Source organism: Dama dama, chromosome 19 (genome assembly GCF_033118175.1).
Source record: "Dama dama isolate Ldn47 chromosome 19, ASM3311817v1, whole genome shotgun sequence".
NCBI classification, from domain to species: domain Eukaryota; kingdom Metazoa; phylum Chordata; class Mammalia; order Artiodactyla; family Cervidae; genus Dama; species Dama dama.
This window is the reverse complement of record NC_083699.1, coordinates 6398420-6686777: the sequence shown is the minus strand read 5'-3', so window position 1 is coordinate 6686777 and position 288358 is coordinate 6398420. Positions and strand designations below refer to the sequence as shown.

The 288358-nt window shown below is 37.9% G+C and overlaps 1 protein-coding gene across 21 annotated transcripts; it reads right to left on the bottom strand.

Moving 5' to 3' along the window:
- Window positions 1–51177: 51177 nt before the first annotated feature.
- Window positions 51178–261011, bottom strand: MBNL1 (muscleblind like splicing regulator 1). Of its 21 annotated transcripts, none has more exons than XM_061168142.1 (12): window positions 260869–261010; window positions 203668–204654; window positions 92717–92887; window positions 91551–91661; window positions 81570–81770; window positions 71026–71283; window positions 69783–69836; window positions 68754–68907; window positions 61164–61199; window positions 60389–60483; window positions 57304–57378; window positions 51178–54613 (listed from the first exon to the last, which is right to left on the bottom strand). In XM_061168142.1, the coding sequence occupies exons 2-11, from the start codon at window positions 203839–203841 to the stop codon at window positions 57322–57324; spliced, it is 1311 nt and encodes a 436-aa protein (XP_061024125.1). In that variant the 5' UTR covers window positions 203842–204654; window positions 260869–261010; the 3' UTR covers window positions 51178–54613; window positions 57304–57321. The 21 variants fall into 21 exon arrangements, with proteins under 21 accessions (XP_061024125.1, XP_061024124.1, XP_061024128.1 ...); XM_061168141.1 differs by lacking the exon at window positions 260869–261010 and adding an exon at window positions 237216–237376; XM_061168145.1 differs by lacking the exon at window positions 260869–261010 and adding an exon at window positions 236540–236562.
- Window positions 261012–288358: the final 27347 nt, after the last annotated feature.

Here is a 288358-nt window from a genome sequence, read left to right as displayed (position 1 = left end):
ACTGTGATGAATTAGAGCCTTTGAGGCTGATCGTAGGAGTGATGCATAGTGAGCTTTGCTGAGTGGTGGTGCTTTGACAGGTTACACAAGAGGGGAAGTCCTTCACGGAATATCTTTCAAAGACAAAAGGATGGTGCTACCATTTAAAATGGAAGAGGGCAAGGGAGTTTCTGGGGAATAAAGGAATCAGAAAGGAGCTTACATGTCTTAGCGATGTCACTTAGCCCGAGTGTTGCCTCTCCATCAGAGACTTCCAAGAGTCAACAGGGTTTCTGTTCTGTGGCCCTAGGGTTTGTCTTACCTCTATCCAGAAGATAAATCAACACAGTTCCACAGGGGATACAAGCAGCCGAGCTCTATATAGCTAGAAATATCCTTACCTGGGCTATATTTAAAGCAATTGTATAGGTTAAAACTTGAGTCTGGTGCTGGCAAGATTTGAGCTAATGATCCCAGCCTGCTGTAAAGAAGCATATAACATAGGAGCTGATAACCAGGACCCGTCTTAACTCTTTCATAGAACACATGTGGATAGACTTACACATCTAAGACATACATTGTTCTCCTAACATCTTGTACTGGTTATTTTTCATTTTTTGCCTGGATTTATTTTCCACCCTTTTCAGCAGTCACTTTGTCCACAGGAAGACGACTGCTCTAGAGTATGTGGCCCAGGCTTCCTTGTTGTCTGGTTTCTATTTGGCATCGGCAGCAGATTAAGGGTGGGAGGGCAGAAAGGACGGGGTGTGGGATCTTCCTGTGCCTTCTTGCCCCGGGGTTTCCGGCGCGGGCGGCTGTCTGCAGTTGCACCTGTGTTACCTGGTGTATCACCTGCACTGCCTGGGCTGCCTGCTGGCTCAGACCGTAAAGAATCCGCCTGCAATGCAGGAGACACGGGTTTGATCCCTGGGTGGGGAAGATCCCCTGGAGAGTGGAATGGCTCCAGTATTCTTGCCTGGAGAACTCCGTGGACAGAGGAGCCTGGCGGGCCGCTGTCCACAGGGTCATGAATAGTCAGATACGGCTGAGTGACTAAGCGTGCATGCCTGCACTCTGTCTGTGGTAGCTCAACCCCCTTCACCGTCCAACCAGACCCGCGTCGGGGGTTCGAGTCCCTTAGTGCCTCACTCTTTGCTGTAGAATCTATTAAATCAGCACGTCTCTACCTGCAGTCCTTTCATCTCACAACTAGAGCTCCAGTTGTCAAATCAGACCAAATAATATCTCTGCTGATGAAGTGCAAGTTTCTTTCTGTTTAGGCATTGCAAGTCATGTGTATGGATTTAAGATTTTTTTTTAAATATTTAACTAGTTATGTTCATATAGTTCAAAAAAAAATTTTTAAGACTATAAAAGAAAACAAGCAAAAAAAAAGTACTTCTTTCCTTCCAATCCAGCCCCTTATCTAGCCAGAACCTCCTTCCCTTCCACATAGAAATCTCTATTCTTAGATTCTATATATCTTTCCAGAGTGATGCATATTCAATAAGATACAAATATAGATTTTTTTATTTTTTCTTATTTTATACAAAGGTATATTATACATACTGTTCTAACACATTTTTCCCACTATATAGTTCCTATAATTTTTAAATAGATATGTAGCTCTCCGCTATAAAAATAAGCTATAATTTAGTCATTCCCTATTGATGGATTTTTTTAGTTGATTCTAGCCATTTGTTATTATGCAAAAATATTACTTAGAATAGATTTGAACCTATAGCCCTGAGCATATATACAAGGAAATCCATAGAATATATTACGAAAGTTAAATTCCTGGGTCAAAGGTTATATGCATTTGCAGTTTTGATAAATGTTGTCAAATTGTCCTTTGTATGGGTTACACTAATTCAAATTCCTTTCAGCAATGAAGAGTGACTGCTTCCTTAAAGATTTGCCAAAGGAGAATGTTGTCAAACTCCCTTCTCCTACAGATCTTTTCAGCATCATATCAAACTCCAGACAGTGGTGCAGGAGGATTATACACAATTGTAGATAGCAAACAAAAAAGAACTCAAGGTGAAAAAATATAGTTAGCTTTAATTTCATAAGCTCACTCAAATATTTAGATATAGGAAAGGAGTTATAAATCACCCTTTTAATCAATTCCCACCACATTTTCTTGATTTTCTGCTTAAAATTGGGTCTTTAGACCCCCAGCCTCCAAAAATCTGATTTTCTTCCCATTCAAAAAGTGACAGCCAATGAGGCAGAATTTTTTTTTAAGAATCTTTTTTTCATTTTTGATGAATATGATAAGCTCAAAGGGACATAACAAACTTAGGAGTCCTTGGAGAAAACATGTAGCAGTCTCTTTCCTTGCCTATCTCTCCAAGATATTAGTCACAAAAAAAATTATTTTTCTAGCTCAGAGCTGAGGTATCTGGCTCGTGTTGCTGGTGGTCCCGTGAGAGCTGTTACACAGCATGACTGGAGGAAGAACAATTCCTTCCCTCTTCCAGTAAGTTCACCGTTTAACTTCCTGGATGTGGTTATAATGTTAGCAAAGCATGCTGAAATTGTGCCTACCACAGTTTCTAGACTGGCCAGCATTAATATTTGTTGTTGTTCAGTCACTAAGTCGTGTCTGACTCTCTGCAACCCCATGGACTGCAGCACGTCAGGCTTCCCTGTCCTTCACTATCTCTCAGAACTGGCTCAAATCCATGTCCATTGAGTCAGTGATGATATCTATTAAAAAGATTGTGTGAATATAAGACAGAAGTGTGCTGATAAATGTTTACCACATACTCTCCAGGAAATAGGACTCACATTTCAATATCTGTCCATTTCCATGGTGTAAATATTTCCTCCATGACCAGCTTTAAGCTACCAATGTGACGTCACAAAATGCAGAATTGGGAAGAGAGGCATAGTAGCTCACCATTGTATAGATTTCCATTATGTATTGTTTTTCCCTGCAATACTGTGATTTATAATAAGAAATGCACATTTGGTCTTCTTCAGTTTTTGGCACAGAGCTCCTAAAACCCTTCCAATTTCATAAGGGCTGAGAGCCATAAATGTGTCTTTTGTAATGTTAATGCAGTGACTTCTAGACCTCCAATTCGAATGGAAGCTATTACCAGAAGAATCAACCTTGTGCCAATGGCCAATGATTTAATCAGGTAGGACTATATAATGAAGCCTCCACAGAACCCCAAAAGGACTGGGTTCGGAGAGATTCTGGCTTGGCGAACATGTGGAGATTCAAGGAGAGTAGTAGCCCTCAGGAGGGCATGGAAGCTCCAAGTCTCCCCCAGGCCTTGCCATGTGCATCTGTCCCATTTTTGTTGTTCTAAACTATATCCTTCTACCATAAACTAGCAATCTGTAAGTCAGATGTTTAGTTGAATTTGTGAGCCTCTCTGGAAAATTAACTGAACCCAAGGAGGGGTTGTGGAAACCTCTGGTTTATAGCCAGCTTCCCGAAGCACAGGTAGTAGCCTGGGTTGTGGCTGGCATCTGGTCTTATGAGACTGAGACCCTAGCTTGTGTAACCTGATGCCATCTCAAGGTATAGTTCAGAATTGTGTTCAGTTGTAAGATCCCCTGCTAGCTGGTGTTGGAGAATTAATTGATGGTTGTGCAGGAAACCTTACTCCCCTACATTAGCAAATGGGTGTCAAAACAATTACCATCATAGATCATAACCTCAAGGGTATGAATGATAATATATTACAGTAAAATAACTAGAAATTTATCTAAGTGTTTATTCATTTTATTTGTATTTGTGTTATTTAATTTTTAATAATGGCTGTTTAACTATCAGCCTGCAAAATTCTTGAAAATTTATCTTTGGCTCTTGCATGCTGATTCCAATGCATTACTAAAAGGGAGATATAGTCACCAGAAGCAAAGTACTGAAAAAAGACTCATTTATTGCAGTCTTATTATTGGACCTTATTATTGGGCATCACAATAATTATAATCATAATAATAGTGGTGAAAAAGCCTGCTAGTTGCATATCTGAACTGAATTTTCTCCTTTTTCTTAACAACAGAATTTTTATTTGTGAGGTTTGGCAATGAATCCAGTTAAAATACACTTCCCATCTCTCCTTAAAGAAATGGGAAAGTGTGTGACTGCATTCAGGATAGTGATCTTTGAGCAAGCTATTGATAGAGCCTCCGGAAGAGCTGTCATGGACTCAGCTGACCTTCACCATTTAGCACAATCAGCTTTTTTCCACTTTCTCCCTGTGTGGGGTAGATGGGACCATGGCAGCAACATTGTGAGCATGAGGTAGTTCTGAGGATGTGAGCTTTTGCTAAGAATACCATAGCAGAAATAGAGGTATTCTAAGACAAGGGAACCCAGCCCCTGGGCTGCGGGCTGGTGTGAGTCTGCGGACCCCTGGGAGCCAGGCCACACAGCTGGAAGTGAGCGAAACTTTATCTGCATTTGCTGTTGCCCCCCATCGCTCACTTTACCACCTGAGTTCCGCCTCCTGTCAGACCAGCAGCAGCATCAGATTCTCATAGGAGCAAGAGCTCTACTGCCCTTTAATCATATCGAAACCATCCCCCTGACCTGGTCTGTGGGAAAATTGTCTTTCAAGAAGCCAGTCCCTGGTGCCAGAAAGGTTGGGGACCACTGTTCCAAGATATTGATAGTATGAAGCGGTCAATATACCAGTCTTGAACAGCCTACCTCTGGACTCCATTGTATATGAGAGAAAATTTAATGTAGTTTTAAGCCACTTATTTTTAGATCTTTGTAATGCACAATCAAAGTGTTAGCTACTCAGTCATGTCTGAGTCTTTGTGATCCCATGGACTGTAACAGCTCACCAGGCTCCTCTGTCCATGGAATTCTCCAAGCAAGAATACTGGAGTGGGTTGCCAATTCCTTCAGGGGAACTTCCTGACTTAGGGATCAAAACTGGGTCTCCTGCTTTACAGGCAGATTCTTTACCATCTTAGACACCACGGAAGCCTGCACAATCAAATACTACCTCTAAATGATGATTATAGTTAAGATTTATTGAGTGTGTGTTGTGTGCCAGACGCCATGTTAAGTAATCTATGTGTTGCTCTAGAAAGATAACACTTTTCTGTGCAGATTCATCGCACTAGTTTATGATTTTTTTAGACTTGTTTGTCCTAGGAAGGATTGATTACACTTATACATGTTCACAACTTCCCTTCAGCAGAATATAGGTGTTCTAAGAGTCAAATTTATCTTTTCATGTTACCAGGGGTATTCAATTTCTTCTCAAAAAATGTATTAATTGTATGATATTTGAATTGTATGTGCAAATACTCAGTTCACTGTTTGCAATAGTAAATATCTATTTTGAATCACAAGAAGTAAGACTGAACATAGAAAGCCCTGTTCTGATGTCCTATAGCTTTCTGATAAAGATTTAATTGTGGTAACTCTACTCCAGTTCTCCATATAGTTCCAAAAATTTCTAGAAAATATATTATTAAATTAGACATAATATTCAGACATAGAATCCCTGCTGGAATTGCAGACACAAGGAGCTAACATTTCTAGTTCCTTCCAATGAGTCTGTGACAGCACCTCAAAATACAACAACTCATTGAAATCGGCTCCCAGAAGGAACAGTTGATAATCAACTAGAAGAATGACGCCTTTGGCATGCTTGTCAATCATGTCTATTGTTGCATCCTGTGAAGGAAGGTAATCAATTCTGAATGGCATCTCTTAAGAAATGCCTGGCGTCTCTTAAGAGAAAGCCTGCTTTTATTAAAATAAGGCTTTTCCTGAAATTTAACTTTTGAAAGGCATCTATCTTGATTCTTCTTTTCTGAAATACTAAGAGGGCCATTTGGGGCTTATTTTACATTTTACAGTTCAGATGATAGTCTTTTCTTTTAATTCTAAAATTAAAATTGAGGGGTTTTTATTTTGGATGTGTTTGTTATAATGGCTCAGAATGGAGCCATTAATAATTGCTGGCACCTAGCAACTTTAGCCAAATCATTCTTGATGTCTTCACCTTTATTTAGCCCAATCTCTCTATTTTGTAGCAGAGGCTGAGTATCTTCAGCAAATTCAGAATTCCTGGGGAAGATGTGGAGGCTAATTCCAAGATTTACGCTCCTTTTTTGAACTACCGTGAAATGTTTTTTAAAGATAATCTTTCCTAAAATGCCTCCATTTATTTGTATTTATGTTATATTTAAAGGGGAAAAATTTCCATGACTCAGTTACCTGTTTTCTCCTTTGTGTTATTTCTAGCTCACTAAACTGTGAGAATTTTAAGGAAACAAGTAAATATATACACAAGGATTTAGATAATGGGTTTTATTGCTGTTGTGAGCCAAAAATTTGTTTGGATATTCCAAGCATGTGTGAGTTAACTACTTTAAAAAAATTGAAGTATAGTTATTTTACAGTGTTGTGCTATTTTCAAGCATACAGCAAAGTGATTCAGTTATATGTATGCATATATATATATATATATATATATATATATATGTAAAGAATATGCATATATCCTTTTCAGATTCTTTTGCATTGTAGGTTACTACAAGGTATTGAGCGTAGTTCCTGTGCTATACAGTAGGTCCTTGTTTTTATCTATTTTACATATAGTAGGGTATAAATGTAAATTAGGAGTTAACTACATTTTAAAGTGACCTGTGGCTTTCCTGGTGTCTGTTCACAGAGAAGAAAAGTTTGAAAGGTGAGGCAGAGCTCCACCATATGGGCCTTTTTCTTTTTCCTGTGTCTTCACAAAGGGCTTTACCCAAAGCCTCTCCTAGACAATAACTGACAGATAAGGTATCCTGAGTCCTTTCTCGACACTAGGTGCTGTGCTGAGCAGTTGACATGTGAGATTTCACTTAGGTCTCATGGTAAACCTAAGAGTTAGGCAATGCTATTATCTTTATTTCATAGATGAGGAAATAGAGGATCAGTCACAGATGCAAAGAGGCACAGCCGGAACTCAATCAGTTTTGTCTGCCTCCAGAGTGTTTGAACTTAAATCCCAGTGCCATATGGAGAACCGTAGCCGTATGCATGCTTGAAGACTGCATAATGGAGCTAAAGAGCTTGCAAAAATGCATCCCTTTTAAAGTACTCTGTCTTGAAAATATTTCTATTAATCCAATGATTACAGTTGTACTTAGTTCATAGAACCTCACACGGCACAGGTTAAGACTTATACCCTCAAAGTGATTTACTTTAATCCCATGGTCTCCTACCTGCTAAGGAGAAGTGCTTCTTGGTACTAGCTGTCTTTGACCTTAGGGAAAGGAAGAAAGTTAAGTGAAGAATGGAATCATTGTAGAGTAACGTCGATTTTATGCAACGGCAAACCCTGTGATGAGTTGTGAGGTCGCTCAGAGGCAATGAGGAGAGAGTGAGAAGGCAACAGAAGCAAATTGATTTTACTTTGTAAATGTGCCTAAAGCCCTTTTGGCTGAGACAGATCCACATGCCACTGACTGTCACACTTGGTTTCTCAGCAACAGTTTACTAATATTTATTCTGGTCCTTGATGGATTGAAAGCTTTAAAATAATTATAGTGGAATATAATGGAATAATGGAAACAAAATATTACATATTCTAAACTAAAACAATGCTGAAGATCATATTTTTAAGTTCATAATTCAAAGCACCCTTTTGGACCTTGCTATGTCTCCAAGTGAATATTCTGAAATCTGTAGCAAATATTCTCATTATATATGGCTTTGGGTTGTTTGCAGATACTTAGACCCACAGAATGGGACAATGACGTACTCTATCTGCACATTTCCTGCAGGAGAGGCTCCTTGAGACACTGAAGTCTGTGAACACTGATAGCCTTCCTAGTAGCCTCTTGGCAACTGTAGAGTCACATGGCTTCATGGATGTTACATTAGTTTATACTGCCTTCATAGCAAATTGCCACAAATGCAGTAGTTTAAAACCAAAGAAATTTACATACATCCTACAATTTTAGAGGTCAGAAGTCTGACACGGGTCTCACTGAGCTAAAATCAAGATGGTGGCTGGGCTGCTTTCTTTGCTTTCTCTAGAGGAGAATTCATTTCTGTTTCTTCTCCAGTATCTAGAGGTGCCCATATTCCTTGGCTCAAGACCCTCTTCCACCATCTTCATTGCATCTCTCCAATCTTTCTTTTGCTCTCTCATCTCTGACAGTGGAGAAATGTCCTCAGCTCTTAAAAGCACATGTAATTAGATAATCTCCCCACCTCAGAGCTGTTAACATCACATCTGCAAAAGGCTTCTTGCCGTGCAAGGTAACATCCATGGGTTCCACAGACGAGAACCTGGGGATCTTTTGGGGTCCTTTTTCTGCCTACTACAGATGGCCTAACTGGAAACATTTTGACTAGCACAGCAATGGTCACCCTCCACTGGGGCAACCAGGAAGGTCACTGTGGAGAGAGCCCAGCAGGGTCTCACTCTCAGAGTGATTCACGGTTAGTTCTCTCATGGCAACCTCAGTGACAACAAATTCAACAACTAACACCGGCCAGGAGACTCCAGCTGTGAGCAAATTTTGTAGTGCTGGGAGGAATAAAATTGGACAAACTGACTTGGCTGCTTTAACATGAAAAAATTTTAATATAAATTTAGGATATTCCTGATTTAGAGGGGAGTGGGATATATTTAAAGAAGTCCTCTATTTAAATCAGAGAATCCTAGATTGGAATGAGAAATCACCCTTACTGTCCAATGCTATAGTCCTCCACCATGTTTCTGACCAGCGAACGATATCTAAGTGTAGCAAGATGGTAACTCACTGCTCATTTGAATTTTGCACAACTGTAATTGTTTTAAACGTTCTTCCCACCACAATGCTGAAATAAACCCATCTGTCATGTTCACATATGGCTCTCTGTTCTCCCTTTTGGAACCATAGAAGAAAAAGTCTAATTCAGCTCCTACTTGCTAACTGGTTTCTGATGGGGAAGAGAGAGCCATTCCAGGCCTGTGTGTGTGTGTGTGCTCAGTACTATACAGCTCTTTGCAACCCCATGGACTGTAGCCCGCCAGGCTCCTCTGTCCATAGAATTTTCCCATCAAGAATACCAGAGTGGGTTGCCATTTCCTACTCCAGGGGATCTTCCCAACCCAGGGATCATCCTTGTGTCTCCTATATTGGCAGGCGAATTTTTTACCACCGCACCACCTGGGAAGCCAACTGTATGGATTAGTTAAAGAAACTGTATTTTTTTCTGTTTGCAATTTAGGTCAAGAAAATAACAAACAACAATAATCTAGCTTTACAAGGAATCACTTGGAGAAAAAGTTAAAAGATGTATCACACAGATCCACTGTATTGTTTAATCTCCTTATTCAAATTTGTTACAAGGGGAAAAAATTCTACAATGGATGTTCAGTCAGTTTAAACTTGAAATTTATTTCCAAAACATTAAAAATCACCTCAGTCATTAATACTAAGTCTAGAAAAGCAATCTTTCACTTCTTTATGAAATGTCATTTGAAATTACTATTTCACTTTATTTTTTTTTTTTTATTTCACTTTAAAATCATCTAAATAGTATTACCCATGTTCTCTTTTAAGATGGTTTTACACTATCAACAAAAAGAGAGTATTTGACGGTTGAAAAGTTTCAAGAAACAGAATAGATATGGTCAGTAATTTCCAGGCAGCTGTTAAACAGATGTTTTTGTATTCACAGGAATTGTTTATGAAAAACAAATCAAGTAATGTGTTTTTTAGTGTATTTCTTTTTTTTTTTTTTTTGGTCATGCTTTTCTTGCTGTATTTCAAAAAGGATTTTAAATCAATTTTAGTAAATATGTAATAAAAGTTTTAAAAATTCACTCAAGTTTAAATGTTAAATTTGCTTTGCTGCTTAAATTATTTTTTAAATATTCTGTCTAGTTCTTAAAGCTTACTGGGGTTTATAAGCAGTCGAGTAAACAAAATGAATCCATCAAAAGACCATTTATTAGTGTTTCAAAAAAATTACTGAAAAACACAGGAAGTTGGGGGAGAGATTTTCAAATGGGGGATGATCTTAGTCATAGGAATGTCAACTTTTTGAAATGACAAAAAGCAACATGTTCAGAAAAGGAACATTTGATTGACAGATGAGAATCTGCACAAAAGCTTTGAGAGTTTGATCCTGGTGTCTTTTGTGAAGTGTTTGAATTATAAAAACAATGAACAAACCATGTTGTTCTGAGGTATTTTACAATTGAAATGCTATTTGGTTCAAAATTTCCTTCTGTTTTTGTTAAATATAATTGGCATTAAAATATCCTTTATGTGTTCTGGTCTGTAGTTTAATATTGGCCTTAAAAATGAATATAATACAAATGAAATTCATGTTTGCCATTAGGTCTCTGATTCTACCTGGATGAATCTATATTAATTGAAATATTTCTAAATATGATATAGTTTAACTGAATGCTCTTCTTTCATCAATAATTTAGGTTAGTTTTAATAAATAATGTTTAAAATATAGAATTCAATTGCATCATAGTCTATTACCTTTTTTAACTTAAAACATGTTATTTATGAATATTCACTTTTTTGAGACATTTGTGCCTTAAGTTGTTCTCCCTGAAAAACAGATTCTGAGATGGGGATTTGGGCATTGGAGGTTCAGGAATGCTCCCAGGAAATCTTTGGAAGAGTAAGGGAAGTGGGTTGAGAGGAAGGAGAAGCTGAACTGTGACACATTTGTGCAAGAGTGTTCTCCAACTGAGGCAAAGGGTCTAGGCCTTACTATGCTTCCTACATGGACCAACCATTGAATGTAACACACACAGAGAAGGGATATGCAGATGTCCTTCAAAGGAAGGACAATTCCCCAAATATGATGCAACTGTGAACTCTAATCACCCAAGACTGCCAGCAGCTGGTGAAGTGAGTGCCCCTTCCTCCTAAAGTCAGTGGGTACACTATAGTATCTGCCACAAATTTTCAACTAAACCGAAAACCTCTTCCAGCGTAAATTACCACTGGCATCGTCACCATGATATCATTAGTATTAAAATTTAGACTTGAATAGAATATTTGTCATCATCAGGCTCAACACTCTGAAAGCCTTCAGGTAGAAACAAGATATTAATAGATGATCTGCTACATGTCAAACCACCTCTATGCCTTCAGGTTAATGCCATTCAGCTGAATTCCAACTGATATATCCACTTGCCTACTCAGTATTCTCCTTTGAATGCCTAAATGGCACATTAAAATAATTCACCAAGCATTTGATTTCCCCTGCATAAGTGTGCTCCTCCCCCAAGATTCCTCACTTGAGTAAGTGGTACAGTCATTTCTCCAAGTGTTCAAGATATAATAATCTGATTCATTATATTTTGTTCATTTTGGCACATCGAATCCATTAGGATATCATGAAGGGCCTTCTGTCAAACATAACTAGCATCAGACCTCTTACACACTGTTAGTAACTGACATAATCCAGTATCTCCACTTGACGATGGCAACAGCCTCCTGAGTGGTCTCTGTGATCCCCCCTTACCTTACAATGATTCTCCACACATCAGACAGTGGTGCTTTTAAAACTGAGATCATACCACTCCTTTGCTTAAAACCTTTCAAAGACTTCATATCACCCTCACAGTCCTCCTCACTATCTCACCATCTTAACACCCCCCACCAGTTTCCCTTCCCTCACTCTGTTCTGGCTATGCTGGTCTTTCTATTCCCTGAACACACCCACCAAAATCATATTGTCCCCCAATGGCCCTTTCTCATCTGTTTTCTCTGCCTCAGACTCTAGGCAGAGTTAGTATCTGCATGGTTCCCTTACTTACCTCAGATCTCTGCTTAAATTTTGCCCATCAAAAGTGTCTTCCTGCCCCTCCCTGATCCATGATGTAGGTAGTTCTTTAGTTCTTTTGCCATACTGTTCTGAAATTAAACTTTGTTCTAATATGGTCATAGGTATTGACAGCAGTTTATTTTGCATAAAGGTAAATAACTACCACATAAACATGGACTATACAGAAAGCTGAGAGCCGAAGAATTGATGCTTTTGAACTGTGGTGTTGGAGAAGACTCTTGAGAGTCCCTTGGACTGCAGGGAGATCCAACCAGTCCATCCTAGAGGAGATCAGTCCTGGGTGTTCGTTGGAAGGACTGATGTTGAAGCTGAAACTGCAATACTTTGGTCACCTGATGGGAAGAGCTGACTCATTTGAAAAGACCCTGATGCTGGGAAAGATCGAGGGCAGGAGGAGAAGGGGACGACAGAGGATGAGATGGCTGGATGGCATCACTGACTCAATGGACATGGGTTTGGGTGGACTCCGGGAGTTGGTGATGGACAGCAAGGCCTGGCGTGCTGCGGTTCATGGGGTCACAAAGAGTCGTACACGACTGAGGGACTGAACTGAACTGAAAGATGGCAGATGGAGAGAACAAGAGACAATTGACCGGGAAAGTAAATTTTGTGGTTTTGCTCAATAAAAGAGTGTTCTTACTGATATCTAGAGGGGACTGATACAAGAGATGATTAGTTTCCAGTTTCTGAAATGTATCCTCAAGATGCTAGAGAATCACCTGCTGGTGGTTATATTCACAGAATTTATTAGAGGTTGGTTAAATGACCCTTAAGATCTCTTACATATATGAGTTGGAAGGATTTTATTAAAATTTTAAAGACCACTGTGCTTTCCTGTTTTATGGATCCTTGAGATATTTTCATCCATATTCAGATTTGAGTAGATGATCCAGCTCAAGGTGCTCATGGTTTGCCATAAAGATGACTCTTCTTGTAAACAAGGCAGAAAAACACATTTCTCTTGAAGCTTTCATTATGCATATGAGCACCTGATTAGAAATATGGCAACGGGAAATAAATAATCTCTTGAAAGTTCATTACTGAGTGATGCTATCATGTTCTAAATAAGCACAGTGTAAATTTCAGACTGGCTCGTTAATCATTAGAAGACAACTCTAATCAGTGGAGTGTGACTCTAACTTTACTTTAGGGCAATTGTACTTGATTGAAAATAGCAGCCAATTAAGGAAAAAATACAAATGATTGGCAAGAAGGAAAAAGAGAACTTTAAAATCCTAGACATAATGACTCCATTGATTGCTAAAAATTGAGTTGTTTAAAGCTCTCAGATTGTCATAGCTGCCCTGAATTAATCCTGCACTAGGCAGATTAGAGAAGCAATTACTAAATATAGTAGAGACAGTTTTTAAATGATCCTTCTTTAGTTTAGAACCCCAATTATATCTGGGTGACAGTGCGTTCACTTAATAGAGTACATTTCCAGTCAACCCTCTTTATAGTTAGGTGACAGAATTCTGGGTAATGGGATGTAGTTTAAAGTGTCCGGGGGAAATTCTGGAGAGGTTGTTTCCTCCTGAGTTGACTCAGCTGGGAGGTATGTTCTTTTGCCCCTCCCCGCCCCCCCTTTCTCATTGCCTGAAAAATCAGACTTGATGGATGAAGTTCCAGAAGCCATCTCAAAGGTAACTTTGAAGAAGGAGGCAAGCTAACTGCAAAACAGTCCTGGACAGCTATCTCTTTTACGTGAGAAGGAAACATAACTTCGATTTTACTTAAGCCTCTGCTTTGAGTTTTCAGATACGTAGCCAAATCAGATTTGAAAATACTCTGCTTCATGATGTTATATTAAGTTCAGTAAACTTGCTCTCTGGAGCTCAACAAAGAAAAAAAATGCATTGAATATAGTAGTCATGTGTCGTAATTTCTTGCCCAGCATTCATTCCTTTTCTGTAACCTAATCTAAGCTTTTGTAGATCTATCCCTCACCTCTGAAGTTTCTTTTGGTGAGACTATAAAATAAGATGTTCTCTTCTCTGAGCAAGATGTACCCATTAACTAGCCTTGAGTGATGGGATTCCATGTGTTCCCTAATAGGGAACCTTGAGTGACAAAAAGATGAAGTCTTTGAAGCTGATTCATCTACCATCATCCTGAAGTAGAGGCCAAGCAGATATTGAGAACCTCTAGTTACTGTCCTTTCTTAGGCCTAGTTTACTTATCTTTTCCTTCAGTGCTATATATTTTCCTTTCAGTATATATATATATATATATGTGTGTATATATACATACATATACACATGTATATTTCATATTTACTTTCCTTTGGAGGGTTGTTGAGGAAGGGGTAGGGGGAAGAATGCTGTATTTTCTTTTGTTTTTGATTGAGTAAACAGAAGTGGTTTTTATATTCCAAGTTGCACCTAACACATGACCAAAACTGGTCCAATGGTGGGTCATTCGAACATAACGTAACTGGTACTGATGAAACCTGAAGCTCATGTCCACTGCAGTTGTCTCATGGATTTAGACCGTTCTGGTGCCAGCTGACTACTAGGACTTCTGAGAGTCTAGCATTGGTTCTAGGTCTGCATAGATCTTAGGTAATGATTGCTCAGAGCAACTGATTACAGTATAGATTTAACTGTGTCAATTTAATGAGGCCAGGTAGACTTTCTCTGCTTTCTGACTCTGGAAAGTCCCCTTAGTCACAGCTAACCACACTACAGACGATGCCACTGCATAACAGCATTATTTAGAGCACATAAATGCATCCCCACTCCTAGAATATTGTTGTTCTTTCATCACTAAGTCACGTCCGAAACTTTTTCAACCCCCATGGACTGTCGCCCACCAGGCCCCTCTGTCCATAGAATTCCCAGGCAAGAATACCAGAGTGGGTCACCATTTCCTTCTCTAGGAGATCTTCCTGACCCAGGGATTGAACCCATGTCTCCTGCGATGGCAGGAGGATTATTTACCACTGAGCCACCAGGGAAACCCACTCCTAGAATAGCAAATCAAAAATCACGTCACATATCTAATTTAGTAGACTTTTGAACATATTTAGCACAGTCCCAGGTTGGTGCCACACTGTTTGAGTGACCAGTACCAGGATACTGTTGCCGAGATTGGGCTGGAATAGAAGTTGTCTGACTCGACTTCCTATGCTATTTTCCTTCCACATGATTGATGCACAGTATGAGCTTTAGCTTTAGAGTTGGAGACCTAGGCTAGAGTCTGCATTTTCTAATTTACTATCTGTATGACTCAGTATAATTATATAACCTCTAAGACTCCGTTTTCTCACTTCTCCTGTGCAAAATGGGAATGATTGAATGAATTAATGTACACATTGAACTTAGAATAGTATCTGGTACATGGAACTGATATAATGGTACAAATGTTGGATATAATTATTAAGATCAGAGTTCTTTTAATAAGAAGAAAATATTACTATAGATCAACCCTTTCTGTTTATTTTCCAGAAACTGATGTGTGAGTTAGCATCAGAATTTGTAAAGAAAAACAAACTAAAAAACCAAACATGGTAGAAAGCTTTGGATTTACCTCTTTTAACTGTAAAATATCAAGTGGATGAAAAATAAATCAATCTTTTTTTTCACTTCTTTTAAGTTCTTGGAATATCAAGCCCTTACTTAATTTCAGAATATCTAAAAAGTATCATTCATTACTATGGGACACTGTCTAAAACTGCACTCAGAGGAAATTTTGTAGTTTTAAATATGTGTGGAAATCAAGAGGGAAAAATATATACAAACTAACCTAGAAGAAATTCAAAAAACTTTAAAAAATGCCAAATTCAACAAAAGAAAAATGTAAGGAAATCTTAAAAATACAGACAGAAATTGACTATAAAAATGAAAGAGACTTGAAGTGGTGACTAAATTGAATAAATATTTAACTGGAAAAGTTACAACTTTAGCTTAAACCAAAGAAAAGGATAAAATGAATAAATATTAATATATAAAAATGAATGAAGATGAGGAAAGAATCACAGGTACAAAGAAAATCAAAATTATTAAAGTTTACTACTTGATCAAACTCTATGAAAATATGTATTAAAATATGAATGAAATTACTAATTTTCTAGGAAGATATGTGTTAGGAAGACTGACCTTTATAGTAGGAACTTTTTTTTAATCCAATAACTAGAGATGACAATTGTCAAAGAACCACCTCCTTAAAAAAATTTGGTAAGTGGTGTGGGTTTTTGTAAGTAAAGTCATTTTCTTACAAGGACCTTCTGATTCTGAGTGAGTTCTCTTCTCTTCATGGGGCAAGGCAGGGTAGGTGTGAGCACCAAAAGTCTGAAGATATCTGGTACTGGTCATCTTGACTCAAACTCTTCCAAGCGATGAAATAAAACCTGCATAGAGACCACTTTCCTTCAAAGCTGTGCTCCAGTGTTTTAGAAATACGTCTTCAGGTTATTTTGTGGGGGTGATGCTCACTGTGCACCTCAGGAGTTCATTTGTCCAGTTTGTGATGTCTCATCCTCCTCCTGATTTGCAGAAATAGGGTTCCGTTTGTCGTTCATGATGACATCTCCTACCCTAATCTCCACAATCCGTTTCCGTTGTGAGTTTATTCTTATTCACGCATCTTACTTTTTTTTAAGCAAGTTTTGCATGTGTGCGTGCTCAGCTGCTCCAGTTGTGTCCGACTCCTTGCCATCCCTTGGACGGTGACCCACCAGGCTGCTCTGTCCCTGGGATTCTCCAGGCAAGAACACTGGACTGGGTTGCCACTCCTTCTCCAGGGGATCTACGTGACCCAGGGACTGGAACCATTTCCTGCATTACAGGCAGATTCCTTACTCACTGAGCCACCTGGGAAGCCAAAAACAAATTTTAACAGGGGGCAAATGCATGTGCCTGGTCTTCTACATTTAACAGGAAGAATTTTATCTTTTTTCAGATGTTAGGATGTAGATACTGAAACATGAGTATCGCATATACTTTTTAAAAAAGTTATTTATTTATTTTGGAGTCTAATTATTTTACAATATTGTGGTGGGTTTTGCCATACATTGACATGCATCAGCCAAGGGTGTACATGTGTCCTCCCATCCGGAACCGCCCCCCCCAACTGGCTTTGAGTGCCCTGTTTCATGCATCGAACTTGGACTGATCATCTGTTTCACATATGGTAATATACATGTTTCAATGCTATCCTCTCAAATCATCCCACCCTCGCCTTCTCCCACAGAGTCCAAAGTCTGTTCCTTATATCTGTGTCTCCTTTGCTGTCTCTCGTATAGGGTCGTCGTTACCAGCTTTTTTTTAAAATGAATGCTTTATTTTAAGCATTTTACTGAGATTAGTAATACTTACAATTATGTATAAATCTAGCAGTGCAATAGCTTTAAACTGTGACAACACAGTCATCTATTCAATGCCAATATAACTAGTATCAATATTATTTCAGCCTACTACATGACATATTATTGATGATAGTAAAGATTAAAAATATAAAAGGCCACTTGACTAAAATATGCATATTCATATGAATGTAATCTACTTTGATATCAGTGTTCTGTTTTAAAAAATGGCTACACTAACTCAAAAATACATCTTACTCAAAAGTACATCTCTTTTTCTAATTTTCCACTTTGCTATCTAGAAAACCTTATCCTTCCCTTTCATCCCCACCACCAGATAAAAAGAATTGGGTGATAACGAATTTTGAAAGGTGGGCTTGGATTCTGCTTATCTTCAGCCTAATATTCATAAACGATCCAATAGGCAGTCCACCCTTTAAAAAAAATTCTAGCATTCTCACATTTCATAATACATCAAAGTACAATACTCATTTATGATGTTGGATGATTTGTCATATCTATAAAATCTCCTATGTCTATATGAGAGACAATCTACTTTGTTTTTCAGTCTAGCTTCAGAAATATGGTACCCCGTATAACACATGTGGTGGTGGTTGGCGGCTTAGTCACTAAGTTGTTCCTGACTTTTTGCGACCCCAGGGACTGCATCCCCCCAGGCTCCCCTGTCCACGGGATTTGCCAGGCAAGAATACTGGAGTGGGTTACCATGCCCTCCTCCAGGGGATCTCCCAGCCCAGGGATTGAACTTAAGTCTCCCACACTGCAGGCGGATTCTTTCCCAACTGAGCCACCAGGGAAGCCCCACCATATAATATATGGTACCCCCCAAATTGAAGTGTTATAGAATAACAGTGAATAGAAAATAAACTTGAAATTTCCTTTCCAATAAGTTAATTTGAAAGGCATCATTTACTTTATGAAACAGAGTAGTACTTCAAAATAAGTATTCTAAACTCATTAATAAATTGATTATATAATTGATTATGTAATAATCACACAATGTGATTATATAAGTTTAAAATTCCTACATGTTAAATCTCAATGACTGTTACACATAAATTCAGGGGGTTCAGTTCAGTTCAGTTCAGTCACTCAGTTGTGACTCGGACGTGTCCGAGGGGGAGCAAGTGTTAAAAGATTTGGTTCATCGAATTCATATTAATTAGATTGCTATAAAAGGGCTGTGTATTTCATAAATAAAAGGTGGTATCGACCTTCTGATACCAGGACATCAAGCAATTGGTTTCTCAACTAAATGTAAAATGTGATTTAAATGTACAACTCCCAATTGTCCTGTCACAGGTATTTCTTTTTTTAAATATTCACTCATTTATTTGGCGGTGCCAGGTCTTAGCTGTGGCACTTGGGGTCTTTAGTTGCAGCATGTGGGCTCTCGTGACCTGACCAGGGTTCAAACCCAGGCCCCCTGCACTGGGAGCATGGCGTCTTAGCCACCGGACCGCCAGGAAGTCCTTGTCATAGGTGTTTCTTTTGTAATGTAATAATGCTTTAACAAATTTAATTACAAAGAATCTGATTAATTCAGTAGGAAGAATAGAAAAGCGAATTATTTTATAATCTCTGATCTTTGCTTTTCTATGTAATCTCTCCTATGATGACCTTGAAAAGATGTTCATCCTTGAATCACTTTCTTCTGCTCTCCTGTGTTCTAGGCTTACCTAGTCTGAATCCGACAGTCAATGCCAACTCTAAATACAGCGCTTCATCATCCCATGACTTTTGATGGCAGTAATGAGGAGAGGAGACTGTTTTATTCACTGCTCTGTGGCTTATGGTCCTAATCCAAAACAATATTTAGTAAGTAATTGAATGAAAAGATAGTGGATGCAGTAAGCACACTAGATTTCTTAGTAAGATAATATTACTTTTCCGCATAGATGACATAAAATAAAAATACCAAAACTATTGTTGATAGCTTGTAAAGAGTCCATTTGTGACAGAATTTTTCCTACATTTTATTCACCTTTTAATTTTCCATTTCTTGCTAACACTTGACATTTTACTTGACATGTCTCTTATTTTGTTGACTTTGCCATTCAGCAGAGCAAATACAGCACAGCATCCATCTTTTGAATTGTGCACAAAGTAAAAGTACTCTGACCCAAAACAGACAATGGTAGTTTTTTCTTTTATTTGGGAACAATGCAGCCTGATATAAAACTCTTGAGGAGTTGGAAATTATAATTGAGTAATAGAGATACTAAGAAAGGGGGAACAAATGACAGCATATTAAGGAAATAAATGACACTCTGGTTGGAAAATTAGAGAACATTGCAAAACTCACCTTGAGAGCAATGTGCCTATTGACCATTTCGGCATTGAAATTGAAAACAGTATGTAGAAAGCCCAGAGACAATTGATAAATTGTTTCATTCAACTCCTGAGACTATCTGGGAAGACAAGTGGCTTCTCTAATGGGAAAATGGAAACAGGAGGAGCTCTTAGCTTAAACAATCACTAAACTCATAAATTAGTAGAGGCCTTGTTTACTTATTTAACCATAGAGATAAAAAGAACTTTATTGACTGAAGTTATTGTGTATCTCATTCAATTTTTTAACTTTTAGAAGAGAAAGAATGATCTGCAGTAGTCAAGCTACTTGCCCAAGTGAAGTGGAACCAGAACCCATGTCTGCTGACTTCTAGTGAGATGGCCTTTCCAAGTATTATGGGCGTAGAGTCCTTTGGAAAGGATTATTCAGGCGCCCAGCTTCAGTGCCAGTTTGAACTGAATAATACTGGAAACACAGCAAAACAAAACCTGTGGAAGCTAGCTGAAACAGAGAAAACCACAGCTTCACGTATTTCTATTACAAAGCAAGGAGGGGCTACAGCCAAGTATCTGTGTTCACCTTAGAAAGGGAACGGAGAGCAAATTAAACCAAAATTAAATGGAAAGAAGGAAGGAAGGTTGAAATAGCTGCTTTAGGTCTCACATCTGGTTCGTGTAGGAGATTCCATGTGTTGATCTGTTGATTATTTTTCCCTTGAGGATTTCTCATGATGTCCTGGTTCTTTGCATGCTGAATATTTCTGGATTGTATCCCGGACATTTTTAATATCATGTTATAAGACAGTCCTGTAACAGTCCACTGGAGAATATTGATTTGTTGTGGTGGTAGTTGATTCACAAGGCAATTTTCCTATTATGCTGAAACTTGAAGTTCTGTCTTATCTTCCACGGATAGAGTTCCAATGTCAGCTGAGTTAAAGCCTCTGCCATGTTGCTTCTGGTCTGTCCTACATTTGGACAGCTCAGGGCCAAGCAGAGAACTAGGATCAGTTCATACATACAGCTGAGAGGCACTCATCTTCAGGTTTCTCCATGCAGCAGTTTTCCACATAGTCTCTGATTCTCAGGGCTCACTTTTCCTATTTCTCTGGCTTGGAAATTGATTTGTTTTACTTTTTAAGAGCTTTAGTTACATGCATTGATGCAGTTTTGCACAACGGGGGCTGCCCCTAGAGCAGACAAGAGTCCCTTGTCCTGTTCCTCTGGCTAGCAAAATAGGCTTTCTCTATAAAATTCACTGCCTATACCAAGTGGAGAGTTCCACACTGAAGCTGTCCTTGAACAAGGCATAAAGATAAAAGAGAGGTAAGGTAAATAACCAAGAAATTGATGCTGCTAAGGTCAAATTTTTGAAGTTGGATCTTCCTTCTTCAATTTGTTTGTGAGTATTAATTTTCAGAGTTTTCAAGTAGTTGTTGATTTTTTTTTTTTTTTTTTTTTTTGGTTAGGAATTTTGTCCAGACTGTTTGCCTGTAATCCACAAGAAATGTAAACTAAGTATGCCTACTATATTCTGATGACCACCAGAAGTCTTTGGGTGATTTTGTTCATTATCTGTTCCTTTTCCCAAATTTTCTATGATAATTACAACATTACTTATATATTTAGGAATGATTTTAAACAAGAAAAATAGCCTAAGTTTTAAATGTTCTCAAAATGCTTAGGAAAGAAATGGCTTTATAGAATTTCAGCCCAGCAGAAATTTGGATGGAGGTTTGTAACATTGTACAAGAGGCAGTGGTTAAAACCATCCCCAAGAAGAAGAAATGCAAAAAGGCAAAATGGTCTAATGAGCCCTTACAAATAGCTGAGAAAAGAGGAGCAAAAGCAAAGGAAAATAAGGAAGATACATCCGTCTGAATGCAGAGTTCCAAAGAATAGCTAGGAGAGATAAGAAAGCCTTCCTCAGTGATCTATGCAAAGAAATAGAGGGAAACAACAGAATGGGAAAGACTAGAGATCTCTTCAAGAAAATTAGAGATACCAAGGGAACATTCCATGCAAAGATGGGCTCGATAAAGGACATGGAAGCGGTATGGGCCTAACAGAAGCAGAAGATATTTAGAAAAGGTGGCAAGAGTACACAGAAGAACTGTACAATAAGAATCTTCAGGACCCAGATTACCATGATGGTGTGATCACTCACCTGGAGACTGACATCCTGGAATGTGAAGTCAAGTGGGCCTTAGGAAGCATCACTATGAACAAAGTTAGTGGGGGTGATGGAATTCAAGCTGAGCTATTTCAAATCCTAAATGATGATGCTGTGAAAGTGCTACACTCAATATGCCAGAAAATTTGGAAACTCAGCAGTGGCCACAGGACTGGAAAAGGTCAGTTTTCATTCCAATCCCAAAGAAAGGCAATGCCAAAGAATGCTCAAACTACCGCACGATTGCTCTCATCTCACACACTAGCAAAGTAATGCTCAAAATTCTCCAAGACAGGCTTCAATAGTATGTGAATTGAGAAATTTCAGATATTCAAGCTGGATTTGGAAAAAACAGAGGAACCAGGAATCAAATTCCCAACATCTGTCGGATCATAGAAAAAGCAAGAGCATTACATAAAAACATCTACTTCTGCTTCATTGACTACATGAAAGACTTTGACTGTGTATATCACAACAAACTGTGGGAAATTCTTAAATGGATGGGAATACCAGACCACCTGACCTGCCTCCTGAGAAACCTGTATGCAGGTCAAGAAGCAACAGTTAGAACCAGACATGGTAAATGGACTGGTTCAAAATCGGGAAAGGAGTATGCCAAGACTGTATATTGTCACCTTGCTCATTTAACTTATATGCAAAGTACATCATGCAAAATGCCAGACTGGATTAAACTCAAACTGGAATCAAGATTGCAGGAAGAAATATCAATAACCTCAGATATGCAGGACACCACCCGCATGGCAGAAAGCAAAGAGGAACTAAAGAGCCTCTTGATGAAAGTGAAAGAGGAGTGTGAAAAAGTTGGCTTAAAACTCAACATTAAAAAAAAACTAAGATCATGGTATCCAGTCCCGTGACTTCATGGCAAATAGATGGGAAACAATAAAAACAGTGGCTGACTTTATTATCTTGAGCTTCAGAATCACTGCAGACGGTGACTGCAGCCATGAAATTAAAAGATGCCTGCTCCTTGGAAGAAAAGCTATGACCAACCTAGACAGCATATTAAAAAACAAAGACATTACCAATAAAAACATTTACCAAAAAGGTCTGTGTAGTCAAAGCTGTGGTTTTTCCACTAGTCATGAATGGATGTGAGAATTAGACCATAAAGAAAGCTGAGAGCTGAAGAATTGATACTTTTGAACTGTGGTGTTGGAGAAGACTCTTGAGGATACATTGGACTCCAAGGAGATCCAACCAGTCAATCCCAAAGGAAATCAGTCCTGAATATTCATTGGAAGGGTTGACGCTGAAGCTCCAAATAATTTGACCACCTGATGCGAAGAACTGACTCCTTGGAAAAGACCCTGATGCTGGGAAAGAAAGGCAGGAGAAGAAGGGGACGACAGAGGACGAAATGGCTGGATGGCATCACTGACTCTATAGACATGAATTTGAGCAAGCTCCAGGAGTTGGTGATGGACAGGGAAGACTGGCGTGTGGCAGTCCATGGGGTCACAAAGAGTTGGACATGACTGAGTGACTGAACTGAACTGAACCAATAACCAAAAGCAGTGGAATCCAGTCACATTTATGTTTTTGTTGTTTATATGTATTCTGCTCTTTATTAGAATATACACTTGTTGCCAGAAACTGTTTCTTACCCATCTTTGCTTCTGTCCATCATGATTAGCACTGCATGTAACCCATAGTAAATGCTAAATTGCACTGGATTTTATTCTTTTCAATTTAGTTCAGTTTTGTCATCCTTTGTCATCCCCTTATCCTCCTGCCTTCAATCTTTCCCAGCATCAGGGTCTTTTGAAATGAGTCAGTTCTTTGCATCAGGTGGCCAAAGTATTGGAGCTTCAGCTTCAGCATCAGTCCTTCCAATGACTATTTAGGATTGATTTCCTTTAGGATTGACTGGTTGGATCTCCTTGGAGTCCAAGGGACTCTCAAGAGTCTTCTCCAACACCACAGTTCAAAACAATCAATTCTTCAGTGCTCAGCTTTCTTTATGGTCTAATTCTCACATCCATATATGACTAGTGGAAAAACCATAGCTTTGACCTTTGTCAGCAAAATAATGTCTCTGTTTTTTAATACGCTGTCTAGGTTGGTCATAGCTTTTCTTCCAAGGAGCAAGCGTCTTTTAATTTAATGGCTGCAGTCACCATCTACAGTGATTTTGGAGCCCAAGAAAATAAAGTATGTCACTGTTTCCATTATTTCTCCATCTATCTGCCATGAAGTGATGGGACTCGATACCATGATCTTCATTTTTTGAATGTTGCATTTTAAGCCAACTTTTTCACTCTCCTCTTTTACTTTCATCAAGAAGCTCCTCAGTTCCTCTTCACTTTCTGCCATGAGGGTGGTGTCATCTGCATATCTGAGGCCATTCATATTTCACCCTGCAATCTTGATTCCAGCTTGAGTTTCATCAAACCCGGCATTTTGTGTGACATATTTGGCATGTAAGTTAAATAAGCAGGGTGACAATATACAGCTTGACATACTCCTTTCCCAATTTGGAACCAGGCTGTTTTTCCATGTCTGGTTCTAACTGTTGCTTCTTGATCTGCATACAGGTTTCTCAGGAGGCAGGTAAGGTGGTCTGGTATTCCCAACCGTTTAAGAATTTCCCACAGTTTGTTGTGATATACACAAAGTCTTTCGTGTAGTCAATGAAGCAGAAGTAGATGTTTTTCTGGAATGCTCTTGTTTTTTCTTCGGTGTTGGGAATCTGATCTCTGGTTCCTCTGCCTTTTCTAAATCTAACTTGAACATCTGGAAGTTCACACTTCACATACTTTTGAAGCCTGGCTTGGATAATTTTGAGCATTACTTTACTAGTGTCTGAGATGAGTGTGATTGTGCGGTCGTTTGAGCATTCTTTGGCATTGCCTTTCTTTGGGATTGGAATGAAAACTGACCTTTTCCAGTCCTGTGGCCACTGCTGAGTTTTCCAAATTTGCTGGCATATTGAGTGCAGTGCTATCACAGCATCATCTTTCAGGATTTGAAATAGCTCAACTGGAATTCCATCACCTCCACTAGCTTTGTTTGTAGTGATGCTTCCTAAGGCCCACTTGACTTCACATTCCAGGATGTCAGTCTCCAGGTGAGTGATCACACCATCCTGGTAATCTGGGTCCTGAAGATCCTTATTGTACAGTTCTTCTGTGTACTCTTGCCACCTTTTCTAAATATCTTCTGCTTCTGTTAGGCCCATGCTGCTTCCATGTCCTTTATCGAGCCCACCTTTGCATGAAATGTTCCCTTGGCATCTCTAATTTTCTTGAAGAGATCTCTAGTCTTTCCCATTCTGTTGTTTTCCCCTATTTCTTTGCATAGATCACTGAGGAAGGCTTTCTTATCTCTCCTAGCTATTCTTTGGAACTCTATTCAGATGGATATAACTTTCCTTTTCTCCTTTGCCTTTAGCTTCTCTTCTTTCCTCAGCTCTTTGTAAGGGCTCCTCAGACAACCATTTTGCCTTTTTGCATTTCTTTTTCTTGGGGATGGACTTGATCACTGCCTCCTGTACAATGTTCAAACCTCTGATTCTTTTAGATGTTTGATTCTTTTAGTTGTTGTTGTCATAAACTCAGAGCATCCCCTCTTACTAGAAAAGGGCTCTAGTGAAACAAAGCCCTTTCTGGTTAAATTTTTTGCCTAGATACTTTTGCTACATTCTTTCATTTGCACTTTTACTATTTTTAAAGCTTTTTATTTATACTGGATTGTAGCTGACTGACAGTGTTGTGATAGTTTCAGGTGGACAGAAAAGGCATTCAGCCATATCTATACATGTATTCATTCTCCCCCAGATTCCCCTCCCATCCAGGCTGCCACATAACATGGAGCAGAGTTACCCATTTAAATATACTAATGTGTACATATCAATTTAACTCAAAGTCCTGTAGTGAGTTAGAGAGGAGCAACATTGAAAGCAAAAGGCTCCAAATATTTAGTAATAACTGTAGCTTTAAAAGGGCTTCCCGGTAGCTCTAAAAAGAAAAAAAAAATGATTCTGCCAATGAGATGTCAAATGTACTTTAAAGAAACATTTTGGGGGGCAAGAATATAGCAGTACTCATATTGCTACTGTCTCTTCTGAAGAATCTTCCCCCAAACAAGTGATTATGTCTAGACTTTCAGAAAGCAAACTGCCGGTGTCCATAGATGTATGAAATTAAAGATATCCATCATTTGGGGTAAATCTTGGCATATCGAATGGGTGATACAATGATACCTATGTATAATTCACCCTATGTCAAATATTTGACTCATTTTGAGAAAGCATTTATTTGATTAAAAATAAACAATGAGGATATGGCAACCCACTCCATTGTTCTTGCCTGGAGAATCCCATAGACTGAGGAGCATGGCAGGCTACAATCCATAGGGTCTCAGAGTCAGACATGACTGAAACGACTTAGCACACACACACACAGACACACACACACACACAATTATAAAATAATAAGCAAAAATGTCCAAAAAGATTAAATTTATTATATGGTTCTTGTTTTATCTTGGCTTTATTCATATTAAAAACCAGTAATGAATAAATAGTGTTCTGAACTCAGAAAATTGAATTAGTGGGACTTCACTGGTGGTCCAGGGGCTAAAACTCAGCACACCCAATGCAGGGGACCCAGCTACAAGCCCTGGTTGGGGAACTAGATCCCACATGCAGAAACTGAAAAAAAAGATCCTGCATGCTACAGTGAAGATCGAAGATCCCTCAAGCCACAACTAAGACCTGACATAGACAAGTAAAATAAATAAATATTTTTTTAAAAAAGAAAAGAAAATTGAATTAGTCATAAGAGTTGCCAATGCAAAGTAGGACAGTAGAGTTACCATCTTACGGCTATCACTCATATTGTTTTCATGAAATCAGTTTCTTCAATATTTTACAGTCATTACTGAAATTACAAGTTTTAAGCAAAGAATAATAATCCCAAATTCCATCACCCTAACCCAACTATGAACATTTTTAATTTTCTTAAAACCATTATTTTCCTAGGCATCTATTTCTCATTTGGCTTTAATTAGTCAACACACAAAACTTATATAACACTTTCTTTTTTTTCTAAACCTTATCACAATGTCATATTGTCTCCATAACCTCAATTTTAATTGGAACTTAATATGCCAAGAAGTAAGAGTACCATGGCTATTACAAACAATGCTTTCGTTGGGTAATTTATTCCCAGGCTTTCTTTGTTGGGTAATTAAATAATACTATAATAAAAATTTATATCTATGTTGATCTTCTGTTTTTTTCATACTCTCCTTAGTGGGAATTCCCAGAAGTAGAATTAATAATTAAAAATTAACATTTTTCTATTTTTTGAAAAATATTATTATTCCAAAATATTTCTCTTATAAGAAGTATATAGAGTTACTTTCTTTATTTTTACTTTTAAAATCACTGAGTATTTTTCTGAGGGCAATTGATTTAGTACATAATAAATGGATCCAGGGTCATTGCATTGTGCATTTATTATTAACTAGGTTTAAATGCTTTTAATTCTTTTTTATTCTTTTCATTATCTTTTGAAATTTTATTTTTATGTTCTTTGTCTTTAGGAATGAGGTCTTTATAGATTTCTCTGATGCCAAGCAACAAAGAAATATTTGTAATCATTTTTAAGGATCTATTTGTCTACTTTTTAAAGCCCTTGTAATCTTCTGTTCAGTGACCCTGCTTTTTGCTCACAGATATCAGCTTATGTCTAGGTGCTGAATGTAAGTCGAGCACATAGTAGAAACTAGGCACCTTACACTCATTATCTCACTGTTGATGTTTTTGTTGTCTGTCTTCATGTGGGTTCTTAGTTCCTCAGTCGGGAATCAAATCCATGCTTGCGACATTGAGACTGCTGAGTCTTAACCACTGGACTGCCAAGGAGTCACTATCTCATTTAATTCTTGTTGTCAGTCCTGTGAAATAGGCATCATCATCATGACCAGTTCACAGTTGATGAAAGAGACGTTCTGAGAGGGTAAATGATAAAGATTAGACAACTGGTTAATGTCCAAGCCCAAACTAGACCCCACACCTCGCACACTTTAACCACTCCAAGCTACCAGTTAAAAGAAGTGTCTATAAAAGCAACTTGTCACACGGGAGCTGTCAGAGAATGACCTGATCCGTAATGTCATATTTCTGACCTTTAGCTTTAGCCTTGTGACCAAAAACACCCCCAGAATGGTATGAAGTTTAGCTCTCAACATGATCGAAGAGCTGGAATTATAGAGCTTCTGTCACCTTTGTCCAGCCTCTCCACGCACTCAGCAGGGAAGAATCTGCCTATAATACGGGAAACACAGGAGACACAGATTCAATCTTTGGATTAGGAAGATCCCCTGGAGGAGAAAATAGCAAGCCCCTCCAGTATTCTTGCCTGGAAAATCCTATGGACAGAGGAACCTGGCAGGCTACAGTCCATAGGGTTGCAAGAGTCAGACATGACTGAGCGCACACACATCTTTATCCACGTGAAACACCAAAGGGGCCCATGATGACGTGAGAGCTGGGCCTTCCACTAATCTTCAGGCGCCCATTAATCCCCTGAGTGACCATAGGAAGTCATTTAAGCTCCTCATCTTTAGAAACTCTGTTCATAAAGCTTTCTTTGGATTCAGTGGGATCGTATACGTAATGGACCAGACAGCGTGCTCGGTACATTAATAGATGCTCAATAGATGCTGTTGTGTTTGGTTTCCAAGACTTGATTTGGATGTGCAGTGGTACATCAAATGCCTCCAGATGATATGCTCAGGCTCTGTCACTCCTGAGAGTTACTAAACTACTTAATTACTGCCAAGACTTTAATTGGAAGAAAATAATCCATTTTAGAACTTCTAATAAGTACCTATACATTGGAAACTTTCCAGTGTAGACTAAATTACTCTTAGTCCATCTCAGGACAATCCTATGTCCTCCAAAATCTCTGTACCTTGATTATATTCATTGTGTAAATTCCTGAAACAGTCTTAAATAATTGATGGAAGAAAAGAAAAAAGAACCTCATACCATTAGCAAGATTGGATTTAGACTCCCACAAGCCTAATTACCTCCCTGAAAAGTACTCTGTACTTTTTGGCTCCATCCTCTTCACATAATTAGCTACAGCCTTGATTTTTGTTTCTTCTCATTACCTGAATGTTATACCTTCAAAATAGGTGTGGATGGTGCATTATTTCATCCAACACTAATATAGGCACAATTATATGATATCAACATTTCGTCTTCAGAAGCGATTTGTTTTCTAAAGTCCTTGATAACTATACCTGATTTCATTATTTGTTTACGGAGATGCCCATTGAAACACATTTCTAGTCTACTGTCCTGTTTGTTCATAGTCTGTAGCTTGCTGCAGGTGAATTATAAGCGAATTTCTCACATAATCACACTCTTTCTCAGTATAACTGAAGTTATTGCATTTGTTACCTTCAAGAACAGTATAATTTTCGAAAGGCAATTAGGAACTAGAATGAACTTCAACTTCCTTTATTCACTAAGAGATGGCAGAAAGAATATTGATGGTATGTAGAGATTAAGTGTGTTAACTAGATATAATGAAGGCTGAGAGTTTTGAATGACACAATGATTTTATCATTTTAAAATGATTTGTTTGGCCTCCTATTGTATAAGTATTGTCTGTTTGGGCCTTAAAAAAAATCCAGTGCTCACCTGATTAACGTGGCAGTGCTAATTTTCACTCAGGATGCTTGGTATTTCTGTTTCTACCATGATGGATAAATCGTTTAGAGGACATAACACTTAATAACCTTTAACAAAACCTCAAACTGTAATCTCTCAGAATTACTCCCTGAATACAGTTCTTCCTTCTGCTTATGCTGAGCCTTTATACAGCTATGAAATATTAATAACTCCTAAGAGAGTTGGCTAGATTTTATTGTATGTTAGAAGGAGTCTTTTTTTTTTCCTCTGAGAGCCCAAGATTTAAATTGGATAGTCTATCCAAGGATCTCAACCTCCAAGACGTCTTTAGAAGTAGAATGATCCAGAAAAGCCACTTTGTGTAGACTCAAATTTTCACCTTTTCTAGAGAAATTACCTTGATACTGATGACATAAAAGTGATGTGAATGCATCCTTCTCTCCTATCCTGGGTGTAACAGGTGACTCCCCTACATTCCCTCACCACCTCCTAAAACCCACGTGTCTCTATACCCACATGTCACAGTCCAGCTGATTAGGATACTTGGCCCATAAGCTCTATCTACCTTGCCCCAGAGTTAACAGAGCTAACTCTTAGGATTTCCATCTGTAATACTTCTGAACTCAGTCTTTGTATATAGACTTCATCAACACTTGATTTGATCTCACCTGTCTTTTTCTGTTCTTGATCAGTTCTGACTGGAGACCCACAAGTGCAAGAACTTAATGTTAGTCCTGACGCAGCCCTCTAAGACACTACTTTATACCCATGTAGCCACGGGTAGGGCTTTAAAATCCCACTGAAATGCAAAAACAAGAAGAAAAACGTATGTCCTAGGTGCTACTTTAACAGTAATTATCTCTCTTCTCAGAAATGTTTTAATTTCCAAAATGATGTGTAGCTCCTTAACTATTGACTATTCATTCAATGTGTATCCTAAACATGGACATGGGACAGATATCTCGATTATTTGGACCTAGATCTCTTTCTGATAGTAGATTTACAAGAAAATTTCCTGTTTATAAATTCAATCCAAATCTACGTATACTCTAAATGTATGTCCATATTTGGTTTTGCTCACTTCATACAGGGAGAGGGACTACACCTAAAATGTGGGTTGTATATTAAGACTGATGATGCCATACAAGCACCAAAAAAGCTGAAGGGACTTGTTAAACAGTGAGGCTCTAGGGAGAGAGCAAGACGCCTCCCAAGCAGGTCCGGAAGTGACTTGAGAGGAGGGGTGACCCGGAGGTGGGGCTGCGGAAGGAGTCCCGCGTGTGGGTTGAACTTCCCACAGCGGCCACAAGAGGGCGCAGCAGGCCTTCTTGTCAATCGACCCAAACGTGAGGCCAACGGGGGAAAGGCGGGGAGAGGCTTAAAAGCCGTCACTGGGCAAACATCAATAACATTGAGACACGTGCGTTCCCATACGTAAAATAGGTGACCCGTGCTAGTTCGATGCCTGAGGAAGGGCACCCAGAGCCGGTGCTCTGGGACAACGCAGAGGGATAGGGTGGGGAGGGATGTGGCAGGGGAGTTCAGAACGGGACGGGGGGACACGCGTAGCTGTGGCTGATTCGTGTTGACGTGTGGCAACAACCATCACACTATTTTAAAGTAATTGTCCTCAAATTAAAGTCAGTTAATTTTAAAAATAATGATAAGCTGGGGCTTTTTTCCCCTAAAACCAAAAAAAAAAAAAAAAAAACAGGCGGGGGTGGGGATGGGGTTCAGGCTCTCACTACAATATTACGTGTGTTTAAACACACAGGACAGATTTGAGTACACTTACCTCCCTGCAGCTTCCTTCCCTTGAGATTTCTGTGCATAGCAAGGACTCAGTTCCTGTGACCACACCTGGCTCATAATTCCTGCTCCTCGGTGATTCTAGCTTGCATCTCACCTCCCAAGGCTATTTGTGTCTTTTCCCTTGAATTTCATCAAGATAAAAAATTCAGTCCTTCTACCCTACTGAAACAACAGCTAAAACAAAAACGTCCCGCCTCCGCAAGACATTTGCCTTTGTGTCATTTTAAAACATCTATTCTAAAAGTTTGAAAACTAAGGAAAAGAGAGCAAGCGTGGAAGACTATCATTGACTGGAATTTGCCACACCTCTAAACAGGCAGAAGTGCCTTTGTAAGCTTTTTCTCTATAACAAAAGAAAGCTGCCCCCATTTGATTATATGAAATTATATATCTCAATAATCTAGTAAACACACACACACACACGTCCCAACACACACAGACAAGTAATGACATGTGGTGTGCTGATCTTGTTTCCTTGATGCTAAATAAGGAAATTTTGCATAAACTTGTCTTAGACTCAGAAGACTCAGCAATTCTGATAGCCCCTTTTGAAAAATGAAGCTGAAAATTTAAAAAAAAAAAAAAAAAGATCTCTCTAAATTAAATTTTACCATTTGTATAAAATTCATGAAGTGGAGTTCTAACAGAAAGTATTCAAATTCTCTTTTCTTTAAACTTCTTTTCTTAGAAACAAACCAGAATCATTTCTGTTTATTCCTATGATATATATTCACATCTCACTTGCCCTAATGAAGTTCGGAACTGAGAGGTAAATGACTTTAACGATAGTGTCAAATCTGCATCATGAGTTGAATTAATTTGTAAACATTAAGCTTCTGATCCTCACTTGTAAGGCCATCACTGCTGAGCATTAACCACAAGCAACATGTCTGGAGGCTTCAGACCCTTCCCTTAATCTAACTCCCAACAAGATTCCTACTGAAGAGGACTAGCTGATCCAAGTAATTGCTTGAACTTTGTCTTAGTTGTGTTGTGTGTTAGTTGCTTAGTCGTGTCCTAGTTAGGATATAAGTAATTTCGATGATTCAAATATAAATTTCAAGGTTTATTTTTCCCCAATTCTAGGATACATGGTTCTAGAAACAGCTTGTCCAGCTTTTCATGGAAGAAAATAAATATTTTGCATCATGAAGGAGTTTCATAGGACCGGCCAATACTAGAAAATATTCAAGATTAAGATGAGACAGCCTCATACAAATTTGCCAAGATATTAGGAGATGATTGTATACGAAAAAAGTTATAAACATCGGTTTCACATATAAAATCAAAAATATCATCTTGAACTTAAAATTTTATGTCAGTGCTCAATGATGATTCCATTTTCTTTTTTATTAATTAGTCTTTTAAATAATTTTTTAACTGCTACAATTTAAATGACTCTACTCAATGCTCTGTGTTGACCTAAAAGGGAAGGAAATCCAAAAGCGAGGATATATATATATGTATGACTGATTCACTTTGCTATACAGCAGAAACTCACAGAATATTGTAAAGCAACTATATTCCAATGAAAATATTTTGAACTAAAATAAATAAATAATGAGAAGTAGCTCCTTGCAAAATAACATGAGAAGTAGCTCCTTGCAAAAAATTAGAAGTAGCTCCTTGCAAAATGTGCTAAAGAATCCCAATGAATCAATGAATCTTTATAATTAAGCATTTTACTTGTTCTTTCCTTGACTGAAAAAAATGAATTTGATATTAAAACAGATTTTTACTTCCTGATATATATCCTTTAACCCAAACTACTGCTGACAGAGTAAATCAGATGCAGGATTTCTATAAATATTTTTGTAAATTTAAATAATTGTGAACAAGTTTATGTTAAAAAAAAACAATAAAAGAGTTATAAACCTGGCTAGCTAGAGTTTGAAATTAAGACAAGAGATGTTTGTCTTAAGAATCCTAAGGTTCTCTCAAGATCACTGGGGTCAGACTTCTTTTTAATTTTTGGTTAATTATTAATATAATATTTGACAACCTAATGTCCCCTCTGTGCCTCAGATCCCCTCATCTTCCAGATGGACATAAAAGCACCTACTTCAATAGTTTAGTTGTGAGAATTAATTTTAGTGAAATGATTTTAAGAAAAAAACAAACAAACAAAAAAGAAAAAAACAGTGCCTAATTCACTGTCGCACTTGATATGTAGTACCTATTATCATGATGGTACGATTGTACTTTCCAGCTGATATGTAAACTGCAAGGTATTTTTTCTCCACTTCTAAAAATACATATTTTCTGAACTAATACATCAATCTGATTGCAAAACAAGTTTTAAGACTGTTTGGTTTGTATGTCTCAAGTGTATCCTTTATACTTAATACTTACAGTATTCTCTATCCCTCTTTTTAATGCTCAGATACACGTGATACAAATAAGTTATCACACACACAAAAAGAAAAGAATGCTTCTTCTTCCTGTTCTAAGGATGCTTCACTGCAGGAAATAAAACATTTTATGGAGAATTTATGTTATATATGTTACAAAATTTATTGCCAGATATATGCCAAATATAACTGAGTTTAAGGAAATTTTCTTCTTACAAAAGCCCCTGCAAATGTTTAATTTGCTAATGTAAGATTATCCTTACAAATTCAACTTCACCAGTTTCTAGGCCATTTTTTTTTTCTGTACCTGGTCTTAGTAGCAGCACGAGGGAGCTTCATTGCTATGTGTAGGCTCTTAGTTGTGGTATAAAGCCAATTTTGAGATGTTCTTTTGGTCCAAGAGATATGATCTATCTTGCTCAGTAAAGGGGCATTTGAAACAGAGGAAAGATCAAAAATAGAAACTCCTTAGCTTTTTGATAAAACCTACCATCAAAGGAGATCAGTCCTGAATATTCATTGGAAGGACTGATGCTGAAGCTGAAACTCCAATACTTTGGCCACCAGATGTGAAGAGCTGACTCATTTGAAAAGACCCAGATGCTGGGAAAGATTGAGGGCAGAAGAAGGGGACGACAGAGGATGAGATGGTTGGATGGCATCACCGACTTATTGAACGTGAGTCTGAGTAAACTCTGGGAGTTGGTGATGGACAGGGAGGCCTGGCGTGCTGCAGTTCCTGGGGTCGCAAAGAGTCGGACACGACTGAGCGACTGAACTGAACTGAATGACATGTAATGTGTAGCATTTTTTTTCATATATTTATTTGCCATCTGTACATCTTTAGTGTGTCCAAGTCTGTGGACCATTTTGTAATTAGGTTGTTTGTTTGGTCATTGTTGAGTTGTAAGAGTTCTTATTCTTAACTACTTGAATATAGCACAATTCGTCCTTAGAGAATCGGGGCTATGCTCCAAAGTCACTAGTATTGAAATTATACGCATGACCAACATTCATTGAAAGTTTGCATGTCATCTCTTCTCTGAAAACCCTTCCCTGCAAATCTCATGTTTATCCTTCAAGACTCCCAATCGCTTCCTGGGTGAAGTCTTCCTGTCCTTGTCACCCTGTCTTGTCGGCACTGTTAGGCTTGTTCCCCTGTCTTCTGAGCCTTCTTACTGAGTCATTCAAACCTTGTGGCAGAACCCAACCCCATGATTACAAGACTTTCTTTACGGCAGCGAGACTGTTCCCTGTCTTTGATTCCTGGTAAGTGCTAGATATATTTTTCTGAGATAAACACATTGAAACTCTTCAAGCCAAAAAGAAAAAAATACCCTTCTGGGAAGGAATTCTGAGAGAAGAATAGACAATGAATATACTTTTGGAGCAAGAAGGAGAATGAAGTGAAGTAAAAGTCTTTCGGTTGTGAAGGAAAAGTCGCTCTTTGCCACCCCATGGACTGTACAGTCCATGGAATTCTCCAGGCCAGAATACTGGTGTGGGTAGTCTTTCCCTTCTCCAGGGAATCTTCCCAAACCAGGGATCAAACCCAGGTGTCCCGCACTGCAGGTGGATTCTTTACCAGCTGAGCCACAAGAACAAGAATAAATGTATGTGAAATAGTGTCAGTTACTCAGCCGTGTCTGACTCTTTGTGATACTATGGACTGTGGCTCTTGGCAGGCGCCTCTGTCCATGGAATTCTCCAGGAAAGAGGACTGGAGTTATAGGAGAAGTAAGCTTGTTATTCCCTTCTCCAGGGGATCTTCCCGACCCAGGGATGGAACCCAGGTCTCCCACACTGCAGGTAGATTCTCTACCGTCTGAACCATGAGGGAAGCCCATAATTTATGCATAACTAAAAACAAATTAAATCTAAAAGGGCAGAAGAATACTGTCGAAGCCACATCTATTTCCCAACCTACAGCCACATACTTTCCACCCACGAAAGAACAGAATTCTTCAGAATGACTTTCTACACTTCTTAGGGACTGAGGGTCAGCAGTACTCTTATCTTCAAGGTCAAGTCTGGTTCAGAGGACTTCCTAGGTTACATCAAACACCAACAGTGACATCTGCTGGAAAGGCACTCTGTCCACATTTCCTGCAGTTGGTTTAAAAAAAAAAAAAAGTGTATAGAAACAAAATGATAAGAAACAACCTAAAATTTACCTCAGAATCCAAACAAGAAACTCGTTTATCAAGAAAATGTGGGCGTGAACAATCTGGGGCATTTCTTTTTATTTTTTTATTTTTGAGAATGTAATCTTGACCAACCAATTTTTGGAGATAAACATGACCATGGATTTATGACTCTGGATTATTAATTCTTATATATGCATCATGTAGCATGGCCTCCAAAATGTATTGAATAGTATTTTTAAAAAGAAAATAAGATACATATCTCTGCATTTAATTTCTATTTCAGGCTTCGTGAATAACATGGTTCATGCTTCCTGGATCATAGGAAATACTAAGTCATTTTGTGTCCTCAGTTTTCCTGGATATGGAGGACATAGTTTTGGCAAGTGGTCTGTTGCTATGGTTTATATTATTCTACCCATTCTCCTAAGTCTGCTTTCTGCTGTCTCACTTGTGATACTAATTAGGTGTTAGGGGAATAGTCAGACTGAAGAAGAATATACTTTCCTCTGTTTATTTATTTATAAATTAATCAGATGTGAAGTTAATCATTAATCAGATGTGAAGCATTTTTTTCCACACTTATTTTTCCCATTTATTAAAACTTCTTGGTAAGAAAAATATTCTGCAACTCAAAAAATTGTTTTATTTTTCAGGAAAAAAATCCAAAAACTTGTGTGTTTAAAGTTGATACCCATTAAAATTAACTCTGGCTTCCCAGCATGAACCTTTCACGTTAAGAGATATTTCTGTTTTCTTCTCAGTTTACCTTTTGGGGGGAGTAAGGTATTTATTTTGTTCCTTTTTGTTTTCTGGCTTTTTATCTTTCTATTGTGAAATGTGGCTCAGTTGGTAAAGAATCCGCCAGCAATGCAGGAGACCTGGGTTCGATTCCTGGGTCGGGAAGATCCCCTGGAGAAGGGAACGGCTACCCAGTCTAGTATTCCGGCCTGGAGAAACCCATGGACAGACGAGTGTGGCAGGCTACAGGCCGTGGGGTCGCAAAGGGTCAGATACGACTGAGCAACTTTCACTACTACTACGACTGTGATGGATATAGAGAAAAAGAAGAAAAGCACAAATGTACAGCTTGGTGCATTATAAGAAAACGAGTCCGCGTGTGACCATCAGCTCAGGAAAGAAACCACGGCCGACATCTTCATAAAAACCCCAGCTGTGCCTTCTCGGTCTACACTCCTGCTTTCCTTTACATTTTAACTCCTGAGGATACATCTCTGAGCACTACAGTGTCGCTGGGGTTGTGATTTTGTATACACGGGGTCCCAGTGTATGCTTTCTTTCATGTTTGGCTTCATTCAGCCAACACTGTGTGCATTTTATCCGTGTTCTGGCATGGTAGCTGTGATTTGTGTTTCTTAACTGTTCTTTCCTTTTTGTAATATATCACCAACTGCACGTCCAACCCGCTGCTGACGGACGTTTGGGTCACTTCTGGTTTGGGACTATTTCTAACTCCAGTGCTTCCATCAACATTTCTATGCATGTCTTGTGATGCAAGATATAAATAATTTGCTGAGTCATAGGGCATGTGGGTCTTCAACTTTTGTAACACCAAATCTTTTATTGAAGTGGTATGCTGATTCATATTCTACCCAGCAGCCTATGAGTGTTCCATTTACTTCATGTCCTTGCCAACACCTGTTATGGTCAGACTTTCTCATCTTTAGCCATTTGGGAGGGCTTGTAGCAGTCTCTCATTTTGCTTTTCCTTGCGTTGATTATCCTTTATATGTGTGAGTGTGCTCTGCGGAGTCACTCAGTCGTGTCTGACTCTTTGCAACCCAATGGACTGTAGCCCGCCAGGCTTCTCTGTTCACGAGATTCTCCAGCAAGAATACTGGAGTGGGTTGCCATGCCCTCCTCCAGGGGATCTTCCCAACCCAGGCTCAAACCTGGGTCTCCCACATTGCAGGTGGATTCTTTACCATATGAGACACTGTAAAGCCTTTTATATATGTGTGTGTGTGTATACATATATATGTGTGTGTATGCATGTTTATAAATTACCTACAGAAATCAGTTGCTTCCTTTCCTAAGGGGCTGTCAGTCTTTTTCTTAGAAGTTTCTAGAAGTGTCTGCACAGCTTGGCAGCCTCACAGCCTAGAGCACAGGCAGCCCCGCACACTTGTGGTCTCCTGCTCCAGCACCTGGGTGACAGCAAGGATGACATCAGGGTATTCTTCTGAAGCCCCCGAGATGAGTAGAGCATGGCCATCCTCATCCTGAGGGCGGCCCTGATGCTGGAACCTTCTAACAGGATGATATACAACCAGCTCTCAAAACCAGTGAAGGAGAATGCCGCTCAGCTGAGCAGTGTCTGCCCCGTACCCAGAAATGCCGGGCGACCCCAGCCTGCTGACCACCAAGAGTCCTGGCAAGGGTACCTGGCCCATCCCATGGACGAGCCTTTTGGGGGAGACTGCTGCTGCCTCTGGGGGCGTGGCTGTCTCTGTGGTCAGTGCTGCCGGGAGCTGACTGCCCGGCGGGCTGCCTCCTGCCGCCGCCTCCTTGCACAGCGGACCCCCCCTCCCCGCGCTGTGCCCCCTGAGCCTCTCAGGCTGCCTGTGCACTGTTGTCTCTGACCTGGCCCTCGCCTCCGTTTTGGAGGGAGTAAAGTTTGGGGATCTCCTGGTCCAGAGCAGAGAAGGGACCAAGACCCTATAGGAGGAAGGCGAGGCAGTCAGTTCCTGGCAGCAGTGACCACAGAGAGAGCCATGCCCCCAAAGGCAACAGCAGTCTCCCCCAGACCCTATTTCACGGGATGGACCAGGCCCCCTTGTGGGATACCCGGAGGTCAGCCGGTTGGCGTCACCTGGCGTTTCCAGGTGCAGGGCCTCAGGTCCAGCCCAGAAGGAGGGGTGCTCACTCCTCCAGGCCACACTCCCCCCCACCCTCTTGGGTTAGGTCTCTGCACAAACAGCCTCAGTTTCTCCTTCCCAACAGGCGTGGGGGCAGCCCTTTCCTGCCCTGTGGGCTACCCTCTGTCCAGCACCCCAACCCCTCCCACACATTGTGAAATACAGCCTCCCACCGCACACAAAAGTAAAAATTACAATCAAAAGATAAACGTAGATGAATTACAGCAAGACGCAGGGCTTCTTTAACAGTCCACTTTGGTTTGGTTGCTCCTTGTTGTCCTGGCTGGAATTGCCATGGAATCGTGTTACGATCTGTTAACTCCTCCTCCTCCTCCCCTTCCCTCCTTCCTTCTCTCTCTCCTTCACAGGCATCAGGTCCACAGGACAGTCTGTTCTTCTTGACACTTTTGCTGGCCCCCTCCCGATATGTCTCTTGCATGTTTAATCTATCTCAGTGTTTCCTAGAAGGCCCTAGGAGTTCATTATCTTAACTCTAACCATTGTGGTGTCTCATAACCAACAGCTGGTTCTATTGCTTCTGGCTTTGTCTTCCCTAATCTTGTGCCAGTGGCAATCGGAAGGCCCCATCTGTCCATAACTATACTCTGAAAGCAGCAACACCTCACTGAAGTGTCTCCAACCCATTCCAGCCCCTCTCCCCAGCTTTCCCACTGACCCTTCTCTGCTCACATTTCCTGTGATGTTAACTTCCGGTTTGTTAAAGTCTTCCAATTCATGCCTTATTCTCATCTCCTGCATGCTTTAGCTAAGGTGGCCTTTTCTGCCTGGGTTGATCTTCCGACCTCTTTGCCTAGATACATCAGCTCCTCTGTTGGCACTTCCCTGGAGGAACCTCCCAGAGCACCCTGAGCTGTATTTTGTACCTGCTGCTACCAGCTGCCTTGTCCACTAAATGCTCCTGCATCTCATGTTACCGCCTTTGCACCTCTCTCGCCAACGGAACTGTCCTCCACCAGCTTTTCTTCATATGGCCAGTGCTAGCACATGCTTCACTTCAGTTCAGTCGCTCAGTTGTGTCCGACTCTCTGTGACCCCATGAATCGCAGCATGCCAGGCCTCCCTGTCCATCATCAACTCCTGGAGTTTACCTAAACTCATGTCCATCGAGTCAGTGATGCCATCCAGCCATCTCATCCTCTGTCGTCCCCTTCTCCTCCTGCCCCCAATCCCTCCCAGCATCAGGGACTTTTCCAATAAGTCAACTCTTCACATGAGGTGGCCGAAGTATTGGAGTTTCAGCTTTAGCACATGCTTAGTTCAGAGTAATTACTCTGTAAATATTTGGTTTTTTTTTTTTTTAATTAAAATGTTAAACCCTAGTAATTTATTACTTAACCATCTTTAGAAACTCCTAAAGTGCAAAATAATTGGTTTGTTGGTTCAAGTCTTTTGCGTTTATTAGAGGACACTTTGTGTTGCCTTGTTTTGTTTTTGGCTCCATCACACAGCTTATGGGATCTTAGTTCCCTGACCAGGGATTGAACCCACGCCCCCTGCATTGGAAGCATAGAGTCTCAGCCACTGGGCCATCAGGGAAGTCCTGAGGACATGTTATTTGTAATTTAAGGATTGACACAGTAAAGCAGTGGCTGTCCAGAGCTTTTTGTCATTAGGATTACAGGAAAGGTTCCCGCCAAAGAGTGAGCCAGAGAAGGAAAATAAAATCAAACCTTAATCAATCTTTTTTCTACTGATAAGAACTTTAGAGGAAAATAAAGAAAATGTTAAGATTAATGAGTTAAATAGGGCGTTGAGTTTTGTGGAGACCTAGTTACACATTCATATTTGATATAAGACTAATATACAACCAAGTCCTGTCTTTCAGAGTTCTGGAAAAATGCAAAGAAGTAAAGGTTTTAATAATTTCTCTTATATCTATTTTAAAATATCGTAACCGTTTACCCACCTATGTGGTGGGTATGCACATGATACTGGCAAATCAGAGAATTAAAGAATCAAATCAGGGAATTAAAAGCCACATTTGTGCCAACAAGTCAATCAAGTCAAGTTAAAGGAACAGCATCATCAGATTTTGTGTGGCTAAAATGCAGGTGATTATCACATTTTGGATTTACAAATTTTAAGGTTTGGGTATTATGCAATTACCCAATAGCAGTAAAAGAAAAATAAATAGTAGTATTCTTTGTCTTGTGAGCATGATAAAGCCTGTCGAGGGGGGTACTTTTTAGAAAGAAGAAGGTAAACTTGGGGAAGTTTGCATTCCACAGACTCATCTTCTGGGCTCTTTCTCCACCATCGCTCCTTAGAGATCAGGCATCTTCCCCTCTCCTTTCCCACAGCAATCCATGCGGGCCTGCAGTCTGCCGGTTCAGTTTGAGGGCTTCCCAGGCGGCGCTGGCAGTAAAGAGCCTGCCTGCCGGTGCCGCAGACATAAGACACATGAGTTCAGTCCTTGAGTCAAGAAGATCCCCTGGAGGAGGGCATGGCAACCCACTTCAGTGTTCTTGCCTGGAGAAACCCGTAGACAGAGAGACCTGGGGGGCTAGAGCCCAGAGGGTCTCGGAGTCGGACACGCCTGAAGGGACTTAGCTCGATCAGTTTGCATTGCAGCTTTCTGTGGGCACGTAGCTCTTCTTTGGGGTCTTTGAGCATGGAGACTGATTCGGGTTGATTGTATTATTCTCAATGGCAAGCACAGCGCATGGCAGATTGCTGTTTGCTGAGGCACTTCAGTCGCGTCAGACTCCTGTGACCCCATGGACCACAGACCTCCAGGCTCCTCTGTCCACGGGCTTCTCCAGGCAAGAATGCTGGGGTGAGTTGCCATGCCCTCTTCCAAGGGATCTTCCTGACCCAGGGATCAAATGTGCATCTCTTATGGAAGATCCCCTGGAGAAGGAAATGGCAAACCACTCCGGTACTCTTGCCTGGAAAATCCCATGGACTGAGGAGCCTGGTAGGCTGCAGTGCACGGGGTCGCAGAGAGGCGGACACGACTGGGCAACTTCACTGCACGTCACGTCTCCTGCATTGGCGGGCAGGTTCTTTACCACTAGCGCCACCTGGAGCACAGAGTCTGACTCTGCGATGCCGTGGACTGGAGCCTACCAGGCTTCTCTGTCCATGGGATTTTCCAGGCAAGATTTTGAGAGTGGGTTGCCATTTCCTTCTCCAGGGCATCGTCCCAACCCAGGGATCGAACCCGGGGTCTCCCGCCTTGTAGGCGGATGCTTTACCCTCTGAGCCACCACAATTTAGCATTCTCCAAACTCCCAACAAAGAAAGAACAGGGGGGGAAAAGAAAAAGAGAGTGTATAAGAGAGAGGAAAGAAAGTAACATGAATATAAGTCATTTCCCCCAAAAAGGCTCTTAAAGTATTTAAATCTTGTTAACTACGGAATGAAAGATTTTATCTGTTATTCAGAGGTTAATAATTACAAGTGAAAAGGTGGGGAAATTGTAGGGGAATGAAATAGTTTCCCAGACCCTTTTAAGTCACATCAGATGAAAGAATTGTTCACTGTACCTTCTCATAAGGAAGGTTCTGCTGGGAACCAAAAGTGCCAAAAGTAGTGATCAGCACCCAGGACCTTGTGGAATAACATAGAGGGAACAGGGAAGAAGAAGAGACACTAATTAGAGCAAGATAAATATACTAAAGAACATTCAGGCTGTAGCTGTATATTCTGTACAAATCAATTTCCACTGCAGTTCTTATAATCTGTTCACAAGTAAATGGTTTATGTTCCTCCTAGGCACCACTGTTGATGCTAATTAACACCGGCTTGTGATGCCTGGGAAAAGAAACAAATACATAAGTAAAAACAATTCTGCAGATGATAAAGGCATTTCCACGCAAGGCAACAGATTCTCAGTTTTAGACTTAGAAATACTTTAAAGAATGTACAAAGACTGTAAAGGTATGTTCTCTCTTTCACCAAGATCCCTTATAAGGGGTGGACCGGGAGTTTAGGGTTGGTAGAGACAAACTATTACATTTAGAATGGATGAAAAAGGAAAAAAGGCCCTACTGTATAGCCCAGAGAACTATATTCAGTATCTCATGATAAACCACAATGGAAAAGAAGATAAGAATGTTTGTTTCTATGGGTATAACTGAGTCAGTTTACTGTACAGCAGAGATGGGCACAACATTGTAAATCAACTATACTTTTAAAAAATCCCTTAGAAGAGTATATTCACAAGTTGTACCAACCCTACCAGAATATTCCTTCCTGCAGTCTCTTCTTCATAGATAATGAGTTAAGCAATCACATTTTTGTATTCCAGGAGGGAGGAAAGTTTTAATTAAACAGTTTCTAAATTAATCTCTTTCGTGGTACATTTCAAGGAGTTTAGAGTGAGTTGTGGGCTGGGAAATACCAGCTCATTTCTTCAATTTTTCAAACAGTGGAAGACATTGAAGAGCCATCAATCTTTCTAGATACTGAGTGGTTGCAGTGTTTTTATAGCTTGAAAAGCAGAGTTCCATAAAAGGTTTCTGATCTGCATTTTCAGTGAGGATAGGAGATACATTTAATTAAAATTCAAGTAAACAAACATTCAACCAGCACCTCCTAAATACAATACCACTGCTAGGCACAGAGTGCCACAGACAGATGAATAAGACCTGCTACTCCTCATGAGAGAATACCTTTCTTAGGACAGATTCCCATGTGTGATATTCTTCCTATAATGGCAGGAAGATAAGTACTGAAGTGGATGTAAAAGCGATCAGCCCTGACCAAGTAAAGCAAGAAATAATTAATGTGGCTTTCATGGTGTTAGAAAGGAAGACAACAATGCTTATAAAGGAAATGGCTTTGCCAACAAAGGTCCGTCTAGTCAAGGCTATGGTTTTTCCTGTAGTCATGTATAGATGTGAGAGTTTGACTATGAAGAAAGCCGAGCACCAAAGAATTGATGCTTTTGAACTGTGGTGTTGGAGAAGACTCTTGAGAGTCCCTTGGACTGCAAGGAGATCCAACCAGTTCATCCTAAAGGAGTTCAGTTGTGGGTGTTCATTGGAAGGACTGATGCTGAAGCTGAAACTCCAATACTTTGGCCACCTGATGCGAAGAGCTGACTCATTTGAAAAGACCCTGATGCTGGGAAAGATTGAAGGTGGGAGGAGAAGGGGATGACAGAAGGTGAGATGGTTGGATGGCATCACCGACTCGATGGACATGAGTTTGAGTAAACTCCAGGAGTTGGGCAGGGAGGCCTGGGGTGCTGCAGTCGATGGGTTTGCAAAGAGTTGGACACGACTGAGCGACTGAACTGAACTGAAAGGAAATGGCAGGCTTCCCTGATGGCTCAGTGGTGAAGAACTCTCCTGCAATACAGGAGACAGAGGTTCAATCCCTGGAAAGATTCCCCGGAGTAGGAAATGGCGACCCACTCCCGTATTCTTGCCTGGAAAATCCCATGGACAGAGGAGCTTGGCAAGCTGCAGCCTATAGGGTTACGAAAGAGTTGGCCAGAACTTAGCGACTGAACCACAACAATAAAGAAGTGGCATTTAATCAAGCTGAGGGGATGAGTCAGTTTCCAGCAGGATGGCTGGCTGGAAAGGGGATGCTTTCTGAGACGAGGATGTTGCCTTACCCCATTCAGGCCTCTGCCTCTATGTCATCTCCTGGGGAAGCACTTCACCTCCCTGTTTAATAAACCTACCTCGCTAGCGAATCTTCCTAAGGTATGTCCTACACACTTTGTTGTCTTTCCCACTAAACTATAGTAAATATGTAAGAACCAATTTTGATGATTTAGAGTATCCTGAGGGAAGGAAGGTGAGGAGACCACCTAAATAAATTGATTGATTGATTAATTGAAAATAGAATTTTGTGCTATGAATAAAATGTAAATAGGGGATGACCAAGTCACAGAAAAACTAATAACAACTTTAGAGAATTAAGACCAAGGATTATACTCATATGGGTTTTATTAATATCCTTTCACTACTTTTCCCTAAAACAAGATACATATTTCACTGATCCAGCAAGATATTTTATATAATTTTCAACTAACAGTGATAGATAAATGCATGTTTTATTTGACATTTTAATATTTTGAATTGGGCAAACCCAGAGTACTCAAATGGGTACATGATCTAAGAAACAATATAAATGAATTTATTGTAAAAAAAAAGAAAAGAAAAAATATGAAGCAATTTAAATGAAAAGCAAAAATCATTTACTAGGCACTTAGAAAATTTGAAAACCCAGAAAATTTAAAAATAATAATCATACAATCCTACCACTAAAATTACTTTCCTGTGTGGCATCTGATCCATCACTTCATAGCAAATAGATGGGGAAACAATGACAGACTTTATATTTTGGGGCTCCAAAATCACTGCAGATGGTGACTGCAGCCATGAAATTAAAAGATGCTTACCAACCTAGATAGCATATTAAAAAGCAGAGACATTACTTTGCCAACAAAGGTCCGTCTAGTCAAAGCTATGGTTTTTCCAGTAGTCATGTATGGATGTGAGAGTTGAACTACAAAGAAATCTGAGCGCCAAAGAATTGATGCTTTTGAACTGTGGTGTTGGAGAAGACTCTTGAGAGTCCCTTGGACTGCAAGGAGATCCAACCAGTCCATCCTAGAGGAAATCAGTCCTGAATATTCATTGGAAGGACTGATGTTGAAGCTGAAACTCCAATACTTTGGCCACCTGATGTGAAGAACTGACTCATTTGAAAAGACCCTGATGCTGGGAAAGATTAAAGGCGGGAGGAGAAGGGGACGACAGAGGATGAGGTGGTTGGATGGCATCACCGACTGAATGGACATGAGTTTGAGTAAACTTCAGGAATTGGTGATGGACAGGGGGCCCTGGAGTGCTGTGATTCATGGGGTCGCAAAGAGTCAGACACGACTGAGTGACTGAACTGAACTGAACTGCACTGATGTGACTTAATGCTTTTTTTAAAAAATCCTTTTTAAATACATAACATAAAGAAGACTGAGCACCGAAGAATTGATGCTTCTGAAGTGGTGTTGGAGAAGATTCTTGAAAGTCCCTTGGACAGCAGAGAGATCAAACTAGTCAATCCTAAAGGAAATCAACTCTGAATATTCATTGGAAGGACTGAAGCTGAAGATGAAACTCCAACACTTTGGCCACCTGATGTGAAGAGTCAACTAATTAGAAAAGACCCTGATGCTGGGAAAGATTGAAGGCAGGAGGAGAAGGGGACAACAGAGGGTGAAACGGTTGGATGGCATCACTGACTCAGTGGACATGAGTTTGAGCAAACTCTGGGAGATGGTGAAGAATAGGAAAGCCTGGCATGCTGCAGTCCACGGGGTCACAAAGAGTGGGACACCACTGAGCGACTAAAAAACAATTGTAATAGCCTGTAATAATTATTTCCTAACTATTGAAATAATTACTGTAATATTGAAAGACTGCTCTTGTTTTTTAATATTATGAAAAAATGCTGCAATGAACACACCTTATTCATAAATATGTTTTCAATACTCGGGTTACTTTATAAGGATAAAATGAGTTGTATAATGAGGAGAATGGTCATAGTATCATATTCAAGAAGATAGGGTGGTTTTCATTTAACCTTATTCCAAATTATGTTGTGGTTCAGTTAAAGGACCAGAGGCAGATATGGGAGGCAGGAAATACTAGATCAGCCTGTGTTCAGGATCCTGTACATCTTGTTTCAGTCATTACACTGCGAGGTTCTTGCCATTCAACCTTGCATCTCAAGCCCAGCATGGTTCCTGGCTAGATTCTTATAATGTGTGTTTACAAAGCTGAGTCAGTGTTAATTTAAGCATTTAAAATATACCTGTGATGAAATATGATAAGTAAATGTAGTAGTGCCACTCAAATATAATTGGAAATATTTTTATTAACATAATAAAATATTTTAGATACATTGTTTAACGGCACAAATTTCATGATGATTAAGGCATCCATTCTCTAACTTGATCTTGAACACTGTTTAAATAAAGGGAGAATCCAAATAGTTAAGTTTAGTTATGTCTAAACGGTCACTTTCAAATTGACATGGATTAGGTATGGTATGTGATCATATCATGCTGGATCATGAGTTTAAAATGCTCAGAGTGAGTCAAAAAGCACTTGATTCTATTTCTGAAGTGTTCGTTATATTTGCAACAATGAGCAGGGCCTGTTGTAGCTGCAAAGAACAGGAAGATAAAGTTTCACTACTGAACAGGAAAGATAGAATTAGAGACAACACAAATAAAGACAGTGTGTTCCATGACTGCTTTGAAAGGTATGTGTAACTTAAGAACTAGGAGGAAAATGAAAGATTAGGTGAAGTAATTTGAAAAATGGATAATAATAAAATAGCAATCATAGTTACCATGTATCAATTTCTTGCTGCATGCCAGGCACTATGCTAAAATTTTATGTTAACCCAGTAGTCATCTCCATAACAATTAAATCAGAATGGCGGAAGAGGGAAGCATCAATACTTTTTTAAAGAGTCCCCCAGATAATTCAATCGGAACCATTCAACAACCCTGCAAGGTAAATATTCTCTTGCTATTTCTCTTTTCTCTTTTATGAAGGGAGAAACTGAGTCCCAGAGAGGCAATGTAGCTTGGCCAAGGTCAAAGAGCCTAAAAGTTGACATGAATCCAGATGGTCTGATTACAGAACCCTTGATCTTAATCACTTGCAGTGCCTCCCCAGCGCTTCAGGGCCATTTCTGATGAGTAGCTTTGATTTTTATGAATTTAAGGAAGTTTCCAATGCATCTCTTAAAAATAACCATTTCAGGGACCTCCCTGGTGGTGGTCCAGGGACTAAGACTCCATGCTCCCAAGGCAGGGGCCCCAGGTTTGATCCCTGGTCAGGAAATTAGATCCCTCATGCTGCAACTAAGACCCAACATAGCCAAATAAATAAACAAATGAGCACCTTGAAAATATATACGATAAAAATTATCTTTTTAGGAGGTTATAATCTATTTCTGTGGCTTAACCAGCATTAGTGATGATGGTGTCCCTGAGCAGTACCCATCTCTTCCATGCATAACTTGTCAACACTGCCCTTCTCTCTGCCTCGTTCCTTAACCCTCCAAATATTACTATTTCTATTCACCTTCAGAGTTCACCTAAGCCCATGTCAGGAAACTGGTTGCATTTGTGAAAGAAAGAGGCCTAGTGGCAAAGCAGAGCAGAGCAGCACTGAGGTTGTCGCTGAAGCCCCATTCACCCCACCCAGGTTTTGATTGTTAATTTTCCAGTTGTCCATTACAAAGGCTTCTTTTGTTCAGGCTCTGCTGCAGACTTCTAACTCCTCAGATGTCTTTCTACCTTCAACCTAAACCTAAAGTCTTATGGGTCTTATGGGTCTAGTTTTCTGCTTAGCTTGGCCATTCTCACCACATGCCTTTAGTTGAGAGGTTTATACTCTCCTCTAGACTACTGTACTGCATGCTCTTCTAAATGGAATTTGGAGATTTGCTTGGCTACATTTCTGGTTCTTTGGCACAGCGTCGCTCTACATTTAAGTTCACACATGGACTTCTGCCGACTGCTGCCCTATTTCTAGACCTTCAAAGCCACATGACCACTAGCTTCTACAACCCCTTATGAACATGCTGTTCTCCTGTGAATGGATCCTGTCTGTATGGGGCATCTCAGTTACAACTGTCCCAATCCAAGCAATTGCCTTTCACCTATAATTTGGGGTGTGTGTGTGTGTGTGTGGGGGGGTATTTCAGTATTTAATTCCTGTATAGCAACTGTGTATCTAGTGCCAGAAAAGATTTAATGAGCTGGGCACTTACTTGGGCCTAAGGACTCACACGGATGTGAAACCCTCCTATGGAGAATGTGACTGCCTTTTTTTTTTTCCATTTATTTTTAATTGGAAGAGAATTGCTTTACAATGTCATGTTGGTTTCTGCCATACAACACCACAGATCAGTTATAAGCACATATATATACGCCCCCCCCCCTTAAGCCTCCCTCCCACCCCCACCACCTCACCCCTCTAGGTCATCGCGGAGCACGGAGTTCGGCTCCCTGTTATTCAGCAGCTTCCCACTAGCTCAGTTTTCCACGTGGTGATGTATATACGTCAGTGCTCCTCTTCCAGTGCATCCCACCATCTCCTTCCTTGCTGCGTCCACGAGTCTGCATCTTTATTCCTGCCCTGCAACGGACGCTTTTTTATTTCCTAGGCGATGTATTTATGGCCATGGCATAAGCGTGATTGCAGTAGTTAAAATTTCCCTCCAGTGAACCGTGCTCACTGCAAATGGAATCACACAGGCCCACCTGAAGCCGCAGTTTAACCCAGCCATCAGGCTCTGCTGAATTCCAAGGGCAGAAATTTAACAGCCGGGCTCCACCAAGGGGCCAACATGACTGAGAGCGGCGGTTACAATTTCCGTAACAGCCTAGTGGCTCCCCACCAGTATGAGTGAAGCTTTAGGTTTATTATTTATCTGTTAAAAAAGAAATTCTCTGTTTTGTCATCATAAAACCCAACTAGGGAGGAAAAAAACTGATCACACTTGCTTCAGTAAATTGTTCCTAAAAGACATAAACAGGCCACTAATAGTAGCAGATTTTATCTGTGTTCTAATCTGCCACTGCTGTTTTCCCTAAAACAGTACACTCAAGGGCAGGCTATATGTTTTCCCTAACATTTAATTAGCAAAAGAAAAATATCACATGAATTTAACAAAAAAAACCCAGCTCACACAACAATAAAAGAGAACCAAGGGGCTGCTTTCTCAGAAGACACAAAAGAGTAACTTTTGCTACTCTTGGTAGCTCTGGCTACCTTGGTTCCCTCAGCACCCCAACCACCAGAGGAGGTGAGGTGGAGGCTGAGGGTAGGATAAAGAGCTGAGGATGACGTGTCCAGAGCAAGTGCAGGCAATTCTGAGGGTGTTTGGCCGCAGGGCTTCGAAGGCGAGTTCCCCACATCCTGGCCCAGGTCGGCTCCAGCACACACCTGTATTTTGCTTTTGTAGGGGCCAGAGTACCTGAGGCCCTTTAACAACCGAGTCCAACTCCCAAGAAGTTCGGAGGGGGACGCTGTGGCCCTGCGTGGCCTCACACAGCCACACTCTCAGAGCAGCTTCCGATTCTCTGCCCAGCCCAAGTGCCGCGTTGCGGGGAGCAGCCACGGGAGGGCCGCATGCCGGACGCGGAGCCACGGCCAGTCATGGCCCCAGGCCACTTCAGAGTCACTTCAGCAAGGCCCGGTGTTGTTTTGAAAGGTCAAGAGAAAAGTCAAAACAAATCCTTTAACATTTAAATCTCCACGTTTTCTCATTCTTGTATCTTTTCATGATATTATGGAACAGACTTTGAACACTTAAAGTGGATATGTTCTGTCAAAAGTTTCCAAATCTTGAATAATAACATTTTTCTCCAGAACATGGACTACTTCACATAGTAAGGTGACTGCCTCAGACTCATCAGTGAATGGAGTAAAATGAATAGCAAAATCTCATTGCTGACTGTCCCACAGGTTCACAGGTTCGCCGACATGTTAAGTGGCTATTTCCTATATGAAGCTGTGCCTCAGTAAAATTTAGATTGTCACTGAACTTCAGGGTCATTCCAAAGTGTAAACTCCATGAATGTCTAGGGTCTGTAATAAGAAACTAGACGGGCTAAGACAGGGTCCCATCCCGTGAGCTGAGGACCCCTAGTGGTTGCTGCAGTAATAATTCCTTCTGAACAATAAGCATTGCCTGGAGAATGAGTAGCTCAAATTATCATTTCTCAGATGCATGTATACGCTGTTGTGATTAGTAAAAATAGTACAATGGCTTTTTGTCACTGTATTTTTTCAATTAAAAGATACCCAGAAGTATTCTCACTAATTGGAGAGGAGCTAGATGTTTTGATGTTACTCAAAAAGTTTGTGAACCCCTGCTCTAGACAGTCACCCCAGGGCAGCTACGCCCTTGAGTAGCTTGAATAGTTGAGTCCAATGAAAAGAACAGAAATGCTATGCAAAACTCAACCCGTAACAGAACTGTATTAATTATAAAGTAATGCACTTATTTCTACCGCAGTAAATTTTACGAAACAAGCGTTTACTACAAAGGAGAATTTGCCATCCCTGACCAAATACCAAGTACCACAGTCACACAAAGTAGCACTCAATGAATGAGCAAATTTCTTCACATTGGAACTTTGGCTTTCACTATCTGTGAAAACTGAAAAATGCAAAGCCATTTGGGAGACCAGGTCTCACTTCAATTTTTAACTCACCATTTAAAAAGCTCTCTCTCTCTCTCTCACACACACACACACAAACACTCAAGAGTGAGTCATCTCACAGCCTGTGTGTCCACTGTGTGTGTGCATAAATGTTTATCCCTCTGAATCAAGTCATCATTATTCCAGTATTGAAATATTCTCTCCGATTGCCTGATTTCCAGTGCCAGTCTCCTGGGGTAGTTAGGCAAATAAAATTTCATTTACAGAAAGACTGTGATCAGAATTGATAAAGAGAATTTTTTTTCCCCTTAAGAGTTCTCCCCTCCTGCACCTAAAATACATCAAACAGCACTTAGGGCATCAGAGGAAAGCAGCAGATTTTTCAAAAGCACTGGGCAGTGGGTGGCAACACGATTCAGAGTTTCCCTCCGGGCATGAGAGGTTAGTGGAGAGTCAAGGCCCCACTTGGTGTCAGTTAACACCGGACGATGAATTTCCATATCATCATGTTTGACAAGACAGACACGCATGAATGCATGAAACGCGCAAAAATAATAACACTTCAATCTCAGGTACACAAATATACTTAAGAAAGAGAAGTTTTATTAGGGCAATTTCACTTTATTTTTCCATACAGCAAAGTCAACTACTGCAGTAATAATAAAATAAGCATAAAACAAATTGCAGCCCAAGACAAAATACATAATTTTAAGCAACTACAAGCAGAAAGTAAGTTGTGATTACATAATAGTAAAACCAAGCACACCTGTCCTTTCAGCAGGTGAAAGTGTAGGGTTGCTGATAAGTGCAACATTATAACCAGCTGGAGTGAAGGTTGGATACACTAATTCAGTAAACAAGTGCCCATTATCACATTTGCTTTTTTGAGTGCTTCTGAGTTGAAAATTAAAACCGTGAAAATTGAACTGTGTTTTACCTTTTTCACCTGCTGAAAGAACAGGCTCCTACCGCAATTAAAAAACAATCACATAACAACTATAGCTACTGTGTGCTGTTTGGTTTGCCTGTTTATGGGTGAAATTTTGTGAAAGTCAATACTTGTTTTGAAGATTTTTTTTCTTTTTTCTTTTTTTTTTTTGTGAACAGTAAACCACTGAAATTGGCAGAAACTGATTTGAATAGTATATGTCCTTAGTATAGTTCTTTCTCTCTCTTTTTTTTTGTTGTTTTGTTGAAGTTTTAAACATGCAGTAGTTTTTTGAAAAATGTAAGGAATATCTGATCCATGATTTCACCTTAATGGTTGAAGGACCTGCTATTTTTGGTAATGATCTTCAGGCAGATTTGGCCCAATGGAGTTTTTGTCAGTCATGAGATCTTGGAAGGATGGCATATCTTTCCAGCTGAAAAAATCCTGGCAAACTACAAGCTGTCCACAAAAAAGCAAAGCAACATGTTTGAAGGGGTATGGAGTGCTAACTCTGTGCCACTTTTGCAAGCAATTTTGCTCAGTCTGTCATTTTATTAGCCTTAACAAAACTCCTTGTAATTATAGACGTTTTTATTCAAAATAAGATCTTACTATTATACAGGTTTCTCTCTTTTGACTATATACAGAAGTGCAAAAAGTCAACCTTCTCTCTAGACGTTCCAACATGCTAAATTGCAGCATAATCAACCCTCAAGAGTTTGCACACACGCTATAATTCTCATTACGTAAACTTTGAGTATTTGGATTATCAACAAAAAGTCCCTTGTTCTATTTATTGATTATGCAGCTTATTTATAACAAGGCCTGATATTCAGGGATTTCAAAAATATTAAACAATACTTTAACATTTGAAATGGATACAGTAGAAAATAAATTTTATTCTAATATCTAGGATCTAGATCTTCTTATAATAACTAATTACAAACAAAATAAATCATCAAAATATTACTCAATTGTCTGCCAGGATTGTTGCGATAGCAACAACTTAACTTCTTACTTAGCAATGATTATATATTTATAAGATATCCATATAAAAGATCTTTGTTCTTTTAATGAAAACTAGACAAGAACTAACAATGACTGACATTCTTACACTTTTAATATTAAATCAGTAAAATATAAATCATTTAGTTAACAATACGAATATTCATATGACACTACATGTAATTCAAAACTGAGTATGTTACGAAGGAAAAAACTACTTTAATTTTTTTTTTGTATTTTGAAAAGTTCATCGGTAAAATCTACTAAAACAAGAGTCTATAAACTGAAATGGTATTCAATTGTTAATAGAAAATGAAATCTAATAAATGTAGGAAATGAAAAACTACACTTTAACAAGAAAAATAAGTAATATTCTATAATGTAACTAACTACAATAACATGTGGAGTCACCATTACTCTCTTAACACGATTGAAATTACATTGGTATGGGTTCCAACCCGTAATGTAATAATCTAAGGCTTTAATAGATGTACAGTACAATCAGTAAAATCAACACATCAGTCTTATATTAGAAAGCATCTCTCTCAAGCATAAAAACTTGCAGTAAACTTGGAAGTATGGAAAGTTCTAGAACTGAACTTTCACTTCTCCCATTCCATACTAGAACTACCAGTGACCTGGCCCCTACTTCAGCAATTTTTAGAACTGCTGAACAGAGCAAAAATATCCTTTACTAGCTGCAACATCCAAACCACAAAAAAGGAATTCCTTTGGATGAATCCATTCTTAAAAACTGAATGCACATCTATTTTTTTTTTTAATTTGTAAAAGGCTTTCTAAGGCTATAAGCAGTAAATCTGAACAAAACGAAACAAAACAAATCACATATAAAATTCACCCATGTACTTAACCCACCCAATGACTAGATTAGTTAAACATTTCCCATTTTCATGTTTTGGTTTATCATGCATCTGATGACAGTGCTTTCCTCTTTGTTTAGAGTCACTGTTTTAAATGTGACTGTGACGAAGCATTTAAGCAAATGTGAAACCATTTTTGCAAAGCATTTAGAGTCTTTTGACTTTTGACAGAGCTATAAATAGAAGCAAAATAATTTCCTCAAACTTTTTTTTTTGTTATCGTGTCTCAGAAATGGCATATCCCTTTTGAATAACATGTTATACAGTATAGTAGGCATAAATATTACACTACAATGCATTAAAATAATTTTTATATATATCTATGATATATCATCTCCAGTACGTGTGAGTTTATCTGTATTGAGAGAGTCTGTGTTGTGCTGTCTGTTACTATAAAGTTAAATCGGCCATTTCTGAGACAGCTTTGGTTTCCAAAAAAAAAAAAAAAAAAGAATGGTGCCCTTTGACTGATTAGTACTAGCAAATAAGCGACAAAATGTGGCTCTGAAAACAATAACACTGAAGAAATAATACTCTACTTTGATGTACAGTCTATGGCACTTCATGAGAATCCTTAACAACATGGTACTTAAAGCCATGATGTGCTTTAAAAGATACACAGTTGTGGTTTTGCTTGGCACATTCATCTCTGTCAGATCCCTCCCTCACCACATCTTAAAATCTATTACATTAAAAATATTACTCAAACAAAAATGACTGTGCATGCACGCTCTCATCTATAATGGCAATTTTAAATACAAGGTGCACCTTTGTTATTTGTAAACCTTGAAAGAAATAAACTTATTTTTAAAAAATTATATCTTGGTCTACAGACGTACCAATACATAATAGAATCATGGTTACACCATAGTCTGTCTTTTCAAGATGGCATGAATATATAGGAAACTAATTAGGTCTGCATATTTGAATGCATCACTCTGTGCTAGAAAAGAAAGACAATGTTGTTCTTTTAGACAGGAGTATCACCTCAGCACAAATATCAATTAAATGTACAAAGTGTATAGGCAACAGTGTGCAGTGGGTTTCCATGTTGTCTTTTCTTCTGGTTAACATGCAGTGTGCGGATGTCTTGTGGCTGAGGGGTTTTTGTATGAGGTTGCTTGACGGTATATACAATATGGCTAATGACCTCGTCCTTTACTCTATAACCAGGCACACTGTCCTCTCCTCTTTAGTACGATCTGCAAGGGAAAAAGATAACCTTCTGTTAACACAGACAATGTCTAACAGCAGTTTCCCATACACATTCAACATGAAAATTGTATTTCTTGGTTTAAAGAGTGAACACAGCAATGGCAGCACCTTCATGTAGAAACAAAAAAACACATCGCAGGTACAAAGGACCAAAATGTGTTTATTGTCTCTTTGAGAATAAAATGACACTCACAGCTGCACAAAATTCTAGTCTCTGAACAAACATCAGCCAATACACAGCTTAAAATATAATATACATTTGCAGAATCAAGGGGCATAATACAGGAGAGCTCTTTTTAGCATTATCATTGTGGGACAGAATTTACAACTCACTTTACTTCTTTCTAAAGTTTAATAGGTTTCAGAAGTAATGATTTGGCCCACAAAATTAAAATCCATGCAACTGTCCTATTAAACACAATTTGCTCTATGTGGATGCATGATTAACACAGTATGTGTTTGCAAAAAAAAAAAAAACAAAAAACGATGATACTCTAAGTGACTGCTTTGGATAATTTACAGTTTGGATTTTTTCTCCTAAAGGCCAAGAAAAAGAAAAATCATTCCTTATGCTCCTGACAAATTCAGGTTGAACTGATATTACAATGTACTTGTGACTTAATAATTCCAGCTGCTAAATGAAATTTGTTCCCATAGAATCTTTACATATTCAACTATGCTTTAGTATACAACTTGAGAATTCAAAAAATCACCATTTTGTTCAAAACCAGTTTAAATATTTTCCACTCAAAACCCAGTTTAAATATTGCAGCTTCTCATGAAAATGTCTAAGTATTTGTCAAATAAACAGAACCTTAAAGAGCTTAAGTTTCAATACTGACAAATCTACTGTTTTGCTAACTGATGGAACCCCACTCCATTTTGCATCTTTTTTTTCTGAACCTGGATTATTGCTAAGAAACAGTACTTGTTTACATATATACATACCCAACTGATCATAAGAGCTTGAAATGTTTTTTTTAACATGTCAAAAGAACTCTACTTCCAAACCTACGTACTACAAAGCAATGTACTATTATATTGTATAGAATAATAAACCTTATTATCAGAATGCACTGAGAGAGCTTATGAAACAGAAATCAGTTTCAGTAATTTAATTCATGATTGCAGCATGTCTTTGGTAGTACATCTCGGATTGAGTTTATCATTCCTTTATTTCAAGTTGTGTCTGTCATCTTCTCCTGTATGAGTTAATCCTCTGACAAGCTCTTCCTATGGATGATTATTACAAGGGCCTCTGAACTGGTTCCCTGACACCACCTTCCTGATTCAACACCCTGTCCCTTCTTCTACAAGGCTCTGATATCTCCTTTCTCTCTACATCAACCTTCACTGTCCAAATTCACTTAATTTCTGACTCAGTTAGGAAGAGCTGCTCCTTCATCTTTGTTCCTAGAGGAATTTGTTCAAAGCCCTCTCATTTTAATGAAGAGTGCTAAAATTTACATCATCATCTCATTGACTGTCGATCTTTATTTCATCGACCTGGTAACTAACACACAGTAGCTAACACAAAAAGTCATTTATAAATGTGTTAATGCACAGATGAATGAGTGAAAGGAAGCAACAAAGAAAGAATGATCACCCATCTTATTTACCAGATTCAGTTTTAAGTGTCATAGCTTTTCTTAAATATAAAAAGAAATACCTAATATAATTCTGAGCAGGTAGATAACTTGAATCAATGTGTAAGAATAAAACATGCTCTAAAAGGATGAAACATGGTCATCTTTGCAAGTCAATGTGTCTGAAAGGAAACCACGAGACTTTCAAACTATTTGAGCAAATATCCAGGTAGATGTGTGAGTGGGTGTGTATGTGTGTGCATATATGAATGCATGAATATATTTAAATCAGGCTCTTTATATTCTAATGACCCTGATGTGGTGAAGCATGGGGTAAACTGGGTACACGTTCTCATTTAGGATTTAGCAAGACAATTTTTGAATAAAATAAACGCTGAGCTATACCAGGGAGCAGCAAACTATTGCCTGTAAGCTAAATCCTGCCTACCTATTTTTGTGTGTGTCCAACTTTTTGTGACCTTATGATCCATAACCCACCACGCTCCTTGGTCCACGGGATTTTCCAGGCAAGAATACTGGAGTGGGTTTCCATGCCCTCCTCCAGGGGATCTTCCCAGCCCAGAGACCTAACCTGTGTCTCTTGTGTCTCCTGCATTGGCAGGGGGATTCTTTGCCACGAGCACTACCAATGAAGTTTAACTGGGACACAGCAACCCTTTGATTTACACACGGCTGCTTTTATGCTACATCGGCAGAGCAGCCCCATGGCCCACACAACCAAAAGCATTTACTATCTCATCTTTGAAGAAAAAGCTTGCCAATCCCTAATCTACGCCTTCTATTTAGTTTTAAGCTGTATTTTTCCTTCACGCCTGTGCTTATTTCTAGGACAAAATTTTTTTAAATGTATATATCCTCAGTATTATGCATATTTAAATGACATTAGCATATTTCTTATAAATTCATACATTAAAATTCCTCATAACCCATCTCAGATAAAATTGTGAGTTCTATATAAATACATTTTTTTTTAAATTCTGCAAAATTTTCTTAAGTGCATTACACAATTGTTATCTTAAAAAAGAAAAAACCACCACGAATATACACGCAATATTACATAATGAACTTACTGTTTAGTGATGAAAATTCTACATCTGGGTAACATACTTGTGGCTAGTCAGATGTTCGGCAGATATTATGGGTATCTAGCAAATAAAAAATTATTTAATGAATGATCCATGCAAGCAAGCCAACAACCAAGAGATGAAAACATCTGAATATTAAATTTTTTAAGAAAGTGAAATTCAGCTGTGAGGTGACAGTCCTTATCTGATCAACATAACAGTAAGTTAATGTAAACTTAATGCCAAAGTAGCAACTCATTGTTTAAAATCTTTGTGTTAAATACTATTCTATAAATGTTATCAGTTTTTAGGAAGTAAGAGAAGTAAAACTACCAAAAATTCATGCAGAGCAGTAATTGAAAGAAGCCCTTTTTGTTGGCCTACACACACACACCTGCGGTTTCAGTTATTCAGTATTCTAGAAAGCAAAGTAGGCAATGTCTTGCCTACTTTTGTGCAACCAATTTCTACATTTTCATTCAACTTATGGTATCTAACATTTTTTTTTTCCAAGTTAAAAATACCAGGTAATAATTATAAAGGAGTATTTCAAAAGAACCGGATAAAAGCATGGAAGTCTACTTCAGAACATATTCCTGAATCCTGATTGCACATTTTATTGCATTTTAAATGGGTAGGAAAATTACAAAGCTTGACAGAAAACACAATAAGGAACCAATATTGACTTGTTTCAATCATCCCAACAGCCAACATCTTTCAATCTGTAGCCCGATTCTCCTCTACCCAGAATGATGACTGCTACACTGGGAGAGGCAACATAGCGCAGGTTCAACGCCTAGGGACCCATTTCTGGGTGTGTAAACATGAGCAAAGCACCTCATTATACTTAGGTTTATCTCTAAACTGGCACTAATCCCATTTCAGCAAGGTTGATGGGAGAAGAGTGAAATCACATACATGAAGGCATTTTGTTGCTGTTTCCATCTAGATGTCCTAGACTAACTCAACGCATCACAGTCCACAGTCTGGAGTGTAAATTAATATGTCTCTATTTTATTTCCATTTCTCAGCTGACATCTTTACACAATTTTACAGCACTGGCAAATGGCACGAAAATGTGCTCCAAGCATAATGAAGCTTCTCATACCATTTTTCCTGCTGCTGCAGGACAGGATGTTGCACCCAACAGTGTAGAAGCGTCAAGGATGGGGCTGTCGAAACATACCAAGGACCTTCAACACCAATCGATGCAGATGAAGGGCCAGCTATAAACTTCTGCATGCATGCAGGCTGCTTTTTGTGGCATCAGCTATTTCCAGCATCGCTAATGTACTGTAGGCATATACATATGTATGTATATGTAGATATAATATATGTGTGTATATATATATCCATTCCCTTTTCTTTCTTCTGGTTGTCAAACAGTATGAAGACCCAAGATTATGCATGAAATGGTCACAGCACAATGCAAAAAGTAAAGTGTCCCCTACAACCAAGGTGGCCAAGGGCATGTTGAAATTTGCTTTGCTGTAGTTCTGCTTACACCAGCAATTCTATAGTCATACATGGTATACACAAGAGAGTCCAGCATCACTGATCTGCACCATAAATGGACTGCATTGAATCCATTAAGGAATTTCTGCCATAGACTACTAACATGCCACATATGCACAATCTAGCATTCTTGTAAATGAGTCTGATGTGTTAGCAAAAATCCAAGACTATTTTGACAAACTTCAGAAAAACTAATGATCCTTTGCCAAGAAATGTTTAAAGCTTGTCTGAAACTTTAAAATACATCCATTTTGGCATGCTGCTTTTCAAAGTTTTTAATGACTATACTTATAGTTTGTAGTTCTTCTTCAATGGTATATGGCATTCTGTAGAAACAAGGCTGGCTCCTCCTTATAGTGATAACTGCAAATTCAAATGGCATTTAATTGGTCTTCTTTTCCCAAACGGGCAACATGTTGATTCCCATCTGATACTGGTTTTTTTTTCCTAGATTCATTTGGTTACATCTAACTTGGTCTGTGAATTATCTGAAATTTGATTGGACTCTAGATATTTCATATGCTGTTAACCCTATTGAACTTGCTTTCATAACAAACCTATCTATACTTTCAAGCCAAAAACTACTTTACATAAATTTAATTTTGATCCAACCAGTATTTTCTAGACTATAATTTTAAATAGGAGCTAAAAATGCTGGCTGAATCCATGCAGATTTTAATTTTTAAATATTTTAATAATTATTTTCTTTTGAATAATTATATTATGAAATTTAAATTTCTGAAACATATTCCTTTTACTTAAAAAAAAGAAAACCCTGTGTATTTGTCACTCCATAAACTTGTATGGAACACAGAATGACTCTAATTGCCATACTTGGGGCCTTTTTTTCCCTTCATAACCCTCTAACATTTATGCTGAGTAGTTACAGATATAAGAGCACTTAGGAATTTTATTTTTTCACTTAAATCACGGAGAATCAAAACTTGAAAACTTAAGACTTATTTTAACTTATTTTGAGTATGCAATCCACTTATCAAATAAAACTAATGAATTTATAACAAACTCTATTTACAAGAGTGGTTGTTTGTGGCATATATAGCACATTGAAATATTTTGCTTTTTATTAAAAATTTAGGCAAGAAACTATATATATATATATATATATCTCCAATGCTTATAACAAAACCCTTAAAATCACCTATATTTTTAAAATTATTTTTTATTATATAAGTTTCAGGTGTATAGCACTGTAGTTCAACATCTGTATACACTACCTGATATAATTTCAATTGGTCAAAATACCTGCATGATTTTGATTTGAGACCAACTGAGAATTGCTTGTGTAAATATCATTTTAGTAGCTTTAGAAATGGAGCTGCGACAACTTTGGAGCATTTATAAATGGCATAAAAGCATTCTGCTGCTCATCATAGAAAGAATGTGTAGGCCAACAAGAGGTATCTTTGAAACCCCATGCTATTAAAGCACCCCCTTGCAGCCCTCACAGACACGCGATTCCCCGCTGGCCTCAGTGGGAAGTCCGCGTGCGTCAGGGCTGCTGGACTGAGCCCTGTCAGAGTCGGTTCTTAAGAAATAAAGCTGTAAATGAGCAAACCTGGTTGGCTGTGGCGGTTGCAGCGAAGGGAACACTTGTGGCAGATGTTGTTGCTGCGGACACAGTGGCTGGCGTAGCACCGTGCACCATGGGAACTTTCGGAGGGAAAATCATATAAGCAAACATACAGAAGAGTGTAGCAATATGGAAACCATGGCAACATGGAGGAGGTAATTGGGCATGGTATTTATCACAGCAGTAAGCCATGTGACGGACCAGCGAGTGACATGCAACCACAGCGCAAAGCGGACAACATTCCAAGGAGAGAGGGGGAGGGGGATGAAAGAGAAAAAAAAGGGGAAAAAAGCTTGTTACCATCAAATCAAGAAAATTGACACAAACAGGCTTAATTCGCTAAGTCAAAACCAAGAATTTTATATAGAGTTCACAGTCAGACATTCAAAATCTAAGTCAAAATACAGATATTTACTTCATATATACAATTATCTGTTTTTGAATAAAAGTATGCTTTCTTATTTACTATTATAAAAATACACAATATATTACTTTTATGAGATAGTTTTTTTTTTTTTTTTAACACACCAGAGCTCATAGTCCAATCAAAATCCACCAAAGGTGACTAAAGGAAACTTGTGTGTAAAGAAAACATTTATGTGAGTCCATGTCAATTAAATAGAAAATGGCATTTAATTGACAGGTGTTAGTAAAAAGGAGGTGGACTTGCCCAATAGTACCAGGTAAACTCGGCAGTGGATTTTGAGGGGCTGTGAGCGCACCAGGTCTAAGATAATCAAGAAACAAAGCTGGCACCTACCAACACTTGCAGCGGGCGTCATGCACAATATTGAGCCTGCCCATCATGCATTGCAACAGGAAGGTGGATTTGAAAAGGGAAGAGAATTAAAACATCCCATCACACGTGTAATTAGGACATTCATTTGAACAAAGAAGAAAAATTGTTATTATGGGAACAGTGGCATGTAACTGTCAGCACAATCGAATCATACCATAGCACAGTGATCAATTAGAACTAGTCTCAAGTGAAGAATAAAAAGCCAGTTGAACTGTGTGCTGGTACACTTTGCTTCTCCTGATTGCTGCCTATAAATAAAGGCTAATTTTTTAAAAAGATGGCAACCTGCTTAATTCTTTTAAAAACAATAGTGCAATTTGTTTTGTTTTAATCTGGTTGCTGGCCATCTGGTGGCTTTGCTATTTCTGACTTTTTAACATATGAATTGATCACATGTTAAGTAATTAAGAGACATTTATGAAGATGCTAAATAGTTCAATGCACAGAACTGACTTAACAATGTAATGAAACCAAAGCACTCATTTCATTCCCTCAGTTTTATTTATTTCCCTGTTCAGTGTAGCAGCAACCACACAGAAATGGAAGGGATTGTGATCAACCATACAGGAATTTTATTTGGACGGATACCAAGCAATATAAATAAGGCATAAGGAGAAACTGAACTTCTGCACTCCCTTAGTTTGGAATTTAAATGTACAGAAAACATTTAGACGGGACACACTTTCTTAAAGTCTCGAACTGGTTTACTTAGAAGGTATCTGACAAAGCAGACTGGTTTTCCTTGCTGTTTTAAACCTTCAGGACTTCTCAGAACGGCAAGTGTTCCATGAAATTTCACATTCAAAAACGGTTAATTAGATTCCAGTAAAAACCCTGAATGGGGGATAATGAAGATATATACATTGCATAGGGGGTGTTGGCACTGATGTTCACAATGGCTCCACCACAACGCTAAATCAGTATTACATAGATAGTACCTGTTCTCTTTGCCATGTAAACATTGGAAAATCTACCTTATTTTACCAAGCACAGGGCACTTTCCCATATACTGAATTACTGTTCTTTCTATGAGATTATTTTAGACTCCTAGCTTTTAAAATATCAAATGATTTTATATTTCCATCTAAATCTTGGCACATCCTATTTAAATACTAGCAGCATCTGGGATGAACATTTGTTAGAAAAAAATCTGCCAATTGCGTCTTGTCAGAGATGGCCCTACAAAACAAAGCTGCCATTGAGAAGCACAGATTACTTCACTGGCATCCTTGTAACAGCTGCAATTAGACTGTTATCACAATTAAGACCGTGGGCGCAATGATCAATGATGAAACTCAGAAAGAGAGCTAGGGAGCCATTCTCTCAGGTGGAGTATTATTACACCGATAGGCATTATTTATTAAGACACTTGAAGATCTCTGTCATTTGCTACCACTACTGAGTCAAAGCCTTGTGAAGACAACAAAAACAAACCAGTGATAGCCGAGACAGTAATTTGAGACAGTAGAGCAAGCAAACTTTAATATCCTAGAGCCTGTGAGATCATCATCCTTCAATAGTTGGGTCAGAAGACTGGGAAAGAATGGATGAAAGATGAATGAAAAAGAATAATGTGGAATTTGAGAAAAATTCATTTTAAATACTGTCCAGGTTGTACGTTTTAAAATTATTATTTATTATTATGCTGCAATTTGTCTATTATGTTTCATCCCATGCATAAGGAAGGCTGCACATGCTGAAAATGAGTTAACCTTACCCTATCTTTCTAAAACCCTAACACTTTTAGGATTTGAATTTCAGTTTGAGCTATCCTCCTCATTACCATTAAAACCAATGCACACAGTTTTGAGAGGGATTTGCAGCAAATAAACATAAGGCAGCAATGAAAATACTAGCCAGGGTGCAGTAACTCACAAATATGGAGACATAATGCTGTAGGACCCACTTACCGAAATCAAAAATCACTTTTGAAATGACTGTAATGTCCATCTTTACATCAAATTGGTTGATTTATTAATAATGATTGCATAAATAGCCAATTAAAAATTTTTTCTTCAATTTTCAGCATAAGGCAAAATTTAAGTGAATGTATTTGTCAATTAGTGAATGTATTTGTCAATTTCAAATTTCCCCTACGAAGGTATTTGCAGAGCAGAAGGGTGTGCTTCTGAGGAGTGCAAGATGTTAATTACATGATTTTTAAATTGAAATGTTGTTAACCTGTATGAAGATGCAGAAAATACAACTAGGAAAGTAGTTTACCAGTGAGATGTATGTGTAGTTCAAATCAGTTCAAGGAGAAGGGAAAAAAGTAGAGAGAAAAAAAAAACTATAGAGATTTTGTTGGAGGTTTGCATTGAGATGTGGTAATTCAAGCCTATTTAGGTGTATTATGATAGGAGTACAAAGCTGATCTAAAGTCTTCTAAAAATACTCTGTATCATTAGAACTAAAAGTTCACAATCAATAGAATTATTCTTAAAACTGATGTCTAAAGAAGCAACAGCTTCATATAATTTATTTTTGTAATCTATTGAATTATATTTTGTATCTCTAATGAGTTCAGGAAATCACAACAAAAAAAAAGTGCTTACTACATTCCTGGCTTTATTCTAAACTCTTAGACCTGCCTATAAAAGCGCTTTAAGAAGATGTTTTATCAAACTATGCTTAAAACTAACTTAAACTTAACTGTATGAAATAATTACCAGTATTATCTCCTTTCTATATATGAAAAAATTAAAGTATAGCTTATGGTAGGCTGTATTTAAACTTCCAAGCCAGGTTTATAATCACTATGCTAAGGTTTAAATAAACCATCTTTATTAACTTCATTAATCATACTAAAAGTGATAATTGAAATCTTTGCTTTCTTTTCTCTCTGTAAAAGCAACCCCATCCCCCTGCATCTCTCCTCTTATTCCAACCCCTCGGGAAAGTTTTCTGGACTTCTGTTTCCTTCTTTCTAGGAGTGTTCACTCAAGGTGAAGCTGAAGCTGTTGAAAGCAAACTTATTTTCAGTTTTTTAAAAATCATAAGCCTACAATGACTGAGGGCAATATGCTAGGAAAAGAAGCATGCTTTTGAGGATGGCAAGTAGGCAAAAATGATGAAGGAAAGCAGAGAGAAAAACACTCTTCCAGACTCTGAAGAGAAGGCGAGAAGCGTGCAGGACCCCTTGGTAATTGGGCTTGTGGTGTGTTCCTTCATAGCAGCCCTGCCAGATGCAGGCTTTCCAGGGAATGGGCTGCATGGGAGGCGAAGGGGCTTAGGCAAGGATGCTGGTACCCAAGGCAGGCACAGAAGCCCTGGAACACCTGCCTTCAAGGGGTCTTCTAAGCATGGACAATGATTACATCAGCGATGACTAGCGCTGACTGAAGAATAGAGACTGGGTAACCTGCCTGAGACCACTGGACGGCACAGGACCACCATTCGAGTAGGTGTGGGAAAGAAGAGGAGATGTGAGAATGGGAATCCTGGAATTTCAGTGGTGCCTGATATAGCTATCCAATACTGAAACTGAAGTTTAGAACTGGGCTTAACATAAATTCAGAAAAACAAAACTGATGCAAATAAAAGTGTTATTTCGTGAAATTTATAGCTACAACATAAGTAGACATTAGATTATGTACACTCTGTATGAATAGTAAATTTAGTCTTGACAGGTGAAGGTAAAACAAAACAACGAACTATATATTTAAAAAAATAAAAATTTCTTCAGTGTGAACATGATCCAAATTACTTATATCTATCTTTAAATAGGATGGAGGGTATAAAAGCAAAAGGCTAGAAAACTTTCTTGGGAGGGGTGGAAGTCGGATGGGAGATGCAGTGGGATGCAGTGGGATGCAGTGGGATGCAGTGGGATGCACGAGTGAGTTAGAAGGACATACTGTGTGCTGTGCTAAGCTGTTTCAGTCATGTCAGACTCGTTGTGACCCCATGGACTGTAGCCCGCCAGGCTCCTCTGTCCATGAGATTCTCCAGGCAAGAATCCTGGAGTGAGTCGCCATGGCCTCCTCCAGGGGAAGCTTCCCAACCCAGGGATCGAACCCACATCTCTTTTGTCTCCTGCATTGGCAAGCACCTGGGAAGCCCAGGAAGAAGGATAGGTGGTGGAAAACAGGGAAGGAAAGAAGAAAAAGAGGAAGAGAAGAAGGTAGGAACAGAAAGAATAGATAGATGGTTAGAAGGAAGGATGGATAAATGGACGGATGAATGCAAACATGGATGGACGCATGGATGGATTGATGGATAGATGGGTAAAGGCCACATAAGTCCAAGTCTGTTCTTAAAAGAAGACCCAGAGGAATCGGGTGGAGAGGGAGGTGGGAGGGGGGATCGGGACGGGGAATACATGTAACTCCATGGCTGATTCATGTCAATGTATGACAAAACCCACTGCAATGTTGTGAAGTAATAAGCCTCCAACTAATAAAAATAAATGAAAAAAAAAAAAAGTTATGGTATAGTTAGGTGGCTTGCCATGGAATCGTGATCTTTTGCTAGCAACCTGTTCTGTATACAGAGTTACCTGCTCCAAAGATTTAGTCAACCATGCTTCATCGTAATGTCAATGAAATAGACCTATATATCCCTGATGTTATTACTGAAGCAACAGACTACAGAATTCTAAAACTCTAAACTGCAAAAAATAAATGGCTTCCTTTCTCTAATCAGTTCCAATAAAGTCTTCAGATATAACTTCCAAATTATAATACTGTGGTTAGATAGGGTGCTGTGATCACAGAATTTGTCTACAGGTCTGCAGAATACCCTAGACTTTGGAAAATGAATTTCCTTTCCCCCCATATCATGTGAGATGACACACGAATTTATGGTAGGATAGATTTTCTGTAGTTCTCAGAAATGAGTTGACAATATTTAAAAATGGACAGATGTCACATATAACTGTTCAAAAGTCCAGAATATCTGGGAAATATATCATAAGATCTAGCAGTACGGGACACCAGAGCCATCACACTGAGCTGTGTAAAACCAGCCCTGAGAGGCAGAGAGGCAACCACCGCACAGTCACAGACCGCGACGTACATGGAGCCTCCGAGGGTGCCCAGCACACATCAGGTCCAACCTGCCAGGCAGATGGTCTCCTAAGGCAACAAAAGGCTAGTCTGAGCACTGACTGTCCCCCTTAGACTGGGCCGAAGCTCTCCTGCAGCTCCCGGACCCCAAAGCTTCAACTTGACCTCTTGCTTCACTTGTTCCTATTTCCTACCTGGCTTTCAAGGCATTTGGGTTTTTATATTTTCTACAGTAGATTTCTTGCCTTCAGTCTACGGCAATGCCACCCTGAACGCACCCGATTTCGTCTGATCTCAGAAGCTAAGCAGGGTCAGGCCTGGTTAATACTTGGATGGGAGATTTCTTTCCTTCCCAGCTGTATGATAAAGTGGTTTGGCAGGAGTATAGATGGGCTATCCATTATAACTTTTTAATGTCATTGTGGCACATAGGTACATATGAGATTAAAAATACTCTGAAGGAATGAAGGAGGCACTACCTAACTTCTATGTGATCACTAAAAGTTAACCTACAAGCTCTTTAAAACCGGGTTACAAATAAACCTTATTTGATATTACTATTGCAATAATTACATATTGACTACAAATATAAAAAAAAATTTTCTGATGCAAATTTATCATAAAAATGCAAACACATCTTTAAAATTTCAGCATATTTCAATATATTGTGGCACACTTTACTTAAATTAACAATGCTTAGTTTCTAGACAGAGAGGTAAGTATGACTCTGATTTATGAAGGTATTTATTGGTTTTCCCTGACTTGAATTTTACCTAGCATCTTTTGCTCTATCCTATCCACAGACTAAAACCCATTCCATAGAGAGACTATGGTCATAAATCAGAGTCATACATGTCATGCAATTAATGATTATACTTATTTAGAAAAGTCTTCAGTCATGTGAATGGTGTTGGAGAAATTGATGCAAAATCCACTTGATGAAAGAGATTATTTTAGGTCTCTTTAAGTAATATACAGAAGAAGTTAAATTTATTTTCACTTTTAGGTTTTTAAATAAAGAAACTGTCATTTCTAGTAGCAATGTTTCATTCAGTGAAATAAACTGACAAAAATAGCTTTTAATTTCTTCAAAAAGATCACGTAGTCACCTACAATTCCTTGAAACTTTGTCTAGTGATCTGACTACAGAAAAATTGATAGATTATTTGTTGGAGACAGCATAAATCTGGGGGGATGGAAATTTATACTAAAGCAAAAAAAATTTATTTCTGGAAATCTCTGAAAACATACATATGTTGAGAAAAAATTTTAATTTTATAAAACTTAAAAGAAATGTGACTTTTCCTTCAGAGTACAACAAATACCCAAAGATCAAATGATTTAATTTCTATTCCAAAATGGACAAACTGCAACTTGATAGATACTATTTCATGAGTACAAATATAACTTAATCTGTAGTGCTAGGGCAGGCTATTTCAATTAGTGGAATATTCTATTCTAGTTCACTGAACGTTACTATATAGTCTACACATGGATGGCTAGTTTTCAAAGAGGCACTGTATAAAAAGTTGTACTTGGCAGGAAAAACTAATGAGGATATAATTTATTCTCACTATTGAAAAACAAATTATCACATTTCCTCATGGTATTTTGGACCTAATGCACTGTAAATACTGTTAGCATAGTATAACATACTAATGGGTCTGGATCTTTGACATACACATCTAATCATAAATTTATCAATTTAATTAAAAATTATTTTATTAACTGAATATCTTGACACATGGTAATTTTTAAGAAAGATTAAGAGATGAAGAGGAAAATAAGATTAGAGTCTCTGGTTACTTGAAGTCTAGATTATAAGGAATGTAATATGTATTTTCTGAAGCAAATGAAGAGTAAGTAAAAATAATAAACTTCCAGGTAATTAAGTGACTGATTAGTTTATGTTTTTAAATTGTAAATCTTTGTGTATAGTTCTAGAGTATGTTTATGTTACTAAGTTGAGATCAACTGAAACCACAAATGTATAACTCACTTATAAATGTAAACTTCACTGGGTGCTTAGGGCTACTTCAATATTATCTCAGGAGCAACAACTTTAAGTGATGTATACTGATTGGTACCAATAAGATTGGAACAGAGTCAGTTTTTTATTCTCCACCTTGAAAACAAAAAGGCTGAAAAATAAAAACCAAAACTGAAGTGTCATTTCATATAATTCAAATGAGCTCTGGAATCATGAAGGCAAAGGGGTCTTACAGCAAGAAAGGGTCATAAAATAGCTTGACAGACATGTAACGGTGTTGAGGAAAGAGGAAAAAAAAAGAGAGAACTCTATTTCATTTCAAATTACACAAATACAAATAAATATACAAAATATCACTGACTTCTCATCCATCTTTCATCAAGCTAAAACTCTTAGTTTTTAAGGAAAATCATAGGAGAGACCTGAGACAACTTTTCATCTTACCTTCCACCTGCTCTATGGCTAAAAACGACTAGGGGCGTGGCTTCTCTGCTCTACCAGTAGACATCTACATGCATTATCAGATTTATTTATTAACAAACGCAAACGCCTTACCTGGTGGGAGAAATGCTGTATGCTGCTGTAACTGCATGTTGGCTAAAGCCTGTTGGTATTGGAAAATACCAGTGTTAAAGACTGCCGTGGCACCGTTGGTTTTTTCAAGAGCAGGCCTCTTTGGTAATGGGGGAAGTACAGCTTGAGGAATTCCCTGTTTAGTGAGTGAGTATAAAAAACAAATACCAGTAAAAAGAGAAAAAGAGAAAAGAAAAATCAGTTGAAGGCTAAAATTGTTAGGCAGTATGAGCAAGTAAGCAGCAGAGCACTTAACTACCCGGGAAAAACATCCAAAAAACAAAAATTTAAAGGGGAAAAAGCAAGATAAAAGCTTTAAAGGAAGCATTATTTTTGTCTTGGAGGAAAAAAAAAAAAAAAAAACCCCACTAGTATGAGAGCACATGTTACAATGTGTTAAAGTGGTTTAAGTCCCATAATGCTTCAGGCTTTCTGGGAGAAGCCATCGATTTGGGAAAAGAAGAAAAGCTGCACTGCGAGCTCCATGAGGATTGACAAGTATAAGCAAGGTTAACAGTTAATTGTACGAAGTGACCGAAACTGGCAAAATAAAACCCAGTCCCACTCTGCCCGCCTCCCCACATCTACCTAAACATGCACATGTCCCAGAGCATGCAAGTTTTTTTTTTTCTTGAAACACTGAACTATAAATATTAAAAAGTCAATAATTCTATCACTAAAGCCATGCTAACCAAACAGGTACATAAATATACAGTCCAAAAATACATTTTTAATGTCCTTCAAATACTTCATTAGAACATTCTACAATGTAGTTAAACTGAATGTGGGCTGCTGGGCTTTTTGGAATCTTTCATTGCACCACATCTGTCCAGGGACTTGTTTACAGTCTTTCCACTAATTTTGTCAGGAAACCACACTCAGTTTTCATTGCACTTTACAACTTTATAACAGAAAAAAGAATATATATTTTTTAACTGATTAAAAAAAAAAAAAAAACTTGTATCTACAATAAAGCTACATGCCAAGCTAAAAGGTGAAAGGTCATAGTACCAGGTCAAAGGTTGCCTCGAGGGGTCGCTTCAGTGATTTGACAGCCGACTGAGTCTTAATTAGCAGGCAGCGAGCACATGATGGCAATGGGCCAGTGGGGTTCAAGCGCATTAACATAAACAGCAAGCAGAGGTGCATCATGGGGGCAGCAGTGCATTTTGGGTAGGTGAGAAAAAACAAATAAAAAAACAAATCATCGGAATGCCATATACAACGAATAACAAGACTAAGCATGCACAATAAAGGCACTACTGAGTTGTTATTGGGAGGATAACTCCTCTTTGTAGTTAATTACAAACAAGATACTCTAACAGAAAAAAAAAGAAAAGAAAAGAGTGGGAGGAAGAGAAGAGGAGAGAGTCTGCCTTCTGTATTTTTGCTCAAGTATCCATAAACACACACAGAAAAGACCTCTCCGTGACTATTTGACTGCACTACGAAATACCACACAGGGTTCTTTTTCATGAATAATTTAACGATTAAGTCATATATTTATGTAAAAAAAAAAAGGACAACATTAAAACAGCTAAGCAAAGAACAAAAATGGACTCATTAAAATCAGCTATTAGATCACATTAAAATTTACCTTCGTTATATAGTTTAGTATCTGTTCTAAATGATCCATTTCTAACTTCCTTGAGTACTGCTTTCCCCTTTCTAGGTAATGGCATAGGCAAGCTTCTCTAGTTTTACACTTCTGTTTATGCCACAATATAGTTCAAGATAATCTAGATAAGCAAACCACTCAAAATCTTATAGTGAATTCTTAAAACAGTTTTGTTGAAGCAATTCTCCTAAATAGTTTCAGATTTTGTTATGGTTAAAGCAAGATAAATGTAGAGAAGAGCCTTGATGTGCAGAAGAATGCACCGAAGGAGAACAATGGCTGATTAGATAGCACACAGAAATAAGAGGACCAGAACCGGCAGTATCGTTAAACCGAAAAGGAGACAGGTGTTCTGTACAAAGCAGAAATCTCAGAAACCCTATATCCAGAGTAATACAGAGTATTAAAAGTTAGGCCAAGGGTAGGAGCAATCTGAACCATTTGAGGAGTTACCCTCACTTCTCTGAACGGTCACCTCATTACGTATTGTCTGGGATACCTGAACAAACATATCTTCAGCAAAAAAAAAAAAAAAAAAATTTTTTAAAGGTTAATAAATGAATAGCCTGCGGTCAGATAGAGCTGCTCACTGTTTCTGTGGCCGCTAACAAGGGCTGAGCCAAGGTCCCGACTCACCATGGCGGCTGCCGTGGCTGCAGCCTGCGCGGCGGCAGCCTGGTTGACCTGGTATTGGGCAGCCTTGATCTTGGCTTGCAGATGCGCGGGAGGATGGAAGTACTTGCACTTTTCCCGAGAGCATCTCCCTTTGATGTAATCCATACACACGGTGACTGTGTTGTCGTTGGTGTCAATCATTGTGCTGTCAGCAGGATGGGCGAACCGACAGTCATTCTCTCCTCTGTTGCAATTGCCTCGCTGGTACTCTCGGCATACCTGTGGGGTCATAAAGGGCACGGGGGTCAGTCAGCGTGGACGAGCAGAAACTTGCCCAAGATTTCAAGTGCGAGAGTGGTGACGAAAAGCTACGGGTGAAAGGGGGAAAGGTAATTTGCAAAGGAACCACAAAATACCTCGAAAACATTCCTAGTATACAAATTACAGCCCCAATTCAATAAAATGTCCATGAGGAAGAAAATGCACTTAAGATACTAACTACGGTAAAACATCTAATTTAAATAATGTTGATATACTTATTCATTGTTGTTCAAAAGCTTAGTCGTGTCCGACTCTTTGGCGACCCCATGGACTGTAGCTCACCAGGCTCCTCTGCCCACGGCCTTCTCCAGACAAGAGTATTAGAGTGGGTTGCCATTTCCTTCTCCAGGGGACCTTCCCGACCCAGGAACTGAACCCGCAGCTCCTACATTGCAGATGGATTCTTTACTGCCAAGCCATCACGGAAGGCCATACTTACTCATTACTAAGGAGGAAATATTAACTTTATCGTGAAGAACTCTATAGACACCCACTTAACCAAACAAAGTTAATATCACCAGTAATAAAGGCATAATGATATCACGTATCTACTGATATGACACTGAAAAAAGGGTACATCATCACATTTGTTGTATTATTGCTGAGAACTCAAAACCTGAACTTCATCATGACGATCCATTAAACAAACTGAAATGGGAGGATGTTTGACAAAATGACTCACCAGTACTCTCCCAAGATGTCAAGGTCATGAAAGACAAAGAAAGACTGAGATACTGTTATAGACTGAACAATCCTGGAGTCAGACGAAGGATATTGGTAGGACAATGGGTGAAATTTGATTAACGTCTGTAGATTGGTTAATAGCAGCATATCAGTGCCAATTTTCCGGTTTTGTAAGCGGTGACATGGTTATGTAAGCTGTCAATATTTAGGTAAGCTGGGTGAAGGAGATGCAGGAACTCAGTTCTATTTTTGCAAATTTTATGCTAATCAGAAATAATTTAAATGTGAAAGTGTAAAAAGTAAAATGATAGCTTTTTTGAAAAATGTTTCTAAGAGCTATATTTTTGATCATTAGAGATTCACTGGGTAGTAATGTAAAGCAGATGGAAAAGGATTATTTTTTTATTATCTGTTTTATATCTATTAATTTTGGATGGGGTCCCTGAAGAAAAGGTGAAAATGGATTATTTTTCACCCATTTGCTGGATTTGGACCTCTTACTATTACAGGTTGTTGGGGATTTCCCAAGTAGCACGGTGGTAAAGAATCTGCCTGCCAATTCAGGAGATGTGGGTTTAATCCTTGGGTCAGGGAGATCCCCTGGAGTAGGAAGTGGCAACCCACTCCAGTATTCTTGCCTGGAAAATTCCATGGACAGAGGAGCCTGGTGGGCTACAGTTCATGGGGTCACAAAGACTTGGATGCAACTGAGCAACACTTTATAGCTTGTCAAGGTGCCTGCTCTAATCAAAAAGTTGCTAGCATTTTCATTCAGGAGAGTTTGACCTTTTTACCACAAGAGGGCCACCTAAACACAAAAAGCTCTTTTGATATTTTTATGCTCTTATTACTTCATGCTTTAAGGATGTTTCCTTTTTGTTTTTCACAAATCTTTTTACAATCTGAGCAGATACAGTCCCTGAACACTCTATTTTGGAATTCATGAAGAAAAAAAAAAAAAGCGAACTCTGCTATGATTTAAAAAACAAAGATTTTCTTGGATTTAAAGTACACAAAATGATTACATTCAATTCTAGGTGTTTCCCCCTTTTATATACATAACCTATTATTGAGGAAAATGATTCCTTTTAAAAAGGCCTTGATAATTTGTATCATGCTACATGTTAAAAAAGGGCATTATAAATGACATCTTGTACCATTTAGAAACCTCAAGCTAAAACAATGCATCCCACCTACATAGCCGAGTCAACTCTACTCATCACTTCAATTTAGATAATCTTAAAAAATTATTAAATAGTTACTCTGTGCCAGATACTCCGAGAAATATTAGGAGTAAAAGATTAATAGAAAGTTACAAAAGATGCTACTTTTTTATCATTACATTTATCTTCTTGAATAGAAGAAAACAAGGATATCGAGGAGTTTGTAATTTGAAAAGCAAACGCGGTCAAGCTGTTATCCAGACGTCTTGTCCTCCACTCTCCCTCAGCAATCAAGCTCTGCTCCTTTCTAAGCCACAAACCCCTACTTACTAAAGTAGACTCCTCAAATACGTGGAGAGGCACACTTAGATACGGACAAAAACTTTTCATGTAGAGATGCAAAGCTTATGCATAAGCAAAAAGGCGCTACTTTTCTGTTTAAAAAACCCACGTCAATTCAGCGTCATCCAACAGGAAACTCTTGCTGTTCGGACACAACTGCTGTTATTTTTTCAGTAATTTTTGCTTTCTCGAATATGCTCACAAAGAACCTGGCGGCAGCTGAACCAACACTCCTTTCCAATTTCTCTTACTCTCTGCCACATTGACAAGAAATAACATCTACAGGTAGTCTATCTGCAGGAGCCTGAACAACTACTAAGATCAAAGTTTTGCTATTTTCCAAAAGCAATTACGCCCGTGTTTGTGCCAGAAATTTGAGCATCAGTCCCCCAAAATAAAACCTGAATGCTCGGCTGATTTTTTACTTTTTATTTCTCTGTCTGTCTCAATGTTCTTTTTATTTTCAGGGATATGAACTTACAATCAGGTTGCATAAAGATGGCCATTCTAAGACCTCTTCTGGTCCCTGTCCATTTGCTTTATACATATGTATATGTATGCTTTGAATAAGTTAGTATGTTTGTTTTGTATAAGTTAATAACTGGCTTAGTACAATTTTGTACTCTTTACGGTCTTGCAGGATTCATTTAGGGAGAATTCTAAAAAACACTTAAGCAGAGTTGATAACTAGCTTAGAATCTTGTCCTAAAGTGACTGTTTCACTTATTTTTTTTTTATCCAGCTTAATGTTTCTCCTAACAAGAGAAACAGAACAGAAGAAATACACTGAAATAGCTTTTATTCAATTATTCTTGCCTTTGAAAAAATATAAAGAAGAAACAGAAAATCTCCTGTGTAAACTTGTACTGGCGCGAGCCACAAGGCCAGAGGGGCGAGAGAATGTTGCCAAGCTTTAGACGCACATCTGGCTTGTTGGAGACTTACCTGAATAGAACAAACCTCCCAGAGCTTTTCACACAGATTTTTCTCTAATAATCAATACATCTCATTTCTCAATAAAATGAGATCTGTTTCTTGACTGATGAATATGAGCTTGGCCTGGTTTCTCGGATAAGCTAGAGAAACTGTAGGCTGTGCCGCTCCCTCAAAGAAATATCTTAGCTATGGCACTGCATTAGCAAATTCTAGTTGACAGACAAAATTTCAACAGATTTAACCATCCAACTCAAATCAGGATAAGAAGTTGCACAATTTACCATACAGAGAATCTGTAACAAAGAAGATTAAATTTGAAAATCCTAACAATGTTATGGCCCTTTTTGCTATCCCCATCTAATGTTCTGCACTAATGTATATGTATTTCAAATAGTTGTAACTAGAGTATGATTATTACTTGGTGATCTGTTTTTGCTTGCTGATGGATGTAAACATTCTTTTTGCCATTTTACTAAATAGTGTCCTTAGTGATCATTTTTGCTGACTGAATCAAATTCCATCAAATAGATATACACAATATAAGTAACTCTTTCAGAGAACATTTAGATTATTTCCAATATTCCCATACTACAAATAATGTTGCAAAGACTACCTTCATGACCACACCAAAAAAATCATTCTATAAGGATGAATATATAGAAATGGTATTAGTGGGTCAACAAATATAACTACTTTTACTGTTGGGTAAGTGGTTTCAAACCTAGATGAAAATAATTCCATCCACTAGCTAACGTTCTTCAATCAAAAAGAATGTTTGTAAGTATAAGTGTTAACGCAAGATTTGCTTTGGAAATCACGTAAGTTTTGTAAACTTTCATACAAAAAGGTTAAGAAGTTACGTTCACAGTAAAAATCATCACTTCAATAAAAATATTTACTGAAAACATTAAAGTAGTAAATTTCATTTCCAGAAAAACATCTTTGGCTAATAAACTTTAAATAATCAAAAGGAAAAGCAATTAGAAAAACTTCCTAAGGAAATCTATGTTAATTCTACATAAACCTTCTTTGTTAATTAAATAGCAGTGGTAGGGTGCAAAGAGGACAGGGTTTGAAAACAGGAATTTTGGGTTGTATCTAGTATTCATATTTACTAGTTATGGAATTCATGAATACTGAAAAAAATAATATATAGATAGCTTAAAACATACTATACAAATCTGGTTAAAATAAACAGTTCTGTTATGTGATCTCAATTTTTTATAAACATGACAAACATATTTCAAATCGGTCAAAATAATAATAGGTGGGGTAAGAAAGTGAAAGTGTTAGTCACTTAGTTGTGTCCAACTCTTTTGCAACCCCATGGACTGTAGCCTGCTAGGCTCCTCTATCCATGGGATTTCCCAGGCAAGAATACTGGAGTGGGTTGCCACTTCCCCTCCAGGGGATTTTCCTGACCCAGGGATCAAACCCACGTCTCCTGCACTGGCAGGCAGATTTTTTTTTCACTACCACTGAGCCACCAGGAAAGCCCAATTTAAGTCTAATGACTAATATTAAGGAGCTTAGTCAAAGATACTTATATACCTGCTGTTCAACAGTAAGTATCATGGATGCTTTATTTTCTATTAAATTTGAGCTAACGCACACTTTAACATATAAATACTGAATAATCAATTATTTTATCAAAGAATCCATAGCATTATAGGTCATGAATATACAAATATGAAGAAATTACCTATGTTTTCAAAAAGAATTCAAATATCCATATCTCAAAATTCTGATGATTAGGGGAAATGATCTTAGTTTTTGTCTGTATTGGAAAAGACCCTGATTCTGGGAGGGATTGGGGGCAGGAGGAGAAGGGGACAACAGAGGATGAGATGGCTGGATGGCATCACCGACTCGATAGGCATGAGTCTGAGTAAACTCCGGGAGTTGGTGATGGACAGGGAGGCCTGGCGTGCTGCGATTCGTGGGGTCGCAAAGAGTCGGACACGACTGAGCAACTGAACTGAACTGAACTGAATTGTCTGTATAATTACATCCCCTAGATAAATATCTAATGATGTGATATCTAGTTTCAGTTTTTTACCAGATAATTGGACAAACTTGGTCTATCTGAATCTCATTTTTTTAAAAATGAAGAAAAAGACATCTATAATGCTACTCTAGAGGATTTCTGTTAAGATCATCTGGGACTTTTCTTTGAAATCTAAAAAGTGAAATCCTACATTACTGCCATTAGCCAGTGAAGACAAGCATGTTTCTATAGATAATATAGCTAAGAATTTGTCGTTTGATTTCACGTAACTTAAAAAGCAAATCTGAATATATCAGAATGACCAACTAAAGAAACAACTTGCAACTCTATCGTCTCCAAAACAAAACTCAAGCTAATTACAGACAGCATAAACGACAGAGACTAGATATTTTAAACGGGAACATGAGTTCACCATTTTAGAGTCTTTATTACACTACATTATTAAGCCATTCTAAAGTCTTATTACAATTTTTTTTAATTTAAACTTCATAGACCCATGTGCATTAAACTCGTAATATTTCTTGGTGATTTTCTAAAGAATTTAATTATCACAGAAGCAGTAGCTAAATACTCAAGACAAAAACACAAAAGTAAAGTAATTCTATCAATAAGGCTTTCTTATATTATTAAAAGCACTTGCTTTTCTAATCTCATTTTGAAATGAGTGTCATTTATATGCAATAGATCATGACAAATCCATTAACTACCTATAATGCTGTCATGGAGGCATCCTTTCACCATCACTTAAATCCACATTTAGCTTTAAATGCTTTTCTTGTGTGTGTGTGTGTGTAGTCAGTAGGTATCATATGGTTTTATACCTATAGGAAAAAAGTCACTAGACTCTTCTGTATCAGTAAGTAGTGGAAGCATTCAGTATCCAGTGGCCTGAATCATGTCATGATCGCCTCAGTAGAATAAAACTTTCAGCATATGAATACATTATTTTGAAACAACTCCAATTGGAAATATCAGAAGCCGAGTAGTTTGCCCACCTTTGCTGGAATATGTCATATAGGCTATGAAGTATGTGGCCACTGGTTTGTTCTCTGTTTTATTAATGCTGTTATGTGGTATTAATCACCCCAAAGATCATTGTTGTTTACTTAAAATATTTCTTTATGCTGTAGCACAGTGTTCTCAGCAACTTCACAAAATGGAGAATGCTAAATGCCTTTGAGGAGACAGATTTTTAATCCAGAGTCACAAGTAACTACATGAGGTAAATGATAAAAAGTTAATACTTAAATAACAGGTGCTCACATCCCCTGGATGGTATTTTATAAACCATTTGCATTTAGAATCACCCAGCAGATCTGTGAAAAGGATTCGAGAGCCCCATTGGAGACCCACCAAATCAGTCTGTGGGGATGGGGCCCCACATTTAAAAACAATTTTTTATGTTTTAATTTTTGGTTCTGCCTCGCAGCTTGCAAGATCTTAGTTCCCCAACCAGGAATTGAATCTGCACTCTCCTCAGTGGAAGCCCAAGTCCTAACCACGGGACCTCCAGAGAATTCCCAGGCTTTGCATGTTTAACAATCATCCCAAGTGATTCTAATCACATTAAAGCTTGAAAACTATTGCTCCAGGACTAGGGGCATGAACAAGATGCCGTATTTTGTCGTTGGAATGTTCAAAACATAAACATCTTCCCAAGGATAATGCTAACAATGTTAAAAATGTGTCATGTTTTGTCTCCTCTAGATTACCCTAAACTCTGAATAAGGGCATGGATTAATTAATTGATCAACTAGTTGACTGACTCATTTATTCCCTCATTGAACAAGTTACTAGGCATCATTTATGAGCCTGGCACTATTCTGGGGGACCTTTTCTTGTTATAAAACACTAAGCAACTTTTTGATGCCTCAAGATATTCCTCACAACAGTTTTTACTTGAAATATGGTCACCAGTTCTCCATTGGATATTGCTGAATAAAGGAGAGAATAAATGCATTCATGGATCCTTTTTGCACCATAAAAAAAAATTATTGTGTATCTTGAAAATAAACAATTTCTTTAATTACCAACTCTTTGTAGTAAAGCAGATATGACTAAAAACCTCAGTCCTTTCTAGTATGTACAGATTTTAACAATTTGTTAAAATAATCATTGAAAATAACTGCCACTCAGAAATTACACAAAGGCACCCCAAGGTCACAAAATGGAATTTTTTAAAAGCCTCATTTCAGTGACCAATATTTAAGAGGTTTGCTCCTCTTTAGAGAAAACTGATTTTACAGCATAGAGAGTATGCACCTGCAAAGCCTTTTAAAAGATACCCAACAAAGAATGGATAATATGGATAGTGATAGAAAACTTATGCATGTGTGGATATATATACACACACACACACACACACACATAAACAACCTTTTCAGTAGTTTGTGGTTGGCATTAAATGCAAGAAAATGACCTAAATTTCACCTTACTGGAGGTGATCGTAGAGATTATCTGGTATAATCCCCTAGTTTAATACGTGTGAAATATGACGCTTAGGGAAAAAATAAAAACCTTGACCTATGCTTACTCACTTAATTAGCAACATCACCAGCACTAATCCTTGGGTTCCTCTTTTTCAATTTTTTGTAGTATCAACATTTTTTGCAACATCACATTGGGGGCTATGTGTTAGTTCTTTACAACAAAAGAACCAGAAGGATGATCATCTATGGTGTTTTTAACTTCTTCATTGCCTATTTTGTAGTAGAAATAGAAAAGGAAGTGGCAAGAAGAACTGGTCAATATTTTAACTGATTCAAAATTTGTTCACCTCAAAAGGAACTCAACAATTCTAAAATGTACTTGGGTGTTCCATGAGCTAAAAATCAAGCACAGATTTAAAACCCAAACAACTAAATGTGTAAATAAACGTGGACACTTACTGCCGTGTCTCTTAGACCCCAAGATGTGGTGTAATGAGCATGAGAGGAAAGAGCCTGAAGACAGGAGTGTCTAAAATCACAGTGCCGAGGAGAAAGACGTGCCCCCTAGCATCACACTGCAATATCCTAACAGGTTGTAACTGTGACACTGAATCAGATCCTGTGAATGAGAATAAGATAGGAAGCTGCCCTACTATCAGGCATTGAGATAAGTGGAATTCAGGTTAAAAGGAAATGACAGTCATTACAACAGTAGCCGTTTGTTGTGACTACTAGAAAGGAAGACAGAAAAAAATACTTGCAATAGCTCCTTGCAAAAGAAAAACAAAACCAAATGAAAGACAGAAGTCTTCATTTTAACTAAACATCATACAGAATATAACCAATTACAGTCTACCTAAAATTGTGGAAGAATTAGTTTACAAGAGTTCTGAATACACAATCAGTCTTTTAAAGGGATTCTTTGAAAGAGATTTAAATAGAGACAATCTCAGTTTTAATCTCCTATTAAAAATTAATTCAATCAAGTTCATCTCAGACTGCCTATTTGGTTCCCATTAAACAATCAAGAACCTTAAGATATGCTTCTGAAAGGTTGGGGGGAGGGATTCATATATTGAGCATCTAATAATTTTTAAGCATTTAAAACTTTCTACATTTGCTCCTAAATTTCTCTGCAAACAGCATTAGTTATTAATGAGCAAGAACAACTACGCAATGACAAGCCACCCACAACTCAAGGTTTTATCTCTAGCACACGGCAGGGTCCTCGGTCCACGGAGGGCGTGCAATCAGGTCTCAACATCCTTCCTGAGTCCTCCTTACGCAACTCCTGTAATTAGGAGCTTTTCCCAACATGTTCAATGAAAGGCTAAAAATAAGCCTAAAACAAACAAACAAACAAAAACTCTAAAGGGAACATACAAGCCCACATTTCCTGCCTCCTGTTTGTACCATCACTTGTATGGGAAGGGGAGTAAAAACAGTGTTTAAAATTCTGATATCATGCCCCACCAGAAGATCCTACCCATGTGATCTTGAATAAGTCACGTTACATCTCTCTCGTTTACTGCCTTGTTAAATGGAGTTAACGCTAGTATCTTTCTCATAAGATCGCTTTGAGGATTAAATGTGTGTTGCACATGGAGGGGTAATGCTATGGCTGGTAGAGAGTAAATATCCAACAATTATCAGCTATAGCTACTACCATCAAAAAGGTGGTGGCGGTTATAACTACTCTGGACTCTGAGATCCTTTGTAATGCATGCAATGGAACTTAATAAATAAGAATGTGGCAGGCACTTATTAAATAAATTCCTGCTAAACTGATAAATTATTAGTGTCAATTATGTTCACACAATGGCCTCATTTTGCCATTTTCTCGTAATTAAGACATGCAAAACTTCTAGTACTAAATATTGCTTCATCATAACCAGGGAAAAGAGGAAAAGCTCATTTTTTCTTTATTTGGATACCAAAGCCACATTTGAGAGCTTCAGTGTATAGTAATGCTGCCATTTTTCCCATTTAGAGTTTACTAAGTCCATTAATTTACAGTCAAGTTGAAATTCTCAACTACTTCAATATAAGATCATATCTTTAATTTCTTTTTCACGCAGCAATAGCAAAGCACATACATCAGATCATCCTTGACTCTAAGACAGAGTATCTAAGACTCTGACTCTAAGACAGAGTATCACCCAATTTGCAATTAAAAAGTTATCAGCGTATTTCACAAACAAAGGTGCCTTGTCATTCCTGCTGAAACACTGTGAGGGTTATATGAGGAAACTTGCAATAAAAAATTTTAAAGCACTTTGTATGCAGTAACTTAATAACGACTTCATGAGAACACGTATCAGGGGATTGACAGAATTTGTTAATAGCAACAGTAACAAGAATCATTTAGGAAGCTAAGTCTAACTCTTTGAGATAAAATCGTTTCTTCATTTTGAAGAGAAGAAAACTGAGGCACAGCCAAGTAAAAAGCAGTCTGATCCCAGAGTCCAAGTTCTTCTCCACTTTCCTACACATGGATGTTGTAGCTTCAATAAATGTTACATTCATGAAATATAGCATATCTATATTCTAGCAAAATGCCCCAAACACTGAACCAAAATCTCTGCATTAGCTTCTAACCTTTATAGCCATTGAAGAGATAAAAAACAAAGAGCACACTAGGAATTTTAGAACGGAACACATAAGAACACCCAGGACTCCTACCTCGAGTCTGTCTGTCCGCATTAATTTCTGTGCAGCGGCTGCAGCAGCTGCAGGGACAGGGACCCCAGGGTTCCCCGTAACCAACATCGGTGCAGTCGGTAAGATCTCTGCTGGAACCAGGCTTGGGGAAACAGGTCCCAGGTAGGGATTAAAGGCTGCTGATGCATTGGTAGCTAAGCTTGGTGCAACTGAAAACATTGGCTGAAAAATAAAATATAAAGTAAAATTTAATAGGCAGGTCTTGGTTCAAAGTTGATATCCTACATTATATGTCTATCCTCCCTCCATGCATCCATCCATCCTTCCATGCATCCATCCATAATCCATGCTTCCTTTGCTCCCTCCCACCCTACCCCTCCCTCTCTCCACTTAACTGTACATTTATTAACTCTCGTTTAGATTAAGAATGTTTCTTAAATAAGCATTCATCAAATCAATGTTTCTCTAAAATATAATGGGTAATTTATCTAGGAAATTTTCCACTGGGATTTTGAAGCTTGGGGTCTACAATACTTGCAATTACTTTTTGAAAAATAGCTCAACCATTCAATACAGAAACTTCTTATAGTTACCTAAGCTCCACCTTTGTCCTGATATAATCCTAGAAACTTGTCTAAGAAAATACAGTTTGTAATTGCTATGTCAGATGTACTTGAAAGATTTGTTTACAACTGTTAATAGGTTGCAAGTGTCTTATTATCTAGAATATATAAAGCAGAACTCCCAGTGGATAACAGAGTTTCACAGTCAATGTAAACTGTGAATAAATCTTAGGATATATGAAAGGTGATGATGACACCATTTCTTTTGAGCACATAAGATAAAGTGTTTGGCATATGTATTTGTTGTAAGTTTTCCTGGGGAAATTATAGATGTTCCACCAGCTTCTTATTCCTTTGTGAGATACTCTACAACAGACTCAGCTTACTAAGGAGAAATGAAGTCTGAAAAGAATACTCCTAAAGATGTGCATTATGATTGTTCAAGGAAATACATACAGGAACACTGAATAAATGCTATAAGATAGATTTTTCTGCCAGAAAATGCTTTCATGAATATATGAGAATGGTTTCCATTTGTTGATATGAAAATTTATATGTCAGGAAATATATCTGTTCTTGAGTAAAATTAAATAATTTACTTGAAATTTACTTTAACAATGTGCTTTTTCATTTTTCAAAGCATAACCTAGCACAATTTTCCACCTTACTGGTGGTATATTTTCAACCTCCTAAGTCAATGGAGTTTTCATTCTTGATGTTTAATCTATGTGTAATAATAATGTTTGTTTCAAAAACACAAAAACAAATGGACAAAATGGATCCTGTTCTTTAAGGTAATTTTAAACAGTTTGTTATCTTTACCCTGCAGTAAGGAACAGAATCATAGAAAGTTTTTTTTAGAAAGAAAGGGACATGAGAATGTAGATAATTCTTCCCTCTGATAGGAATAAGAAGTTAGATGATCCAAGAGTTTATTTAGTACTCAAGAAAGTTTTACAGAATAAGGTTTTATGCAATCAAGATGTATATGTTACAGAAATAATTTTTATAACTCAGCAATATCTTAAAAATAAACTCTTTATCTAATTTGGCTCTGACTCATCCTGTATTGAGAAGAATAACATAGAATTCAAGTATTCCTTTTTTCTTAAGGCAGTGGTTCTCAATTACCAGTGATTCTATCTCACAGGGAATATTTTGCAACACCAGGGGATATTTTCGGTTGTCACAGCTGGGGGGCACTATTGCATCTAATGAGGAGAGGCAAATAATGCTGGCAAGTATCCTTCGTCACACAGAAAAGCCCCTCATAACACAGACTTATCCGGCCTAAATGTCAATAGAGCTGGGGTTGAAAATCTCTGTTCTGACAGCCTTCTCTTGATGTCACAAATTGTTTTAGGACAACATATTTGCAGCTAGCACATACAGTCTTAATCACAAGACCGTGTAATAGAGAAAAGTTAATACAACTTCTGATTCACTTGGGAGAAGAAAAGGTCTATCACCGAGTCCACAGACATCTTCAAATTAAAATAATTACGCCTCCCAGTGTGTTGGTCTGCATGCCCTGGTTAGCTGCCCTGTCAGGCTGAGGCTCTTGATGAAACAGCCTAAAGTCACACTCCTAGTTCCCAGATCCATCTCTGCCGAAGGCAGCTACCCACTGAGAACAGAAAACTGCCGGGATCCCAGATATTAACAATCAATAGCCTGTCAGAAATGGGGGCCCAGAGCAATCTCTCAAGCCCATCAGCGCGACTTAGTCAAATAGCAGTTGATTTGATGCTGCTCCACTGCCTACCGGCTGCCAAGGCAGCGCCAGGACAAGAGCTCACCTGCACCGTAAACACATGCTGAGCTTGGGTCTCTACTCAGAATTATTCAGACTAAACTTACACCGTTACAGATTATCAAATGCAATATGTGACATGTTCAGCCACATGCAGGCTAGCACTCTAAATTTTCTCTTAGACATTTAAGAATGATAAGTAATTTAGCATAGTAGACTAAAAAACTAGCTTAGAATATGGAGAACAGAAGCCAGTCAATATTAATTCTTGCCATGAATTAATATGTATTTCCAGAGAAGGTATTTTAAATGTAAACTTCAGAAAGTAATTGAGATATTTATGTCACTCTGCACAATCTACTAAAATTATTTAGAAGCAGGGGTCAAATTGGCAAACTCATCTGGAGGCAAGAGAGCCTTCTTAAAAATTTTAAGAAAATAAGATCAGTGGCCAATAAAATTCAGCTTTGTTAAATATCATTGAATAAAACAAATTTATAATCTGCAATACATATAAAATAGCAGTTCCATAAGACTTCCCTGGTGGCTCAGACGGTAAAGCGTCTGCCTACAATGCGGGAGACCCGGGTTCAATCCCTGGGTCTGGAAGATCTCCTGGAGAAGGAAATGTCAACCTACTCCAGTATTCTTGCCTGGAAAATCCCAAGGATGGTGGAACCTGGTAGGCTACAGTCCATGGGGTCGCAAAGAGCTGGACACGACTGAGCAACTTCACTTTCATTACAGATAAAAGAACACTTTCATTAGATAAAAATACTGATTTTACAAACTGGCAACAATTTTTCCACTGGATTGTCTCTATAGAGTTGTCACATGAATTGACTTTCTGATAATTTAGCAAATGTTAAGAACTTTAGGGTACTGTCCCCAAGTAAAATCAGTAGCAGCTTTCAAAATTCTAAAACATCAACCGTGCAGCAAGCATTATCTCAAATTGCTCCCTCTCCAGATAAGTAGCATTATTTGCTAAACAGGCAGACCATAAATAATAATAGCTCTATACTTCGAAATTTGATTCCAAAAGTTGCCCAAAACACATCCCCAGCAAAGCGCAACATCCCTTCACTTCTTCTGAGCTTTTGTAAATTCGTTGTATCTCTTTTTCAAGGAGCACGGTGCAGGAGGCTGGCCCCACCAGAGGGCCCTCATCAGACTAGCGAAGCGCCTGGACTGTGGTACGGCCAGTTCTCTATTCCAAAAGCCATCCTGCTGAGTTCAGCAGAACTGCAAGGACTGATCCTAACGCAACGGTATTATCAAGTAGCATCCTATTTTCTCCTAAGCATCCACAGAAAAATGTGTAATTATGTAACTGGTGCATTTGATCCTGGCTACATCCTTGTTATAATGATTTACAGATATCTTTGTTCCCAGAAGGCGTAAGGAAGGTTGCTTTATGATTGCCTTTTTTGCCAGTGAATACCCTCAGCAGAGAAAAACAAATGGCAATCTTACTAATGTTGGTGCATTTATGGGCTAATCATTTGTTTTAAATGAGACATTTGATTCCATTAAAGGTAATCAGGCTTTATTATGAATGAAAACATTATTCAATTTCACGTTAGGACCCTAGTTAAATGTGTGCAAACATGATTATTACAATAATTCTATTTATTTTGTGCCAGGTATTGTGCTAAGTGCTTTACCTGTGTTATTATATTTAATCCTCATAATAGTAGAAAATAAATTCCTTGGAGCAAACAAAAGCAAAACCTCCACTGCTTCTGTGTCAAGGACGAGGGGAGACACATTTAGTTCACTATTAAGTCCCCAGAACTGAAAATGATGCCTAGTATACAACAGGCATTCAATAAATACACACTGAATAAGTGTTTGAGTGAAAGAATGAATGAATGAAAGGGTGAATAAACTACAGCCTTATCAGGTGGATACTATTAGTTCCATTTAGCAAATAAGGGAAAGGGTCCACAGAGACTATGTGTGTACGGTCACAAAGGACAGCATGGAGATCTGTGACTTGCACATCGGTGTGTCTGATTCCAGGCGGTTCTGAAACCAGATTCTCAATGTTGGCTGCCCGCCAGAATCACCCGGACAACCTGAAGCCCAGGATGCCCTGGTTAAATAAACGCTCCATTCATCAGAATTTTCTAGGCAACAGTATTTTTTTAAGCTCCTGGGGAAGTCCGATTCCATGTACCATGAGGTCTTCTACTATTTAAAACCAGAAAGGGGTCCAGTCTTCAGAGTCTATATGAGGTCTCTAAGGACACATGTTTCCTTACGGCTTTCTGCTTCTGAACATGGGTTTCCCTCCACAACAGAGGCTGATCCTGCCAAGCCCAAATGCTTACTAACTAACGAGGCTCCAAGAATCAGGACTCTTTCTCTTGGTGTTTGTCCTGGTTCATCCACAGCTCCAACGATGAAAGGAATGTTCCTGCCTTCAGTCCCTACATAACTCCTCATCACCAGAATCCAGTGCTGATCACTAAAGTGTGTTCACTTAACCATCTCTTCTGCCTGGGCTCTCAGAGTCTCACACGCTGTGCTTGTCTACTAATATATCCAGCATGTGGCATCTATACACATCTCTACAAATATTTGCTTAACCAATATATTTATGGATTTGCTGTTTTTCTCTGCCACAAAAACTAACTAGCAAATACATTAAATATTTTCTAGTACACATATCGGAACACTTAGATTTAGTGTTATTTTCTCCCAATCTCAAATTTTAATAATTAATTTCTTTACTATGCTTGTTTAACATTTATTTTCAAGTGTCACTTTTTTTTTATATTGAACTAAGCCTCATTAACATACTGTTACCATGCTGTAATCTTGCAAATATCATGGGGTTCCTAATTTATTTTATTTTAAACACTCTGTGAAACAGTGTTTGCATACAATGTTTGCTATTTTTAATAAAATGGAGGGAGTATACAAAATAGATAATACATAATCAGTATGTTCTGGGATAGAGAACACAAATTTTAAGTCAAGAGTTTTCTAGATTTTATGGGTATGTATGCGTGTGTGTCTTTGTGAAGATCAAACTTTTAAGCAGGGAAGAACAAACCTTTTTAAAAACTTAACAGCTCACAATCAAGGTGTACAGAGCCATGTTTCTGGGTAGGTACAATCCTGTACAAAAGCTATAAACAGTCTCTAAACAATTATTTTGCATGTAAACACAGAGCCAAAAGCTAATGGGAATTATCAACAAATTCACATCACAGTGTATTTTTTTCTAAGAAGGTAGCATATGACTGGAATAAAGTGAGAAATACTGTCTTAAACTCCGCTTCTAGACTGACTTGCTGACTGGACAAATCATATGACCACTTCCTTTATTCTGAATTTCACATTATCCTTCAAGCACGTTCTCCTGAAGTAATAAATACTTAAAAAAGCAGACCCACTTCTAGTCCTCCACACAGAAAGATATTAACAAACACGGGCTGGTGCCTAAGATTCAGGGCCCCTTCTCCAGCTGCTTGAAGAAGCAGAGGCTCCTTGACATAATCAGGCAGTAAGACGGGCAGGTTGGATGCAATAAGGCTCAGGGTGACTGACCCGGAAACATTTTACCAGAAGTACTTGGGGATAAAGCAGCCTTATCTCAACCGCTAGTTGGATAAACTAGAAAGTAAAGCACTAAAAAACAATTTAAGAATTTCTAGGTGTTCCTGGAAGTGTGACAAATGACAACTTCAAAGCTTTCAGCAACCAGCTGACAAAAAATGCTTGGACATGAAGTGACAGCAAAGGCAAGGTGACAGGAACAGCAAAGGAGCTTCTAAGACTTTAGCTAAATCCAGTAACTCTGAACCTCTCTGTCCCTGAGAAGCAACAGTTAGAACTGGACATGGAACAATAGACTGGTTCCAAATTGGAAAAGGAATACGAAAAGGCTGTATATTGTCACCCTGCTTATTCAACTTATACGCAGAGTACATCATATGAAATGCCGGGCTGGATGAAGCAAAAGCTGGAATCAAGATTGCTGGGAGAAATATCAATAACCTCAGAAATATAGATGACACCACCCTTATGGCAGAAAGGGAAGAAGAACTAAAGAGCCTCTTGATGAAAGTGAAAGAGGAGAGTGAAAAGGCTGACTTAAAACTTAACATTCAGAAAACTAAGATCATGGCATCTGGTCCCATCACTTCATGGCAAACAGATGGAGAAACAATGGAAACAGTGACAGACTTTACTTTCTTGGGCTCCAAAATCACTGCAGATGGTGACTGAAGCCATGAAATTAAAAGACGCTTACTCCTTGGAAGAAAAGCTATGACCAACCTAGACAGCATATTAAAAATCAGAGTCATTACTTTGCCAACTAAGGTCCATCTAGTCAAGGCTATGGTTTTTCCAGTAGTCACGTATAGATGTGAGAGTTGGAATATTAAGAAAGCTGAGCACCGAAGAACTGATGCTTTGAGAGTTCCTTGGACTGCAAGGAGATCCAACCAGCCAATCCTAAAAGAAATCAGCTCTGAATATTCATTGGAAGGACTGATGTTGAAGCTAAACTCCAATACTTTGGCCACCTGATGCAAAGAACTGACTCACTGGAAAAGACCCTAATGATGGGAAAGATTGAAGGCAGGAGGAGAACGGGATGACAGAGGATAAAATGGTTGGATGGCATCACCGACTCGATGGATATGAGTTTGAGTAGGCTCTGGGAGTTGGTGATGGTCAGGGAAGCCTGGCGTGCTGCAGTCCATGGGGTCATAATGAGTTGGACATGACTGAGCATCTGAACTGAACTGAACTGAGGCTACTTTGAATTCATGAAATGCATAGGGAATTCGACATGAGTTCTGCACTTCTAAGTGGCTAGTGTGTGTACCTTCAGGGCAGCTACTGTGGGAAATTATGGACAGTCCAGGCCAAGCTTTGGGAGCACAGGGTAAGTCATGGGAGTGGGCGTGGCTGGGGGCGTCTGGAGCTCAGGTACAGCCCTCAAAACGCTGCTGATGCAGACCTCTTCAAGGGCAATGCCAAGAACCTGGAATCGACAGAATTTCTGAAAAGCATCTCTCTGGGATGGACCAAAGAAATATAAGAGATGCCTCCAAGTTGTGAAACCTTACGTGCAATCTGTTTTTGGCTACTTAGCAATTTCTTGTTAGATTACCTTGTATCAGAGAGTGCATGACAAAGTAACAGCATTTTTTAAAGTATTGTGTGTGTGTTAGTTGCTCAGTCATGTCCAGCTCTTTGTAACTCTATTAGCCTGCCGGGCTTCTCTGTCCATTTCTTAAATCTACTTTAAAAGTATTACCTAGGTAAAAAAAAATCCAAAATCACTATTTTTTAATTTGGATAATTAAATACTCTAGGTCCTCTATTTATCTTCAAAAATCATACAGCAAACTATTTGCATTTTTATTAGTGATTGAGAAATGACAACACAATTAATACCAATTATTTGATGATTTACTATGATCAATTTAAGGAAGTAGACACACAGATTCAATTACTTATTTTCAACTACTTGTTTTCTTACGAAATGGGAATAATCATATAGTTGGTAGGATCTTGCAAGTAATATGTCTTGTTAAACTTTTCACTATATGTTGAAGAAGGTCAGGGATTTTTAATGAATCAACCAAAGACCCAGAGTGGGTCGGTGACACGTCTCCACTTGGTGTTTCTACAACCTGGACGCCAGAGCCTGAACGGCCTGGGTGAAAATCGTGGCCCCACTACTCCCTAGCTATGTAACTTGGGCAAACTAGTAGATCTCTGAAGCCCTGAGTCTTCATCTCTAAAGCTGGATGATACTCCCTACCTTATAGTATGGTTGTGAGGATTTATGACACAGAAAGCACTGAACGCCTTAAATGCCCTCAGAGTTCGGTAATTACTGTCCCCCCCACCCTGCCAATGTTATGTTCTCTTTCTGATTCATGGTTTGGCACATTTCACTACAACATAATCAAGTCCATGAAAACAAGAAACTCTCCTATAAATCCCACCATTTCCAAGATCAGTCCAGTGTCGTGTCCTGGAGATCTTAAAATTTATAGACCTAGTTCTCTCAAACTTTGTGAGAAAATGAGCAACTAAACTCGGAGGCATGCTAGCTATTTCCTGGTCCCAACAGTACCCTCATGAAGTCCCCGACTACCTCACACTATGCTGCAAGTCTCTGGATGGTGTTCCGGTTCCCAGTTACAATTCCTTTGGAGTCTGGGATAGGTAAACTACTGTGAATTTCTGTTTTTCCCAAGTTTGGGAAACTCCTTCCTTCATTAGTTCTTTCACTTAATAGCAATTTTTTTAAATCTCTGTTCCATGTCAGGAATAACACTAAATGCTTATGAATTTGATTAGACCTTCATAGCTCCCTCCTCTTTTCACGTTTCCCCCAGTAATGGTTTGGGGGTCACACTGGTTGGCCACAGAGAACTACAATGCTTTACCTAATTGACTAAAAACCCTGCCACTACTTAAGACATTCCTGATACTGCCTAGGTTACAAACCTGCTCACAGTATTATCTCCTCTGATATCACCACTATGTGCGTTGGATCCAAGCTTAAACCATGTCTGTACACCACCATCTATTCTAATGGCCATCTTCTTTTGAGTGGCAACCTTTTTCCATATTTCCTAACCTTCCAGCCCTGTTGTAATTCCTGTTTGTAGGCTCAGCACTAAAATTCCAGTAAGCAGCTGGTTATGACCATCTCTTTTATTTCTGAATCTCCATATGATTATCATCATCAAAGCAGGGCTTGCTACAAGAACGATCAGAGAGTCTCAGGTCGGGTTTTGAAGGCATATTTCCTGGAGTAAAGCCTTCTCCACAGTCATTAAAAGCCCCAATGTTTCAAAACTGAATAATCAGAATGACTTCTATACTCATTACAAAAACGTCACTCTGAATGGAGCCTATTTTTAGACTATGATCTCAGGATGCCTTTAGCAGAAGGGTAATTCCACATTCAAATCTAGTCATATCAAGGAAAATTAACATAAAATCTGAATGGGCTCACAACTAATAAAAATAAATGCTTTGTCTAAGCAGAGAATTTTCCAACAAAAACACCACAAAATGAGGTAATTTTTCTGGTTTCAGAAACCTGCGATTTAGTGATCTCATAAACAACACATGTTTTGTTAACAGTATTTCAAAGACACGAGCAGAAATGCTGTTTAGAGTTTGTCACAGGATTACGCATGTGATGAGCCTGGAACGGCCTTGAGAGTAAAACTCAAGGACTGCCTCAGGAGACGAGCCAGGACTCCACAGTGCGGAGCTCTCTGCCGGGACCTGTCCTTGTCGTCTGGGAGCCACACTTGCTGATGTCAGAGGTGCTCCGGGCCCTGAGAGGGAGGAGCCTGCCAGTAAGCACGCTTTAAATGTTTAAGCAGAACAAAGTACCTCACACCAAGGAAAGATCTTACATCAATTAAAGCAGCAGCCACCCCACGGATTTATCACATCTTTGAAACCATGTGAGAGTCAAGTGTAAGAGAACTCTTGTCCTACATTTTACGCTAGAGAGAAAGAGACGACTTTTTTTCTTAACCAAATGGAAATCTTCATGCTATCCACACAGACATGTGAAATTAACAGATGTCAAAGAATCAAATTTAAGATATCATATTGTTAACTGAGTTCCCAACAATGGAAAAAAATATATCAAGTGAAAACAGAATTATAACATTCTCTCACCTCCACTGTATAGTATTGATAATTGGTATCACTGCCGATTGGATTTGGAGATCCCTCCCACCTCGAAATGCAATCCCCCCCTCTTTTTTGGAATGATTGGTTCATTAAGTTCTAAGAGAGAATAATAATTACATTGAGTTCAGGTGTTAAAATGTACTAGGAAAAAAAATTAGTTAGCACACATGCTACAGTTGCCATATCAGAAAAACGTGGGTCTTCACGTTTCTAGGACCCCATAATATTGCATATAAGTCAGTGACAGGAATATTCCAATTATTACAAATTTCAACATGCATTTAAATACAAAATTACTATATCAAAATTAATATAAAAACATCTTTTGCAACTTAATTATGACATTAATCTCTTACATTTTTGTGGATAAGTGTGAGTAAAGGTTATTAAAGTCATATGTCACATATACCCTCCCCCCAAATTCAAACAAGCAAATAAATAAATATGCTCAGAATCATAGGTTATCTACCTACACTGTTCAATAAACATCAAATCTGTGTGACCACCTAGAGTTTATAAAATTTAGCTTTTTTTCCCTAAAAAGTCCATGGAGTTTCTGCCTCTCCTGATTAGTTCCCTGATGAGACTTCCAGATCTATGATATGGATTCACCACTGTCAGAATTTTCCTAGCATCTGTAACTACCAAATAGTTTCAATTCATAATAAGTTTAAAAGAATAACAAAGACTCCTTTTCAAGAAAGAGAACTAGATAGATTCTCTTTAATGAGAGAGGGAAAGGAAACACTCAAAATTAAAGATGATTTACACCAATTTTCAAAATGACTATTAGTGTTAAAAAGATAGCCTGAAAATGCATCTAGACTATAGTAATGAGTTTAATGGTCATTTTTAAAAAGACCATGGTACATCTGCAAGTCACAGGACTTGATTTGAAGAGAACTTGAGGGGATAAACATCCTATCATGTCAGTTTTCACATGATCTAGCCAGATGATGAGTAACTTCACCGTGTAAAAACTGTTCCCAGGGAAACTGTTTCCAGGGTTTGACTGATAGTCTTGCTGGAAAATGCTAGGCAACTGATATTGTTCCCTGTGTTCACTTGATCTAGTGCAATCACCAATTTAACACTGAACCTGAGCATTCAGCAAGACAAACTTAAGGAGTGAGAACTAGGAACATGCTTACCACGGGCTGTAATGGGGCACCAGGCATCATGGCATTGGCTAGTTGCATTTGCTGGGCCAACATGGCCATGTTCTTCTGCTGAATCAAGTTATTGCGCCCATTTATCTCCAACTGTGTTTTTAAGTGTGGGGGTGGATGAAGATATTTGCAGTTCTCCCTGGAGCAACGACCCTAAGTAACGAAAGCAGAAAACATCATCTTAAAAGGATAAAATCCACAAACCTTAAAAAAAATTCATAATAATACAAACCTATCACTTGAATCTACCATGAGTCTTTCACACAATGTATTATCCAATGACTTTATAACACATTTGAATAAGTAATGAATTCACTCAAGTGTATTATCAATGCAAGGTATTAAGACATTTCAAAAAAGTTTCAAGCTTAAAGAAGATCCTGATTTAAAATATTAGCACTAATATTTCTAGATTTAAGTTTAAAAATCTACAAACTGCTAGGGTAATATTAACACAGAATATCAAATAAAAATTTTAGGCTCTTTCCTTAATGTCTCCTGGCTAACTTTAATAAACCCGAAAGAATCATGAAGTTTTACCATCTATTTTAACTTGTACTGAGTTGTAAGGAAATGAACTTACAGGATTCAAGGCACACCGTATCTTCAGTAAAACACCTTTACATATATCTCATAAGAAGTTAAAATTACTACTAAGCTTTATGAGCCTATAAAGAAATGTATAGATGAAAGGGAGGAAATTCCTACATATTTCCTGCTGAATACAGAGATAAATAAGTATAATGAAATATTGGTGAAAAATGCAGCCTTTAATCTTTCAGCAATAAATCTAGTCTCCATTACCTAAGAACTGTAAAACAATAGAAACAGATATGTTTACCCTTCAAAAACCTGTAGCATAAAATGGAGAAACAAAATAAATTACTATAAAATAATAAATATGAATATACATTTCTTTTGGGATGATTTTTCTCATCAAAATATATATAAAAGTCTATATTATGAAATACTGTTAGGGACAGACCCACTTATATCAATACAGTATTGATAGCAACTTATCTCATTAGTTATTACCTCATAATTTCTTTCACCAATAAATTTAGTTAGAACTGTTTGTGAGGATTAAAAAAAAAAGACTTAACTGAAGCCATCAATCACCTTCTTGAGCTTTCTTTGATTTTTCTAAGAAAAACCTATCTGTTTACCATAATTTGACCTTGTACTGTAAACTGGCTCAGAAAACTGATGTGAGAAAAATCTGTCAGAATTTTAATTTTAATGACCTATTTCGGGCTTATTTTGATTAAGGTTTTTGGGAATAAGTTTATCCACAGGTGAATATCATAGGATACTGCCTGCTCTGTTAACAAGCATTATGTAATAAAGCATTACTAATAATATTTCAAGTTAGGAGGCCGCAGAGAAAAGTGGTCAACGGCAAGGACATCACGGGTCTCAGGATGTGGGGCCGAGGCTGAGCTCTCTCTCTCATCAGCTACATGAACTGCACAAAACACTCACTTCCTTAAGCCTCAGGCTTTTCATTCATTTCAAAATTGCCATATAACCCACGTGGCATGTATGCTAAGTTGCTTCAGTAGTGCCCAACTTCTGCGACCCCATGGACTGTGGCCCGCCAGGCTCCTCTGTCCATGGGGTTCTCCAGGCAAGAATACTGGAGAGGGTTGCCATGCCCTCCTCCAGGCGATCTTCCCTACCCAGGGATCGAATCCATGTCCCTTATGTCTTCTGCATTGGCCCTATATAACCTACACTATATGGGGAAACCCTATATGACCTATACCAAAAGTTTATTTTGAAGATTAAAAAAGATAATGTATATGTCACATCCTCGGCCCTGCCCAGTGCTCTTCAAGAAAAAGGGGAAGGTCAAAAGCTGCTATTATCACCACCCCCAGCACATTGTAAACTGTATACACAATAGCAGAAAAACAAAATACTGGCATGAAGGTAACTTTTATACCATTAATCACAGCTATCGATACATTCACAAGTAAAGTACCATGTACATATCTCTGATTTATTCCATAGGAAATCACCATGCCTGATACCTGTTGAGATCATGAGTATGTTATTAGTTTAAAAGCATCTGGATGCAAAACAACTTTCGCAAAAACAACGCTTCAAGTCACAAGACAAAGCATAGTGAATGACTGGCCAACCATGGATGACACATGGTCTGATATCAGAAATATCCAAGTTTGGGTATTTTAGAGAAAATCTACTTTTTCAGTACAAAGAATAACTTGGTTCTAAGAAAAATTCTGGTTATCAGTATCTCCACATCATATTTCTTACTAAGATTGGACTTATTTAAGTGCAGATAAGCTGGGTTATATCCACTCAGTTAATGTCAGTTCACTGGGATCACCTTCTATAGTTCTGTAAATTCCATAAATAACCCAGAGACAGCCCTGGGCGCTGAAAGCAGTCTTGCAAACATGGACACTGGTCTTCCCCTCTCTTCACCCTAAGGCCTCCCTGGAACACAAACCTCTAGGGCCCTCCAACCTACAAACACAGCCTACACTGAAACAATAAAGGAAAGAAACTACGTGCAAATCACCATATGTTCTGGATCACTGCATCTCAAAACTTTTAATAAAAACTCAGGCCCTTTGGTTTGCCTTCTGTCTTTACTACATGTACTCAGGAAAAATGTCATTCCACGACATTTATTACACTGGCTCCCTTTCCAAGCTCAGCTTGACTTGAGTGCATTGGAGCCTTCCTTTCAAAAAGCTATGTAGGTCCCAAAGAATCAACTGAGAACATTTTGTAGAAAAGGTATGCAGACTCCCTAGCCTCTTTCACACAGAGTTTGTGGCAACAGACCTGGGGGTCCAGGGATCTACATTTTAACAGTATTCCAGGTTATTCTGATATAGCCGGAAACTATAAACTACAATTCTGCAAAGCTAGGTGAATTTTTCATTGACATCTGTGGAAAAAATAACAGAGTAGCCTCCGCAATGGATATTAGATAAACTTAGCTCCTTAGGAAGGTCAAAACTTGTTTAATGCTGACTGTGCTGCTGAATAATTGTGGTTTGACAAATAAAAAGGTCAAAAGTAAGTTAGAATAAACATCCTCTTCTAGAGAATTGCCTAAGTCCTGAGGAAAACCATGAGTGGCAACCATTCTATGGAGAGTTAAGGTAAATATGACACTGGTACTTCTCCAGGTTCATCCATCTTCAAGTTCCCAGCCCTGTACCTCAATAAGCATTTGCAGAATGAATGAAGAACATTTCTAACTAAATGCTTAAAGATGAATTCTACTGTAACTCCATTCTGGAGATGATGAAGATAATAGAATAAAAACTAGATCTAATACCAAATTTTGACTCTGAGTTGTACTAACCTAATGATGTTTTTATTCAGAGGCCAGTAATTTGAACACACAATAAATAAAGCTTGCCACAATAAAAGAAGAAAAGGTCACAGGAGGCCTCCAAGTTTCACTAAGAAGGAAAGAAGATCTGTGTAGAGATTTGATGCACTTGGCATCCTAAATTCTATAGTGTTGAGAATATATTCTAAACCATCTAAAAACAGAAAATCAATCTGTATCTTCTGCTCACATACACTGAAGAAGGCAATGGCAACCCACTCCAGTACTCTTGCCTAGAAAATCCCATGGATGGAGGAGCCTGGTGGGCTGCAGTCCATGGGGTTGCTAGGAGTCAGACACGACTGAGCGACTTCACTTTCCCTTTTCACTTTCATGCACTGGAGAAGGAAATGGCAGCCCACTCCAGTGTTCTCGCCTGGAGAGTCCCAGGGACGGGGGAGTCTGGTGGGCTGCCGTCCATGGGGTCGCACAGAGTCGGACAAGACTGAAGCGACTTGGCAGCAGCAGCTAACATACACAAATTTTTGTATAGGAGCTATAACTGTAAATCATTAGAGATTTTACTCCGATACAATAAATTGGGTTGCAGGATTACTGCAAAAACATGAATAAGTGTTTGTAAAGTTTTGATTGCTACAGATAGAATGGAAGTAAGTTGCTTCAGTGGCGTCAGATTCTTTGCAACTGTATGGACCATAGCCTGCCAGGCTCCTCTGTCCCTGGAATTCTCCAGGCCAGAATACTGGAGTGGGTTGCCTTTCCCTTCTCCAGGGGATCTTCCCAATCCAGGGATAGAACCCATATCTCCCGCATTGCAGGCGAATTCTTTACTAGCTGAGTCACAAGGGAAGCCCAATAACAAGCAGCTGCCTAATCCAGCACCCTATCTGTTAAAAGTACTAAAAATAATACAAGTAGCAAAACTCCATGACAGCACGTGACAGTCAGCAAATCTATAATATAAGCTTGCCCTTAATCATCATTCTATATTGGCATATCCACTAAGAAAAAATGCCATTCTAATACATTTCTCACAATGCTATGTTTCTGTGGTTTTACTTCTGTTGATTGCACTGAAATCTTTCTCTCAGTGAGCTGGCCAGTTGATGCTATACAACTTATATCATAAATACCTTAGACTCCATTCAAGGAGACTTTTTATAAGTTAACAACACAGACTCCAAAGATATCCTTGTAATGCATATGCTGTATATTTTAAGGAAATGAAGGAAGTTCAATAAAATATTGATCCAGAATGAGTCCATTTTCCTCTAATAATTTTTCTACATCTTTAAATAAAAGTAACCTGTTCAAAAAAAGTAAAAAGCTTCCCCTTGAAGTCTTAAAAGCCTATATACAGCAATAATGGTCATCAGAGATCATTTGAGGCCAATGGAGAGATCAAATCATCAAATCCTCAATTTCTGAAGTCACAAATTGTTAAATTGTGAATTGAAAGGTTTTCTTATTAGCCTTTGAAATCAGTACAAACAGTGTGATTCCAACAAGAAGATGTACACTATGTTTGAGCCTCAAAATAAATGCCTAGTTAATTTTTAAACATTATAGTCTAATAAAGTGTGTGTGTATATATGTTAGTTGCTCAGTCATGTCTGACTCTTTGCAACCCCACAGACTGTAGCCCTACAGGCTCTGTCCATGGGATTCTCCAGGGAAGAATACTGGAGTGGCTTGCCATTCCCTTCTCCACTAATAAAGTGTACTTTAAAATAATTACATACATAGTATGAGCATATATAATACATGTCTAAAAATGATATATGATGTATACAATGAGGTATAAATTATAGAATAAAGAGAAAATTGAATAAAACAGAGGTGGCGATTTAGAGATATAAGAAAACTATTTGTCAGCTATTTTCAATATTTAAGAACCTGCTAACAATCAAAAATAAAACATCTTACTTGGAACTTGGCCAAACTTAATAAGACCAAAAAAAACCAAAATTATATTTGAAAACTAGAAAAACAAATTTCCTGTTTTTAGTTTCACTTCTTCCACCTAAAATAAAAGAAATACAGTGACTTATGAGGTCAGAATACAAAAAGACATCTCATTAAGTTACCAAATGGTGACTATGTTTTAGGATTAAAAATTACTGAGTCATGTTAGGGCAGACTCTGAAAAGAAAGGAGCAATGCAAAAATTATAAGGATACCAGCTAACACTCAAAAATCTTTTCCAACTTTCATTGGAAATACTGGTTTTCTGATATTTCAATTGTTAAAACTAATATTTTCTTTGCAACAGCTGAGTTATGCAAATGTTTTGAAGCACTTTTCTAAAGATATTCATTGCTCAGATATTGGCCAGAAACACTGGCAAAAGAATTTGGTACCTTCCTACTGAAAACTGTTACTGGTTTTTGATAGACCTTTTTTTTTTTCCAGCTATGATAATACAAATACTCAGAAAAATTCTGCCAAGGTGGGAGAGTGAGTGGCAGTCAAGAAATACCGCTTCACACTTTACCAAAATGATGGTTTTTATGGTTCTGTCATGCTTTTCGATGATCAATTCTAAGACAAGGGTGAATAAATTTACTTCATAATATTTATTTTTAAATTTATTTTACATATACATGCTAAATGCTTTTTTTTTTTTTTTCCATTTAAGTGAATGAATGTAAGTTTAGCTCTAGGAATTAGTTTGTTGGCTTTTGCAAATATTGGCAATAAATTGCATCTAAAACACAGGATATTATAGGTCTTATGTATACCTCTTTATGATTCACCCATTTCCATAAAGGACCTGTGTCAGCTGAAAAAATACATGCATCCTAAAAAGCAGTTCAAGGTTTCTCTACCGCAGCATTACTGACACTGGAAACCAGATAAGCCTCGGTGTGGGGCTGTTAGCAGCAGGCCTGGCCTGCCAGATGCCTCTAGCACTCCTGCCCTCCGTTATGACCATCAAAATTACCCCTTGATAACTGCCAAAAATTGTCTCAACATTGCCAAAACACCCCTGGGAGCCAGGGGAAGGTAAAGCCATCTTCAGTTGAGAGTTAAGCACTGCTTTATACCTAATGGAATTTAATGAAAGCTATATTAATCTGCTCAGGTTACTATAACAAAATACCATAGACTTGGTGGTTTAAAGAACACACACATATTTTGTCACAGTTCTGGAAGCTAGAAGTCCAAGACCAAGGTTCTGGACAATTTGGTTTTCAGTGCAAGTTCTACTCCTGGCTTGCGGGCACCTTATTATTTCCTCATGAGCCTTTCCTTGGTGCATGCATGCACAGAGGGCATTCTCACTGGTGTCTCTTATTAAGACATCAATCCTTCCGGATCAGGGCCCCACATTTAGGACCTTACCCTCAACTACCTGCTTCGAGGTCCGGTCTCATCTCCAAATATAGCCACACTGGAGACAGGGCTTCAACATGTGAATTTAGAGAGAGATGAGCATTCAGTTAGTAAAAGGGGCAAGCATAATTTTAAAACAGCTAACCTAAACTTATGTGTTAGTAGCTTTAAATATTTTCATTCTTACACTTAAGTGGTAGAATTCTTTATTCCGGAAATTTCCTCAAACATAAGATAACAGATTTGTACTACAACACATGACTCTAAAGGGGTGGTATTCCTTTTAATTTTGCCAAATTCTAGTAGCTGCAGCTTCTAAGAACTTTCAAAGTATGAATATGTGAGGTTTACTATTTGTTTGCTTGGGTTTTAAATGAAATTATTTTATTAAAAATAAAAACAAAGACTATAGTATATCAAAGACTAAATACATTCTGAAATCATATCAGTCATATCAATCCACTCACTTACTAACTGGAATACTGAAGATGCTGATTTTTTTTTAAGGACAAGCCACATTTTCTTGATTTTATTTCCCTACAAAGTCTTTTCAGAAAAACTGAAAGCTAGACACATACTCTCTACTTTGAAAAAGAAGCTATTGAGAAAGATAAATTAAGTAGCCAAAGGACCCAGAAAAGTATTTCTGACTGCCACCTGGAATTCTGGAGGACGCCTTGCATAGTGTTGTTTTCAATCATATGAAAATGAATACATGTGTACAAATGTACTTATGCATATAAGTACATGCATAAGTACTTATGCATATATATACAGACATATATACTCACCCCGATTGTATACCTATTTCCAAGAGCAGTGTATGTATTACAAACTCAAACTGCTTTTGTGGCAATTTTAAGAAACTTAAGATATATGACTAAAATTTTTATTTCATGCTTTACTTGAAAAAACACATGAGACCTTTTAGGAAGTTCTGGAATAAAACTTAAAGGGGCATGGAACTATCATCTTGAAGCAATCCCTAAAGTAGTCAAAGCAGATATCTTCATTTTTTTGTTAGTCTCCAGGGGGATTTCACTGATTTGATGTTATCCTTTATTTGTTTTCTTTTGTTTTACAAATAGGATTCTATACTACATCTCAATGAGTTGACTCCTGAACAACACAGGGAGTCTGGTAAGGGGGTGGCTGTTAGGGACACCAACCCCTCCCTCAACATAGTTGAAAATCTGAATATAATCTTACAGTCGGCCTTCTTTATAGGGAGTTTGGCATCTGTAAATTCAAGCAGCTTCTGATACCGTGGTACTATAGCAGTATTTATTGAAAAAAATCCACATATAAGTGCACCTACACAATTCAAGCCTATGTTTCCAAGGGTCAACTACAGTATATACATAGTTAGTAAGTCAGAACCATCAATCTGCAGTGTTTAAATACTATGATACACTGCCTGGTAAATAGATAATACTGACATATTAACAGGAATTTTTCTATTCATTTTTTACTCTCAAATATTATGACCCTCTAAGCCATATTATAGGTGCACCCTTATACTTATTTCAGTTTTGCCATCTAAAAAGGCAAGAAAATATTCCTTAAAAAAAAACACAATATCTGCTTTAATTTCTTCACTGGACTTTCAGGTAACACCAGGAACAAATGCTTAGCATCCCCACAGAACATGAAGAAAGGAATCATTTCTCCTCTTATTTTTCTAGGAAATTAATTTCTAGTCTCTAGTCTCCTAAACTTAACATGAAGTAAAATACAGCAACATTAAATCAATACTTAAAGCTTAACTTTTTAGGTGTAAATTGCTACTTCTTCATCCAATCAACATAAGGATAAGTGCTTGGAGCTTAGGTCAACATAAGAGCTGGGAGAAATTTTTCCTACCAGTAAGAGGAAAAAGAAGCAAAAATCTATAAATGTATTTTCACTGAAATATCCCTAATTTCTTTATTACTACAGATCAAAAGTGTTTTCAAACAAAAATCAATATAACGCAAAATTTTTTTTCTTCCTTTTCCTGATCCCATAGAACTTTCATGTTCATATATACACTGTGGCTTAAAAACTACTAAGACTGTCAATAAAACAAAAAAAAAATTATAAACACACATACACACACATATACACAATCTACTGAGTTTAAATTTGTAATTTTACCATGGTTTGAAAGGACGTAAAAGGATGTAACACTCAGTTTTGGGCATTACACTTTTTCTCACCCAAGTCTAATCTGACTTTAGGAAGCAATTCTAGGTTAGACTTTCCTAGCTATTTCAAGAGGCCTCTCCAGCATTCACATGTTCTAGGCACTATTTTGTAGAACATTCCTAAGTTTGATGACGACAACTCTGGGACATGAAAACCAACAGTGACATTTACAAGACCCCAAAATATCCTCAATGCTGACGCAACGGCAAAACACTTTCACTCAAACATCAGGATACTGTGACTTTTTTCCCAGAGAACTCAAGAGCTTTAATTGCACAACTCCCCATTAATCATCTTGAAAATGGCATAACTGAAACTCTACACGTCTAGATAACTATTATGTAATTCATGAGAGTCGGGTTAGCTGCCTCTGAGGAGGTGGAGAAAGGGAAAAAGGCAACAAATCACACACACATTCTCGTAACCAAAACACCACTCCTTCCTCCAGCAGCTTCCAGATCCTCCTTCCAGATCCAGATCCTCCTTCCTCCAGATCTCTGTGAGAGATCAGATATACACACAACTGTGGCCGCAGCAGTTGTATCGGCACACAATTTCAGCTGATCGTCATCAGAAGAAATCTCATCCTCCTCAGAGAGGGCGCACAAGGATCTTATATTTAGAGTTGCCTCTGCCAGGATGCTGTAAGAAGAAACAGTCTCACTTTTTCCTCCTGGCCTCCTCCATGCCACAGAGTCCCCAGCTGTGTGCAGCCACCTATGAGGTGCCATGAAGGGCTGAGCTGGCACCTGCTGTCTGTCACTATTCCACAGTCTTCCTGGGCTCCAAAGATGGGTCTGGCCAGCATCCCTGAGCCCAGCCAGAGTCTCCATGACCTTGTGAAAGCCCAGTGACATTTGCTAGGTGCCAGTATCATTAAACAGTCCAACATTTGTTGGCTGCTTTTTTATGGCATCATAAAGTTGGAAATGCCAGATCACTATGTTTCTATTATTTTTTCAATCGCTTCATTATTTTTGCGGTACAGCAACTGCCAGACTTCTAAACTGTTTGTAGCAGAACCAATTCTGAAGTTTTATGGCATCCAAATCAGACACTCTTCAATCTTGGCTAATAATTAAAAGCATGAACATTTACATAATAAAATTTAGAGCTCTATTTGTAGCGCATGCCTTTCAATTGAGAAATACAGAAGGTTTTACAAATAGTACCCGATTCATCATCCTACCATGATTAGGTGGATTACAGCATGGTTGTCTCTATTATATTTCTAGGGCTTTCCTGAGGGTAAAAAAGAGGTAAACTTCTTGAGTCAAACACACATAATTTTTTCCTTAACAATCCCTTGGAAGACGTGTTTAAGCAGTTCTTTATAGACCTATTTGAGAGTTCCTAGTGTACTGATAAAGCAAAAGCTCTCCATCTTTAAATACCTTTTCAAATGGGAAGGAGAGAGGCTCTTGCTGAAGGACACATAACTAAACACACAGTCTGACTACAAAGTTAGTGCTCTTCACCATTACATTAGAGGTATGTATTTGTACCATGACCACTGGATCATTGTTCCATGTGCCTGCTTTTCTAAACATTGCTCACACTGAGAACATAGATGACTTTATCCAGAATAGGTCAGAACCAATGAAAGCTTCAACCCCGTTGAGTTGTGCAAAAGGAAAAGATGTTTCACAATATAAGAAACTAATTTTATCTTTATAATTAAATTTATTTATTTTAAATTGAAGAATAATTGCTCTACAATACAATATTGTGTTGGTTTCTGCCAAACATCAATGTGAATCAGCCATAGGTATACCTATGTCTAAGCAACTAAATTTTGAGAAGCCTGCTCTAATAGTATTTCCAACGTGTCATGGAAAAAAATTAAGATTCTCTTATAAATGTCACTTTCTCTGAAACTAAAAAGAAAACAATTGAACACCAGAAAATTAAACTCTTGCTTCCCATCATCCATTTCAACAGGAGTCCTAGTGAGGCAAGAGGTTCTTAGACTTTCTATGGATTCCACTAACCTGGCCTCTGTGGTTTAGACTGATCACATGTAAAGAAAAGGTGATTTTATACAGGAAAAGAAGTTCCATTATATATATATGTATATATTAAAAGTGAAAAATAAAATTAGATAAAAATACAGAGAGGTTTTAAGGGGTAAGATTTTCATCCAGCAATTTAAAGAAACTAAAGGAAATCAGAGGTAAAACATTTTGGTGAAGTCAGTTGGAGAACACACCATTACTTTGTATTTATATGAAGGATTTGTCTTATTTGTTTTATTCTAGATTCTATATGCCCACAAATAGAGGAAAGCAAACCCTGTTTTTATATCTTTAAAATGATAACATTTATTTTTGCTTATGACAAATCTTAAATTATAAAAAACTCTGGGCTTCCCTAACTGAAAACAAACATCACTAGCTTCCTGACCTCACAGATTCCGCCTCAAGTCCAGCCATTAAATGCTACTGCTTCACATAAACAATGACAGAGCATGAAGCAAAGGTAAGGTGACAAAGGTCCTCATTACTGCTGACCACTGTCTCCTTCAGACGATCAACTTCGTACTTGAACAAAATGTGCTCAAAGCCACTGCCTCAGCCCCTGTGGGGAAAGCACTCCACCCACCCACCCCCCTCGCCCCGCCCAACATCCCCAGGACAATTTGCTAAAATTGTGCGCAGCCATCAGCTCTCCCTCAGACTTCAGGCTGCATCGAGGAGCAAGACAATTGGCTCCCGGGCCCAGAATACGTCTCTATTGGATGCTGACTGCAGCAGCAGCAGGATGAAAAAAAAGCTCTTGAGGTAAAAAAGCAGTATTACAACACAGGTTATCTGAGCCTCTCTCCTCCTCTGCCCCCACCCCTAGAGACTTTCATTGGCTTTCTCTGGCAGGTTTCCAAACATCTAAAAGAGTAACCATCAACAAAAGTTACTTAAAAATTATTGCTGGGAATAAAACAGGAAAGTCTCTGAATTTAGAGAAATCATTCATTATATTTCTACTATCCTTGAATAGCTCTCCGGAAAATGATCCACTGTTAACAATAAACACATAAATAAAAAAGATGCCTACGAACCTTGGAACTCTTTCAAGACATCTGTAAGATGAGTTTCTAAGGCAGAAGGGTATTGAAGTCATGACTTAAACTTCGGCATTTGAAAAGCTTAATCATTACAAGGTGCTTGTTCTAAACAGCAATCAGAAGCTGGGGAGATATTCTGAAGTGCTTATTTAAGATGAAAAGTATGGAGATGTTGAGCCTCACGGGAATGCCAGCCATGGCAACACTGTTTTATAATAAGCCAGAATGTGAACGTAAGAGGGAAGAGCACAGGCGGCCGTCACATGATGTTTTTCTCCTGCTATCACATCATCAACATTTAGGCTGGAAGCCCGGATCTGCTAAACACCGGGCTTGGGCGCACGAAGTGAGTAAAGCAATGTTATCTGTGGATCTGACACTGTCTACCTCTGGCTACAGCAGGTGGTTGTTAGCAGATATGGTCGTTTCACGTTCCTTGGCACTTTGCACATATCTTCCTCCCAAGAGGCTCACAGGGCTTTCCTGGGCACTAATTACACGTCTCCCTCCCATGCTGACCACCTCCAGGAGCGGGCTGCGCCTCAGCCCTGTGCCCCCAGCCCAGCCCAGGTCCATGCGCCCAAGAAATGTTTGCCAAAAAAAAAAGAAAAAGATATGTCTGCCAAGTGAATCCATCCTGACTTTATTTCAGAATATAAAGTATTCTGGCCAGAGTAGAGAAATATAGTATGATATCACTTACATGTGGAAACGTAAAAAAAAAAAAAGATACATATGAACTTATTTACAAAACAGAAACAGACTAACAGACTTAGAAAAGGAATGTCTAGTTACTAGAGGGGAAGGATGGGGAAGGGATAGTTAGGGAGTTTGGGATAGATATGTACTCACTGCTATATTTTAAACAGATAACCAACAAGGACCTACTATATAGCACAAGTCTGTTCAATATTATGTAACAACCTAAATGGGAAAAGAATTTGAAAAACAACAGATACGTGTAGAACTGAATCACTTTGCTATACACCTGAAACTAACACAACATTGCTAATCAACTATAAATAAGTTTGCATTAAAAAAAATCCTTCAGACACAAAAAAGGAAAAAAAAGAATTTAACACTCTAAATCAATCCAAGAAGAAAAAAGTGAAAATGTTAGTCACTCAGTTGTGTCCGACTCTTTGCCACCCTATGGACCATATAGCCTGCCAGGCTCCTCTGTCCATGGGATTTTCCAGGCAAGAATACTGGAGAGGGTAGCCATTCCCTTCTCCAGGGGATCTTCCCAACCCAGGATCGAACCTGGGTCTCTGGCATAAAAGACAGATCCTTTACAACCTGAGCTATCAGGGAAGCCTGTACTTCAGCTAAGAAAAATAATAAATCATATAAAAAAATCTTCTTCCAGTAAAGTAGTTCTCAAAAACCCTCCTTCTGCATCTTCACCCAAACTTCTGCATCTTCACCCAAACTTCTGCATCTTCACCCAGTCAACTCACACCCTGTGGCCCTGTTTTCTCTCAATCCAATTATATTCTCCTTTCCCCCTAGTCACATTTGCTCCATTTTCTAGTAACTTACTATTAATACAATACCATCACCCAAACACAAGTCTGTACTTTGCTCCGACCCAAAGAAACAATATGGCCCTTTGTTGGACTTCTCTGTGCCTTTACTGTGAAAGCTCCTCCTCTGCAGGCCTGGGTGATCTGCACACAGACACCATCCCAGGACCTGTCCCAGGACGTGATGTAAAAGAGCAGCAGAGCCCCAGCTCAATGGTTACGATCACGTGAGCTGGAATCACAAGCTTGTTGGTTCTAAGGCCAACTTTGGTATTTATTAGCAGCAAGACTGAGTAATTACTCAACCTCACTCTACTTAAACTTCCTCTTTTATAAAACAAGAATACCATCCTAGGGATGATGTGATTGACGGATAAGAGCACGTGTAACAGCCTCTGATGAGGTGCTGGTACTCGGTGACCGGACAGCCCTGAGTCCCTTTCCCACTCCCGGCACATTCTTCACAACCCTGGAATCCTGCAACCCCCAACCCTCCTCACACAGGCTTGAAAGCATCCCTTCTCCTTTTCCTTCAACCCCTGTTTGGACAGACTCCTTCAGCTCACGGTCAAGTTAGAATCTCTCTGAATGAACTAACTCCCATAAGCCTCCAGTGGCTGAGGATGGCAAATGTTCGGTCCAGGGGGCACAAAACCACTTCTTTAGGAGCCAGCGAGCCCTGGCTTCAGTGCAGCCACCAGCTCTGGCCTCAGGCAGGTGCTCACCTCCAAGCCTGCTCAGCGTCTTCATTTGTGAAACCACATCTAAGGAACTTGACTCCCGAGTGGCTGTGAGAAAGCTTCCCCCATGCCCAAGGACAAATCAACCAAGGCTCATTTCTCAGACCATTTAGGAAACTATTTTAACAGGGATTGATAAAAACATGGAATCATTTTCTTAGGTTAAATCTGATGATGAGAGACAACCCTTTTCAAATGTCCCTTTCTGTGGACATTTTCTCTTTCCTTTTCCCTTCCTTCCTCCTCGCCACTTTCTTGCCAGGTAGGATAAACTCACAGTGGTGAATTCAGCACCTGTCAAATTGTATTACAGGTAATTTTTACAAGTCTGTCTATCCCTCAAGATTAAGAAGTTGTTAAAGACAGGCTGAAATCTAAGCATCTTCAGTACGTCTGCAGAATGAATAAGCAATTTGGGAGACAAGAAGGACATTTCGGTGTCCAGGTCACCACACTACTGAGACACCACTGTTTAAGTTTTAAGCCAGTGGTCCTTAATCATGGTGTGCGTGCGTGCTAAGTCGCTCCAGTCGTGTTTGACTCTTTGCGACACTGTGGACCACAGCCCGCCAGGCCCCTCTGTCATGGGATTCTCCAGGCAAGAATACTGGAGTGGGTTGCCATGCCCTCCTCCAGGGGATCTTCTCAACCTAGAGATCCAAACTCCATCTCTTACGTCTCTAGAATTGGCAGGCAGGTTCTTCACCACTCGCAACGCCTGGAAAGCCCTTAATCATGGTGGTATATGACAAATTAAAAATTCCTATGCCCAGCCTCCATCCCCAGAAATTCTGATTTAATTGATTTTGGCTGGGTCCCAGGAAAGCTCTCAGACAGTTCTAATGGCTGCTACTCTGAGAACCATTGGTGAACCTCTATCTACTAATACACAGTCTCATTTACACATCCATCACAACCCTTTCCACAGGTCTCTTAAACCCAGTGTTTGCCAATGACTTCAAGGTAACAGCTAATGTTACCTGCCTGTTAACGGACACTTGTGCTTCTCCACTGTCTGTCTCCTCAGAGCTCCTTTCCTGGACAGTGGGAGCAAGGGTGCTCAGGGCAAGGTGGACACAAAGAGAGCTACGGCCTTGTGTTCCCTGGGGCATATCATCCTGGGCCCACATGCAGGTAAAAGAGAAAGCACGATGGAACAACTAATTCATTGTCTCCTATCTAACCTGAAAAATAAGCTAGAAGATAGGAAATGAATGGATGAGGCAAAAAAGTAAAATAAGTGGTCTTGCCTAAAATATGCTCCATACCAAGTCTCAATATCTTCTACAAAAGCTAATTTATTTATTGATCCACCATTTATCTACTTGGTGAAACCACTCATATACTGAGTGCTTCAGGGCAGAGGAGACAGAAAATGAATCAGACACACAGTCTACTCAGGGAAATGAAGCAGGCACATAAAAAGCGTGAATATGCAGAAAGAAGACAAAAAGCATCATAACAGGCATTCAGATGAAGAGTTCTTACCATTTCAAGGAAAACGAGAAAGATTCCACTTAGAAAAGTCAGATAATAGCTCTGAACAAGAGAGAGAATTTTATACATGACGAGTTAGAAAAGATATTCAGGCAGAGGGCATAGCACGATTTGAAGCATCAGTAACAAGCAATACATCTGTAATAAGAGTCGGGGGAAATAAAGTCTGCAAAGTGAGTCCAGCTTGGGGACCCTTTTAAAAACTGAGTTAAAGATTGTCTACTTCCTCCTACAGGCTAGAGAGAGTCTCTGAAGGAGGCCAAGGATGACGCTGGCAAAATCGTGCTTCACGAATTCATCAGACAGGAGCTAAGGGGGCCTGATATGGCTGAGAGCCTGGGGGAGGAAGACCAAATTAAGTTAATTATTTTAATAGTCCAGACAAGAGCTAACACAGACCTACCCATTCTCCAGATCATCACCCTGTCTTTTCCACAGTCCCCCACCCACACCATCCTGGTGCACACCCATTCTCTCTCCCTCCTCCTCTCTCTCCTGGCCATATTAAACTAAACTACCTTCAGTCCCTTGGGCAAGATGTTACTTTGTCCACGTAGATCCAGTTATTCAAATACGTCACCCTCCCCTCATCTTTTCTGTTTGGCCTGGCTAATTTCCAGTCAGACTCTGGTTAAATGTCACCACCTCCAGGAAGTTTTCTTTAAACTTCAAGTCTCTGTTTAACATTCTTTTAGTTGGCTCCAGAGCACTCATTACACTTTCTCATAACTTTCTCATAACCGCCTGGCAGCAGCCCTTGCCTTTCACTAGACCAGGAGTGAAGGTAGCAACCACGACTGTCTGTTTTCCAGCTGTACTCCCCAAAACAAGAACATCTAGGATAGTGACGGGCTCATAATAGGTATTAACTCACTGAATGAACAAAGGAACACATGAGTCTTATAAAGTAGAATATACATTAAATAAAATACATGTGTGCTTAATCGCTCCATCATGTTTGATTCTCTTGAGATCCCATGGACTGTAGCCCTCCAGCCTTCTCTGTTCATGGGATTTTCTAGGCAAGAATACTGGAACAGGTGGCCATTTCCTTCTCCAGGGGATTTTCCTGACCTATGGATTGAACCCATGTCTCCTACATTGGCAGGTGGATTCTTTACCACTGAACCGCCTGGGAAGCCCAATATATGTATGATACATATATATATACACACACACACATATACTGGACATATAATACACATACATATATGTTAACCATATGTCTAACTTCTAAAACACACCTAGAACAGTGCTTTTTCAAAATCTATTAATGTTTTGAAAATGTATTTGTTGATTAACTGCCACATTAAGCATGATTATTGTCCAATTTCTTGCTACTTAGTAGCAAATTTCTGATTCAATCATTAGTCCATGACTTTATTTCATGGCTTCCTTCATCCCCAGATAAAAACTAGACTCCATACTACAGTCACATCAGAAAAGAGTAAATAATAATCAAAATCTGAATTACTCAGATTAGAAAATGTTACTTAGAAGTGTCAAGAAGGTAGGTATGCTCAGTCACTGAGTTGTGTCCTACTCTTTGCGACCCCATGGACTGTAGCCCACCAGACTCCTCTGTCCATGGGATTCTCCAGGCAAGAATATGGAGTGGGATGCCATTTCTTTCTCCAGGGGATCTTCCCAATCCAGGGATCGAACCCATGTCTCCTGCATTGGCAGGTGGATTCTATACCACTGCAACATCTGGGAAACCCAATAGGGTAGCTTGGCAAAAATTTTGAGGCATTCATTGTGCAAGGGATTACTAATAAAATGAAACAAAAACAGTTGTGGGAAAAACCCACATTTTTAACAACTGTTTTTAACAGTTGTTAGAATAGCAAAAAAAGCAGCTGATAATCAAATGGACTGATTATGCAAATAGAAAGTAACTCCTTCTAAAATCAGTATTCTATGTTATAAACTGCCAGAGTTTTGCTAAAGCATATTGGCTTACGTGGGGTGGGGGACAGGTGCCCCAGACTCCACAGAAGTGAGTCAATGAGGTTACCAGAGCAAGTGGAACACACAGCAGGAAAAGATTTACAATGTATTAGTCAATGAGTTTATTTTAGGGAAGATTAAATCCAGAACATGTAAGGACCAAGAAATACTTTAAATAGATTCAAGCAAAAGTTTACAAATTATCAGTAGCCTTATTGTTTATGCCTAAAACATGTTATCAATCATGAGTCTGAGCACTGCTCAGAATGTCAAGGTTCTTATCTCCAAGATTTTCTGAAATGAAGAAACTTTCAGATGACATCATCCATTTTGAACAGTCCTGCCAACAACGATTTATTTTAGCTTTACTTTCTGTTATTTCTCCTTTTGTCATTTCTAGTAATAGTCAAAACCATGTAATACCTCCTGTGTTTTTCTTTAACATTTAATTATTATGGGTCCACTATGTAAAAGCATTTCTTAATTCACCCTAAGTCATTTCTTATACCTCAGTTTTCATAAATAAAAAACTCTGCTCACACAAATATACAAATAGTTCATTAAAATAAGCAGGTAATCCCCAAACTTTTTTTTGAGAATTTTAACCTACATCTTTCTTTCATCTCATTGTCTATCAAAAAAGAAAAGGTGGAATGGGACTGACCATAGATCTTAACACAGAGTATATGTCAGAAAATAATGAATACTATGAAGTGTCCTGTTATACCAAGGGGGACCAAGTGCAGAGGGAAAAAAAGATCAGCAGTGAAGCACTTTTTAGAGCAGTTCAATCAGCTCACAATGACCATGGGAGTAGGGGGGATTAACTCCATTAATCTGATGGGGAAACTAAAGCCCACCGAAGTTTCATGACTTGCCCAAGATCACAGAAAGAGCAAATAAAATGTAAGTCCAGGTCTGCTACCAAGTCTAAGGATTATGTCCTCGATAGCAGACCTGGCTTCTCAGGAACCCAAAAAGTCACGAGGTTCTGCTAAGGAAAATAGCAGCAAGCAATGTCACACAAGTGGGAACTTCAGGCCGTTACAAAGACACTAGATAAACTAACCTGGCTGGTGTAAGGGCCTTGTTCAGGAGAGGTAAGGTGAGAGAGCTAAGGTAGAGTTAAGTGGAAGTAACTTAACAAAGTTCAGTGGAAGCCTGGTTAAGAAATCTACAAAAAAGCCAAGATAACGCATCCACCAAGTGCCTTTGCTGAGACCCTCCTGAATTTCAGGAAGACCCTGCATAGTGAAAAATGGCCTACAGCATAAGGATATAGAAAGAATGCACTTATTAAGTCCAAGTGTAGAGACTGTCAGTACTGGTTTCTAACAATACAAGACAAAACATTTGCACTGAAATGTTCAAGTGGGCTGGAACATCAAGTGAGGACACAGACGTGAAAGGTGGTAGAGACCAAAGTGGCAAAGAAGAGGAGCTAGACTTAAATGGTCATCAAGACTATTATTTGATAATTGAGTTCAAAATAATTTATATTACCCTATGAAGAAATGAAACCATACCAAGTCACTCTATTAACCCTGAAGAAAGAAGATGTCTGCTTTGCAACCTTAGATGTATGAAAATAAAACATTTCTCACAAAATAAGAACTATTACTTATCCACATTTTTTTTTTTACAAATTATGAACATAAGCGTTAAATACAAGGTGAGGAAGTTAAATGAATGATGAAGAGAAGAAAGAATATCATTTATTGTCTATGCTCTTATAAACAGGGCAGACAGCATAACCAACTCAACTAAAGCCCTCCTGGAGCCAGGGTCCATCTGTTTATTCTCGTCACAGCACTGGTCATATCTGCAATTATGTTGCTTATTTATGTGTTTCCTCACTTACTGAGGAACAGGAGGGATGTAAGATCCATGAGGGCAGGGCCTTGCTTCCCTGAGCCTGGAGTGAGTCACAGAGTGTTGAATAAAGGAAAGACCAGATCTCCCGTAGTCCTCCCCACCATTCTCTGATGGGAGTTCTGGAATCTCCACCCCCACCACCCAACTCATGCTGATGAGGATTCAGAGATCCTGTGATATGAAATAATTTGTACAAAGTCACAGAACAATTAAAGCAACAGAGACTCATTTGCCTGATTCATATGGACTGTATAAACATATTTGGCCAGCTATGTTTAGAACTAAGACAATATCAAGTTCAAATTTAAATAGTCAGTGGTATTTAAAATGAAGCAGTGAAAAAAACAACCTTCAGAGGACTCTCTTCGCTGGATATAAGTACAGTCAAACAGACTTCTAGTCACCACAGTATGTATTTAGTTACACTATGGATTTTACACAGATTAATATGACATTTTGCAAATCATAAACAAAGCTATCTCTGTTGACCTTTGGGAAAAACTCAATTTTGCTCCAAAGTGTTTGCGTTACCACTACAAAGGTCTCAGGTTCTCACTTTGGAGAAAATTATGACGAAAATCTAGCTGACAATCTTGGTTTTTAAAAGCTGTAGGTTCATCTTCTAAACCCATGTAGGATGAACTGAATGTCAGTGTTAAAAATAGATTCACACTAAATTGGTTATTCTCAATTAACTGTTAGAAAAGCTCTATAAATTAGACACCATTTTCCATTGAAATGCTTAGAAAAATTATTTAAAATAATTTCATACCTCCTATTATAAGGGATAATATCCATAAGGACTAAGAAATGACTCTTTTTAAGAAAAGAGCTATATTTAATATTCAAATTCACCGTGCCAATGATTGCACATACATTAGAAAGGAAACTATATCCACAATTTTGCTAACATACTATTTGTAGAGTATTAATAAATATACAATGGGTGTCTATTAACTTATCATACTGGATGACACAGGGTAGAAGAGACAGTGTAATTCTAATTAGTAAAAAGAACTGGATGGAAGAGAAATGAGTGGAAGCTAATTTCATGGGAAACATCCTTAAGAAGAGGTATAAATAAAGTTGGGCTAAAATGGTTGAAGGACATTCTCTTAACCCCGATAGGATTCATGCTCTACCTTCGCATTTATTCTCTTGAGAAGGTAAGTCATCAGTGGCTTTCTTACCTACTAGTTCCCTAGGATCCCAGAGACTTCTAGCTCACTGCCACCACTTTGGGGCAGTTCAAATCTCAGAACACGAAAGGGCCGGAACTACTGTGCCCTTAAAAGTGCTGTGAATTGCCTCCATGTTTTGGCCACTGTAAGCAGCACTGCTGTGAACACTGACATACAACCTAAATGTCCAACAAGAGATGAATGGACAAAGAAGATGTGTGGGTACACATATAATGCATAAACAATGGAATATTACTTGGCCATAAAAGAAGGGAATAATGCTGTCTGTAGCAACATGGATGGGCCTAGAGATTAACATACAAAGTGAAGTCAGACAGAGAAAAATATCATATGATGTCACTTCTCATATGTCTAAAAAAAATGATACAAATGAACTTCTTTATGAAACAGACTCACAGATGTAGAAAACAAACATGGTCACCAAATGAGGAGGGGTGAAAGACTAAATTAGAAACTTGGGATTAACAGATACATACTACTATAAATGAAATAAACAACAAGATCTTCCCTGTTACAACACAGGGAACTATATTCAATCTCTTGCAATAATCTATAATGGAAAATAATCTGAAAAGGAATACATATATATGTAACTGAATCACTCTGCTATATACCAGAAGCAGTGTAAATCAACTATAATTAAAAAAAAAAAAGGAAACAGGAAACAGAAAAGCACTCTGGAACCTGGAATCAGTTTTGGATATCAAAAACTCCTCTAGGATAGATTGTAGCCACAAGATAATCTGTTATTCTAAGCTGCATAACAGATTTAAAAGCCATGCAAGGGCCATGAGCGCCTTCTATGTGAATTCTAGTGGGAATGCATGTTGCTCCCTTCTAGGACCTCAGAGGTATGCAGGTACAAGTGGAGAAGGGATTTGAGGGAGCGACGACCTAAGATGGGGAGATGGCCGAGGAAGTGTTAGGTGGGAAGGACAGGAATGTTTATATAGAGGAGTTCTATTATCTTCTGGCAGCATCTAAGCAAGAGATGCATACTCCTTTTAGGAGGGAGGTATCATTAAAGAGATAAGATAGGACCACTCTAGAACTTAGGAGCTAAGGCAATAAATTATATACCACATTAACATGCTAGAAAATTCAACAGACCATCTGTGTAGGCATGTTTCCTGTTAAAAACAGAAAAAAGGGGGACTTTGGGATTTTCTACTCAGATGAATTTCAGGAATATTTTTGCATCTTTTAAGAAGTTTCCCTTACTTTACTGCAAAAAAGTGAGAGCAGCTCCCTTTCAGAAGAACGTGACAGTGTTGGCAGAGCAATGAAATATTCTGAAAGGCTACTTTTATAATGTATGTTCTTTCTTCGTGTGTATTTTTCCCACCCTGAGATGACAGCTCACCCAATTAAGGCTATTACATAACTGTGCCCAAAATAGAAGGGAATCAGTTAAGAAGAAATGCTAAAAAAAAAAAAAAGATATATTATTCAAAAATTAAAGATTAACACTTCAAATGTTTTTTATTTCTTGTTGCTACTTAACAAAAACAGAAATTCTGGGGCAGTTGTTTATTCAAACAGGCAGAAGTAGGAGAAGTATGCCAATTTTCAAAAGCATTCCATTCATTTTTGGAGTTTTGAAATAGCACACGAAATGTAAATATGTACAAAAGGCTCAATTTGTTGAACTCTGTCCCCATTAACACCAGTGCACTGAGTCTCATATCAATTTTAGCTCTCAGAAAGATGCTCTGAAATTTTTAACAGAAGCATTACAGAGCAATAAGAAGTGAATTACATATTCATATGAACAGAGTATCATTCAAGTATTTTAAAAATTTAAGGCCTATCTTTAGGAACCTCTTCTTGATATCTCTGTTTATGTTGCATCATATGAAGAAAAAAGAAGTCTTTATGCCAGTACTTGCGAGTTATAAATCTCAACTGCCTCTCCATAATATAAATTTCCTTTCCCCAAAGGACAAGACTTAATGATGTTTCCTGTACTTATAACCCATGTTCAATAGAAGAAACTCAAAAAATAGTCTGCGATTCATTCAAACGACAGAAGCTTAAGAGAATGCCAATACTTTATTACAAATTCCTTGAAAACTCAGTCTTTCCCACCAAAGTAAAATTGGAAAGTATTCCTAAGAATGTTTAAATGGGCTTCCCTGTGACTGGGAGTAGGAGGGGGAGAGACACACAGATAGGCATGCCTGAGGCAAATGTGTTACTTCTCACTGCTACCAATTCGGATGTCAACACTCCAGTAATCAAATCTGATTTTTTCATCTCTCACATACATTCTGTTTTTCATCTTGAATTATGCCAAGGTGTTTGGTATAGGAAGGAGCACTGCAGTAATGCCTGGCATATGTTTAGCAAAATGCTGTGCAAACAAAACCATTGCAGGCAGAAGCTAGATTCACCAAGGATAAGGAAACATATAAAATTAATCCCCCCAATACGGTCAGCTTTCCTCCCCCAAAGTCTTCTGGAGCTGTAAGAGACATTTGGCTTCCCCCATGTGATTTTTAGGCAAGTTGTGTGAACCAAGTTTGCAACTCCTAATGACAAGGTCAGAAGAAGGAAGCTGTACGGTATGAGAAGGTGGAAGGAAAAATGGAAATGTGGGAAGGTTAGGAATGTGAAGGGCAGTGTCAGAACTCTGTGAAGGGTAGCTGAAGCAGTTAAATAACACATCTGCTCCTAGCTGTGAAGACTTCACACTTCAAACTTGGGGCTGTCATTATCCATTCTAGGAAAGGTTTAAATTTCTCTAAGAAAGATCACCTTCATAATATTATGTGGTGAAGTTCCTTTAAAAATGATAAAGGAGACAGACAGTGTTTCAAAGTGGGAGTGGGCCTCAGGTCATCGTTTTGGTAAGGAGAGCAATTCTGCAAAGTGCTCTGCCTTTCCAGACCCCAGGACACCAGCACTCCCATCTGTGTCCTATGGACATCCCCTTCCCAAATCAAGTATCCCAGTATTCATGTTCCTGCTCCCTCGGGTGTTTCTCCACTACAAGAAAGAAGGTATGGCATTTGATTTCCAAAAGCATGATCTCCAACTGATTAACATTTGTGTGTTCTGAGTGTGTCTAGAAAGAGAGATATATATAAGAGTTGCTAAGTCGCTTCACTCGTGTCCGACTCTGTGTGACCCCATAGACGGCAGCCCACCAGGCTCCCCCGTCCCTGGGATTCCAGACAAGAACACTGGAGTGGGTTGCCATTTTCTCCTCCAAGGCATGAAAGTGAAAAGGGAAAGTGAAGTCATTCAGTCGTGTCTGACTTTTAGCGACCCCATGGACTACAGCCTACCAGACTCCTCCGTCCATGGGATTTTCCAGGCAAGAGTATTTGAGGTGAAGGTATATATATATGGGAATGTGTATATACAGGGAGATCCATATCTACATATACATAAAGGGCATATATGGAGATTAAAATCCCTTTCAAGATCTATGAAATACTTCAAGTGAACTTGGAAGGATTGAATATAAGTAAATTAGTCTCTAAACAACAAAAGTGTTAGTCGTTTACTCATGTCCAACTCTTTGTGACCCCAGGGACTGTAGCCCGCCAGCCTCCTCTGTCCATGGAATTCTCCGGGCAAAAAACATTAGAGTAGGTAGCCATTCCCTTTTCCAGGGGATCTTCCCGAACCAGGAATTCCAGCTCTAACTTTCAACTGGTAGGTCCTAGAACCAAAATCATTGGCATTTTCCCAGAAAATTCTGTGTCTCCTCTGTCCTATACCATTTCCCATAGTGAATCTAGTTATATATCTTCAAAGTCGTAAACCCTGGACTGGCTGCAGGTAGGCAGACATAAGAACTGAACTGCAAATCAGAAGCACTCATGACCAAGACAGATGCTATAGTATAGGAATTCAAAGGCGACAGAAGAATATTCCTTCATTCATTTATGAGACTGGGACTTCTGGAATTAAAAAAGCTGAAGATCTGAAAATGATCACTAATCTTTCTTAGATTTTTTCCACTTTAAAAATTCGATTTGTACATCCCTGATAAGAAAAGACCCTTGATACTCCAAAGCTCAACTGTGTCCTCTAGACCACTGTAAATCCCCAAACATAGAAATGCCCCACTTCATCAGAGCCGCTCTGTATGTGAAGTTAACAGGGAAATACTGAGGTGGTTGGCTGATTGGGTATCCTCTCCAGCTGAAACACCAGGCCCACTTAGGGCACAGTGACTTACATTTGCTCCCAAGCATGAACACCAACAATTACAGGTCGTCAATCTTTGAGACTGTTCCCAAACACTCAAACACTGTAACAATAACATTGTTGCACTGTAACACTGTAACAACGGGTCTAATGAAATCCAGTTGGCCCATAAAACAGTGTTCAAGGCTTGTGGTTCAAAGAACATAGCATCATACGGGGAGCTGTAGGCCACCTAATTTCTATTTTTCCGTTTATGGACTGGCCTTGGTAGCAGACTTATCACTCTTTATATAAATTAATAATACCTTTTTTTTCACTTTTCTTAGGTTACTAGAGACAAATGTGATACAGTCAAATCTATCCACAAAGCATGTGTGTGTATATTTATACACATACTGTCACCCTGCTTATTTAACTTATATGCAGGGTACATCATGAGAAAGGCTGGGCTGGAGGAAGCACAAGCTGGAATCAAGATTGCCAGGAGAAATATCAATAACCTCAGACATGCAGATGACACCACTCTTATGGCAGAGAGTGAAGAGGAACTAAAGAGCCTCTTGATGAGAGTGAAAGAGGAGAGTGAAAAAGCTGGCTTAAAGCTCAACATTCAGAAAACTAAGATCATGGGATCCGGTCCCATCACTTCATGGGAAAGAGATGGGGAAACAGTGGCTGACTTTATTTTTCTGGACTCCAAAATCACTGCAGATGGTGACTGCAGCCATGAAATTAAAATACGCTTACTCCTTGGAAGGAAACTTATGACCAACCTAGACAACATATTAAAAAGCAGAGACACTACTTTGCCAACAAAGGTCCATCTAGTCAAGGCTATGGTTTTTCCAGTGGTCATGTATGGATGTGAGAGTTGGACTGTGAAGAAAGCTGAGCGCAGAAGAATTGATGCTTTTGAACTGTAGTGTTGGAGAAGACTCTTGAGAGTCCCTTGGACTGCAAGGAGATCCAACCGGTCCATCCTAAAGGAGATCAGTCCTGGGTGTTCATTGGAAGGACTGATGCTGAAGCTGAAACTCCAATACTTTGGCCACCTGATGCGAAGAGCTGACTCATTTGAAAAGACCCTGATGCTGAGAGGGATTGGGGGCAGGAGGAGAAGGGGACGACAGAGGATGAGATGGCTGGATGGCATCACCGACTCGATGGACATGAGTTTGGGTAAATTCCGGGAGCTGGTGATGGACAGGGAGGCCTGGCGTGCTGCAGTTCATGGGGCCACAAAGAGTTGGACACGACTGAGCAACTGAACTGAACTGACTATACATAAAGACAGACAGCAAACGTTCCTAATTTGTTTCCTATATAAATGTAATTTATATTACTTTATGAGAATCACAATGCTCAGGGAACATATGTAGATTAGAAGGGCAGACTGGCACTTTAGCAAGATAAGGTCAAACCATTCAGACATAAATGCTTTCTGAGACTTCTGAAGAAAAGAACAAAGTCATTTGTTAACCAAAAATGCAATAAGAACAAATTTAAGAGACAAAGATGGTATACGAGAAAGGAACACTTTTACAGAAAATCTGCAATAGTGGAGAATAATTAAAAAGAGTGACTAAACATATTTTAATTCTTAACTATATGAAGTCACAGCTTTGAAGGAGGAGATACATAGTATCATTTACTCTTTACAAATCTTAATATTTAGAAGACAAATGTAATATTGCGAGTCATCAATGTAGAGAATTTCTTTCCAAGGATTTGCTTTTGCTAGCTTTCGTTTAATAACAGTTTTCACAGTCAACACCAACTGCACTGGTGTCTTGAGCTTGGTGCAGGGTTATGCTACTGCAGTGATATAAAAATAGCAAAGCCAAAAAAAAAAAAAAAAAAATACACAGCAGACTAGAATAGCTTTAAAAATTGAAGCTTTTGGATAAAGCTCCCTGAAATAATTATAATAGATACAGCACCTGATCCTTTGCTATAAAATAGTTCTTCCTTTATTATATAATATTAAAATTACCTTAGGGATTCATATTTCTTTCTCTCTAGACCTATAAACTATTCAAGTTATACTGGGTCTCAGAAGAGTTCAAAATCCAAGCTGCATTGGCCTGCTGTGTCTGTTTACTTAATCTATTTTTATAACACTGCAGTAGTCGAATCCAACTTAGCAAATACCTGCTTCAAAATTCTGTACCACATTGATTCAAGAGATAAAATTTATGAGAAGCAAGCTGCAAACTATGTTTGTTTCTAATAAATCAATCTACTCCACACTATTAAAGTCAAGGCCATAAGGAACCACAGATACACAGGTTTAAAAGTCTGAAACTAGCCCAAAAGGGTTTAAATGTTTTTTTCAAACGCTGTTTGTTCAATCAGGTAAGACAGTTGACTACTTCAGCCATGTGAAATAACACCAGTTGCCTGTCTTAGGTTGTAACCCTGCGTGTCTGTACCAATCCTTGGCAGGTTTTTCAACAGGCAATGGAGTGTTGAGATAAATGTTATCATCTCTACAGCAATCTACTACGTGAGTATGGTTGCCGCTGTTTAGTCACCAAGTCGTGTCCAACTCTCTGCGACCCCATGGACTGTAGCCCGGCAGGCCCCTCTGTCCATGGGATGTTCCAGGCAAGAATACTGGAGAGGTTGTCATTTCCTTCTCCAGGGGATCTTCCCGACCCAGGGCTTGAACCCGTGTTTCCTGCATGGCAGACAGATTCTTTACCACTGAGCCCCTAGGAAAGCTCACTACACAAGTATGTTATAGCTAAATTGTTTAATGAAATATATCTTGACCATGAGCATCTTTCACGCCAAAGAACAATGCCAAATCTAACTTTGTGAAGCACTTTTAACAATTCAATGTACCCAAGGAAAAAAGCTTGAGAGGACTGACAGAATGGGATTTGCCAATTAAAAGTTGTTGCCATAGAAACAGGATTTAATATTTTCTATGAAAAAAAAATGAACATGTTATGCTTTCTCTTCAGTCATTTCCATTTGAACATAAAATGTGAAAAACACAATTATAGAGAAGAATGTAGCTCCCTAAGGGAGCACCAAATGCATTCTCTTGTTCGTGAAAAAACAGAAGTTCTATTTCTTAAGCAAAAATGAACACATGCTCTGTTTTCTTGAATTTTTCATAGATTATTTGACTAATATATCATTTTAGTGTGCAGGATGATTTTTATTTTTTTCAAGAATGGAGCTTTTTTTTTCGCCCTCCCAAAGTACTCTACAAGATTTATATTTTCTGAAAGTCTTCAAACACTGTGCTCTTTGAAACATAACTTTAAAAATATCTTTTGAACTACTCAAGGGGAAGATCATTACAAAGAATCCTTTGACATTCTAAACACTCTAAATACCACATGTTAAAAAGTATTTTAAGTACATCATTGAATGTTCCTGACTGTTTACTCAGGGGATTAATATGGGTTAGACTCTAGCCAGATGACCATAACCAGCCACAGGATATAAAATAGTGAACTACTCTATCACTTTTATTACTGTTTTACTAACATAGTCCATGACAAGAATTCGGGACAGAGAGCTATTAGTCTTCAGGTGGTGACCCACAAGATAAATATTAATGTTTTGTAGAAATTCTATCATGCAGTTCCCAGATGTATGCATTTCAGTATCACTCTAAAAAGCAAGTGACATTTAAAATTTGTCTTTTTTCCAAAGGATCAGTCTATCATGATGTGAATTGATTCATTATATATAAAATGAAATCATCCTAGGACTGATGAAAAATCTGAAGTATAATATATATTCCTTCATTAGTTGAGGGTAGAACGAACTTTATGTGGAAAAGACACTGAATAGACTATTTAATTAATGCATTAATACTGTTTACCATTGATTATCCAGAATTAGTATGATTTAATACCATGGAAGTTGATGAAGATTTTAATTGAGTATACTTAAGATGAAAGAAAGTAGTTGTTAAGAAAGAGGAGGGTACTTTAATTATGAAAGACCTGAACTAAAACATTAAAAAGTACATGAGAAGGACTTCCCCGGAGGTCCAATGCTTAAGACTTGGCGTTTCGAACCCTGGTCAGGGAGCTAGATCCCACATGCCATGAGGTTCAGCCAAGAAAATTTAAAAAAGAAAAAAGGAAAAATACATGAGAGTAGCAGCCCTCTGGATTCCTTCCTTCCTCCCCTGTGGGCCTTCTCTCCGCCCTCAAAGGGAACTAGAGGATGTCTTAACTTATCTAAGGCAACAATGTCTCTTAAAGAACTTCATCTAAGAAAGGTCTAAATACAAGAAGGAAATCTATTCTTGAAAAAAAGCATGTATATATAAATATCCTACAATTCATTTTTAAAAAACCTTAAGCTGTTGGTCTTCCAAACTGCAACACAGATGCAAATCACACCTCAAAACTCCATACTGTTACCAAATAAGAGTTCTCTTTATGAGATTTCTACCAGAGATGTGCAACCTCTCTTGTTTACATGAAGTATAAATAATCCTGAAAATTACACCATTGTTATTTGATCTTCTTTTCAGGCCTAAAGAGTAAATAATAATTATCTAAATAAGTTCAAAGAGGACATGTCCAGTAAAGAGTCAAATCTGTAAGATAAACAGCTAGTCAACTGAGGACAACAACCTATCTAATGGTTCAAAGTTTGGAATTACAAACTCCTGACAGCATTGGTTTATACAATTAGACATTTCCAAAGCAATGCAAAAGAATGTTTGATCAAGCAAGAATGCCCTTTGCAGATTTAGATTTCAAGTCTGAAAACAAAAAGTTGGAAAGCAAGTATCATAACAAACTCCTCACCTGCCAGTGAATATTGCAAATGACCTGCTTCGGTGCCTCTCTGATTTGGTTTAGCAACTAGCACTGTATCAGGCTTGCCTGGGAGGATGCTATATTACTGTGACTGTAATCTATGTTTGGTTTCTATTTCTAAAATATGTTGCTTAGAGAGTAATGACATGACATTTTAAGGTTTTCCAAATTGACAATGAAGTGTTATTCTTTTTAATGTAACTTTAAAAATCAATTTGAATTTAGTTTGGATTCTTTTCAGACTATACCTTTCCTTTTTTCTATTTTTCTATAATTCTGCAGCAAGACAAAAATCCACCATCCTTGGGAATAAAGGGTTATTTTAGACACGAAAAAGACTGTTTTACAAGTTTTTAATACACCCTAAAAATGGATAAAAAGTGTAATGATTGGTAGAGTCTCTTCTAAGAAATACTTCTTCCAAGCAGACAGCCTGGAAGGCCTACAGCCTTCACCACCCACTCCCAAAAGTAACTTTTCTTAGAATTAAACATTATAAACTTCTGTTGTACACTAAGCATATGAGGCCTGTAATCATTCGAATACAAATTATTTAAATTTTACATTTTAAAAAGTAACATGAAAACATTCATCACTTTGTTACCGAAATAACTGAAATGTTAGTAACCTTGATACCTAAATAATTTAAATAACAGGCTAATCTAAATATATAATAAATCTAATAAACAGTAAATCTGAAACTCCCTTAAGTCTCTGGATTTTACTTAGAGGCTAGAGATCTGCTGAATGCCCAATACACACAAAAGGAATCTGAGGCGAGTGAAGGTGATATGACTAATTGTCTTAGTCACAGGTTAAAGGTACACTCTCCAAATTCATCATTTCTGTTAGGTGTGATTTCTCCAACATGACAGCAACATAGTTTTCAAGGCAAACAGACCTGGAAGCAGCCCACAACACATCTACATTCTGAGAAGTGTCCATTGCTTGGCCTCAGTGTCAGTACAATGCAAAACAGCCCAGAGGATTCCTTCAAAAACAACCCAAGGGTGCTCACTCGGGAATTAGCTCCAGGGCAGCTATTCCACAGGGATAACGAACCTTTGTTGACCTTGTTACAATGGCTCCTTTACACCAGCTCTTCTTTTCTAATTCAATGTATTCTCTATTCATGAAACAGTATTTCTCCATAGCCACAGTTTTCAGATCTTTTTGCTATTTTCAGAATATTTTCTGGCTCTGTACAGGGCATATATAACAACTCTTCAGCTGTGAAGGGTCAGAGACACCCCTGTATGCTATGGACTCACTCTCCAGGAAACTGCACATGGAGAGTTAACATAAACTATTAGGGCCTTTGAATACCCACATTGAAACTGCGAACTCCTTCAGGAGTTCTGTAAACTCTGTAAGACTTCTCGGTTTAAGGTAGAATTCTAAGCTCCAGTCGCAGCAGCTGTTAAGATGACAAAAGATAGGACTCGCCTAAGGATCCAAAAGTAAGTCCATTTGCACAAAATCATTCTCTGCAAGCAGTCTAATTGTGAGGCTTTAAATGGGTAATAAGAGGAGATGTTAAGAGAAATTTGGGTAGAAACTTCTATCAAAAAAAAAAAAAACCCGCTGATACTACCTTACAGGACAGCCCTTGTCTTCTGGGCTCCTTGAGTCTAGCTAGAGATAGAATCAGGCAAGTAAATCTTCCCTTCTCCTGGCTGTGAGATGGAAGGATGGTCCCACTCTCTCTCAAGAGAGAACCACTCCTTGAAAGAGATGTTACAGTGAGACTAATAATACACAGAAACACCCATATTAAGTATGGACTGACATACGAAGTAAAGCAACATTACAGGACTAAGAATGCTATGACCAAAAAGGAAAAACAAAGTTGCAGAAAGTATTAGGATAACAAAAACTAAATTTAAAAGATAAGAAAAGTAAGAGACTCCCCTGCCACGGCAACCCACTCCAGTATTCTTGCCTGGAGACTTTGATGGAGAGAGGAGCCTGGCAGGGGTCCAAAGGGTCCCAAAGAGTCGGACACGACTAAAGCAACTTGGCATGGTGCAGTAAGAGAGAACAGAACAGAAGGACACCTATCCAACTCCTACTTACATTTTGTCGTTAAGGACAAGTATCTTTTTCTTTTTAATAAAATTAAGAAAAATTTTTTTTGGCTGCACCACACGGCTCGCAGTATCTCTGTTCCCTGACCAGGGATGGAACCCAAACCCACAGCAGTGATAGAGCAGAATCCTAACCACTGGATTACCAGGGAATTCCCAAGTATCTTTAAATTGTAAAATATGGAGCTATATAATGCACTCTGCCAACTTGCCTAGGATACACACCCAGTAAAGTTCATCGACAGGAGAAATACTAGAAGAATGAATAAGAGCCTCTACAAAAACATCTAGAAAATAAAATCCATTTACTTTGGATTTTCAAAGTTTCATTTTCTGTCTCACACTTCAAATAACTTGAAGCTTTAGGGAAAGGGCAGGATAAGTTTTACTTCCATGATCTGTCTCCTCTTACTAACACAATGTATGATTTCTCCAGGTTTTGTGCCTTCTTAAAAATGCTATGAGGCCTAAAAATATCACAGCCAGGGACAAGGATTCTACCACTGATTCATAATGTACTCTTCTACTTCAGAGTCTCCATTACGACTTTGGGAAAGACAAATGTTTCTTTTCCTTTAATCAATCATTGTCTGAGAGGCATTCCGCTTAACTAGTGCGTAAGAAAAACAGGGTAAGAGAAGTCAGCTAGTTTTCCATTTGACTCTTTCTACTGCCAAGTGGGTTTAAAGGCAAACTATTTCATACTTATATTTGCTTACTTGATTAAACATTACCACCTCTGCTTACTAAACAAGTCTAAATATACCTTCCTTGGGGTAACTAAGGAGTGTGTTATGACTGCTTGAGTTACACTAAGGTTGTTCCTAAATCAATTCACAAATACACTTAACACCAAATATGTTCCTGGCCTCAGAAAATATGATCTCTGTACTGAAGCAGATTAGGGTGTCAAAAGAGCAGTTGAAAAACAAGGTAATAAGTCAATCAAACAATTATTTGACATCAAATAACTAACCCCTTCAAACTCTTTGACTGGGCTGATTATTTTGAAACAAACCTAAACATTTTAGAGGAAGCCAAATTTTAGTCTTTTCTCACTTTACTAAGTACTTAATCAGAGAATAAAAAACACACCTTTCATAGAACTACATGTGAGAATGAACATATATGAGCTGAAAAAACAATTATTTGCATATGAAATGAAAGCCAATTTTCACAGAAATACGGATATGAAATGGTTAGACAGCATAGGGATTGTCCAGTGGCTCAGTGGCAAAGAATCTGCTTCTAATTCAGGAGACACAAGAGACATGGGTTCGATCCCTGTGTCAGGAAGATGCCCTGTAAGAGGGCATGGCAACCCACACCAGAATTCTTGCCAGGAAAATCCCATGGACAGAGGAGCCATGGCGTTGCAAAGAGTCAAACACGACGGAGGCACTAGAGCTCAGATAGCATCACTGACTCAATGGACACGAGTCTGAGCAAGCTCCAGGGGACAGTGAAGGGCGGTGAGCCTAGACGCCACTAGTGACCCAACAGCAACAGCAAAACTAAATTTAATTAGATTTTGCTAGAATATACTACACTGTCTCCAAAGTGAATTCTCTGATAAGTGATTTTCTAGTAAACAACACTGAACATGCTGCTATAATATTTCAGGAAGGAACAAATCAAAGGTCTTCATTGTTTCATGTTGTATTAAAATTTTAAATATTCAAACTATAAACAGGAGTTTTTCTTAAGAAAACAGTGTGCACTTATGGGTAGAATGTGCCTTCATTTTTATTTCATAACAAGTTCGGTCACATACGAGTTCAATATGCTGTGGGATTTTTCTATGTCCGGCCTGAAGTTTAAGGTATATTTCTATCTATCTATCCATCTATCTAATCCCAGGGAGAAAACCTATAAACTTCTGCCACCTATAGCCATATTTGCACACATTTCCCCAAACCCAGATGTGTTCATCTTTGAAGCCCAGGTTTGTCTCAGATAATTTTGAATACTTAAATGTAATATAAGAATAAAACTTGTTATAATAAAAACATTTGGTATAAAATCTTAGTTTGGGGAAAGAAGTAAGATTTTTGCCATCTGGATCTGTCTAAAAACAAGGAACTATTTTCTGACATGAACCAGTTTATTGCACCTTGCCACCCACCCCCACCCCCTGTTTTATTTACTATGTACTTCTCAAATGGTATGGTATAAGAACTTGCTATATTTTTTAAATCTTGACTTGGAATTGTTTTATGAATACCTTGATTATTCAGAATCTTCCTATGTAACTCCAAACAAAAACATCAATATTCAGAAGGAAAAAAATAGTGATTCAATGCTTAGAGAAATATGACGTGGAATATACTTAAAGTGTTGTACACACGTTTAAAATGCATAAACACTCATAAATTATTTAAAAATTAAACCCATTCCAGGAAAATGTGTAAAAACCATATTAAAATATAGCATACGACAGGTAGTACACTCCTCCTTTGACATAAATCACAGCCAGATTCTCTCTGACCCACCTTCTAATGGAAATGAAAACAAAAATAAACAAACTGGACCTCATAAAACTTAAAAGCTTTTGCACAGCAAAGGAAACTATAAACAAGATGAAAAGACAACTCTCAGAAGGGGAGAAAATAATTGTAAATTAAGCAATTGACCAAGGGCTAACCTCCAAAATCTATAAGCAGCTCATATAGCTCAGTAGCAGAAAGACAAACAACCCAGCCAAAAAAATGGGCAGAAACTTCTCCAACGAAGACATACAGATGGCCAATAAACACATGAAAAGATGCTCAACATCGCTCATTACTAGAGAAATGCAAATCGAAACTTCAATGAGGTACCACCTCACACCAGTCAGAATGGCGATCATCAAAAACTCTACAAACAATAAATGCTGGAGAGGATGTGGGAAAAAGGGAACTCTCCTACACTGCTGGTGGGAATGTGTACTGATCCGGCCATTATGGAAAACAGTATGGAGATTCCTTAAAAAACTAGGAATAAGGCTACCACATGACCCAACAATCCCACTACTGGGCATATACCCTGAGAAAATCACAATTCTAAAAGACATGTAAACCCCAGTGCTCACTGCAGCAGTATTTACAATAGTCAGGACAGAGGCAACCCCGATGCCCATGGACACAGACTAACGGACAAAGAAGCTGTGGTCCACTTATACAGTGAAATGCTATGCAGCCATAAAAAAGGAAGGAATCTGAGTCAGCTGCAGTGAGGTGGGTGAACCCAGAGCCTCTTATACAGAGTGAAATAAGTCAAAAAGAGAAAAACAAACATCGTACATTAATGCATACACACAGAATCTAGAAAAATGGTACTGATGAACCTAGTAGAGAACAGATTGTGGGCATAGCAGGGGAACGTGAGGGTGAGATGAGTTAAGAAAGCGGCACTGGCATATACACACTATTCTGTGTAGAACAGACAGTTAGTGGGAAGCTGCTAAATAACACGAGGAGCCCAGCCTGGTGCTCTGTGATGACCTAAGAAGGGAGGGGTGGGGGAAGGGGACGGAGGCTCAGGAGGGAGGGATGTAGATATAATAACGACTGATTCATGTTGTTGTCCAGCAGAAACCAACACAAAATTGTAAAGCAATTTTCCACTGATTAAAAATAAATAAAAAAGTTAAAAAAAATAAAATATAGCATGTGAAAATGTAATTAAATACCATGCATTAGTTGTTCAGTAGTATCTGACTCTTTGCAACCCCATGGACTGTAGCCCACCAGCCTCCTCTGTCCATGGAATTCTCCAGCCCATTCCTGTCTCTAGGGAATATTCCCAACCCAGGGATCGAACCCGGGTCGCCTGCACTGCAGGTAGATTCTTTACCACTTGAGCCACCAGGGAATTAAGTTCCATATGAAGGGCTTAATATAATGTACTAAGGTATCAGAAATATTACTTCTTCAGGCTTACAATACTCAGGATATACTCAGCCAAGCCTTTCGGGGCAAGGGTGATAAGGCAAAAGCTATACAACCTCTTGCATAACCTCCTTAGATGCTAATACCTAGTAATCACAACGAATAATCTGAATGTTCTTTCATCCATGTTCTTGCTTTCCTGCCCATTCCCCTTATCTTCTCTTTCTTCTCTATCTGGCTCAGTGCCAGTTAGACCCTAAGACCTAAAGGATTTCGATCCAAGAAGTGTCTGATTTGAGCTATGTGGAAGGTAAGAAGAGTGTCAGATTCTTAAGTTATCACACTTTCTTTCTTCCTCTCACCATTTCAGGCACTGTATTTTAGGCATTCAAGGACCAAAATGTTCTACAACTGTTAATGTGAATTTTGTGGGCACTTCCTATTTTTATCCTTTCTGACGCATCTTTTAAACTTCAGATTTGTAACAAAAGGAGACTTCTCGAACACAGAAAACACCGTAAGTGATGAATGGTAAAGGAAAATTTCTGGATCTCAAGGTTATACAATCGGAAATATACGGCTGAACAACCATTTCAAAAATCTTCATTCTCAGAAATCTTTAATAAGGGACCTCTGTGGTCTAGAATACAAACTTATCCTAGCTGGAAACAGCCATCTGTGGTTTCAAGTTATTTTACTTTTAGAGAGTATACATCTTCTAGTCTAAGCATCCTATATCATTAGTCTCAATGTAGCTCAAGGAAATGAGGGTCCTTCACCAATTTAAGTGGAGAAGAGGATACATTAAACCATTCTCATCTGAATCTTGGATCAAAAAAAAAAAGAAACAAAAAGCCAAAACAAAACAAAAATTTAAAAGCTCAAAACAAACAATCAGAAAAACAAAAAACCCACAAAAACCCTTCTACAACCTTCTGGTTCTTCTCTGCTTATTTGCAGCAATTATTAAAATGTCATTTAGAAAAATCTGTGTTCCAATAAATGTAATGAAGACAATTCTGAGCAATCTGGAATGATCCCAGGAAAGGAAACTACATGTTGCCAAAAATATAAAGTACCATCAAAACAATAGTTTGAAAGGAAAGTTGAAATGATTTTTAATATTTAAGCATCCAAGAAAAGCCACTCTGCAACTTCAGCTGATTTCAACGCAGGGGAACATGCTGTAATTATTCAATATTAATGATTAATGGTGAAAAGTGAGATATTTGGATAAAATTTTTCAGAAATAACCATATTCATAGTTAGGAGAGAGCTACATGTACAGGATTTCTTGCATCAGTGTTCTATCAATTTGATACCATCTTCAATGAAAAACTCAAGGTTAATTAGAAATGTCAGTGGCCACCCTCCTGTACAAGTCTTTATATTTAATTACCATTGTTTCCAGACTAATTTTAAGTTATTCAGTGTGTGTTAAACATGCAAGATAACCATATTATAAATCAAAATATACTTGATATTCAGCCTACCAACACACAGTTTTAAAACTAGTTAAACAATGATATAACAAAATATTGGGAATGATTTTTTGATATTATTAGAATTACAAGAAGCTTCCAAATTTTTCAAAGAAGAAATCTTTCACAGGAACAAGCAATGATACAGGCACATTTTAAATGGTTTTGCAAAAAGTTATCTAATTATGTAAATATCATGAAGGAACTGGGCTTCCCTGACAGTTCATCTAGTAAAGAATCTGCCTGCAATGCGGGAGAGACCTGGGTTCGATCCCTGGGTTGGGAAGATCCCCTGGAGAAGGGAAAGGCTACCCACTCCAGTATTCTGGCCTGGAGAATTCCATGGACTGTATAGTCTATGGGGTCACAAAGAGTCAGATACGACTGAGCGACTTTCACTCAGGAAGGAATATACTATTAAATATTTATATACATTCAGGGCAGTAACAGCATTAAAAACAAGTATTATATTATACCTACTTCCTAGTAGTAACATGTGAGTTTAGCTATCATAAAACAAAACAATCAAAACTGAAAAATACAGGAACTCTTGCATTTCTACATCTCATTTAAATAGCAAGAGCAGAAGAAAATATTCTTAAAATACTCTGTCCTGGTTCCCAAGATTTGATAGCTATACATTTTATCAAACAATATTAACTACTGTGATTTTCATATTTGAAATCTAAGGCAGTGCAGAAGATACATAATTTACTCAATGTTAAATAATTCTAAACAAGTAGCTACCAAAATTCTGAATCATGAATGTGACGTCCAAATATACTGATATATAATTAGAGTATACATTTTATTTCCATCAATAATTTGACTTTGGACACATAATGCCAATTAACATCTGTTATCCTATAATGCAATGCTAAGCACTATTCTAAGTGCTTCTCATGTATTTGCTCTTTTAAGCCCTCACAATCCTATCCAGGAGGCACCATTAAACATCTCCAAATAAAAGATGAAGAAACTGAAACACAAACAGGTTAAGTAATTAGCTAACAGTCATGTGGCTGAGAAATGGAGGTGTCAGGGTCTGAACTTCTTAACCTAGGCTTTCTAACCACTCTACCAACTGCAGTGTGTCTCCTCCACCAGCTCCAAGGTCAAGTCTCTGCAGTCTTCTGCCATTATCGAACAGGAGAGGAGCAGGTACTTTTAAATTGATCGAGATTCAAAGGCCCATATAAGAACAAACACTGGCCAATCTGATGTTCAAAAGCATCATATCTAAGCTTACTCCTGTTAAAAATAGCAAAATGTCATCTTATCAAAAAGGAAGACACCTTTGACGAAAGGAACAAATATAACTATTATGAGTAGCTTCTTACTCACAATGCAAATCTTGGAACCTCAGTTATTGCTGTATTTTTCTCACTGCCACGGCTTTTGGGTTTTGTGTTAAAGCAGCAGGAATTGGCACGTGCATCACCCACCACAACCCCTACCCCAAATCACATTTTGAGTATGGGGAAAGACAGGGAATGGGAGAATAAGGGGAAAAGGACGTGAAGGAAAGGGAAATACGTCCAGGAGAAGATGGAGAACTGAACTGCCATTGAGACCCCCAAGGTGAAGTGGCAGAATCAGAGTTCTCCATGAAGACATATAGGGCTGTACCCCTTGGATCAACTGCTAATCGACGTAACTGGCACAAATTATATGATGTTTCTGTATTCTTCACAAACAGCTCTTATTCCTAAAAACACACCATTTGCCAACCAAGTGTTATTTTAGATTCCTCGGGTTTTGGCTCTCCTCTCAGCTAGATCTAATATATGATCATCTACATAACAATTTGACAAGTGGAAAGTTTCCAACAACTATTAGTCAGCAAGTCTTATCTACCATAAACATCTCATTCTCCTTCGAAAACAGCTTCATATTTCAGGTGTGAACCACAAATAACAACGGCATTTTCAAAGAATCTCTAAGAAATTCCAGCTGAAAAGTTAGAATTGTATTAAATGAGAGATTGCAACAGGAGAGATAAAGTGCAGTTCAATTTATATTCCTTCAAGACAATATGTGAGAATATTTTCTTAGGCACCTGAGTCAAATATTTCTATTTATCTGAACAGTTTATCAGGATACAACCCTAATGAGGACGAAAGAAAATTGTAACTATTTTAGTCATTAATTTAAAATTGTTTCTGAAATTTAGAAAATATTTGTAAAATGTAATTCTGTATACTTCAAACTATTACTCTATGAATATGTTAAAGGGCCCTGTAACAAGGATACAAAAATATGTGGAAATTTCTCTAGAAAACAAATGGTTGATATCTAAATTTAGATGTTCTCAAACCTAAAAAGAAATAAATGTGGCTAACGCTGCAATGCAAATATTTCTCATCCCTGCTAAATTATACCATAGTATTAATTCACTGGAAAATATTCCTTTCAGGATTTGAGAAATATATGGAAATTTGAGTACTAGGTCTCTATTATTATAATTATTATTTATTTTTATGAATTCATTACCCAGGATGTTGTAAATATTTATATGCATAATTCAGGGGTAATCAGTGGTGTTTATCTTGACTAACTGATAATCTACAGACTGCAGTGCATTTATGATTTCAATGGAATTAATCTTCAATTCTCTACACTTCACTGGGAGAAGAGCTATAAACAGATTGCCAAGAGGAGCCTTTCCGCATCAAAGCTTTACTTGAGGAAAAATAAAACAATTCCTTTGGGGGAAAACTCACATTTATTCACTGCAGAACACAACTATTCTCAAAAGGAGCTAATAACCTCAACTCTTTATAAAGTACATATCTAGAAGATATTCTCTTTGTCATATAACAAGATATAAGAATAATAGACATGTTCCAAGAGGTAATATGATGAAGCCAATTCTACTTTGGCCATGGGAAATATAATTACTCCCACTCCACAAGCCCTCTTCTGACTTAATACAATGCAAAGGATCTGTGGGAGGTGGGCAGGAGATGATGGAGTGTTGATGACCTGATTCACTAACAGTTCCAACCTCCCTGAAGACCTCCTCTATTTTTCCAATTATTTTTCCATGTTCAGATAAACACTGACTACTTTATTCTTGTTTGGTGAATTTTATGTAGATTATTCCACCAGTGATACATCAACTTCACCTTCCTGGCAGCCACACCCTGCCCATTTTCAGCCGCCTTCCTCTGACTCCAATGTGACACCCTGGTTTGAACCGTCATGGCACGTAAGGGCAATGCCAAGGCAAATCTGTCAGCTCCATGGGTTAGAGCCGCCGTAGTGTGGCTACTTAATGATTTATAATAGATCTGGGAAGTACTCACTTGCAGTGCTGCCGGGAGACGCTGGTGACTGACACGATCACAGAAAGTGGTACAGATGTCTTCCAGAGTATTTTGTTTCTATCAGATCACTGCATGTGCTCACTGGCCATAAAAAATGAAAGTGGTCCGTTTCTATCCCAAAGATATTCTATTCTATTCCCTCTTCTCACCAAAAAAAAAAAAAAAAAAAAACAAAAAACCCTCTAAAACTAAACATGTCTTACATTGACTTTAAAATACTGGATAGTTTTTGAATAACAAGTCACTGTACACAGTAAATTTAAAATAAAAGCTGATTTTGTAAGCACTCTTTCTATAGCTGGACTATTCTAATTCACAGTTGTCTTTAACAACTTTAAACTTAAATGTTTCCATCGAAGAAAGAGATAAAAGTGATCCTCATCTTTAAAAAAGTCTTTATATGTAAATGATGCATATTAAGACATTTACACAAGAAATGATATGCCATGGAAGGACAGAAGCAACAAGATTAACAAATATTGAAAACTGCTGACACTAGATTACAGAATATTATGCTCTCCACTTCTGTATTTGAAAATCTTCATTTAAAAAAACTTAGTTAGAAACAGATACTCATGGAGTTTTACATTAAATCACTTCTTTTCCTAAATAGCCAAAGCACTTTAGTATGACTTAAGTCTATCTTTGCTACCTTGAACTATTAATGTCTAATATTCTGCAAACTATTACTTGATCATTAAGGGCAAATGACATTATCTGTAAAGAAAATGTCTTAATTCATCATCCAAAATAACTGACATCAGCAGGCAATTATTTTGATGTCCCTTATTTTCATAAGGAATGCTAAAACAACAAGGGATGACTGACATTTGAAGTCTTCCTCACCTTCTTAATTGGCTATGATATTTATTTCTTCATTATGCTTATGTATTTAAATTTCAGTCTTGCACCTGTCACATTCTATCCTCCCAAAGCATCAGATTGCTACATTTCTACAATATAATAATAAACTGAAAGAGCCCTTCATTAATCCTCCAACATGGGCCACTTAAAAGTAAGTGAAGCATTATAGCCAAATTCAGTTAAGATTTTCCGTAGCATCTACATTCAAATGGAAAGGTATCTGCCAGCTTATTAGGTGCTGAGGATATTACATTTTACTCGGCAGAGCTCAGCAAGATGACTCACACAGTAAAATAAGAAAAATGGATGGAAGTAGAATAAAATTAAGTGCTATAAAAACCAACGGGTATAAAGTACATGTGATAAAAGATGTGTACTTTCGCTAAAAATTATGTCTTGAAATCAGAGATACATTGGTCTTTTAAGACCAGAATAAGATGCTTCTGATGGTAATTAAATTCAAGGTTGGAAAGTTGTTAACTCAGTATTCAAATAGCAACAACCCCTCTGGCTAGAATTATAAGCCTAGTTAACAGCTTTTATGCTCCATGGTGAACACTAGAATACTTTTCTTTTTCTCCTTCTTTTTCTAAAACTCTGCAGTTAATAAATAACTGTGAAATCACAGTTGGAATAAAATTTAGGAATAGCGTTAAGTCAACTGCCTAATATCGTAGATAAAGAAACGAAGGTCTGCTCATGCAATGTTCATCTTGCCTTCCTTCTAAGTGATAGCAAATTCAGCATTCTTTGAATAAATGTTTGCTCTGATACAGGATGCTTTGTTTATGCTTTTGAAAGATTCTTATATATCTTTGAGTCCAAAATTTTACATCTCTCCCACCTCCTCCAATGACTCCCCCATTTATACACATACACAAAAATCATATATAAGTGATAAAGATCTCTTCCTTTTTTAAGCTAACAGAATATCTCAGAAGTCCCTTGAAACTATCTTGAAATTTCCAGGAAAAAAAAAAAAAAACTGCATTAATTTTCAGCCTTTTAAAAAATGTTTCACAAAATCGTTATTATAACGATGTGTCTCTGTTATGTCAACCTCAAGGCTATATTAATTGTTCACAAAATGTTCTTAAGAAAAAGTAAAATTAAGCGAAGTTTTCTCAATTTGATTTTCAAATTCTATTTCTATTTTTTGAAAAAAATTGACTGCTTAACAACATCAACTTAATCTCTAATAATATATCTTTGGAGAAGGAAATGGCAACCCATTCCAGTGTTCTTGCCTGGAGAATTCCATGGACAGAGAAGCCTGGTGGGCTATAGTCTATGGGGGTCACAGGTTGGACATGACTGAACAACTAACACACACACACAAAATATCTTTTGGCAAAGTTTACATTAGTTAGGGATTGTAAAATGAGCTTAAAGGCTCAATTGTATTCATCTAATTTAAAGTAAAAAAAAATTGAAAATGAAAGAGAGTGAAAGATGGCAGCATTAATACATGAATTATTTTGCCTCATCATGAAGCAATGTTGAGAACAGTAAACCTTCAACCATTTTATTTTTGTTTGCTGGGACTTGAAAAGTTAAGTCATCCAGTAATTTTTCACTAGTTAACCAAGTCATGAAAGGAACCACAAAACTATAAGATTTGTCAGAAAAAATGTATGGGCTACATACCCATTTTACTTTCAAAATTTACAAGCTGCTTAGCAGCACAGGTTTTGGATCACTTCAGAAAACATATCTGAATACACATTTTACAAGGGTTATCTTCCCATCCAGGCACCTCAGCGGTAAAGAATCTGCCTGCAATGCAGGAGATGCAGGTTTGATCCCTGGGTAGGGAAGATCCACTGGAGTAGGAAAGTACTTTTTTGAACAGCTACCACAGACTTGGGCTTCCCAGGTGCTTGGTGGTAAAGAATTCCCCTGCCAATGCACGTAACACAGGTGGGATCCCTGGGTCAGGAAAATCCCCTGGAGAAGGAAACGGCAACCTGCTCCAGTATTCTTGCCTGGGAAATCCCATGGACAGAGGAGCCTGGTGGGCTATAGTCCATAGGGTTGCAAAAGAGTCGGACACGACTTAGTGACTAAACAACAGCTAAAGACATGACATGCATGTATTTCAAATCTCTAGCATAGTTAAATGTTTTCTAAATAAGCCACAATCATCCTAGGTTTGGTGGTACAGATTTAGAGACATCATGGAAGGAGCTTCCCAGAAGAAACATTGGTTACAAAAGGCTGAACTCAAGAGTGATGAAAGACAGTTCAGCACCCAGGCAGAGCAGGCCACTTCCACAGAACCACTAGCATACTTGCAGCCAAGGTCCAAACACGGTCTGTCCTGGATCTCCACTTACAACTTCAAAAGTGGTTATGCCAAGAAAAAGGCAGGACATAATACAAACTAGTGAACTGGGTTCCTTTTAATCACTGTAATTACAGATCTACTTTCTATTGTTTGGCAATCTCTCTCACCGTGTTAGCCTCCCCCCACCCCTCTCTACCAAGTTGGAAAGCTTTTATCAAAACTAGAAGTAACACATTTAAAATATTTTGTAAGACACAAAATCACCTTGCCAGGACTGGGTTTGGAAAATAGTCTAAAGTTATAAATATGTTCCAAATAAAATGTTTCAAAGATACTTAAGATTTTTACATTGAAGTCTGTTCACTAATGAGTCATTTGGGCCATAAATATATAATGCAGTTAAAGCTTCTGTTTTACAATTTAACGGACATACCTGGTTAATATATCATCTGGGATGTCAGATAGATTTCAACTTCCACATCGGTTCTGAGTGGAAGCCAGTTTCTGGAGTAGCAGCAGGCATGTAATGAGTTTATCCTTCCTGACCTCTGCCATGCTGAACATATGCTAGACATGTAAAACGTGTGCAGTGTTTTACTAGAAATCACAAAAGGTGCATTGTTTCCTTGCACGTGATCTCTTCCTGAGATAACAAAAACACAAAGTTATTGTAAGGCAGACGACAGCTACCTTGTAGACAGATGTCTCTTGTTAGAAGGAATTTTAAATACAAAAGATGCAGGCACTACTACACAAAGATGCTATAGTCTCTATCAATTACGTAACTTAAGTGATCAAATCTGAAAAAGAAGGAACTCTCTTCCAGGAGTTGTACATGAAGAACAACAGCATTTTTAATTTATAATATATTGTGGGAACAAAATATTCACCTGACAGATATTCTCCTCATAGAAAAAGTTTTGATGGAATGTAGTTACTGGATCAACAAAGGTTATGTTCCCTGGGGCCATCAGCTGTGTGATGGATGAATCTTATTCTTGATTATCATTCAGAAAAAGCATGAGAAAGAATGAAATATGAGGGCGAGTTGATGAAGACTATTACCTATAAAAAGACATGACCTGACATATGTTTTCCTCAGTGTTAAGTATCTGGCACATTTAAGCTGCTTGTTGAACACATTCAGTAAAAAAAAAATGGGAGTGGGGGGGTTGTAGGATTTAGGCTCAATCTTTGGTTCTGATATTAACCAACTATATGATATATACTTAAGCATGCAATTCTTAGTTTTCTCATCTCTAAAATAGGACTATCAATACTTGCCTCACTGGGCTGTTTTACAGAATGAACAGAATCATATAAGTGCCGGCACCTAGCTTGGCACCACAAAGCCTGAAATATAGTCAGCACTCAGTAAAAAATTACTTTTAAAACTTCTATAAATTGTTTAATACTATTTTAATACTGGGCTAAGACAGAAATTAATTTATTGGGCTTATTCCTACATCTACTTCTTCATCCTCCTTTCCTTTGAAACGTATTGGTCTTCTATAAATGCAGCTAGGAGAATTCTAATACCTCTATTCAATTTATTGATAATAGCACCTCCCTACCAAACCCTTCCCTCAACAGCCTTTACCCTGTTATCCTATGGCTCAATCGTTAAACTTAACATTGAGTTGTTAACATTTTAATGAAGATTAGGCTTTCAGTGTATTAGGTTTGTGTACATTTCCATAGCAACTTAAATTTGTCTCTCAATGCTATTTCCAAATACTAGTAATAACATATTTCAAATTGAAGACTTACTAAATTTGTACATAAAAAAGAAACCCCAAAACAAATGTATAACTCCAATATTATAAACCATGATTAAAAAGAACTATCTTTTCTGGTTATATTCTTACAGATTTAATCCTAATCCTGCTATTATTATGTAAAAATATAGAACCTGTTATCAAACTTCATCTACAAATTTGATACATATTTCTGTGGTTGGTTGATTTCTCTCTATATTAATTTTAAAATATGGAAACCACACATATATTTAGACAATTCTATAGATATTTCAGATCTGTTCATCCTATGAAATGCTCTCTAAATTAGCACTCAGCAAAACACCAAAATATAATACTTACATATCTATATCTATATAAGTATAGCAATCTATACTTGAGAAATGAATAAATGCAATTAGACCATGAGATGGTTCACTGAACTACCTTTTTTTTTTTTTTTTTAACCCTTAAGTGTCTACCCTGTGGTTCTGAAGCAGGGGCAATTTTGCCACCAGGAGATATTTGACAATATCTGAAGACAAGTTTGGTTGTCAGGACTGTTTGGCTTTGGGGGGAAACTGCTATTCACATTTAGAGAGTGGAGTCCAGGAATGCTGCTAAGCATCCCACAATACAAGTGGCAGACCCCACCACAAATACTTATCACATCCACACTGGTGATGGCGTAGAGCAGAGAAACTCTGGTTTGCCGGCAAGTTGATTTAACAAGATTCCCTTCAGAACTCAAGTCTTAGTAACATGCCCTTCAAAGCTCAAGTTGATATACTCTTTTGCGGCATTACCCTTAAAGACAGAACTCTGCTATCCGACTGCAGGAGTTGAAAACAAACGCGATGTGCTATTTTAAACGAACACAGCTAGGTTATGCTTCTTGAATCTACGTCAGAGATCTGAAACAATTGCACGAGTGACCCCTATCAATGCAATCTCAGACATGGTCTCGGGGCCCGCTGATCTGGCTGTGGCTCCGCGGCGCAGGGTGCAGAGAGACCTGCAATGTGAGTGGCGGGCGCTTTATCAGAGCTACTGCAATCTGCAAGTCAATCAGGTGGAACCGGCCCAGTAAACAAAAACATTACATCAATTATAAAATCTCCAGAATCACTGTCGTGTTTTCATTGATTAATTCCTACTCATTTACTCAACCGAAAGAGTTTTGCAGCAAGGAATAAAATGCTTTAAATGACATCCAGTCCCCGCAAACCCAGGTGTCTAATTATAGTGACGCCTTTCTTTTCTCTCTCCCTCTCTGTTACGCAGCAAAATTAACTGCAGAGACTAATAACTCTTTGCTGTAAGCAATACATTTTAAAAGCCTTTTTTTAGATGCCCATTATCTTAGGAGAAAATGTATGAAAGAAAATAAAATTGGCTCTTGGGTTAAGAGACACTGGTTGAGGTACCATTATTTGGTAATTTCTTAAATACACAATAACTATATATTCAGCCATTCATTCACTTTGGCTCTTTGAGTTGCCTCCTATTACAGCAATATTTAGTATCCCCAAATTAAAAATAGTAGGATCTGTCCTCCTCATAATCGTTTTCAGGACAAGTTAACTAAAACACGAATCCGGTAACCATCACCATCCCACCTGAGTTATTCACTAGCTGCCTCAACCTTTTAAGTAAGGCCCCAGCTCTGTGGTTGAACTCACAAGGTCTTCCATAACCTGGGTTTCCGCCTCTAGCTCCATGCCTGCCCTTTTCTCATAGCTGCCCTTCGGCGATTGCCACGGCGATTACACCAAACTGCCAGCACTTCCTGGGACATCCCATATGTTTTCGTGCTTCTTTGACGCAAAATATACTGATATTTTAGTTGCAAATGTGCTTTTTATCTGCCTCAGTTCAGTTCAGTCGCTCAGTCGTGTCCGACTCTTTGCGACCCCATGAATCACAGCAGGCCAGGCCTCCCTGTCCATCACCAACTCCCGGAGTCCACCCAAACCCATGTCCATCGAGTCAGTGATGCCATCCTACCATCTCATCCTCTGCCGTCCCCTTCTCCTCCTGCCCTCATTTACTCCTTATCCTTATCCTTCAAATGACTACTCAAGCATCACTAGAACCATTCAGGAAGCCTGATGTGCCCTCCCTCCTCTGTTTCCAAAGTACTCTGAGGGCCTCCATCAATGAGCATAATCCACTGCATCCGACGCTCTTCTCTGTCTGCTATGTTAGACCGGATTCTTTAAAGGTAAGAAGGCTCTGTGAATACTCAGAGCCCTTGGCAGTGCCTGGTACAGAATGACAATAAATATCAGTGACTGGTTCAGTGAATGGACAAATGATGGCAAATTCATAGATTTGGGTAATACATTCCTTTCTCCACTGATAATGGTAATATTTTATGCTCTCCTTATAACCTAGCCATCCTCAATTAGATATTTTCTGTAGTCAAACTATCTCCTCATTGAAATCTTCAAAGTTCACCTTCAGCGTCTGCCACCTAGTAGATATTTCATAAATACTAGGTGAACGAAAAAATCGAGAAATAAATCTCTAAAATTTATTGAGCAAAATTAATCCAAGGACAGGAGGATTTCAGTAAGGGTTGACTAATAAAAGAAGTGGATATGTGCAATCTACTTCCTTCTGGATTCAGGGGAAAATGTGTATGAATGCATAAACCAACTTGGGGAACCTATTTGAATGGTATATGGCTATTTATGACACTGGTTAGAGAAGGAAATGACAAACCACTCCAGTATTCTTGCCTAGAGAATCCTGTGGACAGAGGAGCCTGGCGGGCTGCTGAGTTGGACACGACTGAAGTGACTTAGCATGCATGCATGCACTGGAGAAGGAAATGGCAACCTGCTCCAGTGCTCTTGCCTGGAGAATCCCAGGGACGGAGAAGCTTGGTGGGCTGCCGTCTATGGGGTCGCACAGAGTCGGACACGAGTGAAGCGACTTAGCAGCAGCAGCAGCGTGACACTGGGACAGCAATTTTTGCTCAGTTTGCAATTTTTCAGAATAAAATTTTGGGAGGAAAATACCAGCAAGTATAATAAACTCAGGAGTAGTCACAGAAGGGTCAAAACAGTGCTTTGGGAGCCCCAAGGAAATGAATATGAGAGGACACCCAAGTTCTGTCTGGGAGCAGAACAGATTCATTAGAGAAGACTTCACAGGAAGGGTGGCTCCTGAGATGAACCTTGAAGGGCAGAGAGGGATAAGGAAAGGAAATGCCAGGATGAGTGAATAAGCAGGGAAGGATTCTGTTGGATCCTATCAACTTTCAAAAGTTAAAGTTTGTGTCAGTATGACCACACACAGTGACTGGATGGCGTATGATTTTCAGCTATCCCTAACAGTAACCACCAGGCTTTGTGATATGTATACAAGACTTTTGTTGTGGTTTGTCATGCTATGGTATAATGTTGGAGCTGCACCGACTTCCAATAAATACAGAAGATATACTGGGGAAGGGAAGACAAATAATGGAATACTGATCTGATTATCGGCACAGGCCAAGGAACTCTTCGAGAAGCATTAGGGCAAAGATACTAAAAAAAGTGACAGAATAAGCATATCAGAAGCTAGAGATAACAAAACATTTGGAAAACATTAGGGCCCCGGCCAAGGTACTCCGTTGCCATGACAAAGCCAAAAGAAAATTTGACAAGCAGGTATCGTGGGAGAAGCTGAACAAAGAGAGAAAAGGCCAATGTTTTCAAGAGGCAACAGGATGATAATTTTCTAACTCTCTCTTGGGAACATGCTCTGAGTTTTATAGCGTGAGTCTGATCCGACTACAAATGAAGCAAAGGTGGGTACTGCAACAGGCATGATATACTTCATGTCCGAACCCTCTTCTAGCTTTTTCAATTCACTGTGAATTACTGAGGAACTTGCTATCTGAATAAAAGAAAGAGGCTGGAGCACAGAGCGAAGCTCACACGTAGCATCACATTCACTAACACCAATAGAGATGTCTAGCAAGGATGCATGCTCAGTCACTTCAGTCCTGTCCGACTCTTTGTGATCCTATGGTCTGTAGCCCACCAGGCTCCTCTGTCCATAGGCTTCTCGAGGAAAGAATACTGGAGTGGGCTGCCATGCCCTCCTCCAGGAGATATTCCTGACCCAGGGATCAAACCCACGTCTCCTGTGTCTCCTGCACTGTAGGCAGATTCTTTACCACTGAATCACTTGGGAAAGCCCCAGGGATGTCTAGAGCCACCCTCTATCTTTCACTTCATACCTCCCTCAAGTTGTAGAATGGAAATTTCAGTTTTGTGCAACACCTTCCAGGGATAAGCTGGCCCCTCTTTGCACTCGCAGGCCTTAGCTGACTGTGTACATCTCTTCTCAAATCTATATTCAGCGACCTTACATTGGTAGTTTGAAATCAATCACGGCGTGAGTATTTCAACCACAGAAACCAGTAAACGTGACAAATCAAGGTGGTTTGTTTTCTTCTTTCCCTTTGAGGAAGCAGGTTATTAAATATCTACCAGGATACCACTGGATTCATCTATCCCATCTAGACCATCAGAATCCAATTAAGCATCTCATGATAAGTAACAACTGAAAAAAACTGACTGAACACTATCTGAAATAAAAAGCACATGAGACATGGAGAATAATTCAGTTCAGCAATCTGTTAGCAAGCAAATCAGCTTGGATTGATCTCATAAAACAAATAATTTGAAACTTTTAATGTCATCTGTCCTCCCCAAGTGATAAGGTCAAAATATATATGGTTCCCACTAATCTCAACTAAGAAGGAAGCAACAACCATTTCTTGTTTATGCATGTGAGAGGATGCTCAGTTGCTTAAGTCGTGTCTGACTCTAAGCAACCCTATGGACTGCAGCCCACCAGGCTCCTCTGTCCATGGAATTCTCCAGACAAGAATCCTAGAGTGGGTTTGCCATGCCCTCCTCAAGGGGATCTTTCCAACCTGGGGATCAAACACAGGTCTCCTGCATCTCCTGCATTATTAGTGGATTCTTCACCAATTGAACCAGCATGTAGCTGAAGTCAAATGATAGAACATGTGGATACATTTAAATTGTGTTATTCTGGTGAGACAAAGTTTTAATCACCAGGGGCATAATTAGTCTTTGTTTATAAGTACTAAATGTAGTTTTTGAGAGAGTCAACATGTTTTCCCTTCAAGGAAAATTAACAAATACATTTGTTAATGTATGCTTCCCAGGTGGCTCAGTGGTAAAGAATCTGCCTGCCAATGCAGGAGATGCAGGTTCGATCCCTGGGTCGGTAAGATCCCCTGGAGAAGGGAATGGCAACCCACTCCAGTATTCTTGCCTGGAGAATCCCATGGATAGAGGAGCCTGGCAGACTATAGCCCATGGGGTTGTAAAAGTGTTGGACAGGACTTAGTGATTCAACAACACTTAAGCAACTGATACCCTTCCATAAATTATGTCTGCAGAAGATACCTTTTATAATTCAGAGATTAACCAATATGGACCACTCAATTCATTTTACAGAAAAGACAGCTAAACTAGTGCTTTTTTATGCAATCCATAAACATAAAAGAAGCAAAATATGTTTTATCACAATGGATAAAAGCAAAAATTTAAAAAAAAAGAGAATGCTATCACTTAGATAACTCAATTAATTCTCTTCATTCCTGAAAGCAAAGGAAAGACATCCATTTAAGAAGAAAACTAACTGAACTTGAATATTTAAAAGTGAATGAGATATGTAGTTTTTCAAATAGCTTTTGCTGTCTTTTCTATCCTTTATTCTGACAAGTCACTTAAATCCCAAAGGTAACTTTCAACTCTACTTTTCTCTTTAATCACGTATTTTTTTTCCATAAAATGGGCTTATATAATTTTTAAGAAGCCTGTGATTGAACACTGCACTTACTATCTTCATCAATACCTCTGTTTAAATTCGAAAAAATAACAATGTCTTTAATAAAACATATCAGTAACACAGTAACATGATAGTGATATATTTATACATACATCATGAATAAACCTATATATGACTTTAAAGCTCCCTGAATCATAATTGGTTTTTTAAGTTTAATAATTCTTTATACACATGTTGTCTGGTCATGGGATGCCAAAAACTATCCTCATTGGTATGGCATATGAAATTTAACACTCTAAAGTTAACAAATCCTGTTTTTCTTAAAAGCCTACATAAATACTCATTCCTTAACACATACACACACACACCTCTAACTTCATTTTTAACTTCTCAAGTGTATTCTGCTCCATGGGCCCTGGAGACCTCCACATTTCTAATTTCACTCATCTCATAATTTCATGATGAATTCTACTTGTTCCTTTGCCATCACCCATATCTTGACATACTGACCATGGACCGACCTTATTTTTAACTCTGCATCTCACTGTCTTCATTCTATACGATCTCATTGTAGCTTAGACTTTCCTGATCAGTAATGTTGCTCATAAAGAAGCAAGAAAACAGGTGGGGGAGGAAAGACACTATTTGAGATTCAGTTTCTCTGACTCTGTTTTCCACATATCCTTCCTTTCTCCTGTTCCACACCACCCCACCCTCCCCTCAGCCAAGAAAACACACCAGTCACACCCGTCACACCCTGAGACCCCTAATTACCACATTACTGAGACAAAAGTAGTCTCTAAGGACCCCTCCCACATTCTCTCTCTGGGTGATTTCCTTGCTCCTACAAGGCTCCCTTCTCAGAGATGGGAACTTAGTACCAAAGATATATATAAAAGCTACCACTGTTTATGTTTATATAGCAATTATTATTTCCTATAATCCTCACAACAGCCATTTGAAATCATCAAGGCAGGTGCTACTACCTTATTGTAAAGGTAAGGAAACCGGCTCTGAGATGTGACACGTCTGGCAGAGTATCACAGAATTAGCGAGCAGCAGTGGTCCTGATGACAATCAGGGCCTTTGAAAACGGACCCACCTCCTCCCCGGCATCACTTTTAAGGACAGAAGATAATATTGCTAATCACAGCTACCATTCCTGAGGGCCTCTATCAGCAAAGTACTGTACTGGGCTTTCTACGAGCACATTCTCCTAGCAGCTTGCAGAGACAGACAAGGCATACCTCGTAATTCAGGACTGCACAAGCCTCGTTGAGGAAATGTGTAAAGAGAAGCCTCAAAGCCACATCAATAAGTACATGGAGAATCTGGAGACAGAACCAGGTCTTCTCATTCCTCAGCTATCTCCCTGCCAAAGGGCTCACTACATTTGAGGTTATAAGCAGGGTAGCATCACAAGGAAACTGTGTGACTCTGCATTAAAATAGACTGGGGGAAATGGAAGAGCAGACACATGTGCACACACACAAACATACACGGCACATACATGCATATACACACACACACATCTCTAGGGACTAGACAACAAAAATAATTATATTTTTATAATTTTTAGAAACTAAGAAGAAAATCATTTCTACAACAAAGTTAATGTTCTGAAGGGAACAGTATCCTATTTTATTCCACACAATTAATTTCAATTTTCTAGGAGGCATACACTTCAAGACACATGCCCTGTCGGATGGCCCCTCTTCCACTAGAAGAGGGATCACGAACAGCTCAACTTCAAACCCTTAAGAAATACAGAGAAAAGGGGAGAGGTATCTGCGTACCATGCCACCTTTTGAGAGTATCCTTTTAAACCTGGGTTACTAGTAGCTTCCTAAGCACATCTTCTATGCATATTCTAGGAGCCCACTGTTTCTTTTAAGGAGCAGGTACTGCAAAAGTTATCTTAAAGGGATCAGAGGCTTACCTCACAGCAGGTGAATGCTGCTGACGACACACAAAACCTAAGAAGGACATTAAGTCTAATCAATCTCAGAAAAGAACAGAGTAATAAATTCTCTGGACAGTCTTTATATATAAAAAGTGTGCTGGGATATCTGTTTTAGTTTGAGACTATTAAAATTTCATCTGAGTATAATAAAACATAAGTCACAGAGACTGTTGTCTTTATTAGCACCCATTTTCATGAATCAGAAAATGGTTTCATAAAACCATGAAAACTGATGCTCTGCCTCGTGATTATCACCAACCCAGGCAGCTCTGCTATACTAGATAACAAGGAATATCACTCAACTGAAAACAGTCTTTCCATTTCACACCATTCTGGAATTCTTGCTGTTTCTTATGACACATAAAGTGTCATGAAATTGGAGCCAGAAGCAATTTTAAATATATTCTTTTAAAAAAAAGCAGGCTCTTCTTGGGCTTTGGTAGCTGCGTGGCCACAACGGCCACTTTTGTTACTATTGTTTATTAATCCACAGGGGCACAGGTACTGTGTTAAAGGAACAAGCCACGGTCACTCCCCGATGATTGGGGCTGACTCAAGCCAACACGTGGCAAAAATACACGTGATCTGGTGCTGCTTCTGCACTATGCTTTTGATTAAATCTATCAGAATAACTGAAGGTAAAAGGAGAAGGGGGCAGCAGAGGACGAGATAGGTTAGACAGCATCACTGATACAATGGACATGAATTGGAGCAAATCTCGGGAGACACTGGAGGACAGAGGAGGGTGTAGTCCATGGGGTCGCAAAGAGTTGGACACAACTTAGTGACTGAACAACAAATCAGAATAAAGAAACTGCCTGGAAGCAGACTAAAATAACTCTTGGAAATAAAGTCACAGTTAGTGAATAATTTTCATCTTAAACTGGCTTTCAAATACACACTCTTTCATAGAACAATAGGTGAATATTTATATTCAGTACATTAGTCTAAATTCTGGAGTATGTCTAATAACTTAGTTGGCCTAGCCATTTCTCATCTTCTGCTCACTAATTAATGACCACATCTTTCTAATTGAATGCTCACTTGACAGTGAGAGAAGATTAAATCAGCAAGGGAAGTTTAACTACATAGTCTCACAAAACTTGTTTTTAAACTTCAACTTATCTTAAATAAGTTGCACTTAAATATTTTATGCTAAAACTAAAGTCTGAAATTAGTTTCAATTTCCAGAATTTGCAAATGCATAGTAATAAGTCAAAGTTTAAAATATGTTACTTCCTTTTATTCAGTCCATGTCAAATTTTATTCACTGTCTCTGTCTGATTTTAGTCAAAAATTTAAATATTTATGATCTACTCACATAATCCTTGGGGCTTAAATTTATAAAGCAAAATTAAACTGGACATAGGCTCTGCTCCTGGTATTTGTATATATAAACTCATTTAATCCTCACACCCACACTGTAAGATAGATAATGTTATTTACTGCCAAGTTCCCTGATGCAGTAGCAGGTTGACCTAGTACTTGAACCAAGGAAAGTGTCTACGATGCCATTTTGCCTCTCAGACCCTCGGGCTGGGATGGGGTGTCATTCTTTTTTGTTTATTTGTAATATTTTCATTTAGTCATTTGCTCATTCCTTCACTCCGTAAACATGTACTGAACACCCAAATAAATGCAAGGCTCTGGAGGAACAATGATAAGTGATACAGAATTTATGCCTCTCGGTCTGTCTTAAGTCTAGCAAAGGGAGCTTTTGATCGAATAACTAAAATCCACTAAGAAGACTGCTAAAATGACAGGTAAAGAAATTCTATAGAAGCAAACTTGGAGAGAACCATTTAAACATTTTGAACCTCCAGTATCTTCCTCTGGAAAAACAGGCGTAAATAAGTATCACTTTCTGAAAAGAAATCATTCTAAAACCCTGACTAAATACAGGGCTTCCCAGTGGCTCAGCGATAAAGAATCTGCCTGCAATGGAGGAGATGCAAGAGATACAGGTTCGATTCCGGGGACAGAAAGATCCCCTGGAGGAAGAAATGGCAACCACCCTGGTATTCCTGCCTGGAAAATCCCACAGAGGAGCCTGGCAGGCCACAGACCGTAGGATCACGAAGAACTGGAGACAACTGAAGGGACTCAGCACGCACTCAGAGCAGTCAGCTCCTCCCCTGAGCCTGATCGTTTGCTGACTTAAATCTTCTGCCTGGACTTCAGATTGCATACATATCAACTTGATACTAACTTACTCAGCACACACATGCCCTGCTTCACTCTATAAATGAAGAATTTGGGGGCATTTACTTTTCATATGGTAAAAAAATCATAAAACTTACAGTGAAGGAATTGAGAATATAAAACTCCAATTTAAGAGATTTGCTTTATAACTTTAAAGAATGAAGGGACCATGAGCAGAGAATTAAGCTATGGCAATCTCTTTCAGTTTTTTCATTAATCTGTATGATCCTTAAACTCAAGTATATCTTTTAATAGCAAAGCACTGACTTCTCTGTAATATAATCATAAAAACTGGAAATTTTAATCCATGTTTCATTAAAGCTGAACAGGCAAGAGAGACCATGAATAAAAGGAATCTGCAGTTCCCCATCAGCTGCCTGACTCTCAAGTATGCTTTTATAAACAATTGTGTCTGTTACCACATTTCTCTCCTTGAATGACTCTGTATCTAAGTAGCAACTAAATTACCCCCTCCACTGAATTTGAGGGGATCAAGTTTTAATTTTAAAAGGTTCCTAGTGTTCACCTAAGACAGGACGAAATGACGTTGTGCTGCTTTCCCATCATCTCTAATGCTCCAGCCATCCAGGAGCGCTGTCCCGGCACTCTCAACACTGACGGGACGATGGCTGGTGGGCTGTGCGGGTCTCGTGAGCCCCCAGATTTCAGAGTTGAGTGCTGCAGTACACTTTTTTTTAATTTTTTTTTTATTATTTTTTTTTTTATTGCTGTGCACTTTTACAGCTCTTATCAGATTCCCAAACAGATCACACGCCAAAAAGATGAGGCTCCACTGAGACACACTTCTTCGGGAATTAATACACATGAGATTTAACAAGGGGCTCAGTAAACAACTGTGGAATTACTGTCTTACACTTGAACTAACCCACGGGCATCTACTTCCTACTCATCTATCTGTGCCTTCTTGCCCACCCCCAAGAACAAGAACATGAAAGACAAAGCAAAACAGATTGATTTGGTCAACTTCTGCCCACTGTCTCCTCAAAGTGCTCCAAAAGGCTACATTTTCTAGCCTCTCTTGCAATTAAGTTGTGCCATGTAACCAACTCTAGCCCAGGGACCCTGAGCATAAACAGTGGTATAACTTCTGAAAAGTGATGGCCAGAAGGCAATGCTCTTTCCCAGACTCTCTGCCAAAACGTTAGGTACCTCAGAAGTCACGTGTGGGAGGAAACCAGAGCATAATTCCGGAGCTGCTGGACGCAGGACCGCACCATCGACTTTACAGGGCAAAAAAAAACAGCTCTTGGTGGAGATAAGCTACTGAAACTGGGATGGTCTGTTTATTGTAGCTGCTGCCGCTGTGGATAATCACAGCCTATCTACGCATCCTCGGATTAAAGATAAAAAGTTTATCAGACCAAGTTTAAATCTCTCTATGTGTTAATTTTAAATGGGGCAGAGTTTTCTGCAGGTGCTATTTCTATATTTCTGTAAACTACTCACTACAAACCAAACTTACAGTAGTTTATTTTATGACATGCTGCATAATCCCAAAAGCTTATACCCACACACCCCTCGCCCTGAAACAAATAAAGATAACATATGGCTTAAGGTCCAAAACCAAACAGCTATTTGTACATGCATTCAGGCAACACAAAATGAGCATTTACCCAGCGGTGCCGGCCACTGTAGGTCCAAAGCTACGGGTCAGAGTCCCTGCTGCCTCCCTGAGGATGCAGATCAATAAACACTGCAAGAGCAACAACAGGATAGGATGCTATGGGATCAGCACTCAAGCCTGCGGGAATGGAGAAACCAAGGGAGGCTCCCCAGAGGAACTGTCCCCGGAGCTGAGTCTAGAACAAGAGTCATTAAGTAAGAAAACAAGGGTGAGGAGGTTTTTATGAGAAAACAGAATGACGAGAAAGCACAAATGTGAGATAACTGGATGTACGATGGAAAGAAAAAAAACAATACTCCAGGGAGGCTGGAGAGGAGCGTCTAGACAGAAGGGCAATTTGACTTGGCCTGAGAGACACAGGCCAGGGTAAAACTCTGCTTCAATTTAAAATACAAATGTATTTAGTTGCATTGAGGAGCTTCAGCCGCATGCAACAAATTCCAGTAAATTCTCTTTTCATTTTTATTCTGATACAAGTATTTTCTAATTCTCTTTGTTATGGCTTCTTAGATACACCCATCATTCAATAGTGGATATTTAATTTCCAAATACAGCATTTCTTTTAAGTATCTTTGATATTAATTTCTCATTTAAATGCTTTCCTCTCTGCGGTCATCCTCTGCATTTCTTCAGTCTAACTTTATTGAAGTTTTCAATGGCTAAGTTCAAGATTTCTCTTGGTAAATGTCACAATGCACTTAAAAATACGTGGATTATTTTCAATTTTCTTCTGATATTGATTTCTGACACAATTCCACAATAATAGAGAACAGACTCTAAATGACTCCAATAACTTAAGACCATGAAATTTTTGCACCTTGTTTTATGTCCCTGGATATTTTCTATTGTCTCCTTGTTTATGGGAACTTGAATAGAATTTGTATCCTACTATTCTGTGAAAATCATATAAATCTTAATTATGAACTGAACTGACTGAATTGATTCATGATGCTTTTCAGGTCTACTATAACCCTCTACTTTTCTGGATATTCATTCCAGTTAAGTTTTGAGAGTTTGATATTGAAACTCCAGCTAAAAATCTTAATTAAGCTACTTGAAAAAATAACTGTAATATACAGTGGAACTATATGTAACCTTGTTCTGGATTTTCCAAGTTTCCTGGACATCCCTGTAGCTCAGACAGTAAAGAATCTGCCAGCAATGCAGGAGACCCAGGTTCGATACCTGGGTTGGGAAGATCCCCTGGAGGTGGAAATGGCAACCCACTCCAGTATTCTCTCCTGGAGAATTCCATGGACAGAGGAGCCTGGCGGACTATAGTCCACAGGGCTGCAAAGAGTTGGACACGACTGAGCGACTAACATTACTACTACTATGCACTCATAATTTAAAAAATAAAAAAGAAAAGAGAAAAAACCAAAATACAAATGCTAATTAAAGGACCTTCTCAAGTTTTTCTGGGCCCTTTCAGGAGAAAATAAGAAGTCTGTGCTACTGCACAATAGTCATAATCAATCAGTATGTTTATACGATTTGGGGTAATGTTAATAAAAACATGACAAAATGAATACATGGAACTTGTCACTGGCGATGGTTTATTCATTTAGATATACTGATTCACTCCTCAATTTTTCCTTCTCTACTTATTCTGAAGAGAAATAAAACCAAGTATTTTCAGGAGGAATAAAATCAAGTGGCTTACAGTATAAACTTTACAGCTTTATATAATTTAGAAATGTAAATGGATATGGTATTTTTTTTTTCAGTAGCTAGTGTAAAATCATGAAAATAGTACTCAGCTCATAATCTGTCTATAAAGCTCTACTTTAAAAAAAAAAAGATCATTGTTAATTTATGTAAAAAACAGCAGCCATAAAACAAATAGTAATATACTTAGTATATATTTACTATATGTTATCTAAATGGGAAAAGACAACTTTTCCTTTTTAACTTTTGCATCAAATTATATTTTCCAAGAAACAATCAGAAACATAATTCAACTATTCAAATCAAGGGATTTGTGACTACAGTGTGGATCAGACCAAAGTCAAGGACACATTCTAATCTTTGGTGGATATAAACAGTGGTGTAAACCACAGCATTTAGCAACCATTAACTTTGCATATTTTTGTTTTTTCATAATTATCTTCTTTAGATATTTCCACTTTCTATGATGAATTATGGTTAAAATTTTTATCTGGCTTTGGAGGTATCCATTTCTGAGATCTTAGTTATGTTTTGCTATGCTGTAACTTTCTTAACCAGAAGACAGGAAAAAAGTACCATATTAATAATCTATCCCATTCATTTGAAAATGAGGATTTGTTTTAGAAACAGCTTTTGAGGTTCACCTAGGTCACTAATTAGCCTTCAACCTTGTATTATGATGGACAGACCAGGCTGCAAAACATCCCTTGGTAGCACTGGCTTTTTGGATTACTGAAATACATTATGGACTACATGAAAAGGCAGTTACTAAGCAATGCATATGTGGTTATTAAACAATATATTCATGTCCATGTCCCCACAAAATTTACAGTCATGGTGAGACTATACGGCAAGCAGAGTTAAACTAAAGGATTTTAAAAGCAATACATAATTGTGAATGTGAACAAGGCTGTGAGTCATCCAGACAACAAACAAGATAGAATTGAAGGTACAGAGGTGACAGGAGGTCTCCTTTGCTAAGGATCTCCTTCAACACAACCCTTAGAACCTGGAATTGCTTGGTTCAAGATCCTTTCTAAGATCAACCTTCCTATCCACTTTTTTATTCTTTTTCAGCTTCTTTGATCTCTTGCACCCTCCATTATCCTTATTTTAATGAGCATCTTTTCCTCTCCATGGACTCCCATATCTTCCTTTAGTGGGAAAAACATGCTTCTATTGGAACCTCCACTATTCTACAAGAATCTTCACTGCTCTGAACTCTTCAGCTAACACCCACTTCTCTTTGTTTTATTGCTGACTGTCTTGATAGAGTTGTCTAAACTCGTTCTCATACATAACTTCCAACTTACTAGTGACTCATCTTCTCGGAATCTGGTCTGCAATGAGGATTCTACCTCCTCCCCTCCCAACTCTACCCAAACGGCCTTCTCAATAGTTAATGGCGCCCTTCTAACTGCCAGAATTAATGTCCTTTTCTCATTGCTTGTCCTCTGTATCATCTGGCACCATTAACTACTTCCTTCCTGAGTCTTTTGCATTTCCTGATAATGTATCATTCTCCTTTCCCCAAAATTTATTAATTTGCTTATTCTCTGTCCCTTTCTTTGATTTTTCTCCCCCCTGACTGCTGATTATAGAGAGATGCACTAAAATTTTCTCTCTATCCTTTCTGCCTATCATGCATCTTCTGAGTATGACACAGCACTCTTCGTTAACACAGCACGATCAATTCTATGCGAATGACTTTCAGGTGTTTTTTTGTAAATTCAAACCATCCCCAACCAAATCAGTTATCTGTGTATTCTCCCTGAAAAGAAAGCAAACACACCTATTATTTCTTAACTCGGCTAATGACAATGCCTCAACCCTAATCATCCAAACTATAAACAACAAGGTCATTTTCAGCTAACTTCCCTGGATACACTTTGAGAAATACGTGATAAACAGTAGCATAATGCAAAACATTCACAGTGCCTCTTTTTAAGTAAATATTTTTCAAAGCATCACATCCATTTTCCTGAAATATCTTTTGAGTGGGCTATGTGATTTTTATTGTTCAAGATGGACTACTAAGAAAAATAGGAACTAAATAATTTCCTATTATTAGGATGACTAAGAGATTAGTCAGAAATGATATTCAGCTTTTCTAGTTCAGTGATTTCCTCTAGGCGTTGCAGAGATAGTAAAAACTTTCTCCAGTAAAGCTCAGATAAAATCAAAAGCTAGTGTTTTGAAAAGCTGTTCATTCCGAAGGCCAAGTTTCTATTCTTTTTCCTTTTTATTTTTCAACATGCCATGGATATAATGTTACATTCAACTATCCATTTACAAAATAATAAGAAATAAGTTTCCAGCTGTTTTATTCACTGAATAAAGTCACTGGTGTTTGCATTTTTCTTAAATGTTGTTTATGTACTTTTTCAAATGATGAAACAAGACACAGTAGGTAACATAAGTCAAAGACTAGCTCTATAAATTGGTACTAAGATAAATAAATGCAACAGCTAGAAATAATTACGTAGTAACCCCTGAAGAACTGTTATTCCAGTATTTCCAAACGTCTACAGAGTGTGTTTACATAAGTACTCTATTTAGCACAAGGGATGCATTCCTGCAGAATGAGCCCCAGGAGAGGCACCGTGGCCAGAGCTTACGCTGATGTGAGCTCGCTCCTGTCAGCAGAGGCTCTTCCTTTCTTTCCAAATTCCCACCTCAGTGTATTTCTGCAACTACCCTTTCTGTTCCCATGTTGTAGGAAGATTTATTAGATTTATTATGCTCTCCATAATGCCCCAAGACTTGCAAAAAGCCTTAACTTCAGACTGACATTTAATTTGTTTCCCCTACCTTGGTTTCCAAGAGTTAAAAACCTGCCACAACAATATCAAGTCCACTGCTGTTTTTTAATACTCTATACTTTGGGATGTTACTGTGCTGGCTAAATGTTTAAAAATACATAGTGCATGGTGTCCCTTTAACACAATTATTGTCAGAATCGAATAAAAACAGGGATAGAGAACGCATTAACTTCTTCTAAACCACTGTAATTTTCTTAATCCATTTCTATTTATCTTATTGAGGATATCATTAAATGGACAAATATTTATTTTTAGAATAGGACAAACTGCCTTTTTGCTTATTTGTGTTTTCTCCTCTGCTGATTCCCAAAAGCCCTATAAACTCAGGTAGGATAATTCAACCTACATAAGCAATATCTTATAACCTAAGACATTCCCATCATACTGTAACAACTGGTTGTTGCCACAAGAGAAAATGAGGAATTTCACTTTTTTCTTTCAATGAATTCTTTATGATACCTTAAAATAAGCATTGTTTTCTAAAAATAATAAACAGGAAGAAAAGAGTGTTATCACTAAGTTTATCCATTCATTTATCCTCTCACTCATTTTCACTAACACATTTATTTATTCAATAAATACACATTAGCTTATTCAGCTGTTTGAGGGAATAATACATATTATTGACATAGCAAATTTTATATTATCTATGTTTGTTAAAAAACCATTTTTTCCTTAAGGGTAGATGCTTATTTTCTAAACCTTAACCTTTTTACCATCATATTCACCTTCACTTTTGTAAAATTATTTTGGGCAATGGAAAAGTCTCAAAACTGTAAAAGAAATTTTAAATATGATCTTGACTTTTTTCACACTACTTAACTTTAAGGAAAAGAAGAGTTTGAACTCATTTTTTCTCCCCATTTCACAATTCTTCAAAATAGATTAAAATTTGTACTACTAATTATATTATAAAAAAATTATTATGTTTTCAGTATTCATCTTCATGAGAGCAATATACAAGTGTACCATTAGTGGTCAGGATTTAGGCAAATATTTACTAATTACAGTAAGTACTTCTGCACTTGCAATTACTTCGCTTGTCAGAGAAATGAATTATTTCCCAAATAAGATGAAATTCAAGTTTACAAGAGATGCTGTGCTATGCATTATCCCTATCGGATTTCATGTGGTCCAGGGAGGCAATATGGTGGATATGCTTCCAAGGACACATGATACGCACAAGGTAAAATGGTGATTAAATGGAAACTTGTCACAAGAAACTAAATAACCAAGTCAGAGTTCAGTGCTTTGTCCCCAGTCATAAATGATTTGTAGTCTTCTTTGTTGTAAAGCTCCTGACTTCCACTGGAAAATGCAAAAAACCAAACAAGCTTACCAAAAGGGAAGGGGGAGGGAATCATACCGAAGGGGGAGTATAGGAATAACAGATGCACACTACCATATATAAAACAGGCAAACAAGGGTTAACTACAGCACAGGGAACGTATAGCACGTCTATCTTATAGTAAATATATATTACAGTAAGCCGTAATGAAAAAATGTTTAAAAGAACATAGACAAATACATATATACGTACCACCACTGGAAAAGACCCTGATGCTGGGAGAGATTGGGGTCTGGAGGAGAAGTGGGCAAAAGAGGATGAGATGGTCGGATGGCATCACCAACTCAATGGACATGAGTTTGAGTAAACTCCGGGAGACAGCGGAGGACAGGGAAGCCTGGCATGCTGCAGGCCACGGAGTTGCAGAGTTGGACACAACTTAGCGACTGAACAACATACATGTAACCAAATCACTTTGCTATACACCTGAAACTAAAACAATACTGTAAATCAACTATACTTCAGTGAAAAGAAAAAAGATGCCGACAACTTAACAAACATGAAGCAAAAACTGACCTCATTCCATAAGAACTGGTATAGTTGAGTCACAGGGAGAAAATGGTCTACTCAAAGACCTAAACATGAAATCTAATTTTAAAATATCTTTGGAATAGAAATATAACAAAAATAATTAAAGGATAATTTTAACTTAATTTGTGGTTTTGTTACTAAAAATAAAGTATTAACTGAATTAGCATTTTAAAAATAACTTTATTTTTCAATACGTCGTTTTTCAACCCCTGTAAAGACATTTCAAAATAACCTAGGTTCTAAATTGAAACTAAAATTAAACTTTCCTCTGAGTTGACATGTCCTTTTTAAAGAGGTCTATTTCCATGCAACAATCTTAATAAGGTACAGTTAGGTAACCTTTGTTATATGACAGTTCATTAAAGGTTTGCCAATAATTCAACACAGTTTCAAAACTCTAAATACATAAAGAAAGTACAAGTTCAAGCCCTCAACCCTGATCTTTGAAAATGTAATACAAACTATATATTTTCTTACCCAGGGTCAGGAATCATGAACACTGCTTCTAAAGCCTTTGTTATTTTAATGCTTAATTGAAGGTGCTCTGTATTTTCCTCTTGGGCAACCTTCACTTACTGTTTTAGAGGACAATGGTGGCTTTAATTAGCCTAGGCAAACTTGGAAAACAAAACTCAGGACTCTATTTTCCTAACCACAGTACAGTAAAGCAAAGTCTAGGCGAAAAACTGAAATGGGAACTATCCCAGGCAAGTGTGGTCACCCCACGGTACAGCCTCATTCCGAGAGTCATCAGGTTTATTCCACCAAATAACCTCTTGCATTTATCCCTGGTAAAATAAACTCTTTTCAGGAAAATGACAGGACAATAAGGAGAAAATCAAGAAGAAAAGAAGAGAATTAACCAAAGTTGTCTTTAAAATAATGTCTAACCTATTTATGTGAAAGGTAGCAATTTTTTTAAAAAAATAAGGAAACAATGGTTTAAATAGATATTGGTAAAAATTTCTGACTATAAGACACTGAAATGCAGAACTGATGTGGATACCTTTGTGAATGATTCTCTAAATCTTCCAAAAGAGTGGCACTGCTAGGCCCCTTCTCCCAGTGATGTAACCTCAGATTATCTCTGTTTTAAGTGCAGTTCCCTCCCAGCAGTCATTCATAAGCTTTTGTAAGTTTGGGACTCCATACTACCACATGAATTTGGCCTCTGGCAGTTGACCTCCTGGAGAAGGAAATGGCAACCCACTGCAGTATTCTCGCCTGGAGGATTCCATGGACAGAGGAGCCTGGCGGGCTACAGTCCACGGGGTCACAAAGAGTCAGATAAGGCTGAACAACTAACACACAGTTGACCTCCTGGCTAAGAAACAGTCTCACAACTTTCAGTTTCACCTCTTTTCTCGGACTGTCAGCTCCCACCACCCCTACCTCATAAAATGAGGCTAAGTAAACAGTTCTGTTAGAAACAAATCACAGAACAAAAGCAAGACAACAACAGCTTATTGAATATCCAGTGTATGCCCACGCACTGCTCTAAGTGATTTATTAATTTATTCAACACTCAAAACAATCTTATAGTTTCACTATTATCTCTATTATAAAGACGAGATAACTGAAACTCAGAGAGGTCCAATAACTTACACAAGGAAACACACACAGTCAGTCAGTGGTGGAGGTGAGGTGTGAACCTTTGCTACCTGGCTCCAGAATCAACGCTCCTAACTGCCAAGCTGCACCAGCATATTTGCAATTCTATGTAGAAACAGGGAAAGAGTTTCTGCAAATTACATCTAATGAATGACGCACATACACACATGTTCATACACCGTGGTTTAACTACACCGCTGTCCATCTAAATAAAAAGTGCTTTTTTAAAAACTTCTGTTTGACTTATTCCATGAAGCACATTTTTAAAAATATTTATTTACTTGTTTGGCTGTACCAGGCCTTAGTTGCAGCATGCGGAATCCAGCTACTCAGGAATGGAACCCAAGCCCCCTGCATTGGAATTGTGGGGTCCTAGCCAATGGACAACCAGGGAAGTCCCTCTTTTTTTTTTTTTTTAATTATAAATATCTTTAAAAAAATTCACAAAATAAAGGCCAACTGCCAGATAGGAAATCAAGAGTGACAACTGGTGATGATTATTGAGCACTGCTCAACTTATTTACATTTTCTCCCTTAACACTGACACTTTTATTTCCAATTTTTAAATTCTCCTCAGGGAGGGATCCCACTAATTTTATTTCTACCACTCCCTCTTATGTTATTAAAAGGATAAAACAGAACAGATTAAGTTGCAAGAACATATGTAGGGCAAAGGTTGGGAGGTGAAATTGACACTCGGGTATCTAAGTTATTTCATATGTAAAAGATTTTATGATGAGTTTAACTTTTGTTAGTTACTACATACAGTTTCAGTAACATCTCAAACTTACTACCTAATTAAAACTCACTTTGATGAATTGACCAAATAAACTAAAAGCAGCCATCAGGAAATGAGAAAAAAGAAAAAAAAAAGCACTGCCAGGGTATTTCCTCAAACAAATAGTATGCTAGACCCATATGTAATTCAGGGACGCACAGTCATAAAAGCAAATGATTGAAGAGAATGATAGAGATAACATCTTGCAATTTCTGTTTTGGTGTAAATCCTTTACGGGATAAGCAAACATGTTCATGTGCATGTGTGTGCGTACCTGTGTGTGTGGGTGTGGGTGTGAGTATGCATACATCTCCGTAAACATCTCTACGTATACAGAGAGAAACTGGGAAACGAAGCTGAGTTTATAGGCACATTTGAAAACAAGAGCAGGGATGGACCCTACTTTCCACAAAATAATGTGCTTGTGCTGGTGATGATTTTTCCACTTCCATGCCCAAAGCAAAATTTTTTTAAATGTGTAATAATTTCACCCTTGCTTTAAGAGTTTGTTGTTGAGATACCCTGGAAAGTTCCAGCTATCTTAATATTATAGAAAGTACTACTGAAACATATGGTCTTTTTCAAATTAAAGAGACACAAATGTTCCAGGAAACATTTGGCCTGATTTTAACTCTCAGCTGAAGTTTTCTAAACAGCCATCCTCCAGGTGGTAGCACACAATATCCTGGGTGTGAATGTACGTTAATGTGTCTGATCTACACATGCCAAATGATGGGCTTGTCTCTTTGGTTTACCTAAAAACACCTTCATGGCAATTTAAGTATCAACGTAAAATTGTTATGCTAAAGAAAAGCTACTTTTCTTCTGAATGTGTTTCATGTTTTTAATTGGGCTTTCCTGCTGGCAGAGACAGTAAAGAATGTGCCTGCAGAATGGGAGACCTGGGTTTGATCCCTGGGTTGGGAAGATCCCCTGGAGAAGTGAACAGCTACCCACTCCAGTATTTTGACCTGGAGAATTTCATGGACAGAGGAGCCTGGCAGGCTACAGTCCGTGTGGTCGCAAAGAGTTGGACACGACGGAGTGACTTTTGCTTCACTTCACTATGTTTTTAATACAAACTTTGATTGAAAGATGCTTTTACCTTATTATTTGGAAAATAGACATCAAAAAAGGAGTAAATTTTGTACTAAATAAAATTTTACCAACCATTCCCCACAAATATTTCAACTTTTATAATTACACTATGACTTTCCATATCACCAGCATAAGCTTATTTTACTCATATACTACAAATTACAATTTTACATATCTAAAACTGTATTTTGATAACTTCTTTATATAAGGGCATATACATTAATGACACATTTACAGATGCATTTTTCTTCAAACCTGGCATGAAAATTGGGTTTTTGATGCCAGAAATATCATCTTTAACTGTCTGAAAAAATGAATGTAAATTGATTCCAATAGCTTTTAATTTTTTAAATATGTCCTCAGCTTGAAAAGTTTTATAAACAGTTGGGAATATTTTATTCCTGCATTCATTAATCAGGCTACAGCGACAGTCTCAATTCTGCCAGGTCCCTAAACCCGTCATTACAAAGATTACATACATTCAGTTCCCTGGTCCACCCCTAGGATCTGCCTTTAACCCTTCTCTCTGTCTCTGAGGGAGGCTTCCCTGGTGGCTCAATGGTAAAGAATTCGCCTGCAATGCAGGAGTGGAGATGTGGGTTCAATCCCTGGGTCAGGAAGATCCCCTGGGGGAGGAAATGGCAACCTACTATTCTTGCCTGGGAAATCCCAAGGACAGAGGAGCCTGGCAGGCCGCAGTCCCTGTGTCGCAAGAGAGTCCTACATGACTCGGCAACCAAATAACAACTGTCCCTGAAGGAGCCCCAGGGCAGGCTAGGCTTCTGCAACTACAGTCTTCCGTTCCAGCCCCTTTGATGGCTGTGATATCCTTAAATGAGTTCTTCTGTCTCATTTCTAGAACATCTATTCTTTCCTTTAATTATCAACACGCACAGAGTGTCTGCTATTTCCCAGAGCCTGTACAAGGCATTGTAAAGAAATATAATAAACCTCTTTGACCTCAAGAAGTTGAGAATCTAGTAAAGGAGGTTAGACAGGTGAGCAGAAGTCCCTGCTCTGACAGGTGTTCAAGGCTAACCTCTGATGCTCAGTCCAAGTTAACACTCTCTCTCTCCAGGACTTAACCCTACCTGGTGCTTGGTATTCTGTTCCAAAAGGGAAAGAACACTGCTACTACCTACCACCTGCTTAACCAGACTGTGCCCACATAGTCCCATCAGCCGGTGACCATGGTATCAGTCACTAATATTACCAATTGAGAGCAGTTCATCCACCTTCCTGATGGCAAAACCACTCCATATTTGGGTCAGTTCTGATCTTTGATGACTTTCCCCCATCTTTCTCTACGGGCCTGCTACTGACAGTGAAAACATATTGATTCTTGAAGAATGGCAGATCATACAATTACCAGGATCCAACCCATCTTGGATTTTCATAACCATGCATCTCATTCTGTGAACATACCATATTTTAAAAGAAATATGTACATCTCAATTAATTATTAATGAAAGTCATTTATTAAAGGAGTTATTTAATTTACATAACTTTTTGCCATTGTACCCAATATAATAGGTACTATTATTAGCCTCACATTTAGATAAAGAGCTGTAGAGGGGTTATGTAATTTGCCCAATACCAAATAATTTGCAAGCAATGGAGCTAGAATTACAGTTTTTGAAAGCCTTCCCTCTAGTTGCCCCTGAGCCACTAAACCATGCTACTTTTCCCAACAGCATTCAGGACATCATGATTCAATCATCATAAAAGGTATGGTTAGGCATAAGAGGCATCAGAGTTTGAAGAAAGCATGAGTTTTTGTTCTTTGGTTGTTATCCTGTTGCTATTGTTGTTGCTTTGTGGAAAGTGTGTATGTGTGTACATGTTCTTGTTTAGTTTTTCGGTCTTACAAACTTGGGTCTGAATTCCGACTCAATCACTTTTTAGTTGTGTGACCTTGAGAAAATTACATCATAGCATTAACAATTCAATAGCTATTTTCTATATGCTAGCCACTGTGCTGAGTGTCTGGCATACACTCTCATCAAATTAAACTAAATTTTCATAAAAAGACAAGGAGATAATATTACTCCTATTTCAGAGCAAGTGGGACTATGACTAAAAGAGGAGAGTAAGTCACCTCTTCAAGCTCAAATAGCCAGTGATAACCGGCAACCTAGACTGAGTTGGGAGGGGTATAAAAGGAGCACCTTAACGGCACTAGGTCATAAACATGGGCAGGACTGAATTTGGGAACCAGCACTCACTGCCGGAATTTACAATTAATAGGATCTCCGAGTACGGACGCTGGAGCCATACGTCCTGAGTTGGAATCCCTGGGTCCAGCTATGGTATCCTGAGCAGAGTATTCAACTTCTCTTAGCCTGTTTCCTCATTTGTAAAGGTAAAGTAGTACTACACACTTCCAGGTGTTTCTGCGAAGAATAAATGAGATAATTATTGTAATGACCAGAAGTAGTAGGTAGTCAATAAATTACAATTAAAGACATATCTTAACCTTAAATAATTCAATAAGCTTTCATTTCCACACAACAAAAAGGGATACTGAACTTTTTAGAGGAATGTAAAAACACCCCTAAAGTATCAAAAATGTCAGTGTCTGAGACCGTCCCTAGATCTGGCCTTTCTTTTATTTGCTTGAACCAAGTTCAGCTCTGTTTTCTCCTTTCTTTTCTACACAGAAATGTCTAACAAGGCTGGGAACTTTGATTTATTTGTTATAACAGGAAATAGATCATTTAAGGTTTATGTACATTTGACATTTCTCAGTGTCAATTATAAATGTTCTGCTCACAGCCCACGATTCTGCACAACTCTCATACTCTCCAAGTAGGCACAAGGAAGAGATGGAAAATAGAAACCAGTGGAAACTGAGAGGCGTGAGTCTTATGAGCTGAGTGACAGTGTAAATACTCAGGGATCATTATGATTGGGATTAAGCAGACCTTAGTTTTTGAACTAGCCTAAGACTTTTAACACTTTCAGTGAATAAGTACTTCATACTTTTTTCTAAAGTAAGCGTTGTAAGTTTCTGTTCCAAAATACTCTAGCACTTAAGTAATTTTTAAATTGAAATTTCTTAAAGGAGAAATCAGAGTTTATAGTCTTAGTTTTGCACACATTTTCCCCCTAGGTCTGTCTTGGATAGTGAGCATCTTGGACATCAAGCAAAAGGACTGGATTACAATTATACTTCCCCAAGAATCATAGGAAAAGAGCCTAAGCAAGGTCCTACTAAGTGATAATATTGTGTGTGTGTGCACACTCGTGCTCAGTCATGTCCAACTCTTTGCAACCCCATGGACTGCCAGACTCCTCTGTCCATGGGATTCTTCAGGCAAGAATACTGGAGTGGGTTGCCATGCCCTCTATCAGGGGGGTCTTCCTGACTCAGGGATCAAACCCATGTCTCCTGCATCAGCAGGCGGATTCTCTACCACTGAGGCACCTGGTAAACCCCAAGTGCTGACAGCAGTGTGGTAAAATCAGGGAGAATTTGAATTTTGAAGTAATAATTTCAAGTCAGGCAACCAGAATGCATTTAATTAATAAATATATCAAATAATTTCACACAAATACAATTACTATATTACAGAGACTGCACATTCTCCCCACCTTATGGTACCATAAATAGATACCTTGAAAGTTGCAAATTGAACAATTTTTTAATTTTGGAAATAAGGGAAGTCAATTAAAATTTCTGCTTAGAAACAGAAAACATACTGCCTACAATTGCATACAGGTCTAATCTTTTCAACTTTAAGAATTCAAATTTTTGGAAGATTGTCAAATTTATGGATCATAAACTGAAATAAATGGGATGGCAGAAGTTCTACACTCTCATTAAACAAAAATATTTCAATGATCCTTCGACTGTGCTTTTCAAACTCTTAATACAATGAAAGCCACACTAAACAAAGCAGAAATAAAAAAGAAATTCTAAAGGCCCCAATCATGCCTCACTGGAGAAGTGAAATCAGGTTTATGAGCCATGCTCAGAAACTCTAAATACTGAAGAAAATCTCTTCTAGTCCTAGAATCCATTCATTGCTCTGCCGACATTGCTCTGCCCTTCAAATGTATTGTAACTTTAAGAAACAGAATCACATACAAAGAGAAGTGCATTGGTTAGAATTCAGTGACTTGGATTCTGGTCTTGTCTCTGAGCTTAAGAAATTATGAATTATTGGTCCTCCATTTCCTTATCTCCAAAATAGTCATTCTATAATTTATTCAATTTATTTATTACTATTATTTATTCTATGCAGCTAACCGCTAAGATCTTAATGACACCACTAATATGTGATATCTTGTACCTTTCTGTATGCCTTAAAAAAGCAACTGCTAAATTCTAAATATTACGATATTGTGTCCTGCTTACATGCAGTTACTTTCTTCATAAAACATTAAATACAATGAACATCACTAATTGATTATGTTCCACTAAAAATGCTTTTAAGGTAATTTTAAAGTTGTAAGAACATTTTACAAATGGCCATAAATACAATCTATCATTCTGTCTTCATGTAATTAAATCATTTTAAAACTTTATACATATATATAATTTTATATGTATATTCTGTTTCATTTCTTGTTCCAGTAGAATATAAGAATTCTAGATAATAAAACAGAAATAAAGCATTCTACAAGCAAACTTGAGAATAATGCAAACTGCTAACTTCTACGGTGCCATACATTTTTTAAAACTGTAAGCTCATTATAAATGTTAAGAATCAAAGGATTAAAATCTCCCTTTTCTGTTTTTACATGTGAAATTAATTACTCAATTAGATGCACTAGAAAGACAGCAGAACATTCCATTTCCTTATGCTTCAAAGTCTAGAGGGACTAAAACTTGAATATTTTCAATTGTAAATAAAATATTTGGTTGAACATCTTTTAGTCTTAAAAATACACATGCTAAAATAGCACCATCAAAGATGAGTCTTCTATTTCATTTTGTACAGCTATTGGTCAAAACTTCTTTTTCATTTTTAAAGTCTGTAACATTTTTGCTTATTGAGATAAAAGTGTTTCAGTGTGACAGTAAGCTAATAATAGCCTTGATTCTAACTACAGGGAATCAATTAAGAGATTAAGTCCTTATTGAGAAGAAAACAAAGGGAGCAAAAAAGAAGGCATGAACTGATAGTAAGGCCGCCAACGACCTCATATTAGAAGTGTCTTAATAACACTTTCCAGAATAATGTCCATGAATGGAGGCAAAATAAAGAATAAAGTCTATAAATAAGTAACAGTTGCCAAAAAAGCGATAATGCTGAAGAGATGATTTGTGCCATTCACTCCAACACGCTGCTGTGGTCTCTCTCATCCCTCACACACCCCCACAAGGATTCTTAATCCAGAATTTTACATGTAAATGGAACGAAATCTTCCCCCAAGAAATACAGGCAGGAAAATAATCTCTTAAAAAAAAAAACAAAAACGAAATTAAATTCTCAAAGAAGAGAGACTGCTACATTTAGAACAACAAGCAGTAATTTTTGACAAAGGACAATAATGTATCCTGGCACCACCATGAACTGAGCTGCCTTTCTCATTCCTTCTGAATTAATTATGGACTTCGGAATTTGAGTTTGAAGAATGTGAAGAAATAACCATTTCATGTTTCTGGTTTTCAACATGAACAGAGAGGTAAATAAAATACAGGCATTTGAAAAACAGATACTTTCTATTTTATTTTTAACTGTTTCCACTCTCAACAAGATTCTCTGACAAGATACACAAAGCCAAAAGGTCCTTCACAAATTCCACTTCCAAGAATGGAAAAAGTATTTTTTAAAAATCTACTCAGCGTCAAGTTTAATCTAAATAAAATCAAATAGAAATGTGACTATCACACCAAATTCCTAAAAGTGTTTTACTTTGGTTCTATCATCAGATACAGAGCTGCCCAAGGATAGCCTACCTATGGAGTCTACATCAAGTTAATGGCTGCAGGTTGTTCAGCAACCAGAGCAGCTTCCTGGAGAAATCAGAATCTTACCTTTACATATCTTCTGCAGAGGTTTCTTGGTGCTTTGAAAACTCCTGAGGTCTATGTCAAGCGGCCATTCTCTTGCTCCCAGGGTCTTAGGGGCTTGGAGAGATCCCAACACCTGCTGCTACCACTGAGAGTCGAGGCCGGGAAAGCTTGAGGGTGCTGACGGCAGGATCACTGAGCCACAGCCAAAGCTTGGGAAGCCTTAACAACGGAAAGCAGGTGTAGAGGGCCGCGTGGTACCCGGCGCAGGGCGCTCAGTTGTAGCAGCAGGGGAGGGATATCCCCGCCCTCACAGGGGTCCGGAGGCAGCCATCGGGGGACCCAAGGGTCTGTCAACGGACAGGGCCAAGGAGGTGCAGACACGACCACACAGCACGAGCCCCTCGGGGAGCAAGGGGACGGGGCCAAGTAGCGCAGACTCGAGAAGCGCCTGAAAAGAACCACCAAAATTCACCAACAGAACGTAAGAAGCAATGGCGAAGTGCAACAAAATACACGAGGACAGGCCATTCTAGCATCCCACATACAGCCAAAACACAGCTGAGGGGGCAGACGGCGCTCTAGTTCTAGAAAGAAAAGTAAGGAAGACATATTATAGTATACTACTGGAGTTGAGGTTAAAAATCTAGTAAGTGGCATAAAATTCCTAAATCACATTATTATAACATGTATATTAAGATAAGGGAATTTACAAATACAAAAAAGTCACCGGGCGCTGACCCACAAGACTACAGAGATTAAAAGGCAAAGTTATCCACTACGAGAGGAGAAAATGAGAAGACAGCAAGAAGGTTAAACCCAGTTGATTTTTTAAATTGAGAAACCATTAAAACTCCTTCTTAAATACAACATGTTTCATCAAACACATAACTTTCTATTATGATCAGATGAGGGAGACTGAAGGAATTCAATGAGATAAGAAGAATAAAAAGAAAAAGAAGTGAACAAAGAGTGTTCAGAGATGAGGCAGAGATGGAAAAAAGAGAAAAAAGAGGAGGCAGAAAGAAAAATGAGCTTAACTCAGCAGTTTTTAATGCTTTGTCGGATAACTACTCACTGAGCTTCTAAATCTGGGCTTCACAATATTCTATTTTCCATGGAGACACCTATGGCTTGTTAACCACTATTCACAGTTCTTCAACTGCTCACAAACCTTCAGAAACTTATCTTGAGGAGCCCAGTGAATGTTAAATATTAAACAGTTACAAGAGACAGACCCTAAGACAATTTTGCTTTAATGAGCTGGATAAAATCAAGCTAGAGACTAAATATAAACTCTGAAAGAACTTTAATAATCCCTAATATGAATCAAAATTAAAACAATCAGACTCATTTAGGAACTGTCAGTTTCTCAAGACGAGAAGCAAATTAACCATGCATAATATTTTATATTGTTTTAGAATTAAATGAAAAGAAATACTACTGCCTAATGTAAGTTCTGTGTGTGTAATCTTGACTTTGGGTATTTGCTTATATATATATGTCTGTGTATATATATATAACTTTAAGTCCAAGTTAACTAGAAGAGTAATAATAATCTATTTACTTGGTGTCAAATAACTCAAATATTCTGTGCTGGGAAAGGCTGACTTCCATCCCCAGCCTCATATACATGTGGTTATGTCATATATGTTATGTTAATAACATGCAATAAAAGCAGCACTTGCTTGGGCACAACTTATGTCCAGTAAGTCACTAAGGGTCAGATATTTTTATAAAATGAAATAATCCTTATACTACAAAATAGTAAGTACTGCCCAGGCAGCTAGTATTTTAAATTTGAGAGAACTGAGATTGTGTAAGAGGATGAGGAATATGAATTTCCCTTTAAAAATACTTTTATTGTATAAACAGTGCCTAAGTGGAGACAGATGTTTGTTTGAACTAAAGCTTAATTTTTTTAAGACACAATCATGTCAATATGATAGGTTTGCATAAGAAAAGATGAAGTGAGTCCCTACGGTGGAAACCAAATGGAAGCTGACTTTTTTCCCAATGTAGTAAGTCTGACTTTAAATAAAATATTTAAAAATCAATTACAGTTTGTTTTCTGACCTCTTTTCTCAATCCCTCTCATGAAAATCAATTTCAACAATCTAAACAACAAAAACTAAAACATACAAATAAAAAATGTGGAAGAGAGAGGACAAGAAACTGAATTAACGTCGCCAATTAAAATAGTACAGTCCATTCAATTATAAGCTCTTCAGACAGAACAGCATGTCAGGATTGTCAGTGAAAATAGGAAAGTTGGTAGTGGCTTTTTAAAAATAAACATGATATTGCTACTAAAGTATCTTCCTAAAAGGAGTATGATTGGATAATCTAAACCATGTTTGCTTCCCCACTGGTAAGCATCACAAAGGAAGACATTTTTGACAAAGGTGCTTGCAATTATATTCCTGCACCTGGATCACCTGGGAACAGAGTACGTGTCGTGTGTGCCAGTCACTCAGTCACTGACAGCTCTTTGTGACCCCATGGTCTGCAGCCCACCAGGCTCCTCCATCCATGGGCTTCTCCAGGCAGGAATACTGGAGGGGGCAGCTAGTTCCTTCAGCAGGTGCTCAATATATATATTTACTGGCTGAACAGTCCTGCCACTGGTGAAAAGGCACTTCTCAAAGAAGCACAGATGATGGGGGAGAGGCAGTTATGGTCAAATAGAGTTCTTAAAAATTGAAATGACATTAAAGTCATGGCTTGTCAGGGCCTTTACTATGCTCTGAGTAAATTCCTAAATTTGATTGTCAAAGTTTTTTAAAATACTTTATTAATCATACATTAATTATTCTGGAAAAACTTGGTCTACATCTCTATGAAAAACCTGATATTTCTGTACCTTCCAATCTTTTCATGAAAGATACAGGTAAACTATTAATTAATTGGCACATATTCACCTCTGATATAAATTATAAGATGGAAGAGATACATATGTATTTCAAATCTCATAGTAGGATTATCAAAAATGGGCCTCTACTTTGGGGAAAGGAAATTTTCAGGTGAGAAAATTTTAGAGTGAGAAAAACCGAGATGAGAAGTGAAGTTTCTTAGTTGTGTGAGACTCTTTGCGATCCCATGGGCTGTATAGCCTAGCAGGTGCCTCCATCCATGGAATTTTCCAGGTAAGAGGTCTGGAACGGGTTAGCTCATTCAATTATTCATTTTACCCATCAAGAAACTTGCTCAAGGAAACTATCTTAAATTGGCAATTAAATACATTAGCAATGAAATTTCTTTACTGCTAATGTCAAAGATTCATCCTGAGCAACTATCTGACTAATATGAACAGCATCTTACTAATTTCCTTACATAATTATCTTGAATTGAAAAGAATATTCCTAGCAAGAATTATGTGTGCTATATAGTCTCTTAATTTAAAATTCTATATTCTTATTGTGTTGAAAAAAGGAGTGGCTCATTTAGATTTGAAAGGAAAAATAATTTCTTTCATATACTGAAAAGTTATTTAAAAAAAAAAATCACAGTGGGTCAAGTGAAAAACAAGAATGAAGATTAAATAGGGCCTAAGAAATAACATCTACTCCATATACTGAGACAGCTAACAAACTTCAGGATTAGAACTTTCAAGTGGTCAAGCTGGGAATTAATAGGAATTTCATTAATGGAACATACATGGTATCATGGATCAGGTCACCAGCATTAACACTATGATTTCTTTCTAAAACAAAGGTCTGAGATTCAGACTATAGATGCCATTTTCCCAGGGACGCCATCTCAGTCCTCAAGAGAGCGGGTCCGCCCAGAAGGTATCTTAGTAACTGGCTCCCCACTTGCCTTATTCACTCACCAGCATCCATTAGCCAATTCCACGCTTTATCTTCAATAGATAAGATACTGCTTCTTCTTGCCATGGTGCCATGAAAAGGATCCCGGAGGTTCCCTTAAGCAACACTTCCTGAGTGACCGGGGCAGCACCGGAGTGAAGGGTACGCCAGGTCAGCCACTTGTCCTTCCCAGCAATATTAGCAGCAGCAGCAGCAGCAGAAGCTGGAGCAGACCGTTTAGACCCGACTCCTTGCAGGATGCTAGCCAAAGCACTCTTGTTTACGCCACACCTAGACAGAGTTTGCCCGAATGTTCGCACCTTCCCCACAGAGCGTCAAAACAGGTGTTTTCCTGTGATCATGCTTAAAATCTGCTCCCCAAACAAGGTGATAAATATGCTTTTACTATGAAATTCCACGTTTCTAATTCTATGGAAAACACAGTCTTAAAGGTTTACGTTATCATAAAGAAAACTTGATGAATCTTTGTTCGATTTTCATTTACCTTTCCCACTCCTAAGAAGCAGGTACTCTGCCCTAACATTTCCTGTTAATGAAAAAAAGGATGTTACCATATAAAATAAATGTCATCATGCAACTTTGCTCGCTTCTTTCATTATACTCTATTTCCCTTTCTGGCACAGAGTTACATTTTACAAACGCTAATGTTTTCATAATCTTTACAACACTCCCGACAGATGGGGAAATATCAGGTCTCATGAACTTTATTTTACAGAAGAGGCAATGTCTTCTCTGCTTCTCTCTTTCATTCCCATTTTTATGTTATTGATGAGTTGCTTTTCCTCCCAGTAGTGCTTAACTTAATGAGTGGCTAGAATGTGTCTGGACATAGAAGGTAAATCACTAACAAAGCATTTACTTTATTTAACTAATTTATCTAGCACTCAAATCTCACAGATAAAAAAAAAATTAAGGTTTTTTAAAAAAATCTAAATAGTCTAACAAAGAGTAACTGAAAAACATATTATTATTATTCTCCTAATAAGTAAATGTTATTTACTTATTAGAAAATAACTATAAACACCAACACATGTATTCTCTGCACAGTAAATAATAATTCTCATTAGCAAAACTGAAACCCTACATACATGGATTCTGAGTATCACATGTTGCTCACATATCAATACTTCACATGTTCACTTAAACATCAAAGTAAAAATCAGAACAGTAATTAACATATACCACATGCCCAAGAAGTGCCAGGCATTCATTACTTTACATGTGTTACCCCATTTAATCTTCACAGTAACAAAATCAGGTATTACTACTGCCCCATTTTGCAAATGAGAAAACTGAGGCTCAGTCAAGTTATGCCACATGTTTAAGGTCACAGGGCTCAAAAATGATCACTGAACCCAGGTTATAGACAGTTCCAGGCCTGGAGCTCTTAAACACGTTGTGAAAACTGCAGTATCAGTTCTGGTTTACAAAGTTTAGGTAAACAGATCATATGTATATGGTACTTACTGTGTGCCCTAGAATTTCGTAAGCCCTTTACTTCTTCAAGATTCAAAACAAGTCAATAAGGTAAATATGTTCCTATTTAGGGGCGTAGGAATGTTAAGGACGTTGCCAAAGGTCATAAGAATTGTAAACAGCAAATGTGAACTTTGGATTCAGGGAATGTAGTTCCTAAAGTGGTTCTGGGTTTATGCCTACTCTCTATTGCCTCCTGAAACATGTTAGATTCTTAAATAAAGGAGATAAGAAATGTCAGCTCTGGCCAGAACCCTGGTGGGTTAGAAGGATCTTCTACCCCTGCTCCTTTTCAAAAACGTAGGTAGGAAGTACATAATGCCATATACCCTGGTGACTCAGACGGTAAAGAATCTGCCTGCAATGCAGGAGACCCAGGTTCGATCCCTGGGTCGGGAAGATCCCCTGGAGAAGGGAATGGCTACCCAATCCAGTATTCTTGACTGGAGAGTCCCACGGACAGAGGAGCCTGGCAGGCTACAGCTCATAGGGTCACAAAGACTCGGACACAACTGAGCAGCTAACAAGTAGATAAGCTTATACAATACATAATTCTATCATTTTTCTTAATGATGCTTACATTTAAGGAATTTACAAATGTTTTATTCTCAGATTTTAAAAAGGACAAACTCAGTTTCATGCTTTATTCCACATATCATATTTTCAGAGGCAATAACAGAGTAGTTACATTATTATCCTCACAGTGTCAGTCATTCTTTTTGGGGGGATTACCACTGCTGAGAGTCATATTTATTTTTATTCCCATAGCTGGCAAATAAATGTTATCATGTGTAGGGCCAAGACAATAACTGTGAGCTCAGAGGAAGCTTCAGAAATCCTAGGTTCATCCCTTGAGACACTGGCTGCAACCAACCTTCGACCAGGATACTTCTTTGAATATTCAGCAGCTGAAATGACCTTCTTTGAATTAGCTCTTAAGGACACAAAGCCATCTGGGGAATGTCAGACAGCTCAAATCAAGCATCTAGGGAGCCATGTGTAAGTCTGAGAAACCAATAAGAATACTGAGACCAAGCAATTAATTTGGCAGCAAGTCTAACTCTCTGGACAAATTTTGGCTAGCTTTAGCTTTTTTTTTGCTTTAACCTGATATAAATTACCATAAGAATCCATGAAAACTTCAGAGAGAAAATACAGTTATGGTAAAGGTATCTACCCTCTGCCAGAATTTAGCCACCAGCTGTAAGAAATGCAGCCATTTGGTGGCATTTAGCAGGAAGAAATCTACATACCCATGTGGCACAGCCTGGGGTGATGCATTAGAGCCTATTTACTCTCAATTATTTTTACAATCAAAAGTTTCCATAGAAGGAAGATGACGATTCTTTACCCTATTTTCAGACAACTACCTTCTCTGCAGAAATCCTTAGGAATTGGAATTATAGACTGTATCCACATACGCTTGATTTTTCTCTTTGCTGACAACAAGATTTAAATTTATCTCAATGTCCAATGTTAACATTGAATTAAAACAAATTATTCAAGATTTTTAGAAATAGATTCTGGAATTTTTTGGGTGGGAAAAAATAAAATAATTCCATGGGCTTTTACATAAGACAGAACATAACAAATGACTTTACGACCTTGGCACTGCTGAGTGACAGACGAGGAAGATGATGACTCATTGATGCAGTCATCTGAATTTCATATGAATATAAATAAATATATTATATATATATATATATATAGTCATTCTGACTTTTTGTCTTATCTATTGAAGTTACAGTTCTTACATCTTGCTGTCAATGACTGCAATTAAAAACTTAGAAATATGATTCTGATCATTTTAACAAACTTTACTTTTAGAAAGGTGTCAGACAATAAATTTATGTTTGTGGATGACTAAATTAACAGCTTCTTATTCATCAACTCCTACCAGGTCGGCTCTCTTTTATTTAATTCCGTGAACTTGGCTTTATCTGCAAAGAAATATATTAATAAGCACCAACTCTAGCCCGTACACAGATCAAAACAGGAAGAGCTGCAGTGAGCCTCCCAGCTTCTTCTGGAAATTAAACAGCGTACCAACTGTAATCAATCCTTAACTAACACAAGTCAGCAAGATATGTACTGGTGACCTAAAAGTGGAAAGCTTTAATTCTGCATTACAAATTTCTGAGTCATTTTGTCCTCACAACTTTTTATGCTTGAAATATACCTAAATGCTGGCTAAAGAAAATCTCCAAGAATGACTTAGTATTTCCAAACCAGGAAAAGGAAGGACTTTCAGTGTTTGAGATAAGGTTTGTTTTCTGTAGTTGGGAAATTTCTGTAGTTGGGAAAATAAACATTTCCTACGAAATTATGCCTGGGAGGCTGGGTGTGTGTGTATATGGAAAGAGTGTCTGCATGTGGGTAAGGGCAGAAAGGGAGAGAAAGTGAGTGAGGGAGAAAGAGAGAGAACTTTTTAGTAGTATTTGGCGTTCGTGCAAACTGGTTATTCTGTGCTGGAATCAGACTTTATCTCAGGAAGTGTGTGTATATGAGTCATGCAAGTATCGCAACTTATCATAAAATCAACAGGAAATGCTTACCTGACTGCATATCGTATTTCTATAAATGAAGTGACATAAAATATGTCCCACGTGGTTACCTAAAATAACAGTAGTCTTGGGTCTCTAAAGTTAGTTAGATAACCTTTTAAAATTTGATATCTTTATTTCAATATACATAAGCCAAATACATATATATGTATGTGTCTCAACATACATACATACTTTCTGCATTTACATTTTTTCTAAATAGGAGAATATACGAATTTTGTCCTGGTGTGATTATATAATCTTAGAGATATCTACTTTCTTGAAAACTACTTTTTATGTAATTTACTGTTTACTGTAGTTACTGAGGGATGACCAACAGAAGTAACAGTTTTATATGTCAAGTAGAGATACATATGTAACCTAGCATATGACATTTGAAGCATCAAGGCATCCGTAAGAGCTTCTACTACAATGATCCATCTTCCCACGTTGGTTAGTTGGAAATATGCCATACAAGCCTGTGTTTCAATATCTGGATATCGGATAAAAAGTAGGAAGACAAAATGCCACTTCCAGATCTGTGTCTATCAATTCATCTAATCCTTATTACACAGAGATATATTATTATTACTCTTTGACAGATGAGAACATTCAGAGAGATTGGAAAGCGTGTCCAGCAAAAGCTGTTCCATGAATGATCCTAACAGAAATGAAGAATTAATAGGATTCTACCAACACACACACCACTTGTGATGTTAACTTTCTTGTTTTCTGTTACAGGGACTGTGACACACATATACTTCATCTGATATATAGAGTTAAGTTTATATTTTTGAGAATTTATAGAAACAATTCTTACAAGTATTTGGAGATTGTTGCCTTTTCAGTTGTCAGATAAGTAAACAATAAGTGAAAATTATTTCAAACCAAGTAGCACACTTTTTTAAGACATCCAGAATGTTTTTGTTTTACCTAACACTTGAAAACAGTAGAATGTTTGCCTGTTTTAAAAGAAATCCATTTTCTTTAGGCACTTGGATACTGCTGTGTGACCTAAGCCAGGTCAGTTTGGCCAAGGAGTAAATATCTCTCTTTTATTTCAACATCATTTCTTTTATTTCTCTGAATCCCTAACAGAAAAATGTCCCCATTTTATTTTTGTTTGTTATTGACATAAACACTATATGTTGTAACTAAACGTGGCCAGTATTATTTCTTTTTTTAAAGTCCAGTTCTGCCCTGTGACGAGCTTCTGTCTGTCTGTTAGCACTGGTACTTCCAGTTCCCCCTTCCTGTTTAAAATACTTCTTCCCCCATTCCCCACCTTTTTTTCCTTCCAGAAATGACTAATCTTCCTGTTATTCTTCTCTGTCAATTTTCCCCCTGGTATTCTTTTCGTGTTGCATAACATTTACTTTTCACCAACTCTTTTTAGAAGTTTACTGCTGTATCCTTGACTTTAGCCTTCCTTTTTCAACAGATTAAAACAGTCAATATTTATGGATCAGTACACTTTTTGATCAACTTTCATGCTATGTAGATTAAGCGATTTCCTCAAGTCAAAAACACAGCTATTGTTTCCATTGACATAATATAAATATCAATTCTTTCCATTGACATAATATAAATATCAATTCTTATCTTCAAAGTTAAATTCAGTTTAATCCTGTTACCAGATACCACAATTAAAGGGTTTAGTTTTTTGTCTTTCAAATTTCCTGATAAGGTGCTAGCAAAGCAAACCTAATACTGCTGCTTTTAAACATCTCTTGCCTCTCAGCACTTCTCTGCAACATCATACATCATAAAACATGTTAGCATAGACTTATAAGCCAAATGTAAAATTTCTCTATCTTACTGAATTTCAATTGCAAAAAAGTATTTTTAACGATATTCCAGGAATCTGCCTTTTACCCTAATTTCAAGTAATTATAACAGCTATTTCATACTATCTGAACATGAATAAAAGAGTTTCTATTATAGAGAAAACATCTTGAGAAGACTTTTTGAATTACAATGGTTATTTAAATAATACCTAAAATTTACAACATTAACAGCACATGTCTAGCAAAACAATATAAATTATAATCTCAGATTTGCAGAATACATTTTTCTGGTGAATTCAACATTATATTGTATTTGCTATCTTCTAAACACAAATCCTGTAGAGAAAGGAGGGTCTTACTAGTACAATTTACAATGGCTATTCATACAAGATGTTCGCAAAGATTTAGATATATGTTTTCTAAAATCCAAAACACCTTAAAAAAAATCCTGACAAAACATATTTTAATTATAGGAGATAAAGACATCCATAAGATGTCACCCTCAGTTCCTGAAAACAGGAGTCAAATTAAGTTCAAATACTTGCTTATGTTAAGACAGCACAGGATCTTAAGCATTTACTTTTGTCTTTTGTTTTAGGGAGGTCCTCATTATTCCCTCTTCTTACCTTTCCAAATAATAAAAATAAAAGCTTCCTCATTCGTCACGTAGAGTGCCCTATATGCAGATATTTCATCTTTCTTTGGGTCAGCAGGAACAACTTTCAAATCTCTTTACTGTTTTTATTTCAGAGACTAGGGCCAGGGTCTCTAAAATCAACTAAAAATACCGTTTGCTAAAAATGTATAATATAGGACACCAAATATGAGAGTAAGCAAAAACAGATACATAGACACATTTGGTTTTTTTTTTTAATCACATAATATTATGAATAGGAAACAAACCCAAACTATATATTCTGTGAAAAAGCTGGGCCAGTGTCTTCTACATCCCAAGTAGCTAGCCTAACCAGGTGCTTACCAAAGAAAACAGATGAGCAACAAATAACTTCTGAGAGAACAGACTCTATCAGATAGCAATATATTTACAGTACACAAAAAAGATAGGAAAGGGAACTTTCCATGAGAAGTAATGTTATCAAAATGCATTTCATCCAAAAAAAGAAAAAAAAATCTTAGAAAAATAATTCAAAGAATTTCCCTAAGGGGAATTTTGTAAAAATGAGTTAGAATACTTTGAATATATTTATAACTGCATTTTGCTTTTTTATTAGAAGTTAATGTCTGATTCTGAATATTGGTAAATAAAGAATCATGCATTTCTCCATCTTTTGCTGCTGCTGCTAAGTCACTTCAGTCGTGTCCGACTCTGTGTGACCCCATAGATGGCAGCCCACCAGGCTCCTCCGTCCCTGGGATTCTCCAGGCAAGAATACTGGAGTGGGTTGCCATTTCCTTCTCCACCATCTTTTGCTATAAACTGTATCACGGAATTGCCAATTGGATCCTATGGAAAAGCACTTCATAGAAAAATTTCAGGTAATAAACGCAGCAAGAATAATATAATTAAAAGTCACTGCTTTACAATCCCTAACAAAATCATGGTGCTATGAAAATGCTCAACAATGGAGTGAAACCACTGGATCCAGATCTGATGGAGACTTTATAGGAACTGACCCAAGTTCACCTGAATTTACTGATAGATTTCAACATCATTAAAAGTGGAGAGAAATGAAATTTATTCCCTCCTGATGGGATGCAACTGGAAGTACACAGCACCAGTTGGGAAATATTCTCACCAAATAATAAGAAGCAGCATTAAAATCGAATTCAATTCTAGTTTTAATTTCTAGTCTACAGAAAATAAGGGTGATGGGGGAACAAGCTAAATGATACTACTGGGAAGCAATTAGCTAAATTCAGAATCTCAAATATTCTCTAGGACAATGACCTGATTTTTCTCAACAAATAAAGCATAAAGGGGAAAAGGAGCAGGAATTATCATAGATTAAAAGAATCTTGAAAGACATAAAATCCAAATAGGTATTTTTTAGATGCTCATCTGAGCGATCTATTCATAAAAATAATTTGCTGTGATAATTGAGAAAAAGTTGAACATAAGCTGGGAATTAAGTGATACAATGAAATTATTATCAATGTTGATAGATTCGTAAATATGTTATATTTAAAACAAGTTATTAAGACATAAAGTTCCTACATACATATAAGTAAACTGATAGAATGTCTGAGATTTGTTTTAAAAGTTATCAGGGAAACAAGAAAACAACACCAGGGACAAAAGGTATGTGGAAGGTAATAAATGAAACAAGACAGACAAAGTATTCATAAAATGTTCACATGGATGCATGCATACAAAATGCTGATTGATACATACACAGAAGGTGTTGCAATATTTCTCTAATTCTGTGTATGCTTAAATATCACCATAAAAAATTTTTTGGTTTTGTGTTTTTTTAATTTTTTAAATTTTTATTTTTTTAGTTGGAGGATAATACCATAGTAATTTCTTAAAGCTTCCCAAAAAAGGGAAAGAAAATGAAAACAAAGTATTGCCTATAAGAACAACCAAACTTTCTTCTGTATTTCTGACTCAGAAATAAAACAAAAGCAAAACCTGGTTGACAAGCTAGGCGCTGCTTCTTAAAACTTGATCTGACGGACCTAACTCAATTCATTTATATTTGGGAACACAAAAGTCTGTATCTGTAACAGGGAAATAAATGACCTTTCCTACTTCAGGACAATGTATATATGAACATAAATTATAAACTTAATTGGCATCCATGGGGTTGCAAAGAGTCAGACACGACTGAGCGACTTTCACATAAATATAGATACCGTTATAAAATGCTTTCTTGTTGACCTTCATGTCACACGGGTATACTATCATCTCTTCAACCAAATAATAAGGTCTTTAGCAGCAAAGTCTCATATTCCTTCAACCAACAACCATTCAGACATTCTTTTCGATGGAGTCTACTACGTAACAAGTATTTCACTAAATGACAAAATCACGAAGGTGGTACGTCACATGTCATGCACGGAAATCCAGAGAGGGAGGGAGACGCAGGCAATTAGAATTCAGGTGCCAAAGGCAGTGATGGAGACATGAGCCGGGGGCATTACAGAGACAGCAAGGCGGGATAACAGCATGGCCAGGGCGGGCTTGAGGGCAGCTTCTGAGACGAGGTCATGGATAAACTAAATCTAAGCATGAAGAAAGTGTGCAAAACTCATATAGGGAGAGAAAAGCTCTACGCAGAAAAACGGGGAAAAAGAGAGGACATTAGGTTGGGACAGCGAAAAAGGAAGGCTTCTAACCATAGAGCGCTGAGGCTAATACTCATGGTTAGAGGCACTGAGTCTCAATCAGTGGCCCTCTGGACTAAGCAAAATGTTAAGTACTTAGTAAGGAATCAATAAATACCTATTAATTAAAGTACAGAAAGGTAAGTAGTCATACCACTTGTGTGTGCTCACTGTACATCAAGCATTTTGCTATTAGACTAAGGAAAGTATATTTCTCATCCAACGTCACACCCATCCCAAGGCAGGTACACCCTCTCTTACAGATAAGGACACCAGGACACAGAAAGCAGAAGTAATTTGCTCAGTCACTCCACTGGCAAGTGGGATAGAAAGAAACTATCGGGAAATAAATGAAACAGCAGAGGAAGAAGGTATCTGGAAAGAAAACTCTCCATGGCTATTCCACATGGTCAAACAATTGTTCAAAAAAGAAGAGATAATTCTATAACCAGTGGGTGCTGCTAAGTGTTTAATAAGTGGCTTTCTGAGGAGGGAGCCATACCATTTGCCAATTTCCACAGTGCAAATCCTCCCACCATGGCCAAGTTTCAGCTGCCGACATGACGTCACTTGACCTGGAGTTAGGAAGAGGTCTTAAGTAAGCCAACTCTACCACACCACTCCCTGAAGCCTTCAACAAGCTATGCGGGGAGACAGCTGAATCAACAGGCTATCCACATGATCAGAAGATAAGAAGTAAATCAGAGAAAAGGAGCCACTGCTATCTCGTGCTATCCACAGACTCTGTACATAAGCAACATTCAATTTATAGCTGAAATTAATGAGCTCCTAAGGTGTATAATGAAATATATGAAAGGCAATGAGAATGGACAAGTAATTCATAGAGATTCCTCAAGGAAATATACATTGTATGTGAATGACAGAGTTGACACTAAAAAAGTATTCTTTGTATGTGATTAATGAAGAGTGGCTTAGTGAGTGATTCCCTGCTAAACTCTTCCTCCCTCAGGGACCACACAAGAGGATTTATTTCTGACCAGAGAAGTGGAAAACTGAAAGCATGGTGTAGGGAAATTATTCAATTTTGGTCAGCAACAGTCACTACAACCAAGAAGAGAAGAGGGGGATTGCTTTTGCATACCATGTGCTTTACAAGTTACCTACCATGTAAAAGGGGTAGGATGACACCGATCAGAAGAAAGGAGGGGAAGAAGCCAATTACTCACAGATCTAGATGTATCTTATCTACATTTAAAGAACATACTGAGATATGTAGAAAAGGAGTTCAAATTATCAACATTAGTGTTATGTACACCATTGATTTGAAAATATTCCTTCAGGTTATCCATTTAACAATAGCACTGACCGAATAAGCACAGTTAGATGAATTTTGCATTTGTATAAAAGGGAGTTATAATGATTAATATTAATATATCGATCCTTTCTCCTTATAAAGTTCATTAATCACTTAACAAGTGTCCAATAAATAAATATATCTAGATAAATTATAAATGAAATATAAAATCTATTTTTCACACAGAATGCGAATACAACGTCAAAGAAAAGCAGCTGGTGACTAGCAGAATAAAAGAGATAAATTCTACACTAATGTGTTATAGAGGCCTAGCAAACTTTTAAGCGAGTATATACCTGGTTTTGGTTCATGGTATGGACTGCAGCCTAGGCAGTTCAAGTCCTGGCTTATATAGACTCCCTAGGAAAAAAAACGCAATCCATGAGCACTGTCTTACGCTACCTGAAAGGAAGTGAAAGTTGCTCAGTTGTGTCCAACTCTTCGCGACCTCATGGACTACAGAGTCCATGAGATTCTCCAGGCCAGAACCCTGGAGTGGGTAGTGTTTCTTTTCTCCAGGGGAGCTTCCCAATCCAGGAATCGAACCGGGATCTCCTGCATTGCAGGCAAATTCTTTACCAACTGAGCTATCAGGGAAGCCTTATGCTACTTAATACACATGGAAAACAAAAGCAAACGATGCTTCTGAGCCTATACGTTGCTTTCTGATGTTATCGTCTCAATAGTAGGTCCCAGGCATCTTTTATTGGGTCAATTTAACTATTGATTTCTACTCATAATGCTTATCAGCAGCAGAAAAAATGTCACTTTTTCAGTTCACTGCCTTAGGGAGAAAAATTCACAGAATAAATGATTAAAAATGAAAAAAATCAATCAGCAATATTGTTACCTAGTACATAAAATAACTCCAACAACCAATTTGCCTACTTAACTAAATGGACCTTTCTTCAGCCCAGTTACTAGACTGGGATGAGACTACAGGTGTGTATTTTTAACTTTGTGATATCAAGTTGAGAAGCGAAAATTCAAGTGATTTTGCTGTCCTACATACAACGCTAGTTTTCATTTCTTTGAATGAGAGAGGCCGTCAAAGAGGTGTCTATGTCAATTTTTAATGATATGTGTGGTCTACTGCTATACAGTAAAAACTAACACAACATTGTAAAGAAACTATACTCCAATACAAACTATTTTTTTAAAAATGTGTGGTCTCTTACAACTATAATGGTCATAATTAGTTTAACTGCTTTTTGTAAACCTTAAGGGCAAGAGCAAGAAAGGTTATGGCATGGATCAACAGCCACTATTGTAGCTGGTATTCCACATTTTGTTCCATTTCAAAGTCAATACAAGTAAAGTCGTATTTACTGGAAGCTCACCACGTACTGGGCCTATGGGTGAGCAATGGTGATTCTAATGACTAAGGCAACGCCTTTGCTTTCAAGACAGCTTCTGGACAGAGGAATGGATGTAAAAACTTAACTACAACAGTCTGTCTATGCTAGGAGCACCACGGAGTTCTAATGTCTCTTTCCTGAACTGTATTCTTATGCAGTAAAATCACCTAGTAAGTAATGTATATGTGTAAGTAATGTGTATGTTTTCATAGTTCTGAATTATGGTAATATTACCTGGTTTATTAGAATCATATCTAAAGCCAGAATGGATAGACTTTAAGTTAGGGATTAAGAGACTATCCTAGGTGAGAATATGTCCAGATTATAAAAAAATAATAGAACTCAAGGTAAAACAAATTATCACCAACTCTTCCAATCAGTTTAAAAGTAGATCCAACTGTGTGTTGTTTTGAAATTAACGTGTTCCTGTGTGCTATACAAATAAGAAGACAGACTTGAAAAACAGAAACACAGATTTGCTGATTTAAGAAGTTTCTTAAAATGTGGGTGATGAAGAAGGGCAAACCAGGCTCCCTAGAATGTCTCTTGAGCATTTAATTACTTCTCAACTTGCAAGATTAGGAAATTAGACTAGCAGCAAAATCATCAATGAACACAGGAAATGTAGTATGAGGGTGTTCTCTTTTGAGCACTGTAGGAAGAGGCTCACTGATGGAGACAGTAAGCATTGCTTACGCTGCAGGGAGACGCCCTGCAGAGCCCATATCCCGTTAAGAGTATCACCTTCTCTGAAAGCATACTTTGCGGAAAACACACAGACACACACACACACACCAAATCTAAAATAATGGGTCAGCAGAACTCATTCTCCAAGAAGACAACATTTACAAGTTGTGAAACTCCTTGAAGAGGGCCAATAATTCTCAAGAAATAACATATCTTACTACTCAAGTGGAGACGGCAGCATTTGTCACCAGCTACGTAATTACTCCACTCTAACCCTTAATGAGCCTGAAGCACTAAATTTTTAATCCCTCCTGATGGTCCTCTTCAAAGTGGATAAATGGAGGTTTCCCCTCAATCAAATACTTAATTGCTAGGACTACGGGCATCGGCACACAGTCTGGATCACTTCTGACTCACTAGAACTTCTCAGTTCTTTTTAAGATAGCTCCTGTCACGCAGCTCCTAAAAGCATTGTTAGAGGGAAGAAATAATGAGCAAGTGAACAAGTGGCAGGACCTAGGCATTTATACTTTGGGGAAGCTTGGACTCTCTTTTCTGCTTAGGTTGAAGACTTGTTAACACCATAAAGGTTTCACACTTGGAAGACAAAACCTTTTTGTTTTACCTAAAATTAAAGTGTGGAGAATTTTAAGAGCATCAGAGTCATGTGATCTACTGACAATATCATGTGTCTTTGTCATTATTATTAGGTCTACAATAAAAAAGACAGTTATAATAGTTGCAGTCTGGACCTCAGAATGTTTCCCCGACACTAATCAATGCTCTTCTCAGTATCCTCAGGAGAGAGAAAGAAAAAGGAAAAGCAAACACTGATGGTATTGGTAGCCTGGTGGTACTGCTTCTCCCCATGTAACCTTTGAAGAATAAATTAATACTGTTCTATCTACGTGTGATACTTTCCCAACACACCATGCTAACTAACAGTGAGTTAATACTGTCACAAGAATAACTGTGTATTGTGCTACTGCCCTGACCAATTACCATTCCCCTCGGAGACATGGGCTGTCCAGACAACACCCGTTATCAGAAAGCCCAACCACGTCCTCAAGTGCTGCTTGCACAAGATAACATACAAAACACGGCAGAAGTGCAATAAAGGCCTGTTGAAGAGACTTTCATCAACAGAACACAAACAGTCTATTAGGGCACCAGAGCAATTTAACTGGATGAGTCCTACCATAAATGAGGGGTGCCGGATTCCTTAGAGAAATAGTTTAAAAAGAGTTTTATATCCAACAAATGTCCTATTATACGAAAAAAAAATTTCTCTAAGGAATTTGAAAGCACATAAAATCTGCTCACAATTATCAGCATGGTCAGGAAGAAACGCTGCTTTCAATTCACTGAACACCAAATGCCAAGGACATTCAAATCACCGTACATAGAGAGGTGATCAATGTAAGCTTCTCCTTCTTAAGGAGTTTGTCATCTTGTGGCAAAAAGAAGCATGAAAAACTGAACTGTAAAATCAGGTATAATGTGATTTATTCTGTAGTACATAAAATGGTAGGAAAATGTAGAGAAGACAAGTTATTCATGAAGTATGTCTCATCTGATAATCACTGTATAACGAGGGCCTCTTATGAGTAAGAGACACGAAAGAGAACTAATAACTCATCTGTCAACTGCAACCACAGGTTGACTTCAGATATAAAAGTTTAACTAAAAATATCATTCTATAAAAATCAATTGGCTATATAGAATGTAAAACACAGGATATTGTGTATTTTATGATGTTAAATTATGTTAAATCCAATACATCCTTTTGTTAGTAAATTTTGGTACAAAGTTAGGATTCCCTTTTTTTTTTTTGGAGAATCTACTATTAAACAGCAAAACACTATAAACCTTTAATACTGCCAGTAATAAGGCATCATGTTAAGTCAAGAAAGCTATGCACCTTGATGGCAGCGAACAGCACCAACTCGACCTTAATTAATAGTAGTTATCAACCAAGTGTGTCATAGGCTATTTTCATAAGATGAAGACAGCTTATTCCAGTTTTTGCTGTAACTAACTGACCAGTCATATTTAAGCATCCTGGCAATCTCAGGATCTTCATGAATATGATGAAACTCTAACCCCACCAGTGGCTCCTCAGTTTCCTAATACGAAAAGCAAGTGGATTGCAAGACATCATTTCTAAAACTCTTCCAACTGCAATCCAAAGAATCTATGGATCACTGGAGTTCAATGCTGAAAGTGATAAAAGAAATTCTGTCTAAATATCATGCAAAACCCTTGAAGATTCCATGAACAATCTTTTAAAATGTAAAGAAAAAAACAAATCTTAAATTTAGGCAAGAAAAATGTCAGGTATTTTCAAGGAAAAACCCAGCACCTGAAGTTTTTATTCTTGAAATGTTTACAAAGTTTAATTGTAGTGGAGGCTTGACTATTCAGTGATTTGCCCCTACAAGTGTTACTGTAGTAAAAATGCAAGTGGAACCCTAGATGAATCTAAATTTTCTTTCAAGTTACTACTTGAAAAATGCTAGAAACTCTTCCAACACTACAAATAAATATAAGGGTTAGCAAGTTATTTTCCAAATTTTAAATATTAACCTGATACTGAAAAATCATAACAATCATGGGTACTTAAGAAGCTAGAATCTGTGAATGATTGCAATGTCTTTTTTTAAATCTGTATTTTATTTCTGTTCTTCAAATTGACATACTAGCTACTCATGGCTTAGAAATGAGATTTGCAGGCTGTTCCTTCCAAATATCTATGTAGTGATGATAAATCCAGTGATTAGAATCCATCAAGTTCACATGAAGCACTGTCACGGGTACAAAAGCTGCTGCTGGACAATGCATCTTTTCAAACCACTGAAAACAGAATCTGTAAATCCACAAATGACTGATTTTCCACCAGTCAAGTCCTGTGCCTGCATGCTAAGTCTCATCAGTCATGTCCAACTCTCTGCAATCCCATGGACTGTCGCCTGCCAATCCCTTTTGTCCATGGGACTCTCCAGGCAAGAACATTGGAGTGGGTGGCCATGCCCTCCTCCAGGGGATCTTCCTGACCCAGGGATTGAACCCACATCTCTTATGTCTCCTGCACTGGCAGGTGGGTTCTTTATGATCAAGTCCTATTTTCACTCAAATGCAGTTTAGAACCACAGAGTGGAAGACACCTGAAGCAACTTGGTAAACTTAAAACATTTCATCTTTAATTTTATGATGATGCAGTTTTATATGTGCTCAGTTCAGTTCAGTTCAGTCGCTCAGTCATGTCCGACTCTTTGCGACCCCATGAAATGCAGCACGCCAGGCCTCCTTGTCCATCACCAACTCCCGGAGTCCACCCAAACCCATGTCCATCGAGTCGGTGATGCCATCCGACCATCTCATCCTCTGTCGTCCCCTTCTCCTCCTGCCCTCAATCTTTCCCAGCATCAGGGTCTTTTCAAATGAGTCAGTTCTTCGCATCAGGTGGCCAAAGTATTGGAGTTTCAGCTTCAACATCAGTCCTTCCAATGTGCTACTGGAAATTTATTTTTAAAAATAGTTTAAAAATACAATGACCAATAATCTGCCAAGGTGATGGAGTTAATGTGCATAAGGGTGTTAAATAATTTCCTACTGAAGTTCAAGACAACATTCATTAAATAACTGGAAATGTATGAAGCAGTATCCTTTTAAGGAGTTTTGTTATAAGGTAAACACATTTTAGTGATTAAATCGCTTTCAGAATGCTGGCAACTCCAGATTTCATTTTTCTTCCATTGGTGATCTGTTTTTCTAGAGAACAGTTACTAAGAAAAATATTTTTCAGCTAGTCATGAGAATGACTTCCTTAGAAGTCCTTTTCTTTGTACTATTAAACAGTCTGGAAAATTGCTTGCTTGACTCATTCATGCTGTCAAAATATACTACAGGCTAAGGCTGACCATCAATTTTCCCTGCTTCCTAGAACAACACATACAAATTATGCATGAAGTTCTAAATGGCATTTGGACTTTTAGGATCACTTTCATGTCTTGATAGTTTATAAAACTATACCTACCAGGCTAGTCTATTCACTTGCTATGCCTAAGGACTGCCTCTAAAGAAAGAAAAGTTTCGTTCATTTAAATCCATGATCAATTAGAAATTCAAAGACAAGATATTAGAATTACTTCAAGATTATTATATTGCAATTACTTGGAGATAATAAGATGAAACAATATGCAAAAATACAAAATTCTTTACAAAAATAAAATAATTACGAGGTCAACCAGGTTATCAATGAAACTCCATATTTGTTGATATATAAGAAGCTTAAAAGTAGCATTCTTTTATCAACTGTCTAATTTTTTGTAATTAATAGAAGAGATATAACAAAATGGAAGATACATATCAAGACTGAAACTTGCTAATTACAATCCTTTTTTTTTAGGGATAAAGAATGTTATTTTAGGAGAAAAAAAAATTTTTTTTGTATCCAAAAGTTAGCAGGGACATTAATGAAATAAAGTGACTCCACTCCACATTCTAACCATGAATAAGACATTAAGTAGGTGAGAAGGTTATTTCACTTTTTTAAAGTCATGTTTTCAAATTTATTATTGTTGTTTAGTTGCTGAGTTGTGTCCAACTCTTTGCGATCTCATAGACTGTAGCCTTCAGGCTCCTCTGTCCATGTAATTTGCCAAGCAAGAATACTAGAGTGGGTTGCCATTTTCTCCTCCAGGGGATCTTCCCAAACCAGGGATAGAACTCAATGTCTCCTGCTTGGTAGGTGGATTCTTTACCACTGAGGCACTGGGGCAGTCCTTTCAAATGAATCCACAGTGCTAAATCAGGAAGCAAAGTCAGCTCTATATGCAGAGTCTGGAGCATATGAAGACTTTCAGATGATTTTATTGTTGGAAGAAAAATATATCTCCTATATGGATTCAGAAGTCACGGCAAAAATACTACACTCCCTGAACCTCTTAGCAGTTTTTATTAAAAGACTAGCTGTAACCAGGAGCACAGAGCTTTTGAAAATATATATCTGGTCATGTCTCTCGGTTTAGAGGTTCCGAGTAGGTACAGATGGTGGGGCAAGTGGCAGAGGTAGGAAAAAAATATACTTTCCAGGTCTTTTTTGCTTTGTGCAGAAAGCCTAGGAGAGTACCTGCATACAGCAGGCATGCCACGTAAGCTTTTGACTTACATGGAATTAAGTGGCTCCTACTGTTAGTATGGTGGATCACTAAGCAAGGGAAAGGTTTGGGGCGAGCAGGTATTTGTAGCAAAATGGTCCAACTGGCACCGTCTCTGACACACTCTCTCCTTTCAGTGCTGAGGTTTCACATTTCTACTGTTCAAGTTCCAAACTGGCAGGTCCTTTGAGGTCAGGGTTTTAATAGGCATTTCCAAAAAGCCAGTTGTCATTGTTTGCATTCCTTCATTTTTTCAAAAATCATATGCTAGGCAAATAAACCAGAGGTGACAAAGGGTTAGAGATCAAAAAGCCCTGGAAGGTATTAACATGGGGAGAAAGTGGTCCTCTTTCAATCATCCTGAAGCAAAATTTTGAAAAAGTAAACACACTTAAAATTTGAGGCTATAATGTGACTAGGAAGGATTAATATGGAATGCCTTTATTAACCTGAAATTACTATCATTATTAGTATTTAAAATTTTTTTCCAATCTAATATTTCTGTAAGAAATGTGTATGTGTGCGTGTGTGTGTGTGTGTGTGTGAGTGAGTCAGTGAATGCACAAGTACCTGCTCTTAGACTGTTGATATTATCTGTAGAAACTTGTCTGCTGGAAAATGTTTCTTTAACTTTGGTTTGGCTCCTACCTTGGAGCTGATGGGAAATAAAAACTTTTCCATGGATTAGAGCCAAATGTGCTGCTAAAACAAAAGGTAACATTCATTAGGACCATGGTACTAATGATCTCATTCTGAAGGTTAATTTTTTTCACATTAATGTAGACTGTCTGAAGTTCAGAAAATTCATACAATTAATGTCAAGGAAAACAAGTAAACATCACCTCATTTTAAATGTAATTGTTTACACAGACAAATATTTTTAGCTAAGAAACATGAAATAAATGAGTAGATAAAAATACCTCAGTTGATTCCCAGTTTACTCATTTAGCTTAATTTTCTCTCTGCAATATACCCCAAATTTGAGCACCTACACATACATACACATTCCATTTGTTATTTCTACATATACCCAATAACACATGGTTTCAATATGAAACCATTCTTAGAAAGAAGTGATTCTTTCTCAATAAAATGTGAGCATCCAAGGGTGTTAGCTCCTTTGATTTTTAAACAAAATACAGGGGGGAAATCCCAGCACTTACACATCTGCTAACTCAATATAATTGACCATTTAATGCCAGGAATGACTTACTACACAATTTTTGGCATCTTCTAAAATGCTGAGAACAAATTTTATGATCTCTACCCTCAGAGGTCCTCCTGTACTTTCTCTTAATTATTTCACAACATGTGAAAAGCCTAAATAGGCAACTCAATTAAACAGGCTACAAGCATCTCTTTCAAACATATTTTATCTTCTTTTAACATCAAGTAATGCAATTAACTCACTGCCACATACTAAATCAATACATAGCATAAAGAATGGGCAATAATCAATAGCCTTAACAAGAAGGCAGTGGCATGGCTCAATAAATCAAACAGTAAATACACAACTCATATTCTGAAACAGAATATAACAAAATTTACACCAACTACGAAGGAAAACCCGTAGCCAGTCACAGGAAACCACTAAGCCACACCAATCCGGAAAAGAGTAATACCAGGGAGCCGGGGCACTTGTCCCCATTCATTTCTAACCAAAGTGAAAAGTCTCAAACTTGTGAATTAGGCCAGCACGTTTTAAATATCTTGAAGCAAAAGAGCACATTTTACTGGACTAGAATGGGATTCTTATAAATTCTGAGTAATATGAAAGGGGGGGAAAATGAGGATGTGATAAATGGAGTATCTTGGATATAAATGTTGCTTTACACCTTTTAGGACATTAAGGGGTAGATGCTTAACCAACTAAGTAAGTTTACACAAGTATTAAAAGAACAAAGTAGGGATAGAGCAAATCATGAAAAAGAGACTTTAATCCTTCAATACTTTACTAAATAAACATCAATTTTATTTTTGAAAAAAGTCCTAGGTAAGTCTTTTAGGAAGAAATTTACATAACTAATATACATTTGAAATATCAAATGTGAACTATTCATTTTAGACCACCACAGAGCTAAAGAGGCATTAGTTTCAAATGAAATTACATTTGGAATGATGGTTACAATTACTTTTTCATTCATGGATACCTGCATTTAGGAAATAGCTTTTCAGGCACAATGATATAAATAACAACTTATTAATATCACCCCAATGAGCTTAAGGGGCTTCCCTGGTGGCTCAATGGTAAAGAACCCATCTACCAATGCAGGAGATGTAAGTTCAATCCCTGGATTCGGAAGATCCCCTGGAGAAGGAAATGACAACCTACTCCAGTATTCTTGCCTGGGAAATCCAAAGGACAGAGGAGCCTGGAGGGCTACAGTCCGTGGGTTTGCAAAAGAGTCAGACACAACTTAGTAACTAAGCTACAACAACTACAACCAGCTTGAAGTCAAGGGGCACACGGGCTGGAGGTTAAGAGATGTTTTCTCTTGATAACAGGCAAACGAGTAAGCTAGTATGTGATAATGCAGATAAAAGTCGCTTTTAAATTTTTAAATCAGAAAATGAGTAAGTACCTATAGCACAATATGCAAAATAATGAGACATCTCTTCTGACATAGGGAAGTTCTTCTTTTCAGGGGACGATAACGTGACCACATTCCAGCATTCAGACAAGAACATCACGTGCAGGTACTAGGTATGGAGCGTTCACACTGCTCAAGATGCTGCATGGAGCGATGTACATTATGTAAGGGATTTCCCTGAATCCTCACAAACCTTCAAAGAAGGAATCATTAGTCTTGTTTTATAGAGGAGGAAACTGAGACGTAGGGAGTTAAAGTGATTGGCATGAAGTCATTAGGAAGTGACTGATGGAGTCAAACCCAGACCCAGCTGCCTTTATGGTTTTGGCGCTTAACCAGGTCTTACTCTGTCATGAAAAGTTTTTAACTTACATACTTCTGCATATGGTTTTTGCAATTATTATGCAGATGCTACTTTGATTAAAAATTCCAGGGTAGCATTGGGACCAAGTAAAAACTATCTGTGGCAACATTACTCTTGGCACCAATATTGATTTGCTATAAAATACTACTGTAAATTTCATCCCAAGGAAAAGAGTATAGAGGCCAATCTAGACACTCAGAAAACACCAAAAAAAAAAAAAAAAAGTCACTAAAGCAAACTAATGAAGAAAATGCCCAGAGAAATGAAATCAAAGGACAAGGAAAACTGCTCACCTTTCCCTGTGATCAATTTGGTTCTAAACACAAAATAAGTTTGACTTATATACCAAGGGTGAATTTATATCAATTCAGTTCAGCCGCTCAGTCGTGTCTGACTCTTTGCAAACCCATGGACTGCAGCACACCAGGCCTCCCTGTCCATCACCAACTCCCGGAGTTTACTCAAACTCAAGTCCATTGAGTCAGTGATGCCATCCAACCATCTCATCCTGTCGGCCCCTTCTCCTCCCGCCTTCAATCTTTCCCAGCATCAGGGTCTTTTCAAATGAGTCAGTTCTTCTCATCAGATGGCCAAAGTATTGGAGTTTCAGCTTCAGCATCAGTCCTTCTAATGAATATTCAGGACTGATTTCCTTTATATATCAAAAACAACTTTGGTAAAAACGTATCTAACTAGCTGTTTGAAAAAACTGACATATTCAAGAAAATGGCCAAAAGGTATTAAGCTTCTAGTCATTTAAGGAAAGCTTCCCTGTAACACCAGCTCTTGATGTTAAAGGTTTTCTTTTCCCTTTTGTCCAAGCTGTCATTCGTCCAAATGAAACACTGTGTGAGAATAACTATATATCTCTCACAGAGCATTTTAAATCATATAATGAAATTAATATTTGAGATACTTCTCTTAAGAGTTCAATGCAAACTAACAGTTACTAAACACTCAGGCAGTCCAGAAATTTGATATTTTTAAATCCACGTTTTTTCTGAGTGCAAACATGCTCTTTTTACTACATCATGAACAAAATGCAAACAGTGATTCTTCTATTTAGTCATTTTTACTTCAACTACAAATAACTCAAAAGCCTTAAAAACAATGTTGTGAGCAATTTTAAAATTAACTATTCATGTGAAAAAACTTTCCTCTTACTGGACACAAGTACTATGCAAATATACAAAGAATTAAATTAGCTACTAAAACATTACAAGCTAAGTTTTAAAATACAATATTAAAAGTTATCACAAACACTTAAGTGTGACCTACAATAGGAAGATATATAATACAAATCATTGTCAAAGAAGTGGGTGAATGGTTTAATCTAGATTTCAATTTCATATAGTACAATTTTAAAAGACTTTAGAAAAGTTAAGTCTTTTTGTTTCTAGTATTATTAAAAATGCCCAGTGAAACTCATGAAATATTAAGAAGGAACTCTCACTCGTTTACAAAATAGTGTCTCATGATTCTATGCATTAGAAAAATACCAATTATACTACTTCTTGAATAAAAAAGGATATTTAATGTAAAAAAAAATCATAAAGATAATTATATAACAAAAACCTCCTTCTCTGGTGCCCTGTACTTCACTTCCAAGCTTTGTCTTAGAGTACTGAAATTTTTGGGTTTTTTTGTTTTTTTTCCCCAAAGCAGCCAATTTTGCTTTTCTAAACTGTTTTCAGTCAGGCATAATTATTAAAACTCTTCCTGATCTAAGTTTTAGATTCCCTATGTTATCAAACTCCCAGTTAAAATTTAGTATAAATTTCCCATTTTAAATTAAAAAAAAAAACAAAACCTTATTAGCAATTCTTCAGGGATTTTTTTTTTTTTCTGAATTAAGTAAAAGTGTGAGTGATCATGTTTTAAAAAGTACAGTTGTCTTAAATTCAGGTAACTACAGTTTCTCAGCAAATATGCCTAAGTATACATGTTTGTCATTCTAATATACAGACTCACTAATAATTAACACTATATTTTTGTATGCAAAAGTCGCTATGCAGTGCTTCATAACACTGTCAGCTTAAATGAGTTAAGCTCAGAGTGAAGGTTGAAGCATAGGCTCTAAAGATGGATTGCCTGTATTGGATCCCAGTTTGGCCACTTCCTGGCGGTACAAATTTGCATAGGTTACCTAATCATTCTAAGCCCCAGCATCTTATCTAATCAACAGATGATTATCAAGTCAGGCAAGTAAAATTAACCATTTCTGCATATGAGTAAAATTAACCATTTCTGCCTATCTCACCGAAGAATCAATCTAATTCAGGTTTATCTTGCTGAATTTTGGAATACGATGAATCGTGTACAAATTGTTTGCAATGTAAACATATTCTACTAATACAAGCACAGGGGTTCTCTGGCAGTACACATAACCAGAAGTGGAACTCATCCGCTCTTCCCACACAGACTACGCAATTGTTTCCAATGCTTTTCACAGCAAACCTTTCAGACATACACAAGGACATTTAACATCAACTTACATTTTACATGGGGAAAGTTGGATTCTTCTGGGAAATTTTAACATTGAAAGACAGAAGAGCTAAAACGATGTTTTATTATCCTATGATCATTTTAATCTTCACCGTACTTCTCAGAAGCTGGAACGTTTATAGTAACCACTAGTCTATCAATAGGTTTCCCTGGTGGCGTTGGTGGTAAAGAACCCACTTGCCAATGCAGGAGACAAAAGAGACTCAGGTTTGATCCCTGGGTCCAGAAGATTCTCCTGAAGGAGGGCATGGCCACCCACTCCAGTATTCTTGCCTGAATAATCCCATGGACAGTGGAACCTGGCGGGCTTCGGTCCACAGGGTCACAGAGAATCAGACACAACTGAAGCGATTTAGCACAAACACAGTCTCACAGAGTCTATCAACACCCTAAAAGGCTCTGTGTTATTCACCGACTGCCTACTGCAATGCCTGGTACATAGCAGGTAATAAATAATGAAATTGGGAGGAAGAATGGGCTGCTTTCATTAACTGAGATGCAAAGCTGGCAAATACTTTGGTCTGAAATTTTTTTAAAGGCCTAAACCTTCAGTATAAAGATCTATGTTTAGGGTGAAAATCTCTCCTCCAGCATTATTCCTCTTTATTGGGGAATACAGAAGCCAAGAGTAGCCAATGAAGATTCTAAAAAAACAGTAATAATATTTTTGCATTTCTCATTATATGTAGTTAACCTACTATATGTATGTTATATGTCAAGGTACTATATGTCAGTCATAGTTTAAAGATTTTGGAGAAGCTACTTAAAAAGACTCTATCATGCAAGAACTTGTAGATGATTCTTCTTCAATGTGGACCTGACTCTTTTAGTTTATCTGAGTTTAAGATGAGTTTGTTTTCTTGTTTTTGGAGTTTTCTTTTTTTAATATATTGGTGTTTTATGTGTACATTTATATTCAATTTATTACTGTGCTATGATTCATGGAAGACAATATCTGACAATAAAATTTCATGATAGTGAAAAAATTTAATAAATAAAATCATGATGATAATCTTTTTCTCATGGCTTGATTTAGATTTCATTAGTTTCCACTTAGTCATGAAGAGATATGAGGTAATGTGAAGAAAGATGGTTCATTCAGAACACAGATCTTTCTTAACAGGATTCTTTATAAATAAATGAATTCTTTAGTTATTTCTTTCTTCGTGGTTTATTTCTCAGTTGCCTCCCTTAAAGGGGAATTGTTTTATGAAGGGCAATGTCATCTAAAAAGGAATCTTATTTTGGGCATGATAAATTTGGCTCTCTTTTTCTCCAAAATATTTTTTTTTAACTTGGCCCATTTGGTAAGTTAACACTGTTTAGTTATAAAGACTTCCTGGGATTGGAAGATGTTACTAGACTTATTTGCAGTCTATGAACGATTTTAGAATATTAGATGAGCAAAGATATTGGAAAGCAAATAATCATCTGAATGCTGTAACATGGAAAAGAATGAATTACAGATGTAATTTATCTGTCACAAGCAGATCCTAAACACTGATTATGTCCATACTTGTGCACAAAATTGAAAATGATAGAAAAGCTTTCCAGCTTCTCTAACATTAATTTTTCATGTTTTACTTTGCAAAATTTACAGTCAACTATTAATAGCAGATGCTTCTTACCTTATCTGAGAACAGCCTGGACTTAAGTATAAGTGATTCTGAAAACCAGAAGCCTCCACCCCATGTCTGAATTTAATGCAGGGAGACAAATTCTAACTTAAAATGCCTGGGGTCCTATGGAGTCTTGAGAAAAGAGTTTGGGATCTGAATAAATAGTGAGTCTCAACTGAACAAGTTAAAATTTATAAACATTGTTGAACAAACTGAGAAAACATCAGAAGAATCCTTCTGGGCCTAAAACTGTGATCTGGGGTTAAAATATAGGTGGTTTCCAACAGACCAAGAGTGGTGCAGAAACAGCTGCCCCAGGCTGATGGCCTGTGGCTATGGGAACTCGCTTATTGGGGATTCTCTCTAGTTCTTCTCTTCCCAATTGTGGTCTTGGAATTAGTAGTTATGAGAAGGAAGAGAGGAATAAAAGGAAAGATAAACCACTGGAGACATTTCTCTCTTTTTTTCTTAAGTCTCTCTTCCACCGACCCTCCAACTGCTATTGAGAAGTTCCCCTCCGAACCCCACCACCACACCTAACACACTGGTCTCCCTTTTAGCAATCTGTCCCTGGAGGGCTGTGTTTTTAATATCTTCCTCTGACCTAAGAAGTGTTTAAGTTACACTTCTTGAATTGTGAAACTCCCATCCCCTATCACCTCCTAAACATCTTTGTTCTCATATCTGCTTCTTTATTGCTGATACCTTGAATATATCCTGTGATACAATGGCAAAAAAACTTTTTAATCTAATATTTTCACTATCCACCTATTTTTCCCTATTTTTACAAGTAATTAGAAATGGTATTAAAAACAAAGCTATGCTTTTGATAATTTTAGAGAAAAAAAAAAAAGAGGATGGGAGAAATTTGTTCATTAATATGAAGTTCCACAGTGGAGCAGACTCAGGACCAAAAACCTCTACATTCGAAAAGAAAGCAGGTTGAGCCCTTAGAAAAAAGAAAAGTTACCTGGAAGACATATATCAAAAAAGTCTTCCCACCCTGGGGAAACTTTAGACGACAGCCCCTCATCCCATGTTGTCGCTGTTCAGTCACTAAGTTGTGTCCGATTCTTTGCGACCCCATGGACTGCAGCACGCCAGCCTCCTCTGTCCTCCACTTTCTCCCAGAGTTTGCTCAAATACATGTCCATTGAGTCGGTGATGCTATCCAACCATCTCATCCTCTGCCTCCCCTTCTTCTGCCCTCAATCTTTCCCAGCATCACGTTCTTTTCCAGTGAGTTGGCTCTTCGCATCAGGTGAACAAAGTACTGGAGTTTCAGCCTCAAAAACAGACCTTCCAATGAAAAGGGTTGAATATTTCCTGAATATTAAATAACCCTCATTCCATACTCTTGTCTGTAGTCACTATGCTTCTGAGCCACTGCCTTGCTGAAAGCCAGCTCTGGGGCAAAACAGGCCAAATGTGGAACTGAGAAAACCTATTGCACTGGCTTGCAGAATATGTCCGGGAGTTTGGGAAAGGCCACTTCTCCTGCATTTGGCCCTGGTGAAATTGCACAGCCCCAAACTGAAACTTGAAATATAGTTTCCCATTGAAAGAGTTTAACAAAAGCAGTTGGGGGTCTATGACATTAATATTACTTAAGATGTATGATGAGATGGTATTCACAATGCTTCTGGGGACCCTCCTGGGTTTAATTAATAATCAGAATTTCCAGGGTACTATTTGTACCGGACTATAACTCAAGCATCCGATAGGTTACTCAGGCTTCCCAGGGTTGGACTAATGACTTAATCACACTGCTCCTGTGGGAAAATGCTTTCTAAATGATTAAAACTTTGGAATATGGGGTTTTTTTTTAATATACATTAGGGGATAGCTATTTGGTTTATACAGTGACCACTTATTTAAGATGATTAATTCAAAATGTTTTCCTACTTTAAAGAAATATATCTGAAAGTTGGTGGCAGCATTCTTGCTGTCATTTTGTGTTCACTCATTGATTCATTTGTTGACTTAAAATATAATTACTTTTGAGTATCTACTGCTTTAGGCCCAATGCAGCAAATCTGCCTGAAACATTAATTTTTATTCTAAAGCACTGCTGTTCAGGTGTTTTCTTTGCTGAATCTTTGGGATGTGGATATATAAATTAAGAAGTAATGTTTTACAGGACAGTTGTTAAAAGCATAGGCAGTGAAATGAGGTTACCAGGCTTGGAGTTTATCTTTTACTGGTTGAATGACTTTACACACATCACTTAACTCCTCTATTCTTCAGCATGACCATCAGAAGAATGACAGTGATACTGGTAACTCTTCAAAGAGTATTTGTGAAGACCTAATACTATGAAAAAATTAAAAGCACTGAAAATACCAACCATCATAGAATGATTTTTAATAAATAATAACTGATTTCATTTTGCTTCATACAGAGTAAGTAAGAGTAACGTATCTCTGCAGAAGAAGCAGAAACAGGAATCAGAGTAACTACAGCTTCTTTTGTCAAAATCATTTGAGACCTGTTTTTTATGACTTACATTCTTGTTATATTCCAGTTACAAATATTCACCTGTGCACATAAATATATACCGGCAATAGGAAAAATAAAGCAAGCAATTTTTTATTTATTCTGCATTAGTAAAAATCAATCCATTTGTGATATGCTAGATTTTATTGACTAACTACATCATGATTTCAAAGGGGGAAAAAAAAAAACTCTAGCTAGCCAGGACAGGAAAAGTGATGACAGGTTTACCAAGATAAGATACAAGTTTCTCTTCAGAAGTGATCTCTCTTCAACTACTCCCATACCCAGGTGCTTTTCAGGGGGAGTTAGTTGATTCTGGAAGTTTTCTGGGGGAAAAATCTCTCTAACTCTCCCATCCCAGTGACTGCCCTCCTGAATATCCATTTCCCTCCTCCTACCTACACTACCCAGAGGCATGGTTTCAATCAGGGCAACAGTTAAGAATACAGTTTCCAGCCCTCCCTGCTACCAGTAAAGAACCTAGGATAAATCACTGGGCAGAGCTCAAAAGACTTTTGCTAAAAAGAGCCTAAGTGGACCAGGCGGTGGCTTTTTTGCCCATGGCTCTTCCTGCTTCCTAGAATGCAGATGTAATGGCTGGAGCTACAGTGGCCATCTTACAATTTTTAAATAAACCTGTGGTTGGAAGGCATGTGCTCCTTGGGACCTAAGGGTGAAGAAATCTAAGTTCCAGTGACTGCAGAGTCATCACATAGTCCTGGACAACCTACTCAAATATAAATCCTTAGTTTGTTTATGCCTTGGGCTTCCCTGGTGGCTTAGTCAGTAAAGAATCTGCCAGCATTGCAGGAGACCTAAGTTCAATTCTTGGGTTGAAAGATCCCCTGGAGAAGGAAATGGCAACCCACTCCAGTACTCTTGCCTGGGACATCCCGTGGACAGAGGAGCCTGGTGGGGTATAGTCCATGGGGCAGCAAAGAGTCTAACAAGACTGAATGACTAAACCACCATCACATGATAGAGGAAAGGCTTCTCTGTTACTCAATGTTGAATGTAGTTCCTTAAGGACAAAATGTCTAAATAATTTCTATATGACTCCAGAGAGAAATGTAAAAAGGGATCTGAACCAACAGTTCTGATCTTGGGCATATAAGAAGCTGGAAAGAACTCGGGGATAACACAAGAAGAATAATACTGATCAGACATGGCCAAGGCTGAAAGATATTCAAGAGAAGGCCTTTCAATCAAATAATAATGTGTAAGGGGTTATAACTATTAGAATTTTTCAAAACAAGTCCTTATAATACATAAAGTTTTATCTCTAACAACAAACCAAATGCTATCTCAAAGTTAAAATCTGTCAAAAATGTGCCACAAGAGTATAAGTAACGGTGTAGGTGATGTGCATTTGATATTACTTGTATAGGAAAAATAGTATTTAAGCTCTGTAGTTGTTTACCATAAATAAATTTTGGAACAAGATGTCCTGACCAAAATTACTCTTGTTTATAGTGAAATTCACCAAGAAATCGCTATTCTAACAATCTGTTATACTTTAAGCAACTAAAGTATTTCTAACAAGCAACTTTTCAGTTGCTTTTACTGAAGCTTTGGCATATTATTAACCAGCATCTGGGGAGGGAGATGGGAGGGAGATTCAAGAGGGAAGGAATATATGTATACCAATGGCTGATTCATGTTGAGGTTTGACAGAAAACAACAAAATTCTGTAAAGCAATTATCCTTCAATTAAAAAACAAATTAATTTTAAAAAATAACCAGCATCAGTACTAAATTAAAGACTGTCTACTTAGTTACCCATTTTCACTGACATAATTTTTGGCCTTGTTAACATAGAAATTGCTCCCCTATCTACAAGCACAAAATGTGTTTCTGCTAAAGTTAGGGGGAAAAAAAAAAAACACTTCAAAATTTGCTCAATAGGATCTCTTTGTAAGAAAATAAGAAGCTTTGTTTAGGTCTGTGGGAAGGCAGAGACATTGCTCAGCATGAAAGGTAACAGATTAGCGATGTTGATAGCTGAAATCCTCTACTTATCCTTGGCAAGGAAAATGACAGCATTTAAGCTTCCCAAACTAGGTCCCGAGGTGTCTGTGCCGAGTCTGAGAAACATTCAATCTCTCACCTCTCGCGTGAACTGGGCGCATGTCACACACTTCCTGAATACAAGATTCACCCCACGCTGCACAGGCTCTTTCAAGTCAGTAACAGCCGTCAGGAACAGCCTCACTTGTACATGGAATCATTTTGAGACCATTTGCGGAATCAGACTTTTGTGTATGTTCAGAAGTACAATTAAAGTTTGAACTCGATTATAAGTGCCACATTGCTTTAGGTTTAAACTGTTTTTAATTTTGCCGCACACAAAAAATGAAACAAGATTAAATACAAAATAGAAAAAAACAGAAGTGTACCAAAATCTTATGAAGGGAAAAAAAAAAAAAAAAAAAACTCGCTCCAGAATGAGTGCCTTACCTATCATGATTCAAAACATGCCTTGAAATTTGTCCAGAAGTTTAAAAACCTTTACTCCTTTACAAATATTATTCTAAAACAGTCAAACCATAGAATATAAATAGGTAAATGAATAAAGTTGCATTACCAAAGCAGCTGCAGCTACTGAGAATTTCATTAAAGAAAGGTTCGTGTCAGAGTTGATGATGTCACACTTGGCACATTGACGGGGTTCTTTACAAAGTTGTGGAGTTTCTGCTCAGAAAATTTAACTTTAACATGCTACACACACATTGTACACAAGTTATGCTCAGAGTTAGCTCATCTCTTAAGTCACTGGAGGGTAATGAGGAAGCCCTGTCATCCTGTCACTGAAACACACATCGAATATGCACCTAGAGTTCCATGTACACAATAGAAAACTCTGTTAAAGTTCTAATATCACATGGCAGGCGCCCTTAGCAAAAGAGACGGCGACAACAAATTCTAAGTAAAAGTTATTCCAATTAAGAGCCTACTAGATCCAAGTTTTAATTCAAAAGTAGATGTTTAGCCTGAAACTTGCAGATATCGTTTCGTCAGGATTATCAGTTAAACTGGTTTAAAAGACATGACAGAAAGATTATGCCAGGATTTGGAGCAGCAGCAACACAGGCAATGGCTAAGTTGAAGATAAAACTGTGCTAACAATGGAAGATTTCTAAAGTCTAACTGTAAACAGCTTGAGACCACTTTATTAGGTCCATTTACGTCTGTCCCCACATAACCATCCAGAAACTTGGTCCAGAAACTTGGTTTATTTGTATTACTAACTTTGGGTTTTCTAGTTGTTCATTTACCTGTATGTTTACTCATTGTGTGTCTTCTAATAGCTAATTTTATTTTTTCACATATTATGCCATGTCTTCAGAGGAAACTTAAATGCATCTACCTGTGCCCTTGATTCCATGGCACTTTGTAGTAGAATCTGGTCTCTGATGTGTCTATGATAAATCTGATCAGCTGGACTAACTGTACACACAAACATGTATAAAATGAACAATGAATGATCCTAAACAAAATTGCCTAATTTGATAAGAGAACAAGGTACTAAACTTTTCAAAGGTAAAAGAGTTTTGCCAGATTTTGGAAAATAAATACTAAAGGTTATATTCCCCCTCCCTCAACACCTGAAAGATAAATGGATATTTGAACAAAGAATAATTCCATAAGCTATAGTGTATTTCTGTGACCAGAAGATGAATGAAAGCTTACTTTTTTGATAATATAAAAAACTTGGCATCATATTAGAATACATCCTGTAGGCTTTCTTTATAACAACTGTCTTAGTTAAGAAATTATTACTAAAGAAAAAAGGTAACTTGCCATTAACTACTCTTTGAATCATCATTTCTGAAACATAATATTCTACAAGCAGCTTATAGAATTGACATTTTCCTTTCGATATATTTCTCTTTCAGTATCCCTTTTATAAGCCATAAGGGAAAAAAAAAACCCTCTTCATCATTAAATAAAACACCTTTTCTAATGTTCAGAATACCAAAAGCAATAAAACACTCAAACCGCTAATTCGTAAAGAATTTAATTCTCAACATGAATATACTTTGTTGTAAATTGATACTGCAAGTGCAAAAGCAAAATTGAGAAAAATGAAGCACTTAGAACATACGATTTAATTTATAAATGAGCATTCATATTATAGCTTTTGTTCTATTTATTGCTATCTTTCTATTTCATGACTTGTTTCTGTACAATATTCCTCATTATTATATATTCCCATTTTATTTAGCAACACATACACTGTGATTCGGAATTCTATGTTTTCACGTAGTAAATACATCTAAGTTAATTATTTAAACTTTAAAATCACCAGTATGTAACTAAAATGCTACTATAGCTGATTTTCTTCCTATTCCCTTTAGAATATGCCAATTTGATTTCTTCTACATAAATACTTTCTTGAACTGTTCGACTTCTGTTTTTAATGAAATGAATTCTCCTCCTCTCTGTAGAAGTCTGCTATAAACCTAAGTCACCTGGGAGCCTGGCCAAAGTCTGAAACAGCACAGCTGAAGGGTACAGCCATTTCCCAGGGTCCTCTCAGAGAGTGTTTGGTTTGCTTTCCTAACTTGCTAAAAATAGGAGATTACACAGGCTACCTCCATCTCAGGGCTCAAGAACTCACAAAAGGCTGGACTATGGATTGGAGCAATACATAGAACACATTTTATTAAAGAAGTCAGGATATTACAAGTTTTCTGAATTCCTTCCGTTTACTCTCTGAAACAATACAAATGATCTAGCGGTTACTGGCATGGAAACCTCATAATGCTCCCAAATTTCAGAACTTCAGGCATGAGTCACAGAATTACTTTAACTGTTTTAAAATATGTTTTTGATCTATTTTAGCCACAAAGTCTAACACAGGAAGACTACTACCTAAAAGGTAGGATTCTAAATACTGTATCAAGAATCACATGTGTTAGCTACAAACATACACACATATAGATGAAACATGGTCTTTGAAACATGAATACCTAATTAACACATTCCAAAAATTTTAAATTAATTTTTAACAGAGTCATTTCACTAACACTTAAGAAGCTGCTGTCATTCTGGGGATGAAGCTCCACTAGAAATAAATCTGTGTTTATTTTTCTTCTTCGTATTTAAATTGAAATATTTTACTACATTTTAGACGCTATAAATTAAATTTCAGTTTCTCTTAGAAAGAACAAAGAGTATGGACGTTTGCACTGATTAGCTGCTACAACCAGTTCATTTCAAAAGTAAATTTAAAATCTTAAAATTGTTATTTAAAAAAGTCCTTGATGTGGCAGTTGAATCTTGTTAACCACACAGCATGTCATTAAGCAATGCTGCTGCTTTGCTCAAAGGGGGACTGTTCTGTGGCCACAAGTGAGCAGCAACTAAAAAAATATTTTGAGAGGGGAAAATAGCAACTGAATTTTAATGCTTCACAATGTTTCCAAATGCCGTGGAGGCAGGTCTTCTGTGAAACCACTCAATGTCACAGCTAAGTTTAATGTCCTTCGTTTTTCAGCTACCAGTGCACCATCAACTGTCTATGGGATTAAAAATTGGATTTACTAGTAATTGGGTCAAAACAGGGTTACTTACGGACAAAGCTGGTTATTGACAAGCATAATTAGCCTTTTGCCCCTCATTTTATGGGTCCCAGTCTCTAATTACACCTAAATTCAGTCGGCAGAATTTAGGATGACACGGTACAACTACTGTGTGCCCTTCATGGATGCCTTTCAAAAGAAGAGGGAAAAAAACGCCCAGGGGTAATTTATAACTTTTGTTTACTGATCTTTAGAACTATGTCATTAAGAACAACCTAACATTATATTTTTCCCGTTGTTAATGCTTTCTTTCATATTCTACTTTGAAGATAATATCCTTGAGTCTTTGGTGAAAACTTTAGCAAAGTGAGGAGCACAAACTAGACCAAGAAGCAATTTACTGAAATAGTAAACTCACAGCTTAACTCATAACACTGGGGTGAGATGTGAGTTAACTTATGTGTTAAATAGTTCAGTTAATTCTCCCCTATGGTATGAAAGAAAAATGTTTATAGCACTTTTTTTTTTTGCATCAGACAACATATGTCTATGAAACCTTCACTTCTATATATCTGTCAAAATGAGAGCAACCTCCTTCTCAAAGGTTCAGAGTAAATTACACCTGCATATTAATATTCAAAGGTGATTTAATTAAACCAAGTATGTACAGAGTACCTAGGAATCTTCACATTTGCAGTCTTGACCTTACACATCAAAATAAAGACATGTATGCTATCTTTTAAAAGATTCACTTTCAAACTTGAAACCTGAAATACAAATCCAATGATATTTTTGAATGTCAAAATACACTAAAGCTAGTATTATGGTACCCACAATAGCTAACTGTTTACAGCCCGGCTGATACTGTTACAAATAAAAAATAATAATAATCAGGAGCTAACAGAAAATAAACTGCTAAATTACTTCACATTCGAATTTTAGAAACAAAAAGTCCAATTAATAATAGTACTTTTTATAGAGTTTCCACTGATTTATAAAACTCACATTCAACGAAGTTTATGCCTCTGATAGTATACTATAAGAGCAATTCAGAACCTTACTTCTAGTTATATTTTTCACAAATGCATTGCTTCTGGCCTTAAAATAATATGCTCATATAATAAAAAGGAAATCCATAATGTCAAAATATTAATATAAAACGTCTACCCAAGTTTAGCTGACAAAATCTGCTTTTCTTTTACAACTGTACAGCACGTTTTCAAACAAGCAAAAACAAACCATCCCCATCTAGCCACTGCTGTAGCCTCATATACAGTCTACGCTTATGCTGACACATACATGTATCTATATTTACTATTTCTCTAGACTGACTTAGCCATTACTAAGTAAAAGTATGCTGACACTTTCTGCTCTAGAAAAAAAAAGAAAATCACAGCATTAAAAGACAGATAAAAGTTATCATAACAAAGTTTGGCCAGACTTGGCTCTATTGCTTCTCAATAAAGCCCCCCACCCCAACATCATAGATAGGAACACACCGTATAACTAAAACTATTAACAAAGCAATCCATAATTCCAAACTCAGCGGACTGCATGTCCATATCCCCTTTATTCAATTATTGCGTATCCTTAAAATAATATAATATTTACTCACTTTCAATGAATCAAAGCAGGCGATTACTCGTCCATTTTCAACTTGGCAGCTTTTCGAAGGATGTGCAAATTTACATTCCGTGTCTGGCCGTGAGCAAGTCCCCCTTTGGAACTCTCTACATACTTCCAGTGTTAGCCATTTTGTGTCCCGAATTGGTGTGACACTAACAGCCATGTTTAGATTTTACAGGTAGTTAAAATTTTCAGTGAAACCAACAAACCCAACCCCCCTCAAAAAAAAAAAAAAAGTAACCACCAAAAAAAAAAAAAGTGAACTGATAAAACTGTAAAATGATGAAAATGTCCCCTTCAAAATACTTTTCCCCCACTCCCTGCTTTAAAAGTACATGGAAAATTGTGTTCTCAATATCAAGGAAAAGATCTCCCACTAGAAATTCACAGCATGAAACTGTTAATTCAAAGAGGTTTTGGTTTTTAGAGAAATACTAGGATCGTAAGTAGATGAACGTTTAAAAGTAGGGCCTCGAATCAGCCTTGTGCTCTCAGTAACCCCTTCCCAGTGCCAATTTGGAGCCCAAAATGCAAGCATGAAAACGTGGCAGACCCTCTGACACCGAATTTCCAAGCTGCTTTCAGCAAAGTTGTCTGAAAGGGAATCTCCTCACAGCTGAATTTGCAATGGAGTTTGGTGGTGCAATCGGTATTGATTAGTTTGGCATAGACAGATGCAGCAGTTTAGAGCAAAATCGAGAAAATGATTTTGTTTTTCCTCCTTGATTTCCTGGCAGAAGATATCTTACTTTTTCAGCAAACTTTTCTTTTAAAACTAAAGCAGCCTAGGGCAGTGCCAGATACTCAGAGCTTTTCTCTTGATTATAAGTAGAAATGGGGGTGTCTGGGCTAGAGGTGGAGGGTGGATGTACTGTCGTCACAGTCTAGCTGGCAGCAAGCAAGGCAAAAGCAGAGACTGCTCTAGAAGCGGTTCCAAGCAGCAGAGACGTCAGGAAAGGCACTTCTTAGTACCAACCTGTAGAAAAAAGAGATAGGTTAAGATTTACTAAGTAGCTCTTCACTGATGTCCTAAGACAGTATCACAACCTTGCCATGTGCTACCAGACTAAGTCATATTCAAGCCAGCCTCCCTCTCTCTCCCTCTCTCTCTCTCTCTCTCTCTCACACACACACACACACTACTTACAGTGAGGCATATTGCAGCCAGCCATCGTAGATTTATTAAAAAAAGGGGCCGTTTCCCCTTGTGAAGCAATGCATGATAGAGAGATAACCAATCACAGACAGTGTTGCAGCAATATTCTGGGCAGAAAGCCAATAGTGTGGGTTGTCTTATGAAAGGTCGCGCCTGTCAGACGTTCATTACTATGCTATAAGCACAGAAAATGTCCATCAGATGTGACTTATTCCACTGCAAGAGGACGAGCATGTGGGTTTTGAATTTACCCAACATGCAGTTAGTGGACTAAACCATGTTAGTTTCAAAACAGCTTCCCAAACAAGTCCAAGCACTTGAAGATCATTACCAGGAAATAAAAAGCAAGGTTTAAAAACTGCAGCCGACTTCCAAGCTGCTTTCCCTCCGGCTCTGGGCAGGGACAGGCACTGAACAGCCTGCTCCTGCTGTCCGGACACGTGAATAAAAAAGGAAAGGGGTGTTTACAAATGGTACATTCTCCTGACCTATCCAATTCACTTCCTTCTCCAGCCTAAGTCCTGCCCCTCCACTGAAAGTGGCACTCCTACTGTAAAACTATTCCATTCAGCTCGCAGACACTTTGTCAATATATCACAGGCAGGCGAGATATGAACAAAAGCATCCTTTATTTGAGCATTTTTTAAGCAGAAGCTGAGGTCATGTGGGGGAAATAAGGAGGGCAGTGTTGTCAGTGTGTCTGGCAAATCTGAAGTCAACCTCAAGGGAGAGAGTGATTCCATTGCAGAAACATTAAATAGTAAGTGAGCAGTTTGATTTGGGCAGTACGATGCATTTCAGAGGTACAAATGAAGCCAGAGGGTGGGGGTTAGGGGGTGAGGGACCCCCTATTGCCTAAAGATCTCGTAACTGGGCACCACAAGACCGCTCCCTATATACAGCAGGGCATTTCTGCTTTTAACAACTTACTTTCAATCAGAATGGGAAAACTTTCCCAAAAATGCTTAGTAGTTACAGAACAGCATACATATTATTTTTTCCCTTTTGAATGCTACCAAAGGAAACAAGGCTTCAAAAACTCTAGAAGTTTCACACTCCAAAGAGGCAGTAACAGTATAATAAATAGTATCCGATTACTTCTTCCAGGGCCAAAAATGGCCAACGGGCATGTAACGTATTTATTTATAACTTGGAAATTAGAACACAGAATATGAATATATATACACATACATATAGATAAACAAGGATACTTAGCAGAATTTTTTTTTGATTTAAGATTAACACTGTCATTTTTAACATTATTTTTTTAGAAACTACCAGATACTAGGTTTAGAAAATATTGTAAAGGCCACAACTTTTGAGAAAGATTTAAAAAGAAAACCTCATACTGATGCTCCAGAAGTATTTTTTGTTTTCAAAAGATTTTCTAGTCCTATTCCTGGTTCCATAAAAATGAAGCCAAGCTAGCCACAAACTCTAAGACTTCTTCACCTTCCTTAATATTTGCTCTGCATTCAAAGCTTCTTGACTCCATCATGCTGTGAGTATGTGCCACATCTGTGGTCAACATCTCTTTTGTCCTTCTCTCTGCAACCACGGCCTCCATTTCTCTGAGGTCCTGCTCAGTCCTGTCCGACTCTTTGGGACCACACAGACTGTGGCCCACCAGGCTCCTCTGTCCACCTAATTATCCTGGTAAGAGTACTGGAGTGGGTTGCCATTTCCTCCTCCAGAGGATCTTCCCAACCCAGAAACAGAATCCTTGTCTGCTGCATTGGCAGGCGGATTCTTTGCCACTGAGCCACCTGGGAAGCCTATCCACATGTCACTTCCTCCAAGACGCTATCAGGATGTCACTTCCTTCATCCCCACCCACCCACATAGTAACACTGCCTCCTCCCAATTACCTCTGCGCCCCAGTCAGTGTCTGATTGGCATTTATATGACTGACCCATGAGAAGACATGTTCCCAAGGCCAGAAACAGCCTTACACATCTTAGCAACCTTAAGTGTCTGGTTTAGGGATGGAAAACAGATGGAGCCCCATAACTTTGGTAAATTAAATGATCAATTTCTATGTCAGAACTGGCATTAGCAGAAAAATACAGAAACACACGCAGGAACACACCCCTATAAACACACATGAACATGCATAAACACAAACTTGAAAAAACACACACACCCATTACTACCTCCATAAGTTACTGTGTTCTAGGGTCACTCAGGTTTCCCATTGCCTAGGAATCCTCCCCTCCGCCTGGACTGCCCCCTCTGACACTCCAGCTTTTCTAAAATTTCCTCACTATCAAGTCCCTCCTCCTTTGGGTTCTTCTCACTATCAACAATGGATATGATCTTACATGTCACAGATATTTCATCATAAAAATAGTAGCTCTCAGGCATGAACTCTCTCTCACCTTCCTACCACCCATCTTTAAACTATCTTTTTGTATCTTTCTTCTTAGTCTCCCAGTTTTCTCTTCTACTGCCCAAGGTTAAACTGCTACCTTGACCGGCTCCTTCTTAAATCCGCTTCCTCTCTAAATTCCTGATATATATATTCCTGCTTTTCCTCTTAGCTCTTAAAGTGCTAAAAGAGCTCTAAAATGGAAGGGGTGGCATGGCGGGAGGAAGGGGACCTTGCCGAGTTATACGTCACCTCCCTGATGTTCCTAATCCATCATTCCCAAAAGTCTGAAGAGTCACCTACATGTGCTGTTTTTCTTGCTTCCTCCTCTTCCATTCACTTAAAAAAAAAAAAAAATGCATCGGTGTAACCTGCACAACTATCGCCCTACTGCTCAGCGGCCTCATCAATGCTCCCATCAAAGCCAAACCTAAAGACTGCACATCCTTGTCGTTACTTGACCTCTTAACAGCATGCTGCACAACCCCCTCTTTCTCCCTTCCCCTTGTTTTAAGCTGACACGTTTTATCTTTTTTGGTCTCTCCCAGCCCTGCACCTCTACCTTCCCAGGGACAGAGGGACTGTGGGTTCTTAGCATACACCATCCAGGTGGGAGCCTCTGAAACTTATTACATGCTAAACCTTTGGATTGACACATACTTCCTCATCCCTTCTTCTTGTCTAAACTGCTACTCAAATATATCCTTCTCTAAAAAGGCTATGCTAACTCTGCTAAACATTCTACCCCCTCACAATATTCTCAGTACTTTGTATCTCTTGGAACTTTTGTCCCCAAGGTTATAAATTCCACAACAATAGGGTGTTTATCGCCACTTTTTTTCTTTAACCCAGTCCCTGGAACATAATGTTTCTTAAATGTTTAAGACAAAAATAATTTTCTTCAACCTATTAGAAATACACATGTTTATGAGGACATGTGTCCAACCCCCAGGAAAATTGCATCATGATCTCTGAGATCCAAACAATGAGGAAAGGCAACGGAGTGGGACACAGAGGAATAACCTCACTGCTTGGAGGTTATGTCTAAATACAACGACAAAATTCATTTCTAGCGTTGTTTTCCCCTTCTACCATGTTACAGACTTAGTCATACTCAAGCAACAAAATCTACCTTAATTACTGAAATGCTTACAAATGGCTGTTCCGATTATATTTTCTGTAGCAGAGCAGTTCTTTTAAGTCAAAAAGTATTACTGAAAAAGTAGAGCTCTGTATTTTTAAGCTGAAAACACTATTATAAAATGTATTAGTCAAGGTGATAATCAAAATATTTACAATTAGCCGAACATGGACAAGTGAGCGATCAGATGGTACACTGACCTTTATGAAATACTCCATCTACACCTGATAATATGAGTTTCTGCCTTTGACACAGGGCGCTGGGGGTAACGAACTCATATTTTATCTGAAAAAAAGGTATTTGAGTAAACTGCTGATATCAGAATGCTATCTTGTAATCTTTTTATTTATTCAAACATAATTTCAAGGAAGACCAGAAATCTTCATAACTTTAACAAATTAAGATTCTATAAGATTTGGATCAATACTTCAGTGGTAATGGACTTTTTGTTCTATAGATAGAGATACTATTTAAATGTGTATGGGCATTGTGCAGATTGTAGGAAATCTTGCAAATGTATCACCCTAAAAATATGTATTGTTTGCAAATAATTATTGAAAGAAGCACTGCTACTGTAAATGTTTTAGCTAACAGGTAAACTGCTTCTGAGATAAATTTTTGACGGATATTTCAATATATTATAAACTTCCCTGAACAAAAACAAAGAAATAGAGAATTTAACTGTTTTAAGTGAGAATCAAATTTTAATAGGTTTTTATGGTAAGAGCCTTCTTTTACCTAGTGATCAAATTCAAAATACTAAGCTGGAGAGTTCCTTACATCATGTGACACATTCTATTGATACAAACAAGCATATTCCTCCCAAGAACCAAGATCACTACTTCCTTAAGTGATATTAGAACTCACATGTATTTTCTACTTTAAGGTAAATAGAAAGGAAAGAATAAAATATAAGACAGAAGAAAAGAAACCAAAAATAGATTAAAGAATAAAAAGAAAAAGCCTGAGGAATTACAGATAATTACTCTTATGGCAATTGATATATACTAGCACTAAACTAGGAGAAGGAAATGGCAGACCACTCCAGTGTTCTTGCCTGGAGAATCCCAGGGGCGGGGGAGCCTGGCGGGCTGCTGTTTATGGGGTCGCACAGAGTCAGACACAGCTGAAGCGACTTAGCAGCCGCAGCAGCACTAAACTAACAGTGGATTTGCTCCTTGGAAGAAAAGCTATGACCAACCTAGACAGCATATTAAAAAGCAGAGACATAACTTTGCCAACAAAGGTTCATCTAGTCAAAGCTATGGTTTTTCCAGTAGTCATGTATAGATGTGAGAGTTGGATCATAAAGAAAGCTGAGCGCCAAAGAATTGATAATTTGGAACTGTGGTTCAAAAAGAAGATTCCTGAGGGTCCCTCGGACTGCAAGGAGATCCAACCGGTCCATCCTAAAGGAAACCAGTCCTGATGCTGAAGCTGAAACTCCAATACTTTGGCCATCTGATGCAAAGAACTGACTCACTGGAAAAGACTCTGATGCTGGGAAAGATTGAAGGTGGGAGGAGAAGGGGACAACAGGGGATGAGAATGTTGGATGGCATCACTGACTCAGTGGACATGGGTTTGAGTAAGCTCTGGGAGTTGGTGATGGACAGGGAAGCCTGGCGTGCTGCAGTCCATGGGGTGGCAAAGAGTCGGACACGACTGAGCAACTGAACTGAACAGTGGATTATTACATGTGTGTGCCCAATGGTGTCTGACTCTTTGTGTCCCCATGGACTGCAGCCCACCAGGCTCCTCTGTTCATGGGATTTTTCCAGGCAAGAAAACTAGAGTGGGTTGCCGTTTCCTACTACTGGAGATCTTCCCAATTCAGGAATCAAACTCGAGTCTCCTGAGACTCCTGCAATGACAAGCAGATTCTCACCTCAGTGCGGCCTGGGAAGCCCTAACAGGGAATACATTCATACAGACATCTATCTAAGGGCTGCATACACTGTGTAATACAGGACAAACAGACACAAGCAATAAGACTAAAATTCTGTTTTGGAGAACCCGTTGGCTTCTATGAGCAAGGTGAAACTTCCGAGTCACAAATGTTCACTAACCATTTCAATTCTTCTGGACCAAATATAGGCAGATTGGTTCTACATGCCAGAGTAGTTAGCTGGGAATTTGGGGGAATTTTTTCATAAGTTTTCATTTTGAAATGTTACATATTGAGGAAGTTAACTCAGTAATTTTTTTAGATTTCTTTTTTTTTTTTAAACTCACTAAGAAATTTTCAAGCTAACTGGAAGAGACGGCCGACTTTGCTGAGTGTGTTTGGAGCTGATGAGAAGAAGAGCCTTGTCCAAAACTGTAACTTCTCCCTCTGGCTCACTGGTGTCGACAAGTCTGTAACTAGCAATGCATCACTTCGGTAAACTAAGTTAGCTCACAGCACAATTTTGCCTATGGCTTGTCCCAAATATTAACAGAGATTTTGGTAAACAAATAACTAACTAAGCACTTCTGGAGGCTATATAGCTATTTCTCTACTCACAAGGGACTAAACAAAGTCATTTATTACATGGGAAAAAACTGTGTTCTGAATGGGTTAATGCAATCTTCACCAATATTCAACTTCGTATAACAAAAAGCTAAGATCAGTGTTTCTCAGTGAGGGGGAAGCGCCCTGGTGGTAGCACCCATGCTGATTTTCAGTGATGCAGAAACAACGTAATTTTAACAGATGCATCAGAATGCTCAAACAAGCTCATCAAAGCATGTGGATGTGTAACTTAGGAAGAGGCTAAAGTATAACAAAAAGAACTTAAGGAATAATAGTAAACATACTGGCAAAAATCATAAAGAATATATGCAAATGACTGAAGTTTTAGAAAAACTGCTGAGAAAAAACATAATTCTCAACCACAAATCCTCTGGAATGGCACAGCAGTTGGCAATGTGGCTTACTGGTCTGACACTCTGCATTGTTTTGGGTGACAAGTTGATTACAAGGAAAGGAAGATTATGTTAACCAACTCAAACAAGTAATCTAAAACTATCAAAGCATTCCTTTAAGATGCTGATAAGGTTTGCTTCCCTAATCATCCAGTGGTCTCTTGCTGGAAGGATATTGAAGGAAGTCAGTTAGGTGATACAGTATTGCTAAAGATTAGAATTCCAAAAGCAAGCAACTAAACTTTCACATTAGAAAATGACTACTGTCCCTTTAAGGATTTATATTTCAGACAAAAATGAAACAGGAAGCCTCTATGCAGACAGTGATTAAAAAGTGAATTTTGAAATGATTCCTATAAAAGGCAAAATTATAAAACTTAAAAAGGGATTAGAAGATAAATATCAAGACATCTTGCTGCATTTTGTAGCCTGAGCCAGAAGTTTCGTACCTAAATGTGCCCTCATCCAGTCCCCACAGCAGAGCTGATCTTCCTAGAAGCTTTTTCGGCCCACTGTCAAAAGTATGCAAACCTCTCTTCCTATTAACACCAGTGCAGACTTTCAGCCCCTTATCCTGCTTTATTCTTCCTCACAACACTTGTTAGTATTTGGCATAATACTATGTACCTATTTCACTATCTGCTTATCACCTACTTTTTCCATTAAAATGTAAGCTCTGTGACAGCAGGCAGATGCCAGCCAGTTTCTTCACCAAACAGCCACCACCAGCAAAGCACAAGGGCCAGACTAAGCCAACAGTCAGCATTTGTGGCATGATAGTATTTTTCTTAGTACATCTGAACACTGGTTTACAAATATTTGCTACAAGTTATAATGCCTAAACAACAGACACACAGCTTAAAACACTGATATGTCACCTTTATAGCTGAATGAAATCAGGATCAAAGACCACTTATTGGAAAGAAAGCATAAGGAAAGGAGGCTAATTAACATAAAACCATTTTTATACTTCCTTAATTGGGAAGTTGATGGAAGTCTTTTTAATCCACAAAATAATTTGAAATAGATACACATGGTTTTGCAAATTTTTAACATGTAAATAATTATCAGTGCATTTCTGACAGAATCAGTCCTCAGTTCTGGCTAAGGAAGGAAAATTTGCTTTTTTTTTGAAGATTCCAAACAGGCAGTCTTTTAACATTTCCCTCTGTTCCACAAGGAAGTATAACAACACTATGAGTGCTACTTTATCATTCTTTGAGATAAATACTAATTCTATTTAGTGTTTTATTTACTCTATATATATTACCAAAAAGATGAAGTTATCTTGTTAGCCTTAGGTAGTCATTTCTGATCCGCCCATGTCACTTAATATTTCAAAATAATAACTAGCAAGTCAGAACACAAGACTACAGTAAAATCAACAGTGTTGATACATGTGCAATGTACTAGGAGACAGAAAAAACAAATCTAACTATTCTGGCAGTTTTCAGGAAGAATGGTTCATTAACCCAACTGAAATCTACCAATGTGAAAGAAGCATGACAAAACTCTGAACGTTAAATGCAACGTGACACATTGTGATATTGTTATTTCCAGAGCAAAACCATCATTATGGACTTTGATTTTAGAGCTTACTTTTATGAGTTATATTTTATTTGCCATAGTAACTAGGGGTCAAAATCTTAATTTTCCATCTGAACAATATCACCTTCTGAACAATATCACCGAGCCTCTTATTGAGGCTCGGTGATATTTTCATCTAAAACATGTTTCAATATGATCTTTATCACTTGTCAGTGGTAGCAAAGTCACCCATGCTTCCCTAATAACAGTGTCATATAACTCAAAAATAAGGATGAAGTTGATTAATGGGAGACTTAAGGAAATATTCCCATAGAACCCTGTACATCAGTGAAAATTTCCTGCATGTGAACCTCTTTGCCCCAATGTTCAACTTTCCTTACAAGGCAGAAATCATTCTCACAGCCAGTAGTCATTAAAAGATTTTCCATAATTAACCTATGCCCATTTTCCATTTGAGTAGGTCCAATCGAGCTAAATTATAAAATCAATATGTGAAGAAATGACAAAAACAATTAAAAAAAAATCTGGCCAAAATATAAAGCATACCTCTATTAGGATGAAATAATCATAGCTATCACACTTCCCAACCCAGGGATGGAACCTACATCTCCTGTGTCTCCTGCACTGACAAGTGAATTCTTTCCCACTCTGCCACCTGGGAAGCCCACTATCAAGTCTATCTGAGCACACTAACCTGATCTTAGCAGATGATTTAGAACGTCACCTAGTAAGCTCACCCTGGGAAACCTTACTGGCTTATTTCTATTCAAGACTGCCCCAAATCTGTTGCTTAATTATTAATCATTATGAGAAAAGTATGCAAAATCTATTTTTACAGTTAAATAAAGAGGGTGGCACTAGTGGTAAAGATTCTGCCTGCCAATGTAGGAGACCCAAGAGACAGTGGGTTCAATCCCTGGGTGGGGAAGCTCCCCAAAGGAGAAAATGGCAACCCACTCCAGTACTCATGCCTGGAAAATCCCATGGACAGAGGAGCCTAGCAGGCTACAGTCCATGGGGCTGCAAAGAGTCAGACACGACTGAGCACACATTTCTTCAACTTCAAAAAGATCTACAAATAATTATTCTCCAGAAGATAATGATATCAAACATGAACATAGGATGCTATTGCTTGAATGCATCCTAATTAAATGAATTAATGGACTTCTGATGACAAAACACAATACATACACATCCCCCTTTTTCCATTTAATCAGTAAAAATCCCCATCACATGAAAAATGCATCTTTTATTGCAAACTTTACAAATACTCAAGCCACAAAGGTACCACAGTTTAACATTATAATCCTAGGGATATTTCTACTGATTTATAGATTTGATCTTAAAGATTACCTTTTGAACAAATAATCTCAAACATACATTTAATAATATACCAATGTCAACTGAATTTATTCCTAAAAATGATAAAATATTAGAATTTCAGTTTAATTTGAGCTTTCCTAAAAAAAAAAAAAAATCACAAATTCACATACGCTCACATGCATTTAAGAACTGTGCTTCCCCTGACTAACAGGGAATCAAGACCTAGTTGTTTTTCCCTGGTTTAAAAAAGAGGAAGATATGTTTCAAAACAAAGACATGCATTAATAACTCAAATTTTCACTTCAGTGTAGCTGTATCTTCTAGGGAACGTTCCACATAACATATATACTAAACTAGGTCTCAGATGCTGAACAACAACAAACGATGCTAACATTACTGCAACTGCTCTCCAGGACAGCCAGAGCTTCAGAATGTATTTTGCAGAAGCCTAAGATTTCAACAGGCAGCTCCACAGTGGTAACAGGGAGGTATATTTTGTTGGTGCCTACTTCAACATTTATTAATTACAAGGCTTCACTTACAAAAAAGAAAAACACTGAGAGGTTCTGCAAGGCTTAGAAATATAAGACTACCTGGATAAAAAGAGAAAATTTGTCTCCCTGATAACTAAATTTATATTTGTACATAAATCATTTACCACACTTTTGTGCCATAACTCTAACTCCTTAAATTTCTAACATACTTAAGAACTGAAATCTCATTACTTGCACAATGCAGATCTAGAATCATGAGTCATTCATTCAGAGGAACTTTGCAGACACACAGCAAAATGCATGTCCCATGAAGTTATTCAGAAAGAGATGTAAAATAAAATAAGGCAAAAAATTAGACAGTGAAAATAAAGAATTCTCAAATTAGAAATATAAAGGCTCAGAAGCAAATTACAAGTTAAATAAACACTATCTAAATTTTGAGTTTTTCTCCCTCTATAACTAGACTATAATCTACATGATTTCAAAGTCAAAAAATTAACTATTTATGCTCTTAACTATGGTTCTGCCTTGTTTTGTGATCTAGAAGTATCGGTATAAGTACTCAGTTGCTCAGCTGTGTCCAACTCTTTGCGATCCCATGTTCTGCAGCCCACCAGGCTCTTCCGTCCATGGGATTATCCCAACAAAAATACTGGAGTGGGTTGCCATTTCCTCCTCCAATGGGTATAAATGCTAGGCTATTACCCAGAAGAGATAGTAACATATAAGTTCAAACGACAGACAGAAATCTCTAGCAAGTAATTTATATGAATCACATACACTGCTTGCAAGCGAAGTCCCTTCACTCATGTCTGACTCTGCGACCCTATGGACTATTGCCCGCCAGGCTCCGCAGTCGGACGGGATTCTTCAAGCAAAAATACTGGAGTGGGTTGCCACGCCCTCCTCTAGGGAATCTTTCCAACCCAGGGATCAAACCCTTGTCTCTTATGTCTCCTGCACTGGCCAAGTGCATTCTTTACCACTAGCACCACCTGGGAAGCTCTCACATATATTAACTCCATATATTTTTCTTTCTATTTGTTTTTGGTTTTAGACATTGCTAAATCAATGGATTTTCACTGTCAATAAATTTAAGTCATATAGAAGGGGTTATTGAGAATTTCCCATCTTTCTACTGCCAAATCAAACCCTCTCCAACCCCAAGCATAACCACTATTATTAGTATGGTGTGTTCAGTCCTTTTTCTATGTATTATCACACACAAACACACATCTACACATACAACACACATACACAGTTTAAATATTTTTTTTAATTTTTTTACAGTAATGATGGAAACATACTAAGCATATTAATTATCCTTAGGCTTGCTTTCTACAAAATATGTTAATGACCTTTCCTTATCAATAGAGATAGATTCACATAAATTTTTTAACAATTATGTATTACTTTACTATATATTCATTTCTATACTAGTGGTCACCTAAATAAATGCCAATTTTTCAATTTTTTAAGCAATACTGCAATTATACATACAAAACTATGCTTACATTTGAGTGGTACTTCCCTGGTGGCTCAGACGGTAAAGCGTCTGCCTGCAATGCGGGAGACCTGGGTTCAATCCCTGGGTCGGGAAGATCTCCTGGAGAAGGAAATGGCAACCCACTCCAGTACTCTTGCCTGGAAAATTCCATGGACGGAGGAGCCTGGTAGGCTACAGTCCGTGGGGTCTCAAAGAGTCAGACACAACTGAGCGACTTCAATGTCAATGTCAATAATATAAATACTTTGGACATAAAGTATATGCAAATATCAATTTTGAACTAAACATCAAACTCATTCTAAGAAAACATTTATCATTACATACTTCTACCAGCAATTAATAACATGCCTTTCTACATTTATTAAATCTATGTAAGGCCCTAAAAAAGATATTATCCTTCAAACCATATTGTAAATTTCTATTGTAAGAAAGGAGTAAAATGTATATGTCTTTTTCCTATATAGAACTTAAAGCCTTGTCTTTGTGTTTTGCAAAATATTTTCACTTGTTAGCACTTACATGGCAGTTAATCGATGGAAACACTTGTAAAATCAGTTGTTCAACTCCTGTTATTTCAAAGTAAACCATCTCAATGCTAAGACAATTACTATATTTATATTTTGCAATTATTTGCCAAAGAACAGGGGCCAGAGGTTTGAATAAATGTTTGAGTTGACAGAGTATCAAAACGAATATATAGCTTACCATTCTTTGCTTCTTAATAAAAACAAAACATGTAGTTAACACTCTGTGGGACATGTTATATTAGGAAAATCTCTGACAGCACAATGTCATATGATTAAGGGAATGCTTTTTTTGCATGTTATTTCTACAAATGTCAGAAAATATCCTGCTTCCCCCCCTTCTTTTTTAGATACTAATTGACTAAAGGAAACAGTTTCTGACAAGTGCTATAAATAATGCAAGGCGTTATCAAACTAGCTAAGGCACAATAGAACTCTGGTGAACTCATGTAGGCCCAGACACATTTCCCTGTGTGGTAATTTCTCCTGAGGCCAGAGGGCCTCTTGCCCTAGACCGGAGTGTTCTGAAGTGGAAGGCATTATTTCCAGTCTAAAAAACTAAGGTAGGTATGGACTCTTGTATGATTTTGCGAAAGGGCATGTGTCCCATTAAAAAACAAAACACTCTCCCCTCCTTTTACCCTCCTCATACTCTTTCTCGGTTATTAAGTAACAGTTCACAGAATAAAGAGGAACCTGAAAGTGGATTTTCAAAACACTTAAGATGGTTGGTTGGCAAAATGTGGGCATTTCTAATGCTTCTATTCTCTTTTCGACAATGCGCTTTTACCATGTTGTCGGAGTATAAATACAGTCACAACTTCTCAGGAGATAAGAGCAAGATTCTATTCCTAGGATTTTGTACTTTCCAAAAGAGTATATGTACTGAACACAGTTTAAACAAACTAATATGGCAACTTGAGGATTGGTTCCTCTGCCAAACAGAAAAAAAAAAAAAGAAAATCCCTTTCTTAAGTATTTTAATCATCCATAAGGTTCTGTGCATTCTAGAAAAGCTGTAACACATGAGGAGATCTGAAAAGCTGACTACATCCCTCTAATGAGACAGTGATTAAAGCTGTATGTGCTTCTACCAGCATCATATGCACTTAAAAACCAATGACCAGCTTTCCATGGCAAATCGCAATGCGTCAGTAGCTGGCTAATAAACTCCAGTAACTGCCAACAGTTTATTAACAGCAACACTTTCTGTTCTGTCTGGGAAATTAGAGATTCAGGAAGATCCTGGAATTCTCTGTATTGGTCACCCAGGGGTGACTTAAAAACACACATTCCTGGGACCTACGCTAGACCTACTAAAGGTAAAGACCAGTAATCTACATTTTAAGCAAACTCCCCAGGCTACCCTTAATCTCATTAAATTCTGGCAATCATAATCAACTAAAGTTAAAAGACTACTTCCACCAGAGATTGTTTACTGCATTTCTACCCAATAATTTCCCAGAGTATCTGCCCTGAAATGATGGCTTATTTGAGATTTGCTGACATGCTCTTTGATTATATTCTATTAACTTCTTTAGAAAATCGACATGCCTGCAAAATGTTATGCAAAGTTCTGTTATATTCATTTTTTTCAGTGTCATAACTGAAGGTTTATTTTAAAATATTTCGTTATTTTAGAACATCATTGGCAACTAGAAACTTGTATGCAAAGGTGATTTTATATCAGAGTAAATAAAAGACTTTTATACACAAGCCACAGATGTCTGTCCCTCTCTCAACAGAATGACCTTTGAGGTCACACCACCAAATGGACCAATTTTGTATCATTTCCTTTTAGATTCTGCTTATAAGGGACTGTTACATTCATTTTTTAAAATATTATTTTCAATCAGGCACCATACATGCCCCTCCACATCATCTAAGATACTACTCATATCATCCTACTATGTTGCAAACCTCTTATGTTTCATTTCTGCTCAAGAGTTCACACCATATAAAAGCTACTTAATCTGCAAAAAAATAAAAAGTCCCCCAGTAAATCTGAAAGAGTATATTGAATAAATTCAAAAAAATAATTACCTGGTAATCTTAAAGCTTCCCATATCTTTCTATCATTAAAATGTCAAATATGTATGTACATAAACAAATATATACATATATACACAAATATATAAAATGAGACAGTGATATTTAGGCTCCATACAGTAAAATTATTTTGCAAAAAGAAAAAACAATTAACCACTTAATTACTACAATCTGATAAAATTAGTAATAGTATAGATAAATACAAAATAAAATGTATGTATGCGAGTGTAGATATGCATGTATGTATGTATGCATGTGTGTGTGTGTGTGTGTGTGTGTGTGTATCCGAAGAATAAAGAGAAACTTTATGTAGGAATTAGTCAAATCATGCTCTTCATACATAATTAACACCTGGCTCTTTATTTAAGTTCAAGTAAAATCTCTGTATTGAAGTTAACAGAGGGAAAATGACTTAAATAAGACTTTAAGCTTCTTTCAACAAAACTACAAACTATGTTTCCTCATTAATAACTCCTGGAGAGATTAGCTTCTTGAGAAGTTGGCTTGTGCTACATTTCTTCTTGATTTAATATAATATCTGCAAGATGTTCATCTTGTTCTTTAATAAAAAGTTCTGACTAGAGGAGCCACTTAGAAAAATTTACTTTCCCCCCAGAACTCATATATTCTATTACTCAACAATAGCAGATAATATTTGATTCCCTGGTATACAATTTACTTTCATCTAAATTTTGCCATTTGTTCCTCATGACTCTAAAGGATGGCTATATTATCTTGTTTGTTTGTGAACAAATAAATTAAGGTTGGCATGGTTAGGTGACTGACTCACCCAAGCCTCCTAAGCTAACTGAACGGAACAATCAAGATCCAAAATCAGGGTTCTGATTTAAAACTTCAAATTTCAATCACAACACATGCTGACAATTTAATACCAAACTTCGTGGAAATGACAACAACCTTAAATACAACAGAAGCCAAAAAACCCCAGAGAGATTGGGTGTAGAGTACAGTGGCCACGACTACGTCCTTAGTGACTTGCTCTGAGAGGTAAGTGAAGGAGCAAGCCCTATTTGTAGAGTCGGAAGGAGGTAAGACAGCCCCCTTCACAGAGCCGAGAAAAAAATGCTCTTCTCCTTGTGTGTCCATGGGGTATACACTGGACACTAACATGTACACTTAGAAATGTGGGAATCACACACTACGGCTCATCAGTTTCTTCTTAGGACTGCTAGTTAATCTAGTCATTAACACATTGTTGTTTAGTTGCTAAGTCATGCCCAACTCTTTTGCAACCCCGTGGACTACAGCCTGCCAGACTCCCCTGTCCATGTGAATTCTCCAGGCAAGAATACTGGAGTGGACTGCCATGTTCTCCTCCCGGCATCTTCCCAACCCGGGAATCGAACCCAGGGCTCCCACATTACAGGCAGATTCTTAACTGTCTGAGCTCCCTGGGAAGCCTAAGGATACTCAAGTTCTCCAGGGGAGCTTCCCGACCCAGGAACTCAACCAAAGTCTCCTGCAGTGAAGGTGGATTCTTTACCTCTGAGCCACCGGGGAAGCCCAATTAATACATCACAGGGTTCTAAATACTTACTCAGCAAATGATTGAAAGATGAGTTATTAAGGAAAAGGATCTTTGGGCATGATTTTATTTTCATCTGTCTGCTTTCTGAGCAAGAAGGGCACACCTTTCCTTCAGAGCTTTTGAGGACTTAAAATCTATTAACAGAAACCTTCTGCATAAGGAAAAAGGAAGACTGCTCTGAAAGCAACACAACTGAATACATGCAAAGCAAGTATGCTTACAGGAAGACCGATCTGTATCAGCCACTAAACAGGGTTTGAAAAGCAGTGAAGGACATGGAATAACTGTCCGAAACACTTCTAAGCAATGCAGAAGCAGAGATTTTTTGACAGATGTTAAAACGGTAGAAAAGTATACTAGAGAGAAAGCCCTGAAGGTCTGAAATGGTGTACGTGGTACTTCTCTTTACATGTAACCAAGCTGTTCTCTAGTAATTAGTTACCTTATGGCACACACACAAAAAAAGGTAAATATTAAGTTGTTTTCTAATAAGAAAGCCCAAAATCAAAATAACTTTGAAAATTACAATCTCAGCGCCACTGCCTCAAAATTATCTCCTTTGACAAAAACTGCAGGTGTCTACTCCTCTAATAGTGCTCTTTTTTAGTTCTCTTTCTTTCTTCTCTACTATCCTAGGGGAAAAAAAATGTTTTATTTAAAGAAATCCATGGGGAGGGAGGGGGGATCGGGATGGGGAACACATGTAAATCCATGGCTGATTCATGTCAATGTATGGCAAAAACCACTACAATATTGTAAAGTAATTAGCCTTCAACTAATAAAAATTAATGAAAAAATAAAAAAAATAAAGAAATCCAAATATATCCAACATACACAATAATCTTACTAAATGAATAAATATATTAAGGATAAACAATACATAGGTAAAACAGTATATACACACTGATTATATTAAACAGCTAATGGATGATCCCGTATATGTAGCCTAGATCTAGGGGGACTACATGGATGCAACTTTGAAGAGTTTATTGCTTTACTGGGGACATAAAATTAATACACAAACAATTGCACGTAAGAAAAAAAGTGCTGAGCGATCACAATAAGGCTTGGTGACTAAAAGAGAGTCAGGGGTGGTTTCTTGATGGATAAGACATCTGAAACGGGCCTGGAAGGACAGGTTTCATTTGGGTGGACACACAAAAGAATGGCACCCCAGGCTGCAGGAATACAAGGAACAAAGGCAGGGACCGGGGAAAGCACAGAACAGGGACGCGGAGGAAACGTCGGCGTGGAGCACCATGTGCAACGGGGCGGGCCGGAGATAGTGTTGGAATCCGGGGCTGGAACCAAACCAGCAAGGGCATTGAAGGCCAGAATGAAGAATTCAGCCTTCATTTCTTAATTATTTGGAATCCATCCATTCCAAGATTTCACTCAGGGGCAGAGTCAGAATATTTAACTAAATATCCTAAGGGCTAAGAATAAGACTGTACATGGGATATAAAGAGATCTTAACAAATAAACTTGGGATTTCTCTACTTCCTAAAGCTTTTGCTTTAGTCTCCAGAAAGCCGAGAGATAAATTCAGTTCTCAATCTCATCTCAAGTACTTGTTTCATTTCTTTTCCTTCTGATTTGTCTTTTTCATAGTCCTATTTGATGTGTGCTTATCATAGTAAGGCAACTAACACCTTTTCTTTTTTTTTTTTTGATGGAGTACACATTACACATAAATAAAATTATTTTAACAAATGCCCTGGGATCAGGTAAGGTTGTAGATGCAACACTTAAAAAGTTTTACAGAAGAGAAATCAGAACCCTCCCATCAAGTAAAACTTGTTCCTCTGTAAATATTTCAATGAAAAATAGCCATAGCAAATTAGAATACCCAGTTTTTGCAGTTGACAACTATTCTAAAATCTACAACTGTTGGGTTCAGCAACCTATCTTCCTGCCTGGCTGTCCAGTTTGACCTTCCATATGAATCAGTGTTTCTACTATGATACCAAAATGACCTTCTGAAACTTACAAGGCTTCCAAGGCTGCGGATATTTTCAGCTGTATCAGCCCTGGCTGTCACAACATTCTGCATGATATTAAGTGGCAAAACCAGAGCCTCCTGTACTAGCCTGACCTTTTAAACTCTACAATACCTTGCTGCCACTCAAAACTGAGTTTGCCTTTTCTGCTTACTTTGAGATGCTACTTCTCTTGCTTACTTGGAAAGCAGTCATTCCAAGCATAAAATGGTACCTTCCTTACATGAAAATAGAACACTTACTTATACACAGTAAGCCTAACACTGATAGAGGTTTTAAAATAAATATTTACTGCCATCTACAAATAATACCTCTTTAATTACAGAAAAAATTATCTAAATTCCATAAACAAGATTATTTAAATTCTGTGGCAACAAGAAATATAATAATACGTCATTATTTCTGCAATGGCCAATTTGAAATTTGAGAGATGTCTAAATTTTGTAATTGCACTTTTATAATTGCATCTGTTTATGTTAACCATTATGTATTCAATGCCTAGCACAGTGCCTAAAACATAAAAGAATCCAAATTAATATTTAAGTGCATGCTGCAGAATCTGAATGTTTAATTACACTTCATTTATCACAGAACTATTGAACTGAAATATAGGTGCTAATTTTCTTGCCAAAAAATTAGTATATTAGCATATAATATTTATCTTAAAAAATATGCCCGAGAATTACTGGTACATGAAGGGAAAATATTTTTAAAATCCATTAATGCCAGGTCATTTATTTACCAACAGAAAATTGTTACTGTGCAAACAGGATAAAGTCTAAAACCAGTAGAGGAAAACAGCAATAGAAATCCATTCACTAAGACAGAGGGACTAAGATTCTTAAGAACACTATCTATCAATTATTTGATCTCAAGCCTTAATAACTATTAGTAATAATAAATTTAGATTTACACATGTATATTAGAGTATCTTTTGTTTTGTCTTTGGCATACTGTATTTTCACAAATCCTACTTATGATCAGTGCAAAGAACCACGCAACGATGTTGTGTGGTTGCTATTGTTCAGTTGCTAAGTCACGCCTGAGTCTTTGCGACCCCATGAACTGCAGCACACCAGGCTTCCCTGTCCTCCACTATCACCTGGAGTTTGCTCAAGTTCATGTCCATTGAGCTGGTGATCTATATAACTGTCTCATCCTCTGCCACTCTCTTCTTTTGCCTTTAATTAAATATACTTCAGAACAAACTTGGTGACCCTATTGGTGAATGCATCCTTTAGTTTCATGAATTTACTCTGTTTCATTTTCAGCTATAACCTATGGACTACTTACTTCATAGTCCTTTATGTAATATACATGTAAATAGGATATAACATATGTATCTGTACACATCACACACTCACAGACATATTCTAACTACTCTGCTAGAGATGGGGGAAGTGAGAAAAGTTCATCCGAAATCTCCAAGTGAATACCCATTCTCAATGAAATGTTTATTTTAATGTTGGTAACAGATTTCTATTTTTAAATGATGGGAGAAATGAACTGAACTACCCTAATGCCTTCAATAATGTAGCTGGCTAAATTATAACAGCATTTGCAACACTGTTCTGTGGACTCAAGACACTTCTCAAACTGCGCCACTTCAAGCCATCCACAGGAACAATTGGCAGAATGCTATGTCATTCAGAAGTGACACCTGAAACTCACAGGTGGTAATGATTTTGAGTCTAAAAGTAGATTTTGCTGATCTTGGCAAGTGCTGGAGCAGAGGGTATTAGGTGTGAGTAGAACGAATACTGAGCAAGCCACCCTGGCAGATCAGGCCATTCGATACTGCCCTCCTTTCCAGGCCAGGGAGACGTCAAAGTCCACTCCCTGGTCTCTGCTGTTTCATGACCACAAGGATTCAAAACCCGCCTTTCACATCCTGCCTCCTTCATTAAGTCTCTGCAGAACTAACCCGTGCTGGGCCTCAAGTGCACGCTGCTGTGAGTGCTGTTGACGCCAGTTGTGCCATCTCGATGCAAACAGTCAGACAAACCAACAGCAGAACTGGGTTGACACCTCAGCACACACAGTACCCTACTACACAGCCCCCGAGCAACTTCTATGACCTGAGCCTTGCTGAGCCTCCATTTTCCCACCTGTGAACCACAGCCGGCCAGCCGTGCATACATCTCACCGCGTTGTGCAACAGCTTCGGACAGTCACAGAAGTTAATGAGTAAGCGCCTACGGAATAAGAAGCTATTTTCCTAATTATTATAACTGCTTGAAGGTCTGGTCTTTTGTAGTTCTTGTTGTGTTTTCATTATTTTGCAATGGAAGGAGCTTTTCCTTTGGGCCATAAACTTCAGAAAAGCAGAACCCGTATCTCTAATTTCTCTTGAAAATTTCAGCCAAAAATCTTATCATGGAGCTTTTTCGGCAGGGGGCTTTAAATAGATGTGTATGACTGCAAATGAAGAATGGCAAGCCACAGAATAAAAATCCTGGTTTCTAACCTAGAACACAGAACAAATCCTGAAAACAAGTAACAAACACGTCACAGGTGGATGGGGCCTTCTAGAACCCAAGCACAGTTGCACTTTCACCATTTGAGAGTTTGGAAGCTAGCCTACAAAATACAGCTTTATTTTCTGCACACGAAGAAAAGCCAAAGGGAAGAAAGTCTCAATCTATCTAAAACCTTCTGTCACTAAAGTTAAATCAGTTAACACCTAAAGCATCTCTCTCCCTTAAGGATTTTTTTTTTTTTTCTGTTAACACAAAAGCATCAGCCTCTGAAACCTGAAGGTCAATACTGAGTTGCCTTCATCTCCTAATCAGGAGTTAGTATGAAGAAGCTTCAGACGAATTAAATGTCCCCACCTTTCTATAAAAATGCCAACAACTGAAATAAATTAATCTCTTCTGTCTGGTCATCTGTCTACCCTACATTTAGGTCATGCTTATTTATCAAATACTTAAACAGAAAGAAAAATACTGAATCATGTAATTTTAACAAATTATGATTTGATTTTTTGTCTTCTCTTTAATATACAAAGCATGTAAAGAGTTAATGTGTCTACTGGATGGTTTTAGGCAAATTCCACACTCTGCCCACAAGCAGCCTATTCTTGGCTCCTCCGTGCCCACTTTGTTTTGCCCGTACATTACTTGTGAACATTTCCATCACTACACTGAAACTACTCCAAGAAGAGGATATACCTTACTCACGTCTTTATCCTCTGATAGGTGTATCAAGCATGAGAGATGGCACATGTACAACTACACTCAATAAAATATTTTCTAATATAAGTGCTTTCCTTTGAGGCCAAAAGCAATAGCACACAGTTCTTTCATGTTCCTTTCTCTAAACAATACATAATTTTATTTGGTGTATATTCAAAATAGCTCGTGAAGAAAGGAATTTTTTTACCAAGTGACTAGCTCCAAGAGAACAAGTCTTCAATTAATCGTTTATCTTTTTTGTCATAAGTTCTGCCATAGAGGGACAGAACGCAGATTAGTGTGTGAAGATGATGCAACACGGAAGCATAAAATGCCCATCTTGTTGTTCAGTCACTCAGTCGTGTCCGACTCTTTGGGACCCCATGGACTGCAGCACACCAGGCTTCCCTGTCCTTCACTATCTCCTGAAGTTTGCTCAAACTCATGTCCATTGAGTCAGCGATGCCATCCAACCATCTCATCCTCTGTCGTCCCCTTCTCCTCCGGCCCTCAATCCTTCCCAGCATCAGGGTCTTTTCCAATGAGTCGGCTCTTCACATCAGGTGGCCAAAGTATTAGAGTTTCAGCTTGATAAACAAATTTAGCATGTACTCTGGAACTAGGCCTATCACTTCTTGGTGAAAATTTTATGGCATCATATTACTGGTGTGAAAGTACATTATCTTTGCAAAGCTTCCTCTGGGAGGATCCCAGATGGCCCAAATGCAATGTTATAATGGGTCACACTACTGCATGCCTTTACCATATCTGCTAAAGACAGGAGGCCTGGTGTGTTTTGCTTTGCTTTGTTTTTTATAAACCTAAAAAGCAATGATTACAAACAGTTGGCAAACTCTATGCCATTTGTATTAATAATCCAATGTCAAAGCAAAAGAACGAAATGTATTAGCCAGCCTTCTAAATTAAATTTATACCTACCTGAGTCATGTCAATTCTATGGGCGAAGTTTAAAATTACTGTATCATAACTATACCACATTCATTCTCAGCAGAATCATAAAGGGGAGACGGAATGGTAGTTCAGAAGTGAAGAAAGACCTGGCTTCATTTCAGCTACTCACCAGGCTGTGTGAAGTTTGGCATCTAAGTTAACCTCTCTGAGCCCTAGTTTCCTCATCTCTATCAAGAGGACGGTGGCTCCTCCCACCCAAGTCTCTTCCCTAACTGTGCAGCACTGTGAGCTGGTTCTTTTCTGGAAAGACCATCTCACACACAGAAGATGCTCAAATGTGGAAGCTAGCCTCATTCTCTTCACACCTTTTCCCTCCATTTTCTGAAAAGATTGCTTAATCTTCAGCCTATGTCCGGAGTCCTCCTCCACAGAGGGAATCCTAACCGCTCAGTTCCGCAAAGACTTCCGTCTTTTAATTTCCTCCTTTGGTATTCAATTGTCTGGTGTCGATGCTGACTGTACTGTAACTTCTCATGTCTTTCTCCCCAACTCAGTTATATGTCAAAGAAGAATAAAAACTACATAATTCTCCTCTGGGACCTTCTCTCCTGACCTACTATAATCCTTTACTTCTAATAGGTGCTCAGCAAATGTTTGTTAATTGATTATCTAGTGGAACATAAAGAATGATTTCCCTATATTGCCTTATTATTAACATAGAAAAATAGCTTTTTAAGTGAAAAGACCTCAGCACAGAGTAAACCTTAATCCATTACTGAGAAACAGACACAATAGTCTCTATATTAACTGCTTCCAAAACAATATTTACTTTTAAAATCCAGTCCTCAAACCATTAATACATTTCTCTGGGAGAGTCATTTCCCATGTGCAATTTTCAGTAGATGTGGTCCTTCTGAAAGAATTATGCAGAATTCATTTTTTTTTTTCAATAATCTCCACTATTGTTCTGGCTATTTCTAATTAATTTTCAGAAAGGTTCTATTTGGAAATACCTCAGAGAGGTTCTACAACTGGGTTAAAGATCTGCTTGTATTTCCAGTTGCTCACTTCTGCTATGCTCATCCAATCTTTCAAAGTCTTCTAGATGGGGTATGTTAGACCAGTTATTTAAGACTAGTTGCCTTATTTGAACGCCACTAAGTTGACAATGCAGCTTTTCCTGAACTTTTTCAACAAAGAAATTCAAATAACAGCTCAAAATAATTTGGAGTAAATTTACTAGTTAAGATTGGCTCATGAATTGGGAAGGCAAAGGAGAATTTCTAATCTTAGTACTATTTAATCTTATTTACTTTGAAATGAACATTTTCTAAGCATTATCTAATAATTCAACAAAAATAGATTTTTACCAGATCTTTATAGCACACAGCCAAAACCAGATGGGGCAAAAAAAAAAAAAAAAGTCTAATAATAGAAAAAGACACATTCTAAGTGTGGTTTTCACATAATACTAAAAGGCATATAAACAAAAGGCAAAATGGAAACACTGTTAACATTATTTTCTCTAGCTCTACATGTTATATTTAAAGACACACACAGTGCAATTTAAAAATTATTTTCTGTGGACATAGACTAAATAAAGTGCTAAGTATTTATAAATGCAATCTTTTTCTTGAAAACTCTTGATTTCATGAGAATTTCTCTATGTATACTAAATACAGTTATTGCTCTGACATGCTCAACTTAAACTCTTAAGTCACTTACTTGTAAAAAGCACGTAAGAGCCTCATATAAAAAGGCCTACGAATACTCCTGTAAAGTTTTCTATTCTGTTTGAAATATAACTATCCTCCCAACTCCAGGTAACTGCTAACTCAATGCAACTGCTTATTTATTTCCGTATGTAAATCATTCTGTTTATAAGGGTGTCTGATTATTAAGGATCTTTATTTCCAGGAAAAAGAGTATCATTGATACCTTCCCTAAAATAGCAAGGTCTGAGAAGTATAAATGTCACCACATTGAGCACATTGCAAACTTGTTTTATCATGTATCTATCTGCCACCTGGTTTATCACTGGGGATCATTTACACCAGTGTTCTGCATGAACTTTAAAGGGACCAGAACTGCTTAGCCGTCAATAAGACATTTCCCAGCAAACAACATACCCCTAAGATGAAATGACGCTTACTTTAGAATGACCAATTTGGGATAAAGAATTTAAATACCATTCTTTAATTGACTGGATCCTGTAGGAGCTTGAACAGAAATGAACTGTTTTTAAGAATGTAACAGGTATCTTCCACCTAACCAAGTTACAGTCCCGGATAAAATACAATTTTAAGTGTTTTTCTCTGATGTTTTAAAATACAGTTCTTTATATGAAAAGAGCTCACAAGAAACAATATGATGAACAGGGATAACATTAACAAAGTTTTAAATAAGGGATTTTGGATGAAAAGTTTTAAAAATTCTTACTATACTCTTTAAATCATTTTTAATACCTCCCATCACCTCTGAAATCCACAGCTAATTAGTGGCTACATCCTGTGGACCTGAAGCCTGTGACTTTCTCCCCAGAACACGTGTCCCTTCATTACCTTGTTACTGTCCTTTCCCAGTCCCTCATCTCTAGCCAACAATTTCCATTTCATACTTTGTATGTCCTACTCTCCTTCTAGAAAATGTCACTAAAACACAACACCTGGACATTACTTGCTAAAGTAAATGTCTCCTGGTGTTTCCACTGTGCCCTGAACTTCCTACCTGGTCCTCCATGTCCTCCAGAGTGGGGCCCAAACTCCCTTTCTCCACTGACTCCTTATTTCTTCTACCCTATTAACTGCCCCTCCCCAGGCCCTTTATCTCTCTCCTCTTAACTTCCTATCTTCCTATCTTAACTCCATTCTTCCGGAGTCTCCTCAAGTGCTGTAGCAAGAGTTACTCTTGGGGATCATTCCACATGTCTATGGTCTCAATCTCCTATCAGTACCCAAGTATCTTTTTAAATTTTGTTTTTATTCTTTGACAATTCTAGAACTGGACTACCCTGGTTCAACTCCCTGTGGGGCCACCTCCTAGTTAAGAAACCATGCGCTTAAACTCTGTGCCTCAGTTTTCCCTGTGAAACTGAGACAGTATCCATCTCAAAGGGCTGTTCTGAGGAGTATGTAAATTAATTCACACACCTTACCCTGGCACAAAGTAAGTAGTCCAAGATGTCAGTGAGTGTTGCTAAAGCTATTATCCTCATCACCATTCTTTGTAATGATGGCAAGCAAGACAAAAATAAAAAAAAAAAGGTTAAAAATATGGAATTGGAACTAAAAAAAAAAAAAAAAAGGCTCACAACTCTGAAAATGACAAAAAGTGTTTACCAGTCATGCTAGTCACCTTTAAAAGTCAAAAGGGGCATTTACATCTGTCACAAAGATTAAATGAGATATTTTGTAAAGAAATGTATAGCAAATGGCACTTATATTATTAACAATTATTTCCATGCTCATAATTTTGCAGATGTAGAAATTAAACCACAGAAAGAGTGAACGCTTTTTCCCAGTCCACATACCTAGTCACATCTGGTTTGGTAAAATAAAATCCATACACTGTGAGATTTTTGTGCCCCATCTCCTAAGTCTATTACTCCTTTCAAGATATAGACAAAGTGTAATAAGTATATAAAAATATAATAACTTGTCAAGGATAATAATAACATCAGTATCACCTCTTATATTTATAAAGTGCTTCACTTTTCAAAACATGCACCCCAAATGGGCTCTGTTTTTACGGATCTACCTGCGCTGCAACACTGGACTTTCAAAACAAATGCAGACACAGTGCTCACAGAAACTGACATATCATTTCATAGGATGGCTTTTTTAAACTAAAATTTAGTAAACAGAAATATCAATGAGGGAGTCTCTGTTAGGAGAACGCTGAGTGGCAAAGTCACTTAACGGTTCAGAGCTTTTTCCACCAGCTTTCCCCCCAAGCAGGCCATCTGCCCTCCTGTTGTATCTGTGGTCACCTTGATTATCACCATCCCATCCCAGACTGTCTTTCTACCAGGATCAGGGGAGCCATCCACATAGAGGGCTAAAAGGTCACTGTAAAGGTAACTCTCTTCTTGTAATCAGATAAGACAGAAACAAAATGTTAACCTATCATTACTACTATGATCAACAACGCTGATAAACAGATTGCTGGATATTTGCCTTGATTAAATTTTAAATTTTCTAGATACAATAAGCCGTGAATAGTTTCTAAGTTTTAAGTTCAAGAAGTATCTTTAATGATGTTCTAAATATGAATATGGACTTCTTAATGCCTCATTTGGCATTCTTCTTATTTATCCTGCTTTTGACGTGTTTTGACGATTAAGCTGTAAAGTCTTTCACCATTTCGATTTCCTCACACTCCCACTGCAGATACTATTGTTACCACACTTTTCCCAATTTTCTAGAAGAGTCTGTTCAGTTATAATCATTGTAGACAAATGTTAGTAAGGAGGAATTTTGAGTACAGTAAGTATACACAATGTTACCACGTCTTCCACAACCACATACTTAAAATATTTATGAACTACTTTTAAAAACCCATAAAAGTGTATTCACAATTGTGGTACTTCTACCAGTGCCTGAAATCATCATCTATATCTTGTTTTTATTTCTTCACTTTCCTATTCAATGTCACATTAAATTGGATACTCTGGCTGTCTCTGATTAAAATCTCCTTGCTAATATATATTTCTCTCATTGCTCTTCATCCAGTATAAAACATTCTCTTTCCCTAGATGAAATCACTTTTTCTTTTTGGTACATTTTAGTAATATTTTCACTGCTTAACTTTAATATATAGTTTTTTTTGTTTGTTTTTTTTTTAGCAAATGACCTTGTAATTATCAGTTTACTTTTAACCTAACTTTTCCCTTGAACAAATTTTCTATGCACTGTTTACCCCAGTTACCCACTTTGGTTTTCTGATACCCAACTTGGTTTTCTGGTAATTATTTGGTAGCTTCAAAAACTGGTATTTTATGGTATTTAACAGTAGTGCTAATGCCAAAGCTATCAATATTTTACTATTGGACGTCTGAAAAATATATATTTCTACCAGCAAAATGAACTAAATAAATGAACTAGAATATGTATAAAAATCATGCCTAGATATTAATATAAACACATGATAATATGGAAACATCACTGAATAGATATAATTAATGCTGCTTTACCAGGATAATATTTCTATAATATCAAAAAATAAAGAATATGTTTTGTTTTCCACTATTTATGCATTAGAACTGTTATATTTATTACATGTATTGGTCAGAGCTACAGTAAAATGTACCTTTCCTTATCTCAACTTCCATACAATGTTACCTAGCCACCGTTTATGAAATACCAGTTTCCACTTTACAGTTATTTTCAAAACTCTTAACTTCCCCTACAACACTGCCACCTCTTTGAGGACAAGGTGTATCTTGATTAAGTTTGGTAGAGCTCACTGAACCTAGCTTGATATTTTTGCCACAATATATATTTTCCTATGAATCAACTTTACAAAATAAAATATCTCAAATCAGCATGTAATGTTTATTTCACGTGATTAAATGTGTTCCCACAATCCTAGAATCTTGTGAGCTCTTTAAAACAAGTCCACTCGTAATTACATGAACTATGAATTAAATAATAGTTCAACTATTTTAAAAGCAGAAAATATAGTAAAGGTCCAGAGTCAAGATAGATTTTTCTAAGAATCCTTTGGAGAAGAAACATCATTTTGCCAACTCAGCTAGAGAGGGACTGGAATGGGCATCAGCCTTTGGATTACATAGTGTTTACTACAATCCTTTTTCGTAACATTATATTACTTAATATCTAGATGATCTGAATAAATTGGCATTGCCTTGGGAAAAGTTTTATATTCATATATATATACTCACACACAAACTGTATCCACACTTGATGGGACGATTTACCTTATTAGCTATTATTCACCTCTTTGGGTATTTAAAGATGCAATTCTCAATTTCTTAAAACAATTGTCCAAAGAGATGACAGTTTTTCTTTTAGGGCACATACACTATTTGAAGCATGGCACTTATTTCAGAAACATCTTCACTTTTTAAAAAATAATTGATCACAGTGGGAATGTAATTTTCCACTCTATCCAATATGGCTACATTTCATCTTGAGGTTAATATATCCTGAACTCTTTAACAAAGGATCATCACAGACACTGAGGATTAGATCTCAAAAATAGTGGGAAAAGTAACAAAAACATAATGCTCATACTGTAATATATATCCTTCAAAGGTTTTTCATTTTTATATGTCATAGGAAGGTAGTAAGATGTCTTTTAGAAAACATGAGTAATTATCTGAAAGAAACATAATGAAATCACTAAAAGACTCATAATAATATGCAGAAAGCTATTACCTCATTATTTGTTAAGGGTTTTTTCAAGGATATAGCTGTAATGCTTATAGAAATGCATATTTTTTATAATATGAAAGCACAACACAAATCCCAAGTTCCCTACCTCAACTCTAAAAATACAAAATATGCCTAGAGACTTTTAGTGCCCTGTGTCAATAGCTCTTCTTAAATCCTCTGCTTTGCAATCAATAATTCTCCAAGCATTAGTGAATCTGCTCCATGACTCATCAGAAACGATCTACGAAGTTAATGGGGATCATTGTTCCCTGAAGGCTCCACATGCATTGACACTAATGGCAGTTATGCTTCTTGTGGTGGGAACAGATTCAAGATGGCCCCAAGCTGGGAGCTAACTCCTCTGAAAGTCTCCATAAAATCTGCCCCCTCTCCCCCAGCAAAGAAGAATCCATAGGCTCCAGCCTGCCTCATAGATTTAGTATCCTTCAAGTAAATAAAAGTATGCTTATGTTATATGGATATATTTTTTTCAGTTTACCACACACTGTGCATGACAAAATGTACTTCAGTTATGAGAATATCTGAGAGGAACGTTTCCAGGACCAAAGCCATTGTGCTTTGTTTACCAGTCAGATGCTTTCTAAAGAATGTGTTCAAATTATAAAGACAATGTCTCCGTGTATAGGAATTCTTCAAAGCCCAAACATTACCAACGAATTGTATTCTTACCTTCCCTAGTATTCAAAACAACGCCCACTTCCCTACAGGTGAAAGTCTTTCCTTCTTATGAATTTATTAATCTTTGATTAACATACGGTCAGCAGTTGTTTGGATTTATTAGGTGTTTTTATTTTCTAAGGAAGGAGAGTCATAGCAAAGAAAAATATATATTAAGCATTTGAAGATAATTGCTATTTACTGAAAACCCTATTTTAAAATAAATTTCAGTGACTCGTTTGTGTTTGGTAACTTCGGGACAATGATAACTATAGAGTCTCTAAAATGTTTCTAACTAGCAATCATACTCTATTCTGGCCTTTGAGAGGTGCTAAGACTCATCCCCTAATTATAAGCCTTTTCTCTGCTATTACTACCTCACCATTAGATCTCTAAACTAAACAGTAGTTTTGAGGAAATAAAAATAGATGTTAAGCAGTGTGTTTTCTCAAATTTTAGTTACAATGGATAAGAAAGATGAAGTATTCCTATGTATAATAAACTTCTTTAGCCTGTGAAAATGAAAATCCCTTTTATTGTGTTTTGACCAGTAAATTCTATTAGGCTGTCTCCAGAATACGGCTTTCTCCAGAATACCGCTTTCTTGCTTTATTCTAGAATAGCTCTGTCCACTAGAAATACAATGCATGCTACATCTGTTACTGTAAGTTTCTAGTAGCCATATTTTCTTTTTACTTTTTTTTTTTTGACCACGCTGCAAAGCACGTGGGATCCTAGTTTCCTGACAAGGGATCAAACCCCCATGCCCTGCAGTGCAACTACAGAGTCCTAACCCCTGGACCACCAGGGAAGTCCCAAGTAGTCATATTTTTAAAAAAAGAAAATGAAAAGAAACAGGTAAAGTTAATCTAACAACATATTCTACTGAAACTAATCTATCCAAAATACTATCACTGCAGCATACTATCACTATAAAAATATTATCAGGTTTATACCTCCTTTCCTTTGTACCAAGTGTTCAACATCCACTTAGAGCAAACCTCAATCCAGATAACCACATTTCAAAGGCTCAAGAGTCACACGTGGCCAGTGGCTACTGTGTGGAAAACACGTTCTAGATTTCAAAACCACGAAGCTTTGTGGCCTAAAAGTTCACGTGTTTTAAAATTTCCCTATGTAACATCCTTTGTTATTGTTATTGCCGTTGGGATTGTCTATTGAGCCAAATATTTAAATGACTATATTTCATTTCCTTCATCTGCTTCCCTGACCTTCATATCTACTGGCCACTCTGACGCCTCAGAGGACAAGAAACTCCAATCACCTATTCTTTTCAGCTTCTTCTAAGCAAGATCTGAGATAGTCTCTCACCTCCACATATTCCCATCACCAAGCAGAAAGCCAGAAGGTGCGGGAAGTCTAATCTGTTTCCATAAATAGATATATCAAACACAGGCCTAATGTAGGGCAACAATGATAAACGGAAGGGCAATTTTTTTTTTGCTTACAAAAAAGATCAGAAATTTTATATAACAAAGTAACACACTCATCTTCAGTCAGAAATACAATTTCACTCCCTTCCCCACCCCCGTCCCAGGGGAAACTTTGGGATACTCTGTTCTTGTTCTGGAACAGAATCCAGTGTTTCATGTCATAGGAATTCTGTGCCCAGAGGAAGAACAGAATGTTGGAATCAAAATTTAATGAATTCAACTTGGAGCCTAAGTTTGCCCCAAATGTGGAAATGTAAACACAAGCAATATCTCAAAGCATAAAACACTTTGGAGTCTGTTGGCATGGCTGTATAAGAGTATCACACTAGATGTGTGTCTGCACACAAATTTTATCTTAGTTCCATGAGGAAAAAAAAAATTAAACCAGGCACATGAGAGGTTTTCAGAGTCTCTTCATCATAATAAAACCTGATTATTCCGTCTTAAGTGACACTGTAATTATAGATGGTTGGATGAACAGGTTTTCTGGTGCTGACCCAACCTGTTCCTTAAAACACAAAAGGCCACTTTTGTGAGGAAACCCCCCATTAAATAAAACTAAAAGCTACGTCCATCTTTTGAGAGAAGGCCTAACAACACACTAAGTAAGAAAAAAAAAAAAAAAAAACTTTCACCTCTTTGCAACACTGATGAAGATCAGAATGCTGGAGTCTTCCTTAAAATACAGTTTTGAGCTGCAGTTGTCACCAACTTTAAGAAAGCAAAATACAAGTGACAACATTGTGTTTTCACTGGCTACAAAATAACTTTATTCAGTGTCTCTGGCTAGAGCACCGCATCAGAGCCATTCTAAGTATTGAGCTAAGTATTCCTACGGGTGAGTTTTACAGTCCTTGAACTTTCATTTTAACTTGTCTCAGTGATAATATTTTATCTCAACAGCAAGACAGGGGGAAACACCAACGCCCTCAGCAACCCAAAGAGATAACAGGGAGTGGATCACTTAGCCTGGTATAGAATAGTTACGTACTAAACACCCTCCGTGTATAAACACTGTGTTCAAACCCAGGAGGGAGGAACACCGCGTCCACGGGTGTAGTATTTCAAAGCACATTGCGGAGGGCCTGCAAATCCAAAGGCATTAATTATGACTTCTCTCTCGATGGATTAATTTGCTTAAGAAACTCCTCCGAATATAGTAGAGTTTACCATCCATTTGCTCTGGGCTTGTGCCTGGGCTGGTAGATACAGAAAGTAAAGGCAGCGGCAATAACCTCGCTGGCAGCTTCTTACTCAGTCTTAATCCTAGGGAAGCACACTCCTCGGAGATCCAGCACAGAATCCCAGCAGCCGCACATCCCCCCGGCCCGGGAAGGCTGAAGAACACAATTACGGTTCTAGCTCCACCACGCCAGTTGTGAAGTACTGTGAGACGGGCAAGCATGAACTCCACCATATACCTGCTCGCCTTACAGGCTCCGGAATCGAAGTATTCTCACATGACACATTACTACCAATAACAGATTCGAGCTCCGTTTAAAAAAAGAGAGAGAGAAGGGGAGGGAGGGGACGCGCTACATATTTGTCTTGCTTTTGTCTTTAAAAAAAAAAAAAAAAAAACAGAACCCAAGAACTAACTACTTTTCATTCTTTTCAACCTTTCAGGAAAGCAATTCAATCAACCAACTGCGGCTGCACCCGGGGAGCGTCTATACTTACTTTTCTTACAGTTTTTGAGTGACGCACTACAAAACGATGGAAAAAAAAAAAACAGGAGCCCTCTCATGCAGGGCGTCTTCCGCCCTGAAAACTTGGCAAAAGGCAAAAACTGGACTGAAATACAGCACTCTCCATATAAGGAAGGCCAGCTAAACATGTCATGCGTAATTTATGGGTAGCAGGCAGAGAATTAACCTTTGCGTGCACATATTTGGCCCAGATGAAAAGCGGGCGGGATGGCAGCCTCGGGAACAGGGGTGCGGGACCTCCGGGGAGAAGCCGAGGCTCGCGTCTGATGGGACTCGCATCCCCCCCTCCCCCGACGAAGGCCGTTAAGTTGTGAGTGCACTTGCACGCACCTGTTTCTCTTACCGCCCTCCCCCCCCCCCCCCCTTGTCTTTCTCTCTCTGTCTTTGTTTTCGGCTGCCGAGTGCGGAGCTGGCAGGGCTGACAGTGCCCGCGGAGCCCGGGGAAGGGCTCCTGGGAGCCGGGCTGCAGCTGCAACCTCCCCGCCGTGCCTCTAGCTCGCGACGGCGTGTGATCGGAAACCATCCGGCGCGGGCAGCCGGCCCCAGCCCCCTTCCACCTCCTCCTCCAGCCACGCACAGTCCCGAAAGAGTGCGAACAATGCAGAGCAGCCGGGCCGCGCGAGCGACCGGGGAGAATGGAAACTTACCTCTCACATTGTTTTTTTTCCCCGCTCAGAGGCAGCCAGCCGGCCGAGCGAGGGCCCGAGGCATGGTGGGAGTCATGATTCCGAGAGGCCCGCGATTTAAGATTGAACTTGTCAGCTCGCGGTCACGGGAGCATGCTGGGCGCCACAACTCATTCAGCCGCAGTGAAAGGGCTGCTGCATGTCGCGGTGCAGCCTCTTATCGCCGGGCTCCGGCTTCCGCCGCTGCTGCGCGGCCCCTCCCCCGCCGGCCCAGCCCCACCAGGAAGCCCCGGAACGCACACGCGGCCGCAGGAAAGGGCAGAGAAACAACGCTCCTCCACTCGCCGCCGCCCCGCCGCCCCGCGCGCTAACAGGCGCCCGCCGCGGGTGGCGGCTGCCCCTCGCCCATCGGCGCAGAGAAAGCCAAAGGAGAGGCGAGCCGGCGCTGGCGCGGCGCGTCCCCGCCGCCTCCCGGTGGTATGTTCCATCTCACACGTTCGGCGCGGCAGCCTCCGAGCGCCGGTGCCCGCGGGACGCACCCCTGCTCCTTTCTGAGCCTTGAGACGGGCTGGGCAGACGCAGAGTGAATCAAGCGGCGGGTGGACGGGGCTCGGTGGGGCCGTCGGCAAGGTTAGACTGAAGGGGAGTCTCCAAAACGGCACAAAACAGTAGGAGCTGGTGGGGCTGGCCGCCCTAAAATGCACCAGGCAGATTTCGAACCTGGATGGCCCACAGACGCGAAAAACATCCGCAAGACTGCCCGTGTGTATCTTTCTCCAGGAACAGGGTGTCCACGGTTTTGGAACTCTACGGTAAAACCAACCGTCACACAAGCACGAATACTCACATGCCAGCTTCCCATCTACTTTGTAAATAATGTTTGGACTGTAAAACCCCCTTTCACCCCAGCTCTGCATTATATGATATGTAGAAAGCAGAGACTCCTCCTTCGTTATACAATATTCATTTTCTGAAATACTAGAATCGTCCAAGGCAAATAAGTCATATTATTGCTGGAACAAAAGAAAACACAGCCCCAAATCATAACTTACTAGGTGGTGTGAGATTTAACTTGCCTTCGCTTTGAACAGAAAGAATCCTGGACTATTGTGATCAAGTTTTAGAGATTTGGGGGGGCAGAATTTACTTAGGATTTAGGGAATAATTTATTCAACGATGATTACAATGAAAAAAACTTTTTTCTATGTTTTGAATACAGTTTAGGAGCAAACGCTACCTATCCTGTGATGTTTCTACAGGTTGGTTAGGTTGTTTTAAAGATGGTGGGGACGGCTTAAGGAGGAGAAAGAAAAGCATCGTGAACGGTGCTGAAGTACAAAACTACTTCTAGAGGTAACGACGTGAGTTCTCTGCCCTGGCTGCATCCACAAAACACTAAGCTAACACTGTGCGCTGCTCCCTTCCAGAACAAAGAAATTAATTAATTAGATGGTGCCGCTTCTCAGTATTAATCATGAAAAAGTACCCAAGTGCACACCCAGTGGAAGCAAATTTAAAAGGAAATCGACACTTTCTCAAAGGACAGGGATGGGCATTCTCTACCTGCCAATTAGGAGCTACCCCAAGCAATGAGGACTTCCTTTCTCCTAATATAGCATCCATTTCAACAACTACATCAATAGCCTGCTATGCCAGAGATTCGAGAATGGATAATAGCATAGAGTCCCTCCCCTCAAGAATAATACCTCTACTAGGGAAGAGACTGGGGAAAAGACAAACTAATTGATTCTGGCTGAAGGATAAATGCTAAAATGATGGGAGGCAAGACCAAGGTGCTTTCGAGTAGAGTCGAGAAGGCTTCTTGGAGGGGTTGTTTTAACAGGTGCCTTAAAAGGGGTATAGAAATTATCAAGATGAATAGAGAGGTGGGAAAAAGCCTGGCAAATGCAATGGAACTGCTTGTCTTGGGGTTAGAAGTGAGTTGGATACTTGTAGGAGAGTGGCAGCAAGTGAGTTAAAAAGTAGGCTGTGTTCACCCAAGGAGTCTCAGCTTTACTCTGAAAGCTGTGATAATCTAGATAAGCTTAATCAGCAAAGAGAGGTAGAATTTGGACTTGTATTTCAGAAGGACCCTGTGGCAGCAGCTTGGAGAGTGAATGGGAGTGTGGGGTGGAGGCTGATGGAAGAAGGGTGAATGGGTGTGGACAGACTGGAAAAATGACTCATGCAGGGAATGAGGAAGGGAGGAGCCTTGGGAGACTCCCAAGTCCCTGGCTTAACCTACTGGATTGTTTGCTACTTGCTTTTTAATTTTGCCTCCATTCTCCATGACAACAGAGACTGACTTCAGAGCTGGGCCACCTATGCGTGTGCTAGCAGGTTGGAGGCCCTGTTGGCTTCCACACGCCTCTCCTCAGAATGACCAGTGAACCGCTAAGGGCTAATCCCAGTTGTAGGAACTTCTTTTCAATTGTTCTCAGACCCTTGCAGACTTCCAAGTCAGAGCTTTGGTGTTCTTTTTTCATGTGGGTCAGAAAATTTGCCGTTTGGAGCAACATGATGAAAAACAAGACTTTGAACCTCTGTATGGTGCAAGAGGGGAAACTATTTTTCCACTTCAACACTGGAGGAGGGGGAAGTTCTGGGAACAAAAGAGAAATTGAAACTGAGACAAATTTTCTGCTCCACTGCACAGAATACAAAGAAATACAAGAAAGACCCTTGAATGTTAGGAACAGTAGAATAAACATCCTAGTAAATGACAAAGAAGAGGAAAAAAATGTTATTCACACTAGTAAAGGAAAAAGGGGTGGCTGAGGAAACTCATACAAAGCAGTGGTCAACCTAGGACTCCAAAGTGAGTCCAAATAAATTGTGATATAAAACTTTATTACCACTGGTTTAGCTTAATTTATTGTCGTTGATAATACCATAACATGAATAATGACATTTAACATTTCAAAGCACTGTAGCAAACACCAGATCATATGTTAAAAATATTAAATCACATTGCCAGCTTTCACTACCAGTGGCATGCTAACCACATTTCAAATTGAGAAAATTATTAAAAAATCATTATAGTAATAAAAAGTAAATAGTTCCCCGTTTAGAATACCAATCTTATTCCCTCAGTGCTAGCATAGCACTATGGTTTCTCTTACATCTATGAAGTGTAGTTATAGTCCATAGGCTCATGAGTGAGTGCATCTATAAGTATAAAAAGAATGTCATTTGTGGGTGGAGAGGGAAATTATAAAGAACAATTTTAGATGAAATAAAACTACATGTTAAGATAAAGGAAGGAATATTCACTGCAGGTTTCTGAAATATTTCAGACCATTCAAGTTTTAATTATACCAATGAATCCCAGTAGAAATATAGTTAAGGAATATGGTTTTTAGAGATAACATCAACTACCTGGTTTACCAGTAAAATAGATAAAGGAAATGGAAGCATTTATCTTTTTCATTCAAGTGGGAGTCTTTACAGCCCTGTGTAAATGTGTGTGTACAAATTGTATGTTTCTTGTCATGCACACTACATTTATATAGCTCAGTAAGCTCCCACAACCATCTAAATATTATTTGCTTTTTCCACATCGCCCCCCTCAACTCATATCTAAATGAAAATACCCTTAGAAGGTACGCTCTTTAAACTTGAAATATGAAAAGGTCTTGAGTCACAGATCTAGGAATGCTGTTTGTATTATTCAAGTAAAAATAATCCATTGGGAGATAGTGTCGAAACTACGACTCAAATTCAGGCGCCGTGATTTTTAACCCATGTTTAAATATAGATGGTTAAGAGAAGCTGCTGGAAGCAATGAAGAATTGGAAACACTCCCATATGGTGGATCCATTTTAAGTATATGCATTAAATGTATCTCCATTCAGTTTTACAGCAGGGAAGAGGGTTGAAGCATTTTTCTGTAGCCTGGATTCTAACCTGTTTAGGTATGTGAATAAATATATTAATATTTGATAGAATTATATGAATTTAGTTTACCTAAATTTAGTTTAGAACTTTTATATATTTCACATATAAGTTTTTAAAATCATACCTAGTATTTAAACATTAATAATATATATATTCTATTATATATTGTGTGTATATATAGTATGTTATGTAATAGGACATATTATATATACCACTTAATATACAAATCACATAAATGTGCAAACATTATATAAATTCAATGTACTTGTCTTACAATGTGTATAAATATTAAAACTGAGTTAAAATATTAATTTTATTATGCATTTTTTTGGCATCCCTGGGTAGGCATGAACCAATTGGGCATTTTTCAATTAGACTATTTTACCTAAAACTTGAATCTAGATCTTCATTATAATTATTTTGGCATACGGGAAAAAAAGAATTAGAAAGCAAATGCATTTCAGAATTAAAGGTTTAGAACCACAGAATTATAGTAGAGAATGGAACATTGGAGACTTATCTAGTCCTTCTCCCTTATTAGACCAGACAGCCTTGTATAAGTAAGTTGGAACAATGTCAGAGAAGAACTAGCATCAATGTCTTCTGACTCAGGCCATTTATTTTCATCATTTCTTCTTAAAGACACTGAGGCAATACATATATGAGGCTCTGAGCTCAGCTGAGCTGTCATACAGGCAAAACTGCTCCCGAAGTTTAATGCGAAGAGGGGCCACATTAGATTTTGAGGAGTATACTTCTTCCCTCCTCTATTTCTTCCTTGTTTCTCTTTTCTTTTTTTCCTTTCCATTTTTCCTTTCTTCACACAATGCCCCTGTTCAGATGTTCATGGAGCATTCACTGTGCTAAGTCCTGTTCTAGGTGGTGTGGTTACAGAAATGAACAACACAGCCCAATCACTTCCTTCAAGGAGTTTACAGTCTGCTAGAAGGAGACAGGCAGTAAACAAAAAATAAAGGAACAAATAAACCTCTGAGGCAATTTCAGATGGAGGTAAGTACATGAAGTGAAAGATAGCAGGCTGAGGGGATAAGGAGGGGAGGTTGTGTGTTAAACAGGACAAGTGGTCAAGGGTTGAGATGGTGAGAAGTAGGCATAGTGCTCAAGACAGTGAAAACTGTCTGGGAAAAAATCGTTCAAAGCAGCGGGAACTGCAGGCCTAGCATTTGAGTCTTCAGCGTATGTTAGGGCTGGAAATCCAATGGCCCATAAAAACTAATGGGCGGGAGTTCCCTGGTGGTCCAGCGGTTAAGACTTCACCTTCCAATGCAGGGGGGAGCAGGTTCAGTCCCTGGTCAGGGAGCTAAGCTCCCACATGCCTTATGGCCAAAAAGCCAAAGCATAAAACAGAAGTAATATTGTAACAAATTAAATAAAGACTTTAAAAATGGTCCACATTAAAAAAATTTTTTTTTTTAACTAATGGGATGCCTAACTTCAAAGAGCTTAGAGTCCAGTGAGAGAACTGATGAATCTTAGTAAGATTAGTCACACTCATGATGCATAGCTACAATCCTGATAATTTGGGACAGCAGGAACCAGTGACGTGTTTGGTTATGTTAGAGGTGGGGCTGTGGGTATAACTGGCAGAGGATCGGGATTTGCTTTTCATGAAGATGACTAGATTACACTTGACTGCTATGTGCAGGAGGCTGATAGTCTAGTCTCAAAACAGAATGCAGGAAATACTCCGCTGCTGAGAATGAAAGCAAGTCAAAAGTGGGCTGTGGCCAGAACGGCAATGACAGCAAATGGCTGAAGACCTGAGAGAAAGTGATTCGAGGGTCCCTAGCAGTGAGATGCAGTAAACATTAGCATCTTCCATTGCAGAGCTGAAGAGGATCCATAAGATGGCCACCTCCAGGCCTTGAGGGAAGTGAAATGTGTGTGTGTGAGAGACAGAGAGGGTGGGGGGGGGGGGGGGTAGGGATTTACTGCCATAAAGTAAACACAGGATAGAAAACTCAAAATTACTGAAGAAAGAACATTTTCATAAAATCAGCAGTGATTCCAGTTCCCAGAAATTGTTACTGTTACTATTACAGTTTCTTTCTTTCCAGGTTTTCCTCAACACATTTTTTAAAACAGTTGATATTGTGTTACAAATGCAATTTTGTGCTCTCCTTTTTTCCCACTTCACCTCATCATATAACCTTATAAAAAAAATCTCACATGTCATTCACATTCATTATAATCCTCAGTTATCATATAAGGTAACAAAGGCTGGAGAACTGACCCTTGACCAAAACCTCATAGTTACCAGGGGGGTCAAGCCTCCTGTCCCATAATGCAGCATTTCTGAGCCTACATTCCAGATCCTGAAGTCAGGTGTCTAAGGTGTATTGGGATATACACATGTCTCCTAATACAGACTGTCATTAGGGAAAAGAAAATATATAATAATGGTCTTTTAATAAATAAAAAAGTTATAAAAATAAGCATGACACTGGTAGCCAGAATGTCAAAGTGGACACATTACCTATACTATGTTATAATATAGTATATAATATATACTTATTAAATAAGTATATACTTATATAATTAGTGTAATATTATGAAATATTTTCTACCATCTCATAAAATGAGGTACTGTGGGTAAGCAGAGAATCCTCTTGCAATCATTTTAAAATAGCATCTATTAGATCTAACAGTGCCAATGTTACACTGTACTTATCTCATGGACTGTAATCCAAATATTTCTACATTTTAATTCTGTTCCATGTAGAATAAAAGCATCTGGAGAAAATGTGGCCATTGCATTATTTGTTCCTAAATGCAAAAAAAAAAAAAAATATTTAAACATCAATAGCAAGATTGATTTTTCTTTTCCCAGATGCCCACTGTATCTATCTACTCATTTATTTCTGAAGTTCCTTTCTTTTGGTTACTATGATATTCCACATCCTTCTCTCTTTTCACTCCTTTGAATGGGTTTTCTCTTTCTGAATCTTTTCGGCATCTGTTATTCCTTCTTCCTTTTCTGTTTCCAGAAATTACTTTCAAACCATGTCTCAAGCAATGTCCTGAAGGGACCTCTGAAGGAGAACTTTTGTCACATGAAAATGGTGGGAGTATCGTATACACATCTTTTTTTTTTTCTCTTCTTCCCTCGTTGCCTTGTCCAGTAGTGTGGGAACTAAGCAGGACAGTCATAAATTAATTCTAATGTCTTCATGTATACATCAGGGTGCTCCCTGCTGCTTCTTGATTCGTTTAAAAATATTTATTGAGCACCACTCACCAAGAGTTACACTTGCACTGCAAATACAGAAATTATGAAGACAGCTTCATGGTGTTCACAATCTAGTCTAGTATGGGGGAAGACATATGGGGGGGGGGGCAACCTACACATTTGGAAAAAGAATGTAGCAAGTGAATGGTTCAATTAAACCCATGTGCTAAGCGGATGGCAAGCAGGACAGAGCTGGGCAAAGCCTCGATCCTGGTAGACTCCCAAGCAGCTTCAAATGGTAAGATTACCTGGCACATATGTGTTAAGTGTTTGATGGCAGAAAGAAAGACACAGAAAGTCTTGAAGGGCCATTAGACAAACAGCTTGATGCTACAACCACTTTTAACAAATCATTACACTATAGCAACAGTGGGGAGAAGTTTGTTTTTCTTATTTTTCATGCTGCCATTATGTAAAGTCAACAGTGTCAAGTCTAGTTCCCAGACCCCGGGGCTGCAGACAGCCAGACTTCCTCACCCTGCCCTGAGGGAACACCCGGCTGCCCCAGCAACTCTCTTCAAGCTTCCCCCAGACCTTTAACAACAAATTCCCAACTAGGTGATAGGAGATTATCTGATTAAAGTCATTCACACTAAGGCGAGAATGAGGCTTAATCCTTCAAAAGTGTTTGCTTTGACAAAAGGATAGCTTGTTAACCCTAATGAACTGCTAATTGGCAGAACTGGAGGGCTCTATGGAAAAGATCCCTCCTCCTCACTTTCCCAGACTCCCCAATCCCTCATCCTTCCCGGTCTATTTACCCTCCTGAAATAAAGGAAGAAGGGAAACTGGTGCATTCAGAGATGTTAGGGAACTCCTGTTACCCACGCTACCTCTTTGAACCCTCAAGAGAGACATGTGAGACGGTATTTATGAGCCCATCCTAGAAAGGAGACCGAAACCAGGGCGGTGGCTCTTGACTTCAGCCACATTTCGGAGCCATAGAGTACAACCGTCTATTTCTGGGCTGCAATGAAATCAGGATTCCTAGGCATGGCATTGGTATTTTCTTGTAAGTTCCTCAGATGATTCCTCTGTGCAGTCAAGTTTTCCTACTTCAGAGCTAGAGCTTATGCGAAGAAATTACTCAGAATCAGCGGCGATGCATGGACCTGCTCTGGCTCCTCCGGTTGGCAAGTTTAGTTGGCACAAGAGAAACAATGTTATCTGCAGGAAGCTCTGTCTCAAGTCCAGTTAGGTTTTTGGGTAAACAGGTGCCCATACACACGTAGAAATGCAGGAGTCAGACTAGTTGTGAGGGAGTAAGGTGATGGGGCACTTTTGTTGTGTACCTGGTTGGATGAGGTGCTTCTCAGGCAATCAAAACAGGCTACAGTTTATACCAGATAAGCATCAGTGAAGTCTGGGCTTAAAAACTAGCTAGAGAAACAATCAAGCCCACACAGAGGATAATCTTACATGTTCTGTAATGCTTAGGTTGCTGTTTGCTTAAAACTCTATACTCTTGTTACTTTCTAAGAAATTGTGATCATGAGCACAATTGAGAATGGTATCAAAGCTTCAGAGTATCCTGATCCACTTTGGGATTTATTTATATCAGATTACAGAAAATATAATTATATCTCTCTATATATATGTTCTAGAATACATATAGATATGTATATGCATATATAAGAAAATATATGTATGTATGATTATATATGTGAGGTTTTTTTAGAAATAGAAGGTCTGGCAAATTTTAGTATATTTTATGAATTCACTCACCAACTAACATGGTTAAATCATAAAGACAAATAAATAACAGGACATTTCTCATCTGAATCTCATTTGCAGGTAATGTTATTAGTCATAGTGTACCATCTTTGTGAATGTGCAGTCAGCCCAAAGGACCCTCCTGGTCACACCTGGTGGCCTCAAATGCCCTTATTTCTGCCAGAGGCTTAGCAATGCGTAATTGCTAACAGGACCTGATCCCCTCTAGCCTTCGCAGTAATTCACATATTTTTGGACAGTGTTAAACATTCTTTTCCCTTTTCAAACTTCTCTAGCTGTAGGCCACCAGCTCACCAGTAACTGGGGCACTTTCACCCTTTTTGCTGTCAGCTTCCCTACCTGGTCCACGAATAGTCACTTAGAACCTGACATAATTCTGCCTTTCCTGGAATCTGAGGCTACAGGGTGAGCAACACTAGACCCCAAGCCTCTTGAAACATACAGTCCCACTGGAGCAATAGATATGAAATAGTGAATAATTATAATCAGGTAGGTAAACAATGGAGCCTCTCTGATAGATCAGATGGTAAAGAATCTACCTGCAATGCAGAAGACCTGGGTTTGACCCCTGGGCGGGAAGATCCCTTGGAGAAGGGAATGGCAATCCACTCCAGTAGTCTTGCCTGGAGAATCCCATGGACAGAGGAGCCTGGCAGGCTACGGTTCATGGGGTCACAAAGAGTCGGACACAGCTGAGCGACTAACACACACAGGAAAACAATACAAATTTGCAAAGTGTAGTGAAAGAGAAAAAAGAATGTGAACAAGGGACTCTAAATTCCAAAGATAGACAATTATTATTTTTATGACTCACCCCCCTTTATTTCATTGAATTCAAACATCTGGACTCATAGCCTTGTGAGAGTCATCATAGTGTATAAACTACATGTCTACACTGCCCGAATTCCTCCTCATTTGAAAGACAGAATTCTGTTACTGTTTTTGCATGCAACAGTGACTTCACTTCTGTTACGATGCAGGGTGTCCACCACACAGCCCCTGAGGGCAGGGTTTGAAGAAATCTGTGACTTATCATTATTGTTCTGCCCTTGCTCTGCTCTTTGCTGTTTATTTTCATTCGCTTCCTGGGTTTGATCTTTTAAGACTGACATCTACAGACAAAGCGAGCATTTCTCGCACACTTTCAGAGTATAGTATGTCAGCTTTTGAATTAACATATGAAAATCCACTTGTGCTATCTTTTATTTTGTCAAAATTACAGGCTTTTTTTTTTTTTAATCCTTGTTCCTGATGTAAAAATTTTTTTCTATTCCTGGATATAAAAAGTAATGTGTGCTTATTTTAAATAATGTATCAAGTACCTTTAATAGTGTTTTATTAATTCTGTTCAGGTGCCATCATAAAGATGTTTATGCATGATCATTCTAGACTAGCAATAGAGCAGCAGTGTCTAACTCCTACCTACAGGCTTATTCCCATGCGCACTTATTCCTTCTATGGCTTCCAGACGCCCACGTCCTGCAAAAGCATTTTCCTACCTGTCATTTAGTCTTTACAATTAAATAAAGAAAAAGGTAACTGTGTAAAAGAGGCTGGCCACTCTGAGTCTCTCTTTTCATAAAGTCTCTTCTCTAAAGATACTCTAAATTACAGACTTCGCCAGAACAGTTTTTCTCCTTGTGATGACTTTGAAGTCTGTTTATTTTTACAATATACTGGTAGGTCTATGTTGGAAGAAGCTGTAAATAGTTTGTCAGGGTTCCTAAATACTTAGAATTCTACATGGGCCCTGGGAAGTGTTAACAGATTAGACTTGAACTTGTGGAAAAGGGCATATCTGGCACCAAATATCCAATTTATGGGGTGCAGACAAATTGACTATGAGGAAAAATGGAGTCCTTGGATGATACTTCGCACAGTTTTAGATATTTTTCCTTACCATGATGGAAGAAGAAGGCAACTGAAGTAAGCCTGCCTCTTTTATGACTAATGAACTGGGTGACTAAAGGGGAAACACTTTGGGGTTATTGACAACAGGTACGCACATGCCAAATATGACACATGGGCCAGTTTCCATTGGCAACAGTCCGGCTGCTGCCACCTTGCCCTTTAGCTTGTGTTGTTGAATACTTCTGAAGCGAGGCATCGCCTTCTCCCCCACCTCGTGCAATGACCTGTGTGTGTACCACATTCTTTAGAAGAATCAGGTCAAAAAGCACAGGGGTAATTTTTCAAAAATGCTGTTCTGCCCATGACCTTGACTCCTGTGAGATAAAGACAGTCTTTGGAGTCTGTTATTAGACTCGAGGTTCTGGACAATCTCTGCAAGTCTCAGTTTCCTGTGAACTTAAAATGCCTACCTCATAAAAATGTGCTCATGAATGACTTCATGATAATTAACCTAACATGGATCAAGCATTTGATAACTTATAACCACTATTATTATTTTAAGTGGATGGCAATTACAGATTTAAAAATCTAGAATATTTAAAGAATAAGCTCATGTTAGACTTCAAGTCTTCAAAATATGAGGATTAGACTCAAACTACAATCTTAAGAAATTTACAGCAATTTTCTACAAGATGAAAAGACAGATTCCCTACAGTTTTTTTTAAACAGACAGGTAGGATGTAATTAAAAGGGACCACCAGATCTTCCTTGGATGATAAACAGGCACTTTAGAAACATCTTCCTTAATTGGCCAGTGAGCAGCTTTCTTTTGTCCAGCTTTCCCTACCCACTTTACAAGGGAAATCATAAGAAGGACAAGCCAAGCCAAGCAAAAGGCATCTCTCTACCACTTTAAAGAACAGTTTATGTGCACAGTTGCGTAGAAACCACTTCCTTTGGAGACCTACATGAAATTATGATTTTTTTTAAAAAACCCAGTCAAAGCTGTTACCACAGTACAAAAATTTAGCTGTCTACTTGCTTCTTTTAAGTAACACAAGTCAAGAGATCCTTTCAGACATAACTTCCTCTTTTTCAGATTTTACTCCTACCTCCTGGGGGGAGAAAAAAAAAAGCATATCTCTCAACTTCATCAGAACAAACAGGCTCAGAACTCTGAGGAGAAAATAATGATTATATGTTGCTAAGTACTATTTAGTAACAAAGACTTGGGCCACAGGAATGATGATGTCACCCACAGAAAGAGGAACATTTACACTTTTGAAAGAGATTCTTTTCCAACAGGATGGGTCACCATCAGAAGAACAAAGCCAAATAAGGCAGGAGAGTCTGCTTGGCCAGGAGAAGGCATTCTTAGTATCCAATGCTGGAGAAATTATCAGCCCCAAGTTAACTAAATAGAGTCACGCCCCAAACCCACATGCTTTTTCTGTGATCCCCTCCTGAACCTAGTTCATGTCAATAAATGTGTACTGCTCTGTGGCAGAAATCCCGTTAACTCCCACAGTAGATTTGCTTCTTGGTTAAGTTACCCAGCTATAGTAAGCAACAGGTCAGAGAGCGGCTTCATGTTTCAGGACTGGTCTCTTTAACATTCACACACTGTGGATACGCATATATTTATTTTCTCACGCACCAGCACTTAGAAATCACACACCATCTCACACTTTGCATTAATCCGACAGCATGGTGAATCATCATGCCCACAAATGTACGTGATAGGATGGAATGCATTGCTTAGTAGCACGTAAGTCATTTGCACCCTCCACAATTCCCAGTCCCAGTAGCATGATGATTTTCTACTTAGATACTGTCAGGAGCATGTAAAAGTTAGCTTCTGACTCCTACAATATCATGTCTGCCTGCCTTGGGGAAATTATCATTGTGCTCCTCTCCACACCACCCATGGCCAGTCTTCTAACACATACACAGACCAAGGTCACAGTAGATTTTTTTTTTTTCTTTTTAGGCTCTTAACCCAAATCAGACATAGAAACAGCCATACTAGTTGCAATTCACTTTTTAAGTGTTAGGGGGAGGACATTTGCTCTTAGATATTGAGTCTGCTTACTCCATTTTTTTAAAAAAAAGAATATCTCTTTCTCAGTAAATTAGCTTATATTCCCTTCCCAAATCATACCCCACTTCCAAACTCCCTCAAAAAGTTTTTAATAATAATAATAGTAGTAATAATAAGTGTCAGTAATAATTGGGTCATTTAAAGCTCTTGAGATGAGAAAAATAAACCAGAGGGAATTCATAATTACCATGGAAAATGCAGTGTATAAGTTACTGCTACTTATAAGAGGAACAGGTTGATATCCCAAGGGTCCCTATGATCATTGACATTGAGATTTAGGAAGAATAAACAAAGGAACATCTGTTGTCTCTAGAGACTCTAATGTAGCCTTTTCTCTTGTCTTTTCTGCTTCATATCAATGCAGAAATGAAGTGCCTTATGACCCCATTACCAGACATCAGTGAATGTATTTTCAGTGGCCATGATTGGGGTTAATTAATCCACAGCAATTTCACTGAAAAATCTCAAGTTGATAAATTTAAATAATATTTGAGACCTTTTCACTTTTATCAGACTCACACCTATTATGGAAATGAAAAGGCAAGAAAATGTAGTTAACCTCTGAAGGTAAAACTGAGCTTATCTTAAATTTATCTAAATATAATAATTTATCTCCTAAAAAACTTTTGACCTATGTAGCAATTCCTGCTTCTCTTCAAACAACAGTTTACTCCCTGGCCTGTGTTAAACACAGATAATGAATGAATCATTCATTGTATTCCTCCACCCCATCCACACGTGCACACATCCTTGCAAATATTTGCCCACTTTGGACAACTCTTTTCCTTGACTTCTAACATAGGTGACCTGGCCCTTTGTCAACCTCACCTCCTTAGCTTTATGCCCCATTTCCCTCAAAGGACCAGACTCCTCCTTTCTACTTCTTAGATATGCTGAGCTCATTCCTGTCTCTGCACTTGCCCCTCAATCTTCCCAGGTTACTCTTCCCAGAGTCCATGGTGCCTTGGTCTTCTCAGCTTTCAAGACTTAGCTTAAGTATTATGCTTTCAGAGAGGTCACCTCAGGAGGCCAGCTGTCTTTTTGTCCTGCTTTGCTGAATTTTCTTCATGCTGCTATCATTATCTGAAATTCCCTTTTAAAAAATTTACTTGGCTACTGGTGTACACATTGTCTTTCCCCACTAGATTATAAGTTCAGCTCCTTGAGGGTGGAAACTTGGTCTTGTCCATCACTGTTCCCTCAGCATCTAGAACAGTGCTCAAAGCATGATGCTCGATGTATGAACACGTGAATAAACACACTTCAAAATGAAAGCAGTCTTCTCCCAAGAATTAAACTCTTCTCCTCACATAACCCACTTTCTGAGAAGAACCACAAAGTCAGGGACACCAAATACCTCCTGTGGTGAGGCCCATAAAATGGGAAAAAGGGGACAATATTAAATTCATTTTTATAAATCATAATTCATAAAATATTAATATTTTTAGTTCTTTGAAATTTTAAAATTTTAGTTCTTTGAAATTTCCTCCAAATTTATCTTTTTCATGTAATAAAATGTTGATGGTTCAATTTTAAAATTGCTTCTTTTACTAAGCCTTGTGCCATCACTTCACCCAGAAGTATAGCTTTCAATTATTTTGACGTCTTGGGTAATACCTTATATTTTTCATATTGTGTCTCAAAATCCATTTCTTTTAATATTTCTTCTACTAGATGGTAAGATTTCTGAGGCAGGGGTTGTATCATGTAAATCTATAAATTTCTAATAGTATCTAAACCACAGCTTTGCCTATCTTGTTTCTCAATAAATATATACTGGAAGCAATATAATACGATGATAAAGATCCAGCTTAGAGAAAAACACACCAAGATCAGTTACATTACCATTATCAAGTTGCCTCTCTCTGAACCTCTCTCCCTTTTTCTCTTAAATCTGTAAAATAGTACATATTTCACAGGATGGGTGAGGTATTAAATTACTCGTGGGAAGCCTTTGACATACAATAATATTTTTAAATGGTACTAAAAAATAGTACTAAAAAGTGACATACCATGTCACATGCAATGGTACTAAAAACTGATGCCAAGAGTATAATAAAGCTATTATCATCATCATCACCACCACTATTCTTGGGGCCTAAAAGTCTCAAGAACCAAGTTGTATGTTTATAACTTTAATCTTGACATTTTGCACAGACCAAAACCCAAACCAAACAAAAGCCAAAAACAATTTTCCTAGAGCAGCTTTATAATCCACTTCGACACCAAAAATAGATCCAGAAAACATTTGCAAAACAATGTGGAACTATATGCATAGCCATGAAGGTGGTTTGTCAGGAAAGGATTCTGGAAGGAGACTGCTCTATTCTGGCTTGAAGAAAGCAATGAACCCTGACTGCAGAGAAGAACATGCATGCTAAGCTGCTTCAGTCACGTGCAACTCTTTGCCACCCTATGGACTGTAGCCCACCAGGATCGTCTCTCCATGGGACTTCCCAAGCAAGAATACTGGAGTGGGTTCCTTCTGCAGCGATCTTCCGGACCCAGGGATCGAACCCACATCCCTCATGTCTTCTGCATTGGTAGGCGGGGTCTTTACTGCTAGCGCCACCTGGGAAGCCCAAAGAAGAATGGGCAGGTGTTTTTCTTGGTGTTGAGGGCAGGGACAGAAAAAGTGTAGACACAGTGGGGCAGCAATGCACAGAAATTGCCCCTCCATATTCTAAGAGGCTAGTGGCGGCCACGGGGAACTCATCTCTTTTTAGCTCAGTGGAAAAACGCCAGCACACACCGAAAAAGAGAACCTCTTGGTCCATTTGTTGTCTCCAGGGACCACTTTCTGGTTTCAGTTCCTTTCCCTCCATGCTAACAGAAGTATCCCCACCTGACAACTGCGTGACAGTTCAGAGTCCTGCCGTAACCATGGCCTTCTCCAGACCATCTTGGGAGATAGCTGTTCTTTTCATTAGGCCTGTTTTATTTGTACATGAGGCTTAGACATGTTGAAACATTTTGCTTAATAATTTATTTTAGCACATACTATATTCCAGGCAGTGTTTGAGATCCTGTAGATATAACAAGAACAAAACAGACCAAATCCCTGCCCTCATGGAACTTATATTCTAATGGGGGGGATGGACAGTAAATAATTGAGTAAAAAAAAAAAAAGACTAAAATTTTATTTGGTATTAAATATCATTGGGATACACACACATAAGTATACATATATAATACACACACACACACACACACACACACACACACACACACATAGACTGCTATGTATAAAACAGGGCTTCCTTGGTGGCTTAGTGGTAAAGAATCTGCCTGCTAATGCAGGAGATACAGGTTTGATCCTTGAGTCAGGAAGAACCCCTGGAGAAGGAAAGGGCAACCCATTCCATTACTCTCGCCTGGGAAATCTTGTGAGCAGAGGAGCCTGGCGGGCTACAGTCCATGGGGTTGCACAGAGTTGGACATGACTTAGGAGCTGAGCCCGCGTGAGCACGTGTGTATAAAACAAGTAACTAACGAGAACCTGCTGTGTAGCGCAGGGAGCTCTGCTCCGCGCCCTGTGGTGACCCAGACGGGAAGGAAATCTGGAAATGAGGGGGTATGTGTGTGCATATGGCTGATTCACTTTGCTGTACAGTGGAGGAGACTGCAGCCCTGAGGGGCGACTCTACTCCAATAACATTTTTATCAAAAAGTGAACAAAATGTAAATGATATTAAAAAACAGAGAATGACTGGAGTAGGAACTCTACAATAAAATATGTAGTTGGTTATGGAAGACATCTTTTTGGAGGAACATTTGAGCAGAGATCTGAATAAAGAATGCTTGTGTCATAATAATATGTGTGGGAAGAGCTTGCTAAGAAAAGAGAAGGAAAAGTATGTGCAAAATTAAGATACCCTAGGAGCAAAATAATGTGTGGAGTCAGAACATAGTGAATGAAGGGAAGACAGAGCGGATTTGAGGGCGAAGATGTAGGTAGACAACAAGAAATGAAGAATTTCAATTTTATCATACTTAAAATAGGAAGCCACTGAAGAATTTCAAGCAGCGAGTTATATGATTCCATTTATGTTTTAAAGAGACATGCTGGCACTGGGATGCATGAGTAGAAAAAGAGAAATGTCTTAGGAGGATACAACAAGTACAGAGACAGTGTCTCACATGATACTCAAGATGGCAGAAGGGGTGAGCCTGATCAGTGTTCTGATTTATTTTGGAAAAATATATTAATAGACTTGCTCATAATTAGGGTATAAATGAAGCAAAGAGAAAAATTAATGATGCCTTTGACCTATATGACTAAGTATAAGATGGTGCCATTTACTGAGCAAAGAAGATTGGGGATGGAGAAATGAAAAGTAGGGGATAAGTAGAATTTTTTTTCTTTTTGGACATGTTGACTTTGACATGTCTGTTAACATCTGAATGAAGAGCTTTAATAATAACTTTGAGCTATGAATCCAGAAGTTGGCAGATGTTAAGGAGGTGTGGATTTTTAAAAATTGAACTGTATGGGTTAGGTTTCTGGAGAGGGAAGACAAGTAACTTATATAAGATCCACAGTCAGTAAGTGACAATTGAAATTGAAAATGAATCTTTTGACATCGATCCACTTTCTCTTGTCACCACAAATATTAGGATGTATTCATAGTTATAAGCACTGGAGTAGAATATGGGGGAGGCCTGGGAGCAGGAACATTATAGAATAACTTATATGGAAGGGTGAGAATTTTTTCCAGTGCTTATGGACTATACAAATTCATGGTTACTTCTTATCTTACTTTCCTTATCTAATTATTTATTGTAAATGTGATGATATTTGCACAATTAACTTTTAGAAAATCTCTGGAATGATAAAAACATAAAGTTTGCCAAGTACCACAGATATCTATCTCCTTTCTCATTTGAAACGATCATTTTTTGGAATACCCAAGAAAGTAACTGAATTTAGACCAAATGTAGACTGCATAAAATTGAAATATAAAGGAAAAGTTCAGCTAATAACTCAAACAAATATTTCTGAATTGTGTCATAAAATTTCAGTTAGGTTGTATCAGGTTTGTTTAATAGAATTGGCCCCAAGCAAATAGCAATTCTTCTTCATGACTTAAAAAAGATTAAATAAACTAAGAAAAAAAAAAACACTAAAGCAATAATAATGCAAAGGAGAAAAATCCTAAAGCCAGAAACAAATTGAAACAAATAATCTAATTGTATTTTAAATAAATATTATGATAACCTGAATAGAAAGAAAAAAGAAGAGAAAGTGAGGAATGGAATGAGAGAGGAAGGAAGGAAAATGTATTCATCTAATAATTTACAACTACAGTATTTGGTGGGGTATGAGTGTGGGGGAGAGACATGCACACAAACTCTGCCCTCTATTTCAGTAGGTCTGCTTATTGTAGTAGTGATTTGGGTAAAACAATTTAAAGATTATTTTAGATGTTTCATAGAATTGAGCAAATGAGTAAGTATATTGATATTGTTAGGATCAGGGGCTCACATTGCAGAAGAAGGAGCACAAAAATATGGAATTGTGGTGGGCAAGAAAGAGCCCTCTAGGAATAGGCTAGAATTAGAGCTATCAGATCAACTCATGATGTCTAAATCAGAGGTGTGGCTATACAAATGTTTTTATTCATGAATGCCTATGGCTTGTGAATGCATATTTGTGTGTTTATGTCTCTACGTAAGTATATGCAATAATATATTTCTCCAGAAAGAGTCAAGAAACAAAGATATTGCAGTGGCAGTGAGTATACTAAACGTCCAAATCTTAGCTTCTAACACTATTCCCCACTAAAGGAAACGGGAAATGAATGATTTCAGGGGTGATACAGGATGGGTACTAGATCAACCTAGAACATCTTATACAAAAGAGTAAGAGAATACTTACTCAAATGATGAGGGCATGTTGCAAGGCATCAGAAATCAGAAAGAGAGGGCTCCATTGGCTAAATGTGGACCATTTGAGCCACAAAATTATTAAGGCAGCAATGAATTATAGCCATTGAAAGTACAGAAATCCATGAGTTCACACCAGTGAGAGATAAACATAAATTAATAATCAAGTAAGTGGGAGAAAAGAGAGTTCTTTTGCTTACAGTAGAATGTGCAAGACCGATGCAAATGTTCAGGAAGTGCTGAGTTGAAAAATCATCATTTGGAAACCATTTTAGTACAGATTGCATCGGATAGCACTGGCTAATGCTAAACCCACATGCGGAGCCGTCCTTATGAAATGGAGAAATTAGGCAACACCTCGATTAGACAGCCCAAATGAACACCCTGTTTGTGGCACAGAGGAGCGCCACATGCCTCTAGACGCTGATTGCACCTGTAGGCGCCGTATTCTAGCAAAAAATGCATGACCACAAGGTAATCACGAAAAAAATGTCAAATGTATAAAATGAGGAACTCTCTGTTGAAAAGAAAAAACAGTATGCGCATAAACTGTATTCTTTAAAATTTGCAATTCCATACAAAGAAATGTTGTTGAAATGCTCCAAATTAAGGAAGGCTAAAGAGATACTACAACTAAATGTGATAGGTGACATTAGACTGAATTCTTTACTGGAAGGAGAAATATCATAAAAGGTATTATTAGATAAGCAGTAAAATTGGAATATGGACAAATATGAGATTAAAATATTGTATCCATGTAAATTTGTGAAGCAGATAATTATATGTAACTGCTAACTAAGAAACTATTTTTAGTCATTACACAGTACAGTAACGGCCATGCTGTTTGTCACTTGCCCTCAAGTGGTTCAGAAAGAAAAAAATAGACATAGAAAGATGGAAAGAATGAGAACAGATTATAAGCAAATGGGGTAAAATATTAAGATTAAGCAAACCTGGGTAAGGGAATAAGAGAGTTCAGTATACTGCTTTTATTTTTATAACATTTTTTGAGCTTGAAATTATTTCTAAATAAATACATTTTAAGTAAATGAAGTATAATAGGTGTATCTAGTGAGCATTTGGAAAAGTCCATTGCCATCAGATATGTGATTTTATCTTACTGAGAAAGCCGCCTTATTGCACTGAGAATGTTTTTATCTCTTCTCTAATTCAGATTTGTTCACTAGCACAGGAAAAGAATAAATGCATCTGCTTAAATTTTTTCTTATGAAAAGTGAAACTAAATTTAACTAAGGTATACTTAAAGAAAAATTCTATTTTTTTTTTTCAAAATCAGAACAAACTGGTGATGTTTCTGAAGATCATATTACTACTTATATCAAAAAGAAGAAGTCTGAGAATGTGGTAACAACTACATACATAAAAAACTAAAGGTTACAATGAAATATCTGTAAAGTCGAATATTTTTCTTTAAATTTGGGTTTTAAAATACAAATTTAGCATTTTCCTCAATAATACTGAAACATTAAAAATTATTTCTTGTATATGCATAGAATAATGAAAAAATAAAACTGGAAGCAATTTGGAAGACATCAAATATAACTGCCTGATTTTAGTTCATGTAAAATGATGAAAATTATCAGTGATGTCAGGTAAGTGTTGGAAATACAACAATAATGCTCAAACAACAAATAATTTGCATTTAAAAAAATTTTTAAATTAGCAGTGTTTTAAAAAAATTTATTGACGTAATAGTTGACTTACAATAAATTAGTGGTGTCTTTATTTTCTACACTGCAGTGCAGACATGTACAGTCAACTGCATTTAATATATCGTTTTAAGTGGGAGTATTCAGAAATATGAAAGGACTTGCCCTTATTTTTTATATCTGCAGATATATGATTTCTTGTATGGAAATGAGATACACATTCTATCTCACAGATAGCGTATACTGACAACCACAGTGCATATTTTTGGGAAATCAAGAATTTTCCAACTTATTTAGCACACAGTTTTATTAACAAAATAAATATGAATATACTACATGTGATGCTTATCTGGAAATCATATATGTTAAAAATAAATAGAAGATCAACAGATGTAGGTGGATACAAATTTGCTTTTAAAAGGCTGACTCATAATACCTAGATTTAGAGAATTTTTGTTTCTGAATTTAAAATATGCCATCTTCTTAGTTTGCACTTAAACCATACTCTCTTTCAGGCAACAAACTTTCTTGTGTCTATTTCTCTTTTTTTTTTGCAAATGGGGAAATGGCCCAAAGAAGGGAAAGCAAAACAAACAACAAAGAAATATTTCTGTCCTTTTGGAAATCCAGTTATCTATATCAGAAACAGATAATGTTGTTTCAAGGTAAAATTTTTATATGAAAGATGATATATTGGTCAGGGTGGGATAGCATCTTCTGTTAGCAAGTCGTTCTCTTCTACAGGTGGGCAGTTTTGGGAAGTTCATACCGTGAAAGAGAGCTATAGCCAGGGAGTTATGAGATTAGCTGGGTCAACCCTGGGTCTCAGTCGGCTGACAGGTCCTCAGCAATATCACCCACAGGTCACATAGTCAACTGTGTCTTGTTAAGACAGATATAAAATTTCACAATGCCACACAGCAGACATTCAGCTTTAACTTTTATTAGACTCAGTGAAAACTGATGCCTTAGATAGTATGTCACATGAATATAATTCTAATGAAACATAGTAAAATATGTGTCTGTAGTTCAAAAGTCAAAATTTTATGTTTCCCAGCAATGAATTATTCACAGTATGATATCTACTTTCACTTTAAAATTTTGGATGTGGTTGTTCAATGGTCGGTTGCCAAGTCATGTCCGATTCTTTGTGACTTTGGATGTGGGGGCAAAGTCTGAATGTTTTATGCAATGATAGTGTGTGAAATAAAAAGTCTATGTCGTGGAAATTCCCTGGTGGCCCAATGGCTAGGACTCCATGTTCCCAGTGCAGGCGACCCTGGGTTCAATCCCTGGTCAGAGAATTAGATCCCACGTGCCGCAACTAAAGAAAAAAGATCCCACATGCTGAAACTAAGACCCAGCGCAATCTAAATAAATAAATACATAAATATTTTTTTAAAGTTAATGACAAAAAAAGCCTGTGCAGTGCATCCAGCTGTTTTCCTAAGAATGCCAAGAATATCCCCTTCAACTATCTGCATGACTTATGCAAACACAGCCAGAGAGGCACTATTTTTTTTTTCTGTAGGTATAATTTTCTCAAAGGCAGAAAATACTCTAAGCTTATTTTCCATAATCTAGGACTAGGCTGTTTGTTCAGAGACTTTAATAATTCTCAACAACAACAACATCAATACATCTGTCTTGCTAGCAAGATAGCATTTTCTCTATTTATTTAGCCCTCATTTGCGTTCTGAATTACAGCAGTGATCAACTTAGAGTCTAATTTCCTTGGATTATGTTTTCTGTTTGTTGTCATCAGTTATTCAGTGTAACACCACACTATGTATAGCATACACACAGAACTTAATAATTCATGATGTCAAAATATCTCATACTTAAAATTCTGGACATTTAAAAATATTTCCATCATTTGTTTTGAATAGAGAAAGACATTAAAAATGATATTGTTGCAAATAACATAATGAAGTTCTATGGAAGTAGCTGTATTTAATTGATGTGTGACACATAAAGATGAACGTGCATAATTTTAATGGTTTTCTCACAACTGTCAGCTTAATTTTAAAATGTTAATTAGTGAACGGCAAACTTTAGTCAACAGTTTACTTCCTGAGTTTATAACACTATCAATCTGTTTTTGCTTCTTTTTTTTCCCTCCTAATAATCAAAAGACAGCCACTCTTGTTACATGAAAATAGTTGAAAATAGTTTTTTTAAAAAAGCTTTTTTCCAGGTAATGTAGTAGAACCAGTATGAAAGTACTGTTTACCAAAATAGTAAAAATTAAATCCATTAATTGATTGAACAATGTAGACTTTCTCTTTTGGAAGCCATGCAATTATTTTAACTGAAAAAGCAAACCAAGTCAAGTAAGCGTTTGCATTATTATTTGAATATATATATATATGTTATATATATGTGTGTGTATAAGTGCATTTTTCTTTTTAAAGATGTATTGAGATAAATTGTAATGATTTTGGCCAAAGTACATAGAAACCAACTGCTTTTAAAAGGAAGATTTAAAAATTGTTGTATAAAGAATACAATTGTATTAAAAACAATTCATTCATGTTAATATGTGTAAACATTACTCTAATTGGGACAAACAATTGGAAAAAAATTACATTGTATTTAGATTACTTTAGAATTTCCTAGTGAGATCCGTTTCAGCTTAGTTTGATCTCCAATTACAAATCCAAATGGTCTTTGTTTTAGTTCTTGCTCTGTTGTTAAGCATTAAACTGTAAACTGATCTTAAGACAAACATGAATTAGTTTTTTTAGATCATATCATATACACTACAAATTGCTTTTCTAAAGTATTTAAATATCACTGTAATGTGAGGATATGAAAAATAACACTGAAATGTCCTTTTAAAATAATACGTTTTCACAGTGAGTAAACAAATGCAAGATATCTTTTCCCCAGAAAATGTTCAACTAACAATATGCAAAATTAACAAACCAATATATGTAGGAGAATTTTAAAATGTTAAGAATTTACCGGAGCTGGGGAAGAAAAAAGTTCTCAAAATTTGTCATTAATATAAAAATTCTTTTAGCGTAAGTTGTGTACAAACTTACAGTTAAAATAATTTAACGGTCAATGAGAACTTTTAAAATTTCCAGCTTTTTAAAGATTGTATGAAGTGGAGACACTGTAAATTTACTAAGCATTTTCATTTGAAATATTGACTACTTACTCGAGAGAGATACCTGGTTTAATTCAACTTACTTTGTAATCTGGCCAGTATTTAAATTGTTGTTCTATAAGTAACAACCCAAATAAAATGAAAAATAATAAGTAATACTTTCTTCTTACCTCTATGTCTTATTCACAGTTGCTTGTTGGGCTGCTTAGAGAATTGAATTAAGCTAACAGCACCTCAAAGAACTCTGTTCTCTGCTCTGCTCTCCTCTCTAGACACGTTTTTTTTTTCTCCCCCTCTGCAAAGCGATAGTCTACTGAAAGAGGAAGTGTGAAACACCACAGTCATTATGCTTTATAAATTCTACAGAGAACAGAAAATTATTCACAAAGCTTACACTTGAAATCATGGTAATAGCCTATAACTTGTGTGTACACATACAAAATTAATGTATATAGTTATACGTGTAAGCAAATTTTAGAAAAGTTATAGAAATCTATACTTAAGTAATGTTCATTTACATGAGGAAACATCTCCTCTGTGGTTAAATGATAATCATAGAAAAACAGAAAATATTGCTCTATGTGGAAGAAACTGTCAGGCTGATAGATGAGGAATAAACTTGCTTTTTCATAAGGCTAATTAATGTAAGGTCTTTGGAGTATGACCTAAATGCTAACCTGACTACAGACATTTTGTAAAAAGAAAAAACTTCAGTAAACGGGCATTTTCCTGGAATCTGAATAGTGTTTTTTTTTTACCTAAAAGTCTTAAAACTTCCTTTCCCATGAATAGTTGCCTGTTTCATATAGATAAAGCATTGCAAAACTGAAACTGCTCCTTATTCATGAGCTATGGTCTCTCTCAACTTCAGCCACAAGAATAAAAAACAGGTGCAGATTCTGCAATGCTGAGCATTTCACTGGTTAATTTTCTCAGAAGATGGGGCATTAATTAAAAGGATCTATGGGACAGTAGGAACAATATTTGACAAAGGACATAAAGACAGTTGAGCAACACCCGTACCATTGCTAACTTCAAATAAAAGGAAATGCTCGTGTGCGTACTTCTCCCAGGTTCCTGGGTCATAGAAGCAAATGAGGAGCTGCAGTTTTTACGTGGCGGTCCTTCCCACCCTCCCTTGCTGGTTGGGGAAGAGGGAGGGGGTGGATTGCAAGAATAATTAAGTAATTATGCAAACCTCCACACATTGCAAGAACTGCTTTCTGAACTTTAGAAACTACCATGCTCTCAGGGTATCATACGCTGCTTTACTTAACCTTATTTTCAAAGAGACAATAAAAAGTAATTAGGGGATGATTAAAAAAGGAAACATTTTCCATTTCACCTAAAGTCATACTTAATGTCAATTTGCAGTAAGTGAAAATAAGTGAATAAACAACACTAAGAAAGCTCCCTCCCCCACCCCCGCCATACTGAAATCAAACCAAATAAAAACTCCACCATAGAGTCACCAATATGAAATTTGATTAAAAAAGCGAGATACTTATAGAAAAACTTTGAAGAAAAAGTTATTATTGATGCGGTTAACATTGCTTAGATACTATGGGTTTTGAGAGAATTTAAATATTACTGTATGTGAGTGTTATTATAAAACATTAAGCCCATCTGTTGCTCAAAGACCCAGGTTCACTCCTGGAAGCACAGTGCTCAATATCTCCAGATGATTTTAATGTGCTAGCTCAATATTTTGTCCCTTTTACCTGGGTGGTAGATGTATATCACTATTTCTCTAAAAATCCTTTCCAGGCTGGTGAATATGTTCAAGGTTCCTCCATCTCAAAAAATCTCCTCCAACTTTACTGCCCTATTATTTTTCTTTTTGAAAAAGTTGTCACCATTGACTTCTTTCAATTGTTTAAAATTTTTTAGAAAATTATTTAATTTTGGCTGCACTGGGTCTTTGTTGCTTTGTGCAGGCGTTCCCTAGTTATAGAGAGTTGGGGCTACTCTCTAGCTGCAGTCTATGGGCTTCTCATTGCGGTGACTTTTCTTGTTGCAGAGCATGGGCTCTAGGGCTCATAGGCTTCAGTAGTTGCAGCACGTGGGCTAAGAAGTTGTGGTTCACGAGCTTGGTTGCTCCACAGCATGTAAAATCTTCCTGGACCAGGGATGGAACCCGTGTCCCCTGCACTGGCAGGCAGATTCTTATCCACTGTCCCCAGGGAAGTCCTATTTTTGGCATTTTTAAAAGCATATATCCCAGAGGTATTGTTTGCACATTATTGTACAATCATCAGGCTTCCCAGCTGGCGCTAGTGGTAAGGAGTCCTCTTGTCAATGCAGGAGACAGACATGGGCTCGATCCCTGGGTTGGGAAGAATCCCCTGAAGAAGGAAATGGCAACACACTGCAGTATTCTTGCCTGGGAAATCCCATGGACAGAGGAGCTTGGCAGGCTACAGTCCACGGGGTCATGAGTTGGACATGACTTATCGACTAAACCACTACCACCAATATTCCACTATTTGCCTATACTATATTTTGTTTATCCAGTCCTTCTCTAATGGATATTTGGGTTCCTTTCACCTCTTGACTGTTGTGAATAATGCTGCAATGAACATGAACATACCAATATCTGTCTCTACTTTCAATTCTTTTGTGTATATGTATGTGTGTGCATGCTCAATAGTGTCTGACTCTTTGCCACCCCATGTAGAGTAGCCCACCAAGGTCCTCTGTCCATGGGATTTTCCGGGCAAGAATACTTGAGACTGTTTTCATTTCCTACCCCAGGGGAACTTCCTGACCCATAGATGGATCTTGAGTCTCTGATGTCCCCTGCTTTGGCAGATGGATTCTTATATACCTAGAAGTTAGGTTGCTGGATCATGTGCTTTTCTTTTTTTAAATTTTTTGAGGAACTGCCATACTGTTAAATCTTCCTATCTTCCTTATTTGTCATGCCTCTGCCTTCTGATTTCTGTCTCTACTATGTATCAAGACTCTTGACAAAGTCATAGAATGATCTTGATACCGAATCCAAATGACAACTCAAAGCCCTGGTATTTGACCTCTTTGCAACATGTGGCACCGTTGACCCCTTCCTCCTCCTAGAAGTGTTCTTTCTGCTTGAGTTCTTTACTTCACCTTCTCCTGATTATGTAGCAATTGCTTCTTTGATTTTCTTATAGGGTTCCTTTAACTGTGTTCATCCACTAAAGGTTGGAATTTCTCAGGATTCTGTTCTGGGCCTGCCCAGATTTTTACCCACAATTTCCTCAATATACATACATGGTTTCAGTTAGGCAAATATGTATTGCTCCCAAACCTGTCTCCAACCTAGGTATCTCCCTAAAGAAGTTTTGACCAGCGCAAAATACAAGATCATTTTTACTTGTGATCTTGAGGAAACGATTTTGCCTGGAGGCAGTCAGATCAGCCTGAAATAATTTTCACCTCTATTGTTTAACTTGGGGCATGCCAGACATTATTTCTGAGCTGTCTTTCCTCACCCATAGAGTGGGGCCTTAAATGACCTCCTTAGAAAGTTATTGAAAGGTGATTTTCTTAACATTAAAAAAATTATGAAATAAAGATTACTTAAATTCTTAATGATGTTTGTAGTATAAAAAATACAGGTAAATCAAAAGACTATACTATTTCCCTCTAACATGATTCTTCTCCCCAGAGGTAATCAATTTGATACATATCTTTGCAGATCTACTTCCTGCATCATTATATATGTATATATTATATATATATCACATACAGAATTAAATAATTTTGTGGGTTTTTAAATGGCCATAACATCATACTTCGGAGAAGGCAATGGCAACCCACTCCAGTACTCTTGCCTGGAAAATCCCATGGGCAGAGGAGCCTGGTAGGCTGCAGTCCATGTGGTTGCAAAAAGTCAGACACGACTGAGAGACTTCGCTTTCACTTTTCACTTTCACTTTTCACTTTCACACATTGGAGAAGGAAATGGCAGCCCACTCCAGTGTTCTTGCCTGGAGAATCCCAGGGACGGGGGAGCCTGGTGGGCTGCCGTCTATGGGGTCACACAGAGTCGGACACGACTGAAGTGACTTAGCAGCAGCAGCAACAACATAATACTTATGTTTTTCACTGTGACGTTTTTTAACTTGGGGCTTCCCTAGTGGCTCAGTGGTAAAGGATCCACCTGCCAATGTAGGAGACATGAGTTCGATCCCTGACCCAAGAAGATGCCACATGCTGCCGAGCAACTAAGCCCATGCACCAAAACTATTGTGCCTGTGCTCCGGAGCCCTGGAGCCACAACTGCTGAGCCCACGCGCTGCGACTACTGAAGTCCACACGACCTAGAGCCCTTGCTCTGCAACAAGAGAAGTCACTGCGATGAGAAGCCCACACCGCAGCTAGAGAGTAGCCCCTGCTCACCACAACCAGAGACAAGCCCACACAGCAGTGAAGACACAGCATGGCCGAAAATACACACAAATAAACAGAGTTATAAGAAATGCAACTTGAAAATAGGGCTTCCCTAGTGGCTCGGTTGGTAAAGAATCTGTCTGCAGTGCAGGAGACTCAGGTTTGACCCCTGGGTTGGGAAGATGCCCTGGAGAAGGGAATGGCAAGCCACGCCAGGACTCTTGCCTGGAGAACCCCATGGACCGAGGCGCTGGGCAGGCTACAGTCCATGGGACTGCAGAGAGTCGGACACGACTGTGCAATCAGCTGTTATTATTGTTACAGCTGGAAAATTCTCTAAGTTATTCTTTTGAACCGATTCACAAATATCTAACCCCCTGGTTGATAGAATTTGTGTAAATTCTTCACAACTGAAAATAGTGTAGCCAGTCAGCAGCATTATAAATGCCTCTTTCAAAGTATGTGCAAGTCTTTCTTTAAGGTAGATATGGGAAAGTAGAATTTTTGGAAAGTATATACATTTGAAATATTAATCGTCACTGCCAAATTGCCCAGTCAAGAAAAGCTTTATCCATTTGAACTTCCAACATGTCCTGGCTTTTGACTCTTTTTCCAGTATTTGATATACTTAAACTTTTAAAGATATGCCAATCTGATGGACCAGAAAATGGTGTCTTAATATTTTTAATTTGTACTCTCTGATTACTATGGAGATTGAACTTATTGTGATGTTTGTATCTCACTTTTTAATTCCTGTTTTGTAAATTGTGTGTTCTTTCATTCTAGACATTTTATTGGATAACTGTCAACTTCTTATTGATTTGTAGGGTTGGATTTATCTTGTTTCAATGTATTGTCATCATTCTTCCTTTTTAATGCTCCAGTAATTGGCTATTGTAGCTTTTTGAGATGACTCTAATATTCGTTGATGATATGCTTGCTTTTTGGAACAGTGAGATGACCCAGGTTTATTTTGTACATTTCCTACCACAGGTTTGAGCTTAGTCATTTCTCTAAGGGACCTGGTTCTTTTTAGTAGGACAGAGTTTTTCAGACCACAATTTAGACCTTAATGGTGTTCATTGCTACTGGAGTTCATTGGTACTGGAGTTCATTGCTACTGGCATTGCAAGAATTCATTGCAACTCTTATTGCAAGCATTAGAGTTGGTAAATAAAATGTTTGGTCTTTCTACATGCCAAGTAGCACACACTTGAAAGATATATTTAAATATGTATTAGAAGTTTATGAGTCAATATTACATCATATTTTGCATTAAAAATAAGATAGGAATAATGTATCTGGTATAAGAAAATATATTTTAAAAGTAAAAATTGGACATCACTTTCTCATGAAAGGATATTTTGATAAAGGTAGTAATGTATAATGTAGTAACTGTCATAGCTTGCACTTAGAATATTCAAAGTATTCTTCCAAAGAAATGTCAAAAATCATGTAGATTGGAGAAATATTACACAGCTTTCATATTTTCCACTATTTGATTCACAATTATCATGACTCTCAATCTCTCAGTTTCCTTCATTTTTTCTTGCTAGTATGCAATTACCACTTAAAAGTAAAAAAACATCTGTGCATATATCCCTGAAAACAGATTTCAATTAGAGTAAAATAAATGTGTCCACGCTTTTAGCCACTATTTTTTTTTCTTAAGACATATTTTCATGGTCACTTTAAAAGTACAGAAGTAGCAATATTTCAGTTGCTTTCTGCAGATTTCAATGGTGAGAGAAGTACTTCTGATTCACTGATATTTTTTGAACTTATTGAAATGGCCTTAATGTTTAAGCATTCATATAATATTTTCTGTTTTGTGTTTGTGGAGCTAGAGAATCAAAGAGGAAAGCACTGTCTGATTATTCTCAAATACCTTAGCTTCCAGTTCCTTATCTGAAAAAAGGAATGAGAACATCAACTTCAGTAGTGACTGAGGGTTATTTGTATAGTCAGGTAAAGTGAAGTGAAGTTGCTCAGTCGTGTCCAACTGTGACCCCATGGACTGTAGCCTACCAGGATCCTCTGTCCATGGGATTTCCCAGGCAAGAATACTGGAGTGGGTTGCCATTTCCTTCTCCAGGGGATCTCCCTGGCCCAAGGATCAAACCCGGGTCTCCTGCATTGCAGGCAAAGGCTTTTCCCCCTAATTCACCAGTTTCCTGATAAGTATGATACTGATATTTCCACATCTAATTTGAGAACACACAATTGGACAACAATTTTTCTTCTAATTTTTGGATGTATAATTATTTATCAGAAAACATCCCAGAAAGTTTACAAATTAAATCACATCTACTATAAAGAAAGCTGAGTGCCGAAGAATTGATGCTTTTGAACTATGGTGTTGGAGAGGACTCTTGAGAGTCCCTTGGACTGCAAGGAGATCCAACCAGTCCATCCTAAAGGAAATTAGTAGTGAATATTCATTGGAAGGACTGATGCTGAAGCTGAAACTCCAATACTTTGGCCACCTAATGCGAAGAGCTGACTCATTTGTAAAGACCCTGCTGCTGGGAAAGATTGAGGGCAGGAGGAGAAGGGGACCACAGAGGATGAGATGGTTGGATGGCATCACCGACTCAGTGGACATGGGTTTGGGTGGACTCTGGGAGTTGGTGATGGACAAGGAGGCCTGGCATGCTGCAGTCCATGGGGTGGCAAAGAGTCAGACATGAATCAGCAACTGAACTGAACAGAACTGAGGTCCACATTTATATTACGTTTATTACATTCATTAAAAAGGATGAATGAAAAGAGCCAGGAATATCGGAGATTTGTAGAGTCATTTATTCTTCTATTCAATATTAATTATCTGCTATATGTAAGGAGATATACAAGGGGCTAGGAATGTGAAAAGAATAATTGGAGTCTACAGGTTATTCTCTGTTTCACTCTTTTCTGCTCTGCTCCTTTGCCAAGAAGCTGATCTCTACTCACAACATTACTAGGCTCCCTTGCCCTCTTCTTCTGGTTAAATTTAGCATGATACAGAGAAGAAAGAATTTGGAGGATTTCTTTTATCCACTTCATCCCAGCAGGGCACAGTTTAGGAATGGCAGAATTCCTCTCCCTCCAGCTGCAGGTCTGCTCTGGCTGTTGTTCTTCCTCAGACATACCTCTGACTGAGTTCCATGAACACGGTTTTTCTTGCCTTTCTTGGTCTACAGATGGCAACAGCTTCTGATCGTCACTAACCTGCAGGAGGGGATGATGGAGGATGAGATGGCTGGATGGCATCACCGACTCAGTGGACATGGGTTTGGGTGGACTCCGGGAGATGGTGATGGACAGGGAGGCCTGGCGTGCTGCAGTCCATGGGGTCGCCAAGAGTCGGACACGACTGAGCGACTGAACAACAAACCTGTATGTGCTTCATTGTACCTGGTTGGTTCCTAATTATTTCAACGCTTCTCAGTCATTCCTTCATTAAATCACCTGACATTGATCCTTTAAAATGCACTATCTCAGGCAGACCTGACCCTCAACATCTACATTAGTCCTGTTATTCAATCAAATTATACATGTTACTGATACTTTGAAAGTGACATATTACAAGGTGTACCACTTCAGAGGGAACACAAAAGTAAAAACTATAGAAGATGCCCTAGGCTAGGGGAATCAAGGATCACAGTTTGGATTTTATGGATATTTCAGGGAAGGGTTGCAGTTGGACAGTCATGGAAGTTAGAGGAAGAGGACTGCATTCTTGGAGTTGCATGTGATATGCGGTATGGGAGATGTGAGGCAGGGCTGGGAAAAGGGATTGTGAGGAAGGCAGAGAGGAGGAATCAAGATGGTGTAAGGAATGGCGTCTTGAAATAGAACTCCTGATCCTAAATAATCAAAAAAGTGCCTTTAACATGAGCAATCAGGTCTTTCAAGTATCTGTACTTTTTCTTACCCACATTACTGATTTTTTTTTTTTTTCTTCTGGAAACAAGTTTCATGGCTTTTCTCTGAGGAGTAGGCTCATCCTTTGTATCAGTCCAGATAAAGTGAGTGGAACTGATTGTCCTCACACTCTAGCATCGGTGCAACGTGACCAAGATCTGGCAAGCAAGTTTTAAGCCTTTTCCTTTGCTACAGTGATTGGTTCAAAGATGGGCATGGGATTCAAGCCAGCCAATGAGACTTATTTCTGGACATTATGAACTCTGCTTTTGCTGAGGCTGGCTAGCGAGAAGAGTGAGCTCTGATGACAGCATCAGAGTCCCTGACTCCAGCTGTGTCTCCCGTTGTCTCTGCTCTCTTCATTTACTGAGCCAAAGCATTCTTAGATTTCTGTCACTTGCAGCTACAGAGTCCTTTACATCAGGAAGGACACACTGGAGGAGGGGGCGTTTTTTCTTTTCTCGAAGTATGGGATATCATCAATAAAAGAAAGCATTTTCACTATTCCAAGACTAGGATTGTTCAACAGAAACAATACAAGCCAAGTTTATCACTTAAAATTCTCTAGTTATTACTTTTTTTTTCTTTTTTTCTTTTATTTATTTTTTTTCTCATTTATTTTTATTAGTTGGAGGCTAATTACTTTACAATATTGTAGTGGGTTTTGTCATACATTGACATGAATCAGCCATGGAGTTACACGTATTCCCCATCCCGATCCCCCCTCCCACCTCCCTCTCCACCCGATTCCTCTGGGTCTTCCCAGTGCACCAGGCCTGAGCACTTGTCTCATGCATCCAACCTGTAGTTATTACTTTAAAGAGAAATGGGTGAAATGAATTTTAATAAGGTATGTTATTTAACACAATATGTAGAAACATTACCATTTCAATACGTAATCAATATAGACAGCATATCATTTAATTTTTAAATAATTAAAATTAGACAACAGTTAAAAATTCAGCTTTCAGTCACATTAGCACATTTCAAGTGTTCAGTAATACTGGACAGCACAACTGTAGACCAGAGTCTAGAGTACAGGAGGAATTAATAGAAGTCCAGTTGAAACTGAGTCTTCAGTCAAAGTTTAAGGTCTCAGAACAGGGTCATAGTTCACATTTTTGGACAGGAAATAGCTTAAGCAAAACAATGCTTCAATAAAAATAATCTGGCACCTACAGCATTCTTAAAGCTTTCTTGATTTCCCAGTCAAATTAATGATGCCTTTTTCTATAATCCTCTTGTATGGAGTCATAAGGACCTATGTCAGAATCTCTAGGGGCAGAAACATTTATTCACTTAAAGTAAGGCAGCCAGGGAAATAATCTGGTGTTGAACAGACCTCTTTTAAGAACTTGCCCATGCAGTTCCTTTGTCCCAGACGAGATTTGGAACATGCCCATGGCATTAAGTGCTGTGCCGATTTCTGATTACTGCTTCCAGATAATCAGGTACAATGCTGTGATGGAATCAAATGTATGGTGAACAAATAATTAAAACTTTTTTCCTAATGTATCTTGACTTGAGACCTACTCAAATAGGAAGGCAGTAAAAGTCTAGAGTAAAAAAATATGCTTTAGATTGTCAGTTCCAAAGTGGGGAAAAGGTGCTTTACTTTTCTTTGATCCCATCCCAGGTTCTTGCCCATAAATGTTTCTCAAAAAAGTATATTTGGAACTAGGGAATTATAAAATATAAATAATAGTATTTCAAATATCCTTGGAATAAGTAATATAAAATAAAACAGAACACTTTAAAAATATTTTTCCATTTTTAATTTGTTTAACATATTTGAATAACTTTTTGATTAAAATTTTCTGGTCAACATTCTATTTTCTTTCCATCTTTTCATAAACATAGAATGATTTAAAGATATAATACTTTTCATTCCTGGAACATTCATTATGATTTTAATCACATGATTATATGAATTCTAAGAGTTTTTATTTGCTGGCAGATGAATTACATGAACAAAAAACTTTTTTGTGAGAAACACTTTTCTCTAAAAACATTTCAGATTACTGAGGAGAGGCATTTTATATGGTTAGCGAAATACTTTGTTTCTGCCAACTGGAGAGAGTTATGTTTGTTATTTCTATGGTGAAACAAAGAGAGGATATGTTCTTCTTTAGAGGCACAAACCGCTACAGCTGAAGAATATGTTTCAAAATAGGGATCAGGTCAGGAAAAAATGTCCCTAGAGGGAAGTTGGTGGGAATAGGTCACACCTAAGACGGGAGAAAACAATGTAACAGGCATTGATGGTGGCTGCAGCAAACCACAGCCCCTGTAAGATGGCCGTAGCCCCTTTTATAACAAGACTTTCAGCGAACAATGGTGTTATGTAATGTTGGAAGCTCTCGTAAAAATGACACATTGGCCTCATTTATTTGGTTTTGTCTGTTTGTTTTGAGCAATGGTGAGATATGCCTTTGAGAATGTTGTGGGGATTCAGTTTGAGAACTGTAAGCATTGAAAGAGACGAAATATTTCTCAGTGGGATTTAATCTCTGCTCCTTGGGAGTGTCTGTCTTTGTCAATAAAGTTAACTATTTTTTGCTTTTGGAGACCAGTTCTGACATTTGATGGCAAGTATGAATATCAATTTGGCCACTACTGACTGAGCCCTTGGTGGTCATATTATAAAGCTTTACAATGTGCCTTTTGTTAGAAAACATTTATATGGGCCTTAATGCATTCTGTTCTTCCCAAAAGCCAATTAGCAGCAGTTACTCAGCTTTCAGAAGGCTTAAAATGAAGTCACTTATGTTTCATAGTAACTGAAAACTCTTAGAAATATCAAAGCTCAACTCCTTTATCCTCTGTTCTCAATGAATCAGTGGTTTTCAGTGTTTTCAGAGTGTTGGACATGAAGCACTTTTGCGTCCTGAAAATACTTTTATTTTGGATGGATAGATACATAGAGAGGGATGTAGATAAAATATATGCACACATACACACTATGGATATAAATGGATTTTTTGATGAATGGTAGTAATAGAAGTAATCAACTGGGACTCTGACTATTCACTTTTTATACGTAACCTTCCAGATCCATATATACGGGACTTCCCAGGTGGTGCTAGTGGTAAAGAACCCACCTAAGGATGCAGGAGATGTAAGAGATGCAGGTTCGATCCCTGGATCAGGACGATCCCCTGGAGAAGGGAATGGCTACCCCACTCCAGTATTCCTACCAGGAAAATTCCATGAACAGAGGAGCCTGGTGGGCTCCAGTCCATGGGGTCACAGAGTCAAACATAACGGAAGCGACTTAGTATAGCATAGCATAGCACATACATATACATAAAAATATAGCAGACTCCTATATAACTGCCTTTTTATATTTATGATTCACAGACTGGGAAAATTCTTAATGACAAAACTATTACAACTTCAATAACCCTTCTTATTCATACCATCACGTACATATCTTTGAACAATAGTAGCACATATTCTTCTGAGAAGGCAATGGCACCCCACCACAGTACCCTTGCCTGGAAAATCCCATGGACGGAGCAGCCTGGTAGGCTGCAGTCCATGGAGTCACTGAAGAGTCGGACACGACTGAGCCACTTCGCTTTCACTTTTCACTTTCACACGTTGGAGAAGGAAATGGCAGCCCACTCCAGTGTTCTTGCCTGGAGAATCCCAGGGACGGGGGAGCCTGGTGGGCTGCCGTCTGTGGGGTCACACAGAGTTGGACACGACTGAAGTGACTTAGCAGCAGCACATATTCTTACAGACCACATATATCCACACTACTGAAATACCTGTGGATGCGTGGTTTGGAGATCTTGCATTAAAAATTTGTCTCTCACATATAGAACCATTGAAGTCGTTTAACAACAAGCCAACCTTGCATGGCAATGCTGATTGCTCTACATTCAAAGTAAGTCCGCCTGCCATAGCTTCTGTTGTTGTTAAGAAACACACATGGAATATTTGCTACAAACCAGAATAGGCCTCAACTTGTAAGAGACAGGCTTGGGAATCAACCTGTCTGATTATGTAATTATGTGACTTCAGGAATTAATCATTAGTGGTTCTTAGGTTAAAGGGGATTGAGATGTATTAATAATTTCTTTTCACAAAACCTGGTAAGACTTCTAAAACAGGAGAAGATCTGGAAGAGGTCTTTAAAGAAGGAGCTGTAATATTTGAGCAAGTTATTTGAGCAAATGAAGGTTTCAGGGAGATGTGTAGTCAAAATCCAAAAGGAATATCCACTGAGTAGTATGTAGAGGATGATCAAGAAATCAAAATTCAGAAAAGAATTTATGTTAGAAGCAGAAGATGTATTTAGAAATGACAAATTTCTTTTTAATTTGGAAGCAAAATTCAAAATAAAGGTAAGTTCAGAAAATAATATGATGAAAAATTATGTAATGACTATCAGAATAAAAAAAACTATTAATGCCTGGGTATGTTTTTGTTAGGTAGTTTTTCTTCATATAGTTCATTTAAAAATCAAACTTTGAATTACAAGGAGTGGTTGTTAAAGTGTTGGGGATATTATAAAAGAAAATGGAAAGGGAAAAGCACCTTAGGGAGATATAACTCATGTAATGTACATGACACACACTCAAAAAACCTTTAGAAAAATGACTCATTGGAATTATTTAAAATTGCAGAGACTCATCAAAGAAGGAAGGTTAACTATGACGTGATATAACATGTTCTAAGTTATTTGGTCTCCACAGTCATTTGATTATAACTCTTTAGCTGATTAATTTCAGAAATACAGACAGACTCCAAGTTTAACTGGGATGTGATCCAAAAGTTAACTTGCATTTTAGTTGTTTGAATTTGCTCCCCCCTAGTTATAAGATTGTACTCTGTTGTTAACTCTCCTGACTGGTTCTTAAAAGTCTATTTAACATGTTAGCCAAGATTGCCATCTCCTTTATGGCTTCCCTTGTGGCTCAGCTGGTAAAGAATCTTCCTGTAATGAGGGAGACCTGGGTTCGATCCCTAGGTTGGGAAGATCCCCTGGAGAAGGGAATGGCTACCCACTCCAGTATTCTGGCCTGGAGAGTGCCATGGACTGTATAGTCCATGGGGTCACAAAAAGCTGGATATGACTGAGTGACTTTCACTTTCACCATCTCCTTTAGGACCCTTTATCCATTGTATATGGTCTCCCCTGGAGGCTCAGTAGTAAAGAATCCGCCTGCCAAACAGGAGATGCTGGTTCAGTCTCTGGGTTGGGAAGATCCCCTGGAGAATGAAATGGCAACTCACTCCAGTATTCTTGCCTGGGAAATCCCACGGACAGAGGAGACCTGTGGAGTACAGTTCACAGGGTCACAAAGAGTCGGACACAACTTAGCGACTAAACAATAGCAACAACACCATGTCATAAATAGGAAGCAGCAATTGCTAGGTCTGATAATAGAACAGTGGTTATATTTAGCACACAAAAAATAGTTTTTTATGGCTATGTAACAAATTATCACAAACTTAGAGGCTCAAAATAATACAAATTTACTAATACCATATGGTGTCTGTGGCCTGTTCTTTGATCAGAATCTCAAACTGCAGAAACCGAGGCACTTTTCAAGGTTGCTATTCTTATGTGAGGCCAAGGGTCCAGACTCAAACAGGCTATGGGCAGAATTCAGTTCCTTGTGGTTTTAGGACTGATGTGCCCATTTTCTTACTTGCTGATGATGAGAGGATGCTCTGTGCTCCAAGAGAATTCATTCTCTGCCACCCGGGCCCCTCTGGCTTCAAGCTAGTAGTGGAGGCCATCTTGCATACCATATCCTTCTCATGCATTGAATCTCTGACTTTCTCTGTCTTTGCTCTCTAGGCTGAGTTTTAAAGTGCTCATGTGATAAGGCCAGGCCCACTTAGAAAAATATTCCTATTTTAAGGTCAACTGATTTAGAATCTTAATTACTTTTGCAAAATCCTTTAAAACAGTGCCTAGGTTAGTGTTTGATTGAATAAGTAGGAGAAAATACGTGCACAACAGGGCCTGAGAATCTAGGGGCACCATCTTGGAATTCTGCCTATCACAAACCCTATTGATTTGCAATACATGATGACATATGAAGGAAGGAGTGACATGATGCATGGGATTTGCATTGAGATACTACAGCAAGAATAAAAAGATAGAGGGAAAGCTTCCCTGGTGGCTCAGTGGTAAAGACTCTGCCTGCCAATGCATGGGACGCAAGTTTGATCCTGGTCTGGGAAGATCGCGCATATGCTGTGGGGCAACTAAGCCTTTGGGGCACAACTACCCAGCCAGTGCTCTAGATCCCGGGGATCTCAAACACTGAGGCCCGCCTGCCTGGAGCCCAAGTTCTGCGGCAAGAGAAACTATTGCAATAAGAACCCTGTGCACTGCAACTAAAATGTAGTCCCTACTCACTGCAACTGAAGAAGACCCACTCAGTGATGAAGTCCCAGTGCAGCCCAAAAATTAAAAAAGAAATACATTTTGTTTTAAAAAATAGAGTGAGGAATAGGTACAATAAAATTGGCAAAATGTAAAGAATTGCTGAAATGGAATGATAGATATCTAGGGGTTTATTTTACTACCCTTTCTGTTTCTATTATGTTTTAAAATATCCACTAAAATTCTAAGTAAATAAATAATATGTCCTTCAACCTTGACCCTGAGACCTAAACCTCAATGTCATTGAACTGTAATCTTGTTGAATCTCATAGCCCGCGTCCTTCCTTTCTTCTGAATCCCTTGTCTAATCATTTTTCAACCTTTTAAAGCCATGAAAGAAATTGGTACTGAGTGCATCCCAAGGCAGACTTGGGATGGCCAGGGCGGTAGATGTTAGTGCATGGATAAAGACTAGAGCATTTGCTATGCTAAGGTGAGGAGTGTGTCTGAGATAGAGATCTCTAGCCAAAGGGGCAACAGTGGTTGGAAGGAGTAAAGGAAAAAAAAAGGCCTGAAAAAGAGGAACTGTCTTTCATACAAACGTTAGCAACAACTGTAGAAGGAATGATAGAATTAGCAAATTGCTATTATGCAATCTGCGATGTAACAGGAAATTTAGACAAGGATGTCAGAGATATGAAATCAATTGGTGAAAGTTTATCAGAGAACAGAATACTCACAGTTTTAAAATATCATCCTGAAAATAGCTTTTCTTTTTAATTACCAAGGGAAAATGGATATCTATAATGGAGAGATCTTGCAATTACTACTTTAACGAAGCTATGTAATTTAAGATAACCAATAGTGAGACAATGTAATTTTATGTGATTCCTGATTAATGCAATGAGAGTTAAATACTATTACTTATGCAATATTTTTCCCAAAATGTTTAATACAATCATAAGAAAGTAATCATCCAGGGAATTCCCTGGCAGTCCAGTGGTTAGGACTCTGACCTTTCTTTGCCAAGGGCCTGGGTTTGGTCCCCGGTTAGGGAACAAAGATTCCACAAGCTGCCTGGCATGGCCCAAATCATTATCATTATCACCCAGTCTACTGGCCTGAACTCTCATAAAATTCAGTGTCAGTAAATGGAGAAACTAAAAGCATAGGAATTGTTTTAGATCAAAATACTTAATCAAATGTAGCTTCACTGGTGGCCCAAAGGTAAAGAATGTGCCTGCCAATGCGGGAGACACGGATTCTATTCCTAGTTTGGGAAGATGCCCTGAAGAAGGAAATGGCAACCCACTCTAGTATTCTTGCTTGGGAAATCCCATGGACACAGGAGATATATGACTCCTTAATGACTAAACCACCATTGCCACTTAACCAAAAGCCATAAATGAGCTTTGACTGGATCCTGGTTTGAAGAAAGAGTTTATGAATACATGTTGGAGCAAAAAATTTGAGTATGTTTATATTAGATGTTATAATTTAGTTACTATTTGATAATCTTGAGAGTAATAATAGTATTGTGCTTTTATAGGAAAATATTCTAAACAGGAGATGTGCTCAAAAATACTTAAGAGATGAAATATTAATGATTTTCAACAGCAAGTTTAATATACATACATGCATATACATGTGTGTGCATAGGAGGACAGAACAAACAAATTTGTCAAATGTTAATAATTGGTGAAGATTATATAGGTTTTATTGTAATATTCCTTCAACTATTTTGTGGGTTTAAACTTTCAAATATAAAGGGAAAAAAATCACACAACCTTTCTTGATTTTAGTCTTTACTTCCGTAAAATGAGAGCCTTTAGAATGAATTATCTCTAAGTTCTTGACTATTCTTTGATTGTGTATGCGTGCGTGCTTGCTAAGTTACTTCAATGGTGTCTGACTCTTTGCAATTGCATGGACCATACATAGCCCACCAGACTCCTCTGTCCATGGCATTCTCCAGGCAAGAACACTGGAGTGGGTTGCCCTGCCCTCCTCCAGGGGATCCTCCTGACCCAGGGATTGAACCTGTGTCTCTTATGCCTGCCGTATTGGCAGGTGAGTTCTTTACCACTAGGTCCGCCTGGGAATCCCTTGAGTATATATAAATTAAACCAAAGACAAGGCAACAGGTGAATTATTCAATAGTTTAATAAAACAGACTAGAAGGATGAGAAATGTGATGCAGATGATATGTGCAGTTAATTTAAAACAATGTTTTAAATAACATGTATTCCACTGCCTTGCACGTAATTAGTTATGGTTTTTTTGATTTGTTGATGGACTTATGCTACACTTTGATTCTTTAAAAATATTAAATGTCATAAAAGCCCAAGTTATTTCCATTTTGAGAATAACAGTTGATATATATATATATATATTTATATAGATTTATATGTATATATAAAGGCTTGTATTTATTTTAAATTCAGAGTATATTTTTGAGAAAAATAGAAATTCATCAGTGATTATCTGTCAAATATTTTTGAGAGTTTTTTAAAACTACAGAAATTTTTTAAGTATGATATATTATTCAAATGCTAAACATTATTGTCTACTATTAGTTCTTAAGGAAGTAATTTTAATTTTTCATTCAGCAGACTAAATGTCTTGGTTCTTTAACAGGTAGTAAATTGGAAGAATTAACAGTTCTCAAATGGTGAATATTGATTAAAAATTAATCTTGTTGCATTGCATTTACAATTAGGTAGCAATATTGAAGGATAGAAACATGTAAAAATTACTCTAAATACAAGAATTTTAGCTGTTTTACTTAAAAAGTCCAAAAATCTTACACAGAGAATGTATATAAAATGTACTGTATTGTTGCTGAATCATTTTCCTTCTTCCTGGTGATATAAAATATTATTTCGAAAGATAAGAAAGGTGAAGTTTCTCTTTCAGTTAGAAAGAAAAATGTAAGCAAATAAAGATATGTTTCACAGGTGATTTTCTGCCTATACTGTAAATATTAATCAATCTTTTATGAATAATTTTTGACATCTTGTCTTTCCTTTAATGCTTTATTTATACTGGAATATTCTATTGAAATTGTTACACATCTAAATCTATCATAATTTTCTGATTAAAATTGCATTCAAAGAGGAAAAAAATGAAAAAAAATTATCCAAAGTTCAGGTTTTTACTCTCTATTTTACTACATATTAATATAACGTGTTGTGTAGTTAAGAGTAAAAGCAGACATGATGTAAGAGGATAGGACATATCCTGGTTGGTTTTCAGCGAATTATCAATATTAAAAGATTGCTCCAGAATATGCGGTTTTTTTTAAATGCAGTGCTGCTTTATTCATTTATTTATTTTTGGCTGTGCTGGGCCTTCACTGCTGTGAGTTTTCTTGCACAGAAAAAGCAGCGTCTTGCCTCTCGTTGCGGTGCACGGGTTTCTTAGCGGAGTAGCTCCTCTTGTTTTGGGGCGCAGGCTTCAGGCGCGCAGCCTTCGGTACTTGGGGCATCTGAGCCCAGCAGTTGCAGCTTGCCGGCTCTAGAGCGCCTGACCCATAGTTGTGGAACACAGGCTTAGCTACCCCGTGGCAGGTGGGATCTGCTTGGACCAGGGATTGAACCCGTGTCTCCTGAACTGGCAGGCAGCTTCTTTACCACTGAGCCACCAGGGAGCCTCAGAATATGTTTTTTAAAAAAGAAATAACATTTTTATTCTAAAGATGGCATTTGCTTCTTATTTGAACTTTATAGGTTCCTGATAACTAATCGGAGCACATTTCCAGTCTGTCTTCGTATTAGTATTTAGATTTTCTTCTCAGGCAAGAAAATCACAGACCATGAACCTACACATCACATGGTTATTTTGTCTTTGACTCCCTTAATGACATCCAAACTTATGGGCAAATTCATTTTATAAACCTTAGTCATGTTGGTACATTTTTAAGTGATTCTTTTTTCTTATGAAACACAAAAAAATTACTGAAAGTTAAAAATTAATTCTGGGTACTTTCTTGGTGGTCCAGTGGTCAAGACTCTGTGCTTCCACTGCAGGGGGTACAGGTTCAATCCCTTGTTGGGGAACTAAGATCTCACATGCTTGGGCAGCTTGGCCACACACACACACACACACACACACACACACACACACACACACACACATATAAAAGAATTCTGCTTTGTTGTATACTGATGGTGTCTTGTTCTCACCTACCAGTCAGTATTAAAATGACTACATGTTGATCAAATATAATTTGCATCCCCCACATCACTTAATACATAAATAATACATAAATGTATAAATAGGCATTATTTACAGTTGTGCTTCCCCAGTGACTCAGCAGTAAGAATCTGCCTGCAATGCAGGAGATGCAAGAGACTTGGGTTCGATTCTTGGGTTGGGAAGATCCCTGGAGGGGGAAATGGCAACCCACTCCAGCATTTTCGCCTGCGAAGTCCCAAGGATGGAGGCGCCTGACGGACTACAGTCTATAAGGTCTCAAAAGAACTGGACATGACTTAGTGACTGAACAATAATTTTCAGTTGTATATACAAACACACACGTTCAGAAGATGTTTGTTGAATGAGTGATTCAATGAATGGACTACCCTGGTAACTAAGAAGGTGCTCCCAGCTATGTGATAAGGTTCCCATGTAATGAGTCATTGTTTTTAAAATTAGTGTGAGCATTAGCTCTTAAAACTTTGAGATTGGTAGGTCTTCCTATTGTTTAGTATGTCTCCCAGATTTTGGTATCATATTTCTGCCCATTTTTCTTCTGCTTTTCTTTAATGCTTAATTTATTGCAAATTTCAAAACTAGCAAATCTTATTTCCCCTTGTTCCCTGTAACAAAATATATTTAGCATTGCTTAACTAAACAAGCAAGAAACATTAATTCTATCCTCCATCTACTCATATGCCAAATTCACATCTTTGTCTGATTTACTTGCATCTGTTTTATTTTAGCTTGGTCAAGAAAACAATACAGTCTTGAACTGTATTACAAAAGACCAGAAATGTGACTAGTGAACTACCATTCATTACAATAGCTATATTTGAAAAGGATATTGTTACAAAGAAGTCCTATAACTACAAGGGAGATGAAAATAACTTGAAATAACTGTGTACAGTGCTTTATAGTTCTGCAATTTATAGATTTCATGTGAATTAAATAATTTGCATTACTCTGACTCTTTATAGTCAATTTTCCAAATTGTCTAAGGCAAATGTACTATTGTTTATGCTGCTGAACATTTGAAGTTTAAAAATTTTTTTAAAGTTTTTTAATGATAGGTCTATGAAGTTTAAATGACAGGGCTATTGTACTTAAATATGTTGCATAATAATGGTCTTTGCTTTTATCTGAATAAATTAGTAATTTTACTTAGGATGACTTTTATGCATAAATAAATATTTTAAAAAATATGATTCTATATGCTTAAAAGATTTATACTACCCAACATTATTATTAAACTATGAATGTCCTTGAATAAGGTTTATGTAAATAACAAAAAAAGAATCAATTGATTATTATTCTCCCTCTAGGGCTCATAGTACATCTTAATTATGCATGTAAAAATCATATTTTTCAGTGTATTATAATGTGAATTGTAGTGTAGAGGTATGAATAACAATACAAAAACACTGATACAATATAATGTTTGCACCATTTGTATCCCGTAAAAACTGTGACTTTTTTATTCAAGTAGAACAAAGTTATTAAATTATATGTTCACTAATGCTTCATTATGATGATAATATTAAGAACAATTTGGTAATAGTTCTATATTTCTCACCCTCTAAGTTTAGAAAAAAATGACAGTTTCTGCCCAACTTGATCTGCAGCTACTTCCTTTTCCAGATTTGTAATGAAAATTAATTGCCTAACTTCATAGTGGCATTGAAAACTAGTTTAAAAAATTTGCATACAGGAACTTTCTGTCACATCATCTTAAGTTTCACTGAAAACCTAGAGGGGCAAATAACATATAGAATAGGAAACAAAAGTCAACCATGAAGAAAACCTTTCTTCTCTCAGTTATTTATAATTGATTAATTTTGGTAAAAATCTATGTGATTTTTATTTTTCACTGATATTTGAAATTTATTCTTGTGGTAACTTGCAACTCCAGGTACCACCAATGATAATTAGAATTTAGAGGAAACAGGACCCAATTCTATCTTCTCATACGTCTCCACCTGTTTCTTCACCTAGAATACAAGTGTCTCTCATTCCTAAAGAGGTATCACGATTCAATCAAAAATCTAAATCAAAAAATATTTTAGACTCTCCTGAGAGAACAGAAACAGCATAAAATAATCACTTATGCAGAGATATTTTATTTTGTACATATATAAATACAGTGGTGAGAGACAGCCGTGTGTGTTAAAAAGCAAATTAAGTAAAATCACAAGCCTGGAAGGAAGTCATGATTGAAAAGTAAGATATTTCTGCTTCTGGCTGTGAGGGAGTCACAGTGCCCCTCATGTGAAAGTATTATCTTTCATCCATTAACAGCTAGAAAACTGGGCAAAATATAGAGCACATTTATTTTCAGAAACTGGACCATAGGCAGTGTAGCTAATGGTCCCTGAGAAAAGAAACAAATGAGTTGATCTTGCTTGGAGCTAATTTCTGGGCTACTGTGCAGGTATGGGGAAACCAAAATGAGCCCAGAAATCTCACTGAGTCACATTATTGATATCTCAGTTTGAGAAGGCTACAGCAGTTAGAATATACAGGACAAAGTGTCCAAGATAAAGGAACCGCACAGAAAAACAACTGTTAACAATTTGACTAGGAATCTCTATGAGTCTTTGGTTGAGTATTAAATACACAGTAATAATATGAAGCCTCATGAGTCCAGATTAGGAACATCTTCCAGGAAAAGAAAAAGCATATTGGAGTTGTAAGATGAACAATTTCCAAAACTCACACAGAGCAGAGAGTTGAGCTCCCTTTAACCAGTGTAGAGAAAATTTATTCTAGACTTTCCCTAAAATGACTTTAAAAAAAACCTTGAAGGATCAAAGTTCTAAAATGTGCACCTGGTCTAACAATGTTTAAAGGAATATAACAAAACCCTGTACTCAGTAACCTAAAATTCATAATCTCAACAACTGATAAAAATTATTAGCTTTATGAAAAAAGATAAAAATTCGACCCTTACTTCACAGAAGACTCAATTAAAGGTAAGAATCTTAGAAATAAAAGAGAGGATAAAATTGATGACTAGGGCTTTAAGATAGCAATATAATTATGTTCCATATCCTCAAGGACATAAAAGAAAACAACATAATAAGGATACAAGTAGAGGATATAAAAAAGAGAAAATGGAATTTCTAGAGATGAAAGTTAAACTATCTGGAATAAGAAATTCATTAGATAAAATTGACAACAGTGCATTCATTTCAGAAGAAAAGATCAGTAAGAGTAAAGACGAGGGGTGGGTGGGTGGGGGGGAAGCTATCTAAAGTGAAATATAGAAAGGTCAAAGAGTAAAAAACATAAACAAAGCTTCAGTGATCTGAGGAGGGAGATAAAGCAGTCTCGAGAAGACCTAGAATAAAAAGAGGGAGAGCAGTGAGGGAACAGAAACAGCAGACAAAACTCTTCAATTCCGTGAAGCTTACAGTTCCAAAGCAAAAAACAAAAACAAAAAAACCAAGACACAGTGAAAACTATCCCAACACATAACACAAGCCAGTTGCTGGAAACTGCTGTTTGAGGATGGAGACAGGTGCAGGGAGGGGGAACAAGAAGATGGAGTCAGGGTTGTCACTAAGATAATAACTGAAGCATCCACCAGCCTCTCCTTAAGGACTCACAACAGACAAGTTTAAACACTTAACACTGACTTTAAATATTGACATATTTTTTCTTAGTGTGACATCAACAATGAACAGAATTAAAATACTTATTCTAAAGTCTGGAAAAACATGCACAACTCACAGCCAAAGATGGTCACTGGAGATATATGTGGGGTGTGGGTGATGGCAGAGAGAGGGGTAAAGGAAAGCTAAGGGTCATTTGCCATTTATTGTAATTTTTAGTCACTCCATCAGAAGAGTCTTCCATATATATGCTGAATAATGCTATGCTTCTTTAGAGCCTGCGTACTCAGTCACTTCAATGGTGTCCGACTTTTTTGCTGCACTATGGACCATAGCTTTCCAGGCTCCTCTGTTCATGAGATTTCCCAGGCATGAATACTGGAGTGGGTTGCCATGCCCTCCTCCAAGAGACCTGCCTGACCCAGGGATCGAACCTGTGTTTCTTGGGTCTCCTGTTTCGGCAGGCGTGTTCTTTACCACTAGCGCCACCTGGGAAGCCCACGCTTGCTTAGTCTTACATTTGTATTCAAAGTTTCTCATGTGATATATCGCTCTGTAAATCCTCTCCTCGTTCACTTTACTCTCTCTTCACTTGTCCTTTATTATGGATATGAATTCACATCCATAATTTCTCTTCATCTATTTTTAATTTTATGTATATATACAATGTAACATATATATAAGAGATACACAATATCTCTTCATCTGTTCTTTATTATGGACATGGCATCATATCCAGTTTCCTGGTCATGAGGAAACTGGTAAGAGCTGAGGTAGGAATATACCATCATAGTGAATAGATAGTCTAGAGGTTGGGTATGGAGGTCACAGTACTTAGAGGGCCCATTGTGTTGAGAAGTGGGAAAGATGGACTTTAGTCAGCAAAAAAGGGTCACAGGGCCCTGACAATATTAAGAAAAAAAGACTAGTAGTTCACTAACCATGAACTAAGCAGGAGCTATCAACTGGGCCCCAGAAACCAATTGTGTTCAAAGAAAAAAAAAAGTTGATTATTTCCACATGATTTTTCCTCAAAATATTTTAACTGGATGAATAAAATAAATGCCTGACATAACCCATATTCTAGGTGTTTTAAGTGACTCAGCCACTTTGATAAAATATTTTGAAATAACCATAAATTAGCAGTAAGTTTGAACTAGTTATGGAAAACTATTTTATCTAAAATATTTTATTTAACATGACTTTAAAAAACTATAGGAAATACAGAAAAATTTTTAAACATACTCATTTTAGAATGTTTATCACTGATATATGTCTATCTATTCTCTTTCTTTATGTAATAGATGTATCTTCTATCTTTATGTAGCATTTCCACCTGGCTCAAACTTGCTGGGAGATGTTTATTTCTTGTTAGATGGTAGGGCATGTTTTCAAAAGAGGCAGATAGCTGGGAGCTTAGCAGTGTATTTAAGAGAGGATATATTTGAGTATGGGGACTTGGAAAGATCATGAGATGCAGAGGAGAAAAGCACAGAGATGTACATGTTGCCTAGTGTTCAACCTGTGATCTCATTATCCACATGAGTATATTTCGTCTTGTCATCTCGGACTCTGATGAGATCACTTAGAGTGTTAATTGTGGCTGAGGCATCACAGTAGAAAGAGCCCAGGATGGGGAAGCTGGATGTACTAACCTCTACACTGGTTTCTGCCATCAACCAGTCATGCTAACTTCAAACTGAGGTTTCGTTCTATGGGGTTGAGACTAATTATTTCAAAGATCTTTGTTAGTTCTAATATTTTTGGAATGTTTAAAAAAATTCTAACTAATTTCATAAATGTAGAAAACCATATCATCAATACCCAGGTTCAAAACTATTAAAAAGTGATGACATTTAAGAATGAATAAAGTAAGAATTTTTAGCTAATTTATTATTTGTACTTTTTATCTAAACATCTGTGCCTTTCTCCGTTGCCCTAGAATTCTTCTCATTGTATTGAAATGAAACATAAAATACCAGACGTACTCACATCTAGTATAAAAACCAACCATCAGTAAAAATATTCTGGGGTTTAAAAGTAAATCAGTCACTCATTCTTCTGATGGTGTTATTATAAACACTAATGGTAATATTGCTTGCGAAGGGTGTCCAAGAAAGACACAGAATCTGACTTAATTTTGTCCCACTTTATTACTCATACATCTCTAATTTCTTGTTTACCCCAAATTCTTCTTTGCATGTGTGTGACACAAAGTTGGAAAACTAGAAGTTGCCTGTGACCTCCCTCTAACTTCCACCCACCTGAAATTATTTTTTTTTGTCAGAGTTTCCTCCCTAAATTCACACTTATGGAATAATCTATTTTATCCTTCTCTCCCTCCTCTTAGAAGAAAGCATCTAATAAACTTAGTAAGCTATCAGTGACAATTACGATTAGTAAAATTCATAGGGCATATTTATTTTTTAAAAGATGTAGTAATTGTCCACTCTGCCCGATATACACCATTCATTCCTAGTGATATTTGTTAATTGTGAATTACTAAAGAGACCACTGGAGAAGGGAATGGCAAACCACTTCAGTATTCTTGCCTTGAGAACCCCATGAGCAGTATGAAAAGGCAAAAAAGATGGGACACTGAAAGATGAACTCTCCAGGTTGGTAGGTGCCCAATATGCTACTGGAGATCAGTGGAGAAATAACTCCAGAGAGAATGAAGGGATGGAGCCAAAGCAAAAATAACACCCAGTTGTGGATTTGACTGGTGATAGAAGCAAGGTCCAATGCTGTAAAGAGCAATATTGCATAGGAACCTGGAATGTTAGGTCCATGAATCAAGGCAAATTGGAAGTGGTCAAACAGGAGATGACAAGAGTGAACATCAATATTCTAGGAATCAGCGAACTAAAATGGACTGGAATGGGTGAATTTAACTCAGATGACCATTATATCTACTACTGTGGGCAGGAATCCCTTAGAAGAAATGGAGTAGCCATCACAGTCAACAGAAGAGTCCAAAATGCAGTACTCGGATGCAATCTCAAAAACGACAGAATGATCTCTGTTTCCAAGGCAAACCATTCAATATCACAGTAATCCAAGCCTATGCCCCAACCAGTAACACTGAAGAAACTGAAGTTGAACAGTTCTATGAAGACCTACAAGACCTTCTAGAACTAACACCCAAAAAAGATGTCCTTTTCATTATAGGGGACTGGAATGCAAAAGTAGGAAGTCAAGAGATACCTGGAGTAACAGGCAAATTTGGCTCTGGAGTACAGAATGAAGCAGGGCAAAGGCTGATAGAGTTCTGCCAAGAGGACGCACTGGTCATAGCAAACCCCCTCTTCCAACAACACAAGAGAAGACTCTACACATGGACATCACCAGATGGTCGACACCGAAATCAGATTGCTTATATTCTTTGCAGCCAAAGATGAAGAAGCTCTATACAGCCAGCAAAAACAAGACCGGGAACTTACTATAGACCGGGAGCTTACTATAGCTCAGATCATGAACTCCTTATTGCCAAATTCAGACTGAAATTGAACAAAGTGGAGAAAACCACTAGACCATTCAGGTATGACCTAAATCAAATCCCTTATGACTATACAGTAGAAGTGACAAATAGATTTAAGGGACTAGATCTGATAGACAGAGTGCCTGATGAACTATGCATGGAGGTTTGTGACATTGTACAGGAGACAGGAATCAAGACCATTCCCATGGGAAAGAAATGCAAAAAGGCAAACTGGCTATCTGAGGAGGCCTTACAAACAGCTGTGAAAAGATGGGAAGCAAAAAGCAAAAGAGAAAAGGAAAGATATACCCACTTGAATGCAGAGTACCAAAGAATAGCCAGGAGAGAGAAAAAAGCCTTCCTCAGCGATCAATGCAAAGAAATAGAGGAAAACAACAGAATGGAAAAGACTAGAGATCTCTTCAAGAAAATTAGAGATACCAAGGGAACATTTCATGTAAAGATGGGCTCAATAAAGGACAGAAATATCAGGGGCCTAACAGAATCAGAAGATATTAAGAAGAGGTGGCAAGAATACACAGAAGAACTGTACAAAAAAGATCTTCACGACCCAGATAACCACGATGGTGTGATCACTCACCTAGAGCCAGACATCCTGGAACGTGAAGTCAAGTGGGCCTTAGGATGCATCACGATGAACAAAGCTAGTGGAGGTGATGGAATTCCAGTTGAGCTATTTCAAATCCTGAAAGATAATGCTGTGAAAGTGCTGCACTCAATATGCCAGCAAATTTGGAAAACTCAGCAGTGGCTACAGGACTGGAAAAGGTCAGTTTTCATTCCAATCACAAAGAAAGACAATGACAAAGAATGCTCAAACTACTGCACAATTGCACTCATCTCACACGCTAGTAAAGTAATGCTTAAAATTCTCCAAGTCAGGCTTAAGCAATACGTGAACCGAGAACTTCTAGATGTTCAAGCTGGTTTTAGAAAAGGCAGAGGAACCAGAGGTCAAATTGTCAAAATCTGCTGGATCATGGAAAAAGCAAGAGAGTTCCAGAAAAACATCTATTTCTGCTTTATTGACTATGCCAAAGCCTTTGACTGTGTGGATCACAATAAACTGTAGAAAATTCTGAAAGAAATGGGAATACCAGACCACTTGACCTGCCTCTTGAGAAACCTGTATGCAGGTCAGGAAGCAACAGTTACAACTGGACATGGAACAACAGACTGGATCCAAATAAGAAAAGGAGTACGTCAAGGTTGTATGTTGTTACCCTGTTTATTTAACTTATATGCAGAGTACACCATGAGAAATGCTGGGCTGGAGGAAACACAAGCTGGAATCAAGATTGCTGGGAGAAATATCAATAACCTCAGATATGCAGATGACAGCACCCTTATGGCAGAAAGTGAAGAAGAAGTAATGAGCCTCTTGATGACAGTGAAAAAGGAGAGTGAAAACGTTGGGTTAAAGCTCAACATTCAGAAAACTGAGATCATGACATCTGGTCCCATCACTTCATGGCAAATAGATGGGGAAGTAGTGGCTGACTTTATTTTTTAGGGCTCCAAAAATCACTGCAGATGGTGATTGCAGCCATGAAATTAAAAGACGCTTACTCCTTGGAAGGAAAGTTATGACCAACCTAGACATATTAAAAAGCAGAGACATTACTTTGCCAACAAAGGTCCATCTGGTCAAGGCTATGGTTTTTCCAGTGGTCATGTATGGATGTGAGAGTTGGACTGTGAAGAAAGCTGAGTGCAGA

Excerpts from the sequence above, each read along its gene's own strand:
- MBNL1 (XM_061168142.1), bottom strand. The coding sequence starts at position 203,841 with ATGGCTGTTAGTGTCACACCAATTCGGGACACAAAATGGCTAACACTG. Across the intron at positions 91,662-92,716 it reads GTGCCCCATTACAGCCCGTG|AACTTAATGAACCAATCATT; the intron begins GTAAGCATGTTC and ends ATTCTCTCTTAG. Across the intron at positions 81,771-91,550 it reads ATCAATACTATACAGTGGAG|CCAATGTTTTCAGTTGCACC; the intron begins GTGAGAGAATGT and ends TTTATTTTTCAG.